This window comes from Lissotriton helveticus, chromosome 9 (genome assembly GCF_964261635.1).
Source record: "Lissotriton helveticus chromosome 9, aLisHel1.1, whole genome shotgun sequence".
In the NCBI taxonomy this organism is placed as follows: domain Eukaryota; kingdom Metazoa; phylum Chordata; class Amphibia; order Caudata; family Salamandridae; genus Lissotriton; species Lissotriton helveticus.
The window spans coordinates 359,984,989-360,273,346 of record NC_136070.1 but is presented as its reverse complement, the minus strand read 5'-3'; the positions used below and the strand labels follow the sequence as shown (position 1 = coordinate 360,273,346).

Below are 288,358 nucleotides of genomic sequence, written 5' to 3'. Positions count from 1 at the left end.
TACCCACAGAAAGCACAGGAGACTTCAAGCCTGGTAGCCCCACTGCTCAATCTGGAGTCGAGGGCACCAAGTAGCTGCACAGATCGATAGGACATGACAGCGTCAAACACTCACCCCCCCAAGGCGAGCCAGACGCAGCAACCAAGGCAGACCCCCTATGTATCCAGGTCTCCCACACGAATGGCACCAGTAGGGGGCCCTCCGCTGTAGTTGGGGGAGTTGCAGCCACCTGTGTGGGGAGGGCCAAGATGACCCAGGGGTACAGAGCATCCATGTCGCAAGGGGATCAGTGCCCCCTCCGACGGCAGTAGCTTGGAGTAGATGTCCAGGCACTGCAGGGAAGGCCATCGCAGTCAACGGGCTAGCGTGTTACTGTAGACGGGTGAAATGGAAGCACCCTACATCAGCGGTAGAAACCGTGAAGACATCATGCCCCAGTGGTCTCCGGGTCACGGGGTAGGCGATTGCGACGACTGGCCATCTCGGTCGCCTTCAAGAGATCGAATGTGCGCTATGATGTCTTGCTTGGCCTGCGAGGAGGATCTCTCGTCCACCGGGGGAGAGCGGCGATGTCGCTGAACCTTGGTCCAATCCGGGCGGGCGGGAATCCTCTCCTGCTGTCGTGGTCGAGAGGGGCTGCGTGCCGGCGCCTCCGGCATCTTGAGAAGCTGGGCCGCTTCATGGTAAGACCGTATGACCCTGCGTTTGTCTTCCCAGCGAAAGATGAGGGCGAAGGGGTGGCCCCACTGGTAGGGGATGTTGAGAGCTCGTAACTTCTCCGTCACCGGTCGGAAAGCCCTCCGTCGGCGCAGGGTTTTGGGGGCTAGATCCTGGAAAATTTGTATCTTGTGACCTCCATAAGTAAGATTAGGCTTGTCCCTTGCCGCTTTCAGGATGGCCTCTTTCTCCGCGAAGTAGTGCACGCGCGTCAGGATATCCAGAATAAGTCCCGCTCTACCCGCCAGCCCATACACTCGATGTGCACGGTCCAGAGTCGGGGGGGAGGCATCTTCGTCCCCCCATACCTCATGCAGGAGCTGTGCCACATAGGTCAGGATGTCTTTCCCCTCCTCTTCCAGTGGAATACCCTGAATTCGGAGATTGTTCCGGCGGCTTCTGTTCTCAAGGTCCTCCTGCTTCACCTGCAGTTCGATGTTCTGCTCTTCCAGCGCCACCACCCTCTGCCACAGCTGCGCTTGGTCTTCCTTGCGCGCATCAACTAATTTCTCCAGTCCATCAACCCTGTCGCCCATGTCGGTGACCTTGCGCAGTTCCTTGACGCATGAGTGCACTTCCGAACGCAATGAGCCGATCTCTGTCTTGAGCTCAGACATGAAGGAGGCCATAAAGGCCTGAGTCACCGGTGGCGAGTCTGCAGCCATCTGCGAGGAACTGTCGGTCGGCGCCGCCGCTACAGTCTTGCCCCACATAGCCATCACCGACGTGTCCTTGGCCATCGCCGCCGGGTCAGTTTTACCCCCATTGGACCTCGTCATCGCCAGATCTGCAGGCGAGATCTATCAGCTCGTGTCACTTGGTACGTGCAGGGTGCAGCACCGTTGGCTCAAGGGGGCAGACAAAGAAAGGACTCCGCCCCGGGCCGCGGCACTGCAGGTCTCCTCCCCCCCTAGCAATGGGCCAAGGCCTCGAACCCCCCCGCCGGCAGCGGCTCAGGGAGCAGGGCCCAGTACCTCCCAGCTCACCCCAAGTCCAAGTGAGAGGGTGACTCAAGGGCGCGCACATACAGTACAGCCACAAGACACAGCTTAGGAGCACAGAGTAATGATCAAGCCACCATGTCAGGGGGTAAAGGAGCAGCAGGTGGGGGCTCAGTGCGCAACAGCATACACCATTTATAGAATCAAGTCCCCAGGTGAATCATTGCCGCCAACACCCCAGTAATGCACCATAGCCCGCGCCTCAGGCCGGATGTGGGCCACTTCCACCTTCGAGGGCCCAGGTCAGCTCCACAACTCAGCCCCGCAAAGGCGCAAAGACCTGCTTGTACTTTTGTCCAGCCCCTCCGCCAACTGACAGTGCCTCAATGCTCCCCGGCCATCTCCGCCGCCCAATCAGTCCAGCGGCCACGCCATTGTTCAAAGTATAGGGCTCCCAGGGCGCAGTGCAGAGAACAGGCCCCAGCAGCAGGCAGCACCCCCGGTCACCAACACACAGCGGCTATGGTCAGCTCCAAAAGCCCACAGGGCCCCAGCACCCCACCGTCAACCTCCCGCCGCCAGCCAGGGGATCAGGGCGCAGTCCAGCGAGGCCCAGCCGAGCCCGGGGCTGGACCTCAGCTCACACCATAACAGAGACTGCCACAGGTCCTAGGGGCCCCAGACCGACCCGCACTGTCCTCCAGGGAGGCTCTCAGTTCTCCGCTACTCCTCATCTTACAGGCCGGATCCCAGGGCCCCCAGCCGACACTGCTCACCCTGCACTCCGGCCTCCCGGGACAACCTCAGCACCCCGTGGCCCGCCGCACCAGCAAGGGACACGAAACGGCGGATAGCAGGCAGCTCTGCCGCCAACGGTGCAGGGCCACACCGCGACTCCCGCCACAGGGGGCCACATAGTCTCTGTAATCCCTCGCCGATCGCCCGCCTCCAATCAAGGCCTCAACTCGCAGGGGGGGGAGGGGTGCAGCAAGTCCGACCACAGCCCGCCAAAGCAGAGTCACCGCAGGCACCGGAGGCCCAGATTCGCCCCCAGCAGCCAGCTCCAGCTCCCGCAGCCCTCGGCAGGCGCAGCTCACCACCTCCTCCACTCGGGGCTCCACGTCCGGGCAGTGCAGCCACCGCTCGCAATCACAGAGCCAGGCAGGAGCGCAAGATGGCTGCCGCTACCCCGCTCCAGGCTCCCCTCACGCAGTCGCCGCTGTTGTGACCCCCAGGCAAGCCATCGCTAAGGGTCTCCGCTTTGAAGGGCCTCTCCGATTCCCGCGAGGGAGTCCGCCTCTAGGCCCGCCGCCCGGCCCGACCCCGGGGTGCCGATATCCCCGCAGACCGGGGCCGCTACAGTCCGCACCAGGCTCCGGCGCTGCAGCCTAGTTGGCCGGGACCACCCGGTAGTTCAGCAACGGCACACTCCGGGGCGCTGATTCAGAGTGCCAGATCCCGGCTGAGAACCACAAACCGGGAGCAGCCCGGACTCCGCCACGAGAGTCCGCCGCCACCCAGTCAACCAAGATGGCGGGCGAGGCTGCCCGCCAGGATTCCGCCGACACTCCGCGGCTCCGTAGATGGCGTGCTAAAGCCTTTTCACCACCCCTGCAGCAAGTCCGACCACAGTCCGCCAAAGCAGAGTCACCACAGGCACCGGAGGCCCAGATTCGCCCCGAGCAGCCAGCTCCAGCTCCCGCAGCCCTCGGCAGGCGCAGCTCACCACCTTCTCCATTTGGGGCTCCACGTCCGGGCAGTGCAGCTGCCGCTCGCAATCACAGCGCCAGGCAGGAGCGCAAGATGGCTGCCGCTACCCCGCTCCAGGCTCCCCTCACGCAGTCGCCGCTGTTGTGACCCCCAGGCAAGCCATCGCTAAGGGTCTCCGCTTTGAAGGGCCTCTCCGATTCCCGTGAGGGAGTCCGCCTCCAGGCCCGCCGCCCGGCCTGACCCCGGGGCGCCGAGGTCCCCGCAGGCCGGGGCCGCTACAGGCCGCACCGGGCTCCGGCGCTGCAGCCTAGTTGGCCGGGACCACCCGGTAGTTCAGCAACGGCACACTCCGGGGTGCTGATTCAGAGTGCCAGATCCCGGCTGAGAACCACAAACCGGGAGCAACCTGGACTCGGCCACGAGAGTCCGCCGCCACTCGGTCAACCAAGATGGCAGGCGAGGCTGCCCGCCAGGATTCCACCGACACTCTGCGGCTCCGTAGATGGCGTGCTAAAGCCTTTTCGCCACTCCTGCAGCACCCTAACTGTCCAAGGGTCTCCCCAAGACCCGGGATCGATGTGTAGCCCCCAAACTCCGCTCAAGATCGCGCTAATAGGCAGTGGGGCACCGGAGCTCTCCGAAGGCACAGCTCACTTCATTGCCTCCGAAGCCACGCCTCCGTGTGAATGATTTTGATTTGTTATTTACAGGTTTAGAACTGTAAATTGAGAGGGAAAATGAACCATTTCTTGGTTCTGCTGCAGACACCGAACTAGAGAGATTCTGTATAAGAATATCTAAGATGAGATGATAAATTGTAAGGGAATATATGTGGTACATTTTGCTTTCAGTAAGAGTAATCGATTCTCTGCATTTGGATAACTATTATGATAAAATCATTTGCTGAGTTAATTTGTTTTGTGAGTCACCTTTGTACAATAAAGTGCAGTACTAAAAAATGTAGAATGTGTGCAGTTGCTTTTTTAGTTGTTGAGTAGTTAATAGTGTTGGTTGTTTAGAATTAGGTTTGGGTTCTAAATCTAAATTTTTGCAGTCAGAATACATACAGTGCTGCATACAATTTTGGCAGATTTATAAGCCGTTTTTGACTTTTTGTTCTTGTATTCCTCTGTCTCTTTTCATATTCCTTCTATCTAATCTTTTTCCCGCCTTTCTGTTCATACTTTATCTTTCTCTTTATACTTCCTAATCTGTACTCTTACTTTTGACTGCTGACGCCGGAGTTACGCCAGAGTTCAGCCCGTCTGTGCCCGTCCGGGCCCAGACGGGCTCAGGGCTGGTCCCCCTGTCTGACTCACGGGAGCTATACCCAGCCTGCATCAGGTACACGAGGGAGGAACTCATGTTTTGGCGGTCTTCGAAATTCGCCTCATGTAGATTAGTTCAGGAGGGAGGACCACCGTTTCTGCCTTGTGGGGCCTGTAACCCGGGTCAGGAAACGGCCATAGACAATTGCGTGTTATCAATGGCCCTGTTGAATTGCCGGTCCCTCCCCAGTCATGCGACAGAAATCAATTCCCTTATTCTTGATCATAAGCTGGACGTGTTGTTCCTTACAGAGACCTGGATCTCTTCCTGCTCCGGCCCGGATATGGTCAAAGCACTTCCACCTGGCTTTCTGATATTTCATCTAGACAGACCAGTGGGGCGGGGAGGTGGAATTGCCATCCTTTACAGGGATACGTTAACCTGTAAGGCTCAGGATGGAGGGATGAGCGATTGCGAGAGCTGCCAGTTCTCTCTATGCTTGTCGCCCACCGCGTCCTTGGCAGGCCTTCTTGTTTACCGTCCACCTGGGATCATGGGCAATTTTCTCAACTCCTTCCTTGAAACGGTCGCGCGTCTTGCTTCTTCCACTGCCAAGTTTGTGGCATTGGGTGACTTTAACATCCATTTTGATGACCCCTATAACTCTCTGGGAGTAGATCTGCAGTGTGATCTTAAAGCATTTGAGATTAACCTGGTCAATTCGGGTGCAACGCACGGAAAGGGACATTTGCTCGATCCTATTTTTTCAAATTCGGACCGCCTCAAAGTTCTGCCCGCGCTGGTTCTGCCCTGGACAGACCACTTTATGATTCCAGCTCGGTGGCAGTTTGACGTCCCAGTGGCATCTACACATAGGGTATACACGGTGGAAAGAGCCTGGTCTAGGCTCCCAGTGGACACCTGGGCGGTACATTTGGAGGCGTCCCGTCCCATTCCCGGGCCTGACCCGTTAGTAGCTGATGAGAACGTAAACACCTGGCTGACCAACTCACTCGATGCTATTCTCCCTAAGAAAAGACAACTCACTAGGGGTAGGAGAGTGGGATCAGCTCCTTGGTACACGCCAGAGCTGAGAACATTGAGGAAGAGCTGCAAGAGGCGGGAGCGGATCTGGAGGAAGGACTGGGGCGAGGTGAACCGGAGAGAATATCGAGCGGCTCTTAATACTTATAAATCCGCCATCCGGGTAGCGAAATCTGAGTTCTTCGAGGAGAGAATAGGTCTCTCTTCCAACTCCTCGAAAGAGTCGTTTAAGGTCATCAGAGAACTTTTGAAAACTCCCGAACCTCTGGTCATCCACGACAACCAGCGTGAGAAATGCTCAGAACTAGCCTCTTTTTTCAAATCCAAGATAGAAAACATCTTGGTATCCCTTCCTCGGTTAGCCCAGGAGCCATCCTCTGTTGGTAACCTAGAGTCTCGGCCCGGGGCCAGGACAGCAGAGCTGGTCTCCTTTGGCCCAGTCACTGTGGACGAAGCTCTCGGGGTCCTGGTGACCGTGAAGAGTGGGTCTCCGAGAGACCCGGTTCCGATGAAATATTTGAAGCTGGTAGCCTCTACCATCGGCGGCCCAGTGATGGACCTTATAAATCTATCCTTCACCCAAGGAGTGGTGCCCCCCAGTTGGAAGGGAGCGGTAGTTAAGGCCCTCCTGAAGAAGCCCATCCTGGATCCCGCCGACCTTGCTAACTTTAGGCCTATTTCCCTGCTCCCCGGCCTTAGCAAGGTGGCGGAGAAACTTGTGAATAGGCGTCTATCGGGTTTTCTGGAATCCAACTCCCTTCTGGGTGATTCCCAAACGGGCTTCCGCCCTGGCCAGGGGACGGACACTGCCCTGCTGGCAGTCGTGGAGAATGCCAGGAGCATTTTGGATTCAGGGGGATCGGTGGCAGTGATCCTCCTGGACCTTAGTGCGGCATTTGACACCGTAGACCATCAGGTGTTACTCCAGCGGTTGTCGGGGGTGGGGGTCTCCGGGATGGCCCTGAAATGGCTCGCGTCCTTTCTGGAAGATCGGACGTTTGAGGTCTGGGAAGGCCACGAGAAGTCATCATCGGTCCCTCTCCAGTGTGGTGTGCCTCAGGGCTCATCGTTGAGCCCCACATTGTTCAACATTTATATGGCCCCACTGGAGAGCGTGGTACTGCCACTGGGTATCAAGATCATCAGCTACGCTGATGATACCCAGCTGGTGGTAGGGCTCCCCCAGTCGGCGAATCAACCCGACCTGCTGCACACATGCTTAGCCAAAATCTTTACCTGGATGTGCAACTCAGCACTTAAACTCAACGGCTCAAAAACCGAACTGATGATGTTGGGGAATTCCCCTCCCTCCCTGTCCCCAAGTAGCTGGCCTAGCTGTCTGGGAGTGCCACCCACCCCTAAACAGGAGAATAAGAGCTTGGGGGTGTGGCTGGAGCAGGACCTCTCTTTTAAGTCACACGCTAAAAAGACTGCAGGCGTGTGTTTCGGCCTGCTCCGGTCAGCCCGGAAGATCCTACCTCTCCTCCCGATGGCCACTAGGAGGCTATTAATCCAGGGGCTCATCATTTCACGGCTGGATTACAGCAATGCGTTGTTTCTGGGGGCACCAGAATCAACTTTAAACATATTGCAGCAAGTACAAAACGCCGCTGCCAGGCTGTTGACTGACCTTCCCAGGCGGCAATCAGCCCGTCCCGCGCTGAAGGCACTTCACTGGCTCCCTGTTAGAGAGAGGGTGAAGTTCAAGGCACTTTGTATGGGCCACAAAATCTTGCAGGGGAAAGGGCCACCTATCCTACGGGGCATGGTTCAATCGTATAAGGCCCCCCGCGCCCTTCGCTCAGATCACCAACATCTTTTGCAAGTTGCGAGGGTAAGAAAGGCCAGGACTGGCGGTAGAAGATTTTCCGTTAATGTGGCTGCTTTGTGGAATTCCCTTCCGCTTGACCTGCGTTCCGAAACTGGTATTTTACGATTTCGCAAACTTTTAAAGACATATCTGTTCCCTGTCTAACGTTTTGTCTCTGTTATGGTGTGTTCTCTGGATGAGCGCTGGGATGCCCAAGGGTAACCACGCGCGATATAAAACTCAATAATAATAATAATAATAACTTTTCCTTCTCTCCTTTCATTTAGCCTGGGGCAGATTTACAAGCCTCTTGTGCGTCTTTGTTGTTCTATTGTAACACTTTTTTTGATGTAATGTTGGACAAAGTAATGTAGTAAATTGCATATGTAATATCACACTGTGCATCTGTGTACATTAAGGAATTATATTTGCCCCTTTTGAAACGTTTTATAGTAGTAAATGTGTTTTGGTATAATGCATGGTCTCAAATTTTTTCTGTAATATCACACTGTGCATCTAAGTACATTAAGGAATTATATTTGCCCCTTTTGAAACGTTTTACAGTAGTAAATGTGTTTTGATAAAATGCATGGTGTCATATTTTTTTCTGTAATATCACACTGTTTATGTGTGTACATTAAGGAATTATATTTGCCCCTTTTGAAACGTTTTACAGTAGTAAATGTGTTTTGATAAAATGCATGGTCTCATATTTTTTCTGTAATATCACACTGCGCATCTGTGTACATTAAGGAATTATATTTACCCTTTTTGAAACGTTTTACAGTAGTAAATGTGTTTTAATAAAATTATGGTCTCATATTTTTTCTGTAATATCACACTGTGCATCTGTGTACATTAAGGAATTATATTTGCTCCTTTGCTCCTTTTAAAACGTTTTACGGTAGTGAATGTGTTCTGGTACAATGCATGGTCTCATTTTGTTTGTCTAATATCACACTGTGCGTCTGTGTACATTAAGGAATTATATTTGCCCCTTTTTCAATATTTTCTAACGTCTCTTGTCATACTTACCCCTCTCTACTCTTATTTCTTCCTCTTTCCTGGTACTACCCTCTTTTTCTTATATTCTTCTCTGTCTTCATATTGCCCTTCTTTGTGTTTATTTTTCCCTGTCTCGCCTCATATTCCAGCTGTCCTCTCGTTTTCTTCCCTGTCTTTTTATACTTCATTTTTCTGTTCATAATCTCTGTTCTTTCCTCTTTTTCCTTTCTCTCTCTCTTTGTATATACTCTGGGCAGATTTACAAGCCCCTTGTGCGTTTTTGTTGTTTTATTGTGTCAATTTTTTTTATGTAATGTTATGTAATGTTGGCGAAAATAATGTAAATTGCATATGTATTTGCAAAATGAGTCAGGGTTGTTTACTGAAGTGTAGTAGTTCTATACATGGAATGTGTATAGTAAGTTAAACGTTTTTCAGTAGTAAATAGTAAAATGCATGGTCCGATTTTTTTTTGTCTAGTATCACACTGTGCATCTTTGTACATAAAGGAATTATATTCCCCTCTTTTTAAACTTTTTACAGTAGTAAATGCATGGTGTTATATTTTTTTGTTTAATATCACACTGTGCATCTGTGTACATTAAGGAATTATATTTGACCCTTTTTACATATTTTCTACCCTCTCTCCTCTTAGTTCTTCCTCTCCTGGTAGTACCCTCTTTTTCTTATATTCTCCTCTGTCCTCATACTGCCTTGGTTTGTGTTTATATTTCCCTGTCTCTGCTCATATTCCTTCTGTCTCCTCATTTTCTTCCCTCTCTCGCTGCCATAATGCCGGGTTTCTTCACTCCTGATGTCTACACTTCACTCTGTGTCTTGTGTCATTAAGTGCATCTCTCTATTCTCCACCGGATCACACCCGCGTGACTATTACTAATTCTGTGACGGCATATTGATGTTCCTCAACTCTGTAATTGTAACGCTGCTGATGCATTATGTATATCTAGTAAGGCTTGCGACCATTGTTACCCCACCATTCTATGTGGGAGTATCTATGTTTAATTTCATTACCACTGTCACCCCGTTGACAATTGAAGGCAAGACACTTGTAACTACGTTACACAAGGTTTTTGTAGATACTGGATCCATGCATATCACTTAACTTATGAGTAAAGTGATATGCATGGATCCAGTAACTTGATCTTAAGGCATACCCATTCATTTTAAACAACAAACCGCACCCTGTTATAATTAAAGGAGTTTCTTTGGATGTAGGTCTGTTTTTATCTTAACCTTCATATTGGGGGTATCCGTGCACATCTCTGGACACTACTACGCAACACCAGAGGTTGCCTCAGGCTTGAGGCTGGCATACAGCACGTTAAGATAACCCAATGATAAATGCCACAACGTCTATGTGGGGCGGAAAAACGATATAAACCGTGACAAAACAAACATAGCGTTTATGAGGGTTATCTACAAAAACCTTGTGCAACATAGTTACAAGTGTCTTGCCTTACTTTTGATTTTGGATATCTGACCAGGGGAACTGACTGGACACTTATTCCTCCTCCCCATTTTGATCAATAGTATAATCGAAGGTTCTTGTCATGTACTGTTACCTTTCGCACCATGTACTGTCACTGTTGATGTCACGGACTATTGTCACCAACACTGCAATACCTCATTGATGTTGGGTTGCTCGTTCTACATAAAGCATTGCTATCTTGAATCAACAGCCAGCTCCCTTTAGGACCCGTTTCAGCCGCACCCCCGCCTGTCACTGGCCCCGCCCACCTCCCCCATCACATGACCCCGTTCTGAGCCTCGCACACCCGGAAGCGCATTCATCGCTCGGCCGTCCCTGCACCCGGCTGACTAGCTGATCGACTCCTACGTAGGTTCTCTGCCAAATACAGGTACGCTACCATGTTCTGGGCCCCTTTCCGTCGCCCGACCGCCTTTCCATGGCTTCCCTTACGCTAACCCCGTTCCTCCTTTTAACGCAGGACCTGCTGGCCCATGAGTACTCCACGCCTGCAGGATCACCCTGTTTCTTTCGCCGGACCTGCCTGCTATTTCTTCCTCCCCCCTTGATTGATTCCATGCCCGCGGTTTTACTTCAGAGGTATTGTACTGCTAAGCAGAGTCCTTTTTCCTTTTCCTTTTCCCTTTTTCCAACTGTCCTGGCCCTTCCCTTCATGCACATTCTTTTCCCCACAGGACCCTACAAGTAACCACCACGCCGCGGCTGCTTTGCTCGCAGCGCCGCAACGGCCACCACCATGTTCCCGATGGGTATTGCCTTCTCCTGCTTCATTCACTCTCCCCCACAACCCCCCCGCCCCTTACCGCCCACGCCTGCCACGTCCATCTCTCCCGAGTTCCTTGCCGGCTTCCCCCCTCCGCAGCCCTCGCTAGATAGGGCCTACTGTTCACCCGCCATATGCCGCCCGCTGTTCCCGGCGCGTAAACTCTCTCCACCCTTCCCTGCTCCTTTCCCTGCTCCGTTCCTTCCTGGCCACATCGAGTCCCGCGGAGCAACGCGTTGGGCCTCCTGGACTCCGTCTCTGGCCCCGGCGAGGCCACTTGCCACTGTGAGTCCACTGCTCATGAGGCCCCTACTCACCTTCCAGTGATCGCGCCCGGACCTTTAGCCCTATTACTCCTCTACGAGCTAATCACGCGGCTCCGAACAGAGCCTGCCTGACATTTCTTAGCCTAAGCTGAGTCCCCCTTTTTGACCACCACCCAGTCCCGCCGGCTCCTTCCCCCCAACGCACAGTACCCTCTCCCTGCCCCGCCCTCCATGACCCCGGCCCGCCCACTAGTTCCTTGCACGCCTCCCTCACCCACGCCTGATTTATCCTTTCCTTCCCGCAGCACTTCCTAATTCAGACAACCCCATCCTGATGACGATCTCCATTGAAGAGGATCGAAACGCCGTCGACCCTACAGCGCAATTCCAGGCGCATCTCTCATAGTGGCTTTTAAATTGCAAATCATTGGATACAGTGAATTTTTACTGTCACCGTCCTTAAGCCACTCACTGTACATTGTTTACACCATTGTTCACAGTGCGCCGCCCACGCTGTTCACTCTAGCACTTGCGTCGCCATGTTCTGTCACTTGCACGATCTTAAGCACCAAGTGTATTTTGGGTTGTCACTCGATTTCTCTTCGTACAGTGCTGCCATAACTGTATATCTCCACCCAAAAAGTTTTTTTCTTTCTCTCTCTGTTGCAATATAAGATGAAGATGAATCCATAAACAAATGAATACTGGTCTCCTTATTTCTATGTTTGTAATGCTTGCTGCATACATGTTTAACTGTCTTTGAAATACTACTTGTCAGGATATTGTTTCTTTATCTACCTCCTCCACCCAATCCCGACGCGGTTTATGGGTCACACTCCTGCACTAGTATAATACCATCCTCAGCTGCAGCTTGACTCTATCCCATTCCTTCTGGGTCAGTGCATGGCCGATGTCTCCCGCCTTCTTTCTCGTGTGTGACTCTAATGGGTCCAGTGATGTATGAGAGCCCTAATTAGCCAGGTGATCAGTCAGTAACCATCACCCAATGTGTGAATCGCTAGTACATGAGTAGTGCCACTATATTTCTGCTTTACTTAATACAAAATGCAGTTTGTGAACGGGCACTACATGTTTTTTCTGATAGTCTGCCTAATAAAATGTGTCTGTCTGGTTCCCACTGAGGTGTGTGACTCCTACCAATCTCAAGGCCCAGACCTCAACACAGATCTATTCAGCCACCTATTATTTTAAATACTGTACCTCAGAACAAAATCTGTAAGCTTAGTCATTCTTGAAATGCATCACTCATACCTACTTAACCTGATGCCTAGGACTCAACCCAGGGGCAACACTAGCAAGTATAGTGATCATAATATTTGTTTATACCACCACATGGCAAATGGCACATAACATTAGTCTTTCCCTAAGTACCAATTTAAAACTCTCATCAAAAAATGTCCTTTATGGGTGATGGCTACATCTCATCAAAATATAATATTATAAATTTACTCATGCACCATACCTACACAAAATAACATGTTTTAGTGCAGGTTTTGTCAATTCAAAGAAAAGACTATGGCAGCCGCTATATTTGAATTTCTCCCTCTTGTAACTTTTCCATCCAATACCAATGGCTTCTTAGGAATTTCATCCAATGAAAGTCTGGCTTCAAGAGGACTTCATCGAATACAGACCATCACCTTGCGTCGCTGGAGGACTTCAACTTCCATTTTGGAGCTAAGGGCCTGACTACGAGTTTGGTGGATAGGATATTCCGTCACACATATGATGGATATTTTGTCTGCTCTATTACATGGTCCGTAGGATATAATGGAATGGTAATTTGGCAGAAGGGATAGCCATCATGTATGTGATAGAGTAACACTCGCAATCAGGCCTTAAGTAAAAAGGTTAAATATTTGACCAGGGCGACACACCTTCGAGGATATTTACAAGAAAATGCTGGAGCACTGTGTCACGCCAAATTTGGCAATGAGACGCTACATTTTCAAAATGCAGGGATGCGCTGTATTTACAAAAATACGGTGCATCCCTGCATTTCCACCGCACAGGCATCCTTGCACCATGTTGCAAGGGTGCCTGTGCTGCAGGGGTGATGTTTATATGCAGGTAGGGACACCTTTCTGCATGTAAACAATCAATAATGGAGATTTGGGGGGGGGGGTGGCATGGCTCCAGCCAGGATGGCGCAACCTAGAGGAGCTACAGTGAACCAGACAGTCCAGACCCGCCCTCTGTTGGTAAATCGGCCCAACCTGCAATGCAGTGTCCTGAAGTGAACACCGGGGGGCATCCATTAGCCCCTGCTGGTCCATTAGCCCCTGCTGGTGCCTCACTGCAGTGAACCTGCCGGGGGGACGGGGGGGGACTGTGGACAGCTGAGATAGATCGGTCCAATGCATGGCAAAGGAGGTGTGCCGGACAAGGGCTTGATCGGGGACTCTGGATCAAATCTGGGGGCAGAGGGGATAGAGAGGTGAGTCGTTCCCCCCAACAGACTGCTCTGTATTGTGCGATGGATTGCGCAGAAGAGAGCACAGCTGTCAGATGCTGAGGCCTGTAGGACGGGTCCTTGTGCTCACGAGATGGCTGTGTGGCAGCCCAGAGGGAGATGGGGTTGGTTGTCCTCCCCTCACCAATGCAGCCTACCTGATATCACTGCTCGGTGGACCACTATGGAGAAGCGCAGCAGCCCGACAGACAGGCATGATCACTTGGACCTGCACAGCACGCACTGCAAAAGTCGCCTGTCCCAGTCATAGGAGGGCGCACAACCGGGACTGCAGCCGCAGTGTTGCGGCCTAGGAGTTGGTGCCTTAAGTCTATTTGAGGGCTGTGTGGCAGCTGTAGTTCTGAGCCCGGAGTAGCCGTTGGACAGCCGAGGGGTGCGGGGAGATTCACCCTTTCCCCACCCCCATTGATAGTTGGACATCAGTCCTCAGAGGACCGCACAGGAGGAGCACGACTACCTGAAGAACAGACATGCTCTCCTGGACACATTACCATGCGTCACGGCAATCAGAGGTCCTGGTCATAGGAGGGCTCACAATCGGGACAGGAGTGGAAGCAGAAATTTGTCAAAAGAAAAACGTTTTTAGGGGTTCACTGATGCACCTGGTCCTTAAACAAACAAAGAAGAGATTGGCACGGAAGTTGGAATATCAAAATAAAATGTATATTAACCTCACATGAGGGAGACTGCGTCAATACAGTACCCTCAGGCCACTGTATGAGACTGTCCAATGAGTACAGAAACCAAGGGCCTTTTATGGCCAGATTATTGCTGAGTTAGAATGAAGACTCAAAAAGAGGCAGTACAAGTGTGCACACAAATAGCTATTACACATATAAGGGCTAACAGAAATTACTTAGTCAACAAAGAAGGAGGAGTAACAGAGTTGCTGACATCAGTTAAAATACCCTGACAGTTATTCACTAAGAGCAGGTGCATTCTACCAGCTAGGCCTTTCTGAGCATGTGCAGTGGTCTGGCTCAGAACTAAATGAGTTAACTGTAACTGATGACTTAAGCAGAATACAATGGCAGGCAATAGTGAAGAGGGAGAAAGCACATGATGAGTACATGGCTAACTAAAATGGCTGCCAAAAAGCTAAATGACTTCAGCTGATGCTAACAGTTATTTCAGCTAGTTTCCACGGATGGCCGTTTTAGCATTAGCTGAAGACATCCGATATGAATTAATAAAAACATGGAAGTTATCCTGCACATCTATCCTCATAATCCATGAATATCCTGATCTATTGCTAGGTGGGCATTTACATTTGAACATTTCGTTTAACTGGTGAGATACAAGTAGGAATACATGTGGAACAGATTATTGGGTCATAATGAACACACAGATAGCAGGAGAGAATAATGGCTATTATTACAAACAGAACTATCAATATGTTCTAACCCCAAGCAGAAAGTAAATCCCAAAACCATCCAGTCCAATTCTAAGTTTCAGGTCTCTGATCAATTTCAGTGATCATCTATTTCAACTCCAGAAAAGCCAATAGCACATGTCTAATATAATATCTTAAAAAAAATGTTTTATTAGACTTTTCCAGTATTCTTTTTATGAGGGCTAGGGTATCACTTGATATGCTCAAGAGGTGGGCAAAGTAATATTTGTCAACTGTTCAAAAAAACTTTTTTCTTGCAGAATAAACATTATTCCAACTAATAATATTAAAGAAAATACAAGGATCATTACAAAAACTATTTTCGCTCCTGGGGGCCAGGAGAACCACACGGGGCCATGGGAATTAGGACGAGAAGCCGCAAAGTACTGCTCCTCCTCAAAAATGGGATGACCAAAAGGGGACATTGCTAAAAAGTACTCAAAGAAGTGGAAGCCGCTGTACAACCAGCCAGAGGGGAGTCTCCTCCCTGTATCTGTCTGAGCCTCACAGGCCAGCTCCTATCGTTCATCAAAACGGTGGAGCTGCACAACTTGCAACTCAAGAAAACAATCACGGCCCAGTTTGAAGAAGAAAACCACGATGCTGTACAGTGTCTCAAGCAGTGCACCAGAATAGGCAGAATACAATGGCAAGCAATGGTGAAGAGGGACCCAGGCTCTCTGTATTGATCAGGGTCTGTGGATGGAATGGGTGCATCTGCAGGAGGGGCCCGGAGAGGGAACACCCTAAATGGTGATCTGGTTGGGCTCCTCTGGGCATCGTGACCGCAGCAGTGCGAGAGAAGAGGGGCGGCCTACCTGATGACTGCCTTGGAGTGACTGGGAGGTGACGGGGATCACAGTGGTGCACCACAGCCCACATTTGCTACCTGCCACAACTGTTGCCGGATTGAGATCATGGTGAAACCTAGGGGCCAGACACAATTACAATCAAACAAGATGGCCAAGTATGCGATTCCCAGACAATCTGTGGAGAGAGCAGGGTCAGCTGATGGCCCGACTGAGAGGGCAGAACCCTCATTAAGTTCTTTTATGGGAGCCATTCAGGACCTCAAGACTCGCTTGAACCAAAAATAGATGCCATTATGATTAATCTGGGCCTCCTATGAGCGGACTTTCAGAAAATGTCAGATAAGGTGACTCCTGCAGAGTCCAATATCCGCACTGCCCAGACCACATTCAAATCGCTTGAGGAACAGGTCTGCATCCTTACGAAACAGCAGGAGATTCTTGCAGCTAAAGTCAAGGGCAGGGCCCGAGAAAACAACATCAGAGTGGTGGGGGTTCTGGAGGGATCGGAGGGACCTAGCACTGATCTCTTTGTGGAAGACTTGATTACAAGCTTCCTTCATCCTAAGTGCCTCTCAAAATTATTTTCGGTCGAATGTGCACAAAGGGTGCGGATACCACCACCAAAACTGGGGGCCCCCCAAACACTGTTGTTGCCAGGATCTTCAATCATCAAGATACGGATGCATTACTCCAGGTGGCTCACTACCTGGGGGCTTGAAATATGAAAACGCAATGGTATGCATTTTTCCAGACTTAACATTGCAGGTGCAGTGTTAGCTACGCAGCTTCAAGGAATTCAAGAGGGCGCTTTGAGGGAAGGACCTGAAATACATGATGCTCTTCCAGGCCAAGCTATGTGTCCTGGCAGAGGAGAAATCCTGGTTCTTCACATTGCCAGCAGAAGAATGGGACTGCTTGGAGGGCTGGCGTACCTCAGAGAGATGGCGGCCTCAGGGGGAGCAGGAGAGGTCACCCCCAGGACTGAGAGGGTGATGTTTTCCCAGTACTAAGCAGCAACCAACAGGCTGACGGGGTGGAATCTGAAATGACATGAGAGAATCTACTGGATGTGGGATGCGTATCCGATTGCATGAATATTCTGGGTTGTTGTGGAGGATGAGGGTTCAATGAGCTGGATGGATCTCCTACTGGGGTGTGTCACTAATAGTTGATCCTACAAGAGCCTATTGACCTGCTTGAAAGTGGGGTAATAGCGCCTTCCAGGCTGGTGGGGATGGACCTAGGGGAGAGAGAAGCTTTGCATTCCCTCTTGGGTACATGGGGCGAGCGGGGAGCACTAGAGTTAATATGATCGACTAGTATTGGGCAAATACATGACAATGTCATTTTATTCAGCCTCACAAGGGTCTGTGAGTCTCTTGGGCTAAGGAGGATATACTGGTGGAGTAGCTAACCGTGACATGTTCATTGTTCAGTTTAGGGCGACAGGCGCTCTTCAAATGGGGTAGTGGACAATTTTCGATCAACAGTGCAGGGTAGCAGGGAGGGGGGAGTTTCTGGGATGGTTTTGTTTATGTTTGATTCTTTGGAAGCTGCAAAGTTTACAATGAATATTATGGTCAAACGGCAAGCCAGGGGAAGGTAGTGACCCAATGGTGGGGGAGGGTGCATGCACAGGGTGGAGCCGGCAGTCTAGCAACTCATGGGGGCACAGGCTCATTCTGACTTGAAAATACTGTCCTGGAATGTGAACAGCCTGGGCTCAAAAGTTAAATGTACCCATGTGCTACAGTGTATCCAATGAAAGGCCCCGGACCTGTTCCATTCTGCAGGAGACCCACTTCATAGGCCAGTACTGCAAAGCCCTGGACAGATGGGGATACACTCTAGTGGCGCATATGGGTTACTCCTCTGGATCAAGGGGCACAGGTATATTCTTAAGGTCCACTACACCATACATGCCAGGGAGGACATGCAATGACCAGATGGGAAGATTTGTGCTGCAGACGAACATATGGGAGGGTATATGGGAGGGTCACATGAAAAATCAGGGCTCCGTTTATGTGTTACCCAAATTACAGAGGGGCGCTATGTCGGCGCTTGGTGACTCTCTCTTGGACATGCCGGTGGGCACCCTGATCCTGGGCAGTGATATGACTAACGTGATGTCCTTGGGGCGAGACAGGTGGCCCAAGAGGGAGCCAACTTAAATCGGAATTAACAGCCAGGCATAACAGTATGGGCCGCTTGAGCAATCGAATGCACTTGACACATAGTATATCTGACCATTCCCCAATGGTGATCTGTCTGTTAGGGCCAGCCAAAGAGATTTTGCTGCCACCTAGAATAGAAGCTAGGCACTTGAAGGATAGGAAAAACAGAGAACAGATTATTAGATGCATGGAACAACACTTACAGGAAAATGAAGGGTTGGTTGCCTCTGCGTGCACCTTATAGGAGGCTTTCAAGATAGTGCTGCGGAGACACACTCATTCCCTCATTGGGATCAAAAGGAAAAACGGGATAGCACAGAGTCTAGAACTGGAGAAATGGAGGGGAAAATGAAGTCCCTGGAGAAGGGAACATCAGGAGGGGAAACCCCAGATGCAGGACACGTCCATCACTTCCAGCTCCGTTAGCGAGGACTGAGGGACCTCACAGACAATGCTGCACAGGCACATTCCCTGGCCACACAGAGACGGATAAATGACATGGGTGATAAAGCCACAAAACTCATAGCCTGGCTGGACAAAGGAACAGGGACAGAAATTGGGTCACCAAAACACACAATCTTGCCGGTGGGGAGCATGTTCGGGGGGGAAACAGCAGAAACTGTTGCAATGCACTATGAGAGAGTGTACTCCTCTGGGGCCCGCAGGTCAGGTGCGCATCTCCTGAAGGATCTAACACTTTGGATCCTTTCCACAGATGGCAGGGAAACACAGACACAAGACCTGAAGGAGGAAGAAATTGAGGGGGCTATCCGAGAGCTGCAATTGGGCAAGGTAGTGGGGCCAAATGGCTTGGATATTGAGCTGTTCAAATGCGTGGCCAGTAAGATCATTCTTCATCTAATTAACATGTTCCGAAGGGCGAGGGCTGACTGGGGTCTTCCAGGGGATACAAAGGATGGCCACAATTGTTGTTCTTCCCAAGAAGGGCAAGCCTCCCACAGCCTGTAGTTCGTACAGGCCTATATCACTGCTCAATAGGGAGGGCAAGGTGTTGGGTGAGGCTTTAGAGAAGAGATTGGTGAGGGTCATATCCTCAGTGATACATCCGGATCAGTCCGGGTTCATTCTGCTTAGGAGTACCCACCTAAACCTGAGACGTTTATATAGGGTGATGCACATGACAGCGATGCTGGAGTCAGAGGAGGTATTGGTGCTCGCCCTGGACTCAAGAATAGCCTTTGATAGTATAGAGTAGCCCTATATATTCGCAGTCCTCCCCAGACTTTACTTTGGCCCTAAATTCTGCTCGTGGGTCTGACTCCTCTCCCAAGACCCAAATGGCGAGGGTGTGTGTGAATGGCTTAGTGTCTCACGCCTTTGCTCTTCGCATGGGCATGTGTCAGGGGTACCCCCCATTACCGATGATCTTGCCCTGGCCATGGAGCATTTGGTGGCTTGGATCCACCTGGACCCTCTCTAGTAGGGGATCTGGAGTGGTGAGGCGGATGGAGGAGAAGATCACCCTCTATGCCAATGACATTTTTCTGTATGGCTTGTGGCCCCTCTCTTCAGTGCATAGTATTGTGCGCATTTCGATCTTTTCGAGAGCCACTCGGGCTATCAAATAATCTGGGACAAATCTCCTATCTTCCCACTCTCCAGGAAAAACCCAGTTCTACCGTCAAAGTGCCCTGCACTGGTGGCAATGCAGGTATTTCAATGACTGGGCATTTTTGTTACGAGGAACTTAAAGGACTTCCTTAAACAGAATTTGATCGCTTAGCTGGAGCACCTCAGAGAGAATGTGACCCACTGGAGATCACTGCCGATTTCTTTGATGGGCGGGCCCATGCTCTTCCAGATGATGACCTTCCCCCACATGTTATACATCCTTCGGAATACCCCTTAGACAGTGCTGCAGCACTTCTTCACCAAAGTCATCAGTGAATTGCGCACACTCCTCTAGAACAGAGGCAGCTCGGGTATATCCTTCGGGAACCTTCAACAAGGAGTATTCGAGGGAGGCTGGCTGTACCTGAGCTCTTTGCATACTACTTGTCTGCCCAACTGATGGTAGAAAATGAATGGAAATTTGGGGACAGGGAGGAGCCAGCCTATGGAGTCAATCGTGAGATTATGGGCAACCGGGGATATCTTTCCAACCTATATGACAGGAGGAGAGTGGGCGCACTCCTGAGTCACGCTCAGGCTATAGGTACGGCCTAGTATGAAGCTAACAGACACCTGGGCTGGGAGGGCAAATTCCACTGTGGGACAGCAAACATTTTGGGGAGGTAAAGAAATTTAGGAGCCACATTAGATGGGTTTTGATAGGGATAGATAGGCTGGGCGACGTCTGGAGGGGTGACACTTCTATCCTTTCAGTACCTCTAGGTGCAGGAAGACATGGAGGATGAGAGAAATTCAAGTATTGACAACAGAGGCATGCATTGTGATACTATCTGCCAGAGGGCGATCAGCTATTGGAATCCTCGCCCATGGAGGACCGGTTGCTACTAGACCCAATGCCAGTTAAAGCAGCTTCTTGGAAATAATGAATAATTCACTGGATCTCCTTCGTTTGCTGCAGGAGACCTGTGATGGTGATAACGGGCTCATAGAAGATGACAACTGGGCGGAGGCCTTCCAGAACCCCAGGGAAATAGTCATGAGGGCCCATTTCCACCTTATACAATTTTGCATACTGCATAGATCCCACTATTCTAGATCCAGGTTGTACCGCATGGGCAAATGTGACTCTGCCTTCTGCGCTAGGAGAAGCCATATGGTCAGTCCCTTATTCTATACACTTTGGGAATGCCCGGATGTTTAACAATACTGGAGGGAGGTCATAACTGTCATGGCTGCTGTTCTAGGCCTGGGGGTTCCATTGGAGACTAGAGTTTTGATTCTCGGTATTTCCAGGGAGGAGGTGTGGCCCACTTATCCTAAACTGTGGCTGACATTGGCAGCAGGGGTGGCTGAATGGAATATTGCAAAAGCAGGGGTGGCGAGTAGACCACCGATTGTCTGAGACTGGAAGAATGGCTTTGACTGGTGTCAGCTGGCAGGATGTGAGGTTTACCAAAGCTGGGACTGCTCCGTAAGTATGAGATAGTGTGGGTAGCTAGGTCCACTACAGGGCGACCTGAGGTATGCTAGAGGTAGGGCTAGTGGGTGGGTCAGGGGACATTCGTGCCTGACCTATCTTTGGTTGAATATTGTGCCTATGGAAATGTATGTGAAATATATCTGACAATGCGATCACTGTTGGAAATGGATGTGGTTGGTACTTCTCATAATTGACTTGCTATACGTAGCTTTCATTGTACATGTACTGTTGTATGCTGAACAACTGTACAATAAAAAGAATAATAAAAAATAAAATGGTCATTTCTCCTCGTATCTCCAATTTAAGAAGAGGTGGCCTTAATTTTTGAGGCTACCCTAGCCTTGTAAATCTGGGGCAGCGTCAAAAAGCAATGGGTGTTGCAGTAAAACACTCACAGTAACACCAGTTGCCCGCCCCTTTGCCACAGCAGACTGAGGCCGTAAAGGGCATATTTACAAGGTGGTGTCAAGCCACAATAATTGGCTTAGCACCATCTTAATATGGGAAATGGGTCAACACCAGTGGAGCGCCAGAAAAAGTTATGTTCTGGTGACATTGGGGGCTTCTAAATATGTCCCTTAATGTATCCGACTTGAGCTCTAATGTGGATGGAGCATAGGTCCTGGGCAACTGCAAACATTGACCTCCTACTGACACTTAACGTTTTCTTAGTGCCTTTTATCCTAAATCTTTAAAACATAATATCTCTTGTTCCTGCAACTGCATTTTTGTTGTTTTGTTGTCATTTTTCTCATTAAAGGTTTCTCTGTTTTTAGAAATTTGTTGTGGTTTGGCCTTTCAACTGTTTTGTTGCTGCTAAACACATTAAACATATTTTTTTATGTAAGCCTCTCTCCTTTGTGCCATTGCACCCAAGTGGTTGAAGCAGGTTTAAATTACTGAAATCGTGTTTTACCCTTACAGGTTCATGGCCTGATCACTGTGATTGTCTAACATTCATCCAAGTAATAACCCACTTTCTATGAAACTCAATAAAATAGTTTTAAAACAATGCTTATTATTTAATAAAATGAATGCAAAAATGTTTTCATAAATATCAAAAATACTATTCACTGTTTATAAAATGACTAAAATAATATTTAATAAAACACTGCTAAAAAAGACAATCAATCAATCAATCAATCAAAAAGCATGGCTGATCACGTGATAGGGTATCCAGTAGCTTGCAGGTCCGGGAGGCTTATTGGAACAGCCAGGTCTTTAGGGAGATTCGGAATTCCGGAAGTGAAATGATGGTCAGGAGGTGCGTGGGGAGGCTGTTCTAGGTCTTTTTTACGAAGTGGGAGAAAGACCGTCCTCCACTTCTGCTTTGGTAGGTGCAGGAAATATGGACAAGTGAAAAGGAGGCAGAGCGTAGTCTTCTCAACAGTTGGTGGAAGTTAATGTATGCTGGTCCTTGGTTATGTGGAGCCTTGACTAAAAATACATTTACAAGTCTTATTCATTTAGTACTATTTGTTCTAGAAATCCTATGTTTACTGTACAAAACATTAATTACACCTGTTATACATTTTATTTTTTAAATTTTTAGATGGAACTAATATTGTAAATAAATGTAAATGTATATTAATTATGTTTATCATATTGTAAAACACCAAAACCTATAAATACATACAAATTATTTACTTTAAAATTTAAAAAATAATTTAAAGTTAATACAAATATGATCACAAATTACATCTAACTTCTCTTCATTTTTTCAGTACAATTTATATTACAATGTATGTGTGTGTGTATAGGTATATATATATATATATATATATATATATATATATATATATATATATATATATATATATATATATATATATATATATATATATATATATATATTACCTACTGGCCAGTAGGTAGTTATAGTTGGGACCTAGTTTCCATAGGAAATCCGCAACATTCTATTGGGAATAACTTTGGCGTCGGTGGACGAATTTTTTTGAATTTCTCAAAGAAGATGGTCCGTTACGCTCCGCTCCTTCCCTGAAACTGTCGAGGGGATTCGTGAAGCGGGGGCCAAGAAAAAAGGGGGGTCCCAAAATGTGTTTTCCCCATGTTAATTTCTATAGGACGATTAGACACGGCTACAGCCCGAACCGCTGAACGGAATTACACCAAACTTGGCAAAATGGTAGGGACTGGTACATAGTAGTGCCTTTTCTATATTTGGTGAAAATCGCTCAAGTGGTTTTTATGAAAATTAACTTCAAAAACACATATATGTCTATATGCGCGCTCCGAGCGCTTTGGGTACGCGTACCGGTAAGCGCACCCGGCGCGCCACGGAAGTGCGCGAGCGGAAAGCTGATTGGCTCTCGGGTGTCTGTCAACATTCGAAACAGTCCAGAGAGTCCGCCATTTTGTGTCTCGGTAGGAGGTGAAAAATAAAAGGGGAAAATGTTGAAAGGGGGAAGGGTAGAGACCCCCTGACCCCCTAGGTTTTCTCAGGGGGGCCTAGAAGGACCACGAAGGGCAAAAAAAATTCTTTTTTTTTGTTGTAAATTTCGCGGAGTAAGCTCAGGCTGCGCGTACATGGGCGTTTACAGGTATGCGTACCCTGAGCGCACCACGGGGAAAAACAGTGAAAAAAATTAGAGTAAAAAAAGAATTTAGAGTGCTTAGAGGTAGGGTAGCTCTGAAAAGAGCTGTTGTGTTATGTGGGTGTTTTTTGTACCTACAAGTAGGTACCGATGCAGAGTCTAAAATTCAAGAGGAAGACTCTATTCCCCTCATCTGTAAAATGTACACCATCTCTCCTATAGATGCCTTGCATGTTGTAACGCAAGTTGTTGTGGTATTTAGAATCCATACTATAGTCTCTGATAAAAGCAGAAACAGATTTATTCACATGTTTCCTTGCTTTCTCAATCTATGGACAAAATTGGTTGGACCAGTTCCATTTTTGCCTTTGGCATATATTAGAATATACCAAGGCAGTTTGTGCAAAAGTGACATCAATTGCCCAAAGGTGTCCTTTAAAAGCATTTCCAGACCTACCCCAGTCAAAGTGCCCAGGTCATTGCCACCACAGTGCACAAATATGAGGTCAGGGTGTGGTAGATGCATAAAGGATTTTACCAATGGTATCAATTGGTGACATCTCAATCCTCTCTGGCCAATCCACATAATATCCACATTTGGTAAATCAAGGTTGGGAATACCTCTGTTTGCTGCATACTTTTCACTCCAGTGAACAAAGCTATGACCCACAATCCAGACTTTAGGCATCTTGAAGGTAGATGTGGTTGTATTCAGATGAGTTGTGGAAATTAAATGGCAGTTTGAAAGTAGGAGTTATGAAAATAAAGTGGTTGAGATTCAGTGCACTTGAAAAAGAAGAAATGATTGGTGGTTTCTTAAAATTCTCCACTGAAAATTAGGGTGCATGCTTCTGTTTTTTGAAAGAAGTAATTCTAATGGTTGAGAAAAAGTCATTGAAAGAAACATTGCACAGGATAAGCTGCTATATTGAGAAGTCAAACACCCTTGCTGGGTTCATTTGCAACACAGTATCATGAACTGTTCACCTGTGGGCTCAGTTAGGTGATGTGTGGAGTGTTACCATGGTAACAGGCAGAAAGAGCAGTAGGGGGATGGGTGAATATTATGTGAGTTTCAAAGTGTTGAAATGTAGAACCAATTAAAATGTTAGTTTGCTTTTGAATTTGTGTGGAAAGAAATTTCATTGGTTATGTACATGAAAATGGTTCTGAAATCAGAGGGAATCTGTGCCATTATTCTGAGGCTGCAGTGAAAGAAGCATTATTCAGAGATTCTGCATAAGAAAATCTGGTTTGTGAATGCCACTGTTCTAAATCTTCAAAAGCATTTTTAAAGGTGAGTAATGATTCATTTAATATAGATAGAGTGCTGTATGCACTATGGGGAAGATTAACAAGCATATTGGGCTTCTTTATTCTTGCATTGTGTCTCATGTTTTTTGTAAGGCTAGAAAAAAATTAATGGTGCATGTTGGAAATGTATTTTGGAAATGAGTCAGGTTTCTGCACTGTAATGTAGTGCTTATTTATATGGGCTGTGCTCAGTCTTTTAAATGATTTATTGTGGTACATGTTTTTAGGTAAAATTATTGTTTTTAACATTTTTAACTAGGATCACACTGAGTGTCTGTGTAAATTAAAGAATTACATTTGCACTTTTTTTATAATGTCTCCTCACAGTTTGCATCTGTTTGCTTATAGGGTACTGTTTCTTTATGCATTGTGTCTCATGTTTGTATTTAATGCTGGCAAAAAACGAATGGTGCATATTGGAAATGTATTTTGGAAATGAGTCAGGTTTCTGCATTATAATGTAGTGGTCATTTATATGGGCTGTGCTCTGTGTCTTAAACGATTTACTATGCTAAATGTTTTTTCGTAAAATGTATGGCTTTAACATTTATGACTAGGATCACATGTCTGTCAGGCATCTTAGTTCCCAAATAGGCTCTAAGCTGTGCAATAAAGATCCAGGGTGTGCTGTTGAAATGAAAAAGGAATGTTATGTCTTGCTTATATATATATATATATATGGTCTGTTTTTTGCCAGTAGAGACAGTGAGATAGTATGAGCACAGACACACATAGTGCAAGCAGAGACAGACATGATAGATTACATGTAACATCCTGGTCATGTGTCTAAGATCACACTGTGAGTCAAGTTTGATTTTAAATGTATCTGGGTGAATAATTTGCTTAGTTGATGTGTTTAAAAATATGGGAATACATGTATTCTTAAACTCAGTTAGGCGTTAGGATATGTACTGCTAGAGAATCTTAGGCAGCATGTGTGTCAGGCCTCTTAGTTCCCAAATAGGCTCTAAGCTGTGCAATAAAGATCCAGGGTGTGCTGTTGAAATGAATAAGAAATGTAATGTCTTGCTTGTATATATATATATGGTCAGTTTTTTGCCAGTAGAGACAGTGAGATAGTATGAGCACAGACACATATAGTGGAGGCAGAGACAGACATGGTAGATTGCATGTAACATCCTGGTCATGTGTCTAAGATCACATTGTGAGTCAAGCTTGATTTTAAATGAATCTGGTTGAATAATTGCTTAGTTGTTGTGTTTTAAAATATGGGAATACATGTATTCTTGAAGTCAGTTAGACTTTAATATATGTACTGCTAGAGAATCTTAGGCAGCATGTCTGTCAGGCCTCTTAGTTCACAAATAGGCTCTGTGCTGTGCAATAAAGATCCAGGGTGTGCTGTTGAAATGAAAAAGGAATGTTATGTCTTGCTTATATATATATGGTCTGTTTTTTGCGAGTAGGTATAATAATTCATAGCTATAAAAATTAGCTATTAAAAAAACTTTATAATTCACTTAAAAAACCTTAGGTTTCAAACTCGTTATAGTTAGGAATTAGCATTTAAAAAACCTTTGAAATTCACTGAAAAAACCATAGGTTTGACACTCGTTATAGTTAGGAATTAGCATTTAAAAAACCTTTGAAATTCACTGAAAAAACCATAGGTTTCACACCAGTTATAATTAGCTGAACATTTTACTCATACAAAACCATTGAAATTCCCACGTTATAGTTAGTTGGACTCACTATAACTCGTGTGCCCGCAATCCACTGCTGATGATGTCACATATTACATCATTCATGACATGGTCAGTGACATCACTGATAACATCTCAAATGACATCACTGATGACATCACTGATGCCATCTCAAATGACATCACTGATGACATCACTGATGACATCATTCATGTGATAATACGATGCACCTCCTCACACTCTAATCTAAACTTTGATACGCCCAGTGTTAAATACAGACTACCATTCTTGAAACCATTGACACACCAATACCAGTTACTACATACGCACTCACTGATTCCCAGGTCTACACACACATCCACTCATTCACCCATACAATCACTCATACATATAGTCACTCATCAATACAACACTATCATATGCACTCATACACCTATACAGACACTCACACACTGCCACTCATCCATGGAGTTACTCACACACCTAGTCAGTCATGCAAAGAATCAATCACACTCCCATTTCCCCATCTATACAGTTATACACACAACACCTTACTTATTTAAACATATACTAACACATACTTACTCTCTTATACAATCACTGATACAAGTACACATTGATCCATACAGCCACTTACGCAATCACAGGCTCTCATGTATAGTCATTTATATATGCCAAATCTCACATGCACTGTGTTTTACATATGTACTTACTTGGACATGTAGCACTGAGATATCCATTCACTTACCAACACACCCATGCACACAGTCAACTGCCCATACAGCTGTTTCCACATGCACTCTTGAACCCATACACCAAGTGAATCAACTGCTCACACATCTATGCACAGAGTCACACACCTCCCAGCCACCCACACACACACTCAGCCTCACATACAAATACTTGGGCAACCAATCAATAACCCATATAGCCACTCATATAGCTACTGATCAACACATGCAGCAGCTTACACAACAACAGACATACTGATGGACACATTCAGACAGTTTAGTCACTAACCCATGCATTCAGTAACACACATTTATTCACTCACTCATACACTCATACAGTCAGTCACACACCTACTAGATCCTTCATCCAGACACTTATACATCCACTCATTCTTCAATATGTAAAACATTACAGAAACATACAGACACTGGATGATGTCATCAGTGATGTCATTTGAGATGTCATCAGTGATGTCATTTGAGATGTCATCAGTGATGTCACTGACCATGTCATGAATTATGTAATATGTGACATCATCAGCAGTGGATTGCGGGCGCGCGAGTTATAGTGAGTCCAACTAACTATAACGTGGGAATTTCAATGGTTTTGTATGAGTAAAATGTTCAGCTAACTATAACTGGTGTGAAACCTATGTTTTTTTCAGTCAATATATATATATATATATATATTTCAGCTCCGGGGGTTGTCCAAGTAGCGGGTTGCACTCGAGCCTGCGTGCGCCTTCCCCAAAGCGCTTGTTGGTATGGGCAGTTGCGTGTTTGAAATAGGCCCGATGCGTTTCGGAAATTTATTTTCTTCATCAGGGGCCAGCAGTAAAGTGCACGACGTCTACCATCTCCCTGTATGAAAACACACATTGTGCTTATAGTCCATATGTCCTGGATGGATGCACTTTCAAATTACTGCTCGTTCCAAAGGCTCTACCATGAGCCCCAAACAACACTCCTGTCCTTATCCATCGCGCAGCTCCACATACGCGATTTCTTGAATAGCGAGTCTCGTGGCCCCCGTTTTCCGGGGTGGTGCAAACGAGCAGTAACGAAACGCGTCGGGCCTATTTCAAACACGCAACTGCCCATACCAACAAAAGGTTTTGGGAAGGCGCACGCAGGCTCAAGTGCAACCCGCTACTTGGACAACCCCACGGAGCTGTAATATATATATATATTTGTATATATATATATATATATGTATAGATGTATACATATACATTTTGTATCAATGATTAATAGTTACAATGTTAATATATTGATATATAATGTTGTGTTATATAATATACATAAAATATGACATACCTGTTATAGTTTTACAAAACTATCTACCTCTAATTATATCTTGATTAATAAAACTGTAAGTATTTGGGAGACATGCTTAATATTGTAACATCTGCTATATTACGTTTAATGTAAGTGTGTACATTTAATGGAGGAATTCTTGGTGCTCTAAATCTAATCCCATTATCCTTAAAAAAACATTTTTGGGGGTGACAATTACTTTCTAGCTCTAATCTCACTTCTATTGCAGTTAAATTATATTTGTGGGGGTCAGGTTTACTGCTCTAATGCTAATCCCAGGTTCTTTGGAAGGGGTAGATGTATTGATCCGAATCCAAATCCACTCTCATTGGCAAAAGTGCATATATTGGAGAGACTCAAGTTTACTACTGTAATTTCAATCCCACTTTCATTGGGCAAAATGCATATACTGGCCAAGATAGAATTACTAATAAATATATTCTCTGAAAAAAACAAAAGTTACTGGGACGTTATCAGATTTCCCTCGTACAAAACCATTGAAATTCATCAGTTATAGTTAACTGAGCAAACTACAACTTATCACGGGCGTACCTATGGAGGGGCGGTGGAGGCTGTTCGCCCCAGGCAGTACTCTTTTGGGGGCGGCGGCAGCTGCGCTGCACTGGCGGCCCGTGGCAGCACTGCACGCGTGTATGAAGTGCACCTCTGTGCAGAATTCATGAAAGCGCTCCCAATGACGCCCTTCAGTAAGATGGACTGTCTGCATAAGTTCAAAGTAGATTATTGAGAATGCATCTCTAATTCATTAAAAATGAGAGAGGAAATATTTCTGAGGTGTTAAAATTGGAAACTTTACGTGTACACAGTGTTCATCAGAATCGTGGGAGCCCGCAAGGATTTGCATTTAAGATGAGCCATGTCTGTTAAAGATCTTTCCAGATGTCATAAAAGTGTTGAACACTCAGTACTTATTATTATTTTTTTTTTTTTACTTCAATTTTTATTGCAGAATCAGAAATGTACAATCATGTGGTCAATCTCGCCCGCCTCCGCTTATCGCCGTTCCCCAATCGTTAACAGAACACCACACAGCCATTCAGCCCACATCCCGGAGGCAGGGCGGCGAAAGCTAGGAATCCGTAATTAAGCCAGGCGATAAGACAATAACATTAAGATTTACTCGACATCAGTACATTCGGGCTTGTTTAAAAGATCTGCTTTTCTGTGCCTACCCAACCCCTAACCCCAACCAACAACTTGCCCCCCCTCCCGGTCTGCAGTGAAGAATAGTGAACAAGGTCAATGCCCTTTGCTCTACCCAAGGGAACCTATCAAACAAACCCATCATTCTACTACCATTTCCCTGTCCACACATTCAGCAATCATCCTCACGCCTTCTGGAGGGGCCCCTCAACCCCCCACCCTCCACCCACTCCCTAAACTATCGCTGGTGTGAGCCAACTTCAGGATTATATCCCGTCACTCAGGAACTGAGGGAACAACACTCATGCAATTATGTGTCACCTGGAACCCTCTATTAGCCTCACTCTTCCTGGTCCCTCTCCTGTGACTGCTAATCATTCAGTGTAAGCACCAGACCCTCCCACGCCAGCGCCACCTCCAAGCCTTTCTCATTAGGGGTACGGGTCGCCTGTCTAAGCCGGACCATACTTTCACTTCTGGCCCATTTTTCCAATTCCGTCGCCCAGCGCCTACTGGATGGGCCCTCCGACGACTTCCAGTGCCAGGTGATCTCTCTCTGGGCGAAAATAAGACCTAGGTCCATAAATTTACTGGTGACCTTCGTTTTCTTTGTGTGTGGGAACCAGAGCAGCAGACAGGCTGCCTTATCAAAAGTCACCTGTCTATCCGTTACTCCATTTAAGAGCTCTCCCACTTCCGTCCAATACAATCCCAGTTTCGGGCAATCCCACATCATGTGATCTAGCTCCGCCCCTGGGAAGAAGCACCTCGGGCATGCCCCCCCTCTGCATGGAAATGCCTCCGTATCTTGCCTGGAGTTAAATAAGCCCTGTGTACTACAAAGAAGTGTACTTGTTGAAAGCGGGCATTCCTACATCCCGTCCACGCCCTCCTCAGGAGATGACCCCATGTTTCATCCGGTATAGGCTTCCCTACACTCTCCTCCCATTTCAGTTTGAACGCTGTGAGGGGTGTCAGGCCTTCGTGAAGCATTCGAGAATGCAAACACGTAACCGCTTTGAATGTTCCCGCCGTCATCACCACATATTGGCACGCCATCGTGGTCGTCGGCTCCAACCACCCTACCTTCCAATGCATCTTTATTGCCGCTGTTACGGCCATACTCAGTACTTATATATATATTTTCTAAGTAGTGCTGGAATAATGTTCAGAGTGGTGGTGCTGCACTCACTGAACTCATACGGATTCTGAAAATGTTTCAAAATTAACAGGTGTAGCAAATGAGCCAGGCCCATTCAGAAGAAGAGTCCTAAAAGGGTGTGTTTTTTCTCTCAGAGTTTTATATAGCTCGAACTTGACCGAAGGTATCAGTGCGATTTACAGGATCACCAGTTGCGTTTCATATAGACAGATCATTTTAGGCACGGGAGAGATTAAGTGATTTGCCCAGAATCACAGGATGTTAAGCTTCCCCACCGAGACTCGAACCCGGTTCTATAGTCGGAGGTGTATTAAGGAGCACACTGTCACATATACACTACTGAAGCATGATGTGGGAGCACACACATTTACAGACTCTAAATCATCCATTGAAATGCCCGCTCATTTTGCACATACATACAGTTTTAAAGATACAACTATGTAGCGCACAAACGATAATGTGTGGAAATAGGGTTTCATCGATTATTTGTCATCTGTTTCCATCACACTTAAGATTGTGAAAGAAGTGCGGTATTAGTGCTATCCTGTCTATTTGTAATTTAACATATTATGGGAATTAAAATGTTGTTGTATTTTAGAAGGAAACAACACCCTACAGCCTTTCCTTTCTCAGCAAGACTGTCACTAGGGGCCAGATGTAGGTAATCGAGAAATACCGATTCCTTAATACCGAATTTTACCGATTCGGTATTAAGGAATTGGTATATTCAATGTACGTAAAGATTCGGTAAAAATTACCGAATCGGTATTAATCGCTAAAAAATAGAGATTCGGAATGGATTGGTAAAAAAAAAATTACTGAAACCCCAATACCGAATCGTAAATACCGAATCCCAGTAACGAATTGGTAAATACCAATTTGGTAATTTATAAATTCGGTAATTGTGGAATCAGCCAATCCTGTGCATCCCAATTACCTCCCAAACAGGAAGTGGCCACACCCAGGCAGCTGCACTGAACCTGGAGCTGACTGTGAGGCAGGAAGCAGAGCAGAGAAGCCAGGAGCAACACAGCCTCCTCTTTTTGCAACCAAAACCAAGCAAAATGGCAAACCAGGAGAGGGAGTAGGAGGGAACAGAAAGGAAAAGAAAGCAGATATTTAGCAAGAGGGAGTTGGAGGTCCTCATCGAAGATGTCACCAAGGACCATGACAAGTTGTTTGGCAAGTAGTCCATGCATGTGCCAGAATCACAATAAAGACAGATCTGGCTTGCTATTCAGAACAAGATCAATGCCATTGGAGTCACCCAGAACTCCATTGAGGTTCTTAAAAAAAGATCTGCGGAAGACTGCTAAGGCGAGGATGGCAGAGAGGCAGAAGCAGGCCAGCAAAACTGGTGGAGGGAGGAGCACAGCACCTACACCAACTGCCCTGGAGCTCCTGGTTGAGTCCACCCTCCACCCGGAGAGTGTGAGTGGGGTTGGCGACGCAGACAGCTCTGCCAGAGCTGCCAATAAAGAAGGTAAGATGCATGCACAGCATGCTGTGCACCCCCTCCCACCCCCAATCCCCAGAGAGGCATGGGGACTCCCACTCCAGTACATGTTTCACTCATAACCTGCAAATGCATTATGGGAGATGTAGTCAGAAGTAACACATGTTCAGAACAGTCAGTCCAGCAAACCCAAAGGCATGTGACAGCAATTAGCAAGCAGAGGCCAGTCAGTGTGATTGGCAGGCATTATGTTTATTACAATGCAAATGCTGACAGATAAGTGAGCATATCTACATTCTGTCTTCACAGGCAAGACATCTTGCAGGGGAGCAGAGGGAAGGCACCCAGGCCAGAGAGGAGACAAGAGGAGGAGGACCAGTCGCCTGCAGGGCACACAACCCCACCACCACCACCACCATCAACGCCACCACCACCACCATCACCATCACCATAGCTACCTTCAGCGCCACCATCACCACGATCACCACCGCCACAATCAACATCACCACCACCACCACTATCAGGCAGGAGCAATGCAGTGGCCACCCTCCAGCAGATGGAGGTGTCCGAGGAGGACAGCACAGGGGGCCAACAGGCGAAAGTGGCTGAGAACGGCAACAGGGCAAGATCACAGTCCACAACAGAGCGCGCCCACACATCTTACAGACGCCGCAGGGCAAGGGCAGCCAGTCCTCACATCCAGGGCGAAGATGACAGTGTGTCTGCTGGGCTTGAAGGCAACATGCTGAAGGTACAGCACCTGCAAGGGAGAGCGATCAGGTCAGTGCAGCGGGAGATGGCACACATGAATGCTCACATGCATTGCATTGAAAAGGGCATCAGTGCCATGAACACCACCATGGCTGAGGGCATGAGTGGCGTGGCGGCGGTTGTGAGGCAGCTCTGCAGCAATTTGGAGGAGGACCGCCTGTCTAGGCACAGGGAGAGGCAGAAACTGGATAATTACACCAAGGAGGTGAACCGCCTGTCCACTGCAACCTCTCTTATGTGCAGATGCTCAATAGCCATGCAGGAGGAGATGGCACACTGTAGTTGGGATGCGGCTAGGAGGCTGGTCACAGTGACCACTGCACTGGAAGTGCTGCAAACAGACAAGATGGCCACTAAATCTGATGGGGGTGAAAGTGAGCAGTATACTAGCCGTAGTAGCATCACGCCCCCTCCCACAGAGACCAGGAGGCGCAGAAAATGCCACAGCGCTGGCCCTGGACAAACTGGCAGTGGAGACAGTGGGGCAAAGGAACGTGGCAGTGCAGCGCGTAGGCGCAAGAAATAGAGCCAGCCATGATATGGTTGTACAGAAATGGGTGATGTAACCCATGTTTGTATGGACAGTGCTTTTGATCTTGGTGGTGTGCTCTGATCATTGAACACCATCACTCAAATACAGTGACTGGCTATGTTCCTTACTCACTCAGAAATAGTTGTGTGTTATCTCAGCCCGTCTGTTTCTCCCATCCGGTCAGGGCCGGACTGGGAACCACAACCGGCCCTAGCAAAGTGCTCGGCTGGCCCCCACCTCCCCCTTCCCACTCGGAGGTGGGGGGCAGGGGGGCCGGCCGAGCACTTTGCCGGGGTCGATTTTCAGCCGATTTTGTTACAGGGCCGATTTTGCAGCTATGCTCCAAAAACGGCCCTGTAACAAAGACGGCCCCCAGGGGCCCAAAACCGGCCCCCACCCGTGTGGCGCACCGAGGGATTGCCCGGTGCCTGCTATGGCCAGTCCGGACCAGCATCCGGTGCTGCTGCCACAACTGCTGCGCTGTGTTCTGGCTGTGGATAGTCCTCACCCTCGTCCTCAGTGTCAGTTAGTTCCACTGCTGTTCTTTGTGGCAAGGTTATGCAGCATTGCACATGTTGCTAATATTTTGCATTCTCTGCATCATGGCGTCCAAAAAGGAGTTGAAGAAACGGGACAGGCAACTCTGTGACACACCACCTGCTGCAGATCTCACACCCTGGTAGCTTCCTGAAGCAAGTAGGTGCAGGCTACAGAGCACCTGCACATGTGTTGGTATGGCATGCGCCCTTGGTGTCTGATGCTTCAGGTATGGTTGCAGGTACTATGAGGTCTAGGATGGTTTGTGGGTGTAGCCTGTACCTGTCATGTATTTCTGCCTCAGTTATTTGGAACAGTGTGACACGCAGTCTGTAAACACGCTCTTACCGTCTACAAACCTTCAGTCCTGCTGCTTGCATACGTAGCCGCCTTGCTATGACATAGAGGGCCGCCATTGCGTTGACACTGTTGCATTTTGGGTCTGTTTTTATGCACTGCACCTGATTACCACCTGCTCTAGGTCAGTGGTAATTACCCATTCTTAAATACAGAATTTAGACAAATTCGGTATTACTGATTTTTGGTACATCGCATTACCGAATTTTTACCGATTTCTTATTTACCGATTCGGTATTTTGGAGTTTCTGTGTCGGCCGATCGGTAAGTAAGGAATCGGTAACTGATTTCCTTTTAATTTAACGATTTGTTATTACCGATGGCATCCGGTAATACCTACATCGCACATGGCTAAATACCGGTCGGTAACGCTGAAATGTACCGAACTTCGGCTTTAGCGACCAGTATTTAGCCACCTACATCTAGTCCTAGGTCACTTAACAGAACCACCAGGCTTATCTCAGTAAGTGAAAGAAAAGTAGACACCAGTCTCCACGTTGAAAGATAAAAGAGCAATGTTCCCAAAAACATAGCGTGACATTTGACCTCTGTCTAGGCTGGGCATAATTTTTGGCCACCACCACGCACTCTTGTGAGTGGAATCTCGGGACTGCCGGGTGATTTGCTGCAGTCAGAACCCCAAGCAAGAACGGGTCGTGTTTGCCGCTGCCACTGTGGAGTCTACACAGGAGAGGTAAGAGCTAAGCCTAAACGGGTGACATACATGTGAGAAATTTTTAAGACCTGAGGAGTGAGTAAATGCGAGGGGCCTATCCGTACAAACACATCATATGTACTTTATGGATGCGTGACTGTAAAATTGTAACTCAAGCTTCAGTTACTAATATACAGCACTATGAAGGCCACATTTCTTAAGTGCACCTATTACAAAACGAGTAAAAATAAGAAATGTTATTATATAGTTGGTGTTTTGTATAATGTTTTAATGTACAGTGATCTGCAAGACAATCGTGGCCAGGTGGGCGCTGAGCGCAAAATGAAATAAATAAATTAATGGATATTATGTTAGTATAAGGCAGTATTTACTCTTGAATCCATTTCATCAGTAAATGATGGATTCCACCTAAGTAAATTGGAAATCATGCATTTTCATTTTTACCGTGGTGAAGTTTGAGAATTTTACCAACTTTCTTACTTTTCTCTGGTTGGGCGTCACGATGAGAACGAAAGAGAGAGAGGAGTAAAAAGAAGTGAAAATCACATATGTGAAGGCTTTATTAAAATCAATTAAAACCTTTTATAGTTTCTAAAAAGGCACCAATATTTTAGAACAGTGCTGCAGCCACATTGGCCCTTGATTCGCTGTCACAGTTCCACAGTGAACAACGGTCATTAAATTATTCACTATGATTCTATTGTATCAGGGAAGTGAAAGGCACTGTATCACAAGCAGCCTTGTTAACGTGTAAGGGTGTGCAGTTAAACAAACCACGATGGAGTGAGTTCGGACAGGAGTGCTGCAGAGATGACAGTCTGTATCAAATGCTTGATATGGTTGCAGATGTGTCTTTTATGTTATGAGTGACAATCAACTCACTGCAGGAGTCACAGTTCACAATACATTACCACAGGGCACAACACTTCATCTATACATTTGTTGTACTGTCAGGTAAACTCCAGTTTGTGACCCGAAGAGATACTCTAGTCGCAAGCTGTGTTTTTGGGATTGTGTTCGCGAACCACCCCGCTCCGCCCCGCTCCGCCCCAATGGTCCCCCCAACTTTCCTGCAAACTTTACTGTCATTTTAATACATTTTATGTCACCCCAGGAAGCCCCAAGGGTTGTGAAATGCCCAATGTCAGCACCTTGATAGATGTTAAACTACCTGGGATTTTCCCATCCTCAAATGTCTTCATTTGTTTGTTTTTTCTGCTGGGATAAACATTTAAGAAATGTACGAATAAAGGCACAGAAAAGAAACAGACATTAAAAGGTTAATTAAGACAAGAAGGGTAGAGACATCACATAACTTTATGACTCCATACATAGGGGCCGATTAGGATGGCGGACGGACTTGCGTCCGTCCGCCACCCCTGAGTGGGAGGGACCGTCCGCATGGGCAGCGGCGGTCCCTCCATGGCAATTAGGATGTGACCGCCAGGGTGGCGGTCACATCCTCTATTTTTAACATTGCGGCGGGTGCAGCTTCAAGCTGCACCCGCCGCAATGTTAAAAATGCATGTGTTGCATTTACATGCACAAAGCGGCAGGCACCGCACGGTGCCTGCTGCTTTGTGTACGCAAATGCAGGGGGGTACCATAGGTACCCCTCATGTGCACCCCGCACCCCCCATTCACCCAGGGGGCCCGCAACGGGCCCCCAAAGTGAATGTCCGTATGCTTTTCCATGGCGGAAAAGCCGCCGTGGAAAAGCATATTTACACAAACATCATAATATGGCGGACGGTGTCTCATAGACACCGCCTGCCATGTTATAGCTTTTCCGCCGCGGTCGGAAGCCGACCGCGGCGGAAAAGCGGCGGACGGAATTCCAGACCCACCAGCCATCCTAATTTGGCGGTGGGTCTTTGGAGTCTCCGCCGCGGTTTTTCCGCATCCTCCAGGCCGGCGGACACTTCCACCGGCCCGGAGGATGCGGAAAAACCGCCATCCTAATGAGCCCCATTGTTTGGCACAAGCACCGGTCATTGCATGTGCCCACAAATCACGGGGAGTGGATGTTTCTTGAGCACGTTTGCCTTTACAGCTGACACATGTGCTTGGAAAGAGCGTTAAGTATGCGAAATACCAGCTTTCTCGATGCGGAGCACCTGCGCCACTGTGGTGTCCCTCCCACCTTCAAGGGGTAGCTGGGTGGTGAACTTCTTCTGAATAAAATGATGTGTGAGATGCCTCGATCCTTATTTTGTTTAATACCGGTTCTGGGTTCAAAAGCGTATAAAAAGACAGATGCAGAAATAAATGTTCAATTCTGAAACGTTATGTGCATTTTATGTGGCGTTCACTAGGTCCTTGACTCCTACACCAATTTTGTATTCTGGACAACATTTACTGTTCTGGGGAAATTGTGAAGTCTGTTGACACTGTAATTGGTTTTGTATTTTACAGTGTATGGTGATTTACATTTACATTAATAATGGCTCGGGAGGTTAGAAGAGAGGAGTTCTCACAGTTTTGACTGTTTAGTCACTGACCACTGTTACTTCAGCAATACTGGAAGTTATACAGTTCTTTTACAAGGAGTGCGGGCCTTAGGAAGGCATGTGGATGAGAGAGCATGAAACTGCCTGCACTGTGGGGAATAATAGGTACATTGTAATTTTTTACTCTTGAAAGTAATGGGGGGTACTTTGGAGAACAAATTGGCAAAGCAGGTTCGTTTTTGGGTAAAATTATTCCTTCCTAAAATGGAATGCCTTGAAGCTGTGGACTTTCTTGCAGCTCCAGCATATGGGTGAGTGGGGGGGGGGGTCTAACCTAGTTAGTATGCAAGTGACATTATGGTGTGTGCCATCACAGTCAGTGGTGTCACAATGCATGACATCACTTGTGGCATCACAGTAAGCGACATCACAAAAAGTAACATCAGATATTATGATCTCACACATTTGTTTTTATTAGGTATATCATGAGTGCATTTAAGCACATTATGAGATTTATCAAATTGGATTTTGCTCTGGGGTTGTGGTAAAAAAGAGGTGCAATCCCGATGCAAAATCTGCGTCTCAACTAATTCTCCAAATGTTTTAAAACCCTGCCACAAAGAAAATGGCAACAAGGAGAAACATGTTAGTAGATCTGTAATGATTAATTGGTTACAGAGTCTCTGTTTTCTAATATTTGTATAGGGTTAAGACATCTGCTGCAGAGGTGTCCAGTAAATATCAGGGAATAATAATTGGTGAGAAAACCCTGGAGGTTAAAATGTTTCTTAAAGAGATTTCTGTTTGTGTAGTCCCAGATCTGACTAAAAGTAGTATAGAAGGTTAATGTGCCTGCAAAGCACATCATGTAATATGCAGATGGCAGAATTTTGTTTTTTCTTTTTAAATGTATCTAGGTAAGTGGGTTACTGCTTTGAATACAGATCCTTTTGTTACTTGCAGTTCTTAAATAGTAAGCCTTTTAATATAGCACAGTGAGCTTGAGTCAGTGAGGGTTAAAAGGTGCAGCAGTCACATATCCGAAGGATATGTGACTGCTGCACCTTTTAACCCTCACTGACTCATGTTATGTAAATCTCTCTGACACCCTGCATTGGGATTCGAGGTTAGTGTCGGGCATGCAGCACCTCGGCTCTGACCTTTGCTTTCACCTGCCCCCCCCACCTGCAATGGGCAGCAATCTGGGGATAGCCCCAGGCGCCAGAAGCTCTAGCTACGCCACTGTAACTTATGCCCCCGCAGTGTTCTGCATATGGCCTCACATATTACAACACTCATAACATGTATAGTAGCACCACTAATGATATCACTGATGACATCTCAAATAACATCATTGATGACATCATCAAGTGAGTGTAATTGTTTTAAGAGTTTCTGGGTATTAAAGATATATACTAACCTACTACAAAATTAGATTAGTTTTCTAGTTGTACTACAAACAAGTGATACTATCTCTGACATGTTTAATCTGAGTGGGTGTGTGACTGATCAGTGTGTGACTGGGTGTATGAATGGCTGTATGGTGTGTGAGTGCAGTCATGAATGACTGTATGGACGAGCAAGTGGATTTCTGACTACGTCTGTAGGTGTTTGAGTGGTTGTATGGATGTGGAGTGGATATCTGTGAGGCTATATGGGTGTGTGAGTGAGTGTGTGAGTAGTTTTGTGGGCGTGAGTGGCTGTTTCATTATGTGACTGGGTGTGTGAGTGGCTGTATGTGTATATAAGTAGGTATCTGAGAATGTGTGGTTGAGTGAGTGGGTGTGTGAGTAAGCATGTTTGTGAGTGAGTGGGTATGTCAGTGGGTGTATGGGTGAGTGAGTGGCTATGTGAGTGACTGTATGGGTGAGTGAGTATCTAAATGGCTGTATAAGTGAGTGACTGGGTGTGTAAGTGGCTGCATGGGTGAGTGACTACCAGTTTGAGAGAGTGTTTGGTTAAGTGAGTTGGTATTAGAGTAGCTGTATTGGAGAGAGAGTGTCTGTGAGAACGACGGTATGGGTGAGCAAGCAGTTATGGGAGTTCCTGTATGGATGTGTGTACGGGTATATTAGTGGTTGTATGGGTGAGTGTGGCTGTGTTGAGAGGCTGTATGGGTGTGTCAGTGGTTGTGTGAGTGTCTATATAGATGACTAAGTCTGTGTGTGAGTAGCTGTATGGGTGAGTGGATTTTTGTGTAAGTGGATGTTTGGGTGATTGACTGGTTGTATGAATGGCTGTATTGTTGAGTGAATGGTTGTTGTGAGTGACTGTATGAATGAGTGAGTGGGTGTGTGAGTAGCTCCAAGGAGGAGTGAGTGGTTTTTTGAGTGTGGACAAAACTCGAACAGTGGTATTACTCCTAGGTTATAGGCACTTTCAGGTGGAATTTACACACATGGATCAGGTTATATGGGACGGTGCTCAAAGGTATAGAGAACCACTAAACTCTACAAACCTTGAGCCTCAACTCAATATACAAATTATTTCACTCCCCAGCACACGTCAAATTTACAAAAAGGTTTCCCTATTATGGTTGAAAACAGTTCAGATAATCATAGTCAAACAGGTAAGAAAAAATTCAACAATTCCATCTGGTTATTCGTTGTTTTATTTCCTCGTTCTTGTCTTTTAGTAGTCAAAACAGCCAAAGCCTTTGGCTGTTTTGACTATGAAAAGACAAGAACGAGGAAATAAAACAACGAATAACCACATGGAATTGTTGATTTTTTTTTTACCTGTCTGACTATGATTATCTGAATTCAAGTCAAGTCAAAATCACTTTATTTCGGTCAACATGACCTAAAAAGTACAGAATTTACAGCGTTCATATACGAAAATACATCAGGAGAGTTAAAATAAAAACTCGTGACATTTATGAGAATTAAAAAAGACACTATAAATAACATTATATAAATACCTAAAATCAAGAATTTTTTGTTTTAAAAAGGAGAGTGGCTAGTATACAATGAAAAAAACAACAAGTGATGGACTGAATGTGGATCAATGTCACACTCTCCCCCAGTCAAAAGATCTGGGCCCAAATCCATCGTTTTTTTGCACTCCACACCACCCTGGGTCAGATAATGGCTTTATGCAAATCAGCTCTGACCCTGTTGCCCCATGGGAACAGTCCAGTCCGAACTACAACAGCCATATCTTTCCCAGACCGGAATCAAGCATCCGAGGACCGGACCGGTTTCGAGGTAACACCTCTCTTCAGCCCGGCTAGCTTGACTCCAAGTGGTGTGGAGTGCCTGGGACCCACGTCTGGGCATCCCCAGCGCACTTAGGGCGGCAATTGCAAAAAACAACAAGTGATGGACTGAATGTGGATCAATGTCACACACTCCCCCAGTCAAAAGATCTGGGCCCAAATCCATCGTTTTTTTGCACTCCACATCACCCTGGGTCAGATAATGGCTTTATGCAAATCAGCTCTGACCCTGTTGCCCCATGGGAACAGTCCAGTCCGAACTACAACAGCCATATCTTTCCCAGACCGGAATCAAGCATCCGAGGACCGGACCGGTTTCGAGGTAACACCTCTCTTCAGCCCGGCTAGCTTGACTCCAAGTGGTGTGGAGTGCCTGGGACCCACGTCTGGGCATCCCCAGCGCACTTAGGGCGGCAATTGCAAAAAACAACAAGTGATGGACTGAATACGGATCAATGTCACACACTCCCCCAGTCAAAAGATCTGGGCCCAAATCCATCATTTTTTTGCACTCCACACCACCCTGGGTCAGATAATGGCTTTATGCAAATCAGCTCTGACCCTGTTGCCCCATGGGAACAGTCCAGTCCGAACTACAACAGCCATATCTTTCCCAGACCGGAATCAAGCATCCGAGGACCGGACCGGTTTCGAGGTAACACCTCTCTTCAGCCCGGCTAGCTTGACTCCAAGTGGTGTGGAGTGCCTGGGACCCACGTCTGGGCATCCCCAGCGCACTTAGGGCGGCAATTGCAAAAAACAACAAGTGATGGACTGAATGTGGATCAATGTCACACACTCCCCCAGTCAAAAGATCTGGGCCCAAATCCATCGTTTTTTTGCACTCCACACCACCCTGGGTCAGATAATGGCTTTATGCAAATCAGCTCTGACCCTGTTGCCCCATGGGAACAGTCCAGTCCGAACTACAACAGCCATATCTTTCCCAGACCGGAATCAAGCATCCGAGGACCGGACCGGTTTCGAGGTAACACCTCTCTTCAGCCCGGCTAGCTTGACTCCAAGTGGTGTGGAGTGCCTGGGACCCACGTCTGGGCATCCCCAGCGCACTTAGGGCGGCAATTGCAAAAAACAACAAGTGATGGACTGAATGTGGATCAATGTCACACACTCCCCCAGTCAAAAGATCTGGGCCCAAATCCATCGTTTTTTTGCACTCCACACCACCCTGGGTCAGATAATGGCTTTATGCAAATCAGCTCTGACCCTGTTGCCCCATGGGAACAGTCCAGTCCGAACTACAACAGCCATATCTTTCCCAGACCGGAATCAAGCATCCGAGGACCGGACCGGTTTCGAGGTAACACCTCTCTTCAGCCCGGCTAGCTTGACTCCAAGTGGTGTGGAGTGCCTGGGACCCACGTCTGGGCATCCCCAGCGCACTTAGGGCGGCAATTGCAAAAAACAACAAGTGATGGACTGAATGTGGATCAATGTCACACACTCCCCCAGTCAAAAGATCTGGGCCCAAATCCATCGTTTTTTTGCACTCCACACCACCCTGGGTCAGATAATGGCTTTATGCAAATCAGCTCTGACCCTGTTGCCCCATGGGAACAGTCCAGTCCGAACTACAACAGCCATATCTTTCCCAGACCGGAATCAAGCATCCGAGGACCGGACCGGTTTCGAGGTAACACCTCTCTTCAGCCCGGCTAGCTTGACTCCAAGTGGTGTGGAGTGCCTGGGACCCACGTCTGGGCATCCCCAGCGCACTTAGGGCGGCAATTGCAAAAAACAACAAGTGATGGACTGAATGTGGATCAATGTCACACACTCCCCCAGTCAAAAGATCTGGGCCCAAATCCATCGTTTTTTTGCACTCCACACCACCCTGGGTCAGATAATGGCTTTATGCAAATCAGCTCTGACCCTGTTGCCCCATGGGAACAGTCCAGTCCGAACTACAACAGCCATATCTTTCCCAGACCGGAATCAAGCATCCGAGGACCGGACCGGTTTCGAGGTAACACCTCTCTTCAGCCCGGCTAGCTTGACTCCAAGTGGTGTGGAGTGCCTGGGACCCACGTCTGGGCATCCCCAGCGCACTTAGGGCGGCAATTGCAAAAAACAACAAGTGATGGACTGAATGTGGATCAATGTCACACACTCCCCCAGTCAAAAGATCTGGGCCCAAATCCATCGTTTTTTTGCACTCCACACCACCCTGGGTCAGATAATGGCTTTATGCAAATCAGCTCTGACCCTGTTGCCCCATGGGAACAGTCCAGTCCGAACTACAACAGCCATATCTTTCCCAGACCGGAATCAAGCATCCGAGGACCGGACCGGTTTCGAGGTAACACCTCTCTTCAGCCCGGCTAGCTTGACTCCAAGTGGTGTGGAGTGCCTGGGACCCACGTCTGGGCATCCCCAGCGCACTTAGGGCGGCAATTGCAAAAAACAACAAGTGATGGACTGAATGTGGATCAATGTCACACACTCCCCCAGTCAAAAGATCTGGGCCCAAATCCATCGTTTTTTTGCACTCCACACCACCCTGGGTCAGATAATGGCTTTATGCAAATCAGCTCTGACCCTGTTGCCCCATGGGAACAGTCCAGTCCGAACTACAACAGCCATATCTTTCCCAGACCGGAATCAAGCATCCGAGGACCGGACCGGTTTCGAGGTAACACCTCTCTTCAGCCCGGCTAGCTTGACTCCAAGTGGTGTGGAGTGCCTGGGACCCACGTCTGGGCATCCCCAGCGCACTTAGGGCGGCAATTGCAAAAAACAACAAGTGATGGACTGAATGTGGATCAATGTCACACACTCCCCCAGTCAAAAGATCTGGGCCCAAATCCATCGTTTTTTTGCACTCCACACCACCCTGGGTCAGATAATGGCTTTATGCAAATCAGCTCTGACCCTGTTGCCCCATGGGAACAGTCCAGTCCGAACTACAACAGCCATATCTTTCCCAGACCGGAATCAAGCATCCGAGGACCGGACCGGTTTCGAGGTAACACCTCTCTTCAGCCCGGCTAGCTTGACTCCAAGTGGTGTGGAGTGCCTGGGACCCACGTCTGGGCATCCCCAGCGCACTTAGGGCGGCAATTGCAAAAAACAACAAGTGATGGACTGAATGTGGATCAATGTCACACACTCCCCCAGTCAAAAGATCTGGGCCCAAATCCATCGTTTTTTTGCACTCCACACCACCCTGGGTCAGATAATGGCTTTATGCAAATCAGCTCTGACCCTGCTGCCCCATGGGAACAGTCCAGTCCGAACTACAACAGCCATATCTTTCCCAGACCGGAATCAAGCATCCGAGGACCGGACCGGTTTCGAGGTAACACCTCTCTTCAGCCCGGCTAGCTTGACTCCAAGTGGTGTGGAGTGCCTGGGACCCACGTCTGGGCATCCCCAGCGCACTTAGGGCGGCAATTGCAAAAAACAACAAGTGATGGACTGAATGTGGATCAATGTCACACACTCCCCCAGTCAAAAGATCTGGGCCCAAATCCATCGTTTTTTTGCACTCCACACCACCCTGGGTCAGATAATGGCTTTATGCAAATCAGCTCTGACCCTGTTGCCCCATGGGAACAGTCCAGTCCGAACTACAACAGCCATATCTTTCCCAGACCGGAATCAAGCATCCGAGGACCGGACCGGTTTCGAGGTAACACCTCTCTTCAGCCCGGCTAGCTTGACTCCAAGTGGTGTGGAGTGCCTGGGACCCACGTCTGGGCATCCCCAGCGCACTTAGGGCGGCAATTGCAAAAAACAACAAGTGATGGACTGAATGTGGATCAATGTCACACACTCCCCCAGTCAAAAGATCTGGGCCCAAATCCATCGTTTTTTTGCACTCCACACCACCCTGGGTCAGATAATGGCTTTATGCAAATCAGCTCTGACCCTGTTGCCCCATGGGAACAGTCCAGTCCGAACTACAACAGCCATATCTTTCCCAGACCGGAATCAAGCATCCGAGGACCGGACCGGTTTCGAGGTAACACCTCTCTTCAGCCCGGCTAGCTTGACTCCAAGTGGTGTGGAGTGCCTGGGACCCACGTCTGGGCATCCCCAGCGCACTTAGGGCGGCAATTGCAAAAAACAACAAGTGATGGACTGAATGTGGATCAATGTCACACACTCCCCCAGTCAAAAGATCTGGGCCCAAATCCATCGTTTTTTTTGCACTCCACACCACCCTGGGTCAGATAATGGCTTTATGCAAATCAGCTCTGACCCTGTTGCCCCATGGGAACAGTCCAGTCCGAACTACAACAGCCATATCTTTCCCAGACCGGAATCAAGCATCCGAGGACCGGACCGGTTTCGAGGTAACACCTCTCTTCAGCCCGGCTAGCTTGACTCCAAGTGGTGTGGAGTGCCTGGGACCCACGTCTGGGCATCCCCAGCGCACTTAGGGCGGCAATTGCAAAAAACAACAAGTGATGGACTGAATGTGGATCAATGTCACACACTCCCCCAGTCAAAAGATCTGGGCCCAAATCCATCGTTTTTTTGCACTCCACACCACCCTGGGTCAGATAATGGCTTTATGCAAATCAGCTCTGACCCTGTTGCCCCATGGGAACAGTCCAGTCCGAACTACAACAGCCATATCTTTCCCAGACCGGAATCAAGCATCCGAGGACCGGACCGGTTTCGAGGTAACACCTCTCTTCAGCCCGGCTAGCTTGACTCCAAGTGGTGTGGAGTGCCTGGGACCCACGTCTGGGCATCCCCAGCGCACTTAGGGCGGCAATTGCAAAAAACAACAAGTGATGGACTGAATGTGGATCAATGTCACACACTCCCCCAGTCAAAAGATCTGGGCCCAAATCCATCGTTTTTTTGCACTCCACACCACCCTGGGTCAGATAATGGCTTTATGCAAATCAGCTCTGACCCTGTTGCCCCATGGGAACAGTCCAGTCCGAACTACAACAGCCATATCTTTCCCAGACCGGAATCAAGCATCCGAGGACCGGACCGGTTTCGAGGTAACACCTCTCTTCAGCCCGGCTAGCTTGACTCCAAGTGGTGTGGAGTGCCTGGGACCCACGTCTGGGCATCCCCAGCGCACTTAGGGCGGCAATTGCAAAAAACAACAAGTAATGGACTGAATGTGGATCAATGTCACACACTCCCCCAGTCAAAAGATCTGGGCCCAAATCCATCGTTTTTTTGCACTCCACACCACCCTGGGTCAGATAATGGCTTTATGCAAATCAGCTCTGACCCTGTTGCCCCATGGGAACAGTCCAGTCCGAACTACAACAGCCATATCTTTCCCAGACCGGAATCAAGCATCCGAGGACCGGACCGGTTTCGAGGTAACACCTCTCTTCAGCCCGGCTAGCTTGACTCCAAGTGGTGTGGAGTGCCTGGGACCCACGTCTGGGCATCCCCAGCGCACTTAGGGCGGCAATTGCAAAAAACAACAAGTGATGGACTGAATGTGGATCAATGTCACACACTCCCCCAGTCAAAAGATCTGGGCCCAAATCCATCGTTTTTTTGCACTCCACACCACCCTGGGTCAGATAATGGCTTTATGCAAATCAGCTCTGACCCTGTTGCCCCATGGGAACAGTCCAGTCCGAACTACAACAGCCATATCTTTCCCAGACCGGAATCAAGCATCCGAGGACCGGACCGGTTTCGAGGTAACACCTCTCTTCAGCCCGGCTAGCTTGACTCCAAGTGGTGTGGAGTGCCTGGGACCCACGTCTGGGCATCCCCAGCGCACTTAGGGCGGCAATTGCAAAAAACAACAAGTGATGGACTGAATGTGGATCAATGTCACACACTCCCCCAGTCAAAAGATCTGGGCCCAAATCCATCGGTTTTTTTGCACTCTACACCACCCTGGGTCAGATAATGGCTTTATGCAAATCAGCTCTGACCCTGTTGCCCCATGGGAACAGTCCAGTCCGAACTACAACAGCCATATCTTTCCCAGACCGGAATCAAGCATCCGAGGACCGGACCGGTTTCGAGGTAACACCTCTCTTCAGCCCGGCTAGCTTGACTCCAAGTGGTGTGGAGTGCCTGGGACCCACGTCGGATGCTTGATTCCGGTCTGGGAAAGATATGGCTGTTGTAGTTCGGACTGGACTGTTCCCATGGGGCAACAGGGTCAGAGCTGATTTGCATAAAGCCATTATCTGACCCAGGGTGGTGTGGAGTGCAAAAAAACGATGGATTTGGGCCCAGATCTTTTGACTGGGGGAGTGTGTGACATTGATCCACATTCAGTCCATCACTTGTTGTTTTTTGCAATTGCCGCCCTAAGTGCGCTGGGGATGCCCAGACGTGGGTCCCAGGCACTCCACACCACTTGGAGTCAAGCTAGCCGGGCTGAAGAGAGGTGTTACCTCGAAACCGGTCCGGTCCTCGGATGCTTGATTCCGGTCTGGGAAAGATATGGCTGTTGTAGTTCGGACTGGACTGTTCCCATGGGGCAACAGGGTCAGAGCTGATTTGCATAAAGCCATTATCTGACCCAGGGTGGTGTGGAGTGCAAAAAAACGATGGATTTGGGCCCAGATCTTTTGACTGGGGGAGTGTGTGTGACATTGATCCACATTCAGTCCATCACTTGTTGTTTTTTGCAATTGCCGCCCTAAGTGCGCTGGGGATGCCCAGACGTGGGTCCCAGGCACTCCACACCACTTGGAGTCAAGCTAGCCGGGCTGAAGAGAGGTGTTACCTCGAAACCGGTCCGGTCCTCGGATGCTTGATTCCGGTCTGGGAAAGATATGGCTGTTGTAGTTCGGACTGGACTGTTCCCATGGGGCAACAGGGTCAGAGCTGATTTGCATAAAGCCTTTATCTGACCCAGGGTGGTGTGGAGTGCAAAAAAACGATGGATTTGGGCCCAGATCTTTTGACTGGGGGAGTGTGTGACATTGATCCACATTCAGTCCATCACTTGTTGTTTTTTGCAATTGCCGCCCTAAGTGCGCTGGGGATGCCCAGACGTGGGTCCCAGGCACTCCACAACACTTGGAGTCAAGCTAGCCGGGCTGAAGAGAGGTGTTACCTCGAAACCGGTCCGGTCCTCGGATGCTTGATTCCGGTCTGGGAAAGATATGGCTGTTGTAGTTCGGACTGGACTGTTCCCATGGGGCAACAGGGTCAGAGCTGATTTGCATAAAGCCATTATCTGACCCAGGGTGGTGTGGAGTGCAAAAAAACGATGGATTTGGGCCCAGATCTTTTGACTGGGGGAGTGTGTGACATTGATCCACATTCAGTCCATCACTTGTTGTTTTTTGCAATTGCCGCCCTAAGTGCGCTGGGGATGCCCAGACGTGGGTCCCAGGCACTCCACACCACTTGGAGTCAAGCTAGCCGGGCTGAAGAGAGGTGTTACCTCGAAACCGGTCCGGTCCTCGGATGCTTGATTCCGGTCTGGGAAAGATATGGCTGTTGTAGTTCGGACTGGACTGTTCCCATGGGGCAACAGGGTCAGAGCTGATTTGCATAAAGCCATTATCTGACCCAGGGTGGTGTGGAGTGCAAAAAAATGATGGATTTGGGCCCAGATCTTTTGACTGGGGGAGTGTGTGACATTGATCCACATTCAGTCCATCACTTGTTGTTTTTTGCAATTGCCGCCCTAAGTGCGCTGGGGATGCCCAGACGTGGGTCCCAGGCACTCCACACCACTTGGAGTCAAGCTAGCCGGGCTGAAGAGAGGTGTTACCTCGAAACCGGTCCGGTCCTCGGATGCTTGATTCCGGTCTGGGAAAGATATGGCTGTTGTAGTTCGGACTGGACTGTTCCCATGGGGCAACAGGGTCAGAGCTGATTTGCATAAAGCCATTATCTGACCCAGGGTGGTGTGGAGTGCAAAAAAACGATGGATTTGGGCCCAGATCTTTTGACTGGGGGAGTGTGTGTGACATTGATCCACATTCAGTCCATCACTTGTTGTTTTTTGCAATTGCCGCCCTAAGTGCGCTGGGGATGCCCAGACGTGGGTCCCAGGCACTCCACACCACTTGGAGTCAAGCTAGCCGGGCTGAAGAGAGGTGTTACCTCGAAACCGGTCCGGTCCTCGGATGCTTGATTCCGGTCTGGGAAAGATATGGCTGTTGTAGTTCGGACTGGACTGTTCCCATGGGGCAACAGGGTCAGAGCTGATTTGCATAAAGCCTTTATCTGACCCAGGGTGGTGTGGAGTGCAAAAAAACGATGGATTTGGGCCCAGATCTTTTGACTGGGGGAGTGTGTGACATTGATCCACATTCAGTCCATCACTTGTTGTTTTTTGCAATTGCCGCCCTAAGTGCGCTGGGGATGCCCAGACGTGGGTCCCAGGCACTCCACAACACTTGGAGTCAAGCTAGCCGGGCTGAAGAGAGGTGTTACCTCGAAACCGGTCCGGTCCTCGGATGCTTGATTCCGGTCTGGGAAAGATATGGCTGTTGTAGTTCGGACTGGACTGTTCCCATGGGGCAACAGGGTCAGAGCTGATTTGCATAAAGCCATTATCTGACCCAGGGTGGTGTGGAGTGCAAAAAAACGATGGATTTGGGCCCAGATCTTTTGACTGGGGGAGTGTGTGACATTGATCCACATTCAGTCCATCACTTGTTGTTTTTTGCAATTGCCGCCCTAAGTGCGCTGGGGATGCCCAGACGTGGGTCCCAGGCACTCCACACCACTTGGAGTCAAGCTAGCCGGGCTGAAGAGAGGTGTTACCTCGAAACCGGTCCGGTCCTCGGATGCTTGATTCCGGTCTGGGAAAGATATGGCTGTTGTAGTTCGGACTGGACTGTTCCCATGGGGCAACAGGGTCAGAGCTGATTTGCATAAAGCCATTATCTGACCCAGGGTGGTGTGGAGTGCAAAAAAATGATGGATTTGGGCCCAGATCTTTTGACTGGGGGAGTGTGTGACATTGATCCACATTCAGTCCATCACTTGTTGTTTTTTGCAATTGCCGCCCTAAGTGCGCTGGGGATGCCCAGACGTGGGTCCCAGGCACTCCACACCACTTGGAGTCAAGCTAGCCGGGCTGAAGAGAGGTGTTACCTCGAAACCGGTCCGGTCCTCGGATGCTTGATTCCGGTCTGGGAAAGATATGGCTGTTGTAGTTCGGACTGGACTGTTCCCATGGGGCAACAGGGTCAGAGCTGATTTGCATAAAGCCATTATCTGACCCAGGGTGGTGTGGAGTGCAAAAAAACGATAGATTTGGGCCCAGATCTTTTGACTGGGGGAGTGTGTGACATTGATCCACATTCAGTCCATCACTTGTTGTTTTTTGCAATTTCCGCCCTAAGTGCGCTGGGGATGCCCAGACGTGGGTCCCAGGCACTCCACACCACTTGGAGTCAAGCTAGCCGGGCTGAAGAGAGGTGTTACCTCGAAACCGGTCCGGTCCTCGGATGCTTGATTCCGGTCTGGGAAAGATATGGCTGTTGTAGTTCGGACTGGACTGTTCCCATGGGGCAACAGGGTCAGAGCTGATTTGCATAAAGCCATTATCTGACCCAGGGTGGTGTGGAGTGCAAAAAAACGATGGATTTGGGCCCAGATCTTTTGACTGGGGGAGTGTGTGACATTGATCCACATTCAGTCCATCACTTGTTGTTTTTTGCAATTGCCGCCCTAAGTGCGCTGGGGATGCCCAGACGTGGGTCCCAGGCACTCCACACCACTTGGAGTCAAGCTAGCCGGGCTGAAGAGAGGTGTTACCTCGAAACCGGTCCGGTCCTCGGATGCTTGATTCCGGTCTGGGAAAGATATGGCTGTTGTAGTTCGGACTGGACTGTTCCCATGGAGCAACAGGGTCAGAGCTGATTTGCATAAAGCCATTATCTGACCCAGGGTGGTGTGGAGTGCAAAAAAACGATGGATTTGGGCCCAGATCTTTTGACTGGGGGAATGTGTGACATTGATCCACATTCAGTCCATCACTTGTTGTTTTTTGCAATTGCCGCCCTAAGTGCGCTGGGGATGCCCAGACGTGGGTCCCAGGCACTCCACACCACTTGGAGTCAAGCTAGCCGGGCTGAAGAGAGGTGTTACCTCGAAACCGGTCCGGTCCTCGGATGCTTGATTCCGGTCTGGGAAAGATATGGCTGTTGTAGTTCGGACTGGACTGTTCCCATGGGGCAACAGGGTCAGAGCTGATTTGCATAAAGCCATTATCTGACCCAGGGTGGTGTGGAGTGCAAAAAAACGATGGATTTGGGCCCAGATCTTTTGACTGGGGGAGTGTGTGACATTGATCCACATTCAGTCCATCACTTGTTGTTTTTTGCAATTGCCGCCCTAAGTGCGCTGGGGATGCCCAGACGTGGGTCCCAGGCACTCCACACCACTTGGAGTCAAGCTAGCCGGGCTGAAGAGAGGTGTTACCTCGAAACCGGTCCGGTCCTCGGATGCTTGATTCCGGTCTGGGAAAGATATGGCTGTTGTAGTTCGGACTGGACTGTTCCCATGGGGCAACAGGGTCAGAGCTGATTTGCATAAAGCCATTATCTGACCCAGGGTGGTGTGGAGTGCAAAAAAACGATGGATTTGGGCCCAGATCTTTTGACTCGGGGAGTGTGTGACATTGATCCACATTCAGTCCATCACTTGTTGTTTTTTGCAATTGCCGCCCTAAGTGCGCTGGGGATGCCCAGACGTGGGTCCCAGGCACTCCACACCACTTGGAGTCAAGCTAGCCGGGCTGAAGAGAGGTGTTACCTCGAAACCGGTCCGGTCCTCGGATGCTTGATTCCGGTCTGGGAAAGATATGGCTGTTGTAGTTCGGACTGGACTGTTCCCATGGGGCAACAGGGTCAGAGCTGATTTGCATAAAGCCATTATCTGACCCAGGGTGGTGTGGAGTGCAAAAAAACGATGGATTTGGGCCCAGATCTTTTGACTGGGGGAGTGTGTGACATTGATCCACATTCAGTCCATCACTTGTTGTTTTATGCAATTGCCGCCCTAAGTGCGCTGGGGATGCCCAGACGTGGGTCCCAGGCACTCCACACCACTTGGAGTCAAGCTAGCCGGGCTGAAGAGAGGTGTTACCTCGAAACCGGTCCGGTCCTCGGATGCTTGATTCCGGTCTGGGAAAGATATGGCTGTTGTAGTTCGGACTGGACTGTTCCCATGGGGCAACAGGGTCAGAGCTGATTTGCATAAAGCCATTATCTGACCCAGGGTGGTGTGGAGTGCAAAAAAACGATGGATTTGGGCCCAGATCTTTTGACTGGGGGAGTGTGTGACATTGATCCACATTCAGTCCATCACTTGTTGTTTTTTGCAATTGCCGCCCTAAGTGCGCTGGGGATGCCCAGACGTGGGTCCCAGGCACTCCACACCACTTGGAGTCAAGCTAGCCGGGCTGAAGAGAGGTGTTACCTCGAAACCGGTCCGGTCCTCGGATGCTTGATTCCGGTCTGGGAAAGATATGGCTGTTGTAGTTCGGACTGGACTGTTCCCATGGGGCAACAGGGTCAGAGCTGATTTGCATAAAGCCATTATCTGACCCAGGGTGGTGTGGAGTGCAAAAAAACGATGGATTTGGGCCCAGATCTTTTGACTGGGGGAGTGTGTGACATTGATCCACATTCAGTCCATCACTTGTTGTTTTTTGCAATTGCCGCCCTAAGTGCGCTGGGGATGCCCAGACGTGGGTCCCAGGCACTCCACACCACTTGGAGTCAAGCTAGCCGGGCTGAAGAGAGGTGTTACCTCGAAACCGGTCCGGTCCTCGGATGCTTGATTCCGGTCTGGGAAAGATATGGCTGTTGTGGTTCGGACTGGACTGTTCCCATGGGGCAACAGGGTCAGAGCTGATTTGCATAAAGCCATTATCTGACCCATGGTGGTGTGGAGTGCAAAAAAACGATGGATTTGGGCCCAGATCTTTTGACTGGGGGAGTGTGTGACATTGATCCACATTCAGTCCATCACTTGTTGTTTTTTGCAATTGCCGCCCTAAGTGCGCTGGGGATGCCCAGACGTGGGTCCCAGGCACTCCACACCACTTGGAGTCAAGCTAGCCGGGCTGAAGAGAGGTGTTACCTCGAAACCGGTCCGGTCCTCGGATGCTTGATTCCGGTCTGGGAAAGATATGGCTGTTGTAGTTCGGACTGGACTGTTCCCATGGGGCAACAGGGTCAGAGCTGATTTGCATAAAGCCATTATCTGACCCAGGGTGGTGTGGAGTGCAAAAAAACGATGGATTTGGGCCCAGATCTTTTGACTGGGGGAGTGTGTGACATTGATCCACATTCAGTCCATCACTTGTTGTTTTTTGCAATTGCCGCCCTAAGTGCGCTGGGGATGCCCAGACGTTGGTCCCAGGCACTCCACACCACTTGGAGTCAAGCTAGCCGGGCTGAAGAGAGGTGTTACCTCGAAACCGGTCCGGTCCTCGGATGCTTGATTCCGGTCTGGGAAAGATATGGCTTTTGTAGTTCGGACTGGACTGTTCCCATGGGGCAACAGGGTCAGAGCTGATTTGCATAAAGCCATTATCTGACCCAGGGTGGTGTGGAGTGCAAAAAAACGATGGATTTGGGCCCAGATCTTTTGACTGGGGGAGTGTGTGACATTGATCCACATTCAGTCCATCACTTGTTGTTTTTTGCAATTGCCGCCCTAAGTGCGCTGGGGATGCCCAGACGTGGGTCCCAGGCACTCCACACCACTTGGAGTCAAGCTAGCCGGGCTGAAGAGAGGTGTTACCTCGAAACCGGTCCGGTCCTCGGATGCTTGATTCCGGTCTGGGAAAGATATGGCTGTTGTAGTTCGGACTGGACTGTTCCCATGGGGCAACAGGGTCAGAGCTGATTTGCATAAAGCCATTATCTGACCCAGGGTGGTGTGGAGTGAAAAAAAACGATGGATTTGGGCCCAGATCTTTTGACTGGGGGAGTGTGTGACATTGATCCACATTCAGTCCATCACTTGTTGTTTTTTGCAATTGCCGCCCTAAGTGCGCTGGGGATGCCCAGACGTGGGTCCCAGGCACTCCACACCACTTGGAGTCAAGCTAGCCGGGCTGAAGAGAGGTGTTACCTCGAAACCGGTCCGGTCCTCGGATGCTTGATTCCGGTCTGGGATAGATATGGCTGTTGTAGTTCGGACTGGACTGTTCCCATGGGGCAACAGGGTCAGAGCTGATTTGCATAAAGCCATTATCTGACCCAGGGTGGTGTGGAGTGCAAAAAAACGATGGATTTGGGCCCAGATCTTTTGACTGGGGGAGTGTGTGACATTGATCCACATTCAGTCCATCACTTGTTGTTTTTTGCAATTGCCGCCCTAAGTGCGCTGGGGATGCCCAGACGTGGGTCCCAGGCACTCCACACCACTTGGAGTCAAGCTAGCCGGGCTGAAGAGAGGTGTTACCTCGAAACCGGTCCGGTCCTCGGATGCTTGATTCCGGTCTGGGAAAGATATGGCTGTTGTAGTTCGGACTGGACTGTTCCCATGGGGCAACAGGGTCAGAGCTGATTTGCATAAAGCCATTATCTGACCCAGGGTGGTGTGGAGTGCAAAAAAACGATGGATTTGGGCCCAGATCTTTTGACTGGGGGAGTGTGTGACATTGATCCACATTCAGTCCATCACTTGTTGTTTTTTGCAATTGCCGCCCTAAGTGCGCTGGGGATGCCCAGACGTGGGTCCCAGGCACTCCACACCACTTGGAGTCAAGCTAGCCGGGCTGAAGAGAGGTGTTACCTCGAAACCGGTCCGGTCCTCGGATGCTTGATTCCGGTCTGGGAAAGATATGGCTGTTGTAGTTCGGACTGGACTGTTCCCATGGGGCAACAGGGTCAGAGCTGATTTGCATAAAGCCATTATCTGACCCAGGGTGGTGTGGAGTGCAAAAAAACGATAGATTTGGGCCCAGATCTTTTGACTGGGGGAGTGTGTGACATTGATCCACATTCAGTCCATCACTTGTTGTTTTTTGCAATTGCCGCCCTAAGTGCGCTGGGGATGCCCAGACGTGGGTCCCAGGCACTCCACACCACTTGGAGTCAAGCTAGCCGGGCTGAAGAGAGGTGTTACCTCGAAACCGGTCCGGTCCTCGGATGCTTGATTCCGGTCTGGGAAAGATATGGCTGTTGTAGTTCGGACTGGACTGTTCCCATGGGGCAACAGGGTCAGAGCTGATTTGCATAAAGCCATTATCTGACCCAGGGTGGTGTGGAGTGCAAAAAAACGATGGATTTGGGCCCAGATCTTTTGACTGGGGGAGTGTGTGACATTGATCCACATTCAGTCCATCACTTGTTGTTTTTTGCAATTGCCGCCCTAAGTGCGCTGGGGATGCCCAGACGTGGGTCCCAGGCACTCCACACCACTTGGAGTCAAGCTAGCCGGGCTGAAGAGAGGTGTTACCTCGAAACCGGTCCGGTCCTCGGATGCTTGATTCCGGTCTGGGAAAGATATGGCTGTTGTAGTTCGGACTGGACTGTTCCCATGGAGCAACAGGGTCAGAGCTGATTTGCATAAAGCCATTATCTGACCCAGGGTGGTGTGGAGTGCAAAAAAACGATGGATTTGGGCCCAGATCTTTTGACTGGGGGAATGTGTGACATTGATCCACATTCAGTCCATCACTTGTTGTTTTTTGCAATTGCCGCCCTAAGTGCGCTGGGGATGCCCAGACGTGGGTCCCAGGCACTCCACACCACTTGGAGTCAAGCTAGCCGGGCTGAAGAGAGGTGTTACCTCGAAACCGGTCCGGTCCTCGGATGCTTGATTCCGGTCTGGGAAAGATATGGCTGTTGTAGTTCGGACTGGACTGTTCCCATGGGGCAACAGGGTCAGAGCTGATTTGCATAAAGCCATTATCTGACCCAGGGTGGTGTGGAGTGCAAAAAAACGATGGATTTGGGCCCAGATCTTTTGACTGGGGGAGTGTGTGACATTGATCCACATTCAGTCCATCACTTGTTGTTTTTTGCAATTGCCGCCCTAAGTGCGCTGGGGATGCCCAGACGTGGGTCCCAGGCACTCCACACCACTTGGAGTCAAGCTAGCCGGGCTGAAGAGAGGTGTTACCTCGAAACCGGTCCGGTCCTCGGATGCTTGATTCCGGTCTGGGAAAGATATGGCTGTTGTAGTTCGGACTGGACTGTTCCCATGGGGCAACAGGGTCAGAGCTGATTTGCATAAAGCCATTATCTGACCCAGGGTGGTGTGGAGTGCAAAAAAACGATGGATTTGGGCCCAGATCTTTTGACTGGGGGAGTGTGTGACATTGATCCACATTCAGTCCATCACTTGTTGTTTTTTGCAATTGCCGCCCTAAGTGCGCTGGGGATGCCCAGACGTGGGTCCCAGGCACTCCACACCACTTGGAGTCAAGCTAGCCGGGCTGAAGAGAGGTGTTACCTCGAAACCGGTCCGGTCCTCGGATGCTTGATTCCGGTCTGGGAAAGATATGGCTGTTGTAGTTCGGCTGGACTGTTCCCATGGGGCAACAGGGTCAGAGCTGATTTGCATAAAGCCATTATCTGACCCAGGGTGGTGTGGAGTGCAAAAAAACGATGGATTTGGGCCCAGATCTTTTGACTGGGGGAGTGTGTGACATTGATCCACATTCAGTCCATCACTTGTTGTTTTATGCAATTGCCGCCCTAAGTGCGCTGGGGATGCCCAGACGTGGGTCCCAGGCACTCCACACCACTTGGAGTCAAGCTAGCCGGGCTGAAGAGAGGTGTTACCTCGAAACCGGTCCGGTCCTCGGATGCTTGATTCCGGTCTGGGAAAGATATGGCTGTTGTAGTTCGGACTGGACTGTTCCCATGGGGCAACAGGGTCAGAGCTGATTTGCATAAAGCCATTATCTGACCCAGGGTGGTGTGGAGTGCAAAAAAACGATGGATTTGGGCCCAGATCTTTTGACTGGGGGAGTGTGTGACATTGATCCACATTCAGTCCATCACTTGTTGTTTTTTGCAATTGCCGCCCTAAGTGCGCTGGGGATGCCCAGACGTGGGTCCCAGGCACTCCACACCACTTGGAGTCAAGCTAGCCGGGCTGAAGAGAGGTGTTACCTCGAAACCGGTCCGGTCCTCGGATGCTTGATTCCGGTCTGGGAAAGATATGGCTGTTGTAGTTCGGACTGGACTGTTCCCATGGGGCAACAGGGTCAGAGCTGATTTGCATAAAGCCATTATCTGACCCAGGGTGGTGTGGAGTGCAAAAAAACGATGGATTTGGGCCCAGATCTTTTGACTGGGGGAGTGTGTGACATTGATCCACATTCAGTCCATCACTTGTTGTTTTTTGCAATTGCCGCCCTAAGTGCGCTGGGGATGCCCAGACGTGGGTCCCAGGCACTCCACACCACTTGGAGTCAAGCTAGCCGGGCTGAAGAGAGGTGTTACCTCGAAACCGGTCCGGTCCTCGGATGCTTGATTCCGGTCTGGGAAAGATATGGCTGTTGTGGTTCGGACTGGACTGTTCCCATGGGGCAACAGGGTCAGAGCTGATTTGCATAAAGCCATTATCTGACCCAGGGTGGTGTGGAGTGCAAAAAAACGATGGATTTGGGCCCAGATCTTTTGACTGGGGGAGTGTGTGACATTGATCCACATTCAGTCCATCACTTGTTGTTTTTTGCAATTGCCGCCCTAAGTGCGCTGGGGATGCCCAGACGTGGGTCCCAGGCACTCCACACCACTTGGAGTCAAGCTAGCCGGGCTGAAGAGAGGTGTTACCTCGAAACCGGTCCGGTCCTCGGATGCTTGATTCCGGTCTGGGAAAGATATGGCTGTTGTAGTTCGGACTGGACTGTTCCCATGGGGCAACAGGGTCAGAGCTGATTTGCATAAAGCCATTATCTGACCCAGGGTGGTGTGGAGTGCAAAAAAACGATGGATTTGGGCCCAGATCTTTTGACTGGGGGAGTGTGTGACATTGATCCACATTCAGTCCATCACTTGTTGTTTTTTGCAATTGCCGCCCTAAGTGCGCTGGGGATGCCCAGACGTGGGTCCCAGGCACTCCACACCACTTGGAGTCAAGCTAGCCGGGCTGAAGAGAGGTGTTACCTCGAAACCGGTCCGGTCCTCGGATGCTTGATTCCGGTCTGGGAAAGATATGGCTGTTGTAGTTCGGACTGGACTGTTCCCATGGGGCAACAGGGTCAGAGCTGATTTGCATAAAGCCATTATCTGACCCAGGGTGGTGTGGAGTGCAAAAAAACGATGGATTTGGGCCCAGATCTTTTGACTGGGGGAGTGTGTGACATTGATCCACATTCAGTCCATCACTTGTTGTTTTTTGCAATTGCCGCCCTAAGTGCGCTGGGGATGCCCAGACGTGGGTCCCAGGCACTCCACACCACTTGGAGTCAAGCTAGCCGGGCTGAAGAGAGGTGTTACCTCGAAACCGGTCCGGTCCTCGGATGCTTGATTCCGGTCTGGGAAAGATATGGCTGTTGTAGTTCGGACTGGACTGTTCCCATGGGGCAACAGGGTCAGAGCTGATTTGCATAAAGCCATTATCTGACCCAGGGTGGTGTGGAGTGAAAAAAAAAGATGGATTTGGGCCCAGATCTTTTGACTGGGGGAGTGTGTGACATTGATCCACATTCAGTCCATCACTTGTTGTTTTTTGCAATTGCCGCCCTAAGTGCGCTGGGGATGCCCAGACGTGGGTCCCAGGCACTCCACACCACTTGGAGTCAAGCTAGCCGGGCTGAAGAGAGGTGTTACCTCGAAACCGGTCAGGTCCTCGGATGCTTGATTCCGGTCTGGGAAAGATATGGCTGTTGTAGTTCGGACTGGACTGTTCCCATGGGGCAACAGGGTCAGAGCTGATTTGCATAAAGCCATTATCTGACCCAGGGTGGTGTGGAGTGCAAAAAAACGATGGATTTGGGCCCAGATCTTTTGACTGGGGGAGTGTGTGACATTGATCCACATTCAGTCCATCACTTGTTGTTTTTTGCAATTGCCGCCCTAAGTGCGCTGGGGATGCCCAGACGTGGGTCCCAGGCACTCCACACCACTTGGAGTCAAGCTAGCCGGGCTGAAGAGAGGTGTTACCTCGAAACCGGTCCGGTCCTTGGATGCTTGATTCCGGTCTGGGAAAGATATGGCTGTTGTAGTTCGGACTGGACTGTTCCCATGGGGCAACAGGGTCAGAGCTGATTTGCATAAAGCCATTATCTGACCCAGGGTGGTGTGGAGTGCAAAAAAACGATGGATTTGGGCCCAGATCTTTTGACTGGGGGAGTGTGTGACATTGATCCACATTCAGTCCATCACTTGTTGTTTTTTGCAATTGCCGCCCTAAGTGCGCTGGGGATGCCCAGACGTGGGTCCCAGGCACTCCACACCACTTGGAGTCAAGCTAGCCGGGCTGAAGAGAGGTGTTACCTCGAAACCGGTCCGGTCCTCGGATGCTTGATTCCGGTCTGGGAAAGATATGGCTGTTGTAGTTCGGACTGGACTGTTCCCATGGGGCAACAGGGTCAGAGCTGATTTGCATAAAGCCATTATCTGACCCAGGGTGGTGTGGAGTGCAAAAAAACGATGGATTTGGGCCCAGATCTTTTGACTGGGGGAGTGTGTGACATTGATCCACATTCAGTCCATCACTTGTTGTTTTTTGCAATTGCCGCCTTAAGTGCGCTGGGGATGCCCAGACGTGGGTCCCAGGCACTCCACACCACTTGGAGTCAAGCTAGCCGGGCTGAAGAGAGGTGTTACCTCGAAACCGGTCCGGTCCTCGGATGCTTGATTCCGGTCTGGGAAAGATATGGCTGTTGTAGTTCGGACTGGACTGTTCCCATGGGGCAACAGGGTCAGAGCTGATTTGCATAAAGCCATTATCTGACCCAGGGTGGTGTGGAGTGCAAAAAAACGATGGATTTGGGCCCAGATCTTTTGACTGGGGGAGTGTGTGACATTGATCCACATTCAGTCCATCACTTGTTGTTTTTTGCAATTGCCGCCCTAAGTGCGCTGGGGATGCCCAGACGTGGGTCCCAGGCACTCCACACCACTTGGAGTCAAGCTAGCCGGGCTGAAGAGAGGTGTTACCTCGAAACCGGTCCGGTCCTCGGATGCTTGATTCCGGTCTGGGAAAGATATGGCTGTTGTAGTTCGGACTGGACTGTTCCCATGGGGCAACAGGGTCAGAGCTGATTTGCATAAAGCCATTATCTGACCCAGGGTGGTGTGGAGTGCAAAAAAACGATGGATTTGGGCCCAGATCTTTTGACTGGGGGAGTGTGTGACATTGATCCACATTCAGTCCATCACTTGTTGTTTTTTGCAATTGCCGCCCTAAGTGCGCTGGGGATGCCCAGACGTGGGTCCCAGGCACTCCACACCACTTGGAGTCAAGCTAGCCGGGCTGAAGAGAGGTGTTACCTCGAAACCGGTCCGGTCCTCGGATGCTTGATTCCGGTCTGGGAAAGATATGGCTGTTGTAGTTCGGACTGGACTGTTCCCATGGGGCAACAGGGTCAGAGCTGATTTGCATAAAGCCATTATCTGACCCAGGGTGGTGTGGAGTGCAAAAAAACGATGGATTTGGGCCCAGATCTTTTGACTGGGGGAGTGTGTGACATTGATCCACATTCAGTCCATCACTTGTTGTTTTTTGTAGTATACAATGAAGGCACGTCACATATCCATAGAAGATTTCGGTTAAAGTGCATATTGCTTTAAAAATAGATTAATCAAGCTAAAAACATTAAAAAAGAAAAAGGAGCAAAAACCCTTCAATTAAATGATATGTAACATTAAAGGGGTAGATTTTATCAATTGATAAAATTAGACCTGACAACTGCTAATTCTAATCTGATGGCTCGTTTAGTGGTTTAAGAAAGACCATTCTTGCACACCACATAGAAAACAAAAACTCCGCGACTGAATAAACGATTGGGATATTGAGATCATATTTCAATATCCCAAATACTTCAGCGCAGCATCTACTGCCCATATTTCTGCAGATCTGCACCAACCATCTTTTTCTCGCTTTGCTGTATCCCGGGCAGCCAAAGAAAACATGTAACTCAGATTCCTCGGGATGGTCACAAGCAGGACACCTATCCTTATTTTGCATTTTCCACTTTGAAGTGAAACAACGGAGAGGCAGAACGTCAAATCTGAATTGCAGATAAAGTTTTCTAGCAGTCGGAGGTTTAATGAGGTCGAGAACCTTTTCATATACAGAATTGTCCTTTATTTCCAAAATGGTTAATCTACCTATATTGGAGTTAGAATGTAGTAAGGCCATTCTGTAGTTCTCATTTTTGGCCTTCATTTGTTTCTTAGAGATTTGGGGGCATGCTATCTCTGGTTCAGACCAACAATCTCCCAGACCCATGTCAGTTGACAGATGTTTAATGTGGGAAAACCAGGGAAGTCTATCAGCACCCCTAATATCTAGAACTTCAGACAATTCTTCTCTATATGGGGGGAGTTCAGGTATCGACTACAAGCGACGCCAGTATAAAAGGGGTCTGAGGCATAGGACTTCCTCCAATTCCATCAATCCCAGGTCTAAACGTAATGGAATTAGAGGAGTACTACGTGGCAATCTGAATAGATTCCTAATGTATTGATTCTCGACCTGCAGTAGGTATTTAGGCTTACAGTGGCCCCAGAGTTCTGCGCCATACAGTGCACCCCCACGTGCCTGAACCTTATAAATTTCTAGCGCCGGACTGATAGCGCTCTTGTCTGATTTATTGGAGACCTTCAAGATGCCCCCTGTTGACTGGGCTAATTTTAATGTTGACTTCACTATATGTGCCCCCCAGTCCATGGTCTCAGTGATTGTAATGCCAAGATACATAAAGGATGGTACACTTTCCAGGAATTCACCATTAAGTAAAGGGTTTGGACGAGTACTCTTAGGTTTATTAAACACCATAAATTTCGTTTTCTGGCAGTTGATCTCAAGCCCTCTTTCTTCACAGAACAAATGAAATCTGTCCAAGACCCTTTGAATCCCCATAGGAGATTTAGACACCAGGAGCGTGTCGTCGGCAAACATCATAGCTGAGATCCTACGTGAAGCTAGTTTTGGGGCATCAAGGTCTCTTTCTTGTGACAGGGCATTAATCAGACCGTTAATATAAAGGCTGACCAATGTTGGAGCGAGTACGCAGCCCTGGTGTAAACCACGTTTAATAGGTATGGGTGCTGTCAGTTTTCCCTCCCTACCGAATCTTATTTGTTCAAAGTTGTTTTCATGCAGACGTCCAATGAGATAAATAAGGTACACCGGGGCCCCCAACTCAAGTAAGACAGACCATAGTTTTTCCCTTTGCACCATGTCAAAAAGCTGACCTCAGGTCCACAAATATTAAGTACAAACTACACCCCTCCAGACAAACCGTCTTCCAATGAAGTAGTTGTCGTCTCAATACTTGATCCAGGGTTGACAATTTTTCCCTAAACCCTGCCTGGAGCGGGGAAAGAATACTCTCATTGTCCATCCAGGATTGAAGTCTGAGGAGTAGGACTCGTGCTAAAAAATTTTGAGGGATATCAATTAGACTGATTGGCCTATAATTACTTGGAAGTAAAGGAGAACCCTTTTTAAATATTGGGATTATCTCCGCGCCCGCCCAACTTGTAGGGATCTTCATACCCATCAAAATTGCATTAAAGAGGACCCAAAAGTAAGGGGCCCAAATGGATGGCTCGCTCCTAAAGAGATCCCCTGGGATCTTATCCAAACCAGGGGCTTTACCTGGGGCTATTTTATCTATTGCAGCCTTTACTTCCTGTAAGGTTATGATCGGCCCTGGTGTGTCATCAGAGTGGTGATTACTTGGGAGCACCTCTGAATTCTCCTTCTCCTTATACAGAGATTTGAAGTGTTTCCGCCAGACCTCTTCTCCTAAATTAGGTTCTAGCATGCTTCTGTGTACCGTCGAGCCAGAGTTGACAACTCCCCAAAAAGTTCTCATATCTCTTTCCCCAAGAGAAGTTTTTAGTAGGTCCCAATTTTCCATTTCCCACCTGTGTTTAACTCCCTGAACAGCTACTTTGTAAGCCCTTCTCAGGGTTTTGATTTGGGGGCGATCCTTTAATTTAATTGATGCCACCAATGCACTTTTAGCTTTACGACAAGATGTGTTATACCACGGATGGGGCACAGGCCTACTAGGTCTTTTTGGTTTGCTGGGGAAAAGTAATCTAGTAAAATGTCTTTTAATTTTTGAAGGTTTAGCCCAATCGCTTCTTTGTCCATAGGGTCCCTATTACAATTATATAGGGTAGAGGCTTCTAAAAAAACCCGTAGTAGAGCATCGTAAAGGGTGCTCATATTTTCCTGCGATTGGATACAATTAATCCATCGTACACGCCTCCTACAGTTTGAGACAGTTAACCTAGGATCGTCAGGGGTATCAACAAAATGCGATCCCCTAGAGGTAACTATTTGGAGGTCGACTACTAACGCATCGTGATCGCTATCAATACGGGGGAGAATTCTAAAATCAGACATCCTATCCCAGAAATTGGTATTTAACAGGATGTAGTCCAGTAGGAACCCTCGGTCCTTACTATGGAACGTGTAGCCACACGATGTTTCAGAGGGCGATCTACTGTTGCATGCTCTAAGTGAGTGGTTTAGGGTAAGGCAATTCATCTGTATTACCAGGGGTGTCCATTTGGTCACCGGTGGGCAACTAGATTCCGGTATTTCAAGAAGGAGGTCCTCCTCAGGAATACTATCACAATATAAGCCCTCAAGGGGCTCGTACTGGCAATTGAGGACCCCTCCTAATATAACCATGTGTTTTGCAGGGATGCTAGATAAAACTATATCTAGCTCCTCAAGGATAGTAGACTCCTTTCCTCTGGGTGTGGGTCTTGAATATACATGATAGGACTATGGAGAGGAAACTGCAATTGTACACATAGTATATCTCTAGAGCATGTATCTAGTTGAACTGCTGTGCAGTCTAGATGGGCGCCTACCCATGTGATTAATCCACCCGATGGTCTTCCTACACCAGCGGAGATTGTCGGGATGTGAAAAGAGGCAAACCCCTGCATGGTGACCTCTCCTCTTGCCCATGTTTCCTGTAGCATACCTATATCATGTTCAACAATAAATGATCTCCACTCAGGGTCATCTATTTTACTATTGATCCTGCTACGTTCCAGGATAAGGCTTTTGTAATCTCTTGGTTAGAGGTTATCTTATTACCAGTTTCCAGGGACAGGGGATGGCAATTTTTGGATCCTAGGTGTAAAGCTGTTTGTGTAGCTACCTTCTCAGTACTCCTCACGGCTATAGGACGGGAGGGGCCTACTGACAATGCTGACCCACCCCCTTTTAGTGGGCTGGTTCGAGAACCACTCAAGTACTCTCCGACCAATCCTTCCTGACTGAGGGTATGGGGCTCAGGGAGGCAAACCCCATCATCAGAATTACCTGAATTAACAGGGTTAACCTCCTGTGCCACTTCTGGGTCTTCCATCAGTCAATCCACACCTTCAAGGGGGCTAAACCTATTTCCAGTAGGGATGTTAAAGCTGGAGTGGTTTCTCCAGTTTTGGCCTATAGTTCGCGAGAAGCGATTATTATTTAGAGATCTCCATCCCAATTGGTAACAGTGGTCATACTGCTATGGGTCTCTGGGGGGGGGGGGGGGGGGGGGGGGTAAAAAAAAAACAAAGGGAATAGAAAGATATTACCCGTGCTCCTCCCAAACACCAATGCTAAAATTTTATCTGTGATTGCAGGATTTCCAAAGTTAATAACTATACAATTTCCATGAATATCTTTGTGACGTGCACCAATCCAACCCACCCTTCTAATAGATAAAATCTCTTCTGTGTTTTCCTATCCAAAATCACAATGATTGGTTAACCAATGAACACTTTTGTTTTTTAACTCTTCGTGGGATTCTGTCTGGCTCTTCCTTAGTTCAGGTACCCCGGCCAGAATTAACACATACGGGGTTGATGCCGGCAGAAGATTTATGTTTGGTGGGCTGAATGTTTGGTCATTATGCTCGTGAGGTGGACGTACTACTGTCAGTCCTTGACCAGTAATCCTTTCCGTTTCCCCTGCACTTCCTGTTACTAATGGTTGGGCCGTTTTTTCCTTTGCTTGATTTAAAGTGGGGTTGGCTACTCCTTTTTCCCTAGTAATCCTCGCCTGTTGTGGGGCACCTGGAATTATATTAATTATTGGAGATTATACTCTTCTGTTTATAAGGGTATTAGGTTGGGAAACATCCTTTACAACGCAGCTGTTACAATGAAGTACCTTTACGACGCAACCATTACAACGCAACTTTTACAACGACTTGCGCTGGGGGGCGCTCTAGGATAGGGAATAGTTTTCATTTAATATCCAACACCTTCCCTACTATCCACAGGGACTGGAGTTGGAATAGTAAATTAAACTATTCACTATCCAGCGCCCCCCAACGCAAGTCGTTGTAACGACTTGCGTTGTAAAACTTGCGTCGTAAAGGCACGCGTTGTAATAGCATGCGTTGTAACGTCATACATCCATTAGGTTTGTCTCTCGTAGGAGTATTAGTAGTATTTTTGCTTATCTTATTCTCTAGACTAGTCTTAGTCTTGGATGATGCCCCAACATCCATGATTACCTTCAGACCCTCCAGCCTTTCTAATATAGGCCTAAGTTCCTCCTTGATGATAGCTCTCATCTGAATCTGTAGATTAATTACCAAGGATGTCACCCACCCAGGCTGGTCATCAGTTTGCACAGTGGAGTCTGCTACTGAGCTAGCCATCGGGGACTTTTCTGTATCTACAGTGCTGTCATGTATTTTTTTCCGTTTGGCTGGCGGCTTTACTTTTGGTGTCAGCTTTATTTTGGTGTTTCTATCTAGCCATGGGCGGGTACTACAAATCTGGGACTCCCTACGTGTAGTATCTACATTTGAAGGTAAATCACTTGACAACTCGAATGTTGATGCTTCTATATCACCAGGGGAGTGGGAAATCAGTGGGTCAGTATCTAAATTAGGTGTAATCGATAGATGCCTTTCCGTTCTTTCGATTTCAGAGGCTACAGCCCCGAGGGCTTTCTCTAGCATCCTATCTATTGATGTTGGTTTAAGAACGGGTGTATGCTGGGGTGGTGGCGGTTTCTTGGCAGGACAGACCCTTTTGCCCATTTTGTGACGTTCCAGGTAGGCAAAGGAGTAGAAAATGAGTAATATTCAAGATTAGAGGAACCGGTGGGTTAAAACCAATAAAATATATGCAGCAAGTATGTTTGATTTTTTATATGTCCATACTAGGGGTAAAGTTAGTAATTGACTGTACAAATAATTTCGGTCTCATGGGGCTGAGGAGATAACAACAGTACCTTTATATCCGTCGCTTCTTTTGGGAAACGCAAGGGGGGTGGCACGCCCAGCCTCTTCTGGCCCCTGACGGCCACAGACGGCCCACCCTTGTCCCGGGCTTCTCCCGGCGCTGCCCGTGCGCGCCCCGCAACGCGGGAGCCCTGTGCTGGCTTCATGCGCCTCCTGGCGCTTGCTGCCCTCGACGTTGATGTGCGCCTCACCGCTGGGGCTGCCGTGAATTATAGTCGCGGGGCGGCGATGGCGCTACTGCTGGCGTTTGGACTCTCGGCGGTGGCGGCAAGCAGCGGTAAGTCCCCCTTTACCAATCGTGACTCTTGGCGGTGTCGGCTGGTCAGAGCAGGTCCCCTCCTGCAAGACAGGGCTCCCGCTCCACCGGAGTCCTGTGCTGGCTTTATGCGCCTCCTGGGGCTTGCTGCCCTCGTCGTTGGTATGCGCCTCACCGCTGGGGCTGCCGGGAATTGTAGTCCCGGGGCGTTGATGGCGCTACTGCTGGCGTTTGGACTCTCGGCAGTGGCGGCAAGCAGCGGTAAGTCCCCCTTTACCAATCGTGACTCTTGGCGGTGTCGGCTGGACGGAGCAGGTCCCCTCCTGCAAGACAGGGCTCCCGCTCCACCGGAGCCCTGTGCTGGCTTTATGCACCTCCTGGCGCTTGCTGCCCTCGTCGTTGGTGTGCGCCTCACCGCTGGCGCTGCCGGGAATTGTAGTCCCGGGCGGCGATGGCGCTACTGCTGGCGTTTGGACTCTCGGCGGTGGCAGCAAGCAGCGGTAAGTCCCCCTTTACCAATCGTGACTCTTGGCGGTGTCGGCTGGGCAGAGCAGGTCCCCTCCTGCAAGACAGGCCTCCCTATATGGTCATCACTCTGTGGACGTGGCGTGATGGGAAGCAATAAGCACGAGAGGAGCTTATAGGTTTGGTACTGCCACCCTGCTTGGGTAGGAAGAGCTACGAAAGAACGTCCCTACCTTATCTGAACTGTTTTCAACCATAATAGGGAAACCTTTTTGTAAATGTTGTTGTTTGAGTGCTTTTATGGGTCTGTGAATGGGTATGTGACTGGTTGTGAGGGCATCTGAGTGGGTGTATGAGAGGTTGTATGGGGATGTAAGTAGGTGTGTAAGTGGTATGTGCATAATGTCATCAGTGATGTCCTTTGAGATGCCATCAGTAGTTTCATCAGTATTAGAAATGGGGGTCTCTAGTTGGCAAAGGTATGCCCCTTTGTCCAAGTAGGCGCCCTTCCTTCTAGTCAGGATAAGGGGATTACACACTCTAGATAACCAGAACACACCGACGCTCGGCTGCAACCAAAGGTCTTGTTTATAAGTCTGCTGCATGCTGACCTTAACACCCGTGACTGCACCGTGGTTTGGGAGCACCGCTCGTAAGTCACACAACACAACGCCCGCCCCACTCTGCCTTCTGGGCCAAGTGAGGCCAGCTCCCATTAACCGGCACTGTTTTTTGCGCCGTGACCTGTCAGCACTGCCACAAGCAACGTCAGTGTTGGTGCAAGCGCTGGCATCAGAAAGGCAGATAACTGCAAGTGTTGGCAGGCATCGAAGTTACAGGCAGGGCGGTGCATCATGCACTTCACCAGCAGTGCCCCCAGTCTCAGTGAAGGTCACAGCATCACTGGCGGAGTTGCCTACAACATCAGAGTTGTTCTTCTTGCTTTGCAACACCAACCACACAAGTCTGAGTGATTGGAATTGGCACCCTTTTTAAATATAGGAGTCCACAGTGGAGTCCAGGTGCTGGTCAGTGGGTGCAGGTGAGGTATTTGTGTCCCTGAGACTTCAGAACAGGAGGCAAGCATACCCAAGCCCTTGGAGATTCTTCTTCACACAGGTTTCACATAAAGTTCCAGTCTCCTTGGCAGAAGTAGCAACTGCAAGCCAACCCAGTAAAGAACACACAGCAAAGCAGTAGTACTCCTCCGTACAGCTCTCCAGCTCTTATCCTTGGCAGAGGTTTCTCTTGAGTCCAGAAGTGATCTAATTTTCTGGGGTTTAAGGTCCAATGCTTATACCCCACTTTCTCTTTGCTCTCATTGTGGCAAGGGTCTCTGATCAATGTCTAAACTAACCCTGAGTGCAATGCTACGCTCCGCCCATGGAGTGTACGTAGTGTTGCCTACTTCGCACTTTGCACGAGAAATGCGCATGCGCGTGCGGCCGCGCATGCGCATTTGGATGGAAGGCGCGGCGCGAAAGAGAAGAGGGAGCCCCGGGACGCCGCGGACCAGGTAAGTGCCTTTGATATACTTTTCAAGTATTTTTTAGCTGAAATTAGGAATGTAGAAGAGGGCGGGAGGGAGGCGGGCGGCACATAGTGGGGCTACGCGAAGTGCGTGGGTGGGCGTAGCTTTATGGCCACTTTGCTTAGCTTCGCGTAGCCCCACTACGCATACTACGCCCACCCTTAGTCTAAACCAGTTCTGTCCTCCCTGGCCCATCTTCCCTACAGGAGGTGGAGTCAGCGTTGTGCAAAGTAGACACAGCTTATTCAGGTGCAAGTGAAACACCTCTTCTCACCACTCTAGATGCAGCCAAGGTCTATTCAGCCCTGCTATGAGTCACGCAGGAAAAGCATGACACAACTCACCCCCCCCTTTGTGACTGTCTACAGTGAATGCAAATCTCCAGCCCTGTCAATACAAAACCAGACAGTGAATACACAAACAGGCAGAGGCACACAGAATGAACAAGAAAATGCCGACATTCTAAATGTTTTTTACAAAAAAGAGAACCTGGCAGCCATTTTTATAATGCTGCTCTTCATTTTAGAAGACTTAGGGCGAATATTTATAATCCTTGGTCCTAGGCTTCAAGATTTAGCCATGATTTATACATTTTCAACAGACTTTTGTACAATTTCAATATCTCTGAGAGTTGATAAGATACACTGTTTAGTTAAAAAAACGATAACCAAAACATTTGTGTAAATGAAAAAATAATGCATGAATTCAATACCTATGCAATTCAAACATTTATAGAGGCCTATGCAATACAATGATTTATAGGATTACATCTGTACATAATTTAAACATAAAGTGAACAAACGAGCACTCTCATCAAACCATATAGCTTTCTGCTTTCGGAGAGATGCTCTTCATGGGGAAAGAAGTATGATGTCTATCGGGATAAATCAATGTGTAATGTCCCTCTACAGATTCTGTGGTCAAATTAATTACTCTCCCTCATGGAATAAAGAAGGTGCCGATGCGTTTCAAATCCCTGTTGTATTCAAGGGATTAGCTTCAGGGCAATGACACGGTGTAATCTGTGATTAATAAAGAAAAATAATATTCAGTGATGTGTGCCCTATCTCTCTCTAGCTCTGCGTTTTTAATGTTTGATATAGTTCTAAAGTTCTTGAATAAAGGTGGTGATTGATCTTCCTAACTGTATAATAGGTTTTCTTTCGTTGGTTCAGTATGCGATTTACTAGCAATCTGTAATTATGAATAGGCAATGTTGGATTGTTCGAGTATATATTAAATACTGATTGCATTTATTAGAAGGGAGAACTTTCATTATTCGCTTACATTTATATATCCGTTCGTGTTGTAGAACTCAGGGCGCCTCTCAGTTTCACTGAGTACTTCTCAAGCAGGAAATACCAGTTCGTTGAGTGTTGGGGTTTATTTCAAGACACTCTGAGGGAATGGAGAAGCTACATTGTTTCACTTTGTCTTCATTTACATTGAAGCGCGTTTGCTGAAAAGAGTTTAGGCTTCTAGGACTTACTTTGCCTTGTCACATACGGCCACATGCATCATTGCACCCGTTTGCGATTCCTAAATTGCGAAAATTAAGGAATCGCAATTTAGAAATCGCAAACTGCAGTGCATGAACAATTCGCATTTACTTTTGCGATTTGGTATTTTTCCTTAATTGCGATTCACAATTTGCGAATCGCAATTAAGGAGAACCCTTCCCATTGATTCCTATGGGCCAAAAAGGCCCATAGGAATGAATGGGAAGGCATTCACATTTTGCGAATTTCAAATTGCGATTCGCAAAATGTGAATGCAATTTCAAGGGTGCAGGGGGGTCCAAAGAACCCCTCCCTGCACCCCTGAAATGTAACTTTAAATGCAATTTACACACACACATGCCCCAAGGGCATGTGTGTGTGTAAATTAAAACTTTGAAAAATTTCAATTTTTACATATTTGAAAGTTTTCGGTAAATTAGCATGAAGTTCAACTTCATGCTATTTTACCACTTCCAAAATTCGCAATTAAAAAATGATCATGCATTGCATTTAAGAAATCTGAAATTGGGATTTCTTAAATGCAATCGTAATTTTAGAAATCGCAACATGGTTGCGATTCCTAAAATTGTGAAATGCATGATGGATTCCAAATTAGTCAATTGCATTCGCAAACGGCCGAAAATTGCGATTCGCACCGTTTGCGAATGCAATTGACTTTGATGCATGTGGGCATACGGCCACATGCATCACTGCACCCGTTTGCGATTCCTAAATTGCGAAAATTAAGGAATCGCAATTTAGAAATCGCAAACTGCAATGCATGAACAATTCGCATTTATTTTTGCGATTCGGTATTTTTCCTTAATTGCGATTCACAATTTGCGAATCGCAATTAAGGAAAACCCTTCCCATTGATCCCTATGGGCCAAAAGGCCCATAGGAATGAATGGGAAGGCATTCACATTTTGCGAATTTCAAATTGCGATTCGCAAAATGTGAATGCAATTTCAAGGGTGCAGGGGGGTCCAAAGAACCCCTCCCTGCACCCCTGAAATTTAACTTTAAATGCAATTTACACACACACATGCTCCAAGGGCATGTGTGTGTGTAAATTAAAACTTTGAAAAATTCAATTTGTACATATTTGAAAGTTTTCGGTAAATTAGCATGAAGTAAATGTAAATGTAAATGTATTTCGATTTATATAGCGCACGAATCACCCAGGGGTCTCAAGGCGCTTGCTTAGGGAACCCGTCCTGGTATTCCCCTGTGAGATACCCCGCAGGGTATTCACAAGGTGAAAGCCAGGCATCCCGCCGCGAGGGGCCATAGTGGAGATTAAGCAAGCTATTGCCCAGAGTCGCAGAGTGTGACCCCGTGAGTCGAGTAGGCACCGGAGCGAGAATTGTCGAGTCCGTGGAATTTTTGAGCCCGAGACCCGCCGAGGCGGGGAATCGAACCCTGGTCCACAGCTGATCTCAGCTTCCGGGTCTGCCGCCTCTAACCACTGAGCCACGCTTCTCCACTCAACTTCATGCTATTTTACCACTTCCAAATTGCGAATTCGCAATTAAAAATGATCATGCATTGCATTTAAGAAATCTGAAATTGCGATTTCTTAACTGTAATCGCAATTTTAGAAATCGCAACATGGTTGCGATTCCTAAAATTGCAAAATGCATGATGCATTCCAAATTAGTCAATTGCATTCGCAAAAGGCCGAAAATTGCGATTCGCACCGTTTGCGAATGCAATTGACTTTGATGCATGTGGGCAATTATTATGTATTAATGCTTTTGAGGCAGGCCTAGCTTTGTGTGCCAATCTAAAAAAAGTGAGTGCTACGTTGACTCTTACAAAGACAAGGACAGGTGCAAGGGGAGTTTCCAGTTGTTAGATAATGAGGCAGGAAATAACGACCACCAACTATCTCCACTACAGCTTTGTCTCAAACTGCCAACCCTGGGACCATTGGCACTGAGCAGCAAGTGTGACACCAGTGAGCCAAGTATTCCTTGCACAAACCAATTTTCCTAAATGTAAAATTGCTTAGACCCTGTCAGAGCTTAGTCACAGCTCAAATCAAGACTATGAATCCCCTTTCTCATAGCTTAGCAATCAGTGGTAACATTATCTTCATCAGGAAATGGCTGAATACTGCAGAAAATAAATGTAGATAGACTGGTGAATCTCATTGTGTCTCCCACCCGATCTTCCCCATAGGTCAAAGATGCATCCTTAAGTTTCATATATAGGGATAAATCGACGAGGAGAACTAAACAAGTCTAATCATTAAAGAATCTCACTACCAATGCAATATAATTTTGCTTCTAACTCCAACTCTGTTTTAGAGTCATTTAGACGAAGCATATTTTGTTCACGCTTTAATGTTAAAAAAATGGTCTCCAGCTATCCTGTATTTTTTCTATGTTCCCTGTCACATTCGTGTGTTGATGCCTCTCAACAGCATGGATAACACAATTTATTGAGATTCTATGTATAATAATGATGGTGAAAGAGATCCCTCAAGCAGCTATCAAAGACTGAAGTCTAACCTAGAATATTGACATGATTGATAATGGATGGCTCAAGGCTAGTGTGGAACACTGCTGGCTTTTCATCAGCCCACAATTGCAATTCCTCCTTTGCACTGATGACTGCTGGCCTAGTGCCTTTTCTAAGACTAAAGCTTGTACAGAATAGGAGTTTCAATGTGATATTATAGCTGTTGCATGACGACTATCTTGAACACTGTATTCTGAGATATCAACTGTTCACTAGGCTTAATTATGCCGAAGTAATCAGAATAATTTCAGTAAACACGTATTACAAGGTTATGCCAGCTTGAGTAATTAATGAACATTTTGGGTGGGAAATCCTACCACAGAAGATCAAGAACAATAAGCTGAAATAGAACAAGCATCTGCTGGGTACTGCTTATTGTATCCTGCAGCATTTAGTGGAGTTGTCGTAGCACAAAATGAATCCTCTAGACCATTTTGGATGCAAAGGGGAATTTTGCACTAAGAAAATAGTGCTAATTGCTGTATTATGCTTCTCACACAATTATGCATAATCACAAGTAATTTTGTAGCAATTACGAGTAATTATGCTAGAGAGAATTACGCCAGTTGAGCCCACCCCTACTGTTAACATCGATACAGCTGACAAGGTGGCACATCAATTTAAATCCTCACTGTTGACATTGTTTGCCATTTACAGGTCGCTGGCAAGAACGGCTTAGCCTATCATCTTTTGGAGATCAATTTACTGCTTAGCAGTACACTGAGTAATGGGAGTACTTGTTATTTGCAGCACAGAAACACTGCAACAGTGGTTCTCCATAATTGATAAACCAAGACTAATCTGTGTCCTACAATACTGGCAGGGTGTGCAGCATTGCTCGATTGTCATTAACTCCAAATTAAAATTCTTCCCTTGCAGCATAGCTCTTGGTTTCTTTGAAATCAAAAGCATATTAGAATCTCAACATCATATGAAACTCATTGTGAAGTCACAGTTGTTGCATGATGGCCATCTTAGAAGTTGTAGACAAAGAGAAAGATTGCTAACATTAATGTAAATGACAACTTAACCTTAATAATGATAATAAGATGCCTCAATGATGAACAAATTGACTAGTTATTTAGGTGCTAATTACAGGTCAATCAATCAATATTCTTTATTTGATAAAAAGAATCATAAATGTCGAAATCAGCACAATTTACATTTGGATTCCTTTAAGACACCAGAAAGATAACATGATAAACAATAGCAGACTGTGGGTGTAGTTAAAAACTGTAAAAACAATAACGCAGATCTCATTTGGTTGAAATTCATGAGCTTCAGAAGTAGATGTATGAATTTAAAAATGAAAAACCCATGTATTCCCAGCGACTTATCTTAATTCTTCTCTTACATTTGTCCCCTCAAAACCATCTTCCCATCTCATATCAGGGGCGCAAGAGTAAATCAATAATGGGGACGTACTCCACAACATCCAGTCATCTCTCTCAGTCTCTCTTAAAAGTACTTGGTTTCTTGCCGCCCACCTTCTACCATTCCTCGCAATCTCCCCGCTCCCATGCCTGGCACAAATATATATATTTTTTTAACTGTTGTATTGCCACTTTTTACATTAGACTCAGAGATCTCACCCTAATTCCTAATCCCAAATTCATATGCATACTGCCCAGCCAACCCTTCGACTCACCATCTGAAATACCCTCCTATCATCCTACCTCCGCAACACAAAAGGTACCAGGTGTACTACCACTTTCCCTGTCCACCCTCACCCATACCTCTTTTCACCCTCTTCCCCAATATAAAAAAGTGCAAGGCATCCTACCACCCTAGCAGTGAGCCAAGTATCCTTTGCACAAACCAATTTTCCTAACTGTAAAATTGTTTAGACCCTGTCAGAGCTTAGTCACAGTTCATATCAAGACCCACAGCCACCCTCTGTGCTTCATCCCCTTCCAAAATGTGTGCTACCTGCTCTCAATGTGAGAGGTAAAGCTATTCCTGCACTGACAATGGCTCTGTGAGAGCGGCTCCTCAAGCAGCCTTCTCTTTCCTGTCAGCCACATGTCTGCAAAATCCATGACAAAGTGGGGAGATGGGGTGGCGGCGAGGGTGGTAGCAGACTTGCCCACAATCCCTACCTGTCCTGTCACTCTCTAGGTAGACATGAGGGAGGTGAGTTTTGGAGGCCAAGAGGGGGATCATCAGCAAGTAAAAGTGTTGTCTTAACCCCTTCAAGGCTAAGGGCACCATTGCACAGGCTAGGACAGGCAGAATAACACGGGTGCTAATGAGCAACCCTGCCTAGCACCTTTGTCAACAGGGAATGATCTAGTGGTTTCTCCTGCAGGTCCCCAATTTATCAATTTGTTTTTATTTGTTTGATTAATTAAAATCTTACAAAACAGCTAAAACGTATACAAATATAAAATGCGAAACAATGCATATATTCGAATACTACTCGTACGACTATAAAATATTCTGTCCTTTAAAATTATTAATTTGGTAGATTTGGCAGGTCCCCAATATACCCTAGCATTTTTTTCCCTCATGGTGTCTGATCAATATATCCAAAAGACGAGGTGAAATTAGCAATCAGACAGTAAGGACCATATAGAATGCCTTGACACATTGTCGAAAGCAAAGCGCAGTTTCACGAAAATCACATATAATAGTATTTTTTCAAGGAAAATGTATTTCAATAATAGAAGATACATTCTGAGTGTTTGATCAATTGTTTTAGTTCTTTTTCAAAAACCTACTTGCAATGGAGCAAAGTCTTCTTGTCTACAGCCTAGTTCTCTATTCTAGACAGTACAGCACAAGCAACTATTTTTGGGATGTTATCGAAGTAATTCATTGTGCAATAGTTCGCTGGATCATTTCTTACACATTTCTTATGTAGAGGAACTATTCCTGCTCCAAGTCAAGGTACGGGGACATGTGCATCATTTATTATAACGTTACTCAGACTAGTGATAATGCAGCCCTATAAAATACAATCTGATTTTTACAGATTAGCCAGTATTTTTGCCTGGACCGGGGAACCTTCCCCTTTTCTTTCTCTTAATGGAAAGCCTAATTCGTTTCAGCGAAAAGGGATCAAGACACTCGGGCTCAATAGTATATGCTATAGAACAACGAGACACACCTGAGCTAAATTTAAATGATGAAAAATGTGTGTAGCAAATATCTACTGAGATATGTAGCTCTGGTCTTGTAAACTTCGTTTTGCAACTGTTGGCACTATTTCTGTCCTTACACAAAACTGCTGACACTCGATTATTTGAGCGCTCATTTTCAAGATCGATTGTCTTCTGTAGGTCCCAGAGAACGATGACCCCACAACAGAGACAGACCAAGTCAAATCAAACTAAAACCAGACAAGGTTCAAAGTCAAAACCATGAACCTTTATGTAGGATTCAAAGTCATTAATGAAGGCACAAATAGCCAACTTAAATCAATAAATCTGAAAAATGCTAATAAATAGGAATAGCAAAAGGCAATAAAGACTGGGGATTTTTCAAGTTAAATAGCCAGAATTGAATACGGTTTAGCACAATGCAAAATGAGTATCATGGTGGCAGGTATGAAGTGGGAAACAGCCACTACAACGTGGTCATTACCGTGCATGACCGTTACCACAAATCCACATTCAACGCAAGCCTTTGATTCACATGCCTGTACCACAAATGACATTGTAAAGGCATGAATGATAGAGTCATATGCCCATGGCTCGAGTAATTAATGAATGTATGAGATGTGATTGTATTAACTGGTTTTATTGATACCTGGTATTTGTATGGTGGCTGTTTTATGGCTATTACTGTTTTTAAATGAATTTTATATTAACGTATTGTATTTTTAAGTCCTGCATATGCAACATTGGATCATATCTTGGGGATCTTGTATTTTTAAGGATGAATTTTAAAGGTTTATGGTTATTGTTTTAAATGTAAATGTCTTTTAAGATTATGAAATCGAATAATGACTATTTGAATTGATAAAGTCGTATGCGTACTAAAGTATTAAGTCTTTTATTTGAAGTTTTTGTTTGAACACGACATTACTTATATTGCCATGTTCGTTTCTTCTTCAAATAATGCCATGTCACCATGTTGAAAAGCTGGCAAAGGAGGGTTTTGGGCTACTTTTTCGGGTTGAGCGTTGGTGTGGGCTAGGGTTCAGACATCCCCTATGCAAACATACAGGCTTTTTCCATTGGAAGATTGGGCTTGTCCAACCATCTGCTTCAGTTTTGACTATCAATGGAGTGTACAGCCAACCAGTGGCCAACCTAACACGTAGATGCGTTTCACCAAACAGCAGACTACACCCACTTCTGAAAACTCCCCTCCTCGTTGTTGGAACTGACACTGTGTGGTTGGCTGAGGGTTTGCCCTAGCCAGGCAGAGCGCACTACTCCCATCAAGCGCAGGTGATCACACACACTGTACAACCAGTGCTCAAGCTTGGGTAGCTTGGCACTGAGCAGTCAGGCGTCCTTCAGAAGCAATGTGTAAAACAAAAACACAGCACATGAACGCAATAAATAGTCTGCACTACACAAATTAGAGACTCGCACTTGACCTCCAAAAATGTAGTTTATGTTCAAGGGGAGGCTCCCAAAGTACTACTCTTAAGGAAATCTTTTAAAACTGTTTACTTAATTCACTGTAGTTTCTGTCCTTTGTGCCCACTTGTTGCACTGCTACTTTTAACCAAGTGCCTCCAGCTTATTGAGCACTATAGAAAACTATATAACATAACACTGACATTAAACAAAGTAACATGAATATCATAGAGTTATGCACATAAGTCACACTTGGCAATATTAGTAGCAGTACCACAACCAAATTGCATTGATCAAATCTCGATAACATACACATATGGAAAGTCCTATTCTAAACCACACACACCACCCTTATGCAGTGCAACACAATGTCATCCCCCTGGCCCACCTTCACAATCCAAATCATGCAATTTCCCATGGCTATAGGGTGCCCCTATACCGCGATATCAGGAATATGTGCACACACAGAATTATAACACTTTTAGCAGCACCGCAGTACGAGGACACGCCGATAAACTCACTGTTGAGAGATAAAGTGCTTTAGGCAAAAGAGCAACGTATAAACCAACACTGCTGACTAGTGTCATGAAGCAAAGGTGGCCCACATATGGTCACTGCTGCACACTCACACTCACTATACACAGTTATGCAGTGGGACAGGCTCCAGACTGGTCCATATGGGCACTTTCACACTCATATGCACTGAACCCCTAATGCGGTGCCACTGTCTATAGATAACACGCTGCAGACCCCATAGCTGCAATTCTCCTGCTACCCGCCAATTGGCCCCCACCGTCCCCGACACCTCAGATGGAAGTGCACCAGCCCCTTCCTCCGGATACAAGGCCTCCATAGCTGAGGTCACACCTCTTTTGGGTCCCTAGAAAGCATGTTGGGATAGGCAGTAAGCATAAACAAGAGGTAGAAGTAAACAAAGGTGGTCCTGGCGCCACTCAGGAAGGCCACCAACAAGTTGCAAAGCAGAAATGGGCCACGAGCAACAATTTGAACAGACAGGCTTCCACCAGGGTCTTCTGGCACTAGACCAGTTCTGGGAAGCACAGGGTGGTCATGTAGTCTCTTGTCATACTTCTGAATCCTTCTCGGAAGTGTCTCTCCAACCTAGTCAATTCCTCTCCCTTCTAACTGCTGCCACAAAGTCTTCAGAAGGGCCAGATGAGGAGAGGGCAGTTGATCCATCATGATGGACTAGTGAGGAAACAAGCAGTGAATAGGGAACAGCACCCAGGGGAGACTCTCGTTCAGGAGGCACCCTGTCTGGTACATGTTGATCAAAGTGGTGCCCTGGCAATCCGGGCACAGTGTCTGGCATACAATGAGATGACTCGCACCAGACACTTCAGGTTACACAAAGTAGAGTTGCAATACCGTACCTCCCTGGAAATGAGGTACTATGTCCGGCACACCTTGATGTTGGTTGCACCAGACAATTCCATACACACACACAGGCACAAGTTCAGCAGTACCTCATGAGGTAGAATGACACTCTGCAATAGGTGCGTCCCCCACCTCATAGGGTTGCAACCTGTGAAGCAGACACCGTGTGCAATGAGCATGCAGTCTGTCTGGTCCACAAGAGAAATGGAGCACAGTTGACGAAGCGGGTCACTCCCAACTGGTGAATCTATTCACCATCAACAAGACAGTTATGCGTGCTGGGGTCCCTGCGGTACAGGAACACTTCATCGTAGATTGAAGCACCGTCTTGAGCTCCCCACTTAGGCCCTCCAGTCAAGATTCTGTAGTTCCAACTTCACACCACGCTATCCAGCTTTCAGCAGGTGATGTGGGCACTTCGAGGGCCCCACTCTCCAGATGTCACCAGTAGATGGTGTGGGCCCCTCGTAGGAGATGTTTGATGTTCCTGAGACCTCCCAATGCTAACTTAGGGGAAGGGCAAATCTCCTCAGTAGGGTAACCTGCATGGGTCTTCCATACTACCTTAGCAGTGAACACCCGTGGGTTCTGTCCCAGCCTTTCACCTTCCATCAGACTGGAGGTGAAAGGCCCCCCTCTTGCTGGACCAGTTTTTTACAGGCAGTGAAAGTCTGCATGCAAGAGCACTCTCACAGACATGATGTGGCAGGTTGGAAATATGTTTAAACGCACAGTCCGTGTGAGTGCTCACACCGTTGTGCAATAGCAAGTCCGACATGTTGGTAAACTACACCAGCGGTGCAAGTGTGCACCCAGGCTGCAAAAGCAGGCCTGACCTATGTTCACAAACATCACATCCACACCACTTCCTGGCATGGGTCTGAAGGGTGCATGCACTTTCACACTACAGTACATAGGGAAAGGACCAAGAGCATCCCGGCTCCACAGAAAATCAGCAAAACTTAAGTGGAAAAAGTGAAAGGTTTAGGGAAACGCTACCTGACAAGTATCAGGTCCAACAGGCTTTCCCCCAGCTGAATGTGGTACCCTGCTTCCAGGTAGTCCTCTTCACTAAGGCAGAAAACCCTACATAGGCCATCGCCATTGGAGTGGTCAACCTCCGGTCACTGCTCCACCCTAAAGTCTATCCCTTGTAAGGGAATGGACCATCTCAACAGTTTCAAATTCTTGCCCCTCATTGGCATTAGCCACAAAGGGGTTGGTGGTCCGTTTGAACCATGAAGTGTGTGCCAAGCAAATATGGCCTGCAACTTCTTCAGGGTCCAGGCCTCAGCAAAAGCTTCTCTATCTATCACCCTCCACCATTGTTCCCTGGGGTGTAACCTTCGGTAGAGGAAGGCTACCAGTCGGTCTAGCCACTCTCCATTCAGCTGGGACAATACCGCCTCGATCCCTTGCTCACACGCATTTTGTCTGAACAATGAACTCCCTTGAAAAGCCAGGACTCCAGAGCACAGGAGCTGTGCACAAGGCCTGTTTGAGAGAGTCGAATGCCGTTTGCAGGCTTCAGGCCATATGACATTTCTGGTCTGCTTCTTTGAAGTCAGCTCTGTCAAGGAGGTCACAGTTGCGCCACATCCCTTGAAGAACCTTCGATAATATCCGGCGAGGCCCAAACAGGCTTGGACGCCCGTTTGAGTCCTGGGGAGGTCCCAGGCCAGGATGGCTTCTACCTAGTCGCAACTTTTCAGGCTGAGACCACAGAGTAAGCTTCTCTTTCTATTACCCTCCACCATTGCTCCATGGGAAGTAACCTTCGGTAGATGAAGGCTACTGGTTGGTCTAGCCTCCCTTAATGCAGATGGGACATACTGACCTGATCCCTTGTTTGGAGGCATCCGTCTGAACAGAAAACTCCAAATAAATGTCAGGAGCCCAGAGCTCAGGAGCTGTGAACATGGCCTGTTCGAGGGAGTTGAATCAAGTTTGGCAGGCCTCAGGCCATATGACATTTCTGGGATGCTTCTTCGAAGTTAGCTCCGTCAAGGGGGTCACAAGTATGCCATATCCCTTGATGAACCTCTGATGATATCCTTCAAGGCCCAAAAAGGCTTGGATGCCTGTTTGAGTCTTAAGGGGCTACCAGGCCGAGATGGCTTCCATCCTGGCCTAGATGGGTTGCATCTTAACCAGACCCACCATGGACCCTCATTACACCACCGATCCTTGCCCTATGTGGCACATACTGTCCTTAATAGTCAGGCACACTTGCTTCCACAACCTGGCTAGTCAACTCTCGGAAGACCAGCACGTAGTGTATGACCTCCTGGGGAACTCCCTTGGAGACTGGAAGAGGCTCCATGTGACATGATCCACATTACCCGGAAGGAACCTGTTCCCTGTGGTCGTCTGGGGGTCTTGTGGCCTTATTAGGTCGAGGTCCACCCCCATGAGGGTGGTATCCATGGTGGGCCAGGGGTTACAGGAACCTTTCAGCTCTTGTTCCATCTTCCCCCTGACCTGACAGGTCACACAGGTCCTGCAGAATTCATCTGAGGGCACCCAGCATTTGGGCCAACAGGAGTGAGGAGCAAGCCAGGCAGAGGTCTTTTCCTGACCCAAAGGTCCTGCCCAGGGAAGGTCACAGACCAATTCCCACAGGAGGAGCCTATGATACTGGAAGACCACCTGCGCCCCACAGGCCTCCTGGCCAAGAGTTTTAAACTCACGGCACAGCAGGTTGTCCTTTTAGTAAAGATGATGAAGTCCAGAGTCATTATTAGCTGCTAGGGTTTTGGCTTGCTGCCTCAGTCCCTCCAGGTCAGGGCACTCTCTCCATTCCCTATAGAACTCCTCCCTGGTGGGGCCTCCATCCACTTTTCAACCGGCGAGATCGGGAGGGTACCAGGAGAAGTATTGGCCCCGTCTTCAGTGGACTCTGGGGAGGCCTCGGTCAGTTCCTCATCCAATTTCACCAGTGGTACATTCTGAGGGAGATATCCTCCATCCTCATTCTCTTCCCAAATTTGCAGTGAGCTGGGCCATTGTTCCAGGCTCCAGTCCATCTCTGCTCCCCTCTTGAGCTGCCATTGACCGTGTGGTAGCACAGATACAGTTGAGTAACCCCAACATTTTCATATGAGCCCAGAGCTCCTCTTCCATCCAGATAATGTGCCCCAGGTCATTACCCAACAGACAAGCCACAGGCATGGCAGGACTTACGCAGACCTTCAGTAGGTAGAAACCCTACACCAGTCAAATGGCACCTGGGCCATCGAAAAAACCCTTTCTGTTGTCAGCCATCACCACCTGGTGTATGGCTTGGGGAATGATTTGCTCTGGTAGGACCATCTGACAACTTACCATAGTCATGCTGGCCCCTGTGTCTCTCAGAGCCTCTACCCCCCTGCCTATTGATGGTGAACCCCTTCCTATATTTTGCAGTATTCTCATTCACCTGGATTTGGTGTATTGTCTCACTGTCAACCAGGGACACTAGGGAAACACCACTAAATTACTCACCTTCTGCTGGGGCCGCCTCCTCCCCATCACTAACCATGCCACCCATGGAACCTTTCCTCCAGCAGCCAGAGTCTCTTGTTTTGGACATTTGGGCCCCTGCCCATACTCGCAATAATCATAGCACTTAAGGGTCTGTGGTGACGGATCCTTAACCAGGTGAGTTTTCCTTGGTGGGCTGGAGTGGGGATTCAGGCCAGACCCTTTCCCTGGGGAGTCTTTTTGCGGTTTGTCCGATGACTCCTTCTTTTTATCACCCCCTCCTTTTTTCAGTGGGGACCAAGCTCCCCCCTTTTTGGGCGGCCCCCTACGGCAATCTTTTTAGACACTCGGTTGCTAGTCCAAAGGTCCACTTCGTCAGCAAGCTTTCGGCAATCCTCCAGCTTGACGTCAACCAGGTGTTGGCGCAAGTCAGGAAAATAGGCTTCAAGGAGGTGCTGCCTCAGAATCAGATTATACAGTCCCACATAATCTTTTACATTACTGCCTAACACCCAACCCTTGAGTGCCTTCCCCATGTAGTCTAAGAAGTCTACCCAATTTTGGGTGACGAGCTTGCGGCTGGCCTGGAACCGCTGCTGGTATTTCTCAATGGTCAGATCAAACTTATTAATTAGCACGGGCGTCACGGCTGTGAAGCTAGTCTGGGCCCCTACATCTGGTGTCAGGGGAGTGGCCCTCCCAGTAGGGGGGCATGTACTACCAGAGACTGCCTCCCCAGTTCTCCTCAGGATCCTGGTGTACCTTCAAGGTCATCTCGTATGCTGCCAGCCATTTGTCAATGTCATCCCCCACTTGATAATCCTGTACCATGTGCCCGAGGATCTGAACCCTATTCTAGGCACTGCAGGGGTGCTGCCAATATTATCGCTATTGGACCTTAGCTAATGAGCTCTAAGGTCCAACTCTCTGAGGCTTAGCTCATGGGTCATATTTTTCTTCTCCGTGGCTAGTTTCTTTTCAGCTAGAGCGTGCTCAGTGTCCAAGTAGCCCTTGGCCTGCTCCTTCTCTATTCATGCAAGGGCTAGGGCCCGCTTCCTGTCCTGTCTGGCAAGCTATAACTTAATTTCTCTCTCTTCCCTTCTGTCCTCCAGTTCCTCGGGGGGCAGGCTCCTTGAGGTCAGGTTGGTACCGGTTTCGGAGTGGCCACCTAGGTCGGGTGGTGGGGACTCTCCCGCTCCATCAGATTCCGTTAGGGTCTCCCTGATACTGCTCCATCAAGTCCCCATTCTCTGGTTCCCACTCACTAGTCACTTCTCCATTGGGGTGGATCTCTGCCCAGGTCCTTAAGGTTTCCTGCAAATCTGAATTTTTTTCTTCTCCTTTGCAAACCACCCCTTTTGTTTTACATAGCACCTTGAGCTGGGCCACTGTGTAGGTTTCCAGGTCAACTAAAATAAACTCTACCTGAGGTAGATTCTCAGCCATTTTAGCACACTAGTAGAAGTAGACTCGGAGATTATCAAGGACTACACCCTATATGTCCCTCCCTGGCTACCCTGATCCGTTCCCTGAATGGCTTAGGAACACAGGAATGGAACATTTTTCTTTATGTGAAGTCATGCCGTGCAATCATTTATCATGCGCTGCTGTGCAAATACAAGTCCTAACCCACCGCTTGACCGCCAGATGTTGGAACCAGCATTGTTTAACTGGCTGAGTGGGAGCCCCTACCAGACAGAGTGCACAGCTACCGTCAAGGACAGGTGATTACACACACTAAACAACTAGTGTTCAGCGTAGGGTAGCTTGGCAATGAGAAGTCAGATGTCCTTCAGAAGCAACGTGTAAAGCAAGAACACAGCTTTCAAACACAATAAATACTCTGCATGACACAAAGGAGAGACTTCACACACAACGTCAAAAAATGTTGTTTATATTAGACCTGGGCAGAGTTCGTGAAGTTCTACTATGAGGAACTCTGCAAAGTGCTGGAAAACTCTGCCACACTCCAGCACACTCCGCAGAGTTCTGTCAGAGGCAGAGTCTGTTAAGTAGCACTACTCGCTGTGATTTTTAGTGCCTGGGTTTTGTTTTGCACTGTAAAATCAGTACGATTGGCACTATGTGTCGTGTCAGAGGGCGCGGCTGCTTTCTACTGCTTAAGTAGACATTCTACTTGAGTGGCAGCTTCCTCAACACAAGTGGCAGCTTATGCAATGCGATTGGCAGATTTCTCAACAAGAACGGTTGCAACCTGCCCCTACCGCCCACGTTGAGAAGTCCCGTCGGGTGCAGATCTAGCGTGGAAGTTTTTCTCGCTCGCGCTCGCCGACTTAACTTTGGCGAGCTGCTCAAGAGAAAAAACTCTGCTCTGTGTCACTTCCAGATTTTTGCGGAACACTGTGCTCCATGCAGAGTGCGGTGTGGACAAAGCTCTGCGAACTCCGCTGGCGGAGTGGAATTCTTCATCCACCCCTAGTTAATATTCAACAATCCCATTTAACAATGTAACAAGAATATCATGGAGTTCTGGGCATATATCATGGAGCTCTGGGCATAAAGCACACTTGGCAATTTTACTAGCAGTACTATGTCCAATTTGTGTTGGTCAAATCTCGATAACATGCATGGGAAACATACCTGGGGAAAAGCCTAGTTTGAACCCCATACAGCACCCTTATGCGGTGCAACATGTTGTCAGCCCATGGCCCACCCTCACAATCCTATTTATGCAATTTCAGAAAGGTATAGGATGCACCCTGGGCTACAACAGTATCAGTAACATGTGCACACACAGAATTAAAATACTTTTAGCAGCACAGCAGGACGAGGCCACATGGATAAACCCACTGTTGAGCAGTGAAGTGCTGTTGGCAAAAGAATAACATATAAACCAACACCACCAACCTGTGTTATGAGGAATAGGTGGTCCACAGACAGACACCCATACTCACTGTGCACCGCTACACAGTGCGACAGGTACAGCCCAGTGCATATGGGCACTTTTACACTCATGCGGTCCACTGATACTAAGCAGGTCAACAGATAACAAGTTGCAGACCCCGTGGCTACAAGTCAATCAATCAATCAGGGGTTTGTTAAAGCGCGACTACTCACCCGTAAGGGTCTCAAGGCGCTAGGGGTGGGGGGGTGGGTGCAGGTTCTATTCCATCAAGGAGGGGGTCTGTCAAAGAGCCAGGTTTTGAGGTTTCTTGCGAAGATGGGGAGCGATGTTGTCTGTCTGAGGTGGAGCGGAAGGGCGTTCCATGCTTTGGCAGCGAGGAAGGAGAAGGAGCGGCCTCCCGATCTGGTCTTTCTGGTGCGGGGGACCACGGCATAGGAGAGCTGGGCTGATCGTAGGGTCCTTTGGGGTGCGTGGAATTTGAGTCGGCTGTTCAGGTATGCTGGTCCGGTGCCGTGGAGGGCCTTGTGTACGTGGGTGAGCATCTTAAAGGTGATTCTCGCCTCGACGGCGAGCCAGTGGAGTGTGCGCAGGTGCTGGGAGATGTGGCAGTGTTTTGGCAGGTTGAGGACCAGTCTTGCGGCGGCGTTCTGGATGTTCTGTAGCTTGCGGATGAGGTTTTTGTTTATTCCGGCGTAGAGTGCGTTGCCGTAGTCGAGTCTGCTGGTGACCAGGGCGTGAGTGACTGTCTTTCGGTGTTCGAGGGGGATCCATTTGAAGGTCTTACAAAGGAGGCGGAGGGTGTGGAAGCAGGAAGATGAGACAGAGTTGATCTAGCGGTCCATTTTGAGCTCGGAGTCCAGGATGATTCCCAGGTTGTGTGCGTAGTCTGTGGGGGTTGGCAGGTTTCCGAGGGCGGTGGGCCACCAGGTGTCGCTCCAGGCGTCGGGGTTTGGGCCCATGATGAGTACTTCTGTTTTGTTGGTGTTTAGTTGAAGGCAGCTATTTTTCATCCATTTGGCGACGGCTTCCATGCCTTCTCGAAAGTTGCGTCTGGCGGTGTTGGGCTCGTTGGATAGGGAGAGGATGAGCTGGGTGTCGTCTGCCTATGACACGATGTTGAGTCTGTAGGTTCTGACGATGGGGGCAAGTGGAGCCATGTAGACATTGAAGAGCGTCGGGCTGAGCCCTGGGGGTCTCCGCAGGTGGTAGGTGTGGGGTCCGAGAGGAATGGGGGGAGTCTGACCCGCTGCGTCCTGCCAGAGAGGAAGGAGCAGATCCAGTCGAGGGCCTTGTCCTGGATTCCTGCGTCATAGAGTCTGCGTATTAGGGTGCGGTGGGAGACTGTGTCGAACGCCGCTGATAGGTCGAGGAGGATGAGGGCTACTGTTTCTCCTTTGTCCAGTAGGGTGCGGATGTCATCTGTTGCGGTGAGGAGGGCGGTTTCCGTACTGTGATTTTTTCTGAAGCCGGATTGGGAGGAGTCGAGGATGTTGTGTTCTTCAATGAATGTGGCGAGTTGGCTGTTGATGGCTTTCTCGATGACTTTCGCTGGGAACGGGAGCAGGGAGATGGGTCTGTAGTTTTTGAGGTCGGTGGGGTCCGCTGAGGGTTTCTTTAGCAGGCGGTTCACCTCGGCGTGTGTCCAGTCATCGGGGAAGGAGGCTGTCGCCAGGGAGCGGTTGATGGTGTGGCGGAGCAAGGGTGCGATGGTGTCGGCGGCTCTGTTGAAGATGTGGTGGGGGCAGGGGTCCGTGGGGGCCCCTGAGTGGATTGACTTCATTGTCTTCAGTGTGTCTTCGGTGGTGAGGGCTGTCCAGTTATCAATCGCTGGTTTCCGGGTGTCGTGGGTGGTTGGTGAGGGTTCAGTGTGTTGGTTGTCTTCGTTGAAATTGTCGTAGATGCTCTTGATTTTGTGGTGGAAAAAGGTGCTGAGTTTGTCGCAGAGGTCTTGTGAGGGAGGGATGTCGGTAGACTCGCTGGTGGGTTGGGCGAACTCCTTGATGATGCTGAAGAGTTCCTTGCTGTTGTGTGCGTGGGTGGAGATTCTGTCTTCAATCGCTTTTTTCCTCGTTTCTCTGATGAGTTGATGGTGGGCGTTGGTGGCGGCTCTGAAGTTGTTGTGGGCTTCTGTGGATTTGGTGTTTCTCCAGGCCTTTTCGAGGCGGCGGCATGTGCGCCTGGATTTTGGTCCAGTTTCTTTGTGGAAGCAGGTTCTGGTGTCTGTGGATGGTGGGTATTCTGAAGGTGAAGTGGACGCAATGAAGGTCGGTCCATGGGAGTTCGGTGGTGTGGCTGAAGGTGATGGAGTTTCCTGTAGTGAAGAGGGGGTCGAGGGTGTGTCCTGCTGAGTGCGTGGGCTCGGTCACGATCTGGCAGAGTCCAATGTTGTGGAGGTTGTCCAGAAGGCATGTGGTGTTGGGGTCCAGTTGATTGTCGAGGTGGAAGTTGAGGTCTCCCAGCAGGGTGTAGTTGGTGGATGTGATGGCCTGCAGGGAGATAATGTCCGTGATGGAGTTGGTGAAGGGTCTGCGGGGTAGATGAGGGTTCCTCGGAGGGCGGCGGTGGGGCTGGCCAGTATCTTGAAGTGAAGGTGTTCCATCAGTTCTGTGGACTCGTCAGGGAGTGTGCTCAGGCGGAGGCTGGATTTGTGGACGATGGCGATTCCTCCTCCTGGGTGGGTGGGGCGGTCCTTCTTGGAGATCTTGTATCCTTGGGGGATGGCGATGGCGATGTCCGGTCCCGAGGTGGTGTTGGTCCAGGTTTCGGTGAAGAATGCTACGTCCGGGGTGGTGCTGTCAAGTAGGTCCCAGATTTCTGTGGCGTGTTTGTGGAGGGATCGGACGTTGAGGAGGATGCATTGCAGGGTCTTCGGTTCGGTTGTGTTCTTGTGGGCGGTTTGTGCTGGATCCGTGTTCTTGGCGATGCTGCAGGTGTGCCGGCAGCGGAGACAGCTGAAGGGTCCATGGGTGTCGGCTGGTGATGCTAGCTTGCAGTTGTTGTTGCAGCCTGGGTTGAGTGCGTGGAGTGCTACTGGGTCGTAGCGTTGGCGGGGCGGAGGTCCAGGGTTCCTGGTGCTGGTCGCGGACGGGTCGCAGACGGGCACAGACGGGCTTGCCTTTGACGCGCCTTCGGTGCACCAGCGTAGTGGCCGCCATTAAGTAGGGGTCGGGGAGGGCTGGACAGCTGGGAGGCGGGAGCGGGGAGGGGAGCTGGATTGGGCCGGTCGCGCTGGGGGGGAGGGGCCACGGGGGCAGCAGCGGCGGGGAAAGGTAAAGGGAGGAAAGAAGGGATAAAGAAAAAGGGAAAATAAGCAGACATAAGGCACAAAAGAGCAGAGATGCAGAAAAGAGCAGAAAGGTGAAAGATAGAAAGGGTAGAAAAACGAGTGAAGGAGCAGAGGGAGAGAAAGGGAAAATGGGCAGAAATAAGGCACAAAAGAGCAGAGGTGCAGAAAGGTGAAAGATAGAAAGGGTAGAAAAACGAGAGAAAACGAGTGAAGGAGCAGAGGGAGAGAAAGGGAAAATGGGCAGAAATAAGGCACAAAAGAGCAGAGATGCAGAAAGGTGAAGAAAGGTGAAAGATAGAAAGAGTAGAAAACCGAGTGAAGGAGCAGAGTGAGAGAAAGGAAACAGAGGTCCACTGGACCACCAGGGATGAGGCGCAGGGAAACCTGCGGGTGGAGGAGGGCCTCGATCACCAACACTCAAGAGTGCAGGGGCAGGGGCACCTCACTTAATGGTGGAGCTGCGAGGGTGGGAGAGCAATTTCACTGACAATGAGTCAGTGGTCTTGCCGCCCCCACTATCCCAGACACACCAGATGGAAGTTCAGTAGCCCCTCCCTCCGAACACAAGGCCCCTCATGGCTGAGGTCACACCTTGTCTGGCTTCCTGGAAAGCAGGTGGGGATAGATAGGAAGCATAATCAAGAGGTAGACGTAAACAAAGGGTATCTTGCCACCGCTCAGGAAGGTCACCAACAAGTTGTGAAGCAGAAACAGGCCACAATTTGTTTTAAACAGAGGTCCACCCGGGCCTTCTGGTACCAGCCCAGTTCTATGGAGTACAGGGGTGTTATGCAATATCTTGACATGCACCTGAACGTTGTCAGAAGTATCCCTCCAATCTTGTCAATTCTTCTTCCTCCTATCTGGTGCCACAAAGTCTTTGGAAGGGCCAGATGAGGAGATGGCAATTTGTCCACCATGAGGGCCAGTAATGAAACAAGCAGAGAATGGGGAACAACACACAGGGGTGACTCTCAGTCTGAGGAGTGAGCCCATCAGCTACAAATTGGTCCAAGTGGTGCCCTAGCAATCTGGGAACAGGGTCTGGTGCACTGCGAAATGAGACAGACCAGACACTTCAGGTTACACGAAGTAGAGTTGCAATTCCGTACCTCCCTGGAAATGAGTCACTATGTACGGCACACCTTGATGTCAGTTGTATCCATCAATTCCAGATAGACACACAGGTGCAAGTTCAGCAGTGCCTCATGAGGTAGAATGAGACTCTGCAATGGGTGCGTCCTCCACCTCTGTGGGTCTCAACCTGTGAAGCGGACACCGCACGCAATGAGCATCCAGTCAGCCTGGTGCACATGACAAATGTGGCACAGTCGACAAAGCTGGCCCCTTTAGATCCCGCACCTAGTGAATCCGCTCACCACAAACAAGACGCTTATGCGTGCTGGGGTCCCTGCAGTAAAAGAACCACTTAGGCCATAGTTGTGGGCAATATCTTGAGCTCTGCATTAGGCCTTCCGGTCTCAGCAGGCGATGTGGGCACTTAGAGGGCACCACTCTCTGATGTCACTTGTAGATGGTGTAGATGTAGATGGTGTGACCCCCTCATGGGATATCTTTGATGTCCCTGTGACCTCCGAGAGAACAGGAGACCAGCCAACTGGCCCTTGGAAGCTCACTTCAGGATGCCACATATCAGCAGGTCATCGGCCCAGGCCAGCCACTATTCAGGAAAACAAGAGGTCCTTTCTAAGTGCAGCTATCCTCAATGTGCACCACGTGGCGCAGGTTCCCTGGTCCTACATCCCTAAAAGTGGTTCTCTCTCCCTTCATTGGGGTGGCCCTGGGTGGTTATACCCTATTAGCTTTTGCAAGTTGGGGGAAGATTCAAATGGTATTCCTTTGGGGAATGCCCAAATGTGCCTCCCTGGCCTCTGGTTTTGGACTTGCACCAAACACCATGTCACATAAAGAGTTTGATGCATAGAAACGACCACATTCTATAAATCTTTATACATAAAAGGACAACCCAATATTCCCTTGAGAGTGTGGGTAAATATAGTCTAACAGTGAATAGTGCTAGCAATTGAGTTCTTTAAACATATATATTGATACATAAGTTCATAAATCATTTACTACTGTTAGACACGGCAACTTAATTGAAGGTTCCTATCTGATAAACTGAAAAGAAGAAACATTATTAAGAACAAATTATTCACAGCAGGTGTATATGTTAATAATCTTTTTATATTGAAAGAAAACATATCTTCATATATACAGTAACAGGGATGCATGTAAGTAAATCTAATGATGCATTGACCATGGTCATTGCGGCGCCGCTCCGCTCCAACAAAGGCAAAAGGAGAAAGAGAAAGAGCACAGGGAGACGCCACAAACTACAGCTTCCTCGAATCGGGTTACCAATGACAGCAAAGAGAAACAGAGAAACGACGAAAGTGAAACTGATTTGAAACCACAATTGAAGGCAGGAGGCCCGACTGAGAAACCAAGGTTACAGAAAGACATCCGGGTCACGAACAATCGGCAGGCTAAGGGGGAAGCAAAGCAACCGGCAATCTTTTCAGTTGCACGGCGTTCTGTGCAGGCATAACAAGGGAAAGGTGGTAGCCGGCCACAAGAAGCTGCAGAGACTGGAGAGAACAGACCCGTGAGTACTTTAAAAGATATGTCAGAGGATAGTGGCATATCAGGGCCACCTATTTATGCTCAGGAGGGAGGCTCTGAGGTGGAGGCGTGGGGTGATGGTAAAGAGGAGGAATGAGTTAAAAGCTTGATATTAGAGGATTTCCCCCATCCATACCAGCTGAATCCCCGGAGAGCATAGGGTCGGGAGATCTTGCATAGCTGGTTGTTGCAACAGCCCCCTGTTAAATATTAATGATGCCCGACCATTTGTCCCGCATAGTTTGGATTCAAGCCGCCTAAACTCTCAGGACCAAGGTGACAAATTCTTTCCATTAACAGATGAGTTTGACGACTCGGTTGTGCCCGAAGATCTTTATCTGGAAGGGAAGAGCTCCAAAGATAATGACTGAGGGGCGCTGAGACTCCATGTACCCTGAAACGTCTTCAAAGAAACGGAAAACCAAGAGTTGCCACCTCAGTAAAGGCATTGCTTGCTGTAAGGGAGATCAATGGTGAAGCCCCTGCCCCCTCATCCCAGATTGGGATTACTCTGCAACCGTTCTATACACAATTCCAAATGGAAAAGAGGGTCCAAGGGAAATATTTACCGACCCCTTCCAGATTCATCCCCAATTCAATGCTAGTACAAACACAAAAGGAATCTGGTGGTCAAATATTTGATAGGAGCCGTTCCTGCCCTCTTTTATTAGGTTTGGAAGCAATACGTGAATAAAGGAGTTTGTATGCTTTCATATCCTTTTTAATCTTCACATTTTTTGCACTGCACCCTTCTCTTTCCATTGACTACTTTTAACATACGTTAGTAGGTGTTTCCCTGTCTAGTTTGGTGACTAAACTTGGTTACTGTTGTCTGACTAGTATGTCATCTAATCCACAGTGGCACCCCTCTTGGTTGTGAGGTGCAGTGGTAGACACGCAGGAATTTCAGATGATGACACTGGCCACAAAGGGCCACAGTGGCGCCCCTCTTGGTTGTGAGGTGCAGTGGTAGACACGCAGGAATTCCAGATGATGACACTGGCCACGGAGGGCAGTTGCTGAAAATCCTATAGCCTTCTTGCTGTGACGTAATGAGTTCATGTGTATTAGTAGCTACTGGAGGTAACACAATTTTGTGACTATAGATACAGTATTTGCATTTTTTTCTTCTTTTACTATACTTATTTGACCACAAGATTCCTTTTGTGTTTGTATTAATTAGTCTGTGACCGAACAAGTCTATGAGAATGTGGAGGAGTGATGGATCAATATACAAAACAGTCAAATCAGGCATCTCCAGGGCCTCCCACAATGGACCATATATAGCATACTTTAAAACAAGTTCAGGGTGAAACAAGAGCAGAAACCCGGAAGGCACATCTATCTGCCAAGAAAATACAGGGCGCAATCCGGAAGATGAATAAATTCGGTACTGATATTGTCGCGAGAGTGTCCGCTATAGAAGCCTGCACAGTTTCTCTTGAGGAGGGTACATGTGCGGTACAAACTCGAATTGACAGTCACGATGCCCGATTGGTGGATGTACACTGGAAGTTAAAAGAATATGAAAATCGTCAGCGACTGAATAATCTCCACTTCCTGGGCATTGGGGAGAACGGTTAAGGGAACAAAATGAGGGCTTTTATTATTAATTTGCTTAAAGGGGCTTTCTCCGACCTATCCAACTGGAACTGGGAGACTGAGATACAGCAAGTACATAGATTTCCATTGATGCTAAGGAAAAACGGGCAGACGGGCCAGTCAGATCGGCCAAGGCCAATCTTAGTTTTTTTTTGGTAACTTTCTATAATGGCAGGACATTTTCCAAAAAGCCTGACCAGATGCTAAACGCTCATTCGAGGGTCATACCTTTTTCGTGAGACCTGACTTTTGCCGTGCCACTGTGGAGCACAGGTGGCGCCTCCGCCAGATGTTCGCACCTCTACAAAGTGCTGGCTGGCAAGTTTATCTGCTTAATCCTGCCAGCTAAAAGGTGATTCATGACGGCAGAACCTGTTTGTTTACCTCAGAAATAAAAGCCCAGGAGTTTCTAGAGGAGATTCTAGACAGTCAAAAAAGCCTCAGAGAAGGGGGTATTGGCTAATCTGGAAGTTTGGATTGGCTAGGACGTCTGACCTTACTGGACTATTTATGGTCTAGTGGTGGTTCTCAGGACAATGCCTTTTTTGCTGTCTGTTTTCCTCAAGCTTTTTTTGTTCTCTCTCTCTTTTTTCCTTTCTTCTTATTCTCTTTTCGCTAATTTTTTGGGATTTTCTTTTTTCACTTGGGCTTAGCAGGAGCCTTCACTAGGTGCTTGAGAGACCCGATGCTCTGTTTGGGGGTCGAAGTTGGGGGCGGAGAGAGGGCAAATGTTGGGAGGGCAGACGTTGGGGTTGGGAAGGGGGAGATTCTACAAGCAGACAAAGATCTATATGTAAGCAAACATTTGAGATATGGAATGTGCAGGGCAGGCGTATTCCCCTTTTTGTTTTGTTCTTTTCATTCCTGGCTTTAGGCTTTGGTTGAATTATGATTTTTTCTAATTAGTAAACTTCGTATTGTATCCCTTAATATATGTGGGCTTAATGACAGCCAAAAAAGACAAAGAGTGGCATTTGATCTAAAGATTTTAAAACCAGATATATTCTGCCTACAAGAAACGGATATTGAGAACAAAGATAAGAGTTTACTTGGTGGGCTGAGATTCCAAATAGAGGGGTGTACAACTCCATGTAATCGCATCAAGGGGGTCGCTATTCTGGCAAAAAAGGGGGTCTGTGGGACTCGTGCAGATAGCTTAGGTTGATGGGTTATAACAGAATGCCGTTTTGGACCTCACACCTTCACAATCTGTTCCTTGTATGGTCCGGTTGTAGATTATCCCACTCTCTTTCAGCAGTTAAATGGTGAGTTGGCACTCTGGCAACTGCCTCTTATAATTGGGATGATTTTAATATTAATCTGCCCTATAATGGGAATACTCAAGGGGGAAGGTCAATGTTGGTAGGAAACCTAAAGTTTATAGTGCCCTTGCAGATTTAGTGTGCAGTCACAGGCTGATCGATCTGTGGAGAGAGAATATGAAGGCGGATCCCATGTTCACTTTTTTTCTGCCCCTCAAAGGGTCCACGTTAGATTAGATTACTTTTTTGGCTCAAATAGCATGGCCTCAAAGTCTTTGGTCTTAAAATTTCCCCAGGTGATTTCTGATCATAATCCCCTCATGCTTGAGATGGAAATTGCACCGTATTCTAAAGTAGACCCGCCTCGGTCATTCGAAAGTGAGCTTCTGCTAGACCCACAGTATGCGAGACATATTCAGGCATGGTTTCCTCAGTTCATGTCAGACAATTATGGGAGTGCCTCAATAAACATCATCTGGGATACATTCAAGGCTTGCCTATGTGGAGAGATGTTGAGGTATAGCTTGGAGAAGCAAAAAAAAAGAGAAACTGATGATTCAGGGGCTGTATGCAGACTTAGCTAGAGTCGAGGGAGAGCTGATAGAGATGATTTCTGCTGGATCTAGTGTAGAAGCAGTCGTTCTTGAAATAGCTACAGTTAAGGCAAAGATTGTTGACATATCTGTCAAAAAAGCAGCCGATAAGTATCTAGTGTGGCGAGAGAAAATATATGAATATAACGAAAAGGTGGGGCGACTTCTGGCTTTTAGGACTAGACCGATGGCAGTTGGGGGAGAGATCATGGATATCAGGGATCCACAATATGGTATGAAATCTGATCCTGATGACATTAGGTCTTCCTTTGAGAGCTATTACCAGCAACTTTATCCCGAAGAGGGAAAGGATTTAACCAATATAATGGGGGATTTTTTATCAGACACATGTGAAGAAGTGCTTGAGGTAGAAGATCGGCAGGTGTTGGAGCAACCTATCTCACCTGAAGAGATTGGCTTGGCCATCAGTAATTTAAAATCGGGGAAAGCCACGGGTATGAATTTCATCCCTGGAGAATTTTACTAAATCTTTGCTGGGGAGTTCAAAGAGTATATGATCAAGCTCTTTCAGGAGATTCAAAAGGGAAGCTCTCCACCAGGGAGTTGGGCTATGGCTAAAATCGTTGTCTTCCAAAAAAAGAATAAACCATCAGTAGAGTTGGGTTCATATTGGCCTATTAGGCTCATTTATAGTGATTCCAAGATTTATTCCAACATTTTGGCTACCTGTCTGTCTGTGGTTATAGAACGGCTTGTCTCCCCTGTTCAGCATGGTTTTATCCCAGGGAAGGGAACCATAGATCATATCCGTTGAGTCATCTCCCTCTTCAATGCGGCCAGAGTATGCAGAAAAAGCCTTTGATCATGTCTCCTGGCTGTATCTCTGGGCATTGATGTCAAACAAGAGGCTTGAACAAGGATTTATTAGCTTGGTAAAGGTCCTCTATTTTAAACCCAGAGCAAGGATTTTTTATTGGGAATCCTATCAGATTAAGTAGCCATAGAAAGGGGGACTAGGCAGGGTTGCCCTTGTTCCCCCCTTCTATTTGCGTTATATATTGACCCGCTGATTAGGCGAATTCAGCAAAGTGAGGCAATTAGATCAATGAAATCAGTGGGGGGGGGGGTAAAAATCTTTGCTATGCCAGACAACTTGGCCATTGTTACCCCCGAACCTAGAAGTGCTCTCTTGGAGATCGAAAAGGAAGACAAGATATTTGGGCCATTTTCCGGCTATGCATTAAATCAAGCGAAAACCACAATTATAATCAATGAAGACAGGCTCATATCCGATAGGCGGGTGACTGAAGAAACAATTTACCTAGGAATTATTAATAAGTCAGAAGTGGAAAAAATTGTTGAAACTAATTTGATACCCTTGTACCATAAGACTAAGCAGGATTTTAGGAAATGGAACAACTTGAGACTCCCACTGATTGGGCTGAGTAATTTGATCAAATGATATTTCCACCCAAAGTCTTGTATCATTTTTGGGCTATTCCGTTGGAATTCGGTAATAACTGGTTTAAGATACTTGCTGGAATAGTGTCACGATTTCTTTAGGCTTATGCTAATCCCAGGAGAGCTCTCAGATTTATGACCCTTATGAGAGAACGTGGTGGGTTAGCTGTGCCCAATCCTAGGCTATACTATTAGGTCTTCCGCCCTACAGCAATTCACAGTTCTCTTAGATAGGAAGGAGCCCATGGCTGGTCATGAGCTTCGTACTCCTTCTATCTATGAGCTGCTCCTTGGGGAAGAAAGTTGGGGGTGTCTACTTCGACAAATCAAATTTGGATATTATAAGAGAGTGTGATTTAAGGTGTTAATCACAGCCTTTCACATATGGAGTAACGTCCGTTAAAGACTGGGTTTGGGCAGACTTAACTAATATACTCCAATACAGGATAATATTTTACTGCCTGAAATTTTTGGAGATGTGTACGTTTATAAATGGATGACAGTGGGAGTTTTCACTCTGGGGGATTTTTTTATTACAAATACTGTTAAGACTTTTGATACTATTCGTCAAACTTTTCGGCTCAGTCATAAAGATATTTTTAAATATTTACAGATTAGGGATTTTTTAAAGAAGAAGAGTGGAGGGACCTTGGTTTTGAAAGAATATAAACAATCGAGCCAATCATCGCTTATAGAACCCCAATAGGGGCCTAATATAGAGTTTTGAATAAAATGATGCCGGATGACCTGCCTAGGCAAAGGTTAGTAAGACAAAATTAATTTATTACCTGAGGACCTGGATAAGTCACTAAAAAGTGCTCAGAAACTTTTAGTTGCTGGCTAATTTACAGGCCCAATATTTTAAGACTTGTTTTAACCTGTATATAACACCTGGAAAAATAGCACAGTGAGGAGGGACTATGGGTGCAAGATGCCCAAGGTGCAAGGCATACGGGGTGGACCTTGCGCATATGCTGGCTACATGTCCCGCGCTAGACAGTCTTGAAAGCAGAAATTATAGAGTTTCTATCAAATAAACTATGGATTGATATTAGACTGTGGCCTGGATTCTTTTTTTTAGTTGGGGTTGTGTCACGAGACAGCTCCAGATAATGTACAATCCTTTGTTTGTGGCTGTGGCTGTTTATAGGATGTGTTTGACTACAGCCTAACTTGACCCTTCTCCGCCGCTATTCCATCAATGGTTCACGCGCCTTTTATCAGTCTTATCATCTGAAAAAGGCGATTTATTCTTGAAAAATAAAAAGACTCAAGCAAAAATGATGAAAGTTTGGCTCCCCATCAGGAATTGGGAACTGATAAATGTTGTAGGGAATAGAAGGGGTAGCTAGATCAGCTTGGTTGGAGGGGGCAGTACAAAGTTGAGAATACATTTATTTTTGCTCTTATATGTATGTCGGCATGTATATCCCCTGTCTCTCCTCTTTCTTCCTTTTAGATGTTTGATGTAATTCATAGATATTTTGTAGCTGAAGCACTTTAGAAAATTATGTATTGTTATTTCTTTTATGGACATGCTGTATTTATTAAAATTGTCTGCTTGGTGGGTGGGGTGGGGTGGTAAGCATTACTTATATTATGTAAAATACAAATAAATATATAGATATTTTTTTTAAACTTCACCTGTCTGTTGCAGACAGCACTACATATAGCAATAAAATGAGTCATCCCTTTGCTCAGGAATAGATGTCTTTCTTGTCAATCCAGTTCCCTGCATTTTATTGGTAGCTTTTGACCGATTCTGTCTTTGTTCTTTCTCCGGAGAAAAGCTTGTTTACCCTTGCTTTTGATTGGCTCAGGTTAATCCTTCTACTACTCACATAATGGCACTTGTTATTGTTTTTGTTTTTCGTTAGTGCTTAGCTGTCCATGGGACTGTATGTGTAGCTCTTCAGAGTGCACTAACTCTTTCCTATGCTCCCTCCACTTACCCCTTTCTCCCCGTCCATCCAGCCTCCTGATGCCCCTTAGTGGTGCACCAGGCACTGTATGGTTTTCTTGGTGGTCTTAGTGGTGCTCTGGATGTTGTCTTTACACCATTTGTCCTATCCCACCCATAATCCGGGATGCTCCTCCTTGGCGACATTGATGAAACCATGTATGTTGTTACCATGGAATATTTTGTGCCGCCCCTCTTCATGGTGGTAGTTGCTATTGGGTTTTCCCAATGCTGAGATGTCTTCTAAGTGTTGTGAGTGTCTACAAAGCAATAACGGTGATTGACCATACTAAAAGAAAATAATTAAATAATTGTGTTCTATCATTTCAAGATGGCCGCCAGATCACATGATGCAGCTTGCATTGTGTCCTCAAGACATAGCACTGCCGCATGTGACTAAGAATAGAACATTGCTTCACATAATGCAGCTGCAATCTTAAATGTATAAAAAAACGACAACTTTAGTTTATATATGTGTCGCTCTCTTAACAGTGACAAAGTGAGTATGATTGGCTTTGCCAATGCTTGACTTTCTTCTGTTTGTTATTTAAACATGCACTGTTGAACTGTATGGCCTAGTTTGCCTATATTATTGTTATTCGGTCTAATCTATTCAGAGAAAATGACGTCATATCATGATTGATCTGTATTACACGTAAATGTTGAAATATTTATTTTAGAGTCACGCAGTACAGCAAATAAAAACATTTAGTACAGAAAGAGCATAAAGTGAGCTAGTCAGTTCATACATATAAACAGAGTTGTTTGCCACATCCATTTTATTTATGTGTTTTTTTTATATATAGCGTGGACGTGGCCCAAAGGCACTGAAGAGCTTTAAAGGAGAGCACGAAGAAAGGTCTAGTTAACAAACATAAAAATCAACCTATTAGCACCAGGAAAAGAAGGAACAAACAGTTTATACAAGCATGGACATTACAGTATAAGAAGTAGTTAGTTAACCATAGTAACTAAGGGATCAGAGAAAACAAACATTTCACAAATAGTAAAGACGGGTCAAGTCATCCTGAGAGATGCAAGCAACGAACCCCACTTTATCAAAAATGTCTCGCAAATAAGAGGACTTAGAGTTTGCTTTTCAATGTGAACAGACAAATGGTTATATAGTAGGAGGAATTTTCAAAGCCTTATTGCATTATCAGAGAATGCATGTACCATGTGCACGATAAATGGTGTACACTTGGCACCAGAGCACACTGGGCGTAAGAGAGCCTGTACATATGATTGGACTTTTCTGACCAAAGTGTAGATTGCCAATGTTTGCTACAGGCATACAGTTATTCTTATCTCTTTCAGTTCTTTGCCCTTATCATGATTTTTAGTCAATTGTCCTTACATGGCCCACTCAGGGCTGCCTTAGTGCTGGACATACTACAACTTTACTGAACACATGTTTCTACCACAAAGCGTCAAAATACCATTTTGGGTGATTTTAAAATATATTCTCTTTATTCATCCATCAATAGAAGAATCATTTCCAGTCTTTCCATGTCAACTCAGCTTGTGAATTCATGGGAGCATTGCTGGGAAACCAGGAAACAACACTCCTCACCAATGATTAAGCTTATAAAGTGCAAACTTGTATAGCTCTACACTTAATATACTTAAATGCCGAAGATGAAAGATAGACTACCACGGTGTGGCCAAGCCACCAATTGTAATGGCAGTGCAGAGTTGAAGCTCCGTTGGAATCCCCATCATCATAGCCATAAACTATCCTAAACGCTGCCATCCATGATAGCCAGTTACCTGCACTTCCTGGTGTCATACCTCGACCATCCTGAGGTGAGAGGTGGCAGTGGGGACGCTGCCGACCGTGACCTGAGCAGTATGGGGAGTTGGCTGGGCCCTCGCCCACGGCCTAGTCTGGTTTCACTGTGGTGACGCAGAAGACCTATGCTACAGCGGCGATCTCTGTGGAACTGCATTGTGCTGGTTGTGTGTTCTGCTGTGAACCGCGGTGCCATGGGGTGGAACCGCGCCTCACCCCACCGGCCTGCACATTAATTCCATCACTGAGCAGGCGACTGGCGAGGCCTGTGCCAAGGAAGTGATGCCTGCCCGAGGCCCCGCTGCTGCGGTGCCGGGACAGCGACCCACCTGAGGTTCTCACAGCTGGGTGAGATGAGATGCGGAACCTGGTGCGGGAGTCATTTGGAAGATGCGCTGATGAACAACATCCGAAAACCAGGTGAGACTGGCCCAAGATCTTCCCGGAGGCCATGCAGTCACAAGGGCCATGGGTGAGCCTGGAGCGCGGGCCATTGGGCCGCATCAGGCCGGCTCGCTGCCTTTTATTCATTGCATGCCCCCACGCAAAATGCACACCCCTCCAGCCTCTGCTGACAACCTTCACTGGCCCTAGGCGACTTTGGACATTATTGAGCCTGTGCTCTGGACCTTGCGATCCACACTCACATCTGTGGAACGGGTCCTAATCCTTAACTGCAGGCCAGTGCCTGACCTCCTTTGGAGGCTCCTGCAGGGATGGCTGCCTCAGTGTGAGAGGTTTGTGGGTGAAAGACCCCGTGTGACCCAATGGCTGATCGCTCTCACCCTTTATGAGGTATCCATCCTGAAAACATTGGAGATCCCACTAGTCACAATGACTTGGCTACATAAGCTCTGGCGAGGAGTTTGATACTGCACATAGCTTGATCCTACACATCAGACACAGACACTCAGCCTGCATGTGCCCTAGCTGTGGGGTTGTCTCTTCCTGATAGGACAGGCAGGAACTTCATCCTACCCTGCACTACTTGCGTGTGACCATTGGTAACCTTGCGCTGCCTCCTACCTCCACTTGTGAATTGCTCCAGGACAGGCGGCTGTGAGTCTTTCCTATGAGATCTGGTTGGTACCTCATTGTCCCTTCCTGCTGAGGCTGCCTTCAACACCACTATAAGCACCACATTAGACTTCTGCCTGCTCTTTTGAATGCTGCAGCATAACTGAGTTGAGCGGAGACAACTGGCAGATAGCTTCGGGTGGTTGCATCGGCCTGATTTCCACTCCATGCCTTATTACACACAGCCTGTGGTTCAAGGAGACCCTAAATAGCACTGGATAATCTCTGATAAGTCGAAGTCTTCTGGCACTAAACAGAGTCAGGTATTGGCTGAGGAGGGTGGTACATCAGATGCGGGGCTGCCTCACTGACTGGCATGGATGCACTTATGATGGAGCATCAATCGGGTTTTTGAGCCCTAGATGGCCAATTCAACACTTTAGATAAAAGACTGGACATTATGAGCGAGCATCTTGACCTCTATGAGCGTAGGCATGACATTGCTGAAGGTAGAGTGTCATCTGGAAAATGGAGCGGCTCAAACAGCAACAAAATTGGATCATTTGAAAGACTCATGAAGACAATAGCAATGGAAAATGAGCATTTGGAGGCAAGACGCAGGCAGAATAACATCTGTATTTTAGGAATACCTGAATATTCAAATACTGGCAACCTGGATCAATTTGTCGAGAGACTATTGACTGACATGTTTGTCAAAGATTCTTTTACCTGAACTTTTGTGGTCGAGATAGCCCACAACTCCCTGGGTCCATGCCCAAACCCGGGATGCCCGCTGAGGCCTCTCATTGCTCGATTGTTGAGCTTCAAAGCCCAAGACACTGACATATGTTTGGCTAGAGAAAAAGGCCTATGGAGCTGGCAGGGATCCACCGTCTACTTCTTTCCAGACTTTTCTCTGCTGGTACAGGAGGCGAGCTGAAAATGTACTGCAGTCAAGACTATGCTCTGCAACTTGGGACTTTGTTAAGGCATGATATACCTGGCGCATCGTAGAGCCGAGGTGAATGGTAAACCGCGTTGGTTTGATAATCCAACTGATGTGCAGAATATTTGTCAACAATGTTCGGAAGAACAATGCTCAATGTGGCGGGACTCCCTGGTGATGTCACCACCAGATATCCATTCCGGTGCCAGCCCTGATCTATTTCCTACTGGTTAATGTCCTAAATTTTGACATGTTTGTTACTGATTTATTGCAGGAACTGATGTCGCACATACATTGAATCTTTACAAATGACTGTCTTTGTGCTCATTTGGAAAATATGTTCCTACTAGATAGCAGGGTTTAATTCTTTATCTTTTCCTACAGTATAATGGGACCCGACGTGGCGTTGCTGCCAGCCGCGGTCGGTAGCGGAGTACCTGCGGGGCGGTGATGTGGGGAGGGGGAGGGGCAGGGTGGGTGTTAGTAATGTATGGATAATGGAGGTTTGCAGGTAAGTAAACATTTAAATAAATCAAACAAATTTCGTTGCGTGCACTGCATCCCCAAATGCAATGCAGTGCGCGCAACGAAATTCGTTTGATTTATTTAAATGTTTACTTACCTGCAAACTTCCATTATCCATACATTACTAACCCCCACCCTGCCCTCTGCCTCCCCACGTCACCACCCCGGCAGATAGTCCCCTACCGACCGCGGCTGGTTGCTGCGTACCATGTAGTATACACATATATGTCAATTTGTTACCACCCTATGGCTACAGGGATTCTGTTTTTTAGAATTTTGGTGTGGTTTCGTTTCAGTTGTTGAAGGTTCACCAGGTATAGGAGGTGGGTGGGAAATATGAAGATTTTTTCATATGTTTGATGTTCCTGATTCATCTTCGAAGATTGTACCATGCCACTCACTTTCGATAAATTAATCTTTGCTCTTACTTAATGTCACTACACACTAATGTCCACCCATTCTCGGACATTACCCTTATGACCTGGAACATACGGGGTCAAAATAATTCAGTGCAATGGTAAACAAGTGCTACAGCACCTGCAACGCCACAATGCCGATATTATTATTTACAAGAGTTTCACCAGTCCCCTAGTCTACCACCCATATCTGCATCCGCATGGGGACCCATCGCTTCTTCTTTAGGAATAGCTCTTAATCAAAGTGTTATGTGCCTGGGTTAGGCCCATGTAGCAAAGCTGCTAATTTTCTTAGAGTGTCCTCTTTTGCACAATAATATTACTGTAGTGACCATTTGCACATGTGTGATTTCTGTTTACACATTTGGCTTCGCATAACATTATCCCGATGCCTTGAACACCAAGTACAAGGCCTTTACACACGTATGTACAAATCTCGTTCTATCTTCATCCACGGGGTGACAGGGCCATCTACCTATCCATAACATTGCTAATATATACGTACATCGCAAGGATACTTTTTATTACAAATAATCAGCATCTCATAGAATTAGGAGAGGAAGCACTTCAGCTGACACTGAGGGTCCCTGCATGTTGACATCACCACGCAGCTGTCTGACATCTCTGTGTGGGATGTCCAATTCATGACCAAGACAGGGTCATGCATTCTCTCCTGCCAGGTAATGGGGTTAGATTGTCCCTTGGGGGGTATTTTTGGCTTTACACCTACATACACTCTAGACCCACAGAGTACAGTTTGCATAGTAGGAGGATGCATGATTAGTACCTTGTATTATATCCTTGCATATATACACTGTCTTAGCACCATGGTAGAACTATGTCAGCTATTTACTCTTTTTTGGTGCTTGTAATCACTTACATCTGCTTCTGTCTACTGATTATCGCAGCATATGTATTTTATACAAGAATAACATTGGTTCAGTAAATATATTGAGAACGTCCCAGTGTTTATTCTCTGAATATGTCTCTGAGAACAAAAGAGCACAAGTGACTAAGCAAGAAGGTTCTGATCTGTTATCACAATGCAGAGTCGTCAGGGTTGTCCTGTTCAGTGGTTGCCAGAAACCATTCACTCCCTGTTTGGGTTAGGGGGGCTTATGGTGGCACTGCAAGCTAGCGGGTCTCTACGCCAACATATCCTGCAGGGGTGCTTGGAATCAGTCTAGGCACCTCACCTAAAGTTTATGTTGTCCAACAAACGCGCAGGTCCTATGGATTAGTGGGAACAACACAACATGGCACCACCAACGTTGGTTGGGTTCTTATTTAACGGTCTATTTATTTATTTATTTATTTATTGTGATTTATATAGCGCACTATAACCCAGAGGTCTCTAAGCGCTTTGTTAGGATCAGCTAGACAATAAAGAGGATGCATCAGATTCCGATTAGCGGCGGTCCCACGCTTGCTGGAAAAGCACAGTTTTTAATTTCTTACGAAAGGGCATTAAGTTTGTCTCATTGCGGAGTTCCAGCGGTAGTTTGTTCCACATGGCTGGCAGAGTATGTGAAAAAGCACGGCCACCCACCGTGGTCAGTCTGCAGCGCGGTTGAACAAGATAGATGGAGTCAGCCGATCTGAGCACCCTCCCGGGTTTATAGAGGGCCAAGCGTGATTTCAAATAGGTGGGTGCCCTCCCATAGAGAGCTTTATGGACAATGCAAAGCCCCTTGAACATCAACCTCTGCCTAACTGGCAACCAATGAAGTTCCCGCAGGAGAGGGGATGCCCTGGTGTTCCTCGGTTTCTTAAAAATGAGCCTAGCGGCATCATTCATAACCGTCTGCATTCTGTTTAAAAGACTCTGTGGAAGTCCTATGTACAACGAATTGCCATAGTCCAACCTGGCTAGAATCATTGCAGAAACCGCACTCCTTAGTGTAGAAAAAGAGAGCAGCGAGGAAACTTTCCTGAGTTGTCGGAGAAGGCCAATGCAACTGCCCACCACAGCTATGACTTGTTTTTTCATGGACAGCTTACTGTCCACCTGGATGCCCAAGCTCTTGACCACCTCTGCCGGTTCCGGGGGCACGCCCAGCTCCCCAGGCCAGAAACGATCGCACCAAGGGTTGCCCGCGATAGTAATTGGCAACACCTCGGTTTTGTCCGGGTTGATTTTTAGGGAGTTACTGGACATCCAGTTAGCAGTGCTTCTCAGAATGTTTTGCAATCTAACAAAAGCATTCTGGCTATCATCCAATTGGATGATAATCTGAGTGTCATCAGCGTAGTTGTATACCTGACATTCCATTTGATTAAGCATTAGAATCAAAGGCTGCAGGTATAAATTGAACATTAGGGGAGACAGAGCAGACCCCTGTGGAACTCCGCACGTGATCGAGGTTGCGGTGGAAAGCATGTCACCTAATTGCACTCTCTGCATTCTCCCTTGAAGGAAGGAGGTGAACCATGGTCTACCTGAGTAGTTCATTTGTGCTCTCTTAGAGACCCCTACACACCTCCAAACTGGAGACGTCCATGGCGGTAGGGAAATCTGCCTCGGCTGAGGAGGTATACCCTATGTAATGGCTGTAGGTTATTCAAGCTTGTAGGAAAAAACTTCTCACAATGTAGAAACCCTATCTTCATAAATTAATTTACTAAAACTCCTTCTTTCTTCAAACAATGTTCGAAAATTGAGAAATCATTGAAGAGGAAGTAGGAGCTCTAAACAATACAGAAAATTACACACATGCAGTAATTATGAAATTACTATCATATGGTCTACCGTCAAAGGGTGGAGATGTTACCTTTGTGGTTCCAAAGATGATGATGGACGGAGTGCTTGAGCAAATCAAACACTCACCCCCAGTCGACTGATCTGGGTTTAATCCATCATCATTTTTTAGCTCACTCCACCACCCCAGTTCAGACATGGCCATATGCAAATCAGTCTGACCCTGTGCCTCATTGGAACAGTCCAGCCCGAACCGCCAAGCCATGTCTTCCCTGGACCGGAAACAAGCATCCTGGGACCGGTTTCTGGCTAATCAGCTGTCATCAGCCTGCCTAGCTTGAATCCAATGGCAAAGTGAGCAAGGGACTTACGCCTGGGCATACCCTGCCAACTTAGGGCGAACAAAGCGATACCAAAAGGGATGATGGACGGAGCGTTTGAGAAAATGAAACACTCTCCCCCAGTCAACTGATCTGGATTTAATCCATCATCATTCTTTAGCTCTTCCACCACCCCAGTTCAGACATGGCCATATGCAAATCAGTCTGACCCTGTGCCTCATGGGCACAGTCCAGCCCGAACTGCCAAGCATGTCTTCTCTGGACCATTAACAAGCATCCTGGGACTGATTTCTGGCTAATCAGCCGCCATCAGCCAGGCTAGCTTGAATCCAGTGGCAAAGTGAGCAAGGGACCCACGTCTGGGCATACCCTGCCAACTTAGGGCGAACAAAGCGATACCAAAAGGGATGATGGGCGGAGCATTTGAGCAAATCAAACACACACACACAGTCAACTGATCTGGATTTAATCCATCATCATTCTTTAGCTCACTCCACCACCCCAGTTCAGACATGGCCATATGCAAATCAGTCTTGACCCTGTGCCTCATGGGAACAGTACAATCAAAAAAAGGGGGTAAAGCCTACGGAATCGTTACATATCCATCTTATTATCAGAATGGATACCATTAATTGTCCATTCTTTGATGAATAATTTTTCTAAGGAAACAATCATAGGTTTCTTTATTTGGGGTTTCTCTAATTTACGCAGCCATTCAAAAACAAATAATATCCCCGTGTGTATGGTTTAAATATTTATTTTAATTAAACCATTTTTTTTTTATTTGATTACTTATATCTCACATTTAACATAAATATACACAATGTATACATATATACACATACAAACAAACTTCTATATTTACAATTATGCACAATTTTCCTCCAACCAAAACTTCGGGTTCTTTTGCCCAACTTATTCTCAAAAAGGATGTTTATCTTTACAAATATACCCAAAACATTCCTTATTTCGAGATCAACAAAACAAAACAAACAAAAACAAAAACAAAAAGGAGCGTCCAAGGTATAAAACTTTTTAACCTCTCTCCTTCTAGCACTCCTTACAAATCATTATTTCATATTCCAAATCAAGCAAGTTTTTTTTGTATTGGTCCCTTCAAAACAACTGTGTCATGGGAACAGTCCAGCCCAAGGGTATGCCCAGACATGGGTCTCGTACTCACTACGCCACTGGAGTCAAGCTATCCTGGCTGATGACGGCTGATAGCCAGAAACCGGTCCTAGGATGCTTGAGTTCGGTCCAGGGAAGACATGGCTTGGCAGTTCGGGCTGGACTGTTCTCATGAGGCACAGGGTCAAGAATGATTAGCATAGATCCATGTCTGAACTGGGGTGGCTTGGTGAGCAAAATAACAATGGATTAAACCCAAATCTGTGACTGGGGTGAATGTTTTGCCAATGTGCAACATTCCGTCCATCACCTGGTGTGTTTTGCTGTTTGCCCTATGTGGGAAGGGTTAGCCCAGATGTGTGTCCCTTGCTCACTACACCACTGGAGTCAAGCTATCCTGGCTGAAGACGGCTGATAGCCAGAAACCGGTCCTAGGATGCTTGATTCCGGTCCAGGAAAGACTTGGCTTGGTAGTTCGGGCTGGACTGTTCCCATTAGGCACAGGGCTAAGAGTGATTTGCCTATGGCCATGTCTGAACTGGGGTGGCTTGGTGAGCAAAATAACGATGGATTAAACCCAGATCTGTGACTGGGGGTGAATGTTTTGCCATTGTGCAACATTCCGTCCATCATTGTTTTGGTGAAGTCTTTTGTCCCTGAGACTTCAGCAGGAGGCAAGCAAAGGTTCAAGCCCTTGGGGTAATATTCTGCAAGATGATGAAAGTTTTTGGAAAGTTCCTTCTCCTCTCCATGGCACTGAAGATACCACTGTAGGCCAACCCAGCAACATAGTACACTGACTTGGGGGCAGTCCAACTCCTACAGCTTCCTTGGTTCTTCTCCTTGGCAGAGGCTTGTCTTGTTGTTCAAAAGTGATCTAAAGTCTTGGGGTCTGGGTCCCCAATTTTAGACTGAAAAATCCTTTGTCCTCTGAAGGCAGAGGGGCCTGTACCTAGTCCGAACCTTTTCTGTGCAGTCCTGAAGCACTTTGTTTACAGGACTCCTTCTTTCCTTTGACAGGGTAGGCCAGGATCATCAGACACACCACAGGAGATGGAGCCAGCATTGTGGAAGTCAGGCACAGTCCTATTCAGCCCGAGGTGCTACTCCTCCCACACATCTATATGCAGATAGGTATATTCAGCCTTGTGCTGACTCCCCTTTGTCCTGGAGCCACCAAGCCTCTGTCACTCACAAACCAGACATACAATACACAAGCTAGCAGAGGCAGGCTGGATGGTTAGGCAAGAAAATACCTACTTTCTAAAAGTGGTATTTTCAAACACAGAATGTGAAAACCAACTTTACTAAAAGATGTATTTTATCATTCTTGGTTAAGGCATACTAACCTCAAATTTCTACCACGTTTCCTGGGTCAGTTAGAATTATAAGATGTTATAATCAAACTGCCCATTCTGACCTATGGGGACAGGTAGCCTTGCAATAGTGAAAACGAAATAGGCTGTACTTCACTATCAGGTCATGACACACACATCAGTGCATGACCTACCTTGTACATACAATGCACCCTACCCTAGGGCCTACCTTAGGGGTGACTAAAATGTAGCAAAGGGAAGGTTAAGGGATTGGCAGGTGGGTGCACTTGCCAAGTCGACATGGCAGTACTAGACTGCACACCGGCTCTGCAATGGCAGGCCTGAGATACACTTTACAAGCTGCTTCTGTGGGTGGCACAATCAGTGCTGCAAGCACACCAGAAGCATTTGATTTACAGGCCCTGGGCACACATGGTGCACTGTACTAGGATCTGACAAGTAAATCAGATAACCCAATCATGGAGTCACTAATCAATCCATCAATTTAACATAGGGAGCACTTGCACTGGGGCACTGAATAGCAGTGGCACAGTACCCAACGCATCTAAACCAGCAAAACATATCAAAAACAGAGGAGGCAATCAGTGAAAAATGGAAGGGAGACTCATACCAATGGTACCAGGTCTAACATCTGTGCTGTGTTTTGAGGCATCCAGGTAAGTGGTTTTGATGATTGCTTTATTTTGGATTGCGGTGAGGGCTGCGTTTATTGCAGTTTTTGGCGTGGTGATAGTGAGCCAGTTGGTCAGTTTAGTCCTCTGGGTGTTGGGAGAGCTGGCAGAAGGCCTGCAAGGGTAGTAGGGTTTGGGTGGGTCTTGAAGTTTCTGTAGATGCTGGTAAGCTGAAGAATAGAGACAGCTGGGTGCAACGGTCCGGAGAAGGGGTGTAATGCTGAGCTTGGCTCGCACTTAACTCGCCTTGCCACTTTGACATGGGTTTGGCTCGTGAGCTTGACTCGCGTCTACATCACGAGCCAAAGCCTGGGACTAATATTGTTTCCTTTCAAAATGTATATACACGAGCCACGGCCCGTGCTTACAATGTTATGTTTCAAACTACTTCCCTCGCGCATGGACGCCTGAGTCTTTCCGTTTGCCATTGTAACCACCGGCTTCACGGAGACCAGACGTTCATGACGGGTGGAGTTACCTTTATGAAGAATAAACTTCACTTACTGGATTACTGCTTCTTCTTCATTTATAACATATTTTGGCGACGATCGGGAGACTCCACCCCACCCACGCTGATCTTTTTTCCACGATTCAGCACCTCATCAATTGGCAAAAATTTCATTGGTCAGATGAAGCTATCGCTTTCCCAATCAGCGGAGTTGCTTTCCTAAACGTCTTCTACCAGCAACTCTCATTGGGCGGTTTCAATCTACTTCAACACGAACAACCTCATTGGTTATTCCTTCGTGAAACTTTATTGAGGTATCGTGTGAAGACTGTTGACAAGACACGATGACAAGGTACTGTTTTATTTAAAAATATCCCTTGGATTAAGCAAAACAACAACGATACGCACGTTGTAATTGAAAACATTGCGTGTCACTCCAGCGACACGCACGCTTTCGACATACAACGCTTTTGTTACACAATTACATTTAAACACTTATGCGTGTCATCTTCAACGATACGCACGTTATTGTTAGACCTAAATTTAACCATTGCATGTCATAGTGAGAACTACAGTTAACCATTAAGTGTCTTTTCAGCGTATCACAGCAGCGATACGCACGCTTTTAACTTAAATTAGCATATTTACAATGTTATAGAAATAGCATATGTACAACGTTATTAATGAGTTGAGAAACTTAAACTCCTTATTCAAATCACATATACTCATTTTAAAGCTGAATACTTTGGTAGTATTAATTGTGATTTTAATATTTATAAACCTTTTACTCCTGCATTGACTTTGAAAATGGCTAATAACCAGTGGCATCATATTACCCAACCCCCACCTTTCCTGGACAAACCAGGCACTCCTAACATAATTTGGTCTGAGTGGTTCGGATTATTTGAGAACCATTTAGTTGCTATTGATGCCGCTGATTATTCTGACAAAAGAAAGTTCGCTATTCTCTTTGGTTGTTTGGGACAAGCTGGCCAACGAATCTTCAAAAGTATCGTTCCTATAGCACCCCCCATTGTACAAGATGAGAGTGGGGATAATCCTTGGAACATATACACTGAAGCCATCGCAAGATTAAAAAAACAATTTTGTGATGAACCTAACATTATGCTAGAGAGACACAATTTCTATGCCAGAAAACAAAAAGAAAATGAGAAAATGGAAGAATACATCGCTGCACTCAGAGTATTAGCGATTACTTGCAATTTCGAACCATCCCCTGATAAATTTATTAGAGACCAGTTCGTATTTAATTGCGCTTCAAGGAAGATTAAGCAGAGAATTCTGGGATGCAAGAATCCATCCTTAACCGAAGTCATAGACCTTGCTCTTAGCATTGAACGTTCTACACTAACCAGCAAAGTTGTGATGGATCAACCAAAACAAGGAATAAATACTATAGACTGTCATGACTCTGATGAAGAAGAAACTCTGTGTGCCATTTCTAATAAAAACAGAGTTCAATACAGTAAAAATACCCAAAAGAAAAAAACATTCTTTTGTTACAGGTGCGGATCAAAAGACCATACTGGAAACGCTCCAAATTGTCCAGCACTCAAGAAGCGGTGTTCAATTTGTAAAAAAATTGGACACTTTCAAGGGGTTTGCAGATTCGCCAAGAAGCCCCCCAATGTTAATATGGTAGACTTTGATGCATGTTCTGAATCTTTTAAGAACATTGTTGTAACTCTTGATTCTAATGGTGATATTGATTCCATTAAGGGTCCTCTATGCACAGCTATTATTGATAATGTTCACCTTCAAGTCATGGCAGATTCAGGCTCCCCGTATACTATTCTTAGAGATTCAACCTTTTATGAAAAATGGGACAAAAGAATTGAATTGATTGAATCTGATGTTAACCCACTTGCATTTGGTGAGAAAAATATCAACATGCTTGGGTATTTCGAAGGATTGGTCCAATGTCTGGGGAGAGAGACCGTCACTAAAATTTATGTAGCAGAAAAAGGTAAAGACATCGTGAGCTGGAAAGATTTAGCCAGGATGGGCCTTTATTTAGTACCCGGTGATGAGAATCCCATCAAAGTTGGGAAATTACCTACTGTTAAAACTGATTTACCCATTGCTGTAGTTGATAATCATAATACAGAGGTACAAGAAATTATATCAGAATTTAAACCGGTGTTCAAAAAAATGGTAGGGAGTGTCAAAGGATTTGAACACAAGATTAGACTGATACCCGGAGCTCAACCAATAACACATAAAGTTAGAGCAGTTCCACTGAGCGTCAGGTCAGAGTTAAAAATAATGTTGGATGATTTGTGTAAACAAGGTATCATTTCCCCCATCAATTCCTCACAATGGGTCGCACCAATTGTAGTCGCACGTAAAAAGACAGGTGAAATCAGATTATGTGCGGATTTACGCTCATTAAATAAGAACATTATTATTGACTGTCACCCAATTCCAAGAATCCACGAGCTTCTGGCTAACATAGGCGACGCTAAATGGTTTTCATTGATCGACCTGAGGTCAGCATACCATCAGGTGCCTTTAGCGAAGGAGTCCCAAGAACTTACTTCTTTTATTACTCCATTCGGAGCTTTCAAATTCCTTCGCCTCCCTTTTGGTTTAGCGTCTGCTGGAAGCGTTTTCCAGAAGCTGATGGATGTGTTGTTCCAAGGAATGACGGGTGTACAGGCATACTTAGATGATATCTTAATATTTGCCAAAACGTTAGACGAACATAACATTATCCTCAGGAATGTGCTTTCAATTTTGATGTCTAAAAATATGACAGTACACTCAAATAAATGCAAATTTGCAGTTAACAAGATTGATTATCTAGGACATACAGTTTCTGACCAAGGTATCACTCCCAAGTTTTCAGTCATTAGAGCCATTGAGGATGCAAAACCCCCTCCTGATAAAGACGCCTTACGTTCCTTCCTTGGACTAGCAGAATATTATGCAAGGTTTGTCCAGTCATACTCACAACTAGTTGAACCTTTAAGGAAACTTTTGAGGAAAGGGTCTAGTTTTGTTTGGACTCAGGAGTTAGACAAAGTTTTTTGTGAGATCAAGAAGTTAATTATTTCTGCAAAAGCCATACATGCCTTTAGGGAGGATGCCATCTCCGTTATCACTGTGGATGCAAGTATTTCAGGCCTAGGGGCAGTACTTACACAGAAGGTTGATGGTCAGGAACAAACTGTGGCGTTTGTGTCTAGGGCACTTAAAGAATTCGAACAGAGATATAGTACTATCGAGAGGGAAGCCCTGGCTTGCGCATGGGCAGTCCACAAATTTAAAATGTACATTTGGGGTAGGAGATTCGAGTTGGTCACGGATCACAAACCATTAATTTACATCTTTAATAAATCCAATTCAGCGTCCATGTCAGCACGACTGATGAGAATAGTCTCAAAGTTGCAAGAGTTCAACTTTTCTGTTAAGCATATTGTTGGTGGCAAGAATTTTCGGGCTGATTGCCTATCTAGAATGGCTATGGACAAGGATGATGAGGAGGATTTTCTTGTGGAGGATGTCGAATGCGTAACCTTTGTAGATGCAGTAGATGAAATTAGTGATGTGATTTCCGAGAAGGATTGGAAAGAAGCCACTACCTTAGACAATGTGTTGTTAAAAGTTATCGATTTTACCACCCGTTGCTGGCCTGAACCTAGAAGTTTGAGCGGCGATCTACGCAGTTTTGCTCAAATTTCTGAGGAACTGTCTATTGAGAACGGCGTAGTACGAAGGGGTGAGAAATTTGTCCCACCTTTTAAATTGAGAGAGTCTATTATTAATAAAGCCCACCAAGGGCATTTGGGGACAACTAAAACCTCCATGCGCATTAAACAACATTATTGGTGGCCCGCAATAGATATACAGGTTAAAAATTTGATTGACTCTTGCCCGGAGTGTTTATTATCCGACAAACATTGGCGCACATTGAAAATCCCTCTTCATCCGACGGTTTTCCCTAACTCTCCCTGGGAGAAAGTTGGAATAGATTTTTCAGGGCCATATTCCATTCTCCAACAAGAGAATAAGTACATTATTCTTTTGGTGGATTATTTTTCAAAGTGGATGTACTTTGATTTTGTTAAATCTCCCGATTCAGATTCCACCATAACCTTTCTCAAGAAAGTGTTTGAATTAGAGGGATCTCCCAAATTTATTGTCACAGATAACGGGACTCATTTTGTCTCGGATAAAATGTGCAAATTTTTGGAAAAATTGGACATTAAACAACTCAAAGTCTCTCTTTATTCTCCAGCGTCGAATGGTCTTGTCGAGAGGGGGAATAAAGTGATCAAAGAGGATGTCCAGACAGCGATTTCTTGCGGTTACAGTGTAGATGAGTTCATAAAACAAAAAGTTTGGCACTATAATACCTCCCCTCATTGCGTAACTGGGGTCACCCCATTTTCATTACTGAGAGGTAGAGAGAATCGTTCTGTTTTATTTCCTTCCTGGTTGCACCAAGACTCTACCAGTAAAACTATTGATTTAGATTCTGTCAAGAAAACTGTTCTAGAAAAACAATGTCAAATGAAGTTACAGTATGATGGCACCTCTGATGGTAAATTGGTAGACCTGCTGGCAGGTGACTGGGTTTTAATCAAGAACCCAGGTAGAATAATTAAAGGACGTTCAAAATTTTTTGCACCTGTTCAGGTAATTAGAGTGAGTAAAGGAGCAGCCTTTCTGGGGAAAAAGGGTTGGTGGAACAAACGCCAGTTAGTGAAAGTCTCTGATCACCAAGCAGAAATTATCAAAAATAGGAAATATAATGATAAATCTGATAATTTGGATTGGAGTTTTTGGATGGATGCGCCTTCTGTTTCTGGTGTCCCTAACCATTCTTACTCACAAAACCCTCATTCGTCAGAGCAACTTCATGGGGAGGGTTCACTGGATCCTCCAAACGTTATCATTAACCAAGATACCCCTATTCACACGAAAGTTTCTTCTTTCGGCAGGCACATCAGGGCTCCTGAGAGGTATAACGAATTCATTAAATTCTAGATTTTGTCCACTTGTATTAAGCACATATAAATTTCCTGTGTTTTCTCTTTTTTTTTAATTTTGTTGTAAGGGGGAAGGTGGTGTAATGCTGAGCTTGGCTCGCACTTAACTCGCCTTGCCACTTTGACATGGGTTTGGCTCGTGAGCTTGACTCGCGTCTACATCACGAGCCAAAGCCTGGGACTAATATTGTTTCCTTTCAAAATGTATATACACGAGCCACGGCCCGTGCTTACAATGTTATGTTTCAAACTACTTCCCTCGCGCATGGACGCCTGAGTCTTTCCGTTTGCCATTGTAACCACCGGCTTCACGGAGACCAGACGTTCATGACAGGTGGAGTTACCTTTATGAAGAATAAACTTCACTTACTGGATTACTGCTTCTTCTTCATTTATAACAAGGGGTTACTCTGTCAGAACTTGCTGCCAGGGAGATTAAGTATTTCACTATGGCAAAGATTTCCTTGAGCTGTTGGTGCTGCTACTGAGTGAGGTGATTGCTAGTCAGTGAGCCCAGAGTGTTTGGTGGCTCTGATTCGCTGATGGTTGCATCAGAGGATGGATTTGTAAGTGTTTTTGTCAGTGATGTTCTGACTATGTCTCTGTCTACGTTCAAGTTGTTTGCAGTGGGGTTTGGTGAGCCTGGGCTCTTCTATGTACCTGCTTGCCTGCAGTCAGGTTCTCATGGCTTTGTCGACATTGAGAGGAGCAAGGATATTTGCACAGGTGGTAATTTAGGCGTTGAAGATGGAGATGGATTTGTGGAGATTGTTGTTGTGTCGAGACCAGTTGTGTAGGTTTTCAGAAAACCTTGGATACTGCTGAGATCTTGTTACATTCCCTTTATGAAGATTTGGTGATGATGTTTCTGTTGTGGTGTCAGATGGCAATGCTGGAGTTGATGAGGGTCAGACGAGGTGATCATTGTGTGCTTGTCTACTGTGATGTTGCTTGCTAAAGCTCGTGAAGATAGGGCCCTGTCAGTGTCTGGGGCCTTCCACTAACTGGTAGAGCCCAATGTTGGAAAGGTCCAGGAGAAAGTTGGTCATGTTGGGATCAGGGATGTCCTCCTGGAGGTAGTTCAGCTCACTAAGGAGGATGAAGGCATTAGGAACTAAGATCATTGTGGTGAAAACGTCCGGAATGGGCCTACTGAAGTTGACGGGCGGTCAGGGAGTTTGAGAGATGAGGGTGCAACTCATGGTGTAGTTTACAGTGATGAGGAATTAGTAAGTCAAGTGTTCTACGTTGCTGGTGGTGCTTTCCAAGGTGGGGGAATATGATGGACTCTTTGAAATTGATAGAGATTTCACCTCTGGTTTTGTTTATTTCTGTCCTTTCTTGTGATCTTGTATCTGAAGGAGACGGGGGCCAACAAGGGAGTCCTCTTGGTTTTCGTCAGGAAGAGTAGGTCTGGTGAGCGGTTAAGTAGCAGATCTCCAATTATGGTGGTGTGTTTGGTGAAGGATCAAGTATTGAGGAGTATGCAGACCAGGGAGTGGTGTAGCGTTGTGGGGGTCAGGTGTGTGTGTGGTTAAGTGTATTATGTGATTGGGGAATGAGTTGGGTGTGGAAGGTGCTTATGAAAAGGCAAATAGAAGATAGCACAGGAGAACACACCTTCAGAGGCATAGTGCGTAGTGATGGGGTGAGGTGGGTGTCGGAAGAACCAGGGGTTCTGGTTCTGGCAGCGGATGCAGCACAGAAGGGCACTGATGATCTTTTATTCGGTGTGTTCGGCACGCAAGAGGTATTTCCATTGCACATGCGTGCTGCCCATCTGTGCTGCAGCCTCAAATAAACTAAGACTGAAGTTTGTGCAGCCCTGTTGAGCCTGGAGCCAGATTTAATTTCCAGATTGCACACTGTCTTGAATGGAATATTTAAGCCACCTATAACACTAGACCAACAAGATTCCACCCTTAAATCAAGTTATGGCATTTTCTTACCATGACCTCAGTTTTGTCTGCTAATAGTTCCACCTCCAGTCCTATGCAAAGCTCTTGCTTTGCCTGAATTGCTCAGTGGATGACACCAAACCTTCAGCCTAACGACAAGACGTAGGTGTCGATTCTGTGTGGAATTATCAAACTATATTGATTCACGTTGAGTCCTTCCACTGCTGTATGTAACATCAAGTGCACAGAATAAGTTGTTCCACACTCTTTAATCTGTCTGATAAGCCACACATGATTTGGTGGTTAATGTTCACCGAGGAATACTGTTTGCTGAAAGCTGAGTGTTTTTCCAGGTATAAAGCACATCCCTTAGATGAGCCTAGACTTTGTGAAGTCGAGTGGAACTTTCAATACTTACCGTAAGCTTTCATTTCTTTTTATTTTCAGTTTTTGTTTGTCTCTGTTTTTTTCTATCAAATGTCTTTAGTTTTTTTGCTGTATGGTTTATGCTACATTTTAGCGCATTGTATTCAATTCATATTTTGTACTGTCCCCAATGAGATTGTTTGAAATTGTTTGATGGGCAAAATAATGTAGCAATAGAGGTTGAAAGTCTAGTCTGCACATTTTATATATATTTTTTAAAATTTAGATTGCCTTTAACTTGAGGGAATTAATATATTCAGTACTGAATTGCTCATCATAGTCGAGTAAATGTGGTTTGCAATGCAGGTAGAGGGCATATTGTGTGTGCGGTTAGCTGTTGCAAATTGTTCTGCAGCAGCCCTATAGAAAGCAGAACTGCTGTAGAGGAATTAGATTGAGCGTATCAGGCACGTTATGTTTCAAACTCTATTTAGGAGAGATGCAGAAGCTTCTGCACCTGCCAAGAACACGGACCTGCCTCAACAACACATTTTGTACTCACGGACCTGATTCACAAAGGTAATCTGAAAAAAAGTCTAACTTTACGACTTTCGGTATTCACAAAGGGCATTTACAAGTAGTAAAGTTAGGCTTTTGTCTGAGTTTAACTTAAGTTTTGGTCTAAAGTCTAACTGAGACTTAAGTTAAAATGAGACAAAAATTTTACTTTACTACTCATAAAAGCCCTTTGTGAATATCGAAAGTCGTAAAGTTATATTTTCATCTCAGTTTACCTTTGTGAATCAGGCCCAAAGTATTTATGAGAGTTGTGCATGAAATGGGCGGTCACAAAGCATTTTGCACCTACGCATGGTCACATCATAATTTAGTGAATGTGCAAACTGCAACTTTTTCCCTCTCCAGGGCCTCATTACTAGTTCCCTAGATTGAGGTGCTGTGATTCCCAGCCAGAATCACTGATTCTGGGTGGGAACATCTCACTTAAATCCAAGGATTATAAATGATTGCCTCGGAACAGGGAATACGAAGCAGGCCTGGAATAGTTGGTTCAGTTCCAAGCACATTTCTCACCTGTGTAAGGCAGGTGGTAAAGGTGCTTGAAGGCTACTCTGAGGGCTGTGTTAGAGGGGGTGGGAGGACAGAATTGGTGAGAGGAGATCTGGGGGAGCATTTGCTGCTCCCCCATGCTGCAGCCTGAGTGCAATTGGGGCAATGTACAGCAGCTGTTCCCAGTACAGATGAAAGGTCCGGTTGCGGTGTCTTCGGACCTATCAGGTCCAGAGTTTGCAGACAAGGTATTCCCTGACCCGCAAAAACACTGGAAAACTTAGAATGCCTAGAGCTGTGTACCCCCCCAAGAATCACGGTTCTCAAAATGAGGGCCTTAGATGAGCAAGGATTGAGAAAACATTTTCTAAATCTGGTGCTTACTGATGCACAGCTTCGTCTCATAGGAGTATTTGCATGCACGATTTCATGCCCTAACAGGATATTGTTGCATCCACATATAAACTATGGAGATATTAGTGGATTTATGAATGCAGCACCTATAGAAATCCCTGCAGTTGAGCATGTTACATCATATCAAATAATGGATAAAGTCAGAAAAGACACTGTTATCTATGACAGTAACCCATATTAGCAGCCTTACATATCTGTATGAGCACCATATACTACTAAACCTTATATTCATCAGACACCTCTGTGGGCAATAGAGATACTAAAGATAGATGCTACATCCCTAGGAGAAGTTTGTGTCTTATTATTTTTGGTAGTTTCATAAATGCCAACATGTTCTGCCTGTGTGGCTTAGAAAAGAAACAATTTGGGCACACCTGATTTCCACAACTACCCCTAAAATTAAAAAGATGCATCCTTTCATGCATCCATCTTAAACTATTTCATGAGCCATCATATTTAAATAGTGGGAGTGTAAGTCAGAGGCCAGTAGTCTTTATTACTACAATCTCGATAAGCTATAACAATAAATCTTCAAATGACTCCTCATCTCCCAGCCATTATCCATATATGGCCTATAATGCCATAGTGTTGGCTTTCTTATTTCAAATGCCTTCATCAAGCTAACAGATATATTGACTGGTATTTCCTCAATCAAACTACGGTACAACAGAACATCCAAATGATGTCTTTCTTTTCCTGGCAAGAGATTGTACTGATCTAATCTCTCACTGGCATGGACATCTCTCCTTATTGTACTCCTGTTAACTTGGATGTTATTGGATGACATAATCGTCATGTTCCTCAGCAGAGGATTGAATAGGCATATAATTATGATATCCCCATGTGGTTTAATGTTTGATGAGAGTGCAAGAAATTGAATAAAGACTTGTGTACCCTGACCTGATTGGGAAAAATAGGAATTTTAGGAGACTAAGATATATCTGTGCTGTAGTTTGATTGGCGAAGTTCAGTCTATATGAATATGGATTCTCAGAGTAGCATGTCATGAATGCCCATAAGGTTGGCACAATCCTCAGGGTCATAATCTGAATTGAGCAGTGGCTTCCATTAAGCTCTATTTTTCTTCCTAATGAGTAGTGAATATTCAGTGTTAATTAAAAGATTGTAAAAGCCTGAAAACAATCCTTTATGTCTCCCCTCAATTCTATCTAGCATAGTATTGGTCAGTGGGGCATGTCAGTTTTCCACTAAGCACTGTGTCAGTTGGAGCTATTTACATTGCTGAGTGTGTGGCAATCCGAAATCTGATTGGAGATTCTGAAAAGTCTTAAGCATGTCCCATGCATACAGGTACTCTATTGGAAAAATGCCAAGGGACGGCCAATGCTTACCAATAGACAGAATGTCCTCCTATACACACTTGTCTATTAGACCATAGTGGTACAGATCTATGGCACCATGCATTAATGTTATGGGGATCATGTGCCAATTTCCAAATGTAGAGAATGAAAGTGAATCTCTAGGTTTTTGGGACATACCTCCGAGGTCTCTGCCGCCACACCAGGTCTCCCGCATTTGCTCCTGCCTTGCTCCCGGTCCACCCCACCGCCGCAGCCTCCTGACATCTGGCGCGGCCACAGTGAGGGGGGACTACATTCCCCAGGTGTCTCAGCGGCAGGAAGCAGGAAGCCGCCCACGCCATTACGCGCCCAGAGGTGCTCAAAAGACGAGGAGAACCCCCGCGTCGTGGGACACACGCGGGCGGCGCCGGGCTAAGCCCGGGCAAAAGGCAGGCCGTCTTAGGCCGTCCGAGGCAGGTTGAGGCCGGGCTGGGCCACCCTATTGACATCTGTAAATTGAGTAAGACTGTGGGGTTTATTTCGCTTTCAATATGAATCTATAAGTCATACGATGTAGTAGGAGGTGTTGGCTAGTACCATTTTATATATATTACTCCATATAGATTGCCACTCTCTGATTTATAGTATATACTTTGATATTATCCAAGCATGACTAGACGTTGTGTAAAACCTTTAATGGAGAAAGCGCATAATTCCATCGATACTTATCTGACCAAAGCGGTTAGCGCCGTGGCGGAAGAAATAGACCGCACAGAAAGACGTATATCAATGGGATCTAGCTCAAGGGGAGGAGAACAAGTTAGCTTGATTGCAGAGATACATTCAAATAGGGAGGAAGGACTAATCTCTACAGACTGGGCCAATGATTCAATAGAGGTGATACCTGCCACAGCCGTAGCTGGAGCTGAGAATTCATGCCTCTCACGCACCTCAGTTACACTAAATTTATCTAATTTGTCTCCTTCACCCCCGCCTGCAAATTTAACCAAAGGGTGTAAAAAGAAAAATACAGGTCAGGGATATAGAAAGACAGTCAAAGAAAAGCAAATTAATACAAGAGGGTCCTCGGCGAAACAGAGAGAGGCTTCTGGTAATGAACAATCCAAGTGCACATTCAGTATGGATGTTTTTATGGAAAAAATAAACGAGTTAATTTTGCCACTACATGACAAATTTGATAATTTGGCAAGAGAGTTACATAAGCTTAGTGGGCACGTGGATAAACTTAGACTGAGAGATCAGATAGCCAATCCTATGGATCAGGCTAGTGTGACCACAAATAATGCTACTGCTAATTTGGCAAAGATTATCCAACAAACTCCAATGATGGCTGGGCCCAGTACAGGTATGACTGTAGCCAGAAATTTAGATGATGGTAAAAGTTTAGAGGTACGAAATAAATCACCACAGGAGAATAGTGTAATTCCATCGATAGGTAATGGGAAACCAAGGGAGGATCCCACGGAGCAGGCAAGGGGCCACGTAACCCGGTCAACTCTAAAGTTACTGATACACCAGCAGCCATAAATTTACCACCAGAATGTGGAGCATATGTTGCAGTCCTTTCAAATGTACCTAAATGGCGGGAAGGTCAATCAGAAACATATGAAACTCTCATAAATAAAACTCTTCATTGGCTAACAAAAAATTTTGGTTTTCCATCAATAGGGGCTGAACAGATAATACTTACGCAAAGAGTGGGGTGGATAGGCCCATTACCTAAAACATTCGTCAGCGACTGTATAATAATTAATTTTAGGTCGCCAGGTTGTGCACACAAAACCTTACTTAATGCACCCCCTCCCTCTTGCTGGGATTTTATTACAACATTACTGCCTTTGGGTTCTTTTTACAGGCATTTGTTGGCAAGTGACTTGGCTGCCAATCATATGGCTTACCACTCTAATATTAACCTATTACCCCACCAGTAGTCCGCCCCACACGTTTCTCTATTCCATTGTATAACAGATTCCAGTCTTTGAGTCCGATGGAGGATAATGATTGACTTGCAAGTTTTGAGGGGGTATCACCAAAGGATGAGCTAGGTTGGAGGGCAGTTCACAGACCAACTAAAAGGGGAAATGAAACAAGTGATGTACAACCCCCATGCACAGACCCCAATAAGGTGTATATAGGTCCCGATAGCATAGGGAGTGGCGATTAAACTACCATACATTTTGCCAAAAAATCTACGATTAAGTTACAGGGTGCTGAGACCCCGGTGAATGTAGCTGTGACCACAAATCCCACCACCTGCCAAGGAATACAAACTGTAATACAGGAGGGTTATACACTTACAACATGAAATATTGCAGGCCTTGGCAAAAAATTAGATACCCCTTTTTGGCAGGATTTTATCAATTGCGGTAATGCTTTTATCTGCCTACAGGAAACTTGGAGTACAGACCTGGTTGTAGTGGAAGGTTATACATCACACTGTCTGAATGCTATACCCTCCCCAGCAGGAAGAGCTAAGGGAGGATTGTTGCTGCTCATATCAAATAAATTATTTGGGTGCAAAATTATTAGTTACTCATCTATTGATAATCATAGCCAAGTGCTGAGACTTGAGTTCCCAAAGGGTAGGGACTTGGTTTTAATCAACCATTACAATAACATATTTACCAATGAAAGGGGAGCATTACTAGATGCACTGGAAAAGGAGACAGACAGGGTACTGACACTCTCTAGTAAACTTGCCACCATTTTGTGGGCAGGCGATTTTAATATCCGAGTCTGTCCGGCAATACAAACCAATTCATGTGGGTTTATGAAGGCCCATAATAATACTAATGGGAATAATGATGATTTGTTACATTTCCCCTATTGTGGTTATGGTATGATTTTTTAATACGATAATGGCAAAGTTTGACCTTGATTTATTAGATTGTTCCATGAGAAAGGGCCATATTAAATGTCCAACTTTTACTGGGAGAAATGGGATCAGTAATATAGACCATATTTTAATTTTAAAAAACTGTTTCTATACTGACCTATGGATATCTGAACAGGTGGTCAGTGACCACAACAGTATTTCTATAGTACTCTTAGATTGGGGCAACAAATTAACTAACACTGAGGAATGTATTTCCGGCATCCTCCCTGTTAGGCCCAACGGAATGAGAATTAAGTGGGATGGAGTAGACCCACCCAAAGTACAAAAGGGAGTGGTCATTAATTGTAGAAAAGAAATCGACTACTGCCTTAGTGAAGAGGTCCTCCCTGACACCCTGTTAACTACATTCTCTGATATAAACAGAGTATTTAAGAGTTTACTAATCAGAAGTATTAAAGGTCCGAAAAAGGCTGGCACGAGGTGGTTTGATTCTAAATGTACCCAGGCATTGCACAAGTTGAAACTGGCACTGGGCACAAAACCTCGTAATTAATTGTATATTCATGAGTTACGAGTTGAATATAAGCAAGCTATATTGACCCAAAAAAAAGAGCTTCGAGTAGATGCATGGGGCAAACTAAGTATGGCAGCCAATACCAAGAACAGTAAACTTTTTTGGGGAAACTGTAAATAGTCCTTTTTTAAAAGATAATTGTACTCCTGAACTGACGTCTTACGTAAACTGCACAGTATGGATCGAACATTTTTCTAATATTTTTAATCCGGATAGGGTGTTTTTATCTTCATTTTTAACTGATGATTTTACGTGGCCCACATTGCCTATGTTAATGGATGTCGAAGAAGTACAGGAAGGGCTAGTAAATAGTAAAGGGGGGAAAGCACCGGGCCCGGACGGGGTCCCGATTGATTTATATAAGAACGAAATGGATCTATGGGCCCCGATCCTTACAAGGATTTTTAACATTGCAGCTTTGGGGGAATTTCCCAACATCCTGGGGCCAATCATTAATTGTCCCACTTCACAAAAAGGGTTCTCGCTCTGAAGCCTTCAATTACCGTCCAATATCATTGTTGGATTCATCTATAAATTGATGAGCTGGGTGCTTTTAAAAAGATTGGAAACCTGGGCCTCAGACTATAAGATTTTATCCCCTGTTCAATATGGATTCAGGAAGGACCTAGGCACCCTAGAAGAATGTGTGAATCTTGATTTGTTAAATAATAAATATACATTAGTGAAAGGGGGCAATCTGTTTTTATGTTTGGCTGACTTGAGCAGTGCCTTTGACTTAGTGGACCACTCCCTTTTGTGGACCGTACTGCTTGAATCTGGGGCCCCAAAAGAGATAGGCCAAGATGTAGGTAAATGGGAATTACCGATTCATAAATACCGAATTTTACCGATTCGGTATTCATGAATCGGTAATTCAAATGTAGGTAGAAATTCGGTAACAAATACCGAATCGGTATGATTCGGTATTTACCGATTCTGTAATTACAGAATCGGTATTTGTCATTGATTCCTATGGGCCTTGAAGCCCATAGGATTCAATGGCAGAAATACCGAATTTACAAGGGGGACAGGGTGTCAAGGGCCTGTGGCACTGATTACAGTGCCACCTACATATTGATTTACAGAATCGGTAAATTTACCGATTCGGTATTTTACCGACTCTGTATATTTACCGAATCGGTAAAATTACCGATTCTGTAAATCAATGGCCCCCTACATTACAAATCCCAAATACCGGTCAGTAACGGCCGAAATCGGCCGTTACCGACCGGTATTTGGCGTGCTACATCTGGCCCATAGTGTTCTTTTTGGCACGAGTATATGAAAGACTATCCTGCAGTGTCCGATACGGGCCAACTGGTGAACGAACCCCCTTTTTTGCTGTGAGAAGAGGTATCAGGCAAGGATGTGTTTTTGCCCCTCTTTTATTCTCCCTATTTATTAACCAAATAGCCACGGCATTAAATCATATTTCAGCAGATGCGCCAATGATAGACAACAATGCTGTGCCGGTATTATTATAAGCCGATGATGCTGTTTTAATTTCCTTTACCCTGATAGGCCTTCAACGGCTCATCAATAATTTTACAGATTTTATCAAAGGCAGGAAACTTTTAATTAACAAATCTAAAACATATAGTATGATATGTGGGAAGAAAACTAAGTCATCAAGGCCCTTTTTCTTAGATGGTTTCAAAATACAAGCTGTTAAAACCTTTTGTTACTTAGGTATCACCTTTGCGGGAAATGGCAAATGGACCAGTGAACAAGAAAATATTAGATATAAGGTGGTCAGGAATACAAACGGTATATTTAGGTTTGCTGCTGTAGGGTAAAGGACATGGTGACCATATACAACACAAGATGTGTCTTTCAGCCCTGTATGGGGCTGGAATATGGGGCTATTCTCCTGCAGTCCAACTCCAAACAGACGAAAACAGTTTCCTGAAACGGTTGTTGTGTGCACCGGCCGCAGCTTCTACTGAGTTAAATCATCAAGAAACTGGTCTTAATTATATATCTGACTTGGCTGCTTTCCGTCCCCTACTTTTATGGCGCTCCATTTGGTCCAAGAGCGAAACTGAGTTCACACAGTCTATAATTAAGGACTGTCTAAAGTTGGATTATTGTTCCCGCATACCGTGGTTAAGCTATATTATCCACTGGTATAACTTATTATTTGATTTTAATATCTTTGAGGAGTCTGAATATCCAATACCATTATCAAAAAAAGAGATAAAAGACTCCTTTCTGTCTTACTAGAGGGGGGAACGAATTAAATTAATCAGGACCCAAAAGACATTTGTGTTTTACAGGCAACTCGAACTTAAAAGTGGGCTCCAGGCATATTTGGTAGATCGGTCAAGATCTTCACATCGATTTGTATTAACACGCCTTAGGTTGGGAATTGCCCACCACCTCGTAGCCTTCCCTGTAATGGGAAAAAGCTCTAATGTGAAGTGCCCATGTGACAATATTTCAAAACCGAGTTTCTGCCATTATTTTGTAAATTTTATGTATTTCTTAGGAAATTTTATCAAAAGCCTATCCTTCTAAAATATAATATCCGACTAACTGCAAATGCTATGAAACTATTATGTTAATTTGAGAGCCCAGATATTTGTTTTTATGTTGCGAATTTTATAATGAAATGTAGAGCTGCCAGAAAATCGATAGTATTGTGAAATTTTGTTCTAAACTGCAAATTTGCACTTATACATACGTCACTTTATAGCAAATATGTAGACTTTCGTGTACTGTAAAAGTTCAATTGAGAGTCCAGATATCTGTTTTTATGTTGCAAATTTTACAATGAAATGTTGAGCTGCTAGAAAATTTAGAGTACTGTGAATTTTTGTTTTAAATTACAAATTTGCACTTATGCATACGTCACTTTATAGCGAATTTGCACAGTTCCCAAGTACTGTAAAAGTGAATTAGACATAGCGACTTTGCACATCTGGACCTTGGCACATGATACTTTTTAGCACAATGCACCTTGGTATAAAGTGTTAGTATACCGCTGTAAAGGATATTATTGTAGACTGTATAAACTGTTTAGTTTTTGAAGTATTTATTTATTACCTTGAATTTATAACAGTGTGTTTTTAGTTTAGCAATAGGTCTTCATGAAGTTTGATCCGCAAAAATGAGTTTATAAAAATTGTATAAGAAGAGGAGTACGATACTTTTGTGTTTATGACGATTAATCAGAAAGAGGAGTGATAACATTTTAAACTTTGAATTTTAATGTTGATATTATTGTTCAGCTTATATGGTTGTGTTATGCAAACCGAATAAAGCTTTTTTGAACTTGATAGTGAATATAGGATTATCTGTCTGCAATATGGATGTTATGGGTATGGAAAGGGCTCCATTGGTGGACTCCGACATTGTAGGATATCTGTCTCAATGAGTATTCACATATGCAGGTGTGACACCTTCTCTAATCCGTGCACCATTTGGGATAGTGGTGAGAAACATTATAGGAGACCATATGTTATAAGCGTAACCCCCATATGCAATATGGATGTAGAGTTTGCCAATTTTTAGTTTGGGACACATGCCCTTCCAAATAAATTTTGTTAAGATCATGTATATCTGGGCCACCAGCAGCAGCTTAGGGATCAATAACAGGAGGCATCTCAACGTCATTGTTGAAATGGGTTGTTATAACCATTTTCATGGCGTCTCCCAGCCTCATTTCTAGCTAGGGTGATATGTTAGCCACGATCATTTGAGTTAAGCCACAGGTGACAATGAGCCCTGGGTCTTTTATCCCTTTTGTCTCCCACCTGAAGTTAAAGTTAGTAATGCAGACACAGCTGGAATGCTCTGACATAGGCATGATTTCAGAATTGCGTAGTTGTCTGACAGGTCCATTAGTGTGGGGTGTGTTTCCCCGGTTGGTAACAGTCATAAGGTATTGTCAGCATAAATCAATGCCTTGATTTTAACCAAATTAAGGGGCATCCCATGAATCTGGTGCTAACACCTTGTGCTATGGCTAGTGGCTCGAGTGCCAGCAAGAACAGCAATGGTCAAAGAGGGCACCTCTGCTGTGTTCCATGCGGATGGAGAAGTCTCTGGACATAAAGCCAGTGCAAATAAGCTGAGCCTCTGGGTTTGGACACAGCCATTTGACCTTCATTATGAATTATCTTCCTAGCCCTAATTTGACTAGGACTTTAAAGCGCTGTGACCATTCCACTCAGTTGAAGATTTTTTTCCAGTCAGGTGAGATAGCCAGAGTATCCAGTTCTGTGCCCTTAAAAGACCAGAGCAGAGATGCTAATGTTCTTAAATGGTCTTTGGACAAATGTTGAGATATAAAGCCAACCTGCGATGGATGAATTAGAGATGGTATCAACCTACTGGGCAAGACCTGGCAGTTAGAATCGTGGTTATTATTTTGATATCAACAATTATGTGTGATATGGTTTATAGCTCCCTCACTCTAAGGGATCTTTGCCTTCTTTTGGCTACAGGGTACTGATAGTCTTGTTAGATATTCCCTTCTGTAGTCTGTGAGCTTAGCTTCTTTAAAGGCTTCATGAAGCACTGTAGAGATAAGAGCCTTGCAATCCTTATAGATTTCTCCCGGGAAGACATCTTCACCCTGCGACCTGCAGGTGGGAAGGTTGGAGGTGCCCTCATTGATTTCTTTCCATGTTATTTCCCCTTCTAGCAATGTCCAATCCACTTCAGAAAATGCAGGTAAGGGAAGTGAGAAACCTGTCTTCCTCCTCATAGTCAATTGAGGATGATGTGAAATAAAGGGAGGGATAGAAGGAGGCAAAGACCTCTAAGATATCCTGCAGGTATGTGAGAAGCAATAGGCATGTACTTGAAAGTTTAACTGCTTAACCGCGGCGCGAATTCCGCCGCGGTGCGGCTGTTTAAATGAGTGGGCGGGGCCGCGTCGGCCAAAGGACGTGCGCAGCACTACCGATGTAGTGCTTGCGACGGACATTGGCCGAAGCACGCAATACTGCCAGAGAGGCAGTATTGTGCCCCTTTGAGTAAAAGGAGTAATCTTTAGGTAGCGGGTGCAAGATGAGCCATACATATATCAAACCATCATCATCCTTCATATCCTTTAGGACAACTCTATCTTTTGCATTGCGCTGGTCAGGTGGGCCTGAGTGGTCAAGTTTGACATCTATTGCTCAGTTCTAGCCTCCTCCATTATCACCTAGGTCATGCTAAATTTGGTAATTAACCTTAATTTATGCGTCGGGAATGGGATTTACTTGTCTTTGGGATGTAGATAGATCTCAGGATCAATGTATGCCCTAGAATGATTTTCGCGTCACATATCTCCCTTTTGGTTCAAGACAGGTACGTAGCACATTGTGGGGAATGGTTTATATAGCAATCCCACACTTCTTTATGGTTTTGGTGATGTTGATTTAGCCAGTCTTTTGCGTATTTGTCCTGCAGAGATGAACAAGTCTGCCCACCCAGTCATTCCTCAGTTTGTCTGCTTCCTCTAGTGATAGATGGGCCTCCTGTAACAAAGCAGATAGGTCCGTATTTTCTGACTTTGATGTAGCTATTGAGGCCACTAATGTGCAAAAATTTGAGATTAAAGGAAGCCGGTGTCTGGATTGCGACATCCTAAGAGGATGAGAGGATACGTCCTGGGCTGGTGATCTCTACACATGGCCATTGAGCTTGTGAAGATTGTGTATACGTTAGAGGGGGCAGTTGTTAAACAGGCAGACGCAGGCAGCTGGTTATTATAGTGATATGAAGTTCTGGTTGTCTGATTATACGCCATAGGTGCTCAAAATGTTAGAGGGGGAAATGGATAAGAGAGGGAGAAAGAGGGAAAGGACCCTAAAAATGTACCTGCCAGTTTTACTCTACCAGCGGTTAACCATGGAGACCAATGGGTACCAAACAAAGCAATGAGTTGATGCTTGGGGGAGAAATAGGACATATTGTTGAGGGTCAGTGTATAGTGCTCAAGTAGGGCTGATTTCAGGCACCTGGTGAGGGAAGAAAGTAGAGCTCTATCAGACCATTCCTCATGCTTGCCATTGGCCCAATGGGGGAGGACATCTGTATATTACTCGTTATTGCAGAGGAAAGCTACCTTCCCTATGCTACGGGTCTGTAGGATTTGTCTAACAGAGATGGGGAGAAATCCTGTCATAACAACAACAAACAAAGTAAGACATCAATCTGGCAATCATCTGGTCTGCAGGAAAGTACACCTGGCATTCCTGGCTATTCATATAGTGTTGCGACTCCAGTAGTGTTCTGCCTTTCAGCTATGAGTGAGACTAGTACCTGTCCTGGGCCTGGGCCAGTGTCTCTACCACTGTGGTAAGGCCCACTCTGTACAAGATCCTGTTATAGGTTGTGTGTTGCCTGCTGCAGGGGCCAACTCAACTCCATCTAGGATCTTGATCTCGCATGACTGTGCTTTCCTCTCATATTGTAGATTGTCCTGCTTCCATCTGTGTGAGGCCTTTGGTCTCCCAGTAATTTTCTCGTGTGTCTGAATTATAAAGGTCAGTCGTTTGGCCCTTATCGGTTATAAGGGTAGCAGCGGAGTCGAGAAGATCATATTTGATATTGTACTGGTCAAGCCAGGGCCATAGAGCTAGGAACTGTTTTGTTTTGTCACTGCATCATGTGGGAAATCTTCTATGATATAAATCAGCTGCCTCGCCAGAGTAAACATGCCCTCATGCATTTTAGCCACCTGCAGATTCAGGCTTACTTGGGTGTGTCGAGTTACGCATACTATGATCCCTGATGGCAAGGGGTGCATCAAAAAATGGTTGGGTCGGAGCCTCTCTGCTCATTGGAATTCTAGCGAGTCTGCGTATTGGATACCCAATAGTGCTGGCGATGCATTTAGTAGCAACACCAGCATATTATTTCCTTTGGGACCTTCACAGGTCGCATATGTGCATTTTTTCTTGTGGTGTGGTCCTCTAAATCAGAAACTTTTAGTTGGAGATGCCCTAGTTTTGAGCTCCCGTCTGGTTGTTCAGATGCTAGTCTTTCTAGGACATCAAGCTGTCTATCTACAGTGTGTAGCTGGTTGTGGACAGCTGTAAAATTAGAGTGCAATGATTTTATTTTCAAGGAAAGGTCAGACAATGTGATTTCATAGTTGACATTTTGGAGCCCAAGCCTGTAACTTCTATAAGTATGGTGTCCTGAGCCATATGAGTGGGCAGAATCTGTTCTACAATTGGGCCAATTTCTGTCCCCATTAGCTTTTCTGAAAAAGAAATCTGTAGGAATGCTCTACAGGTAGACATGTTGTATATTATGTCACTGCAAGTTGAGATTGGGGGCCCAGGTTGATAACTCTTCAAACTCCCAAGGGTGGAAGACCACCAGAGTAAATGTTATACTGATGACATTGAAGTCTGGAGTAGAATACGCCCAGCAGTCGAAAATCAGGGTCCTAAAAAGAATCCCCAGTAAGGGAGGCAGGAGTGTTAATGGCATTGAGCTCATGGTCTGGTCTATTTGTTCCATGCCATAATCTTAATCAATGCTTGACTGTTTCCTCAGGTTCAGGTGCACCAGGAGTTCATGTGGCTTCCCTACTCAGGGACTGCATTGCTGCTCACAATCCTTACCATATTGGTGGTGCAGTGGGGCTCAATTTGAAGGCAAGGTGAGAAAATGTAGTCAAGCCCTTATTATTGCTTCGAAAGGAGGGTCAGCTGGCGCCAGTGCCAAGATCAGGCCTCGCCTGCTCCCTCAACTAGCCTGGACTCCTCTGGATGGGGTTCACTGTGGCAATCTCTTACATCTCTCCCCAGCAGCAACAGTAATCCGAGGTGGTTTGCAGCATTTAGCAATGGAGGGCCAGCTACGGAGGCTAAGTGGCAACTTACGCCACTTAGCCTGTGTATTCTCTCCTCATAGAACCCCTGTCCCGGGGTTCTATGAGGAGAGAATAACTGTACGTGTGGCAGCGGCAAGGGCAGCAGCACTCCTTCTTTTACACATTAAGCACTGACACTACCAGTCTCACAAAGCCTGTGTAGAGAGGGCAATTCATTAAAATAAGGATGCATTGTGGGTGGCCCATCAACCTTAAATCTACACTCTGGGGTATTACCCGAGTAACTAGGTGGCTGCATAGTGATCAGCGATGATTGTTGGGCTTACCTGGGAAAAAACAATATCCTACCGCGATATACTGGAAAAAACAACAGAGGTCAGGACAGCACTTACTATGATTTTTTGCTATCTGCTACAGACAAAACTGATGGATAGAATTGCAGCAAAGTTAGCCAAACATTAGAAATCCACTCAGGATAGACCAAACTTTGTGTTATTTGGTATAAATACAGCAAGAATGTTGGGAATATTTTTGTTACAAAAATGAGAATGGACTTTGAAGGTATAATTGTATGCACGTCTTGACAGTTGAAAATTGATTTTAAATTATATCATTTTAGTGGTTTTTGAAGAATCTGCATTAAATTTGGCAGCCACTTAGAATATTTCAATTACTCTTGGAATATCATATTTTTATACTCCTGTAAAGGAGGAGGCAAAGGAAAATGTAGATTAAAAAGGCATCAATTTTCTAATACCTTTGCCATCATTGGACAAATCTATAGAAATAAGAATGCAGATGCATCAGGAATCCCGACGTATCTGTTGGCGCAAAAGTCAAGCATTGCTGGAATTGTCGCAAGCATGACGAAACTCCAGCAATGCAAGAGGCAGGTCCACACACATAGCACTGCATCACCCTTACGCCTGCTATCAGGCAGGCGTAATGTTTGGATGCAGTGTCGTCCTAGAAGTGGCGCTGTGAAATCTGGTAGATTTCACGGCACCACTCCTATGAGGCTTTTTGTGGCGTGGAAATTCCCACCCTGCATACATTATACCTGATGCAGGTATAATGTTGCGCAGGGCTTTACAAAGTGACACATCTGCCTAGAAGCATTACCTTGTAAATATGGCACAATGTGGCGCATTGTTTACGCCGCCGCTGCATCATGAAAAGTGATGCAACGGCGGTGCGAAAGTGTCAAAAGGGGCTCATAAATAAGCCCCTACATAACCACAATGAAAGAGATAAATTCCCCCTAACAAACGTTAGTTAAGGAACATTATGATTACAACTTGCTATCACAAACACAGAAATTTGTCATTAAGGGATAACAATACTATCATAACTCACCCCAATGCACTGCACATGATTTAAAAAATGAAATGACAGATGCCATCACAAATGCCATTTTAAATAATACTTTTAATGACATCACATATATCCTTGCCTTTTGCATGTTTGCCATAGCACAAATCCATTATTTTAGCTAGTAGCAGCTTTCAGAAGACCATCTCAGCCACTCTGCTGTAGAGCACTCTCAGAATGGAGAGGGCACCATGTGGGGCGGGGGGACCAAGACATTCCTCAGGTGGCAGGAAGAAAACAGGAAAGTTCTGCAAGTAACATACAAAGATAATCAGTACTCCCTTAATGTGTCTCCCTATTCAGCTTTCAATCCACTATGAGTCGGACACTGGTTTCTTCCTTGGGGACGGACATATGCAGGTGTCCGAGATGTTTTTTGAAGGAAGTCTCCAAAAGCGTGAGCTCGCAGAGTCCACTGTGCAGACCCTCTGCCCTCACTCCATCTAACGTCTTGCCTGCAGAACTTTGCGACTAAAATTGGGGGTAGATCCGTTAAGGAGTTGATTGTTATATATAAGGCGAAATGTGAAGCCACGGCCACCTATGGTTCTGGTATCTGGGGATTGATTCTTCAATTTCAATTCAACAAACTGAAAATTGCTTCCTCAGATACCTCCTGGGGGTCCCCAAATCAATACCTAGCTATTTTGTACACATAGAATTGGGTCTCCCCAATATCTCCGATATCATTATGACCGAGCCCATTCTGTTATGGCATAAGCTGTGTCTAACCCCAGAGACAGTCTTTAATCGTAATATAATAACTGATTGCCTACAACTTGATGGTGTAAAGCAAATTAAATGGCTGTGTTTTGTGGAAAAAATGTTGACCGAGATTGGGCACCCTGAGTTTTTAAAAAATCCATCTAGTATGGAAATAATGCCAAGGAAAGTGTTACGTAAATTGGCTATGGAACATCTAGCGAACAAAAGATGGTCCACCGAAAAACTGAAAAAATCAGTGTTAGCCTACCAACAAATTACAACGGAACAGGGTCTGCAATTGTACCTTGTTAGTGACACTAACTGTTATGCCAGAATGCTTCTCGCAATGTTTAGATTGGGTTCTTTTTATCGTTTAATCACTTTCCCAATCTGCAATGACTGGTCGAGAGAACTGTCGCCTTGTCCCTGTGATGATCTCGCCCCTCAATCTAATTTGCATTGCACTTTATTCTGCAAGTTTTATCAGGTTCCAAGAAAGATCCTACTCAAGCCAATTCTCAAGGAGTGGGGCCTCCAGTCTTGTAGAAATGCTTTCCTTAGACTACAACGGCTGGAAACCTTAGAAGTGATCCAAACTCTAGTCAAATTTTTGAAACTTTTGGTAAAGTTTAGGAACTCGATGTAATATATTAAATGTTTATATGAATTTTAGAAATTTTTAAAATGTATAAGATTTTAAAGATGTAAAATTTAATTCTGTTTTTATAAAAATGCACTTGTGACTTTTCTATACTACCCCTGTCTTTTTAAAAAAAGGTTTGTTCCTACTAAAATGGTAATGTACTGGCTTTTTGTGACTTATATCTGTTTCTAGTCATATATGTTTTTTAACAAATGTATGCTTTTATGATATTACAGTGTATATCGAAATAAAGCTTTTTTGAATTTGAATTTGAATTTGACTTGCCTATCAACCTGCAAAAAGGATCTCATGCTCCTCTTATTTGACAGATATCTTGGTCGACCAGACTTAAGTACTTTCTGCAATGCGCCCTGATCTGACTTCATGTAACTGCGTATGTCCTCTGCCCAACTGTTGTAGTTGTCTCTTGTGATAACTTTGGTAGGCATCCACTGATGGAAACGTCTGAGTTGAACTACTATTACTGTAACCCGTTGTAACCCTGTATCCTTTGTGTTGTAAAGTGCTCTGATGCCTTTGGGCAATGCCCGCGCTATATAAAACAGCAAATATACGATAGTTACCCAGCCCTGGCACCCCACCCACCAAATCAGCTGTCTGCAGGTAAAGGTCATGCACAGCTGGTTAAAGAGGTAGCTTCCCTGCGTCAGTTGTAAATGGCATACGTTTTGGGTAGCACCGTAGCAGCACATGTTTTACTACCCCTTCCCCCATTACACAACCAAACGCTGATGATGCACAGCTTGTACCCTGTGAAGAGGGTACCGGGTGTAGACTGTGGCTTTCATTCATTGTTATCTAACCAGTCACTCTAGCTCCCAAATCAGCTTTCCAGAGCCTTTCGCTGTCGCAGCTAGCTTGTAAGCTAAATATTCTTGGTCAGCAGTTCACACTCATAGGATGTGTGCACCTACCTGGACATCATATATTTTCATGTACTCACAAATGTATGGTATCAGAGAGCGCTATGTCAGCCTCTTTAAGCTGTGCCTATCAGAGGTTAGGTTCTGGCTGTGGTTGTCGTTAGTACCCTGCAAACAGACTCTGTATCTGCCTCTAACCTACAAAATCCTGTTTCTGAAGAGCCTACTGCGTACAGGCGGTACAGTATTGCAATGTCGTGCTCGAAACATTTCGCAACAAGAATATCGACAGGAAAAATATTGTGAAGGTCAGTATATATGGGTAAACATAGGTTTACTATAGTTGCTTCAAATATGTCTTGTGTTTCTAGAGGTGGATGGAATGAAAAATAATACATCTATAGTAACCTAGTACCTTCACGATATTTTTTTGTTGATATTCTTGCTATAAATAAAGCAAGGATACTTGGTATTTTTTCTGGTGGCACCATATTTGTGAGGCCTGTATGCTAATATACAACCCTAACATCTCTGCAGCTACTGCTTGAGCCCACAGCTTCTGAACCAGATGCACATGGCCTTACGAGGCTCACAGTAAAATCTATTTACCGGCATCCATATGCACAAATCAACTTTCCACAGATGTGGGTCTTGCGTAGTGTGGTCTGAGGGTAAAATGTGGCTTTAGGCTCCTTTAGCACCCAGTTTCCACTACATAACTATGCAGTGCTTAATTTGTAACAAAAAATAAGTGTCAGGGCCCGCGTCAGGAGTCCACTGTGCCTTACATCACCCATTGCCAATGCCATTGCTGGCAATGACAGTACTAACACAACTACAAACTGTCACACTCCTACAAGTGAGACAATTCACATCAAGCCCCCAAAGCTATAAAAATGGCTTGGGGGCAGGTATTAGTCATTTTCAATGTATATGAAATTAATAAACAACTGGTATTATGCTCACCTGTAAATTAGACAAACATCGCCACCATGTGGTAGACTGTCATAAAAGCTGGTTTTGCCAATTAAGTGCCAGTGCTGAGCACCAGAAACCACTGGCTCAAATTAAGCACTGGAACCAGATGCACAATAGCCAAAGGCAGTGTGCATTGGGTGCTGTGAATATGGAGGCCCATAAACTGAAATTCCTGTGCAACTGAAAATGGAAAGCATGAATTCGGACATTTCCTTTAACGTTTCCTCCCTTAATGGATTTGCGTCAAACAAAAAAAATAATCTGGACATTCAGCTTGTCCACCCAATTTAATGCAACATTTTCAAATGGAGCCACGGTTATTTACAAATCAACCTTCCTCCCATTAACATTCCCCAACAATTGTGAGTGCACAAGAAACCTGAGATTTTGAAAAAGATTATACTGCTCTCTGTCAAAACGTATGCAGATTTCTCATACCAACGTTTATAGCAAATGGACTTTCTCCTTGTAATGGTGCTTACATTTGATGGATTCTCAATAAAAACCAAACTATAACAATGCATACCAAAACAATTCTGCACTTGCAAACAATGTTAAAGTTTTAAGCAAGAGCCTTTTAAAAGAAAATTACAATGTACACAAACATTTGCATAATTAAATTCAGGATTTCATGATTTAAGAACTCAAAATCATATTTTATTATCACAGTTGGTGAGAGTATGTACATTGTTTTTACCTGCTCATAAAGAATATTTTCTGTCCCTTTGAATATTGTCCACATTCCCAATTTAAATAACATCCTTTTTTATGTATAATATTTTTATTGGTATTTTCACATTACAAAAGAAACCCTATTAGCCTCAGAGATTTTTTCCACAATATTGACTATGAATTTGAGATTTTGAGCGTAAATTGAAAGTTTCGCAAAATTGACTGCAACTGTCAAAATTGAGATTTGTTTGACAGAAAACATAATTTGAAAAATCTGATTCTAGTGTTCAATATATATCTCCACATTGTAATACCTAATTTGAGCTCTGTGTCACCACAAGAAAGTTAGCTGAAAGCTCATCCAGTATCTTTGTTTTGGGTGTGAAATATTTTTCTCTATGGGAAGTCACAGAAGGAAAATTACTTTTGGGAATGTTCCTCTATAACTTTTGCCTCCTTAACCAATCTTCATGAATCTATTGGGATTAACTTGAGGTGTATGAAACACGTTCTGGAGGAAAGTTCATGCAGTTTGTCAAAATAGCACCAAATATATTCAATGTTCCTAACACATGATCCTATTTGGCATAGTTTGTAACCCTAAGTTAAGAGTCGATGTCTATATTGTTATGCTCCACACTGTTTCTGACACACATAATATGAAGAATGGCCCATGTGACAGAGTTTTAAATATCTCATCACAATATTTCTATGAAATTACACAGGGACCAGCAGTTTGGGGGAAGGGAGGTTATCCTAATCGGATCTTTACAGAAGTTAATGTGGAAGCCAGATGAAGTAGGGTAGAGAAACATACTCTTGAACTATTTAAGATAACTCTATGCTTTCTTAGCCAGGTCTCTAAAACTAAAGTCAATCATACACACACACTTTCATGCAGGTGAAATGGGTGTCACAGTTTGGACACGTCAGCATCCAAATAGTTCCCCATCAGGAACCTGATGCTACTAACCTTCATCATCACACCACTGGTGTCCCACCTATTAATTAATGGACTAGTTCCCTCTACAAAAAATACCTGACATCTTTGCCCTCCGATGACCCAAAACCAGGAACATGTTCTGATGTGGGCATAAATTAGCTCCATCCCTTTCATCCTCATTTCCACTTGTGCTTTCTGTACTTTAAGCCACACCTGTTTGAGATCTGCAACGTGCCCCATTCCCATGTTTTCCCACACCTCTCACTATACTGCTGAGCCCTGCCGCTTTTCACGTGCTTCATGCCATGTCCTCTCCCACTAACCTCGTATTACCACCACCACCACTACTTAGAAGTAAGTTAAAAACAGCCTAATTGGTGGTGCAGGAAAAGCAACTGAATGTTTTACAGTAAATTGCTCTTCATGACAAAAGTTTAAAGAATAGTGAAACCTCAAGTATGTAACATTTAGGAGACCCAAGCACATCAAGTAAATGCGATGCCGGAAACAAAAACTCCACACTTTGTTCAATTCATTTATTGTTCATAGAATTGTTTTCTGGACATTTTTTTGTGTTCCTAAGACTGCTAACGTGTCCTGTTTTCACAGGTATTCTTCCAAAAGAACATGAGGTCTGCACTATACCTCTGCCTATTTGTCACTCTGCTTTATGGATTAGTCCTCTGTGATCATCATGAAGGCCATGGAAACGAAGACAAGCATGGCCACTCTGACCACAAACACCATGAAAGTGAAACTATGGCCTGCCACAAAATTTCAGATTCCATTTCACATTTTTCATTCCAACTCTTCAATCACTCGCTCAGGGCAGCAGGGTCCCGTAATGTAGTCGTCTCTCCTGTAAGTGTTGCAACTACCATGGCGATGTTGTCTTTAGGGGCAAAAGGTGCTACTTTGAGTCAAATACTACATGGCCTTCACTTAAACCTTACCAGCATTTCACTACAGGATATCCACGAGAGCTTCCATCACCTTCTCCAGATGCTAAACAAACCTGATAGCGAGCTGCAAATGAGCATGGGCAATGCCCTCTTTATTAAGACAGATTTTAAAATCCTGCTCAAATATCTAGATGATCTGAAAACCCATTATAATTCAGAAGCCTTTTCAACCAATTTCCAAAATGAAGAAGAAGCAAAAAAACAGATAAACGATTACGTGGAGAAGCACACAAACGGAAAAATTGTAGACATGATGCAGAGCGTGGACAAGGACGCTGCAATGGTTCTGCTTAACTATATTTTCTTCAGAGGTAAGATTGGATGTGAACTGATACTGTATTGGAGGACCTAAACGTGATTGCTAATATTAATTTCCAGACTTTTAAAACAATTTCTTATATCTTTAATTGAAGTTCCTTTTGCTTTCCTTCTAAGACTGCTTTGAATATTTTTGGTTTCTTTGAGGCTCTCTTGCCAAGTAAGGACTTGTAATGAACCCTGGGCGTAGTTCGCGTAGTAGCGCTACGCGTAGCTACGTGAAGTGCACTTCGCACTATGTGAGCTACGCGAACTGCGTAGTGCACTGTGCAAAATGCTGTTCGCACTGATTGCACAGGGCCAGATGCTTGTCCGCACTGTTCAATCAGTGCGAACAGCATCTTGCACAGTGCAAGCGGTTGTTTTCTGCCGCTCGAGTAGATTTCTACTCGAGCGGCAGCTTTCTCAACACGGACTGGTAGTTTCTCATCGCGAGCGGTTGCGAGCATACGTGACCACTCTCAATGAGAAACCTGACCTCTCTGCATTGAGAATCTCGCCGGGAGGTTTATTTTCCACGCTTGCAATCGGCAACTTGATGTTATTGATCGCGAACGAGGAAAAAGTCTCGCTGGGATGTCATTTTGCTCGCTCGCGGTCGCCAACTTGATGTTGAGGACCGCGAGCAAGCAAAAAACTACCGTTACGCTAATCGTGTTTCCACTGTGCTACGCGCAAATCGCGTATTGCGAAGTAGCGCAAACTTCCCAAACTACGCGAGCGTAGCGTAGTCCTTCGCCCAGGGTTACTTGTAATGCCGATTGCATCTTTTAGTCTATGGATAAGAGTATAACCTTCTGCAGACATTAATCAAAATTACATACAAATGCAACATTCATTCTTTTTATGAACCTTTTAGTATATGAAAGATGTGCCAATGCTTTTTCTCGTCAAATCTCCCGCTCCTCCTTCTAAGAACTCTTTCAATGTTAGTCTGTCCTTCATTACTTCTGTACCATTTCTGTCATCGCCGACCTCAACACATACGCAGCACGTAAAACAGGTTGCAAATCACTTTACAGTCACCATAGGCTGGTTGCGGTTCGGGAGGCCCATGGGCAATACTGCTAGTTACTGGGACTCTTATATGACAATAGGGTTCTTTTAAAGTTGCCTGAAATAGAGACAAAGGGGACCCATTTTAAGCGCTGACCTCTCAGGACAGCGAGCCAGAGTAGTCAAAGTCTTACCCAGGAAGGAGCAACAAGATGAACAGAACTCAGCAGTGCTCACTAATAACATTCAATAAAGCAATATCTAGAAAGCACTTAAAAAATGCATTTTTGTTCACGCACAAATAAATACTACACATAAAAATATAATTGTATTCACGATTGTTGCCTTTTGCATTTACTATATGTGTTTCACAATGCACAGAGTTATTCTACAGTCTTCAAAACAAGCTTTTCACAATTCGATAATGTTTACCTCTTCTTTCTGACATAGGCTTAACACAATATAAAAACTCCTGCCTACTTAGTTTACATTCGCCTGTCACTGCAAGGATGCCTGACGATGGCATTTGACATAGCATCTACAATATAAAAGAGTAACGCACACTGTCTTAGTCACCATTTTTTCCTGAAAAAAATCACTAATACATTTCAATACATAAGTCATTTTCTTGCTTCTTGTGACCATGGATAACTAGGTATTTGGATCATGTGTCTAAGTCTCCCGCTCCCCCAGGCCCCAGAATTGACAGATGAGGTTTATTTCCTTCATCTAACACACGCCTACTGTTCCTGCGTTGTGATCCCTTTTTATCACACCTTACGTGGTATAACAAAAGTCCCAGTGTATGGCTAGCCACTTGTGACTTCTACCCAGTAATTGCGCATTGGGATCCCCTCTTATCACACCTTCCCCAGTATAACAAATGTGCCAGTGTATGGCTAGCCACTCGTGACTAGTGACCAGTGTTCCTGAATTGTGATCCTCTCTTATCACACCTTCCTCTGTATAACACAGGTGCCTGTATACGACTAGCCACTCGAGACACGTGCCCAGTGTTCCTGCATTGGGATCCCCTCTTATCACACCTTCAACTTTATAACAAAGGTGCCGGTGCATGACTAGCCGCTTGTGACCCCGCTCACAGTTCCTGCATTGCGATTCCCCTCTTATCACATCTTCCGTGGCATAACACAGGTGCCTGTGCATGGCTTGTTGCTTGTGTCCCCTGCTCAGTGTTCCTGCATTGTGATCCCCTCTTATCACACCTTACGCGGTATAACAAAGGTGCTTGTCTATGGCTAGCCGCTTATGACACCGGCCCAGTGTTCCTGTATTCAAATTCCCTCTTATCACACCTTCCCTAGTATAACAAAGGTGCTGGTGTACGGCTAGCCGTTTGTGACCCCTCACCCTCCCAGTGCATTAACACCTGAATGTGGCACAACTCCTGACAGATCGGCAGACTGGCAGTAGTGTCTCTTTTACTAGCAGCTGCCTGAGTGTGCAGAGAAGGACAAAGAGAGCGAGAAATGTTTTGGTACCCTGGGATGACCTTAAACTCCAATCACAGAGTCAGTAGAGCCTGGCATACCTCAGTCAAGAGCGAATTTCTTTAAGTCGAGCACTGGGAAATTATAATCCATTACAAATATCTGTAGCAATTCATTTAGGATGAAACTATGACCCTAAACGTGATTCTGGGCCCATTGAAACATAGCAACATAACTCTCTTTGGTCTCTGAAGTGTGATCAAGTCAAAAATAGATTTTAACCGAATTTACAATAAAGTGTTTTCTGCCTATCAAAGCCGAGGAGCGAGTACACTTTATGAAAAGGAATTGTCCATTAAACTTGAGCCACGTGATTTAAGAGACCCGGCATCACTCGCTCTGTTCTCAAACCAGAGTCAACATTAAAATGAGTCCCATCTGTTGCAAGCCTGACTGTTCCTACATGACTGGCTTAGTCAGACAGAAGTCATTGCCACTCAGTCTGCGCATGTGCATACATGTTACATGCATGACCTGCAATATATGCACGGCCAACTTACCTTATCTGCCCATAGGACGTTGGCCTTATGTTAAAAGATGGACACTGTAGTTGCAGCTCTCAACCAATGTTAGTGGTGCATTATTGTGGGTAAGACTCCTTGTAGTATCTCCACAAAGCAGGGGTTACAAATTCGAAGATCCACAACGTGAACAAATCAAACTGGGTTATTTTGCAAGTGGAACCCAGTTCCTCTCAGTTAGACTATGCACCTTTTAATTTGGATTCCTTTTTTAAAGACACGGATATTTACAATGAAGTTGTCAAATGGAAATTAAATTGCTGTGTGCACAGATATGTATTGTCTTGTATTTACATTTGAAATGATCATTACTAACATCTCATTCCTTACTTAACCGTTTTGGAGAAGTTCATAGTAGTATTTTTCATTGAGGTATATACATACATCGTTTTTTAATAATTACATAATGGATAATGTAAAGAAATGGACATGGGGTAAACTGGCCATTGTGCAGAGGGCTTCTATAATATTTGACATCAAAAGTCCAGCAAAAACGTACATCGACATGTACACCTCTACAAATATTTTTGAGCTCATAAATGATTTGAATACCTCACCGGATGACGAGCTTGAAACCATATTCTCTGCTGCTTACTTCACCCTAATATCTTCATGATTTCATGAAGGTACATGTCTAATGGTCGTCTTCGGTCAAAATATTTGTAAGAAATTGATAGGGATTCGGAAATCTTTACTTGCAGCTGTGAACATTCATGGGCCATGGAAAAATCGCTGCAAATATAGCTTCAAATGATGGAAGGCCTAAATGAATAAAGTGAAATGGGTATAACTGACGAGGTCATTTGTAAGGCTGGTCTTTGGAAACAGAATCCATGTAATAGGAAAACATTTTTGCATTTACCCTTTAAACAGTCTACACATAACCACATACATACAACCACCAATAAATGAAGAAACACTTTCATCTAAAAGTCTATTTAGCCATTCCTATTCTTTTTGCAGTGCTTGTTTTTTTATCTATTCCTTCAGCTAAAAGCAAGGAATATAATAATTATGTTAAAATTGACAATTACCTGTCACACATATTTTGCTAAATAACTTATGACCTAATTTGGGGCCCGATTACAAGTTTATCGGGCACACCGCTAGCCCTACATGGTGTCAGTCAAGAGACTGGCATCCCGAACCACCTCATCACAACTTTACTGTGTGCTGGCGGCGCAGTCACGGCGGCTGCATGCTTCAGCTCTAAAAGGAGCCTGAAGGCAATGCCAGCCACATTTCTGCACCTCCAGCAAGTTGGGCGCACTGTTGCCATACACCATGTTGTGCATGGTACACAGTGCATGCAACATGGCCCCTGGCCACAATCTTCATGTGCTAAATCGACTGGGGCCTTTTTGTGGCCCTTTAGCTGCCTTTCGACCAACCCTTTCATTTCAGGATCCCCACCATGAAAAGGTCGGCGGAAAGGCAGGTCATAATTCCCACGGCAGTGCCCAGGCTGCCAGCGCCACCATTGATCGTCGCTGTCCACACAGCAGCCACCAGAGACACTTCTATATTGCAGTGGCGGCAGTCTGGAGGCGGTCATGAGAGGATCTCCGGCCCACATTGAAATCCACCAGTCCGACCGTCAAATAAGTGGGCGGTCGGGCAGCCAGAATGAGAGCGCAGTCTCCAGACCAGCAAAGTCATAATCAGACCCTTGCAATTTTGAAGGAGATGAAGACCTATCCTAACCTGCCAAAACAGTAGCTGTCCTTCTCCATTCATAGTCAGAGGAAACACTAAATTTATACCAGCGGAGCATCCACTACCTTCCCTGGAGTAAACCTTCGACTTGGCATCCCATATGCCAATGGGCTGCAAGGTCACACTGATGGTTGTATAGGGCAACCATCACTCCTTTTCCCTGTCTGTGTCTTCCACGCGATCTATTGCAGACCTGGCCTGGGAAAATCATTAAAGACTGCATGCACAGGGTTTAAACTACCTGGGCATAGGGCCATTCATTTGTTGTTTTAAAACATATCTCATGCTTTGTGAGTTTGTTCCTGGAAAACAAATAAGTTTGCGGAGCGGACACTTGAAAACATGGGACTTACTCGGCAAACCATTCAGTGAAGGAAGCATTCGCAGCCATGGTTCCCTCTAAAGCAGACAAAAGCTTCCCAGACAGTTAGCGATCTCTAGATATGATGGAACATGCTCCACCAGGGAGGAAGTGGAGAACAGCGTAATCTAGTGTAATGGTGGACAGCTCACCAAGGGCTAAATAAGTGAGGAGTTGCCTTGGACGTACACATTTTTTTAACATTCCCTTCAGATTCATCTCATGGGCCTTCTGCAGGACAACCAAGTGGGGCAGGTTGATGAATGGACCCCACTTGCGATGCAATTGTTTTCACTAGTATGCGAGGCTTTGCTTGCTGGTTATCGTTTGACTTGCTCAATATGACCAGTGTTTGACATGGAGTTTCAGACACTTTTGCTCCTTCTATTGCTTCCCATTTCAGTTTCTGTAATATCACCCGAAATACAGCACAAGTCAGTAGTAGCAATCCAACCTCATAAAGGAAAATCTCTAATTTTCAGTTTGCTGTACATTCTTACTCAGGGACAATGATTGCTTTGTCATAATATTTGACAAAAAGGGCATGTAAGTCCCTCATTTCAAGTTCCTCAGATTTAAGAAATGGAGCTACCAGTGAAATGAAATCTCATATTCTAGCTGGCATTCCCAAGAGTAAATCGGGTAATTACTACTTGGAACGGAAGTAGTGGATCTATCTAAATCTTTTCACAAAAGGCCCATATTTGCGCACATTTACTATTTACTTTGAGCAGGGGCTTTAAGTAGGGAAATGAGACTGGAGAGAACATTAGCTGCTTTCCACATACAGTGCTAGAGAGTGTGCAGGGCAAGGCACAGCAGTTGGCCATAAATCCATGCCGTTCTGCTCTGAATTCCAAGCCCCGTGAAATAGTTGGTCTGGAGTTTGCAAACCCGATAATTCAAGACCCAGAGATGCTGGCAGATGTATGTCCGTGAGTGGTAAACGGCCCTTGTACAATTGTACTCCGGGCCATTAGTATGAGATAAGAGTGCAAGAAAACACATTTGCTTCCGGTTATGATCGCGCTATCCTTAATCAGTTTTACGTATAGCATGTTTACATTTGTGTTGCTGACTTTCTTCTGTCAATTCGCGGATGTCTGCATGTTGACAGAGAGCTGCACACTATTCATGGGAATTCTCCATTGTAGATCGATGGTCAAAACCTTGCATAACCTCAGAGGCATCTCTCACCAGGGATATTTCATCCCATTTTACATGGGATAACCCTTTCATGAAGACATAGTTCATGACCGCTTATTACAGTACATTTCCCCTAAAAACACTGAATACAACAAACGTCACTTTTAAAGAGTGGCCATGAACTATTTAGTTGTGTTTTTTAAACGAAGCCTGTAGATGGATACGGTAATGCCCTTTTCACGCATAGTGCTGCGTGTAATGGGCCCCTATTTACAAGCACAGGAAAAGCCACGCAGGGTGGCTTTTCCTGTCCTTGTCAAGATGGGGCAGCATAATGTCCCGATGGGGCGTCACAAAAAGTGACGCACTGGCGGCACAAGGGACTTGTAAATAAGCCCCTCAGTTTTTCCTACCAGTCTAGCATTTTGAATTGAATTGAGAACCTAGCAAAATAATTTGCACTATATAGTCATAATTAGAGACCCATTTTTGTTACGGGCCATAGTTTCAGTCAGCCATATCCACGCCTAACGAATGTTGCCCCTAACATGGCTTGCTCCCAACATTCAATTAGCTGTGAGCAGTGGGAGGAAAGAGTAAAGGAGGGAGACAATTGAATCTTATTCAATAGAGATTCTCTCTACTATGATTTTTGTGTTATTTATTTTCTTCTCTCTTTTTCTCCATAAGCAAATGTTCGAGGAATGTTCTAGAAAATATTCCTTCACATGTAGAGGAAGTAGATGTTCAAATACAATTATTTTTTATTCAAGGTCAATGGGAGATGCCGTTTGATGTGGAAGATACCAAAGAAGATGACTTTCACGTGGATGAGAAGACAGTTGTGAAGGTGCCCATGATGAGCCGTTTGGGAATGTACAGCACCGTCTACGATAGCGATATTGGCTGTACTGTGGTGAATATGCCATACAAAGGAAATGCCAGTGCTTTACTGATTCTCCCCGATGAGGGAAAAATGAAGCAAGTACAGGATTCATTCTCAAGAGCAACACTCACGAACTGGGGCAAATCCTTGAAAAGCAGGTAATGCCTTCTTCATTATTGTAAGATTCATCAACCATGACCTCAGCCAAATTGTGTCAGAAAGAGGAGCTATATTTAGCAGGGTGAACTGAAAGTCTGAGAACTTGTTTCGTTTTAAAACTCACTTGAATTTAGGGTTGCTTTTAAACCCTTTAGAATTTTGGTTTATTTTTTTTTGTTTTAAAGTGCACTGGATTTCTAATGCAGTGGTTAAAACCAGGAATAGCATGTTAAGATGAGATTTGAAGGTACCGAGTACTGCCTATGGCGTGATTTTAAAGTATCTGCTTAGGGCATCTAAATGTAGTTGTTACTTCCTACAGAGTGAACGAAGAGGTAAATGCAGTGATTTAGTCACTGGTATGAACGTCTTTATGGTGAGACTGAATATAAACTGAGTGAATGCTACTGTTGATCCACTTGAGCGGAATTGATGTATGCGATCTACTGGGATGATTGATATCCAATGTTAGCGGCTAGATGGTCTGATGATTGGGTACATCATGTTTGCTAGCTCTGCAGGGTGTGTGCATGGGGAGGTTCCAGCCTTGCAAAGGTTAATTAGTAGGGAACAGGACCTGAGGGAACCATAGGAACTGAACAGATAAAGACTAGGCTTAGATTTGTTAGTTAATGTTATGTTAGTTAAACTGCAAAGGTCGCGTACACCAAAGATTTACCAGGTGCTAGACTGATGGGTATCCGCAGTGAATAAAGTAGTTAGCTATGAAAGGCTGGTGAGGAGATTCATGATTTAAGTGCATGTCTTAAGGTCAATAGATCAGATGCAGCTTTAAGAGAAGGCAGTCGTTTACCTTCATAAATTTGGGACACAAGAAGAAAAATTACATCTTCAAAATCTGGTCATACGATAATTGGGGACAACTAAAGGCTTTCTGAGAAGACCGGTAATGATCGGCCACCGATGTATCTTTTCAAGCAGCAAATAACAGTGGCTTACTATGCAATGGTTTTTGAAGTGTACAACTACATTGCATTTTTTCCAATAATGGGCGTGCAGATGTCCATCAAGGAGCTTTTAAAATTAGACTAGCCACTACGTGTTGAACTATTTGTTCAAAAGTGTGGAAGTTAAGTTAAGATATAATGAATTTGCATAGTCAAACGGAGAGCCAACAATCGGTTAAAATGCTGATTTTGTTCCTTCATCAGTAATATAAGTGAGTTACTTTCCCAAAGTTCTGAGGTGGAAAAAACAAGAGAAAGCGACAGAGGAACCTGGTTGGGTAAAGATAAGAATTTATCAATCTTTACTCCAAAGCAGTTGACTTCTGGGGATGGTAAAGGAGGACTTTCCATGTTGTTGGACTACTAAGCATCAAGCTAGTTATTAGAGAGGCAGAGAGAAAAAAACTGTTTATTTAGACCATAGTCTTTAAACACAATGGGAACCCAGGATAATGGTGACAATATAAATTCTTTAACAAATAAGTTACTAATAAAACACTTAGCAAAAATGGCATCAAAATATAGTCATAATTCAGTATAAACATTTAACATTTTTATATAGTTTCACCTAAAGTTTTTATATTAATGGGAAAAGGAAAACTAAAACAAATTAAAATCACTACCCCTCTTTCAGTTTCTCCATTATGAAGCATTTTATGGCTTTGATATATTTTCCCAGAGCAATTGCAATATCAAGATATGGTATCTCCGTAAGTAGGAGTACCGTTCCGGCGCGGTCTCATCTCATATTTTAAAAATATGGGGCATAAAAGCAGTTTCCGTAAGGCTAAAGATGCAATCAAGCAATATGTGTAAAATATAACTTCTAGTTCCTAACCCATATTTACAAATTCCATCAGTCTGTATCATTGCTGCTTTTATTTTTTCTTCCATCAGCTAAGGATTAATACCAACTCGTACTCTTAGGATTTCATGCCTTAGCCCTTGATTAGGCAGGGTATCCAGGTACGGATACCAGGCTTTGTTTACCCATGAATTCCTTATACATTGAACTGATTTTTTCACACTCAGATATTCCATGTCCATCATTCTTGAATAATTCTGACCTTGGTACCTGAGAATGCTCTTAGTGAAATCTACATCCATGGACTGCTGTGATAGTCTCACCTTAAGGCGCGCGCCTATTGTCTGGAGTTTCCTTCTTACATCCTTCGCCCATTTTAGGCTACTAAATTGAATCTCCTCTCTGCACCATTGTTAGACTTTCTGCACACCACCGGGGTCCTGGCGTTTCCAAAACCTTAGCAAGGACATTTGAATCTAAATGCTCCATTGCTATTGTCCCTAACTCCATTCTAATAGCCTGAATCATTGTGGAACTCGGTAATGACAGTAAAATTTTTAAGGTCTTGCCTTCTTCTCTGTCCCACCCGCATTTGCCACTCAGGTAAAGGAGTTCTGCCACATACAATACTTGCTGGGGGATCATTGCTTCATATTCCTTTACCATGGGTCCATGTGACATGTCTCCACATTCTTTGTTAATTTTTTTCAGCCCACAAATTGATGAAAGGGCTTTCGCTTGGGTGGGTATACCACTTTAGAGCACTATCAAACCAAAGACCCAAGTATCTATTTTCCTTAACAGTCTTCAATTTCTCTTGCCCTAAAAATCAGCTAGAGTTCTTATCTCTTTCCCCAAAACATAAAACCTTTGGTTTTTCCATATTTACAGTTAAAAACGTTGTCTAACAATAGTTCTTAAAAACATTAAATTTCCTTTGGAGTCCTAGCTCCGTTTGATCAAGTGTCCCTAGGTCATCCGCATATAGAAAGCAAGACACTCTATTACCACTCATTCTAGGACTTGCACTTCTTTCCACTCCTAATGCAGCATGTAGATCACCTAGGAAAATAGCGAATAGTAAGGGGCCCAAAATGCACCCCTGCCTAAGACCACTCCCTACAGTTATTTTCCGAGCCAATGACCCTTGCGTATCTCTTATTACCTGGGCGCAGTTTCCTTCTTGTAGCTCTTTTAAAATTACTAATATACCTTCCGGTATTCCATACTTGGTCAGATCTTCCCATAAACATTTGCGGTCCACTGCGTCAAAGGCTGCCCGAAAGTCGACAAAGCAGCAATACAGTTTCTCTTTCTGCTCTATCGACTTCCAGGCCAGTGTCCATAAGGCAAAACAGTGATCTATGGCGGAATGTCTTTCTTCAAAACCCCCCTGTTCAACCATTACAATTGAACCCTGCTCTACCCAATCTTTTAACTTTCCTAGTATTATTTTAGCAAAGATCTTTTCCCCAATGTCTAAAAAGTTAATGAATCTGTAATTTTTTGGGGCGTGAATATCTCCTTTCTTATGTATCGGCCTAATTATGGCTCCCATCCAATTTTTAGGGATCTTCCTGTTTCTAAAATAGCTAGGAACATATGCGAGTAGAATTCTGCCCACCAGTTCAACTTTGATTTTATTATCAGAGCTGGTAAATTATATGGTCCTGCTGCTCTTGTTAGCTTCAAAATCTTTATTGTGTTTGCCACAGACTGAGAAGTCTGGTTTTAGGTCTTCTATTAGACCACTCCAGTCCTGTGGTTCATCCTCTTCAATTTCTCTGCCCGAGCTATACAATTCCAGCAGGTATTCCTGCCATGCATCCTCTTCCACCACACAATTCATTGAAACCACCAAAAGTTCTGCTGTTAATTGTATCAGCGTCCCGAACTGATGCATGTTCTTTGATTTAATCGCCCCCAGCAATTTTCCCCAGCAGCTTTCCTTATAGGCCCTTTTTGTGCTGCAGATTAGCATGGTGCATTCTCTCTTCAGCCTAACGAGATTGTCCGCCCTATTCTGATATTTTACGCAAATTCTACATGCTTCTCTCCCTAATTCCCTCTTCTTTTTTAGACAATCCGTAGAGAACCACTTTCCTTGTCTAGCTAGTGCATTGTGTTTACTCTTTGCAATCTTAGCATCATTTCTAAGTTCTACACGAAGGCTTTGTACCACTTGTTCTATTTTCCCTACATACCAGGCCAGGCTTAGGCCACTAGCACTTCCTAGATCAATGTTTTGTTGTAACCTTGTTAACCTTTCTATATATTCTTCTGTTAACCTTGTAATACGCCTGGGATAATCCACCTGTTGCTCAATGACATTATCACAGGGGGTCTGGTGGAAGTCTGAGAGCTCAAGTTCCATAAAATTATGGTCACTGCCTTTTCCTTGGCAAATTCTGAATCCCCTTACTAATGCAAAATTCTAAGCTGGCATAAAAACATAATCTATAGGGCAATTTTGAGTGCCCAATTTTAAGGATTTCTTCGCAGGGCTGTCTAAAGCTGACTTACCGTTTAAGCAAAAGAGGCTTTTTGTCCCCAGGTAATTTCCCAATTTTGTATCATGAATTGTGGAAAGACATTCATGGAACTTTGCTTGGTTTATATCATAAGCCTCCAGTATTTCCATATACCAAGTATCTAAATTCTTTGGGTTTAGTTTATGATTTAATATCTCCCACCAATAAAATTATATCCGAGCCATACTTTTCACATAATGAATCCATATAATTTTTAAAATGTCCCATTTCTACACCATATTCCTTCTGGCTAACGCATTGCATATACACATTTAAAATCAACATATTTTCGTACTTTTTATCGGCAACCATTAAAGATATATAACATGCAAGCAGCCATTTACATGTTACAGTAAGTTGGGACACATTCTTCACTATTCTGTTAGAAAGTAATGTCATATTGACGCCCGCAGGGTGCCCAAACCTTTGTTTCTCTGCCAGGCCATGGAGTTTGTGAAAGCCATCAAATATTGGGGTGTTACCGAATAGCCAGGTTTCGTGAATACAAATGATCTCATTGCTTTGTGCCCGGTCTTTTATATTTTCTTGCTTTATTTGATCTCGTAGACCATTTATATTCCATTAAACCATTTTTATGCTATGAGGTGACCCCTTTACCTATTCTACATCGCTGAGGTAGCTATCTTCATCAAATTCCTCTAAATCCCTCTCGGAGGGCCCTGCAGGGCTTGTTCTGTGACTCCAGTTCCCCGAAAATTTCACAATATCTCAGTTGTTTGCTACTATATTGAGATATCCCATTCCTGTTCCTTCTTTTTCTATTAATCTCACCTGTCTCTTTCCTAACCCTGCATGGCACCTTAAGAAGGCTTTTCCTTGTAGTTCTTTACCTTCTACATCTACTTATTCTTTGGGTACTATCCGTATCCCTTCCTTTAATATCTCTCTTTCTGCCTTATCTATTGCAATCTTTACCAGGTCAGAGTAAACTTGTATCCTGGTAAACTCCTTCCCTTCAATATTTAGTTAAAAACCCACCTGCCGTAAATCTTTTGTCCCAATTCCTTTCAGATTTGGGCACTGGGCAATCGATTGTTGGAGCTGAGACCTGTTTAGATGTGAACTCTTCCTCGTTTTCTTCCCTCCCCATCCCATTTGCACCTGTTCAAAATAAAGCCACATGTTCACTGCACCCTTCTTTTGTACCACCGTGGGGGCCATGTATAGCTGGCGGGTATCGTTTCTAGTTCCCCCCTCTATTTTATTACCCAGATGTGGCCTCTCTCCCTGATGAGGGGTATAACTGGGTTTTCTAGCTGCACTAGGTGCTATATACCTTGCTTGCTTCTCCTGCAAAGTTGGATTTTTACTAGTTTGCACCTTTTTTACTTGCTTCTTTAGGACCACCTTTTTTAGTTCTTTCTTCATTACTTCTCTTAAGGGCTTAGTGAGCTTTGGCATTGGGTCCTGATTTGCAATTCTTGAGCTTGCCCCCATCCTCCTACTTCTTTTGGCTGGCCTGCCTTTACCCTTTTTTTGTACCCTTCTTCCTACATGTCTCCCACGGTTGAGTAACCCAGTAACCCATGTCTAGAATATTCACCCCTCCTTTTTACCATCATCGGCCATCTTGAGATATAAACATTGTGATTGGCTTTAGATGGCTCTACATTCGCGATCTCCACCTCAACCAGAGCTGGGGACTGGGAGTCTGGGACAGGTCTTAACATTGATGGCATTTGTCCCCTGATACCTTGTAGCACCCCCTCAATTTTAGATAGGTAATTTTTTTGTGTTTTTAGAATATCATTGTTTAACATTGTGACTTCAAAGAGCCCTTGGAATGATTTTTGTAACATTAAGGTCAACATTGATGAGGCTGGCGTTGCTGAGATTTCTAGGTTGAGCTCAGAGGTTTGATTACGTCCGTCGTATTCTTTTATCACTGAACTCTGGTTACCATACTGTGCTTCGCTTTCATTTCCTTTTGGCCTTAATTCTATGCCTGGTATGTTCTCCTCTTCTGGCCTTAAATCCCCACTGTTTGTTTCCCGTGAGTCCTGGGCCACGCCCTGTGAAAACAACCCCCCCGGGGATGAGGATAATCAAGGAGTCATTATTAATCCCTTTTGGCATAATAAAGACTGAAAGGATTGATTTCCCAAGATTACAGATTCCATTGTATGCTCATCAAAAATTGATGAGGTATCCCCTTTCCACAGTTCAGCCTCTACGTCCTCTGCATCTGAATCTGGAGACTTTGCAGGTGAAAATACCTTTTTTAAAATGTTTCCCCACAAAGTCTTTCAATGAGTTGGCGCTGTTCTGCCCTTTCTTCTACTTTGCGTTACCTCCTTACTTTCCTTTTTTTCTTCAAGCCTCACTTTTCTCTTGTCCCTGGACACTCCATACTTTCTACTGAGCCTCTCCGATCTACCGAGAGTTCTTTTTGCTTCTGTACATGTTCCAGGGTACTTTTATTCTTCCTGGGCCATAATTGAACCTTTTGAATAATGCTGCGACTTCTCCAAGTCCAGATTCTATTGCCCCTCCTATTCCTGGCCCCCCTGTTACAAACACAGACCTTGAAACAGGGATGGCCAACAATTAAAAACTTTCTCACTTACCTCTGTTATGCTTTCATGCGAGAACTCATGCCCTTGCCCTTTCCCGTCCTGCGCTGTCAATTTTCTTCCACAGAGGTTGGCTACTCGTGCTCGCATTCCTCGCTGTAGCAGTATCTGCCTTTGCGGTATTTTAAGAATTTTTGCAGAGCTCTTTACATTTCACACCTCTAATAGGCACCTTTACAGTGCTTCCACGGTCATTCCCAGACAATTCTAGCCGAGATTCAGCCTGTTTTATGGTGTCTCCGATGATTCCGCGTTGCTGAAAGCAGAGCCTCTGTCTCCAGCTCACCTGCAGTCTCGCGTCTCCTCGCGTCTCCTCGGGTTCAGCGTTCTTGCGCCAGTGCACTGGGCGTTCCACTAGGGTCACAAGTTACTCTACGCACAACAGAGTAGCCCCCACATGCATCAACCTATTTAGGAAGTGCAAACGGTGCGAATCGGTAAATTCGGCCGTTTCCACTTCCTAAATACGTTTTTGGGATGCATCAAACAGAGTGTCAAAATTCGCAATTTTTTGCATTTCTTAAAAATGCAAATGCAATTAAGGAATCGCATTTGTGCGATTCCTTAAATGCAATGCATCATTTTTAAAAAAATTGCGAATTTTGAAATTGGAAGTGCAAATTAACACGAGGTTGACCCATGTGTTAATTTGCGAAATTTTTTAAAGAAGCAAAAAAATGCATTTTTTAAACTTGCATGTTTCAGACACACATGTCCTTAGGACATGTGTGTGTGAAACATGCACTTGAAAATACATTTCAGGGGTGCAGGGGGGGGTCCTTTGGACCCCCCTCTGCACCCTTGCAATGCATCAACAAATTGCGAGTGCAAAAAAAAAAATACAAAACGGCATTGATTCCTATGGGCCTCTAGGCCCATAGGAATCAATGTAATGCCATTCCTTAATTGCGATTCGCAATTAAGGAATCGCAATTTCCGAAAATTAAGAAATCCTAAAAACTTTTAGGATTTCTTGATGCATAGGATTTTGCATTTCCTAAATAGCGATTCCTTAATTTTCGCTATTTAAGAAATGCAAAATCCTAGATTGATGCATGTGGGGGCTAGATTAGATTTTCAATAGATGGCAAAAACCAATTTTTTCTCGGCATTCACTTTTAAATGGGTCCTTCCCATTCAGGTCACAAGAAACACATCAGGCAGGCTTCATAAGAATCAACATTGCTATGTAGTCATAACAAAATGTGCATTTCATCTGCATACACATGGCATGTAAAGCCCATGTTAACTAAAGTGGGTAGTCCTCATAGTATCCAGACCTTACTAACAAGAAAGTATGCCAGTTTTGCAGTTACGTACAGCTTAGCCAAAAATAGTGCATCCAGTTAAACGTACTGTCTCCCAGGTTTGCCACTGCTTTAAAGCTTATTAAGATATTGTGGTCAACCGTATCAAAAGCAGCAAAAAGTTCTAAGAAGAGAACCTGACGGAAGAGTCTCAATCAGGGTGAAACTGGTCTTGGGCTGCTTGAATTCTAGTTCAGGGAGGGCCTCACCTGGCTGTTTGGGCTAGACAGTTACTATTGGAGAAATATTAAGGCTGATTTGTATATGACAGGTCCAAACTGATGTGGCAAGGTGAGCAAAATAACGGTGGACTAGGATTCAGCACAGAATAATTACCAATGGCTGAGATGAATGCAAGCATTCCATCGATCACTTTCCTGTAAACCTTACTGCTCCTTTCAGTTGGTTGTATGATAGAATATAATGTATAAAAATATCAAGAGACTCAAATAATGTGACAAACATTTCGTTGACTAGAATATCGAGTTCCTATACTTATAATGGGAACAACAAAAATGTTGTGTCAAATATATTATTGAGGGGAATATCGTAAAAAACAAGGTAAGAATATCAACTATAAAGTAATTTATTTATATTAGTAATGTAGGTAAACGTAATATAATGTAAAAGAAATAACTTTTCTCAATTATTTCTCTCTCTCTATATATATAAAAATATGTACGCATATATATGTACTTTAGAAATATAACACAACAACCCTAATTTAAAAAATAACAAAACACATAACACTTTATATTAAATATAAAAAATACACATAAAAAGTATATATAAATATGTAAAAAGGCATCAGCAAGGCAATTTGGCTGAAATGTGTCGCTGAGCTGTGTTGACTTTCTGGTAATAAACACAGTGGATTTGAAGTCATAAGTGTGCATTTGATACTACTGATTCCTGGTGGTACTGTGGGAGTCGATTTTTCAGTCTGGTGCCTTGCCCGATAAAACACGACATCCCCGTTGGGCAGTGTGGCTTAAGCGGAAAGGATTTAACGTATAGGTATATATATATTACTTAGTGGTGGTCGCTACTCGGTAGTTATAGTTAGGTCAGCTGTTCCACATGAAACTATTTTTTGTTTTGCTAAAAACTATGGCACCATTTGACGAATCTCCACAAAACTTTCCAAAAAGGTGCTACTTTTCAACTAGTTTGTGCAGAGAAGTGATTTGTCAAGCGGGGGCTGATAAAAAAAGGGGGGTCCCAAAAAGCAAAATCCCCACGCATTTTCCATAGAAATCCTTAGACAGGGCTACAGCTGAACAGAATTACACCAAATTCGGCAGGAAGCTAGATCTAAGTCCACAGATTTAAGGGGCATATTATCAAGGGGCTTTATCTCCGCTTTTTTGGCTTTAAAGGCCAAGAAAGCGGAGATAAAATGATCTCCCTATTACAAATCTGTCGCTAACACCAGTTAGCGACAGCTAATAGGAGATAGTGACCATCTTGGGCCCCGCTTTGCACGTCAGTGATATTTATCACTAATGACATGCAAAGTGGGTGTGCCAAGATGTTAGCGACTGAAAACAGTCGCTAACATCGCTATCTCCTATTACCAACTTTTGGAGATATTCGCGCTAAGCGCGAATATCTCCAAAAGCTAACACTTGTCCAGGAGCAGTTCTTAGCCATGTTATCCAATGGGAGGTGGATAACATGGCTAAGAGCATTTGCTCGATAATGCATGAATATCGCTGACTTTTCAGCGATATTCATGCATTGCGGCCGTTTTTTATCGAATTTGCGATAAACCTTGCTAATAGCAAGGTTTATCTGCGATAAAAATCGCCGATTTGCGGCGATAATTTTTGTCTCTAAATAAGTTAGAGACAAAAATTATCTCTATTGGTTGGTTATATGCCCCTAACTTTTTGGGATTTGGTGTAAATCCGTTCAGTAGTATTTGTGAAATTAAGGTTAAAGTATAATATGGATATCCGCATGGTTGAGTCCACAAGAGTGTAGCAAGAGGTTCGCAAGAGCGCTAATTAAAAAATGGAGCCCTGTGATTGGTTGAGAGGCCCATTTTTCCTGTGAGCCTCCTTGCAACAGCGGGAGCAAGAACCTCCCATGACTGCCACAGGAGCGAGTGCTCTGATTGGATAACTGTTGGTGGTTTAGAAATGAAATGGCCAACATTTGTGTTTATTGTGAAAAATTGTTGGTGTTGTGGGAATGAAGCATAAAAGCTATATAAGGGGGCAGGACAAAGGTATCCTGCCCCCCAAGTTATTGAGAGGTGGTCTGTAAGATTTAAATACTGTGAGAGAAACAAATGTCAATTCTATTTAAATTAATTTTGTTGTCTCACGGGTCTCTCGCAGGATTTTGAAAAGTAAAAAGGAGTAGATGATCTCTGAATACACTTAACTATGCACATCTATCACTGTAGGAAGCAGTCTTCCTTATGATGGTATTTGTTTATCAGAGCCTACTATTCACGCCTATCAATTTGGGAAAAGATCTGAATGGAGAGGGCACTCTCTCCCGACTCCTTACAATGTATGCTATTCACCTTGGAAACAGGTGTCAATGGTGAGGCCAGTTCATTCTTACATAATAATATGCATAATTGGCACCTTAGGAAAAGGTATCAGAGTAGAGGCCTGTCTGTCCACACATCCTACTATGCACATCTGTCATGTGAGAGAGAGGTCACAATGGAGAGGCCAGTCCTTCCATACAACCTACTATGGGTATCTGTCATGCAAAAGAGAGTTCTAAGTGGAGAGGCTAGTCCCTCCACATACCCTACTATGCACACCTGTCATCTGAGAGAAAGGTTTCAGTGGAGAGGCCAGTCCCTCCTGCAACCTACTAGGCAAACATATCGTCCAAGAGAGGGGTCTCAGTGGAAAGGCTAGTTCCTCCACACACCCTACTATGAATACCCATTATCTCAGACAAAGGTCTCTTCGGAGAAATTAGAACCTCACCACCCCCTAGTAAGTATATCCAGGATCACTGACAAAAAAATCAACATAAAAAATGTCGAGCTACAAAAATATCGATACACAAATATCGTAGTCCAAACTATCGAAGTCCTATCTTCATAATGGTAAGTACAAAAATACCAGAAAACAATATTGTTGTTAAAAATATTGTTGTTAAAAATATCGTTTTTTTCAAAATGCTTAAAAAATAGTGTAAAAGAATGCAAATAATACATATAATTAATAATAGTTAGAATTATTAGAAAATGTTTCAAATTATAATAAATATATTATAAAAAATAAATTGAACATACATACATATAAAATATAATATATATGAACTTAATATAACTAATAAATAATTATTTTAATAAATTACAAAATGTTAGAAACATATTACAAATTATAAATACATATATATATATACATACACAGTAAAATTAAAATTAAAATACAATATACATATTTAATACATTAAAATATTAAAATATTTTTATTTTTTTTACAATTACATATGACACTTCATTAACTGCAACAGTAATGAAAATGTTGGATAGTGAAGCAAATAAAATTCCTATTCCCACTCCAGGGAGTGCAACAGTAGGGAAAGTGTTGGATAGTGTAGAGGTGAAATGTACTATTCGCACTCCACAGAGTGCAACAGTAGGGAAAGTGTTGGATAGCAGAGGGGAATAATTTACTATTCCCACTACAGTGAGTGCAACAGTAAGAAAAGTGTTTGATAGCGTGGGGGTAAAAATTACTATTCCCACTCCAGAGAATGCAACAGTGGGGAAAGTGTTGGATAGCGGAGGGGAATAATTTACTATTCCCACTCCAGGGAGTGCAACAGTAGTGAAAGTGTTAGATAGCGGAGTGGATAAAATTACTATTCCCACTCCACTGAGTGCAACAATAGAGAAAGTGTTGGATAGCGCAGGGGATAACATTACTATTCTGACTCCAGCAAGTGCAACAGTAGGGAAAGTGTTAGATAGCGTAGGGGTAAAATTTACTATTCCCACTCCAGTGAGTGCAACAGTAAGGAAAGTGTTGGATAGCGTAGGGGTAAAAATTACTATTCCCACTCCAAGAAGTGCAACAGTAGGGAAAGTGTTGTATAGCGTAGGGGGAACATTTACTACTACCACTCCAGAGAGTGCAACAGTAGTGAAAGTGTTAGATAGCGGAGTGGATAAAATTACTATTCCCACTCCAATGAGTGCAACAGTAAAGAAAGTGTTGCATAGCACAGGGGATAACATTACTATTCTGACTCCAGCGAGTGCAACAGTAGGGAAAGTGTTAGATAGCGTAGGGGTAAAATGTACTATTCCCTACCCAGCAAGTGCAACTGTAGGGAACGTTTTGGATAGCGGAGGAGAATAATTTACTATTTCCACTCCAGCAAGTGCAACAGTAGGGAAAGTGTTGGATAGTGGAGGAGAATAATTTACTATTCACACTCCAGAGAGTTCAACAGTAAGGAAATTGTTGGATAGCGTGGAGCTAAAAATTACTATTCCCACTCCAGGGAGTGCAACAGTAGGGAAAGTGTTGGATAGCGGAGGGGAATAATTTACTATTCCCACTCCAGTGAGTGCAACAGTAGTTAAAGTGTTGGATAGCATAGAGGTAAAATTTACTATTCCCACTCCAGAGAGTGCAACAGTAGGGAACGTGTTGGATAGAGTAGGGGAAAAATGTACTATTCCCACTTCGCAAGTCCAACAGTAGGGAAAGTGTTGGATAGCGGAGGAAAATATTTACTATTTCCACTCCAGCAAGTGCAACAGTAGGGAAAGTGTTAGATAGGGAAGGGGAATAATTTACTATTCCCACTGTAGGCAAAATAATAACCATTAATTGACAAACAATTAATTAATGAAAATATTTTACCTCCCAAGATATTCCCCTATAAATGACACCACCAATGTTGTAAATCATAACACAATTAACATAAACAATTAACAATTAATTAATAATAATTAACAAGCAATTTAAAAACAATTAATAATAAAGTAAGCCACACAAATAACACTAAAAAACAACAGAAAATACATTTGATATAAATATACAAAAAAATTAGATTAAAATTAAATTAATTCCCTACCTACTCCTCTATCATCCCACAACCCACTCTTAAGAAATAACACAAATAACATAATTAATAATTAATTATTAACTATTAATAACCAATTAATAAATAATTAGGAATACATTATTTACCACAATTAATAATATAACATGTTAAATAGATAAATAATACAATTGTTTAATTAATTTATTATTATTAAAATACTTACAAGCCTACTTCCCTATGAACCCACAACCCGCTCCTAAAAATGTGACACAATTAACATGTATACCAATTAAATATTAATAATTAGCAAACTATTAATAACTAATTTATTATCACAATTAACAATATAACATATTTAATACTTACATATTAATTAATACAAATGATTTATTAATGTATTATTATTAAAATACTTCCCATCCTATTTCCCTATAAACCCACAACCAGCTCCTAAATAAATAGCACAGTTAAGATATTTACCAAATATTAATGAATTATTAACTACCAATTAATAACTAATTAATAATCAATTTAACTAACACAGTTAATAATATAAAATATGAAATACCTAAATATTAATTCATATAAACTATTAATTAATTAATTAATTAATTGTGATTAAATTACTTCTTACCATTATTCCCCTATAAAACCACAACCTGCTATGGAACAAAAACACAAAGGGGCCGATTCCGATTCGGGAAAAAACGCTCCGAATAGCCGTTCTGAGCGTTTTTTCCCGTACGAATCGTACTCTGCAATGTCCCCCGTACGTACGAGGAAGTACGATTCGTACCAGGAGCCGTACTCCGGACGAGTCATACAGAGACCGTACGACTCTAATCTCCGTACGATTCTCCCTCGGAACCCGCTGTACGCGACATCTGTACGGTTCGCGGCTGGTTTTTACGACCCAGCAAGTACGATACGTGAATGATCGCAGGGGTGCGTACCCCTGCGATCATGGGGTGTACGCACCGTACCCCATGTACGATGCATACACCCATCGTACATGGGGTACGGTGTGTACACTCATCGTACATGGGGTACGGTGCGTACCCCCCATGATCGCAGGGGTACGGTGCGTAACCCTGCGATCATGGGGTGTACGCACATTACCCCATGTACGATGCGTACACCCATCGTACATGTGGTATGGTGCGTACACCCATCGTACATGGGGTATGGTGCAATCATGGGGGGTACGGACCGTACAGTGTGTATGTGTTTGTGTGCTTTTCCGTACGACTCGCCCTTACCTGACGTGGACCGTACGAATCGCGTCCTCATACCCCGGTCCGGATCGTACTCGTCGGGTCGTACGGCATGTGTACGAGTCGTACGGCATGTGTACGAGTCGAACAGTTCACGGTTTCAGCCTTGCAATACGTACGGATCGCGACAATTCGGACGGATTCACGGAATACGGATCGTACTACGTGACACGGACAGACAGGTACGATTTGTACGGAGAGGGCTCCGGATACAAATCGTTCAGATGTTTTTTTTCCCGAATCGGAATCGACCCCAAAATGTAATTTAAAAAAATAATAACTTATAAAAATGATTATTAAATGTATATAATTAAATTACTTCCCACCCTATTCCCCTATAAACCCACAACCCGCTAAGGAACTAAAATGCTAAAATTAGTTAAAAAAAAATTTGTAACTTCAAAAAATGTAACACATATATTAAAAAACAAATGCAATACTAACACAAAAAATAGAACACATACATTTAAAATACACACTAAAATACATAACCCTAAATAAAACAACACTATTTTTAACAACAATATTTTGGCAAATGATATTACTTACTTCGATATTTTGGAAAATGATATTACTTACCTTCAACTCGATATTCTCATCAACGATATTCTGATAGTCGATATTTTTGTATCCCGATATTTAAAACTCAATATTTTGACTGTTCACCGTACATCCATAATCAAACAGAGAGAGGCCATTTCCTTCAGTGGAGAAGGTCAGTCACTCCCCACACCCGACGATGCACACACATCATTCAAGAGAGAGGACTCAGCGGAGTGGCAAGTCCATCTCCAAATCATACTAGACAATTCTGTCACCTAAGAGAGAGGTCTAAGCATAGAAGTCAGTCCTTCACCAGACCCTACTACACACACAATCATCTAAGAGAGGAGTCTTAGTGGAGAGGCTAGTCTCTTCCCACACACTATTATGCATACCCATCATCTGGGAGAAAGATCTCAGTGGAGATGCCAGTCCCTCACAACAGCCTACTACACATTTCTGTCATCTGAGACAGAGGTCCTAACAGAGGGGCCAGTCCCTGCAAGCAATCTACTATGTACATCTATTATCTGTTACCCTTGGGAGAGCTGTTGCAGACAGGTAATCTCCTTCCACACCCTAATGTTCACACCCATCATCTAAGAGACAGATCACTGTAGAGGGGCCAATTTCTCCCCACATTGTACTACACACACAAATCATTCAAAACAGTTGTGTTAACAGAAAGGCCAGTTCCTACCCACAGCCTACTATGCATAACTGTTACCACGGGAAGAGGTATGACCAGAGAGATTAGTTTTCTCCATAGCCTAACACAGACAACTGTAACCTTGGGGAAATGTGTTAGCAGACAGGCCACTCTCTTCCCACACATCTTATTTGCCCTAGGGAGAGGTCTCAGCAGAGAAACCCTTGCTTTTCCACACCCTCCTGCACATCTTTGTCATCCTGGTGCTAGGTCTTAGCAGAGAGCACAATGTTTCCCTACACAGTACTGCGTATGTTGGTCATCCTCGACAGAGGTGTCAGTGGATAAGCAAAACCCTTCCCACACACTAAGATACCTGGTCATTGCCCTCGGGAGAGGTCGCAACAGAAAGGGCAGTAACTTCTCATACTTGTTATGCAATAGAGAGGTCTCAGCTGTGAGGTCAGTTTTCCTCATACTCTACTATGCACACCGCTCACCCTGGAGAAAGGTGTCAGTGGAAAAGCTGTCTCTCTTTACACCCTACTATGTACACTGGCCATGTTGAGGTGAGGCCTCAGTTGAGATGTCAGTCCCTCCCCAGACCCTACAATACACAGTTGTTTCCCTGGAGGGATGTGTCAGTAAATAACCCAGTCTCTCTTCACACGCTACTATGCACTCCTGTCATGCTGTGGAAAGGTCTCAGTGGAGAGGTCAGTTTGTTCCCATACCCTACTAGTGTGAACTATAAGGAATAAGTACTGTAATGAAGGAGAGTGAAAATATTTTTACTACCCGTACCAGACTCTTGTGGGATCCTACAAAAGTAGGAAAGGGTAGAAAAAATCTCTCTTAATAGAGAGGTCTTCATTGATAGGCCTGTGTCTTTGCACAGTATACTATGCGCAGCCTGCTATGCAAGGCTGTCATGCATGAGATATAGGATAAATGTTTGAGCTTGAAGAGTCTTGTGAGAGTCAGATAATTATATGAGTGGAGGCAAGTGTTTGGGTACTCCCGCATAGACTCTTGCGGGTGTCAGTATTCCAACAAAAAGAGAGTTTTAACATGAAAGAATTACAAAATGCACGAATAGGGTGGCTCTGACAGGAGCCTTTGTGTTTATTGTATGTTGTATTCAGTTGAACATAGAACTGGATGCATCCCTTGATGTTATTAAGGAAGATCCTGTTTCCTTCTGCAGTGAAATGCCCTTCATCTCGACTATGGACATCTAGCATATCAAAACGGCTATTGTTATGATAAATGGAGATTATGCCATGGTCAAAAAGAAATGCAGAAAGGACAATACTCTTTTGACCGTTGCTATTTTTGCATTTGACATGTATTTAAATGTACAAAGGCTGTTTGAGGAAAGAGATACGTCAATTGTGAAAAGGTCTCCTTCATTTGGATTTCATGGGCAGTGACTTTGATTGTGCCTGGGTCATTCCCAATCCAAATTAAATCCAAGTTTGGAAATCCAAGATGTTTTGCCAATATCACAAATAATGGTATATTCTCTAGCCTAGTGGATGAAGTTGTGTCTCAAACTCCATAGGTGGACCATAGTGTAGAATAGAGATGTCTGTCACAAAAGAAATCCTCAGCAGAATGAGTAAGCTTCAGCACTAATATGAAATTACATCAGAGGAGAAAGAATGTGAGGGAGTGAAATGTACACACGTAATTGGTAGATTTTTCACAGTTAGATAAGCAGGTTAGGTTGTAACCAACTGTTGCTTGTATAGAGCACAATTACTGGTTGTACTGTATGAATATTTCTATTGGGTGATTTTGAAATTTGGTGCAATCCTGCGAGAGGCTTGCTAGAGTTGTTCACAAGCTTCTGCAGGTGAAGCGTTCTGTGGGGCCTTGTATGGTCTCATAAGACTCTTGCGAGGGTTGATGGAATCTACAGAGTGACCTTGTCATTATTAACCTCCTCCCATGCTCATGACGAGCTCAGCTCGTCATGAACCACGGTGGCCGTGTGCTCATGACGAGCTGAGCTCGTCATAACGGCCACAACGCTCGCACGCAAGGCTAATTCCCTCGCTGTGCTGAACGTTCCACAGAAACGGGTGTGGCCGTGATGAGCTCAGCTCGTCATGAGCACAGCGCAACCGTGATGCGTGACGAGCTGAGCTCATCATGAGCATGGGGGCGCTGTGCGTGCCCCTCCCCCCAGCACAGCGGGGGAATCAGCCCCGCAGGCAAGGGGTTAAAAACAATTACCCCTAAAATTAATAAATAATTAAAAAACATAATAATGTATGTTATAAGTGAACCATCAAACATATACATAAATAATTATCAATGAATCAATTAAATATGATAAGCAATTAATTTAAAATGTATTATAACATCAATAACTACTCATCTAAGTTCCCTACAAAACCAACAACCCAGCACTAAAATATAGATTACTAACAAAACTAAAAAAAATGATGAAATATACATTATACAGTAGCAGCAGAAAACATTAAACAATACAGCTGTGCATTAGTGTACAACTAGTCAAATTCACTGATCAATGCTCAGACAAAAAAAGCACAATAACACTGATCAATTATTATATGAAACCGATGACCCAAACTAAAAAGGAGAAAAATTCCCTTTTAAGCAAAAATATTTCAGATCTACGTTGTGCTGAGCCGGCATGGAACTTATAAGTGACATGACATTTTAATTCAACTTTGATTTTCATGCCAGACGAAGATAAAATCTTGTCAGCAGACAACACGTTCTGGTGTGTGCAGCAGCAATTTCAACCAGGTTGACTCGCTCAGTGCAAATTGGTCAGCAATAAGACCTGGAATATCAAGGCATGCGAGTGATCAATGGAAGATCTTGAGCCAACAACCCCTCCGAAAAAAAAATACCATGGCCCAAGAGCACAAACGATACTTGTCTTCACAATTATAACGTTTCCTTTAATGACTTCACTTGCCTGCTTTTACATGGATTACACCACATTGAGCATTCACTCATTTCAACATAATGTTTTTTATCTAAACGTGGCAAGATTTCAAACTACCAAGTTACCAGAGGGTCAAATAAACTCAACAAATCTAAAACGTCTGCCTGAACCAGCAAGTGGACCTATAAATAGGATACAAGCACGGTCTAACTTTCTGAGTAAATTAACAATGTTAGCCGCTCGATTTACGGTTATAGGTCACAATCCATTTAAAGGATTATCAAAAGAAGTGCAAAAATTAAAAAGGGACCTAAAAAGAACGCGCAGGAAGCTGCAATCAAAAACAGTGAAGGTGTTACATGGGGACTATTTTGACAACAGAGAAAACTCTATAAAAAAGTTATGAGAATCCATAAGAATGAAAACGGAGAGCTTCTGGTCCAAATATTATACAGCATAAGCCACCTCAATCCAAATAAATTCTGGCAAACGATAAACGATCTTAATGGGCAAGGAAATATCTTAACTTCAAATGTGTAGGAGGAGGAATGGGCTAACTCTCTCACTCAGAAATTTAAAACAATTCCACCTAACCTTCCACAGATACAGATACCAACGGACACTCCAAGCGAGCCACATCTACTGGAAGCAGGCGATTGTCAACTGCTATTAAAGGGCACGACTAAGTCACCAGCGCAAAAAGAGGACCCTATACTAAACAATTCCCTTTACTCAACAGGTGCCATAATAAATATTATAATCAAAATTAAAGGTGACAGGACTCCGGGACCCAACGGCATCCCAGAAGGCACCTTTAAACACAACTCTGAATACTGGAGTATTTATTTAGGGAAGCTGAATGCTGAAGTTGAGATTAAAAACCAAATTCCTGACAGTTGGCAAGGATCAAACATTACACCCATATATAAAGGAGGAGATAGAACTAATCCTTTAAATTTCAGGCTTATTTCACTACTGGACGTAGTAGCTAAATATTTTGCCTCGTTGATCCTTGAAGATCTGGTCGACTTGTCAGAAGAACTCAACTTGATCCCAAAAAATCAAGCAGGCTTCAGAAAGGGGATTGGAGCCCTCTCACACAGTCTATCAATCTCTCTAATAGCAGAGAAATGTAAGAAAAAGAAACAGGATCTGCATCTCCGTTTCATAGACCTAAAAGTTGCCTTCGATATTGTGGACCGAAAACTTTTGTGGGCCAAAGTAAAAGCCTGGAATATACCTGAAAGAATTTTAAGCATTTTAATGCTATTTTACACAGACACTTGGGTCACAGTGAAAATTGGAGAAGGCTCCAGAATCTCAAAGTGTATACGACATTGGGCCTGAAACAGGGATGTGTGTTGGCCCCGCAATTGATCAACCTATTCATATCAGACCTGTCTAAAAAGTTCAAAAAAACGAATTCCCACTCTCTGTATTTAGGTCAGCTACCACTTTCTCACCTTGGAAAAGACCGAAAAGTGGTAAGTTGTCTAGGTGTACTGGCGCCACTCAGGAGAAAGCCACAAAAATTATCCTCAAGTTTCTTATTTTGATGACGGTGCTGCAAGGTGAGGAGAACCACCAACCTCCCCAAAATGTATAGACCTAAGCCTACTGAATGCAATAATACTCCCCAGCACACGTCGATGATTTGTGAGAATAGTTCAACAGTGCATAAAATCAGCACAATTTAATTTATACAAAAGAAATCAGATTCTCTCTGCCTTTTATTCTGTAGATCTTCAAACAGCAACTATTGGCATTGCATTGCCCAGAACTGCATATCAGGTAATCTCAGAGAAAATTCAATAGTCTGTAGAAAGTTGCGGGTCTCCGTCTATGTGGCAATGAGATGTGGGATAGCCAATGCACCCAGAGTATATGAGCTGAGGGTGGTAACAGCATTAGAGAAGACAGTTGCCCTTGCCGGTGCAGCATGGGAGATCCACAATCCTCCTTAGTTTCCTGTAGCAGTTTGCTGCAATCTGAGTAGTAATTTATGATTTGGTTTAGGGGCATTAAAGTGGCATTTCCAGTGAGGGAGCTACGGGCAGGGAGCTCCAACGAAGATCTTCTGCCCTCCGTCACCTGATAGACCCCTTGGATTGTATTAAAACCAACAGCAACAAGCATATTTCCATCATCAAAAACAGAAATACAATTGGAGACCCCATATATTTTAATATCTGGGTAACCGCAGCTCTCCTTAGTTACTATGGGTTTACAGACAGAGGAGCAGGGCTCCCCTCAATAAATGTTTGTTGTACCTTTTACATATCAGTTTGGCCACATTCAACAGCCATTGGTTGGCTGTCCCTGTCATTCAAGACATGTAACTTTCCCACTGCACATGGCACTGCAGTCTCATTGACTTAGCCATCAAATGATTCCGAGTAGAAAGGGGTATTCTCTTTTTTCCCTTTATGATGTGCAGCTGTGGTGGTCATCTGTCGATGTTTGCTCAATGATACATTGGATTCCATCCAACAGTTGGCCGCATGTGCCATTCTGTTCCCTGACCTTGCACTGGAACATTGCCTTTCCATGGACATTACTCATTAGCGTTTGTCTTTCCAAATGTCTCAAACCATTTAAGCTAGGATTCTCTTCTGGCAAAAGGTAGTCAGAACCATAGAGGATCAGATGGCTGCGAACAGATAGCGGAGTCAAGGTGCAGACCTGCAGCTGATGAAAGGTGGTAGCCTGTGCAAGGACTGTCTTCTGCAACTGTACTTACTGCCAGGCATTAATTATGTGCATGAAGGCTGTTTGGGACGTAATTCTTGGTAGCCCTGTTTGTATACTGACTGAGAATGGCAGCTCCCGAAGGAGAGGTGCGCACTGCTTGACAACGGAGAAACAGCAGCCCTCATCCTCCTAGACCTCTCCGCGGCCTTCGACACTGTCTGCCACCGTACACTAGTACAGCGTCTCAGCAACGTCGGAATCCAGGAGAAGGCACTGGAGTGGATCACCTCCTTCCTCGCTGGAAGGACACAGAGAGTCCGCCTCCCCCCGTTCAGATCTGAAGCCACCGAAGTCATCTGCGGCGTTCCCCAAGGCTCCTCGCTCAGCCCAACCCTCTTCAACGTCTACATGAGCCCCCTCGCAGCCATCGCACGCCAGCACAACCTCAACATCATCTCCTACGCCGATGACACCCAGCTGATCCTCTCCCTCACCAACGACCCTGCCACCGCCAGAGCCAACCTTCACGAAGGGATGAAAGAGGTAGCCGAATGGATGAAGAACAGCCGCCTGAAACTGAACTCGGACAAGACGGAAGTCCTCATCCTGGGATCCTCACCCTCCGCCTGGGACGACTCCTGGTGGCCCCCCGCCCTAGGCAGCGCACCCAAACCAACAGACCACGCACGCAACCTGGGATTCATCCTGGACTCCTCCCTCTCCATGACCAGACAAGTCAACGCCGTCTCCTCGTCATGCTTCAACATCCTGCACATGCTACGTAAGATCTTCCGGTGGATCCCCACCGAGACCAGGAAGACGGTCACCCAGGCCCTCGTCACCAGCCGCCTGGACTACGGCAACTCCCTCTACGCCGGAACCACCGCCAAACTCCAGAAGAGACTCCAGCGGATCCAGAACGCCTCAGCACGACTCATCCTGGACATCCCCCGTCGCAGCCACATCTCCGGACACCTGAGAGACCTGCACTGGCTCCCGGTCAACAAGAGAATCACCTTCCATCTCCTCACCCACGCACACAAAGCCCTACACAACCAAGGCCCAGGGTACCTCAACAGTCGCCTCAACTTCTACGCTCCCAAACGCCAGCTCCGATCGACCGGCCACGCCCTCGCCGCCGTCCCCCGCATCCGAAGAGCCACCACAGGGGGACGGTCCTTCTCCTACCTCGCCGCCAAGACATGGAACTCCCTCCCGACCCACCTCCGCCTGACCCAGGACCACCTCGCCTTCAGGAAGCAACTCAAGACCTGACTGTTCGAGCAGTAGCGGACCCCCCTCCCCTAGCGCCTTGAGACCCTCTGGGTGAGTAGTGCGCTATATAAATGCTCTGATTGATTGATTGATTGATTGAAGGCAGCAAGGAGGCCCCATAGAAATGTCCCAGAGCTCCGATGGACCAGAGGGATTCAACAAGTCAATACTGGACACCACCCTTTAAATCCTGGAAAGACTGATATTATGTTGCAGTTCTAGAGGGGGAGGTGTGAAGAGTGAAGAGTTGGAGGAGGCGGGGAATCACTTTTTAGCAGGGCACTGTGACCGGTAATTGTATCTGTTCTGCCTCATTGGAAGGCGTCTTCTCCTGGTGAGGGTAAGAAAAATAGCTGTGTTGTAAAAGGTGAATGAAATCCCATCATAATTGCCTTTGCTGTTGTGGTTGCTGTTCGCATTCACAGCAATATGACTGCCTCCGGTCACACAGAGATTACAGTACACAGATAGAAATCTACAAAAGTAGTTTTCTTCGAAGTCCCCATCGCATTTAGTGAATTTCATGCAACCAACCCCCTGAGTGTGACGTTTAACTGATGAGCTTCTGGGGCTGAACTGAATTTTATCTTTAAGAGTAATGCCCTGCACACCCTAGAAGTTCTGCGCTCTTGATATAACGCCACCTGAGATGGCCACAGAGGAAGATGAACGGACGTAGGGAGTAATGAATGTTTAAGGGATGGAGAAGAGATTGTACTGGCCAGAGATGGCAAAGTGGAAAAACAAGTCCACTCTCCAAAGACCGAAAATCACATTTAATTAAGAGTTAACAATCATTCTTTCCCTTAGTATTCTATAATCCAGGACAAAATTATATACTGATTAACCCATGCATTCATCCATGTGCTGAATTACGTGGCCGTTCATTCATCCATGCTCTCACTCATTTGCCTATCTATCAATCACCAACTATTCCTACATCCATCCTTGTAAAGATGCACTCACACACACACAACCCTTCCCCCACACACACATTCTCTCTCTATCCCTCTCGCTCTCTTTAATAAGATGGGTTTATGGCCAGGTACAATGGATTTACCTCTGTTTGTAATTAAATGCTGCACTCACATGAGAAGAGCTGGTCTGGCATCTTCATGTTAGAATTGGCAAGCTGTAATAATGTACATCATATGTTTCCGCATTGGCTGCTGATAATATTTCTTCCCGGGGTCGAAGTAAAGTTGGGCTGTTGATTTTACCAATCGCCTAACTCATAATATGCTGCATGTCTTTGGATACCCAACTTGCAGATTCACTCGCTTCAGTACTATTTGTTTCTTGCTATATGTCGGTAATAAGTTTTGCTTTGACAATTTTCAAGATATGATATTTGTAGCCATTTTCACGAGAGTGTACACAATTATTTACTTGCATAGCTAATGTGTGTGTGTTTGTATATTTGTCACTCTGCAGCTGGGGCTCTGCGCGTCTTTATGTCCCAAGGTTCTCCATCTCCTCCACTCTGGATCTAAAAGACATTCTTGAAGGTCTAGGAATGACTGACATGTTCAGCGACCACGCAGATCTTTCAGGAATAACCGAAGAAGCGAATTTGAAAATATCACAAGTAAGATGTTTGAGTGCTCAGATAAAATTGCATTCTATAAAACAGTGGATCCGTGTTTTAAACTATTTCATATTTTGGGAATGTTTTACTGCACGTTGTTGTGATACTACGTATGCTTCTCATTTGTTGCTCACATACCCAGTGAGCAATAGTGAAAACCTTTAACCCCTCCCATGCTCGTGACGGAACCGTTCCGTCACGAGCCTCGGGTGGGCTGTGCTGGTGACGGAACGATTCCGTCACGGCCCGCTCGCCGCGCCTGCGCGGCTCAAATTCTGCGCCTGCGCTGACGTTCTAATGGGCGGGCGGGTCCGCGACGTAACCGTTGTGTCACAAGCACAGCTCACCTTAGGGCCGTGACGGAGCGGTTCCGTCACGAGATCAGGACCGCCGCGCGGCCCCGCCTCCCCCTTAGCGCTGCGGCGAAATAGCCGCCACAGCGAAGGGGTTAAGCTGACTGGAGGCTCACAGAAGACTGATATCCCTGCTGAAGAGCAATGCCATAAGTCCTGTGGTGAATATTTGGAATGTCCCCTGACGGAGGCAAATAGAATTTTTTTTAAAAGACCTTACCTGCTGCCCTCCATCATTGTGTCTCGCTCTTCTGCTCCACTCCGCTCTCCTGCAGACAGGCACTGGCTCCCAGACTAGCCTGCGGCCAATCTTGACGTTGCTCTCATGAATGAGAGCAGCTTCAGGATTGGCCTGAGCGCCTATGATTTGGGCTCCAGGATGGACCAAGAGCATGTGCCTGCTCTCTCCAACCCGAGCAAAGCAGCTGTGGATGCAGAGTTCTTAACTGCGCATGTGGGTTTAGCAGGTCTCAGATTGCTACCCAAAACCACATGCACAGTGATGGCAGTGCCCAACACTACCCCACCAGCCTGTCACCACCCTGGCCCCACCCCCAACACCCGGCACAAGAAAAATATAACGATAAAGAAACTGGTTTTAAATCTATTTTATTATCATTTTATTCTCCACATTTGTGAAAGTGCTGTCAGGGACGCCACTGGTAAAGTCCTGTTTCCATGTGCTGGAACCGTCCTTTGTAATAATTTCCTGAGTGCATTTTAATGATGTTAATCTGTGTAGCCTGCATGAAGCATGCATGGAGCATGTGAGTTAGCAGGAGTAAAGGAGGCCAGTAGGACCCATTTTGAATGCCTCTGACATGGCCTTGCACAACCTCGAGGGTGAGCATTATGCTCCGGGACAGTGGAAATGTATTGCTCACATCCTGTAGCTGGAGAAATGAGACCTAGACACTGAAGTGAGGGGGGGTGAGACAGCGCTGTTTTAAGAATTCCATGAGCCCCTTTTGGTTCGGTACTCAGTGCTTTGCTTCCATATATAATAAATGGGCCAGACATTCACGTTACTGGTTCTGTTGGTTGATTGGTGGACTTTGAGCTCAAGCACAGCCACACAACCTCCCTGAAAAGACTGTGACTGCTCACCTTTGGTACCTTGAGTCAAATGCAGAAAGGACTGTACATGGCTGGTTTCAGAGTCATAATAGAGCAGGCCCCGGATATATTAAGACTGCCCCACGCCCCCAAATGGGTTCTGACAAGTACACTGTTTTTAAAATGTCTCCATGTATCTTGCTAGATTAATTTTTGCGAGCCAAAACCTTATATGGCTAGGACACTCATTAACACATATACTTAATGAAGTGAATAAATAATAAAGTATGTAACTGTGGCTGAAAGTAATCTGTAGAAGAACAAGCCCACTTATTTGATCAATAGTCCCTCGTACACCACCTTTTCAGGATATAATTTACGTTGTAGTTGTTTAAAGATAGACATCTTCAGTGCTATTTAGAAAGTGATTTATAGAAGACTTACAGCCTTATTTAGACCCTGGATGGGAGTTAAACAGTCTGCCAAACGTATGTATGAATGAGGGGGACCTAGGTACGGTAATGGTTTTCACTGCCACTTCAAACATCTTTACAGCATTGGAGGTTTGCCAAGCCAAATCCTTGCTTGGCATACTTTGTTTCCAAGATGGACTTTGTTTTAGCTAAACAAAGGATAATTGACACAACATGCATAGCATTGTTTCCCTCTGCATGGGACCATTCTGCATTTTCCAATCCTAGTTCCTCCAAGCTTTTCCATGGAAAAACAAGGTCAGGGAGAATGTGTGACAGTTGTCCCATCCTCAATAAGCTGGAACGAATGTCAATATGACCCAGTGATTCGGTGGTGGGCAGACTGCTGAGTCAAGGGTTAGTATTGGTTGAGCCAAGTGATGCTCGTCAACATTAAGTAATCTCCTAAACCTAAATAAAGTGAAGGGAACCATAGGTTTGTGGAACAAGAGAGTGATAGTTTACGGTATGCTTCGGATTTCGCCAGATCCTATATGAGGCTCTTTGGAGGTATTTTGAGTGTAGTGGGTGTAAGATTAGAAACTGGCAGGTGTCTGAATCTGTTACATTGACGCCTCCTCCACTTCATTGGGGAATTGCCTGGTTTCCGACTGCAAATCCTCAGCTTGCTCCAATATCAGACTCTTTTGCTTCAGGGTCTACCTAGGTGCATACAGGAAATATTCAGAAATGTTGACCATATCTTGAATAACTAAAGACATTTTCTTCAAGGAAACAAACCCCTGGATTAGGCTGAAACCCCACCATTTTTTGTACAAATATGATTTATGTAGAATATGCCCGAGCTTGAGAATGAAAAAATAGAAAGGCACTGGAAAATACTAAGTACAGCATGAATTGACTTTGAGCTATTTCTTGCATTGGTAGCTAACCATTGTAGCGATATCTTATCCTCAACAAACTAGACTAAACAACCTGTGCTTGAAAACTCTCCTGATGCCCTGTAATTCTGATTTGAGTGTAAGCACTTATTGTCGGCCAGGGTGATTTCTTTCATGCAGGTGAAATCTCACGAAATTGACTATGTAAATTTCTTGCCTGCAAAAGAGCGGTCCATCCAGGAAATGTCTTAGAGGAAGAGTTAAAATTCGTCTCGAGAAATATTTTATCCTTCAAAAATTAAATGATCGCAATACATATCCACAGTGTGTGTGTGTTAAGACCTTCTCACCTTATTTTGTAACAATACACCATGGAAAAGGGGTCCATTTCAGAGAAGTCACTGAAGAGAGCTGATGGTGAAGCTGCCCTTCTGTGGCTGGGCCTTTAAAGGCAGCCTTCAACAACCATAGTTATCAGCTCATACTGGACATACTGCTCATGCTTCACTGGCAGTTCGCAAACCCTTGATATACATAGGGCCTCATTTATGAACACTTTTGAGCCGCGTGATTGTCACATTTTTGACATTCTGTTGGTGAAATGTGCCCCTGCATATTTACAAGACCTCATAAAGCCACTTTACGTGGCTTTTCATGGCCTTGTAAATATGTGCCCGTTTCACGCAAACACCGCGCTCCATGTGTTTTGCTGTGGGTGTTCCCAAGCAACACCCATGGAATCTGAAGCATTCCCAGATTTACGAGAAATGTTAAATCTGGGGATGCATCAGAATCTAGGAAGGCGCATTTCTCCTTGTTTTTTCTTTTTCTATGTGTGCCGAATTCTGCAGCACACATAATAAGACGAAATCGCCTGAATTGATTGATTTTGTGCAGGAAGGTGTCCCTTCTTGCACAAAATCAATTAGTCCCTCAATGCAGGCACCCTGGCACCATGGTGCAAGGATGCCTGTGTTGGCACATGGCAGCCCACTATGCACCAGCTCAGGGGAAAAGGGCAGGAATGCACCCTATCTCATAGATGCAGCATATTCCTGCCCTTTTGTTTTGAGGTAGGGCAGCGCCACACGATTCCTTGCAGCTCTGCCTTACGTCAAAACCTTTACGCGGCTTATAATTCCTTGGACAGCATGCATCTTCTACTACAGACTCCCTTGTAAGAGATTACTGAAATGTATTTGAGATTATCTTGAAGTTCCTAAATCCACCACATATCTCTTACATTTATAGGAGTCATGGTGTAGGAGACATGCGAGGATTCCAGCTAGTGTTCAATGACAATTAACTGCCCTTTGAACACACGTTTTTTCACAGGCCTATTACCACTAGTAGCTGGGTGGGTGGAATTTTCTAATATATTGACACAATTCGAGTAATTTTGGGTATTTCAGTTTATGCTTGCTAGGTGTAAAGTGAAATTCTACTGCGTTTATGACTACATTGTTACACAGGAAATAAGCAGATCACCTGAAAGCGAGCAGTTGATGTTCGCTTCGATTGTGTTTTTTGAATTATGTTTTTAGTGGGAAATGCAGCCTCACATTCAGAAGGGAAACAAGGAAGCATTTTATTCCAAACTACAATGCTTGATTTTCATTTCAAGTAATTATGAATACATTTTCGCAATTGTCCTCACATTTCACATAATTATATGAAAGCAAATGATGGGAATTTTGCACATCCCTAGTGTCTAGTAAACGGTTAGTGGTTTGGGATCCTGTTTTGCAAAGTATTTTGATTAATGTGGATCAATGTAAAGGAATTCAGCTCCATAGTTCTATAACAAAAGGTAAATCCTTTGGGTTGTGACACAGTCACCGGGGGCCAAGGATATGCCCAGATATGGATCCCTATTCGCCAATCCACTGTGACTAAAGTTACACTCAACGTAAAAGCCCCTGTCAGGGCTAAAACGGTGTTGAAATACTTGTGTTCCGTTCAGGCAGGATTATTCCTATTGGAGCAGAGTCAAGACTGATTTGCATATGGCTAGGTCCATATTGAGGTGGCTTCGAGAGCAAAAGAACGACGGGTCAGAATGCTACCCGGGCCGACAGCCAGTGGTTAGATTTATTACAAGGATTACTCCCAATAACTTTTGTGTGATTTAAATAGGTTCAATAAAGACAAGAATATAACTTGATTGTACAAACGTTATTAACGTGCAGTGTACCTATATTGGAGAATTCAGGTTAACACAATGAATAACACTTAAAGTGATGGGGACATTTTGTAACAGGAATTGTCTACCAGAATGAATAGTACATTTGAGCACCACACTGAAAGAAAAAGAAAAGAGGGTCTGTTGATAAATACAATTAAACTGAAAGTTGCATACCACTGGCATTATACTATACTTAAAATTATGAATAGTGGCAAGCAACTGACCTCAGTACCTGGCAAAAAGCTATTTGTCATATTTAATTCATTGAAATGATACAAAAATCAGAAGGCCTGAAATAAAAATGAACGAATGACAGATATGTAGAGCTCGAACAGCACAGACTGGAGAGATCTGAGGGCCAAAGGAGAGCTCCTGATTATGTCCGACTGTCATGTTTTTGGCTAACTTCCCCCGCAGCGGAGGGACTACAAGTTCGGAAGGCCATCAAGGGAGAGACCATATAGATAGAGACTTGGCAAAAATAAGGATTTCAGTCTTCTCTGCGTTGCAAATAACCTTCCTTAATTGATTTAGATATGGAAATAAGATCAACTTTTAATGGACAAAACAGTGTTCTGGAATATGGTGAAAATAAGCTGGGTATTATTAGCTTATTTCGACTTATGAGAAGAAGCGTTCTTTTGCATGGTCTCTCGCCCACTCCCCCCCCCCACACACAAACACACAGTTATAACTGGATTTTATTGCTAGTGTATGGACTCTGATCACTGGGACGCTGCCGTCCAATAACCAGTATATGAGTTCTGACCCCTCAAAACATGTTGAAACTTTTAATTCTTGATTGGTATATTTAACCTACCTCTATGTCCCTAATATATTGTACTCTAGGGCCTGTAAGTTAAATGTCACTGGAGGACTGCAGCACTTATTGTGCCTCCACTGAAATAATCATGTCAAACATGATTCTAGGCCTGCCACAGCAGCCTAGGAGTGCAGGTTTTAAACTGCTAATTCAACCTGGCAAAGTATGCCTTTTGACAGGCCGAAAACATCCTTTTTAATACTTAAACCTCACCGCCTAACGAAGGCCCCATGCCCACAGGTCAGTGTCCAAGGTATTTAAAAAGTAGGGCATGTGTACTTATGGTTAACATGCAGTGGCAGTGAAAACTCCCTAAAGGAATTTCTTACTGTGGCAAGGCTCTACAATAGAAAAACACTAAGGGGCCGATTCCGATCTGGGTCGGAAATCACTCCGACCAAGCCAGATCCGGGGTGTTTTCCGACCAATCCAGACTCCTGGAGTCCGACCGAGCGAGTACAATGTGGCCGTATGCTGTCGGACTTGTTTCGGTCGGACTCCCATTGAAGTCAATGGGCTCTCATTGACTGAATGGGTATGGTCCGGACAAGTGCACCCCCTACAGTGTTTACGCGTCAGTGCCATCCGCACCGTACATGCCTATGTTGGGAGACCCATGGGTCTCCCCCTGTGTCCGAGCCGTAAGGCCGCGGGTACCAGGGGATCCGATGCGGAACCCCAAAGACCAGCTCCGGGAGCTATTGCGAGCCGGAAGCTCCGACTCGATCCGGCTGTCCGAATCGCGCATTGTACTGGCTCGGTCAGAATTCGCCTTCATTGCACGCCACGGTTAGCTTACGGTCGAGACGTACGGAGCGGTTAGGACCCAAAAATGATTCGGCCGGAGATTTCGCGCTTGTTCGCATCGTACTTCGTCGTCCGGACCCATGTACGAACTGGACGGAAATTCAGCCTCCGAATCTGACCCGCTAATCCCGAACGGAGCCCTTCCGACCGAGATCAGAATCGGCCCCTAAGTAGCATAATAGCACCTTGTAAAGCATAACCTTAGTTTGGAATTACTTGAACCATGGTTCAGGGGCTACACTTATTAGGAATTTAAAGTCCAACTTAGTGGTCAAGTGAGATTTTAAATAACTATTTTTAAAAATGCCCCTTTTACAATGTTGACTTTTTTCAGCCTGTGCAAAGTGTGCCTTTCTGCCAATGTTCAGTAGCATCTAACTGTTCATGGTTATCCTGTGGTGTGATGTGTATTGCTTCAAGACAGTGGGCTTGGGGATGGTAGATACTTTTTCCCCTGACTGGATGGCCACCTGGGTTAATCTCAGGACCTTAACTAAACTTCTAAAGGTGCCTATTTTGTCACAAGCAGATATAGCACACACTTGGGCCTGGCACATTCATTGTCCAGGTAGCCAGACAGGTATCAATGCCAGGGGAGATGGGATGCCACAAGAACTGGTTCTGAGGAGTAACCACAAGGGAGCGTTTGCCCATTATCATAGCCACACCTCTGAGTGGGCACAAGGAGCTCTGCACAAGGGAAGAGAGGTTCTGCCATGATTGTTTAGGTAGAGAGATGCACTACAAGATAGCTTACAATAAAATACACATGAAGTGCTGTGAGCGTGAGTTACAGTGTCCTTGAGAACTCTTTTCCTATTGGTTATGGAATGGCCAGGAGTTTGCCCCACTGGCAGACTGGCACACTGGCAGTGGACATAAATGTGGAACCCAAGTACCACTCTCAGAACCTATCTGGACATTTGGAAGACAGAAGAAGGACTGCACCTGCTGTTCAACCTTTTGAGAGAAACCCTCTAGGGTTGTGCCCTCTCCCACTCGTACCCAGGATTGAGAAGTGGCTGACCTTCTGCTAACTTACAGCGACACAAAATCTGCAAGAGGGTCACCTTCCTGAAGAGCCCAGCTGACCAGTTCCAACTGGATCTGCCCTGCACCCTGCTAGTGGCTTTCCCAGGGGTGAATCTTGAGACCCCAAGTGTTGTCCCTAAGCTCATGGGTGCCTTGGATATGTGTCATTGTGTATTGTTCTAGCCTAACCATAAAAGCTAGTTCTTAGAAACATTTTCATGGATTTTCGCCAGGAGAACTGATAGAATGTCGGCACCCAACAGCCAAGTAAATCCGGCAAAGGTGCATTGCTACTAGGCTAAAGGTACAGGCGACTCCCACTCTGAATTTTTCTGTAGCAGCAAATTCATTTCACCGGGCATTGCAGAGAACATATTTGGCCTTGTGCAGAGCTGTTTGACTACACTTTGCAGCCTTGACCCCACTTGTGGAATCGGAGGTACAAAAAAAGTGACTAAGTCCAAAGGTATAAACCCTCATTAAGAGAAGTCACCAAAATTACCCATCCAGTGAGGCACCTTCCTTGAGCGCAAATTTGGAATTTCTACCTCTCAGACCTTTCCAGGCAGATGTCAGCGGCTTTACCAGACGCCGCCTGATGGCTATCTTACCTCATGGAACCCATCATGGCCAGAGCCTGCTACTTTGTTCTGCTGAAGATTCATGACTTCCATTTCAGCGACTAAGGTATAACTTCCAACTGGGTTAAACCTGGCCTTTGTATCCAACCCACCCTCCATTGTGAGCAGCCTTAACTTTTGACTTTGACATGATTCCTTGCAACCAATTGCCCATGGTTGACGCTTTGTGCCTCTTGGAGATAAAACTGAATTAAAGCATCAAAAATTCAGTTCCTAATATTCGATTGTTGTTTTTTTAATGTTTATTTGTTCTTTAAATTGTCTTTATTCTTACAAATTGGAATGGAATTTCTATTGGTTGCTGTGTTTTGAAATTTGTTACTGTTTTGGTACTGATAAATGCTTTACTCATATCTCCCAAGTTAAACCTATCTGCTTTGTGCTACAAGCTGTCAAAGAAAAGTTGCAACGTGCTCTCACAAACGAGAAAGTACCACTATAACGGAACAAAAAATGCTTAGCCGAAAATACATTTTTTGAGAATCAGATGTGAACTCAATCTAGCTTTCCTACCCAGAGCATCTTAAGATGGAGATGGAATATAGACTAAGAGTACAAACATGAAAAATTGGTCTGGGCAAAAGCCTTTTTCTCTAACACCTTCGCTGCGGCGGCAATTCCGCCGCAGCCCTATGGGGGAGGGGGGCTGTGCGGCGCTCCCATGCTCGTGAGGGAACTGCTCCGTCACGAGCCTCGGGCGAGCTGTGCTTGTGACGGAGCGTTTCCATCACAGGCCCGCCCGCTCAATAGAACGCGCCGCGCAGGCGAGCCGAGCGGGCCGTGACGGAACCGCTCCATCACCAGCACAGCTCGACCGAGGCTGGTGACGGAGCGGTTCCGTCACCAGTATGGAAGAGGCTAAACAGATAAGCTTGAAACCTTGTATTCATGAAAAGCAAAAGAAATTAATTAAATGAAACCCATGCAAGTCAATTTTTTTACACATTTGTGAAACGCTGCTAAACAGACTGAGCATAAAAACCATGCAGCTGAGAAATGTGTGGGTGAAACCTAACACTGAGGTTTGAGTCCAGAGCACATGGCGATCTGGTTTCATGTGGTCTCAGTTCAATGATGGTGTTCGGTCTTCCCATATTTCATTTAAGGATGCTCAATGAATGTTGTTCTTTGAGCTACTAAAGAAATTTTCTGTTCAAACATTGGACCTTTAGTGTAAAACATGTAAACAGAAAATGATGTTTTTCCTACTTAGATAGAATTCATGAACAAAACATTAGAAACGTGCCTGGAGTACATTGGGCACACATAGAGTGACCACAGACTTTGGACAGACCCATGTGTTGTGAAGATATGATTTTAAAGTTCCTTAACAAGATGGTGACTGAGGTGTTTACCTGTCTTGAAGGCAAAAAGGGAGCTTTAGGAAATGGACAAATTTTGAGTAATTACTCAAATCGTCCCCAAAAGGCTTTGTGAGGTTCCAAACAAGGGCAACTTCAACAAAACATTTTGAACAGAATAGTGATGATTTTCATAAAAATACATGCATATTATCAACATAATAGATCCACCGTTTTTATTGTTATGAATTGCGGTGTATTTTTGAGCTATTGATAATTTAAACCCTGCTGTGGGTTCCTTCTCTGTAGCCACCCTAATCAATGTCTCACTTTCTTGTGACTTATAATGGGAATAATTACGCCAGCTGTGCTATAATTTCAAATTGATTGATTTTAGTATGCAGGACCATGAATTAGGTTACTAGGTTGTGTCATACACATATGGCTATATTTATGACCATTGTTTGAATCGCTCTTGCACCATGAAACGTGGTGCAAGAGCAACACAAACCTTGAGTCAGATTTTTGAAGCCACACAAAGCCACTTTCCATTGCTTTGAGTGGGTATTCAAATATGGAGTAACACAATGTAGCACCAATCGCTGTGTTCCAATACTCTGCCCTGGGTAGGCATACTATGGGCGTTACCTGGGTGTTCCCATGCAACTCCATTGGTTTTTGACACATTCCCAAATTTACAAGACCTTGTAAACCTGGAACTGCACCAAAAATATACACCTCCCCAGGAGAGGAGAAATATCTTTATTTCTCCTCATTACTTCCTCTTTCTGCAGCACACATAAAAATATCTCTGCGGCAAGATGTACATCTGTGTCTTGTCCACCTCTAATAATATCATGTGAATATGGTTGCTGAATGGTTTTCATTGAAAAAATTCTTCTATCACAACAGAGCATGGGGAGGCTATTAATGTAAAATGACCATATAACTCTAAAACTTGCATACTCGAGGGACGGAAGTTAAGTGTACTGCAGTAAATATTTACTGGTCGTTGTGATCATTGTAGAGGCAGGATAGAAAATGTTGTCCCATTAAAACCAGCATCCAACGTTATTTGCAAGTAAAATCAGTATAAAGATGTCAACCTCTCTCTAGGAGCCTGACCTCTGTATTCATGGGCAGCCCTTTGTTTTTTGCACTTAAACATCCTTCGACTGCAACAAAGCTAGGGATACTGTTGATGTAAAACAAACCAGCACTGGGACTATGGAGCTCGACCACTCTAAAACAAGCATGCTCAAAGGATGGAAGTTAAACGCACTACAGTAAACAGTTACTGATCGTTATGTTCCTGATGATAACATGATAGTTACGTTTATACCATTAAATCAGGGGCTGTCGAAGAAGATTTCTTCGTTTATTTATTAAGTGGAGACAGATGCAAAGAAGGTGTGACAGTATCTCCTGAAGCATACCGAATAAATGACACTTGTTGGTAGGTAGCTGGAGTTCCCAGGATGGCAGAAGATTTAATTAAGAGAAGCATCCCAACCGTAGCTGGCATAACCTGGCTTTGTGATAGACAGGAAATGGTTCAATTATGTAATTTTGAATCCCTCTTTGAGTGTAGCTATGGATGACGAGGTGAGCATGCTTTCTTCTCTTGAAATTGTGCAGAAATGTCATGAAGAAGCCTATATGAACCTCTTTAGTTAGAGCTGTTTTAAACTGCTGGTGACGGAGATGTTGGTTCCACAGAGTGGCAGCGCCTTTCCGTTCCGGGCTTTGGTGAGGTCATTTGGACCAGTAGTTATGGGCCTGTGAACAACTTGAGGACATTGCTTCAGACCAAATGAAGTAATCACAGCTTGAGGTGAGGCTGCTGGTGCCCATAACCTCACCTGATGCACTGCTGTGAGCAAGGCCTGATGTTTCGGGGTCATTGTGCTGTCCGTGGATCCTTTTTCAGTACAACTGCCTTGATACCCCTGAGTATTGGTTCATATGTGAATATCTGCCTTTAGCGCTCCATCATCCTGGTGTCAAGGATTCCTGTAATCTCCTGATGGGCCAAAGCTGGTGAGGGTCATTCTATGTGCCTTCTGGCAGCATCTTGCTACTGTCTGCCTCTCTTTGCTAGGTAGTTGTTTTGGAACTCTGCCAGGGGACTGCAGCATTCCCTGCCCTTAGGAGCCTTTCTTCCTTGTTCGGTACTCCTGTCTATCCTGGATATGGCTTCTGCTTCTGGTGGTGTCCTCTTACTCCTCTTGCTATTTAGTAACCTGAGTGTTTGGTGGATAATGGGTTGGCTTCCCCAGGCTCTTGCAGACCTTTCTCTAATAGCAATCCTCTTGTGTCCTGCTGGTTTCTGAATGTTCCCTTTGTGTTGGTGATGCTTCATAGGTTATTACATCCTTTGGGTCCCCTTTCACCTCCCAGTGGCATCAAGTCTTCAGCAGTATGCTTCTGTCCTTGGGAGCTATGCTTCTGAGTCTGTGGTTATTTTTAGTGGGCTCACAATGACACATGTGTCTTCTTCATGGGTCACCAGGTGTGACTCTTCTGTGTTTAATAGGGGGACATGGTGACCTGGTGTGACTGACTCCTACTTAATTCTCCTTTTGCACGAGCTATTGTTACAGGTGTACGGTGTTAGTGAATTTTATTTTATTTTCAGTTTTGGTGAAATTCTGCACATTACATGAACTACATTTCAGCTGTAGTTTTAGTGTTGTTTCGCTGCAAGGGTCCACCTTGCACAGAAAAGTTTCATGAAAATACTTCAACGGGAAAATGTCTGAGCGAGAGTACCACGCAGGCAATACTTATTTGCCCATTATGCCAACTGACGAAAATCTCCCACATTTTTTGTAATGAGTAATGTTGGAAACTACGTGAGATAATACACAGCCTAGTTCGAACGTGTTTTTCTCTATCATTCTCAATAGTTTGGGGTTAGTTCTGTCCACTTAGGCTGTTGGTTCCTGACTGTTGAGTTTTATGTTTTGCATGTTTTAATACCCATGTTTGTTTGTACCCCCTTCTTGGTCTTGTCCTTCGTCTTTTTGTCTCTCGGACTGGTAAAACTTCCTTGGACTGGCATTTGCTTCCTAGTCAAAGCTGCTCTCATTTGTCTCCCATTTGAAGCTTCGAGATCGCTCAGCGTTGAGCTAGAGGTTTAACATTGGGGTATATCCTGCCACTGGGCTTTTCTCTTCTAGCAAATAGAGTCTGTTGTGAAACCCCCCCAACCTCTATGTACTGTGATGTTGTGTTTGGACTGGTAAACTGCAAGCAAGCCTTCACAAGTATATTTGCAGTTAGTTAACATCAGAAGACATTGGCATCCACTTTGGAAAAATATAAGTAGGTCACAATGAAATGCGGAATGTACCTCTAATGAGTAAATTGGAGGAGATAGAGCTGAAACTGACTGTGGATTATACTGTTCACTTAATTTATTATTTGAAAGATGAATACATTCATGCATGAATACATGATTCCCATGCACTCGTCAGATAACCTGTGCTCACCCTCTGGTAGTTTCGCACAGAGCAGTCAGTCTTATCCTCAGGGTTAGCACAGCATCACCCTCGCAACACACTGTGTACACAACAAAAAGACTCCAAACCATTTGTATAAACACTGCTCTGTGTATTACACACACATTGAAATCGAAATTACATCCACATTGGCTATATGCTTTACAGTTATATGCAATTGTTGAACTCTCCCATAAGCAGCAGAATGGCATGAACATATATGTACCTTTCATAGGAATTCACTTGCTCCGTTATCCCCTCAGCCTCGAAAGAGACATAACCCATGTGCATCCTCTCTGAGTTATTCATGATCCAAGCGATCCCTCCCGCATCTAAAATTACAGAAACATATATGCAGGCTGTTCAGAGGTATTCCACTTTGCTGCTATCATATATGTGGAGTGTACATGGTACCTACTCCCCTGCATTGTTCGGTAACGAGTATTGGTGCTTCGTGTAATAGACACCATGTCTGCAGAGGGTGTTGGGCTTTTGAATAAATAACTTGCGCCAATTTCCGGGTCTTGCCTCGTCTATTTTGGCTACCTTGCTAAATTTGGGACGTCAAATATATATATATATATATTCACTGAAAAAACCATAGGTTTCAGGAGTTATATAGTTAGGAATTAGCTTTTAAAAAACCTTTGAAATTCACTCAAAAAACTATAAGTTTTAGTGGTGTTATAGTTAGCTGGACATTTTACTCATACAAAGCCATTGAAATTGCTCCTATATAGTTAGTTGTACTAACTATATTTTGCGCACCCGCAATCCACTGCTGATGATGTCACATATTAGATCATTCATGACATGGTCAGTGACATCACTGATGACATCTCAAATGACATCACTGATGACATCATCCAGTGAATGTGGTTTGCATCGTTATTTAAATATGCATTATATATATATATAGCAATTTGCATTGAAGAATAAGTGGATATATATAAATAAATATTTGGATGGAGGATTTAGTAGCAGTGTAATTGACTGTTTACTTGACCAATTTATAATGTCTCACTAAATATAGTGGATAGTGACTAAACTGTGTGAATATCTGTATCACTTTGTCAGTTGTTGTGTAAACTGATTCTACAGTTGGTTACTAGCTATGTGAAAGTCTATATTAGTTATTGATTAGTTAACTGAGTATTTGTATGGGAGTGTGAAAGTGTGTGTGGTTCGTTGGGGGGTGTGTGACTGTCCAAAGATGTGTGAATAGTTGATTCAGTAGATATATGAAGTTAAAACTACATGTTCTAACAGTTGTTTGGGTGAGTGAATATCTTTATGGGTGTGGTGATGAGCAAATATATTTCTCAATGGTACAGGTCCAACAAACTAGAAAAATAAAAGGCAGTGTATGTGTCAGTTGTTCTATATAAATAAGTATACATAAGACACAATGATTGTGTGTGTGAGTGACTGTATGGATAACTGTATACTTGTAATAATGATTTTATAATTCACTAAGTATGACTTACTATCTAAAAGAATAAAAGAAGTGGTGTTTGTATAAGTGTTTTGCTAAGTAAATATGTAAGTACGATCCATTGTTTGCATAAGTGAGTAGGATGACTTCATATGTGAATTGGATGCGTGCTGTTGTTTAATGTCGATATAGATGTATAAGTATTTTTGATAGTGTTCTATTGTTCATTGACAGCATGTATGAGTGAATCCATAGGTAAGTGATTAGATGTGTGTATACATCTATGAATCACTGAGTGGATTTTTAGATACTTGTATTGCTGTGACAATGGATTTAAATATGATACTCTGTATTTTACAAAGATTGATGAAAAATTGTAATAGTGTATGAAAAGGTGTATGTGATTGTCACGTGGATGATGTCATCAGTGATGTCATCAGTGATGTCAATTGAGATGTCATCAGTGATGTCACTGACCATGTCATGAATGATCTAATATGTGACATCATCAGCAGTGGATTGCGGGTGCGCGAAATATAGTTAGTACAACTAACTATATAGGAGCAATTTCAATGGTTTTGTATGAGTAAAATGTCCAGCTAACTATAACACCACTAAAAGGTTTTTTAAAAGCTACTTCCTAACTATATAACTCCTGAAACCTATGGTTTTTTCAGTGAATTTCAAAGGTTTTTTAAATGCTAATTCCTAACTATATAAGGCCTGAAACCTATGTTTTTTTCAGTTAATTTGCAAGGTTTTTTAAATGCTAATTCCTAACTATATACGGCCTGAAACCTATGGTTTTTTCAGTGAATTTCAAAGGTTTTTTAAATGCTAATTCCTAACTATATAAGGCCTGAAACCTATGGTTTTTTCAGTGAATTTCAAAGGTTTTTTAAATGCTAATTCCTAACTATATAAGGCCTGAAACCTATGGTTTTTTCAGTGAATTCGCAAGGTTTTTTAAATGCTAATTCCTAACTATATAAGGCCTGAAACCTATGGTTTTTTCATTGAATTTGCAAGGTTTTTTAAATGCTAATTCTATTAGCGGATAACGTTTTTATATATTAAAACATTTTTTAAATCTCAAATGCCTGCTTTGCTAACAGAGTTTTTAAGCACAGGCTCTTTTGTCTCTGGTGGCCATCTTGGGAGACTGCATATCAGAATTTTTTTAATAAAATATAACAGGAATTGAGAAGTCACTCAAAATGTGCCCTAATTTTTCTTTCTTCAGCACTAATCATAATTTCTATGGCAAAATGAACCCCCTAATGTTGTTCCTTTGCAAATTAAATGTTTTAAGTGTTAACACTTTATTCCAATCAAGATGACTTCAGGTGTGCCATACTTTTGTCATAAGTAAGACTGTTAGCGCTCTAGTTGTTCTTTAGAACACTCTGGGACATTCTGACATTGGGCTATAGTTGGGCTACATCTGGCTGATATTTGGGCTACATTTGTTTTTTTTGTGTCTCTGGTGGCCATCTTTGGGCTACATTGGGCTACATTTGGGCTCTAACATATATATAGCCCAATGTAGCCCAATATATATTTTTTCAAAGTTAATTTTCGTAAAAACCACTGGAGCACATATCTTGAGACATAGCAAAGGCACATCGGGCTACCAGTCCCTACAATTTTGCCAAGTTTGGTGGAAAACCATTCAGCCGTTCGGGCTAAAAGTGAGTCCAACCGCCCTATGGAAATTAACATGGGTAAAACACGTTTTGGGACCCCCCTTTTATCTCGGCCCCCGCTTGACGAATCCCCCCCAAACTTTCAGGGAAGGGCCGGAGCGCCGCGAGGCAAAGTTAAGGAAAATTTCAGGAAGATTCCTCAACCGGCGCCAAAGTTATTCCCAATAGAATGTTGCGATTTCCCTATGGAAAACAATCCTAACTATATATACCTACTGGCTATCGCCAGTAGGTAATATATATATATATATATATATATATATATATATATCTATATATATATATATTCACTGAAAAAACCATAGGTTATAGACCATATATAGTTAGGAATTAGCATTTAAAAAACCTTATTTTACTCACACAAAACCATTGAAATTCCATATATAGTTAGTTGTACTAACTATATATATCGCGCACCCGCAATCCACTGCTGATGATGTCACATATTACATCATTCATGACATGGTCAGTGACATCACTGATGACATCACTTATGACATCTCAAATGACATCACTGATGACATCACTGATGACATCACTGATGATAACATCCAGTGACTGTATGTTTCTGTAAAGTTAAAATATGTCTTATATATTGAAGAATGAGTGGATGTATAAGTGTCTGGATGATGTATTTAGTAGGTGCATGACTGACTGTATAAGTGAGGGATTAAATGTGTCTCACTGAGTGCATGGGTTAGTGACTAAACTATTTTAAATTGTGCACCATTGTGTCTGTTGTTTTGTAATCTGATGCAATTGTTGATCATTAGCTAACTATATGGGTTATTGATTAGTTGGCCAAGTATTTGTATGGGAGACTGAGTGTGTGTGTGGGTGTCTGGGAGGTGAATGACTCTGTGCATATATGTGTGAGCAGTTGATTCACTAGATGTATGGCTTCAAAAGTGCATGTGGAAACAGCTGTATGGGCGGTTTACTGTGTGCATGAGTGTATTGCTGAGTGAATGGATATCTCAGTGCTACATGTCAAAGTAAGTACATATGTAAAACACAGTACATGTGGTAGTTGACATATATAAATAACTGTGCATAAGAGCCAGTGAATGTGTGAGTGGCTGTATGGATTATTGTGAACTTGTATAGAGTAAATATGTGTTATTATAAGTTTCAATAAGTAAGGTGTGTTTAACTATATAGTTGAGGAAATGGAGGTGTGATTGATTCTTTGCAAGACTGTGAGTGTCTGTTTACACTGAGTGTATCTAAGGTTATATTAGAGTCTGAAGAGGTTCATCGTATCATCACATGAATGATGTCATGAGTAATGTCAAATGAGATGTCATCAGTGATGTCATCAGTGACGTCATTTGAGATGTCATCAGTGATGTCATCAGTGATGTCACTGACCATGTCATGAATGATGTAATATGTGACATCATCAGCAGTGGATTGCGGGTGCGCGATATATATAGTTAGTACAACTAACTATATATGGAATTTCAATGGTTTTGTGTGAGTAAAATAAGGTTTTTTAAATGCTAATTCCTAACTATATATGGTCTATAACCTATGGTTTTTTCAGTGAATTTCATTGGTTTTTTAAAAGCTAATATCTGTAGCTGTAAAATGTATTCTTCTTTAAATCCAAACATATATTTTATATGTTTATTAATAAAAAAAAATTTAATATTTTTTTTTGTAAGCTCCCGGGGCGCGGACAGGTGAACGCACGGGTAAGCGCAATCTTGCGGCGCGCCCCGGGGCGCGTACTAATACGCGTCCCGGAAGCGCTATTGCCGCGAACGAAAACAACATCGTGACGTATCGCGTAGCCGCCACGCCTTGCGTCATAAGACACGTATCGCGTAGCCGCGAGATGCGTCTTATGACACACCGCGTAAGCGCACCCGGAAGCGCATACGATCGCGCAACGTAAGCGCCCCGATGCGCTTACGATACACGCCCGAGGCGCGCCCCGGGGCGCGTAGCGTAAGCGCGTCAAACCATGTGACTTTAAAATAACACTTTTCATTGGTTCAGAACTTTTTTTTTTCCAAATTGTGTGAAACCCACCCATTTCTCTCACTATTGCTTTGTACTTGGAGAGAGCAAGAGCTGTTCTGTCTACTCTATCTCCTACTTTTCTGATCTCCAGCAATGGCTGCAAGAGAGTCATCCAGCAGTGATTCAGATGGATTTTTAGATGAGGACCCTGCTCAGCAAAAGAAAAAAACCCATTTCATCTGGAAATTTTACGACATCCCTGAAGGACAGAAAAAAGTCAACGCTCCCAAAGTAACCTGCAAAATATGTGGGAGTAGTTTATCCAGAGGCAATCCTCTGAAAAAATATAGTTTTGGGAATGCTAATTTGATCAGGCATGTGAAAAGAAGACACCCTAACAACTTTGCCAGGGAGAGTGTCAGAGAGCTGGCACGGAATGTACCAACAGATGGCGGCAGCACCTCCACTGGTGGAGCAACACCTTCGGGACCACCCCGTGGAAGAATGGTCCCTAACATTCAGCCGGTGTTTGCAGGCATCAAATTTTTGTGCACGGAGTGTGACGAACTGCTCTGCTATGGGGAGCAGAGTGTTGAACTGATTGCCCTAAAGAAGCAGCAACACCGCTGCTCTGCCAGTCCCTAAATTTTCAAATTTTTTTGCTCCTGTTGAGCAGTTTTGCAATCCCTGTTTTTGTTTTTCCCTTGACAAAAATCCCCAAAAAATATAAAATTGTTTTAAAAAGTCTAAAAAAAATATAAAACAACAAAAACAAAAAAAAATATATAAAACAACAAAATCAAAAAAAAAGTTCTTTTCAGAACTACCTCCAATTTATAAAAAGAAGCTTTTTTAAAAAAAAAAAAAAGTCTGTCATTTTTAATCTCCATGGTACGCTCCCCCGTAAGCTCCCCGGTGCGCGTACCGGGCGCTCCCCCCCGCGAAAATCGAATTTTTTTTTTTTCACCCGCGGGAGCCTTTTATGGCCCCCACATCAAAAGTAGGGGGTCAGGGGGGTGTACCCTGCCCCCTTTTGCTCATTTCCCCCCTTTGATTCTTGCCACCTCTTGTGTCTCAATCCCACCGAGACACAAGATGGCGGCCGCTGCGGACTGTTTCGAATGTTTACAGACACCCGAGAACCAATCAGCTTGCCGTGCGCAAGTCGCGTGGCGCGCCTGAAGCGCTCCCCGGTACGCATACCGGGCGCGGCTCTAGATATATATCTTTTTTTAAACCTAATTTACTCAAAATTCACAGGACCACATATCTTGAGACCTAGCAAAGGCACATCGGGCAAACAATATCTACAATTTTGCCAAGTTTCGTGGAAATCCATTCAGCTGTTCGGGCTAAAAGTGAGGCCAACCGCCCTATGGAAAACTCAATGTTAAAAACACGTTTTGGGACCCCCTTTTTTCTCGGCCCCCCCTTGACGAAACCCCCCCAAATTTTCGGGGGCTCCTCAGAAACAAAATGTTCCATTTTCCTGAAAATTTCAGCCAATTCCGTCCACAAACGCCAAAGTTATTAGACATAGAATTTTCAAAAATCCCATAGAGAAAAAATCCTAACTATATATACCTACTGGCGACCGCCAGTAGGTAATATATAGATATATATATATATATATTTTCTCATGGTGTTTTATATAGCGCAAACTTGACCCAAAGGTATCGGGTATCAGAACGCTTTACATAGCACCAGTTGTGTTACATGAGGACACATTCATTTTTGTTAAGCATGGGGTGATTAAGTGATTTACCCAGAGTCATAGGATGTTCAGCGTCATTGCCGAGACTTGAACCCAGTTCCCCAGATTCAAGGTCGACCGTCCTAGCCGTTAGGCCAACTCCTCTTCCCATATTAGCATAAACAACGACATTCCCAAATATCGCATACTCTGCACAGTTTTTGACTACGCCTTGTGACCCAGCCCCTCAGCTACTCAAACTACACCAGCCAGTGATACACGCTGCACCCGCTTGCAACACTTTGATTCGATTGTTGGGACCACCTAAAGCGAAAGGAAACAGTTACTTGTTTTCATCCATCCAGATTAGACAGTCAAATCACACAGCATCACCTTCACGACTGCGGGATCACTACCCCCCGTAGGTAAAAGACTTTGACATTGGAAACTAGCAGGCTTCCAAGTTGGAGAAATGTTTCCCCCCAGGTGGAGGTGGGAGACGAAGTTGCTCCAGGCTGCCAGCTATTGGTATACACAAGTCTCAATGAGAACCCTCTAGTCCAGTCACAATGTTACCAACAACAGAGCACATTGTGAAGTGAGTCCAGGGAGAGGGAGAGGGAGTCGGCAAACTCAGACCGAGGCCATGACTTCAGGCACTGTCGTCCTTCTGATCTGGGGGTCAGAGACAGTCCAGGCTTCTGCCTCGGGTTCCACAGACTCTGAAAATGTCGCCCAACACCCCTCGTACATCACACACTATGAAATGCGAACTACCACAGGTTTCCGGTTACAAGCTTGGGTCCCTCGGACTTGGCAAACTTTCTCCAGCACTCCTCAAACTCCTCACGTTATGGCACCCCAGGTGGGCCACTGATCTTTACAAGCAAGCACACTCCTTTGCACAGTGTGATGACTGCATATGTCAGGACAGTCCTTGTCCCAATCAACAGTAACTTCTACCCGTTTCCACCGCACCCTGCGCGGTCCTAACAATCTTGTGGAAACGGAGATCCTTTCTGTCCCTGGGAACTTGTGGACAGGAGGCCAGCCAGCCGGCCCTTGGACAGTGCTCAGGGACCCGGGCCATGACAGTTGGTAATTAGCTGCAGGCCAGCAACATCCAGGCAAAATCCACCAGATGCCAGTCCCCTTCCTGAAGTACAACACGCCTGAGTCCCCCACAAATCTGCTGATAATGCAGTTGCAGTCCCTCCTGCCCCAATGGTTCCTCTTGTCCCACAGTCAAACCAGCATAGTATGCTTCCAATCCCACATTTGTCTCCAAACTCCTGAGGATGTAGCCCCAGTAGGTATACCCACAATGGCCATTGAAGATAAGATCAGTTCAAAAGACCACCTGTGAAATGCACAGGCCCCCTTTAAATGTAGAGTGTCTGCCATCCTACCCTGGGAGGCTTGATCAATATCTTTAGTGAGGCCAGGACCCTGCCCCTTGGAATACAGGTACCAATTCCACCCTGTTTATCTGCCCCAGGAAGGTTCCTTGGAGTCAGAGGTCTAAAGCTTCCCTTCAGTGCCCCTAGTTTATGGACATCTATCAGGAATGCACAGATGTAGTTGCCCCCAGCACCGAGATGTGGATTGGAGACAGGCACACAGGCACACAGAGAGCCGCGAGCATTGAAATGCCCACTTTCCCAAATTGACATTTCCACATTAGTAATGCCAAATCCACTCTCACACCGGAGAGGATTTGGCATTACTAATCCATTGATAGCAAAAACTACACTAATATCTTCTGCACATAGGAAATACATCTCAATATCACTTCCCTAGATCCCCCATGTTAATCAATGCGAGAAGGAGGCCTCACAGTACTGAACAGGCCATCTGGTGCTAATCACTACTAGGGCATGTAGCGCACATGTCCCCATTCCTCTTCCTCTTCCCTACACTGCACCCTGACTCTAAGGAGAACTCAGATGCTTTTAAATGCCAAACTAAGTAACAGTAACCTGCACACACAGGCCCCGCCATGGTAAACTTGCGGTGCATTAGAAGAGCTACCTCTGTGGGTGCACAACCAGTGATGCATGTCCATGGCATAGCATGTGAGGTACATGCCCTAGGTATATGTTTTACCAGTGGATTAGGGACTTACAGCTAACTCAAATCTCATGTATACACCAATCACCAATATGTATATGATAAGCACAGAGCTTTGGCACTGAAGGGCAGAATGCCATTTCTACAGTAAAGTCTTGAAGCATAGCTTTAGCATAGTGTTATCCATGCTGAGTTGTAAAATGACCAACTCTTTTACCACTTCGGGCACAGTATTACAGCGTCGGATTGGTAAAATACCATCCAAGCCAACCAAAAATTAATAAAAGCTATCCCTGACACGTGTTTCGCTCTCATTAGAGCTATAGATATATATTCATTGAAAAAAACAAAGGTTACAGGGATGTTATAAATAGGCTCAGGTTTCACTCATACAAAACCAGTAAAATTCAGCAGTTATAGTTAGCTGAGCCAATAATAACTCACACCCCCGGCAATGCACTGCTTATTACCTCACATATTACATCTGTCATGACATGGTCATATGTATATTTTATTTTTATTTATTTTATTTTATTTTTAGCTGTTTTATAACGCGCTCTGTTACTACCAGAGTATCCCGGCGCGAAAGGAAAAAAACAAGCAGGTGGCCAAAAGGAAACAGAAGAAAAAGGTCTAATAAGCAGATCTAAAAAGATGCGTTTTCAGTGCCTTCTTAAAAGGTACAAAGTTCTGGATTGATCTCAAGAACAAAGGCAGAGTGTTCCAGGCCGAAGCCGCAAGGACGGCAATTGACTGGCCTCCAAGACGCACTCGTCGAAAGCGGGGTACACTCAGTAAATTAGCATCCGCTGAGCGTAGAGATCGAGTGGGGGTGTAGCGGCTGAATCTTTTCTTCAAATAGGCAGGCCCAAGACCATTGACTGCTTTAAATGCTAGTGTTAGAATTTTAAAAGAAATCCTTTGAGTCACCGGCAGCCAATGTAGTTCCTTCAAATGGCTTCGTATGCTCTCTCTACTGGGCACATTGGACAGAAGTCTTGCCGTCGCATTTTGGATGATCTGTAATCGGGCGACTAGGAAGGCTGGAGTTCCACTAAGAAGAGAGTTGGCATAGTCGAGCCGTGATAGTATTAAAGCTCTCGCAACCGACTCTCTTGCTGAAGATGGAAGATATGAAAAGAACTTTCTCATAGCCTTGAGAGATCCGAAGCACACCCCTGTACATTTTTTTATGTGTGCCTCAAATCTCAGATCTTCCCCAAACCATACTCCCAAGTTCTTTGCAGGGATGGTAACTGAGCTTGGCTAGGGAAAATCCAGAGGCCACAAGAGTTCTCTGAAATTAGGCGGAAATTGGCCATACAACAAAATTTCTGTTTTGTCTTCGTTGCATTTTAGCTGTGCCGCTGCTAACCAATTAAAAACCGAGGAAAGACAAGAACAAATGACATCAGTGTTGAGTGCTGTATCAGGCCATGTAAATAAAAGTTGCGTATCATCTGCATACGCTATAATTTTGGCCCCCATTTGTTCAGCCAGCACTATAAGCGGGGTAAGGTACACATTAAAGAGCAGAGGGCTCAATATAGACCCCTGGGGCACCCCGGTGGTAAGAGGCTTGGCCGAGGAAGAAAAAGGTGGAATCCAAACCTGCTGGGACCTATCGGACAAAAAAGATTTCGCCCATTCTAGTGCTGAGCCCAGCACACCAATCTCAGCCAATCGAGTCAGGAGGAGTGAGTGCGGGACAGTGTCAAACGCGGCAGAGAGGTCCAATAAAATTAGAGCCGCTCTGCCGCCACTGTCCAAACACTCCCTAATTGCCTCTGTGATCTCCACCAAAGCTGACTCCATGCTGTGTGCTGCACGAAAGCCAGACTGAGCAGGATGGAGAGTCTCCGAGGATTCCACAAAGGCATTCAGCTGACAAAAGGCAAGTTTCTCTCCAATTTTCGCCATGGCTGGGAGCAGGGAAATAGGTCTATAGTTGCCCGGCACAGCAGGATCAGCACCCGTCTTCTTCAATAAGGGAAGAAGCTTTGCCTGTTTCCATTCCACGGGAACTTTAGATGTTTTAAAGGATAGGCCCAGTATTTGCGAAGCCTCTAATGCCACTAATTCTGCCACTGCAGCCAACACCCGGGCCGGGCATGTATCACCAGGGGCACCGGATCTCAAAGACTTAATCGCAAACAAGGTGTCTTCCACTGAAGGGGGGGGTAAATCTCTCCATAGTATGGGTAGGCGGTACTATAGGTCTAACATTTTCCACATTCCTATTCCCACCACTAACCGCTCTAAGACTCTGCTGCTATATAACCCACACAAGTCCTGAAACATCTGGGACACAGGGCTTGCACTGGTACGTGTCAGGGTTGAAGAGCCCTGCTTACTTGCCATACCACTTCCGATTGCTACATGTAGCGTACGAGACGCACACTCATCTCAAACAGGATCATAATCCAGTTGAGCTCCTAAAGATTATTTTACTCGACACTGAACAACCCAACACGTTTCGGTGCAGAACACACCTTGGTATAGGTTTGATACCTTTGAAGTGCAATGTGATACAACTGCATAGAATGGACATCAACAATCATGTGGTGTTTAAAGCTGAAAAATGTTCGTCCGTCTAAGAATGTGTTTTTACAATAATCAGACTGCATAATCACAGGAATATGTCCACAACAGATCTCAATTACTTGCATACAAAATGATAATCAACATACATATTCCCAAATGAGCAGTGATTATACTGTAAAATTTACTTTGGCACAATTCACTACATTTTCGTGCCATGCACTAGGTAAGTAATTGATTGGCCATTGTAACACAAGTCATTTTGCAGAATTCATTTTTCATTTTCAATCTTTATTTCGGCCAATTTGACCATCAAAGATATGCAATAAAACACACATATAATACAATATAAAACCACTGGACATGTGCAATATAGGGCCGTACATAAAATTCCTATGCTCATAGTTAAATGGACAACTGTGATTTTAAAATACGGGTGAGGGTATGCCAAACATTTGTAAGGAATTTAGCTAGTGCAAACACAGTTGGTCCCGAAACATCAGTTTTTAAAATTCTGTACATCGGAAGGTATTCCCTGCAGACAAAGTTTCTGATAAGTGGTAAAAGCCAATATTTCCTAGCGGCCTTGTAAGTTGGACAAAACAAGACCACATGTAGATCGCTTTCCTCAGCACAAGTACAAGCCGGGCATTGCTTGGTAGAGGGCGGTGATGACCAGGAGCTAGTATATGACCGCAAAGGCAGTGTGCCATATCTCCATTGAAGGAATAGCTTTCTGGCCAGCACGGGAGTCATCCCATCCAGGACCCTCTCCAACCTGTAGGAGTCCTTGCATTGAATAAACATGGATGTTAGTGACCCCTCGCCCTGGCGATCTAAGACCACCGCCAGTTTCTGCTCATAATAAGCATTGGCCAATACTCTTCGTGGGATCCTAAGTGATGCATTAGCTGGGTCGGACCATAGGTCTGGAAACCCCATTCTCCCACAGGACTTTTTTATATATTTTAACCAGGGAATCTGTAGGGCTTTAGGGTGGGTTAGAAACTCCCTCAGTTCTGTTCTATAGGTATGAAGCTCCTCACTACTCCATAACCTTCGCCAGAAGGCTATGGGTCTGAGGCCCAGTTCGTCTGCTATTGGTCTCAGGCCTAAGTCCATCCTCAGAGGGAGGAGCGGTGTACTAGTCGGGAGTGCAACCAACTGTCTCATAAATTTATTCTCCGTTATGGTCAAATTGTGGGCAGATGTGTGGCCCCACAGTTCCGCCCCATATGTGGTAGCACCCCTGGCCTGTGCCTTGTAGATCTGTATGACCGGCCCCAGCGGTCGATATGTGGAACTTTTCATCAACCGTAGGATGCCCCCAGTAGTCTGCACTAATTTAAGGTTTGCCCTAGTCTGATGTGTTCCCCAGGACATGGTTTCATTTAACGTTACACCCAGATATTCAAAGGTGGAGACTCTCTCTAAACGTGATGATCCCAGCAGGGGGTTCGGGCGTGATCTTTGGGTTGGGTTCAAGACCATGAACTTTGTTTTCATAGCGTTGATCTCCAACCCCCTTTCCGTGCAGAAAACCACGAAAGAATCAAGGATCCTCTGTATCCCCATGGGGGTTTTGGACAGCAGCAGGGTATCATCCGCAAACATAATTGCAGGCACCCTGCTGCCGTTCAATTTTGGAGCATCAGTGTATTCAATGCCATTGAGATGGGCAATTACCCCGTTGACAAAGAGGCAGAACAGGGTCGGTGCCAGTACACAACCCTGCCTAACCCCTCTGTCAACGGGGAATCTGTCCGTTAGTTCCCCAAGCTTCCCACACCTAACTCGGGCATAGTTATTCTGGTGCAATCTCTGAAGAATTGCCAGAATATCCGGGGGAAGCCCCATCTCGGCCAGGACACTCCAGAGTTTCCCTCTAGGCACCAGGTCGAAGGCGGCCCGCAAGTCAACAAATATGGTGTACAAGCTGCCACCCTCAAATATCGCAGTCCTCCAGTAGATGATGTTCAAACGAAACACCTGGTCCACTGTGGAGACTCCCCTCCTGAACCCTGCATGGTATGGGCTGAGGGCGTTAGTTTCCTCCATCCAGTCCTGAAGGCGATTCAGCAGTATCCTACCACAAAGCTTCTGGGGCACGTCAATTAGATTGATCGGTCTGTAGTTGGCTGGGAGCAGAGGCGAGCCCTTCTTAAATATAGGAACCACCTCTGCCCCCAGCCAAGTACTCGGGATTTCCATGCCATGCAAGACTGCATTAAATACAATGGTAAGGTAGGGGGCCCAAATATCGGGTTCCTGCTTGAACAGGTCCCCCGGGAGACCGTCCAATCCTGGCGCCTTTCCCGATGCCAGACCTACAATTGCTGCCTTAACCTCCCCCACAGTGATCGAGTCCCCGCCATACTCTGCCGGTCCCTTGTCGGCTACAATCATGGTTTCTCCTAGCTCTGGACTATAGAGTGACTGAAAATGTGCCTGCCATACCTCTGCTGCAATGTTTGGCTCTATTGCCGAATGAAGGCTACCTGACCCCCCATTTACAACTCGCCAGAACGTTCGGTGATCTCTTGTTGCGAGGGAGCTGGAGAGCTCCTCCCATTGAGCCTCCTCCCATTCAATTTTGGCATGAGCGACTAGTTTTTTATATGCCAGTCTTCTTTCACGTACCTTCTCTCCTCCTAATCCCTCTTTGATACTACTAAGAAGTTCTCCCTTTGCTTTCCTGCAGGCTGCATTACACCAGGAGGATTTGTGTTGTAGCCCCCTCCTAGAAGTCTGTACCTTGCTAAAGAGTTCAGATGCCGCTCCCTTGATAAGGTCCTCATGTGCCTGGTGTAGTTTATTGTGGGAATCTTTGTTACCTACATCATTAGCTAGATCTCCCACTATTTCCAATATTGGAATTAGTCCTGCATAGAGCCTCGGGAGTTTCTCTTGGCTCGTGACTAATTTCTCCCACCTGATTCTTCTCCTGTTGGAATCCAGTAGGAGTTCAGGTTTATTCTCCTCCTTCGCGTTATAATGGGGGCTTCCATCCCAGGGTGCTTGAGATCTAGTTCTAGGGCATTGTGATCACTATCTAGTCTCTCAGTAACCCTGAAGTCCAGGATGGATGACCAGTTCGCTAGCTGTACAAGGGCGTAATCCAAGCGGGACTCTCTTCCCACTCTATTGTACGTGGGTTTGCTAGGTGTATCAGACTTAGTGCGCCCGTTGCAGGCTCTGATTCCATACCTTAACGTTAGGGCAGTGATCTGGAGTGCTATAGGTGTCCATGCCTTAGGGGGAGGGGCTACTACAGAGGGTACCAACCACCTGAGCTCTTCTTCCATAGGGAATTCCTCTAGAAGACCAGACAGTGGCTCAAAATGAGAGTTTAAATCCCCTCCCACTACATAGGGGATGCCCCTAGGAATATCACATAAGTAAGCTGAAAGCTCGTCTATAGTGGAGGATTCACGTGATATTCCCACCGGCCTAGAGTAAATATTTATCAGGGCAAGTTTCGCTAGATTTGGCCATACCAATAGGACCACTAAAATATCATCCGATGGAACCGGTAGGCGAGAAGCCTGACATCCGAGGTGGGACGCCACCCAGGTTGTGAGACCACCTGAGGGGCGGCCCTTTCCCTCCCACCTAGCCGGGATGGAAAATGACAGGTAGCCCTGCTGAGTATATTCTTCCCTTGCCCAGGTCTCCTGGAACATGCAAACATCGCCCGACTCAATATAGGTAACCCAGTCTTGTTTGTCCAGTTTGTTAGCTAGACCGGCCACATTCCACCAAATTAGTCCCAGATGGGCCGGAACAGCAGCGGAGGGGATTACACTAGTAGGAGTGGATGGGGAGCTAATACCAGGTGATACACCAGGACCAATGGCAGAGGTGAGTAGGTCTGGATCAGATGGTTCATCAAAGCCTTTGTCAGAATTTGTAGGGTTTGGTTCAGGGGCTGAGTTCAGTCAATCAACCCCATCCAATCCGTCGAGACAATTAAACCGGTTAGAGTCATAGAAAGGTGTCTCCGGGAGGTGATACACCAGTCGTGCAGCATGGCCCCGGTATCTAGATCTCCGTTCAACCCTCGTCCAATTGTCTTGTGATGGAGCGTGATGCATACGAATGGGGGGAAAGAAAAAAGACACTGGCAAAGTCTGTATGGTGGAATTACGAGATCTGTTTGAACCAGCACAGATATGTAATACTGTCCTTGGGTCTCGGAAAGTCACCATGATGCAATCCCCTATTATTGATTTTCTAGTTTTCCCCAGCCAAGGTACCCTTCTGACCATAATAATTTCATTGTTAAGATGGGCCAGAAGGGGTCTGTTCCAGTTCAGCCATTTGATGATTCTTGTTTTGAGTGAGTGAAAGTTCTCACCTTCGCCCACTTCAAGAGGAGGAGCGCCCGCCAAAACCACCATAAGGTTATTGGCCTCAGGTGGCAAGTCGGGTCTCCGTGGTCTGGTACCATGCTTCTCGGGGAATGGGGGGACAATGTTATCATTGGGTTTTCCCCCAGGGATTATGCCAGGGGTTATGCCAGGGGGAGCCAGGCCTACTAGTTGTCGGGGTGGAATATTAAGTTTACTACGTGGTAGTGGGGCGGGGTTGGCCATGAGTGGAGGGGGAGCATTGGCTATTACAGTAGAAGGTCCCGCACTAATTGTGAGGTTTTGAGTAGTGAGGGAAGTGTTGGTTGAGGGGTTCAGATCAAGGGGCCTGCTCTGATTGTTGGCCGAGATTTTCAGACTGCTAATAGTTGCCTCCAAGATGGTGAGTCTGATCTCTACTTTCTTCAGGCTCTCGCTAATGGGCAAGAGCAGTGTTTTGAGTAAAAACTCTATATTCCCCATAGGAGTAGCGTGAGATAATGTGTTAGGTGAATTATCCCCTTGGACGCTAGCAGAATCAGCAATATTAGTTGTAATACCCTTGGTCTGAGTGGTATTATGATCATTCAGAGATAACCTGTCAGAGGTAGGAGGGGGCTTGGGTGCTTTTCCGAACTCGGAATGGGGGATTTTAGACTTTCCCTGCCCTCCCCTCGTCTTCCTTCTACGTTTATTTGGTGGTGGGCCATGTACCTGAACTGGAACAATTAGCTTAGGCTTCCTTGTTTTGACTGCAGGGGGCGTTTGGGAAACTAAATCAACAGCTGTGATGCTGGGACTGGGGGGGGGGGATGGTATCAGAGGGCTGCTCCATGAATAAGCAGAGGTTGGAACTGCTCTCCTGTAGTAATAGAGGGACGCCATCTTGGGATAGTAGATCGGGGCTAACATTACAGGAGCCTTCCTCTTGGGTAATAGGATAGGGGGTAATGTCACTCGGATGCCTATGCTTCATATTCTCAATGGAGCGACGGCGCTCCGCCCTACGCTGCTCCAAAGAGATTTCCTTATCCCCCTCACCCTGCGCCCGGGTGAAGTAATTGTCCAAGGTTCCATTTTTCCCACCTCCCGCTTTCGCTGGTGTTCCCTCTAGAGATGGGGATGGCATGTCCAAAGCCTGTGACAGGGTTCAAACGGGATCAACGAACGACAAACAAACGAGAGTGGGCCCAGCCCGGCCTCTTTCGGCCCCGGACGGCCACAGACGGTCCCGCCCTTCTCCCGGGCTTCTCCCGGCGCGCTCCCGCTCGCTCCCGCGACGCGGTAGCACTGGTCACCTATAGACAAAAGTACAGGAGGCTCATAGGCTGATAGGCGGGTGGGCGTGGCCAGCGGGGAGAGCAGCCCAGGTGTGGCAATGGGCGCGCAGGGACTCCTGGAGACTGGAGTCCCTGCCTGTGTGCTCGCAGCCCCGCCGACGCTCTCGCCTGCCCCGCGCTCCTCACCGAGGAGTTCTCAGCAGCCAGCAGCTTCCAGCAGCTTCAGGTGTCAACAGGCGCTGCGGGACCCGCGGAGCGGGTCCGGCAAGGCGCTGGGGTTTTCCTCACTGCAGAGGACGCAGGATAGCCTCAGAGGGGCCAAGGACCAAGTAAGGGCTTTGACAAAAAACCAGAGGAGTCCCCTTGCAGAATTATATAGCACAGACGGAGCAACTTAATTAAATCCATGACTTCTCCAATGGGATGCAGCTTTGCATAGTATGAAACTACAGTCCTGTATGGCAATGGTTGTTTTCTAAATATATCGAAGTGCTATGATGGTCAAGCATTGCACACAAAACCACTGGGTCTGGGCTCCCACAGGCATTGCTTGCCACACTTGGATAAGGAACAAAACAGTTGCAAATGCCACTAATTTTTCAAAATAAGCATAAGTTGCATAAACATACAATTGAAACAATATGTTTGAAAGAAATGAATTCCATTTGTTTTAATCTTTATGCATTTTCATTTGAACACTTCTATTTCAAAATAATATTTCAATGAATTGGTACAAATATTAAAAACCTGGAGTGCACAACAATTATCATATACAGTGAAAACAAACTTGTTCAATATTTACAGTGTATTACAACTTACTCACCATTCGTTCTTCACTCATACACCACTCAATCCACTACAAACAAGACAAACTCACGACAAAACATGAATGATTCAAAAAAACTGGATTCACTCTCCAGTAACAAAAAGCCAAATATTTTTTAGTAATCTTTACAATCTTTCCTAGTTAATGGTTGGATTACAAATTTTTTAGGGCTATTAACAGGGTCTACGCGTTTCGAACTACCATTCTTGCGTAGTTCTCTTCAGGACCAATCTGTAATGAAAAAAGCACAAAAATCTATTGTGGGGGGGAAACTTGAATAAACACTACACTGCCCTTTCCCGAAACTCAAGTGTCCTCACCTACCTTGCGCTCGACGATACAAACTGGAAGGCTAGTGATCCCAATCTAAAAAACACCATCAAAAGCCAAAGTCAGACATGAATTACACTGACTCTCGCATGCTGGCAAGCAACCATACATTCATCACCCTCACTTACTTGGGGTGTATAGGTGCGCTCGTGGGCTGACCTGACTCGCCTGTCTGGGGGAAGGGAGAAAGTGTCGTCTTAGTCAGCCAGTTTAATGATGGTATGGGGTTATGCTTAGAGCGGTGTTAGTGGACGCACTGTTACCTGGTCAAGACGAGGCAGGCGTCTTCAGGGGGAAGGCGGTTCTTTTTTCTTTTTTCTTTTTTCTCCGTATCAATTAGCGTTCTGCCAAGACAAAACGCGGAGGGGACATGAATGAACTCGATCAGTTGCTTGGATCAGGCACAAACCCGCACAATCGTGGCCCCAGGATCATAGGCACTTACTTCACAATTCGTGGCTCAATCGCGTTGTGAACAACACCGGCGTCTGGACGCTGCCAAGGTTTGCGGGCGCTTCCTGTTTGAGTTAGGATCCAGGGTAATGTAGTCCCGCGAGGTCGATTGATCAAACTTTATTCAACCGGACTTGCACGAACATGAACAAAGGCCGGTATGCAGGGGTTGATGTGGTTTGTTGGCCATGTGTTGCAAAATGCCACGCACATCAATGTAGAGACGGAGCTTTTAGTGGCACACCGGGTCGTGCGGTGGTTCTTTAAACAACCTTTCGGGTGACCCGGGTGGGGCAGCATTGTGATGTTTGAACGTGCGCTTATAAATGAGGCCACTGTCAAGGCTGTGTCTGGGCTGAAACGAACGGAGTTGTGGGGGTGACAGCGGGTTGAGTTGGTGCGGTTTGCATGGATGCTTTCACCGGCCCACTCGTGGACCTTGATCAGTCAGGGTGTAGGGAGTCGAGTGTTGGCCTGATGCGGGAAACTTGAGTATGTGAGGCTGTCATCTGAGGTGGCACAGGCGCAGTCCTGCTATTCCGGCAGTCCAGATGTTGGAAGTTACCCTGGCTTGTGATTCGCGGCAGTTCATGCAGGGGGCCAGTGAGCGCGGCTGGCATGGGGGGTGGCACAGGCCCCGTCCTAATTGTGGTACAGTCCACATTTCAAAAATGGAATCTGACCAGACTTATAATTTGAAAATTTCCGACAATTCATTCAATCCCGCGAATGCAGTGTTGAACTTTAAAATAAGCATAGCCTCTCTTTTGACCAGTTTTGCCTCCAAATCCCCTCCTCTGTTGTCGTTCTCCACTTTGGAAATAACTGTCCATGTTAGTTCACTTTCGTGGTGGTTCTTTTCCTTCCAGTGGTTAACCAAGGGGGCATTAGCAACACTGTTCTTGATTCTTGATTTGTGTTGTTGAATTCTTGCGCGCACCTCTTGATTGGTTTTGCCGATATACAAGAGGTCGCATGGGCACAAAATGCCATATACGACAAATCTTGTTTTGCAATTCGAAAATGTTTCGTGTTTCCAATTGATTGAACCGTGGGTGAATATTTTACCTTCTTTCGTCGACCCACAGCATGAGCAATTGCCGCACTTATGGTGGCCTTGGATTGGAGGCAGACGTAGCATGTCTCTCAAATCAGGATTTTTGGTGGTGGGTAATGCTGCTAGGCAAAAAAGAATTGGAATTTCTGAGAACAAAACATCCAAGGACACCCATTTTATATGTATTACCAAAAATACACAAGGATGCCTCGGCACCTCCCGGACGTCCAATAGTTTCGGGCTGTGGATCGCTATTAGAACCGATCTCCAAATTCGTGGACTTTTTCTTAAAACCATTTGTTCAACATGTTAAATCTTATTTACAAGATACCACAGATTTTTTGAACAAATTAACTACCATCCAATTCGACAAAACCAGTGACTTAATGGTAACTATGGACATAACGTCCTTGTATACCAGAATACCGCAAGAAGAAGGGCTCAATGTCCTTGAAGTGTATCTAGAGACACGCGAACGACCGCACAAAGTGCCGACATCGTTCATTAAAAAACCCGCGGATTTCGCTCTCAAAAAAAACTACTTTAACTTCAACGGGCAATTTTTCTTCCAAACAGGAGGGGTGGCAATGGGATGCCCCTTTGCTCCAGAATTAGCTATTCTATTCATGGCAAAGTATGAGGATGCATTTGTCTACACAAACAATCCGTTCTCTCAATGGATAACTAATTGGCATCGTTTTATCGATGACGTGTTCTTCGTATGGACTGGATCAGAAGATAATTTGAAAAATTTCCATCAATGGCTCAACAATAGAGTGCCAATGATCCACTTCAGTTTGGACTACTCATGTGACAAAATGCCATTTCTGGATGTGGAAGTATATCCCTCCATGGGTGGCTTGGTAACAACACTATATAAAAAGCCCACAGACCGGAACAAAGCATTACACTTCGGAAGCAACCACCCACGCAGCCTGAAAGAAAATTTGCCTTACGGGCAGTACCTCCGCATTCGCCGCAATTGTACAGAAAAGCAAGAATATCTTAGGCATGCGGAGACTTTGACCAACAATTTAAAACAACGCGGTTACCCCAAAAAACTTCTCAAAAAATCCTGCAAGAGAGCATGGTGGACACCAAGAGACTGTCTACTGGAAAGAAGACCTAAAAAGAATACAGATAGGATGGTATTTGTATCAACCTTCTGCCCAAATTCAAACAGTTTAAAGAAAGCCGTGAAACAGAATTGGCATCTGGCTAAAGATCTGGACCAAATGTTGCAAAAGGAACCCTTGTTTGCATTTAAGAAAAATCATAGCATTTCCAACCACCTGGTAAGAGCAGCATTACCCACCACCAAAAATCCTGATTTGAGAGACATGCTACGTCTGCCTCCAATCCAAGGCCACCATAAGTGCGGCAATTGCTCATGCTGTGGGTCGACGAAAGAAGGTAAAATATTCACCCACGGTTCAATCAATTGGAAACACGAAACATTTTCGAATTGCAAAACAAGATTTGTCGTATATGGCATTTTGTGCCCATGCGACCTCTTGTATATCGGCAAAACCAATCAAGAGGTGCGCGCAAGAATTCAACAACACAAATCAAGAATCAAGAACAGTGTTGCTAATGCCCCCTTGGTTAACCACTGGAAGGAAAAGAACCACCACGAAAGTGAACTAACATGGACAGTTATTTCCAAAGTGGAGAACGACAACAGAGGAGGGGATTTGGAGGCGAAACTGGTCAAAAGAGAGGCTATGCTTATTTTAAAGTTCAACACTGCATTCGCGGGATTGAATGAATTGTCGGAAATTTTCAAATTATAAGTCTGGTCAGATTCCATTTTTGAAATGTGGACTGTACCACAATTAGGACGGGGCCTGTGCCACCCCCCATGCCAGCCGCGCTCACTGGCCCCCTGCATGAACTGCCGCGAATCACAAGCCAGGGTAACTTCCAACATCTGGACTGCCGGAATAGCAGGACTGCGCCTGTGCCACCTCAGATGACAGCCTCACATACTCAAGTTTCCCGCATCAGGCCAACACTCGACTCCCTACACCCTGACTGATCAAGGTCCACGAGTGGGCCGGTGAAAGCATCCATGCAAACCGCACCAACTCAACCCGCTGTCACCCCTACAACTCCGTTCGTTTCAGCCCAGACACAGCCTTGACAGTGGCCTCATTTATAAGCGCACGTTCAAACATCACAATGCTGCCCCACCCGGGTCACCCGAAAGGTTGTTTAAAGAACCACCGCACGACCCGGTGTGCCACTAAAAGCTCCGTCTCTACATTGATGTGCGTGGCATTTTGCAACACATGGCCAACAAACCACATCAACCCCTGCATACCGGCCTTTGTTCATGTTCGTGCAAGTCCGGTTGAATAAAGTTTGATCAATCGACCTCGCGGGACTACATTACCCAGAATCCTAACTCAACCAGGAAGCGCCCGCAAACCTTGGCAGCGTCCAGACGCCGGTGTTGTTCACAACGCGATTGAGCCACGAATTGTGAAGTAAGTGCCTATGACCCTGGGGCCACGATTGTGCGGGTTTGTGCCTGATCCAAGCAACTGATCGAGTTCATTCATGTCCCCTCCGCGTTTTGTCTTGGCAGAACGCTAATTGATACGGAGAAAAAAGAAAAAAGAACCGCCTTCCCCCTGAAGACGCCTGCCTCGTCTTGACCAGGTAACAGTGCGTCCACTAACACCGCTCTAAGCATAACCCCATACCATCATTAAACTGGCTGACTAAGACGACACTTTCTCCCTTCCCCCAGACAGGTGAGTCAGGTCAGCCCACGAGCGCACCTATACACCCCAAGTAAGTGAGGGTGATGAATGTATGGTTGCTTGCCAGCATGCGAGAGTCAGTGTAATTCATGTCTGACTTTGGCTTTTGATGGTGTTTTTTAGATTGGGATCACTAGCCTTCCAGTTTGTATCGTCGAGCGCAAGGTAGGTGAGGACACTTGAGTTTCGGGAAAGGGCAGTGTAGTGTTTATTCAAGTTTCCCCCCCACAATAGATTTTTGTGCTTTTTTCATTACAGATTGGTCCTGAAGAGAACTACGCAAGAATGGTAGTTCGAAACGCGTAGACCCTGTTAATAGCCCTAAAAAATTTGTAATCCAACCATTAACTAGGAAAGATTGTAAAGATTACTAAAAAATATTTGGCTTTTTGTTACTGGAGAGTGAATCCAGTTTTTTTGAATCATTCATGTTTTGTCGTGAGTTTGTCTTGTTTGTAGTGGATTGAGTGGTGTATGAGTGAAGAACGAATGGTGAGTAAGTTGTAATACACTGTAAATATTGAACAAGTTTGTTTTCACTGTATATGATAATTGTTGTGCACTCCAGGTTTTTAATATTTGTACCAATTCATTGAAATATTATTTTGAAATAGAAGTGTTCAAATGAAAATGCATAAAGATTAAAACAAATGGAATTCATTTCTTTCAAACATATTGTTTCAATTGTATGTTTATGCAACTTATGCTTATTTTGAAAAATTAGTGGCATTTGCAACTGTTTTGGTCAAGCATTGCAGCACCAATTTACATCTCATTCAATAAGGCACAATATTGACATAAAGACAGCCAGATAATAACTAAAAAAATAGATATCAAAGTGCCCCACATTTCCATATATCTACAATAAATGAGCCTGAATGATAAGTGGAAACAGGACATTCAATAATAAGTCAACTAGTTGCTGATATATGTTATAAGTTATCAATCCTCAGAATCTTGAATGTACAATTCAGCCCAAGTGGGCATATATTTGAGTCTGAACACTTCTTTTCCCTTCTTTCGTGGGAGGCTGAAGATTTATCTACAGACAGTACAACAACATACAGTTTGTTATTATAATTTTTTTATTTTCTTCTTTCTCTTGTAAAGTGATGTATATATCGCATTAGTTTGCTTCATTTTATCAATTTCTTCATTTAATAATTGGATAGTACTAGATGCTTGTAGGGATACTAGTATTATTGTAGTAACTGTGACACTACAGGCGTACTCAGATTGGGGCTGAACTGTATATGCAAGATTCTGAGGATTGATAACTTATCATATGTGTCAGCAACTATACCTATTATTATTCTGCATCAAGTAAAATAAACTTCCTGAGCTAAATTGGATTATGATTTCTTTTTGAGGTGTTACGTGTAGCAATTGTAAGTGGTCTGGAAAATATTTATATATATGATAAAGAATCAAAACAAGGGAAAAATCCAGATATCAAAAGATACAATGAGTCATAAACATATGAAATTAAATATCCAAGAAAAAATTGACTCGAACAAATGGACTCTCCAAATATCAAAAATATATTTCCACTACAGTGCTTTGGCTTTCCTCAGGTAGTACAAGATTGTTTGCTTAGTGACTGCATAACTGATACTGTTAAATTTTCGCAAAGCATCATGAGTGAAGATCCCATTTGGAACATAAAATCAAATCAGTCCTGGGATCTCTTAAGGTATGCAGTAATCAGGTAGTATTGTCAGCCATGTTAAGTTCATTTGGATTAAATGAGTAAAAAAGTTTTCTCCCGAGTTCAGTAGTCCATCCTTTAAGACATGTCTCTCTAGGAAAATCAACGAATCTTATAGCAAATGGACCACAAGATTGACAACAGGCTCTTCTCAAGTTTTTTAATAATTATTGCGGGTTTGTGATTCACGTATGGAGGTCATTCTCAGTTAGGCTTACTTATTCTTTTTACTGCCTTCGCTTTGGCACCGAATCACATATAATTGAATATAACATAAGTCATGTTGATCAAGAAATATATATATTTATATATTTATATATGGTCCAGGGGAAGGCTGCAGAAGCCGACACGCGTAGGCCGTCCTATCTTGCACGCAATCTTGCATTTTGTGTGTGAAAAATAAAAGTTTTGTGAAAACTTACTTGCTGCTGCTGTGCCGTGACTTCTGCTAGAGGGGAACTGGAAGGCTAGAAGATTCAAAGTAAAATATATATATATATATATATATATATATATATATATATATATATATATATATATATATATATATATATATATATATATATATATATATATATATATGTGTGTGTGTGTGTGTGTGTAAAAAATGCAAACAAGAAGGAGAGAACTCGGGGTAGTTCTCAAGTTTAGGTGGAACGCAGCTCCTGTTAGAGCACTCTCAACACCAGCGACACTCTAGATCTGCTCACCTCAAATGTCTGTTTTTCTATCAAAGTTTTTTTCGGCCCGGAGTGATAAATAGCTTTTGTCATTTTACAGCTTGGCAAGGACAGCACTGTGCTAGTCCTATGCTTAAAGACTTTTTGCTGTAGAAATAGCAAAAGACTTTGTCCTTTTTCTATCTCGGTGTGGATGGCACTGTGCTAATCCTATGCTTAAAGACTTTGATAGAAAAACAGACATTTGAGGTGAGCAGATCTAGAGTGCCGCTGGTGTTGAGAGTGCTCTAACAGGAGCTGCTTTCCACCTAAACTTGAGAACTACCCAGAGTTCTAATTTATGCGTCACTCTATGCCTGTAAGGATTTTGTTTTGAGATATATATATATATATATATATATATATATATATATAAAAATATATACGCGCTCACTCCTCCTCCATTCCGGTCTCGGAAAAGCACTCCACGGGGACTTCTGCAATTTACTTTAATTCATGTATGGGAAACATGCAAAACATGACGCGATTTGGCGATGCCTTAATCAATTGCACCTTGAAACCCATCCAAGAGTGCGCTGTTTAAAGGTGCAGTTGGAGCGAGGATATATATATATATTTGATGGATGTCTTAGCGGCTTGCCTGAGCCGCAGTAAAGAGCCCTGCTGTTGTTCTGCGACAGTCCTGCTGTAACGCCACTTGCGCAACCGCCAGGGACACCAGGTTCCGTTTTTTGGAGGAGAAACAAGCTGAAATTACACTGTTCAGCTCTTCACGACAATCCACTTGGATTCAATATTGCGCAAATTGAACTGACTAAACACGGCAGCTCACTTGAGGAGAATCGAGCACTACGAGTACCACAGGCCAAAGCGGCAACCACTCCCAGTGGGCGGGAACTCATTATCAAAAGCAGTGCCCAGAAACATTGCCGTGTGCTGTGCAGTTTAGCTGAGAGCCCCTGATGAAATGATGGACTCATGAAACATGTCGGGCTGTAAACATTTTGTTGGACAGAGCTGACCTGTCACCACGCTCCTTCCATTAAAGATGAGTGGCTGAATTTACTTGGTGCTGGGCCTTTACTACAGCAGGCAACTTTTTTGATGGATATATATTTATTGTGACCTACTAATATTTTTCCAAAGTGGATGCCAATGTCTTCTGATGTTAACTAACTGCAAATATACTTGTGAAGGCATGTAATATGGAATTCACTGATGCAGGAGCTTATGTTTGAATACAGCAGAAGCGGTTCAAGTTTGCATCAGCTGGATGCCCTAGTTCTTCCACCAGTGTGTCTAATTATGGCAATTTAATAAAGACACTTTCTATATAATTTTTAAACTCCATCCCTTTATTAGACACAGTCACTTTCTTAGACACACCTCATTTCACAATTTGTCTTCTGTAGCATTGCAACATTCTGCATTATATTCTTCACGATTATTTCTTTATTACTGCTTGCAAAACACTGCATTTGAGTCTTCAGACCGGTAGGGATGAGTAGTTCACTTCCCATTCCCTGTATAGAATAAACATCCAGTGATTGTGGTTTGCATCGTTATTTAAATATGCATTATATATATATAGCAATTTGCATTGAAGAATAAGTGGATATATATAAATAAATATTTGGATGGAGGATTTAGTAGCAGTGTAATTGACTGTTTACTTGACCAATTTATAATGTCTCACTAAATATAGTGGATAGTGACTAAACTGTGTGAATATCTGTATCACTTTGTCAGTTGTTGTGTAAACTGATTCTACAGTTGGTTACTAGCTATGTGAAAGTCTATATTAGTTATTGATTAGTTAACTGAGTATTTGTATGGGAGTGTGAAAGTGTGTGTGGTTCGTTGGGGGGTGTGTGACTGTCCAAAGATGTGTGAATAGTTGATTCAGTAGATATATGAAGTTAAAACTACATGTTCTAACAGTTGTTTGGGTGAGTGAATATCTTTATGGGTGTGGTGATGAGCAAATATATTTCTCAATGGTACAGGTCCAACAAACTAGAAAAATAAAAGGCAGTGTATGTGTCAGTTGTTCTATATAAATAAGTATACATAAGACACAATGATTGTGTGTGTGAGTGACTGTATGGATAACTGTATACTTGTAATAATGATTTTATAATTCACTAAGTATGACTTACTATCTAAAAGAATAAAAGAAGTGGTGTTTGTATAAGTGTTTTGCTAAGTAAATATGTAAGTACGATCCATTGTTTGCATAAGTGAGTAGGATGACTTCATATGTGAATAGGATGCGTGCTGTTGTTTAATGTCGATATAGATGTATAAGTATTTTTGATAGTGTTCTATTGTTCATTGACAGCATGTATGAGTGAATCCATAGGTAAGTGATTAGATGTGTGTATACATCTATGAATCACTGAGTGGATTTTTAGATACTTGTATTGCTGTGACAATGGATTTAAATATGATACTCTGTATTTTACAAAGATTGATGAAAAATTGTAATAGTGTATGAAAAGGTGTATGTGATTGTCACGTGGATGATGTCATCAGTGATGTCATCAGTGATGTCATTTGAGATGTCATCAGTGATGTCACTGACCATGTCATGAATGATCTAATATGTGACATCATCAGCAGTGGATTGCGGGTGCGCAAAATATAGTTAGTACAACTAACTATATAGGAGCAATTTCAATGGTTTTGTATGAGTAAAATGTCCAGCTAACTATAACACCACTAAAAGGTTTTTTAAAAGCTACTTCCTAACTATATAACTCCTGAAACCTATGGTTTTTTCAGTGAATTTCAAAGGTTTTTTAAATGCTAATTCCTAACGATATAAGGCCTGAAACCTATGGTTTTTACAGTTAATTTGCAAGGTTTTTTAAATGCTAATTCCTAACTATATACGGCCTGAAACCTATGGTTTTTTCAGTGAATTTCAAAGGTTTTTTAAATGCTAATTCCAAACTATATAAGGCCTGAAACCTATGGTTTTTTCAGTGAATTTGCAAGGTTTTTTTAAATGCTAATTCCTAACTATATAAGGCCTGAAACCTATGGTTTTTTCAGTGAATTTCAAAGGTTTTTTAAATGCTAATTCCTAACTATATAAGGCCTGAAACCTATGGTTTTTTCAGTGAATTCGCAAGGTTTTTTAAATGCTAATTCCTAACTATATAAGGCCTGAAACCTATGGTTTTTTCATTGAATTTGCAAGGTTTTTTAAATGCTAATTCTATTAGCGGATAACGTTTTTATATATTAAAACATTTTTTAAATCTCAAATGCCTGCTTTGCTAACAGAGTTTTTAAGCACAGGCTCTTTTGTCTCTGGTGGCCATCTTGGGAGACTGCATATCAGAATTTTTTTAATAAAATATAAGAGGAATTGAGAAGTCACTCAAAATGTGCCCTAATTTTTCTTTCTTCAGCACTAATCATAATTTCTATGGCAAAATGAACCCCCTAATGTTGTTCCTTTGCAAATTAAATGTTTTAAGTGTTAACACTTTATTCCAATCAAGATGACTTCAGGTGTGCCATACTTTTGTCATAAGTAAGACTGTTAGCGCTCTAGTTGTTCTTTAGAACACTCTGGGACATTCTGTCATTGGGCTATAGTTGGGCTACATCTGGCTGATATTTGGGCTACATTTGTTTTTTTTTGTCTCTGGTGGCCATCTTTGGGCTACATTGGGCTACATTTGGGCTCTAACATATATATAGCCCAATGTAGCCCAATATATATTTTTTCAAAGTTAATTTTCGTAAAAACCACTGGAGCACATATCTTGAGACATAGCAAAGGCACATCGGGCTACCAGTCCCTACAATTTTGCCAAGTTTGGTGGAAAACCATTCAGCCGTTCGGGCTAAAAGTGAGTCCAACCGCCCTATGGAAATTAACATGGGTAAAACACGTTTTGGGACCCCCCTTTTATCTCGGCCCCCGCTTGACGAATCCCCCCCAAACTTTCAGGGAAGGGCCGGAGCGCCGCGAGGCAAAGTTAAGGAAAATTTCAGGAAGATTCCTCAACCGGCGCCAAAGTTATTCCCAATAGAATGTTGCGATTTCCCTATGGAAAACAATCCTAACTATATATACCTACTGGCTATCGCCAGTAGGTAATATATATATATATATATATATATATATATATATATATATATATAGATATATATATATATATAGATATATATATATATATATATATATTCTCATGGTGTTTTATATAGCGCAAACTTGACCCAAAGGTATCGGGTATCAGAACGCTTTACATAGCACCAGTTGTGTTACATGAGGACACATTCATTTTTGTTAAGCATGGGGTGATTAAGTGATTTACCCAGAGTCATAGGATGTTCAGCGTCATTGCCGAGACTTGAACCCAGTTCCCCAGATTCAAGGTCGACCGTCCTAGCCGTTAGGCCAACTCCTCTTCCCATATTAGCATAAACAACGACATTCCCAAATATCGCATACTCTGCACAGTTTTTGACTACGCCTTGTGACCCAGCCCCTCAGCTACTCAAACTACACCAGCCAGTGATACACGCTGCACCCGCTTGCAGCACTTTGATTCGATTGTTGGGACCACCTAAAGCGAAAGGAAACAGTTACTTGTTTTCATCCATCCAGATTAGACAGTCAAATCCCACAGCATCACCTTCACGACTGCGGGATCACTACCCCCCGTAGGTAAAAGACTTTGACATTGGAAACTAGCAGGCTTCCAAGTTGGAGAAATGTTTCCCCCCAGGTGGAGGTGGGAGACGAAGTTGCTCCAGGCTGCCAGCTATTGGTACACACAAGTCTCAATGAGAACCCTCTAGTCCAGTCACAATGTTACCAACAACAGAGCACATTGTGAAGTGAGTCCAGGGAGAGGGAGAGGGAGTCGGCAAACTCAGACCGAGGCCATGACTTCAGGCACTGTCGTCCTTCTGATCTGGGGGTCAGAGACAGTCCAGGCTTCTGCCTCGGGTTCCACAGACTCTGAAAATGTCGCCCAACACCCCTCGTACATCACACACTATGAAATGCGAACTACCACAGGTTTCCGGTTACAAGCTCGGGTCCCTCGGACTTGGCAAACTTTCTCCAGCACTCCTCAAACTCCTCACGTTATGGCACCCCAGGTGGGCCACTGATCTTTACAAGCAAGCACACTCCTTTGCACAGTGTGATGACTGCATATGTCAGGACAGTCCTTGTCCCAATCAACAGTAACTTCTACCCGTTTCCACCGCACCCTGCGCGGTCCTAACAATCTTGTGGAAACGGAGATCCTTTCTGTCCCTGGGAACTTGTGGACAGGAGGCCAGCCAGCCGGCCCTTGGACAGTGCTCAGGGACCCGGGCCATGACAGTTGGTAATTAGCTGCAGGCCAGCAACATCCAGGCAAAATCCACCAGATGCCAGTCCCCTTCCTGAAGTACAACACGCCTGAGTCCCCCACAAATCTGCTGATAATGCAGTTGCAGTCCCTCCTGCCCCAATGGTTCCTCTTGTCCCACAGTCAAACCAGCATAGTATGCTTCCAATCCCACATTTGTCTCCAAACTCCTGAGGATGTAGCCCCAGTAGGTATACCCACAATGGCCATTGAAGATAAGATCAGTTCAAAAGACCACCTGTGAAATGCACAGGCCCCCTTTAAATGTAGAGTGTCTGCCATCCTACCCTGGGAGGCTTGATCAATATCTTTAGTGAGGCCAGGACCCTGCCCCTTGGAATACAGGTACCAATTCCACCCTGTTTATCTTCCCCAGGAAGGTTCCTTGGAGTCAGAGGTCTAAAGCTTCCCTTCAGTGCCCCTAGTTTTTGGACATCTATCAGGAATGCACAGATGTAGTTGCCCCCAGCACCGAGATGTGGATTGGAGACAGGCAGACAGGCACACAGAGAGCCGCGAGCATTGAAATGCCCACTTTCCCAAATTGACATTTCCACATTAGTAATGCCAAATCCACTCTCACACCGGAGAGGATTTGGCATTACTAATCCATTGATAGCAAAAACTACACTAATATCTTCTGCACATAGGAAATACATCTCAATATCACTTCCCTAGATCCCCCATGTTAATCAATGCGAGAAGGAGGCCTCACAGTACTGAACAGGCCATCTGGTGCTAATCACTACTAGGGCATGTAGCGCACATGTCCCCATTCCTCTTCCTCTTCCCTACACTGCACCCTGACCCTAAGGAGAACTCAGATGCTTTTAAATGCCAAACTGAGTAACAGTAACCTGCACACACAGGCCCCGCCATGGTAAACTTGCGGTGCATTAGAAGAGCTACCTCTGTGGGTGCACAACCAGTGATGCATGTCCATGGCATAGCATGTGAGGTACATGCCCTAGGTATATGTTTTACCAGTGGATTAGGGACTTACAGCTAACTCAAATCTCATGTATACACCAATCACCAATATGTATATGATAAGCACAGAGCTTTGGCACTGAAGGGCAGAATGCCATTTCTACAGTAAAGTCTTGAAGCATAGCTTTAGCATAGTGTTATCCATGCTGAGTTGTAAAATGACCAACTCTTTTACCACTTCGGGCACAGTATTACAGCGTCGGATTGGTAAAATACCATCCAAGCCAACCAAAAATTAATAAAAGCTATCCCTGACACGTGTTTCGCTCTCATTAGAGCTATAGATATATATTCATTGAAAAAAACAAAGGTTACAGGGATGTTATAAATAGGCTCAGGTTTCACTCATACAAAACCAGTAAAATTCAGCAGTTATAGTTAGCTGAGCCAATAATAACTCACACCCCCGGCAATGCACTGCTTATTACCTCACATATTACATCTGTCATGACATGGTCATATGTATATTTTATTTTTATTTATTTTATTTTATTTTTAGCTGTTTTATAACGCGCTCTGTTACTACCAGAGTATCCCGGCGCGAAAGGAAAAAAACAAGCAGGTGGCCAAAAGGAAACAGAAGAAAAAGGTCTAATAAGCAGATCTAAAAAGATGCGTTTTCAGTGCCTTCTTAAAAGGTACAAAGTTCTGGATTGATCTCAAGAACAAAGGCAGAGTGTTCCAGGCCGAAGCCGCAAGGACGGCAATTGACTGGCCTCCAAGACGCACTCGTCGAAAGCGGGGTACACTCAGTAAATTAGCATCCGCTGAGCGTAGAGATCGAGTGGGGGTGTAGCGGCTGAATCTTTTCTTCAAATAGGCAGGCCCAAGACCATTGACTGCTTTAAATGCTAGTGTTAGAATTTTAAAAGAAATCCTTTGAGTCACCGGCAGCCAATGTAGTTCCTTCAAATGGCTTTGTATGCTCTCTCTACTGGGCACATTGGACAGAAGTCTTGCCGTCGCATTTTGGATGATCTGTAATCGGGCGACTAGGAAGGCTGGAGTTCCACTAAGAAGAGAGTTGGCATAGTCGAGCCGTGATAGTATTAAAGCTCTCGCAACCGACTCTCTTGCTGAAGATGGAAGATATGAAAAGAACTTTCTCATAGCCTTGAGAGATCCGAAGCACACCCCTGTAAAAAATTTTATGTGTGCCTCAAATCTCAGATCTTCCCCAAACCATACTCCCAAGTTCTTTGCAGGGATGGTAACTGAGCTTGGCTAGGGAAAATCCAGAGGCCACAAGAGTTCTCTGAAATTAGGCGGAAATTGGCCATACAACAAAATTTCTGTTTTGTCTTCGTTGCATTTTAGCTGTGCCGCTGCTAACCAATTAAAAACCGAGGAAAGACAAGAACAAATGACATCAGTGTTGAGTGCTGTATCAGGCCATGTAAATAAAAGTTGCGTATCATCTGCATACGCTATAATTTTGGCCCCCATTTGTTCAGCCAGCACTATAAGCGGGGTAAGGTACACATTAAAGAGCAGAGGGCTCAATATAGACCCCTGGGGCACCCCGGTGGTAAGAGGCTTGGCCGAGGAAGAAAAAGGTGGAATCCAAACCTGCTGGGACCTATCGGACAAAAAAGATTTCGCCCATTCTAGTGCTGAGCCCAGCACACCAATCTCAGCCAATCGAGTCAGGAGGAGTGAGTGCGGGACAGTGTCAAACGCGGCAGAGAGGTCCAATAAAATTAGAGCCGCTCTGCCGCCACTGTCCAAACACTCCCTAATTGCCTCTGTGATCTCCACCAAAGCTGACTCCATGCTGTGTGCTGCACGAAAGCCAGACTGAGCAGGATGGAGAGTCTCCGAGGATTCCACAAAGGCATTCAGCTGACAAAAGGCAAGTTTCTCTCCAATTTTCGCCATGGCTGGGAGCAGGGAAATAGGTCTATAGTTGCCCGGCACAGCAGGATCAGCACCCGTCTTCTTCAATAAGGGAAGAAGCTTTGCCTGTTTCCATTCCACGGGAACTTTAGATGTTTTAAAGGATAGGCCCAGTATTTGCGAAGCCTCTAATGCCACTAATTCTGCCACTGCAGCCAACACCCGGGCCGGGCATGTATCACCAGGGGCACCGGATCTCAAAGACTTAATCGCAAACAAGGTGTCTTCCACTGAGGGGGGGGGGGGTAAATCTCTCCATAGTATGGGTAGGCGGTACTATAGGTCTAACATTTTCCACATTCCTATTCCCACCACTAACCGCTCTAAGACTCTGCTGCTATATAACCCACACAAGTCCTGAAACATCTGGGACACAGGGCTTGCACTGGTACGTGTCAGGGTTGAAGAGCCCTGCTTACTTGCCATACCACTTCCGATTGCTACATGTAGCGTACGAGACGCACACTCATCTCAAACAGGATCATAATCCAGTTGAGCTCCTAAAGATTATTTTACTCGACACTGAACAACCCAACACGTTTCGGTGCAGAACACACCTTGGTATAGGTTTGATACCTTTGAAGTGCAATGTGATACAACTGCATAGAATGGACATCAACAATCATGTGGTGTTTAAAGCTGAAAAATGTTCGTCCGTCTAAGAATGTGTCTTTACAATAATCAGACTGCATAATCACAGGAATATGTCCACAACAGATCTCAATTACTTGCATACAAAATGATAATCAACATACATATTCCCAAATGAGCAGTGATTATACTGTAAAATTTACTTTGGCACAATTCACTACATTTTCGTGCCATGCACTAGGTAAGTAATTGATTGGCCATTGTAACACAAGTCATTTTGCAGAATTCATTTTTCATTTTCAATCTTTATTTCGGCCAATTTGACCATCAAAGATATGCAATAAAACACACATATAATACAATATAAAACCACTGGACATGTGCAATATAGGGCCGTACATAAAATTCCTATGCTCATAGTTAAATGGACAACTGTGATTTTAAAATACGGGTGAGGGTATGCCAAACATTTGTAAGGAATTTAGCTAGTGCAAACACAGTTGGTCCCGAAACATCAGTTTTTAAAATTCTGTACATCGGAAGGTATTCCCTGCAGACAAAGTTTCTGATAAGTGGTAAAAGCCAATATTTCCTAGCGGCCTTGTAAGTTGGACAAAACAAGACCACATGTAGATCGCTTTCCTCAGCACAAGTACAAGCCGGGCATTGCTTGGTAGAGGGCGGTGATGACCAGGAGCTAGTATATGACCGCAAAGGCAGTGTGCCATATCTCCATTGAAGGAATAGCTTTCTGGCCAGCACGGGAGTCATCCCATCCAGGACCCTCTCCAACCTGTAGGAGTCCTTGCATTGAATAAACATGGATGTTAGTGACCCCTCGCCCTGGCGATCTAAGACCACCGCCAGTTTCTGCTCATAATAAGCATTGGCCAATACTCTTCGTGGGATCCTAAGTGATGCATTAGCTGGGTCGGACCATAGGTCTGGAAACCCCATTCTCCCACAGGACTTTTTTATATATTTTAACCAGGGAATCTGTAGGGCTTTAGGGTGGGTTAGAAACTCCCTCAGTTCTGTTCTATAGGTATGAAGCTCCTCACTACTCCATAACCTTCGCCAGAAGGCTATGGGTCTGAGGCCCAGTTCGTCTGCTATTGGTCTCAGGCCTAAGTCCATCCTCAGAGGGAGGAGCGGTGTACTAGTCGGGAGTGCAACCAACTGTCTCATAAATTTATTCTCCGTTATGGTCAAATTGTGGGCAGATGTGTGGCCCCACAGTTCCGCCCCATATGTGGTAGCACCCCTGGCCTGTGCCTTGTAGATCTGTATGACCGGCCCCAGCGGTCGATATGTGGAACTTTTCATCAACCGTAGGATGCCCCCAGTAGTCTGCACTAATTTAAGGTTTGCCCTAGTCTGATGTGTTCCCCAGGACATGGTTTCATTTAACGTTACACCCAGATATTCAAAGGTGGAGACTCTCTCTAAACGTGATGATCCCAGCAGGGGGTTCGGGCGTGATCTTTGGGTTGGGTTCAAGACCATGAACTTTGTTTTCATAGCGTTGATCTCCAACCCCCTTTCCGTGCAGAAAACCACGAAAGAATCAAGGATCCTCTGTATCCCCATGGGGGTTTGGGACAGCAGCAGGGTATCATCCGCAAACATAATTGCAGGCACCCTGCTGCCGTTCAATTTTGGAGCATCAGTGTATTCAATGCCATTGAGATGGGCAATTACCCCGTTGACAAAGAGGCAGAACAGGGTCGGTGCCAGTACACAACCCTGCCTAACCTCTCTGTCAACGGGGAATCTGTCCGTTAGTTCCCCAAGCTTCCCACACCTAACTCGGGCATAGTTATTCTGGTGCAATCTCTGAAGAATTGCCAGAATATCCGGGGGAAGCCCCATCTCGGCCAGGACACTCCAGAGTTTCCCTCTAGGCACCAGGTCGAAGGCGGCCCGCAAGTCCACAAATATGGTGTACAAGCTGCCACCCTCAAATATCGCAGTCCTCCAGTAGATGATGTTCAAACGAAACACCTGGTCCACTGTGGAGACTCCCCTCCTGAACCCCGCCTGGTATGGGCTGAGGGCGTTAGTTTCCTCCATCCAGTCCTGAAGGCGATTCAGCAGTATCCTACCACAAAGCTTCTGGGGCACGTCAATTAGACTGATCGGTCTGTAGTTGGCTGGGAGCAGAGGCGAGCCCTTCTTAAATATAGGAACCACCTCTGCCCCCAGCCAAGTACTCGGGATTTCCATGCCATGCAAGACTGCATTAAATACAATGGTAAGGTAGGGGGCCCAAATATCGGGTTCCTGCTTGAACAGGTCCCCCGGGAGACCGTCCAATCCTGGCGCCTTTCCCGATGCCAGACCTACAATTGCTGCCTTAACCTCCCCCACAGTGATCGAGTCCCCGCCATACTCTGCCGGTCCCTTGTCGGCTACAATCATGGTTTCTCCTAGCTCTGGACTATAGAGTGACTGAAAATGTGCCTGCCATACCTCTGCTGCAATGTTTGGCTCTATTGCCGAATGAAGGCTACCTGACCCCCCATTTACAACTCCCCAGAACGTTCGGTGATCTCTTGTTGCGAGGGAGCTGGAGAGCTCCTCCCATTGAGCCTCCTCCCATTCAATTTTGGCATGAGCGACTAGTTTTTTATATGCCAGTCTTCTTTCACGTACCTTCTCTCCTCCTAATCCCTCTTTGATACTACTAAGAAGTTCTCCCTTTGCTTTCCTGCAGGCTGCATTATACCAGGAGGATTTGTGTTGTAGCCCCCTCCTAGAAGTCTGTACCTTGCTAAAGAGTTCAGATGCCGCTCCCTTGATAAGGTCCTCATGTGCCTGGTGTAGTTTATTGTGGGAATCTTTGTTACCTACATCATTAGCTAGATCTCCCACTATTTCCAATATTGGAATTAGTCCTGCATAGAGCCTCGGGAGTTTCTCTTGGCTCATGACTAATTTCTCCCACCTGATTCTTCTCCTGTTAGAATCCAGTAGGAGTTCAGGTTTATTCTCCTCCTTCGCGTTATAATGGGGGCTTCCATCCCAGGGTGCTTGAGATCTAGTTCTAGGGCATTGTGATCACTATCTAGTCTCTCAGTAACCCTGAAGTCCAGGATGGATGACCAGTTCGCTAGCTGTACAAGGGCGTAATCCAAGCGGGACTCTCTTCCCACTCTATTGTACGTGGGTTTGCTAGGTGTATCAGACTTAGTGCGCCCGTTGCAGGCTCTGATTCCATACCTTAACGTTAGGGCAGTGATCTGGAGTGCTATAGGTGTCCATGCCTTAGGGGGAGGGGCTACTACAGAGGGTACCAACCACCTGAGCTCTTCTTCCATAGGGAATTCCTCTAGAAGACCAGACAGTGGCTCAAAATGAGAGTTTAAATCCCCTCCCACTACATAGGGGATGCCCCTAGGAATATCACATAAGTAAGCTGAAAGCTCGTCTATAGTGGAGGATTCATGTGATATTCCCACCGGCCTAGAGTAAATATTTATCAGGGCAAGTTTCGCTAGATTTGGCCATACCAATAGGACCACTAAAATATCATCCGATGGAACCGGTAGGCGAGAAGCCTGACATCCGAGGTGGGACGCCACCCAGGTTGTGAGACCACCTGAGGGGCGGCCCTTTCCCTCCCACCTAGCCGGGATGGAAAATGACAGGTAGCCCTGCTGAGTATATTCTTCCCTTGCCCAGGTCTCCTGGAACATGCAAACATCGCCCGACTCAATATAGGTAACCCAGTCTTGTTTGTCCAGTTTGTTAGCTAGATCGGCCACATTCAACCAAATTAGTCCCAGATGGGCCGGAACAGCAGCGGAGGGGATTACACTAGTAGGAGTGGATGGGGAGCTAATACCAGGTGATACACCAGGACCAATGGCAGAGGTGAGTAGGTCTGGATCAGATGGTTCATCAAAGCCTTTGTCAGAATTTGTAGGGTTTGGTTCAGGGGCTGAGTTCAGTCAATCAACCCCATCCAATCCGTCGAGACAATTAAACCGGTTAGAGTCATAGAAAGGTGTCTCCGGGAGGTGATACACCAGTCGTGCAGCATGGCCCCGGTATCTAGATCTCCGTTCAACCCTCGTCCAATTGTCTTGTGATGGAGCGTGATGCATACGAATGGGGGGAAAGAAAAAAGACACTGGCAAAGTCTGTATGGTGGAATTACGAGATCTGTTTGAACCAGCACAGATATGTAATACTGTCCTTGGGTCTCGGAAAGTCACCATGATGCAATCCCCTATTATTGATTTTCTAGTTTTCCCCAGCCAAGGTACCCTTCTGACCATAATAATTTCATTGTTAAGATGGGCCAGAAGGGGTCTGTTCCAGTTCAGCCATTTGATGATTCTTGTTTTGAGTGAGTGAAAGTTCTCACCTTCGCCCACTTCAAGAGGAGGAGCGCCCGCCAAAACCACCATAAGGTTATTGGCCTCAGGTGGCAAGTCGGGTCTCCGTGGTCTGGTACCATGCTTCTCGGGGAATGGGGGGACAATGTTATCATTGGGTTTTCCCCCAGGGATTATGCCAGGGGTTATGCCAGGGGGAGCCAGGCCTACTAGTTGTCGGGGTGGAATATTAAGTTTACTACGTGGTAGTGGGGCGGGGTTGGCCATGAGTGGAGGGGGAGCATTGGCTATTACAGTAGAAGGTCCCGCACTAATTGTGAGGTTTTGAGTAGTGAGGGAAGTGTTGGTTGAGGGGTTCAGATCAAGGGGCCTGCTCTGATTGTTGGCCGAGATTTTCAGACTGCTAATAGTTGCCTCCAAGATGGTGAGTCTGATCTCTACTTTCTTCAGGCTCTCGCTAATGGGCAAGAGCAGTGTTTTGAGTAAAAACTCTATATTCCCCATAGGAGTAGCGTGAGATAATGTGTTAGGTGAATTATCCCCTTGGACGCTAGCAGAATCAGCAATATTAGTTGTAATACCCTTGGTCTGAGTGGTATTATGATCATTCAGAGATAACCTGTCAGAGGTAGGAGGGGGCTTGGGTGCTTTTCCGAACTCGGAATGGGGGATTTTAGACTTTCCCTGCCCTCCCCTCGTCTTCCTTCTACGTTTATTTGGTGGTGGGCCATGTACCTGAACTGGAACAATTAGCTTAGGCTTAGATTTCCTTGTTTTGACTGCAGGGGGCGTTTGGGAAACTAAATCAACAGCTGTGATGCTGGGACTGGGGGGGGGGGATGGTATCAGAGGGCTGCTCCATGAATAAGCAGAGGTTGGAACTGCTCTCCTGTAGTAATAGAGGGACGCCATCTTGGGATAGTAGATCGGGGCTAACATTACAGGAGCCTTCCTCTTGGGTAATAGGATAGGGGGTAATGTCACTCGGATGCCTATGCTTCATATTCTCAATGGAGCGACGGCGCTCCGCCCTACGCTGCTCCAACGAGATTTCCTTATCCCCCTCACCCTGCGCCCGGGTGAAGTAATTGTCCAAGGTTCCATTTTTCCCACCTCCCGCTTTCGCTGGTGTTCCCTCTAGAGATGGGGATGGCATGTCCAAAGCCTGTGACAGGGTTCAAACGGGATCAACGAACGACAAACAAATGAGAGTGGGCCCAGCCCGGCCTCTTTCGGCCCCGGACGGCCACAGACGGTCCCGCCCTTCTCCCGGGCTTCTCCCGGCGCGCTCCCGCTCGCTCCCGCGACGCGGTAGCACTGGTCACCTATAGACAAAAGTACAGGAGGCTCATAGGCTGATAGGCGGGTGGGCGTGGCCAGCGGGGAGAGCAGCCCAGGTGTGGCAATGGGCGCGCAGGGACTCCTGGAGACTGGAGTCCCTGCCTGTGTGCTCGCAGCCCCGCCGACGCTCTCGCCTGCCCCGCGCTCCTCACCGAGGAGTTCTCAGCAGCCAGCAGCTTCCAGCAGCTTCAGGTGTCAACAGGCGCTGCGGGACCCGCGGAGCGGGTCCGGCGAGGCGCTGGGGTTTTCCTCACTGCAGAGGACGCAGGATAGCCTCAGAGGGGCCAAGGACCAAGTAAGGGCTTTGACAAAAAACCAGAGGAGTCCCCTTGCAGAATTATATAGCACAGACGGAGCAACTTAATTAAATCCATGACTTCTCCAATGGGATGCAGCTTTGCATAGTATGCAACTACAGTCATGTATGGCAATGGTTGTTTTCTAAATATATCGAAGTGCTATGATGGTCAAGCATTGCAGCACCAATTTACATCTCATTCAATAAGGCACAATATTGACATAAAGACAGCCAGATAATAACAAAAAAAATAGATATCAAAGTGCCCCACATTTCCATATATCTACAATAAATGTGCCTGAATGATAAGTGGAAACAGGACATTCAATAATAAGTCAACTAGTTGCTGATATATGTTATAAGTTATCAATCCTCAGAATCTTGAATGTACAATTCAGCCCAAGTGGGCATATATTTGAGTCTGAACACTTCTTTTCCCTTCTTTCGTGGGAGGCTGAAGATTTATCTACAGACAGTACAACAACATACAGTTTGTTATTATATTTTTTTTATTTTCTTCTTTCTCTTGTAAAGTGATGTATATATCGCATTAGTTTGCTTCATTTTATCAATTTCTTCATTTAATAATTGGATAGTACTAGATGCTTGTAGGGATACTAGTATTATTGTAGTAACTGTGACACTACAGGCGTACTCAGATTGGGGCTGAACTGTATATGCAAGATTCTGAGGATTGATAACTTATCATATGTGTCAGCAACTATACCTATTATTATTCTGCATCAAGTAAAATAAACTTCCTGAGCTAAATTGGATTATGATTTCTTTTTGAGGTGTTACGTGTAGCAATTGTAAGTGGTCTGGAAAATATTTATATATATGATAAAGAATCAAAACAAGGGAAAAATCCAGATATCAAAAGATACAATGAGTCATAAACATATGAAATTAAATATCCAAGAAAAAATTGACTCGAACAAATGGACTCTCCAAATATCAAAAATATATTTCCACTACAGTGCTTTGGCTTTCCTCAGGTAGTACAAGATTGTTTGCTTAGTGACTGCATAACTGATACTGTTAAATTGTCGCAAAGCATCATGAGTGAAGATCCCATTTGGAACATAAAATCAAATCAGTCCTGGGATCTCTTAAGGTATGCAGTAATCAGGTAGTATTGTCAGCCATGTTAAGTTCATTTGGATTAAATGAGTAAAAAAGTTTTCTCCCGAGTTCAGTAGTCCATCCTTTAAGACTTGTCTCTCTAGGAAAATCGACGAATCTTATAGCAAATGGACCACAAGATTGACAGGATTGACAACAGGCTCTTCTCAAGTTTTTTAATAATTATTGCGGGTTTGTGATTCACGTATGGAGGTCATTCTCAGTTAGGCTTACTTATTCTTTTTACTGCCTTCGCTTTGGCACCGAATCACATATAATTGAATATAACATAAGTCATGTTGATCAAGAAATATATATATTTATATATTTATATATGGTCCAGGGGAAGGCTGCAGAAGCCGACACGCGTAGGCCGTCCTATCTTGCACGCAATCTTGCATATGGTGTGTGAAAAATAAAAGTTTTGTGAAAACTTACTTGCTGCTGCTGTGCCGTGACTTCTGCTACAGGGGAACTGGAAGGCTAGAAGATTCAAAGTAATATATATATATATATATATATATATATATATATATATATATATATATATATATATATGTGTGTGTGTGTGTGTAAAAAATGCAAACAAGAAGGAGAGAACTCGGGGTAGTTCTCAAGTTTAGGTGGAACGCAGCTCCTGTTAGAGCACTCTCAACACCAGCGACACTCTAGATCTGCTCACCTCAAATGTCTGTTTTTCTATCAAAGTTTTTTTCGGCCCGGAGTGATAAATAGCTTTTGTCATTTTACAGCTCGGCAAGGACAGCACTGTGCTAGTCCTATGCTTAAAGACTTTTTGCTGTAGAAATAGCAAAAGACTTTGTCCTTTTTCTATCTCGGTGTGGATGGCACTGTGCTAATCCTATGCTTAAAGACTTTGATAGAAAAACAGACATTTGAGGTGAGCAGATCTAGAGTGCCGCTGGTGTTGAGAGTGCTCTAACAGGAGCTGCTTTCCACCTAAACTTGAGAACTACCCAGAGTTCTAATTTATGCGTCACTCTATGCCTGAAAGGATTTTGTTTTGAGATATATATATATATATATATATATATATATATATATATATATATATATATAAAAAAATATATACGCGCTCACTCCTCCTCCATTCCGGTCTCGGAAAAGCACTCCACGGGGACTTCTGCAATTTACTTTAATTCATGTATGGGAAACATGCAAAACATGACGCGATTTGGCGATGCCTTAATCAATTGCACCTTGAAACCCATCCAAGAGTGCGCTGTTTAAAGGTGCAGTTGGAGCGAGGATATATATATATATTTGATGGATGTCTTAGCGGCTTGCCTGAGCCGCAGTAAAGAGCCCTGCTGTTGTTCTGCGACAGTCCTGCTGTAACGCCACTTGCGCAACCGCCAGGGACACCAGGTTCCGTTTTTTGGAGGAGAAACAAGCTGAAATTACACTGTTCAGCTCTTCACGACAATCCACTTGGATTCAATATTGCGCAAATTGAACTGACTAAACACGGCAGCTCACTTGAGGAGAATCGAGCACTACGAGTACCACAGGCCAAAGCGGCAACCACTCCCAGTGGGCGGGAACTCATTATCAAAAGCAGTGCCCAGAAACATTGCCGTGTGCTGTGCAGTTTAGCTGAGAGCCCCTGATGAAATGATGGACTCATGAAACATGTCGGGCTGTAAACATTTTGTTGGACAGAGCTGACCTGTCACCACGCTCCTTCCATTAAAGATGAGTGGCTGAATTTACTTGGTGCTGGGCCTTTACTACAGCAGGCAACTTTTTTGATGGATATATATATATATATATATATATATATATATATATATATATATATATATTCACTGAAAAAACCATAGGTTATAGACCATATATAGTTAGGAATTAGCAATTAAAAAACCTTATTTTACTCACACAAAACCATTGAAATTCCATATATAGTTAGTTGCACTAACTATATATTGCGCACCCGCAATCCACTGCTGATCATGTCACATATTACATCATTCATGACATGGTCAGTGACATCACTGATGACATCACTGATGACATCTCAAATGACATCACTGATGACATCACTGATGACAACATCCAGTGACTGTATGTTTCTGTAAAGTTAAAATATGTCTTACATATTGAAGAATGAGTGGATGTATAAGTGTCTGGATGAAGGATTTAGTAGGTGCGTGACTGACTGTATGAGTGAGTGATTAAATGTGTCTCACTGAATGCATGGGTTAGTGACTAAACTGTCTTAATTTGTGCATCATTATGTCTGTTGTTCTGTAAACTGCTGCATGTGTTGATCATTAGCTATACGAGAGGCTATATGTGTTATTAATTGGTTGCCCAAGTATTTCTATGGGAGATTGAGTTTGTGTGGGGGTGGCTGGAAGGTGTGTGACTCTATGCATAGATGTGTGAGCAGTTTATTCACTAGGTGTATGAGTTCAAGAGTGCATGTGGAAACAGCTACATGGGCAGTTGACTGTGTGCATGAGTGTATTGATGAGTGAATGGATATCTCAATGCTACATGTCATAGTAAGTACATATGTAAAACACAGTACATGTGAGAGTTGGCATATATAAATAACTGTGCATGAGAGCCACTGAATGAGTGAGTGGTTGTATCAATCATTGTGAACTTGTATCAGGGATTGTATAAGAGAGTAAATATGTGTTAGTATATGTTTCAATAAGTAAGGTGTGTTTAACTGTATAGTTGAAGAAATGGAGGTGAGATTGTTTCTTTGCATGACTGACTGGGTGTGTGAGTAACTCCATGGATGAGTGGCAGTGTGTGAGTGTCTGTATACACTGAGTGTATCTAAGGTTATATTAGAGTCTGAAGAGGTTTATCGTATTAGCACAAGAATGATGTCAAATGAGATGTCATCAGTGATGTCATCAGTGATGTCATTTGAGATGTCATCAGTGATGTCATCAGTGATGTCACTGACCATGTCATGAATGATGTAATATGTGACATGATCAGCAGTGGATTGCGGGTGCGCAAAATATATAGTTAGTGCAACTAACTATATATGGAATTTCAATGGTTTTGTGTGAGTAAAATAAGGTTTTTTAAATGCTAATTCCTAACTATATATGGTCTATAACCTATGGTTTTTTCAGTGAATTTTCAAGGTTTTGTAAATGCTAATTCCTAACTATATATGGTCTATAACCTATGGTTTTTTCAGTGAATTTCAATGGTTTTTTAATAGCAAATATCATAAGCTGTCGAATGTCAAGTACGTGGTAAGTGAAAACATTTTCGTGTTTATGCACACTGATCTGCTTTGAATGGTGCCCCCCCCCCCCTCATTTCTATTAGGAGTACTCTCTCTTTGCAGATAGTGAAAGGTAGTTAACGCAGGCCTTTGCCCCCGTTGTAATCCGTCGTGCCTGCTTCTCTCTCCATTTGATTGATTGTTATCCAAGTATTTACTGTTTTAGAATTAGTTCTCTTTGGTTCATTCTCTATTTACAAACAAACACAGAGTCGCAATACTCTGTTTAGTCTTTGCAGATAACGAAAAATCGTGTAAAAAAAAAGAAAAGGAATCGAGCAAAATCAGTAGGCCACTAATGGGATCTCTTTTTGACCTCGCTAAAATAGAAACATTAGGAACAACCCCTCATGACAAATACAAAACTAGTGAGATGAACTGAACTCCACACAATGATGGCTGCAAAACAGCTCGGCTCCGCCACCCACCCCGCCCAAAATAACGATAAAGAACGGCTGCCATGATTGGTTGCGGAATGACCACGACGGAGCTACGAAATGGTGCTGCTCTCATGCTAACCCCAGCTTCAGTCTGAAACATCCAGAAACACTGTAGACTACCAATTCGATCAGTTCCGGTAGCGCCCCAATGTAACCCGGTAGAGAAGAACTAGCCCTCCCCTCTTTGACTGATGGTTCTTGTTGCCTGTCCCTTCTGTTGTCATTTAACAGAACTATTTAGCCTGCTGAAAGGGGTTGTGTTCCGACCGCTGGTTGGTGGAGACATTTTGACTATATTCTGGACCTGCGTTGTCGCGTAATGCGTCATATGACGCGCCGCGTTAGCGCATCCGGAAGTCATCCGGGGCGCGCAGCGCGTAACGTAAGCATAACAAGTCATGTGACTTGTTAATAAAACTTTTCATTGGTTCATTTTACTTTTCTTATTGTAATGATGAAAGGCTTGGTCATATGACCTAAAAATTACGCTTTTCATTACTTCCGAACATTATTTTTTCTTAAATATATGTTATAATGTTCCAGGCTAATGTACTTTCCCGGAAATTTTACAACTATCCTGCAAGTAAAATATATTCTTTTTTCGAGAAAAAGAGCGTTTCTTCGTCCCATGACGGAGCCGTTGAGCAAAAGAGGGTCGACCTGCTGTCTTAGTCGCCGATACGCCTGAATATGAGATTCTTATCGATCACTTTATGTTGCAGGAATAGAAAACACAACAGCCCTTGACCATTTATCTTTACTGCGTTCCTTCGTATTATACCTTTTACCCTTCATGTAATTGGTCTGCTTTATTTCACTTGCCTTTTAATGATTCTAAAACAGTCACTATTATTAAAAACTTTACCAATGTATATACTACTACCATGTTTTCTTTTAAAAACCTTTATTGTGAAAATTTCATTATACAAATACGAGCCTATAACCACGTGGGCCTGCCACAGAGCAAACTGTAATTGTATATGATGAATAGACATTTACACTGTAGAGGAACGTAACGGGCGGGCCATTAGGTTGCAAGAACTAAGGTGTCTAACAGTTACGGAATCGGTGGACGTACATTTTATAATTAAAATACGACAGGGCCAGTTACAATAAAATTATCTAGATATACATTTGCGGGCAAGTACCATGGGTGACGTTAATTCGAACTTTCAACAGTACAGTAATCAATAACACATCAGAACTTAATATCAATAGGGATGTCGAAATAGTCAATCAATTCTCGTCCTCGCCCGCCATGTGCTTCAAAACTGCATACGTATCTCGTGATTTCAAGGTTCTGCAACCAGTACACAACAAGGAGTTACGAGTCCCATTTATTCCGGCGCCATTTTGGGCGAGGACGGGCAGGTCCAGGATATAGTCAAAATGTCTCTACCAACCATCGACTATGATGATGTTCATATGCTGTATTTATTAGAGTAACACTCATCTGTCCACATGAAATTAATTTGCCACAATCTAAACATGTCATTTTAATCTTTCCAAAGTTCTTCTAAATATTTGGGACCGTTTCCCTTGCCTCTGAAGCTCTCAGTGCCACTTCTTTGATGAATGTACTAGCAGGTCAGGGGTTCTCCTCCAAATCTCTCTTTTATGCAGCACTATAATTAATTGGTGCCACCTCTCCATATGACGATGCATGGTATAGTTACCACAACTATATTTTTTTTCGGTTCCTCTGGAGAGTTCATCGTGGCAGATGAAGCGTGTAACGTACCGGGCATTTACCTTTTTTTGCATGTACAGGAAAGGAAAAAAAAATCGAGCGTCCGAGTTCTAAGGTGTCCCAGGGCCATTTTAGTGGACCAGGCCCAAATCCAAAGAACAGGCCGCCATTTTGAGAGTCCTCTTGCAGCCGCCTGTCGCTGTAGCATCAAGAGCAGCCGAAACTCAGCTGAATGGCAACTGAAACGGTAAAGGGGCCCCCTACTACAGCAGACGAGCCTCCACCTAGGAAGGCCCATTCACGCCGGCTCCCCCCCCCTTCGGGCACCCCACGCCGTTATTCGGAGCAGTATTGTAGGATGGCCACACCAGTGCGGCAACTTGCTAGACATCACCTCGGTGGTAACCGAATCTCAACGCCTTGTGGTGTCTTCTATTCAAAAAACATTGTTATGCTGCCTTCGACCTATTCGCCGCAAGTGCGCACACAACTCAACTGCATAGCTTGCTAGACACCACCTCGGTGCCATCCGGATCTTGGAATCTCAGCACCTTTTGGTGTCTTCTCTTCAGAAAATATTGTTGCGCTGCCTTTGGCCCCATTCGCACATCAGTCCGCTACTGACGCCATCTCACAAGCTAATGGGGCGCCCCACGCCGACTTTCAGCATTGTAGAATGACCACACCAGTACAGCAACTTGCTAGACATCACCTCGGTGCCATCCGGATCTCGGCGCCCCACTGCAGATGAAGTGCCTCTCAACTATGAAACCACCACGGTGACATCCGGATCTTGGCGCGTTGTGCTGCCTTCGGCCTATTCGCACATCGGTCCGCTACTGACGCCATCTCACAGGCTAATGGGGCGACCCACGCCGAGTTTCAGCATTGTAGGATGACCACACCAGTACAGCAACTTGCTAGACATCACCTCGGTGCCATCCGAATCTTGGCATCTCAACGCCTAGTGGTATCTTCCATACAAAAAATATTGTTACGCTGCCTTTGGCCCCATTCGCACATCAGTCCGCAACTTAGACATCACCTCGGTGCCATCCGGATCTTGGCATCTCAGCGCCTTGTGGTGTCAGTCAGAAAATATTGTTGCGCTGCCTTTGGCCCCATTCGCACATCGGTCCGCTACTGATGCCATCTCACAGGCCAACGGGGCGCCCCACGCCGACTTTCAACATTGTAGGATGGCCACAGAAGTGCGACAACTTACTAGACACCACCTCGGTGCCATCCGGATCTTGGCGCGTTGTGCTGCCTTCGGCCTATTCGCACATCGGTCCGCTACTGACGCCATCTCACAGGCCAACGGGGCGCCCCACGCCGACTTTCAGCATTGTTGGATGGCCACACCAGTGCGGCAACTTACTAGACACCACCTCGGTGCCATCCGGATCTTGGCGCGTTGTGCTGCCTTCGGCCTATTCGCACATCGGTCCGCTACTGACGCAAACTCACAGGCCAACGGGGCGCCCCACGCCGACTTTCAGCATTGTAGGATGGCCACACCAGTGCTGCAACTTGCTGGACACCACCTCGGTGCCATCCGGATCTTGGCGCGTTGTATTGCCTTCGGCCTATTCGCACATCGGTCCGCTACTGACGCCGCCTCACGTGCCAACGTATTTTCTCCGCATTTTATACCCTATGCCGCATAACAGGTCATGTGACTTGTTTATAAAACTTTTCATTGGTTCATTTTACTTTTGGTTTCCTAATGATGGAAGGCTTGATCATATGACCTAAAAACAACACTTTTCATTGGATGAAAACTTTTTTTTTTTTCCCAAACGATGAAAGCCCCACCTTGTTTCTGGATGTTTCAGACTAAACTGGCGTCAGCATGAGAGCACCACCATCTCGTAGCTCCGTCGTGGTCATTCCGCGAGCAATCATGGCAGCCGCTCCCCACCAGAAGCCTGCAGGAGTCGGGCTCCCAAAACTTTTGATGAATTCTCAAGGCGGAGGGGACGCTTTCGAGAATTGGGTCCAAGACCTAGCAGACAAGCGTCCGATTTCCAAGGTGTCCCAGGGCCATTTCAGTGGACCAGGCCCAAAAAGGAAAGAGCCTGCCGCCATTTTGAGAGTCCTGTGACAGCCGCCTATCGCTGCACCGCAAGAGTGGGCGCAACTCAGCTGAATTGCGGCTTTTGACACAGTGGACCAAAAACGGACGGAATGGCAACTGAAACGGTAAAGGGGCGCCCCACTACAACAGATGACACTCCACCTGGAGAGGCCCGTTCACGCCGCCTCCCCCGGGGCGCCCCACGCCGTTATTCGGAGCAGCATTGTAGGATACCAAAACCAGTGCGGCAACTTACTGGACATCACCTTGGTGCCATCGTTCTGCTGCCTTTGAACTATTCGCACAACAGTTTGCTACTGATGACCCACCCCCCGCGACGCCCCACGCCGTTATTTGCTGGGTGGCAACTTACTAGACATCACTTTCGTGTCATCTAGATTTCGGCGCGGTCTGCTGCCTTGGAACTATTCGCACAACAGTTTGCTACTGATGACCCACCCCCCGCGACGCCCCACGCCGGAAATCTGGACGTTGTGCTGCATTGGGACTATTCGCACAGCCGACCGCTACTTCGTTGTTTTTCCCTAAAAATGTTTATATGTTATTACTATTTTTGTTTTCTTGTATATATTTATAAATTATTAAAGTTTTATAATCTTACTACTTTGTCGGAGTGCTATATATTTTTAATGTGACACATAATTGTAAAAACTTTGATGTACAAAGAGTCATCCCTGGAATCTTCCGCTTCATGCTCGGTCCCCTCCCCAATCACAATACAGGATGGTTTTCAGATAATAGCAACGCTTCTGCTGTGACGGATCTCATCGAGTGTGGGCCTTGATCTACTATAACTCCTTTGAAGAGGGGTGATTCTTTACAGCTGTGGCCATAAACTACATCTGCAGGGCTAGCTGATAGCCTAGGACCGGCCTGGACAATCGGACACAGAGGAAAAGGAGTGTCAGAGGGTGCGGTAGTGAATAGGGCGAAAGGGAGGTGTCGGGCGGGCACAGGGTGTGATTCTCAGGGAAGAGCAGCGCAGATGGGGGGAGGTTTATTACCCATGCATAAGACAGAGAGCGGGGGTGACCACTGCCTGGGTGAGATGCTTGCGAGGGTGGGGAGCCATGCTAAGGATCGACAGCGTGCACAGAGTGGGTCTGGTCAAGGCATCTAAAATGGCTGCCGTGCACGACAAAAGTGTGGCATTTGAAAAAAGACAAGATGGCGCAGACAATGTTTTTCAACACTTCCTGATTTCCTTCGAATCGAACGTTAACAGACGTTGGGGCATATTACCAAAGTTAAGCGATATTTATCCCTAACGATGCATTGCAAAGATTTTTTTACCGTCAGAAATTATCGCAGATAAACCTTGCTATTATCAAGGTTTATCGCAAATACGATAAAAAACGACCGCAATGCATTAATATCGCTGAAAACTCAGCGATATTGATGCATTACCGAGCTAATGCTCTTAGCCATGTTATCCACCTCCCATTGCATAACATGGCTAAGAACTGCTCAGGGCAGCTGTTACTTTTTGGAGATATTCGCGCTTATCTCGAATATTTCCAAAAGTTGATAATAGGAGATAGCGATGTTAGCGACTGTTTCCAGTCGCTAACATCTTGGCATGCCCACTTTGCATGTCATTAGTGATAAATATCACTCACATGCAAAGTGGGGCCCAAGATGGTCGCTATCTCCTACTAGCCGTCGCTAACTGGTGTTAGCAACAGCTAGGTAATACAGATATAATTTTATCTCCGCGAAGCGGAGCGCTGTTACAGATATATATCTTGTTTTTGAACGTTAATTTCTCAAAATGCACTGAAGCACATATATTGAGACCTAGCAAAGGCACATCGGGCTACCAGTCCCTAATATTTTACCAAGTTTCGTGCAAATCCATTCAGCCGTTCGATTATTATTATTATTTATTTTTTTTGCCCCGCGGGGCCCTTTTTAAACCTCCACATCAAACCTAGGGGGTCAGCGAGGATCTACTATGCCCCCTTATGGTCATTTGCCCCTTCGCTTTGGCCTCCTCTTGTCTCTCGATCCTACCAAGAGACAAGATGGCGGCCGCTACGTACTGTTTGGAATGTTTACAGACACCGGAGAGCCAATCAGCTTCGCTTCGCAAAGCTCCGTAACGCGAAAAGTACGCGAAGCGGTGCGCTGTTACAGATATATATCTTTTTTTGAACGTTAATTTCTCAAAATCCACTGAAGCACATATATTGAGACCTAGCAAAGGCACATCGGGCTACCAGTCCCTACAATTTTGCCAAGTTTCGTGCAAATCCATTCAGCCGTTCGATTATTATTATTATTATTTTTTTTTTGCCCCGCGGGGCCCTTTTAAAACCTCCACATCAAACCTAGGGGGTCAGCGAGGATCTACTATTCCCCCTTATGGTCATTTGCCCCTTCGCTTTGGCCTCCTCTTGTCTCTCGATCCTACCGAGAGACAAGATGGCGGCCGCTACGGACTGTTTGGAATGTTGACAGACGCCGGAGAACCAATCAGCTTCGCTTCACAAAGCTCCGTTGCGCGAAAAGTACGCGTCCTGGAGCGCTGCCCGGTCCGCTGTTACAGATATATATCTTTTTTTAAACGTTAATTTCTCAAAATCCACTGTAGCACATATATTGAGACCTACAAAAGGCACATCGGGCTACCAGTCCCTACAATTTTGCCAAGTTTCGTGCAAATCCATTCAGCCGTTCGGGCTAAAAGTGAGGCCAACCGCCCTATGGAAAACTCAATGTTAAAAACACGTTTTGGGACCCCCCTTTTTTCTCGACCCCCCCTGGACAAACCCCCCCCCAATTTTCAGGGGCTGCTCAGAAACAAAATGTGCCATTTTCCTGAAAATTTCAGCCAATTCCGTCCACAAACGCCAAAGTTATTAGACATAGAATTTTCAAAAAACCCATAGAGAAAAAATCCTAACTATATATACCTACTGGCGACCGCCAGTAGGTAATATATATATATATATATATATGTTAACTACTGCGGTCGCCAGTAGGTAGTTATAGTTAGGACCAAGTTTCCATAGGAAGAGCATTTTTTTGTTTTGCTTATTACTTTAGCGTTGTTGCATGAATCTTCATGAAATTTGTAAACCTACTTATTTGTTGATATCAGCTCCTATGTTGAAAGGTTGTGGGTGATTCGTCCAGGGGGGACCGAGATAAAAGGGGGGTCCCAACCGTGTTTTCTCCATGTTAATTTCCATAGGAAACTTTAGACAATGCTACAGGTCGAATGGGTGAACAGAATTACACCAAACTTGGCAGGGAGAAAGGTCTTGGTCTAGAAAGCACGCATTAGTTTATTTGGTATAAATCTGTTCAGTAGTTTTTGAGAAATATCAAAATGTACAGATGTGAGGTCTGTAGGGTGGTTAGGGTGTGCTATAGAGGGAGTGTGAAGCGAAGTATTTACCCTTAACAGTGTGAAAATGTTGTTTTGCCCACTGTGAGATGGTGCTGAGGTGAGGTGAGGTGCCGGTACACTCAGGGAATCAAAGCGTGTGCCTAAACTGTGAGCTAAGTTCTGTAAACTGATGTGCTGTGGGCGCTGTAGCATAGTGACCCCTGTAGCATAGGTGTGCAGGTGGTGTTAGTATGCGTTTAGAGTATAGTGGGAGTTGGAAGCAAACTACTCACTGGTACCGGTCTGAAGATTCGGGGATGAAACTGTGAGTCTAAGTTGTGAGCTGATTGCTGGGCGCTGTATCATACCTGTGTAAGTAGTGTTAGTATGCGTTTATTCTATACAGGGAATGGGAAGTGAACTACTCATCCCTACCGGTCTGAAGACTCAAATGCAGTGTTTTGCAAGCAGTAATAAAGAAATAATCGTGAAGAATATAATGCAGAATGTTGCAATGCTACAGAAGACAAGAAAGTGACTGTGTCTAATAAAGGGATAAAGTTTAAAAATTATATAGAAAGTGTCTTTATTAAATTGCCATAATTAGACACACTGGTGGAAGAACTAGGGCATCCAGCTGATGCAAACTTGAACCGCTTCTGCTGTATTCAAACATAAGCTCCTGCATCAGTGAATTCCATATTACATGTTACAGTGCCATGTGACATAAAGAATACCTTTTAGACTTAAATGACTCTAAATTATATAAGGAAAATAAACTTAGGATGTGATTAACACGTGTATTCTTTAAGAAAGGAAAAAAAAAGAAATTGCAAAATGTAATCGTCAAACTTTTGGTACTGCTTTTTTGTAACACAATTATCAACACTAGAGCAGTCAGCAATCTGTTGTACAGTAGATTTAATGTAATGCGTGTCAGAATTGGTACTAGTTCTACCCACATTGGAACTTTGAGGAGGAATACAAACATTGCACTTCTGAATAGCACATTCGGTACCTTTCTAGTCAAACCATACATTATTCAAGCTTGCCACCCGGAAACACCACCAGCTGATCCGCGCCGCCAAGAGAACAGCATTCAAGGACAGGCTGGACAACAACGCACACAACAGCAAGGAACTCTTCAACATCGTGAAAGAGCTCTCCAACCCCAGCGCAGGAAACAACGACATCACCCCATCGCAAGACCTCTGCAACTCCCTCGCCTCATACTTCCACAACAAGATCGCGGACATACACAACAGCTTCAACAACCAACCAACGCACACCATGACCGAACAACCACCCCCCACTTCCACCCTCCACGCCTGGACCCCGATCAGCACCGAAGACACCATCCGCACGATGAACTCCATCCACTCCGGATCTCCGACCGACCCCTGCCCTCACCACGTCTTCAACAAGGCCGACGCTGTCATCGCACCCCACCTGCGAGACATCATCAACACATCCTTCGACACCACCATCTTCCCTGAGAGCTGGAAACACGCCGAACTCAGCGCTCTACTCAAGAAACCAACAGCGGACCCCACCGACCTCAAGAACTACCGCCCCATCTCGCTCCTCCCGTTTCCAGCCAAAGTCATCGAGAAGACCGTCAACAAGCAGATGGCCGCCTTCCTCGAGACGAATGGATCCCTCGACCCCTCACAGTCCGGCTTCCGAGCCAACCACAGCACCGAGACCGCCCTCATCGCCGCCACCGATGACATCCGAGCCCTGATGGACAATGGAGAAACAGCGGCCCTCATCCTCCTAGACCTCTCCGCGGCATTCGACACGGTCTGCCACCGCACCCTAGTACGGCGCCTCAGCAACATCGGAATCCAGGACAAGGCGCTGGAATGGATCATCTCCTTCCTCGACGGAAGAACACAGAGAGTCCGCCTACCACCGTACAAGTCAGAGGCCTCCGAAGTCATCTGCGGCGTCCCTCAAGGATCATCTCTGAGCCCCACCCTCTTCAACGTCTACATGAGCCCCCTCGCGGCCATCGTACGCAAACACAACCTCAGCATAATCTCCTACGCCGACGACACCCAGCTGATCCTCTCCCTGACCAACGACCCCGCCGCCGCCAGAGCCAACCTGCACGAAGGGATGAAGGAGGTAGCCGAGTGGATGACGACCAGCCGCCTAAAACTGAACTCGGACAAGACGGAGGTCCTCATCCTGGGACCCTCACCCTCCGCCTGGGACGACTCCTGGTGGCCTCCCGTCCTGGGCACCGCACCCAAACCAACAGACCATGCACGCAACCTGGGCTTCATCCTGGACTCCTCCCTCTCCATGACCAGGCAAGTCAACAACGTCTCCTCGGCGTGCTTCAACACCCTACGCATGCTACGGAAGATCTTCTGGTGGATCCCCACCGAGACCAGGAGGACCGTCACCCAGGCCCTCGTCACCAGCCGACTGGACTACGGCAACGCCCTCTACGCCGGTACCACCGCCAAGCTCCAGAAGAGACTCCAGCGGATCCAGAACGCCTCAGCCAGACTCATCCTCGACATCCCACGAACCAGTCACATCTCCGGACATCTCAGAGACCTTCACTGGCTCCCCGTCAGCAAAAGAATCACCTTCCGCCTCCTCACCCACGCACACAAAGCCCTACACGACCAAGGCCCGAGCTACCTCAACAGCCGAGTCAACTTCTACGCTCCCAAACGCCACCTCCGATCAGCCAACCACGCCCTCGCCGCCGTCCCCCGCATCCGAAGAGCGACTACAGGAGGAAGGTCCTTCTCCTACCTGGCTGCCAAGACCTGGAACTCCCTCCCTCCCGACCTGCGCCTGACCCAAGACCACCTCTCCTTCAGGAGGAAGCTGAAGACCTGGCTGTTCGAGCAGTAGCGGCACCCCCCCCCCCCCCCCCCAGCGCCTTGAGACCCTACGGGTATGTAGCGCGCTTTACAAGTGTCATTGATTGATTGATTGATTGATTATTGTCTTCAGCTGTTTCAAAAATACATTCTTGTGTAGAGCGCTAAGGTATCGAGCTGAGACAAACTCCAACCGCTTCTGCTGTATTCAAAATGAAGCTCCTGCATCAGTGAATTCTACATTACATGTTAACGTTCTATGTGACATAAACAATAGCTATTAGACATGAATGACTAAATTGTGTAATGAAAAAAAGGTAGGATACGATTACCACACTGGTTTGTAAACATAGTTGTCTATTTTCATTTTTATCGCAGGTTGTGGGCAGAGGCTGAGTATGAGTAAATTTGTGTGAAAGGGCTTCGTGGATAACAGGCAGGTAGAGAGACGTGTGCATAAAGAATAGACGTGGTTTCTAAATGAGTGTCGGGTTTAGGCTAATTCAGCAAGTAAGTAGCGTATTGCATAGGCCATATATCATCAATCTCTGGTTAGAGTGGAGAGGTAAGGGGCAATAATGAGGACAGAGTTCAAAAGTCTGAGTATACTTAGAAAGTTATTATATCAAGGTAGTAGAATTGAAGTGTGATATAAAAAATTGATTGGAAAAAGTAAAAAAAGATGGAAAAAATCCATCCAGGAATAACTTGAGTTTCTTACAAGTCTTGGAGATTGCAGTCCGGAAGTTCTTCAGCGGCTTGAAATGCATAATGTTCCAAGAGGTAATTGTTGCCATTGTGTGAGAAAAGCGAAGCGATCCAATGCATATCCTCGAAGGAACAGTAATGTTCCTCGAATGTTGGAGCGGCAATTTGAATTGACAGGCAATCTGCGATGTTATGAAAGGTCGCACGTTTCAGGAGATTCAGGAGATCTTTTGTGGCCCATTCCGCCACAATACCTTTTTGCATTGCATTCGCCATTGCTCCACTGCCAGAACAATCACGTTCATTGTTTTCAAGATACTGCATTACCTGCTGGATATCGGGAGCGATTGTTGGGATGTTGGCAAGGCATAGATCCATTTGTGAGTCGATTGGGCAAGTTTTGACATCAAAAGATGGCTGTACTCAAATTGCATATGTGTGAATAAATGTTATGTTGTAGCTGGCTCCGGTAATAGATAAAGACAGGTAGCAGAAAAGTTTTTCCATTTCTTTACAGTATTGATGTAGCTTGGCATAGAGGCGTATTCTGTCGGACATAGTTGTTACCACAGAGAGCGCAGCCATGTTTTTTCAAGCAAAAATAGTGGTAGGATGGCCGCAAAGAGAGCGAGAATTATGGGCGCTGTTCCTATTATTTCATAGATGATCGAATAAATGTAGTCTGTTATTATACCAAAAACTGTTTGAAAGAGTGTGAGAAGGCCGGAGGAGACTGTGTTAAAAAAGTGTGCCAGACCTTGAGTGTGAGATGTGTTGAAAATTGTCTAACAATTCACAAAGTGTAATGGGAGGCTCGTATTTAAAAGGGACTGTATTTTTTCATGAAGTTCGTGTTATCTGCAGTCGACACATTTCTTTTGCAGAAGTGAGGGACACTTCTGTTCTGAACAAAAGCTGTTTCACTTTGGTTAGTTTAATTAAATCTGTTTTCGAAGTAAGTTTTGAAGGTCAAGTTGAAGTTTGGGAGTTGTTTTATGTGGGTGGGAATAGACATTGCCACAGGAAGTTACTCAGTTTGAAACAGTAAGGACAGACGGTATGCCAACTCATATTCTGGAGGAGTGCATGTTATTGAGAAGCAGATAAGTGCTGTTAGAAAGCTGTGTGAATGTTCGGCTGAGTGTGGGAGTTGGCGTGGTTTTAAGAAAGCAAGCAAGATTGGGGGCTGTAAGCTTAGAAGCGTCGTGCAGTTGGACATTCTTGGATACTAATGAATGAGTGCCATTGTGGTCTCACTTTTCACCTGTGAGAAAAAGTTCTGTATCCTCTTTAAGACCGCGATATGTAAATGGAACAAACTGCTTGTGAATAAACGTGCTACCTTATATAATCACATGGAACATGACAAACAACATGTACACCTAGCAGACACAACGACACTACACTGTGGGAACCGTGGCTAGCCATGTATACAAACCAAACATGGCATGGCACCTCTGCCACACAATGCAGAAGGCGGGGAGAGATGGGAGCAAAGTATGTGCAAAGGAGGGAGGTGATTCTCTACTATAAAAGTATACATTGCAAAGTGTTGAGGGGTTGTGTCGGACAGACTTGAGTATGCAAAGCACAGACATGTACAAGTGAACATATACTTATGGTCTCTTGAGTGAAGTAGACAGTGGACGCAACCATGATAGTACAGTCAGTAGGGAAGATTATGAAAACATAGCGCGTTTGTGCCCCCCCCAATCTTTAACATAGTGGGCTGGCTCGGCGTACAGAAGGCTAGCGTGGGGGTATGAATAAAAGGCAGGTATGTGTGGGTGTGGTTTGGCTCAGGAATGGCGAACGTGTCTGCCAGGTCTATGCCAGCTTACACCGCCATGAGGTTGAACCTGTGAGTGAAGGTGGGTGCGTGAATGATGCTCTCAGCCTGCTGGTATCCAGAAACCGCCATGGCCCGTGCGATGCACATATGTCCCACAGTTCACCTTTCGCTGCCGCATTATGTGAAAGAGGGCCCACCACGTGCCGGCGGAAGCACCTGGGCCAAGGTCTGGGAGGTCGTAAGGGTCCTGAGATCAACACCGGCTACCGTGACAGTGCCCAGCCTGAGGCCCAGCACCGTGGAGTGCGCTGTATACTACTAACGAGGTAGTCCAACAGGTACCAACAGTGGAGCTGTGTTTTGATACCATAGTGGACGATGTTAGAACTGTATCTGAGAGTGGAGATGAAGGTACTCTCTTCGACCAGGTGCAACCAACTCTAGGTCCCAACAGTGAAACAGTGTCTTGATTCAACAATGGACGATGTTAGAACTGCATCTCAGAGTGGAGATGAAGGTACTCCTTTCGACCAGGTGCAACCAGCTCTAGGTCCCAACAGTGGAACGGTGTCTTGATTCCACAATGGACGGTGTTAGAATTGTATCTGAGAGTGGAGATGAAGGTACTCCCTTCGACCAGGTGCCACCAACTCTAGGTCCCAACAGTGAAACGGTGTCTTGATCCCACAATGGACGGTGTTAGAACTGCATCTGAGTGTGGAGAGGAAGGTAGTCCCTTCGACCAGGTGCCCCCAACTCTAGGTACCCACAGTGGAGTGGTGCCTTGAACCCACAATGGACGGTGTTAGAACTGCATCTGAGAGTGGAGATGAAGGTACTCCCTTCGACCAGGTGCAACCAACTCTAGGCTCCAACAGTGGAACGTGTCTTGATTCCACAATGGACGATGTTAGAACTGCATCTGAGAGTGGAGATAAAGTTACTCCCTTCGACCAGGTGCAACCAACTCTAGGTCCCAACAGTGGAACGGTGTCTTGATCCCACAATGAACGATGTCCGATATTACCTGTTGCTTGGTTTTCATAGAACTCCCTCTGTTGAAGTGCATCAGATTCTCTGCTTGCGTAGCTACCTGTTGCACATGATTATTGTGCTTGGTTGACACCAGTTGGTGGAGTACACCGCGGTACAGCAGGTCCAAACAGTGAAACGGGGTCTTTATTATATGATTGAGGATGTTAGAAGTTCAAGTCTGTGATTATTTCTGTGTACCCCCTCCAATCTGGTGCAGCCAACTCCATGCTTTCGAATTCAACGGTACGTGGCTGTGAGACGTTAATGAATAGTGCCTCTGGCCTACACTGCTGTCAGCAGTGCTCACAATTTAGATCGAGTGGTGATTATTTAATTACAGAATCCAGTAGACAAATAATGAGAACGTCTATTGAAATATACACAATATCATTTTAGTATACTTGCTTGAAGAATTTTTTTTAGATGACTCATAGGTTTACTACAATGGCTAAATTAATCTTGCAAGTCCAAAGGAACACTGACTAGTCTACACTGTGTCCCTACTATGGTTGGGAGCACGTTTGGTGTTTTTAGGTACCCCTCACACACCAACAGGCCCCTTGGTGTCATGCGGGTCTATGAGGAGAATCCCTCTTCGCTGCCCCTTACGCCGGCTCCGCTGGTTATGACCAGCGGAGCCGGCGTAAGGGACAGCGAAGAGGGACCCGCAGCAAGGAAGCCCGGGTAACCCCTACGTGAGAAACGGTCTCATGGAGCAATAAACTCCTTATTTAACAGTCAGCTAAATAGCGGTTGTTGTTTAGGTACATTGATATACCTTCACTTGTAAATATCACTTTTCTTGTAAATACACAGAAAGAGATTAGAAAAACGTGAGTAAGGTGGGGATTTGTGTACCCCAGTCCTGAAGAAGATGTTCTTACATCGAAACATGCTGACACACACAAAGAGGCGGCGCACATAATACTACGCCACACCTCCTCTTGTATCCTTTTTAACAGTACCAACTCGGGGACCAATTAAAGTTTTTTTGCAAACCCACGAGTCAGGTCCTTTTTAATCTCCACTCACTATCCTAAACCCCACCACAGCACTCACACACATTTATATAAAAAAAAACCCTCACAAAACACCACACATAGTCAAGAAGTGCTCCCGCGCAAACGCAGGTCGCAGCACGCCGTATCCCGTAGAGGGATACGATGACCCCGATGATGAAGCATGACACCAAGGGGCCTGTTGGTGTGTGAGGGGTACCTAAAAACACCAAACGTGCTCCCAACCATAGTAGGGACACTGTTAACCCATTACCTTATGGATTCCTCTTGTTTATAAGCGTAACTCAGGGAGAACGAATCCATATATTCTCTCTCTCCTTCCTTTGTTTAAAACTGATAGTCTACACTGTGGACAGCAGAAATCGCTATTTGAATTGTTTTGATTTATTTATTGTAGAGTTTTCTGTAATTTATGTTGTTGTATTTTGTGAAGAGGAAGTGAGAAAAAGTATTTATGGTTGTCTGTGTGAGTACTGCCTTCAATTAACACTGCAGACAGCAGTGTTCACAATTCAGATCGAGTCGGTATTGTAGATGATGCAGTTCTGTAGGAAAAGACATTGCTCCAGTGCGCTCTGTCTGCACCATGCATACATATCATTACAGGCTCCGCACACGCTTTTTTATTGCTTTGTGAATGAGAAACTGGGCAGCTTAAGTCAATGCCATGTGGCTGTGGTCCCTTGCTGAATGCTCTCTGTGGCCTACAATGCAGACAGCAGTGTTCAGATTTTAGATTGAGTCGGTATTGTAGATGACGCAGTCCAGTAGGAAAAGACATTGCTGCAGTGCGCTCTGTCTGGACCACTCATACGCATCATTGAAGGCTCCGCACATGCTTTTTTGGCGCTTCGCGTATTGCAAACTGTGGAGCTCAAGTCAATGCCACGTGGCTGTGGGCATTTGATGACTGCTCTGTCTGGCCCCCACTGCAGACAGCAGTGTTCACAATTCAGATCCAGTCGCTATTTCAGATGATGCAGTGTTGATGGCAACAGATATTATTCCTAGTATGGCCCGCCCACAGCACGCATCATCGGTGGCTGTGCACATGCTGAATGCTTTTGATGTGGCTATGTGAGTGAACTAGAACTGATGGAGCGTTTATGATATAATGTTTTTGTGTATTATTTCAGACCTATTGATTGTGTCTCAGTATACCACAAGTTGTGGTTCTTTTATGATAGAATTTGTTCTGTATTATTTCACATCGACTGTCCCTACCTTACAGCAGCACAAATTATCGATTCTTTTAATATTGAATCTCTGTGTGTGATCCAATGATTACTGTTGTAGTTGATGCTAGCAACAACTATTTCTTGAGGGCTGCTTTACACTCACCCCACATGCATCCAGCACAGACGTCACTGGATATGTGACCCTGGTAAAAAAAAAGGTGTTGAGAGCACGTGCCTGTACCCACTTTCACTATCTATCTGTGTCATTGTGTTCAATATCTATGAATAATACTGCCCCTGGGCCGTACCACATTACATTGTGCTGTGGACAGCGTATGCAACCATCTTACCTCTGGTAGTGGGGAAAACTTTGGTTATGTAACTTTTAGGTGTATGGCTATCACAGGTGGAAGGCTACTTTACAAAGTATGAATATTGATGAAGATGATGGTTGAATGGTGTGTGTAGTCTAAGATATGTGTACATAGCAAAATATTTAGAAAAAAGCTGTCTAAGCAGAAGAGGTGTGTCTCATCAAATGCAGTACAGAGATTGACTAAAATCGGTGGCGTTTTCCAACTGTTACGCTGGGAAATGTTATGAACTAATGAAATGCTTTTTTTTATGGTCACATGGCAATCGTGAATTCAGGGCGTAAGGAGACCGCACCCGACGTGATTTTGAGAAAATGTATTTACTATAATATAAGTTTATTACAGTTAGAAATATATAAATGTTTAAAATATTTTTGATTATCGCTTGCTCGCATATACACTTTAACGTTATTTAGATATAGTTTTGAGACAAAAAAATGAGGGAATGGTGTACGCAGCGCGGCACCGTACGTCTATGACGTAACACAGGGCGTGGCAGCGTCCACTCGTCGCATACGCAACGCGCAACGAGCGCGACCCTATACGTACATGTCGTAACGCGTGTCTTGATACTGCATAACCATCACATACCAAAGTAGCAGATGTCGTGACCTCATATGTATATTTTGTTACACAGGACGTGGTGCCGCAAACCCGTCGGATACGAAATGCGCATCATTTAAATGTGGTGGATAGGATTCGCGTGCTGATCGAGCTTGGTACGGGACTGTAGTTTTCTAAAAAAAAAAATGATATACATCTTTTTTTGGGGCAGATATTAACATTACATAATTTTTAAAGTTCAAAAAAAGGATAATAGAGTTGCAAAATATTCAAAAACAATTAGAAAAAATATAGGTTTTATAAATATTAAAATATGAAATAAACATTTAAAAAAACCTTTAAAATTCACGGGAAAAAACGTAGGTTTTACAGACGTTATAGTTACGAATTAGCATTTAAAAAACCTTAGAAATTCACTAAAAAAACAATAGGTTTCAGGGACGTTATAGTTAGTTGGACATTTGACTCATATAATACCATAGAAATTTGCCAGTTATAGTTAGATGAGCTAACTATTACTCGTGCGACCGCAATGCACTGCTGATGACGTCACACATTACATCACTCATGACATGGTCAGTAACATCACTGATGACATCTCAAAAGACATCACTGATGATATCATCCAGTGAATGTGTGTTTCTATAAAATGTAAATATGTTTTATATACATCTGCCAAGGTGTATTGAAGAATGAATGGGTGTATAGGAGTCAGGATGGATAATTAAGTAGGTGTGTAACTGACTGTATAACTGAGTAATTAATTATGTCTTCCTTAATACAAGTGTTACCAACTGATACAGACATTCACACACTTTAGGTTGTCAGTTGCTGTGTAAGCAGTTGCATGCTTCAGTTAGCAGCTAAATGAGGATCTATTTCAGCTATTGCTTGCTTTTCTGAGTATGGCTGCCTCACTCAGTGTTAGGACTCGATAGCATTGACATGGGAGGTTGTGCAGCGGTGCTCGTTACCCAGCCCCTATTCCCCAACAGACACTTTTGAGACGCTCCCTAGCCCGGCCCCTATTCTCATCAACAGACTCTTTAGAGACGCTCCCTAACCAGTGAAAAGAGGCACGGCAGAACGTAGCCTTTGCTTGGCTTACTGTTCCGGTACCACGCCCCCACCTTTCACTTCCTGATTCCTGGCGCGAGGTTTAGAGGCGTCTTGCTGAGTCTCCGTGTGCCTTTTGAACCTTACTCAGCTCCTGCACCGTTATCCTTGGTCCCTTCTATTCCTGGATGGGTGTTCATGAGTGAGAGTGTGCTTTGCCGAACTTCGGCGTTTTCCTGATATTCTACGCGAGAGTTTCTCGCTACCTCCCTTGCTTTCCTCACGCATTGAGCGGGCGTTCTTTTGCTCGCATCTTGTTTCCCACTCGCTTGTATGAATGCAATACCTGGTGAGTTTCTTTGTTTGTTCAATCCCTTCCTGAGAGAGTGAGCGCTCCGCCCTTGTTTCCCTTGAGGGCCGGGTGTCTCACCTGGTGTGTGTGTGTGCACTGCTCCGCTGTTTCAGCCCACAGCCGCCGGCCGGTGCTCCTCACATTCCCCAATTTGTTTTTTTGTATTTTTACGTTGGTCTGGTGTGTGTGTCCCTCGAGAAGTCTACGCCCCACGACTCGTGGCTCCTCATATTGGCTACCATTTCTAGACTACTCGAGAGAGCCTGCCTGAACTACAATTGGGGTAAGCACACTTGTATGATCACGCATGTCAATGATTGTTTAAGGTTAGTGAAGGAATGATCTATGTGTCCTGCATATTTTGTTTTCTAGCCTGGACATCCACCTACGACTATTCCTGCTGTACCCTGCCTAACCCCCCCTCGTATGAGGAGAGTGGTGGACACTCCTAGGGTAAATTCCCTCATACTTTTAGGGGACAGTAGACAAGAGTGTGTGTCTCATTCCACGTTCTTGCTTCTGTGCCTTGGAGGTGTGGGGATTCTTCTTCGCTCCCGTGGAATATTTGGTTACCAACGTGACACTCAGTCCCCTTCTCTCACTCTTTCCTTCACTCTCTCTGTCTCCTCACTCCCTCACTCCCCTTGTCTCACGCTCACTTGCCTTTATCCACCCTCTATCACCACTCTTTCCTCAACCTCACTGCTCTTCTCCTACCCTTCCTCACCCCCGTTCCCTTACTCCGCTTTCCTCACTTATCCTCATTCCCCATGTTCACTCCCCTTCCCCTCACTCACTCATCTCCCACACTCACCTTCTTTCGGTCCCCCTGCTTCACTTCCATTCCCCTCTCGTCCCTTCCTTCGCTCCCTCACTGATTTTCCTTTCCTCTCTCACCGTACTCCACTTCACTCACTCCTTCTCTCAGTCCCTCTGTCCTCTCACTTCCTCACTCCTCTTCCCTCACTCCCTCTATATTACCCGCACTCCCTCCATCCCCTCACTCTGTGACTCCCCCTTCACTCACCCTCACTCACCTTCTATCCCTCACTGTCATCAACTCACCCTCACTCACTCCCCTTCTGTCATTTGTTCCCTCAGTCACTTTCTACCCTTCATTCAGTCATTTTTTCCATTCATTTATGCAGTGCACATTCATTGAAAAAAAGAATGAGAGAATATATAAGGAATATAGCTCTTTTTGGAGAATTGGAGGAAGTTCTAAAAATAACTTTTTTTTCCTTCTTTTTTCGTTTTTATATTTTTTTTATAGTTTTTCTGAACGATTTTATACTTTTTCTGGTTTTTGGGGGGGAGAAAAACAAAACCAGGGAATCCAAAACTGCTCAACAGGAGCAAAAAAAAGGGGAAAATTAGTGGTGGGTGGAGCAGCGGTGTTCTTGTTTTCTGCGAACAATAAGTTCGACGCTTTGCTCACCATAGCAAATCAATTCATCACAGTCCTTGCACAGAAATTTCAGACCTGCAAAGACCGGCTGCACGATGGGAATTAATCTTGCACCTTGTCTACCAGAAGGTGTTGCTCCACCAGTCGAGGTGCTGCCGCCATCTGTTGGGGGATTGCGTGCCACGTCCCTGACACTCTCCCTCGCATAGTTGTTGGGGTGTCTCCTTTCAACATGCCTGATTAAAGTGGCATTACCAAAGCTGTATTTTCTGGTCGGGTCACCACGTGACAAGGTGGTGCCACATATTTTGCAGCACGTCTTCGCCGCATTCACCTTCTTTTCACCATCGGAGAAGGTAAAAAATTTCCTAATGAAATGTTCTTTGACTTTGCGGCGAGGGTCCTCTGGCACAAACTCTTCATCAGAGTCACTGCTGGGTCTTTCAGCCATTCTTGAAAATAAAAGAGATGTTGGAGAAGAAGCAGGGAACAGCTCTTGCTATCTCCAAGGTCAAAGATGTAGTGAGGGAAATTAGTGGGGGCTTTCAATAGTTGGAAAAAAAAGCTGTTATGAACCAATCAAAAGTGTTGTTTTAAGGTCACATGGCTTGACGCGCTTACGCTACGCGCTCCGGAGCGCTTCCGGGTGCGCTAACGCGGCACTTACGTAGGCGCTTACGGAGGCACTTCCGGGGGCGCTTACGCGGCGCGTCACAATGACGTTTTACTTGATTTTCGGAAATGTGTTTACACTCAAAATACGTTTTTTAAAAATCAAAAATACTACTTTTATGAGTATGCTACTGAATGTCTTGCATTATTATTTACTTTAAATACATCTTTATATATGTTTTTGCTCGCGGGAATAGCGCTCCCGCTACGTGTACGGATACGTTTACGGATACGCGCACCTTGAGCGCTCTGGAGTTAAAAAAAAATTTAAAAAACACAGGAAAAATACATTGAAAAATTAATGTTAGAAAAATATACATTATTTAAATAATTTTAAAAAAATTATAATAATTAATAGCTATAAAAAATAGCTATTAAAAAACGTAATAATTCACTTTAAAAACCTTAGGTTACAAACTCGTTATAGTTAGGAATTAGTTTTTAAAAAACCTTTGAAATTCACTGAAAAAACCATAGGTTTAACACTCATTATAGTTAGGAATTAGCATTTAAAAAACCTTTGAAATTCACTGAAAAAAGCATAGGTTTCACACCAGTTATAGTTAGCTGAACATTTTACTCATACAAAACCATTGAAATTCCCACGTTATAGTTAGTTGGACTCACTATAACTCGCGCGCCCGCAGTGCACTGCTGATGACGTCACATATTACATCATTCATGACATGGTCAGTGACATCACTAATGACATCACTGATGACATCTCAAATGACATCACTGATGACATCATTCATGTGATAATACGATGCACCTCCTCACACTCTAATCTAACCTTTGATACATCCAGTGTTAAATACAGACTACCATTCCTGAAACCATTGACACACCAATACCAGTTACTACATACGCACTCACTGATTCCTAAGTCTACACACACATCCACTCATTCACCCATACAATCACTCATACATACAGTCACTCATCAATACAACACTATCATATGCACTCATACACTTATACAGACACTCACACACTGCCACTCATCCATGGAGTTACTCACACACCTAGTCAGCCATGCAAAGAATCAATCACACTCCCATTTCCTTATCTATACAGTTATACACCCAAAACCTTACTTATTCAAACATATACTAACACATACTTACTCTCTTTTACAATCACTGATACAAGTACACATTGATCCATACAGTCACTTACGCAATCACAGGCTCTCATGTATAGTCATTGATATATGCCAACTCTCACATGCACTGTGTTTTACATATGTACTTACTTGGACATGTAGCACTGAGATATCCATTCACTTACAAACACACCCATGCACACAGTCAACCGCCCATACAGCTGTTTCCACATGCACTCTTGAACCCATACACCAAGTGAATCAACTGCTCACAGATCTATGCACAGAGTCACACACCTCCCAGCCACCCACACACACACTCAGCCTCACATACAGATACTTGGGCAACCAATCAATAACCCATATAGCCACTCATATAGCTACTGATCAACACATGCAGCAGCTTACACAACAACAGACATAATGATGCACACATTCAGACAGTTTAGTTACTAACCCATGCATTCAGTAGGACACATTTAATCACTCACTCATACAGTCAGTCACGCACCTACTAAATCCTTCATCCAGACACTTATACATCCACTCATTCTTCAATATGTAAAACATATTTAAACTTTACAGAAACACACAGACACTGGATGATGTCATCAGTGATGGCATCAGTTATGTCATTTGAGATGTCATCAGTGATGTCACTGACCATGTCATGAATGATGTAATATGTGACATCATCAGCAGTGCATTGCGGGCGCGCGAGTTATAGTGAGTCCAACTAACTATAACGTGGGAATTTCAATGGTTTTGTATGAGTAAAATGTTCAGCTAACTATAACTGGTGTGAAACCTATGGTTTTTTCAGTGAATATATATATATATATATACCCCCAAAAGCATCCATGCTTTTAGATACGCACTCCTCCAGCCGGTGATTTTGACAACATTTTTTTGCACTTTTTTTTTACACTTCCCGCTACCAGAACAGGCGCCACTTTTTCTTGTACACTACAAAACCCTACACAGAATCCACAGCACCAAAGGACACCAGTATCCTGGGCAAGGCATTTCTAGCTGTGGAAATATAGAACCAAGTGCTGGCAGTCAGCAAAACCGCCTCGCTGCTCGATCCGAGATCATCGAGGCTGTCATCCTTGTTCCTCATCCCGGCGTGCTCTATGGGGGATCCACCGCATAGCACTCCCATGCTCATCCACCAACAGTTACTGTCAGGATCCGACATGTGCCTACCTAGATTCAGCATGGTGGGACTACATCTCCCAGAAGGCCATCCTTCTGGGAGGTATTGGAAATGCCATATAACCCCGCGAGATGCAGGGTGCCTTGCACGTAATTCTGATTAGTTGGTTGGAAGTGGTTGAGCGGACGCCCTGTCCCCGCGGAGCAACTGGAGTTCTCTGCCTTTGTTTTCCCTTGGTAACACCACGGCTGCCGTGTTACGTTCTGTGCCACTGTTGCGTTCTGCTCGGCCGAGCAGAACGCCTATTTTGTTTCTTTTCTCATGTGTCCCGGAGATGGCAGGGAGACGCTGGATTGCCCCCTCCTGACCGTTCCTGGAAGCTCAAGATTGGGTTATTATTTTGTTCGACCGGGAGACGCTGGATTGCCCCTCCTGTGTCGGAACGACATGGTATGCTGGATTCTACTCGGTGGAGTAAATCTTTTCTGTTAAACCTGATTCTCGGCTGAGAATTGGAACTAGGAAGGATTCGGATCTCTCTCCTGACAGAGGAAGCTTCGGATCAGAAACTTGGGTAGAGGAGATCCCTTGGAGACATCGATGCATGTGAGGTAAGAGTGTATCGTCTCTCGAGGAGTTGATTTACCTCAGACATGTTTGTCATTTTATTTTGCCGTTCTGGAGCGGAATTATCCTTACAGGGGAGACAGTGCCTGCAGTAAGAACTTTTCTGATTTGCCAGCTATAGCATTCTTTTCGTACGTTTACAAACTAAATACTTTCATGATTATTCGGATGACTTAATCCATTGTGGCTGGTTCTGGAGAAGGTTCGTTTTGGTTATATGGGTGGAGAATGGCTGGTATGTACGTTTTTGCCTAAAGAGAGTTTTATGCGTGTGGAGAAAAAGAACAAGGTCGTTACAAGTGTGTTCTTTAACCCATAGGGAAGTCCTACCTGCTGGTGAGAGAAGATATCTCATCAAGAGGAAAGGAAGGAAAGGGTTCAGCTCCTGAGAGATTATCAGGTATTGCTAAGCATCAAGCAAGCTTATTCAAGAGTAGGGAGGAGAGTTCATGTACTAATGTGTGGTCTTTCATTGCAGGCATCCCTATTCCACTGCTGTTCTCACCCCTTTTTTATCCCTCACCTGCTTACTTCTGTACTCCGTATGCATATAGTTAGCCGGAGTGCGGGGAAAGCTGGAGGTGGAATCCTATGAGCATCATCCTGATCCTGAGGAGCCGGAGGACAGTGACAGAATCAGGTGCCCACGAATACCTCTCCTCCTGGTCAGGAAGATACTCAGGGATGGCTACGTTAGATTATGTACTAAAGGCACTGGTCCTGGCACAGCAGGAACTAGCCACATCACGGGCGGAGACCGCAGCCCTGAGGGAGAGAGTAGACAGGCAGACAAGGAATCCTTTCGATGCTTCTGTAGGTGCTCAGCAAATCCAGGTGACGGTTCCCCCTCCCATTCCCTTAGCAAGTCCCGAGAGATATTCGGGGGACCCTCATACAATACAGGCTTTTCTGACTCAAATCTCGTTGCACTTTTCTTTCCGACCTGCATCTTTCCCGACGAATTTATCCAGGGTAGGATTCGCCATCTTGTATCTAACCGGGGATGTGGCCAATTGAGCTGGTCCTTTGGTTAGGAATGATGATCCTCTGCTCTCGGATTGGATTGCTTTTCGGAAAGAATTCGAACGGGTGTTCGATAGGAGAGCCACCACACTGAGCGCCGATCGGGAACTGCTAGAGTTACGCCAGGGTAGGAAGGATCTGGTTACCTACATGACCACGTTCAATGGACTAGTAGCCGAGACCGCCTGGCCGGAAAAAAAGAGGATGGCACTGTATTATCAGTGATTGACTGAAGAGATGAAGGATGTGTTGGCTCAGATAGACCCCCAACCCACGACCTGTACTGACCTCATTAATCTAACATTACGTTTAGATCACAGATTCGCAGAAAGAGTAAGAGACCGGAGAAGGAGCCATAGAGCCTCAGGGGGGTTGGGGCGGGTTGATCATCCTTCCCCCGTAGAAAGGGGAAACACACCAGAACCAATGGACGTAGGTGCGATTAGATCTCCATTGTCTAGAGCAGAGAGGGAAAGTCGTAGAATCCAGGGTCTCTGCATGTATTGCGGCAAAAAGGGGCACTATGTAAAGGATTTCCCCTGAAACCCAAGAGACAAAGATCCTTCTATGCAGGAAAGAACCTAGTCCTCACAGTAATACAAATCACCGATAGTAAGGAGACTCAGGAACTAGAGAAAAGCCCTGAGGGGAAGGAATGGAGGTTGCCCTCTTTGGCGGCAGCAGAATCCACTAACACTGTGGCTCACATTGTCCTATCCATGTTTCTCCAGGCACAGGGACAACGATATCCCATCTATAGTATGATCGATTCCGGTGCCATTGGGAATTTCATTGATGACGGGTTGGTACATCGCCTGGGGTTAGGGCGTGTGCCCAATCACAAACCCGAAAAGGCGGTGGACAGTACCCCGTTGAAATCCGGTCCGATAACTGAACACACTGAAGAAGTGGAGTTGATTCTTAAAGGGAATCCTCTAGACCATGTGGAGACCATGGTATTAAACATACTCGAGGCCCCTCCATATGAGGTTATACTGGGTATGCCCTGGTTAGGGCATCACAATCCTACCATGGATTGGAGGCTCAAGACTATCTGGTTTCTCTCAGATGAATGTCAGAACAATTGTATGAGAGACACAACTTCACATACCCTAGCGTTAGCTCAGGTATTCCAAGTGGCCACTGCAGCCGAGAGGGAAGTGGAGTTGCCGTTGGCCTATGAGGAATACAGAGAGGTGTTCAGCGAGATCAAGGCTGAGACACTACCACCTCATCGCGAATATGACTGTCGCATTGATCTGATAGATGGGGCAGTAGTAGCATCCTGTAGGGTGTACGCACTATCCGAGCCTGAGGCTGAGCACCTACGGGAGTATCTGAAACATTTCAGCGCCATTGGGTTCATTCGTCCATCTAGATCTCCAGCAGTCTCCCCTTTGTTTTTCACAGCGAAAGCCAATGGGGACCTAAGGATGTGCATCGATTATCGCCTGTTGAATAAACAAACAGTGAGAAACCGTTATCTGCTTCCACTCATCCCTGTTCTGCTGGATCAAGTACGGGAGGCCAACATTTACACCCGGTTGGACCTCCGAGGGGCCTATCATTGGTTAGGATCCGTGAGGGCGATGAATGGAAGACGGCGTTCAAGACAAGGTACGGGCTGTTTGAATACTTGGTCATGCCGTTCGGGTTGTGCAACGCCCCGGCGACTTTCCAGTATTTTTTAAATGATGTGCTGAAGGAGTATATAGACCAGTTTGTCATAGTTGACATCGATGACATTCTGGTCTATTCGCTTTCCTGGGCACAGCACGTCAGCCATGTCATCCTGATTTTGAAACGGTTATTGGACAACAGTGTTTACTGTAAACTCAGTAAATGTGAGTTTAGTGTTTCCGAGGTGGAATTCTTGGGGGTTATTCTGAGTCCTCCGGGTTTTCGAATGGCGGACAGGAAGGTGGAGGCGGGGCAACGATGGCCAGTACCTAAGAGTGTGAATGATGTGCAATGCTTCTTAGGGTTTTCCAACTATTACAGGAGGTTTATTTCAAATTTTTTCCTGTTGGCATCTCCAGTCACTAGATTGTTGAGAAAGGGACTACCTTTTGTGTGGACCTCAGAGGCCATGGGGGCTTTCAAACAATTGAAAAAGGAGTTTAGCACTGCCCCTATACAAAGACATCCTCAGTTGGATATTCCATTTGTAGTCGAGGCGAATGCCTCAGACTCGGCGGCGGGGGCGGTCTTATCCCAGAGAGACAGAGAAACGGGACAATTGCATCCAGCGGCTTTCTTTTCTAAAAAACTAACCTCGGCCGAGATCAATTACACGGTGGCTGAAAAAGAACTGTTGGCAATTAAAAAGGCGTTCCTGGAGTGGAACAGTAAGGTAAAGAAAATCCCAGAGGGTAAACTTCTTAAACAATGCTAGAAGCTATACATACATATACTTCCACTTTCCCTCCACTCAACCAACTTACTCACCCTATACACCAGTAGATTGTGCCATATATATTAAAGGGATTCTCATAAAAAGTAAAAATTGCACAAATTTTAATTTTTAACACATAATAAAAATCTCATGCACATGCGTAGGCCTAACAGTCTACTTCATTGTCCGAAATTAAAAAGCAATAATACAAATAAGATGGACACATTTTAAAAACACATTTGAGAGAGTTCCACAAACAGACTGATGTAATCAGTCTTTAACAGATAACACATCTACTATTATACAGTATTACTTGCACTGAAAGATAGTTTCCATTCTTTTCCTTATTCCAACAGTGCTAAGGTAGTAGATTGTGAATATTCAATTGGCGTCGACGCGTTTCGATGGTTCATTAGAATTATTCCATATTTATCAAGACAAGTTCATATCTCTCTCTAGTTGAAATAAAATTATTTTCAGGCCAACACCTTAAAAGTGATATCCAATATCTTATTCTTATTGGGATTGTCTGTAATTTTCTTTAAAATTATAAATTCCAGCAGACTACACCGTAGGGCAGATTGGCAAATCGGACAGCTTATTCGATATATCCGTGCTGATATTTATATTCACACTCGAGGGTTCCTACTTCCTTAATTATTGAAGTTTGTACCCCTTGGTTACTGGGGGAGTTTATATTATGTTTTCTTTTTTGTCCCCTTTGTTTTACATGCCGTGTGGACTGCTCGATGAAATAATGTTGATGAGTCAGACCCTTGATCCGATAGTATGATGTAGAGCGAGGCGGCGTGCGTCCCCTGCGTTTGGCATCTATCCTGGAGTGGAGACACTACCTGTGGGGGGCGAAACATTCCAATAACTGTATATTCTGATCATCAAAACGTAATGTTCATGAAGACAGCCCACCATCTTTCACACCGTCAAATGAGATGGATGCTCTTCTTCGCAGGATACGATTTTGTAATCACTTTCCGCCCACGGTCTGAAAATCGGAAGGCGGACTCTCTTTCGAGACAAGGAGAGAATGCTATTCCATCACATGAGGTGCAACAAGCCATCATAACTCCTGAGAAAGTCTTATGCACTGTCACAGCGGAACAATTTATGGATCAAGTCGCTGGTCATAGGAGTCAGGCTCAGTGGCAGGTATGGGCAGGTCATTACCCACACCGAACCTTTAAACATAGGGTACCATTGTACAATGGGAAACTGTACTTACCCACTCACCCTCTCTGCTTACAGGCTTTCAATTGGTGTCAAAACGCAGTACAAGCAGGCCATCCAGGAAACAAGAAAACATTGCATCTCGTGAAACGCCATTTCTGGTGGGAGGGCATGTCAAATGATGTAGAGACATGGGTTCAACAGTATGACACTTGTGCCCGAGCCAAGGGCGAGCAGACCAAGAGCAAAGGGAAGCTTGTACCCTTAGCGACGCCATCACATCCATGGCACACAATCAGCTTGGACTTCATAGTCGGCCTACCTGATGATCTAATGCCATTTTGGTGGTGGTCGATAGTTTAACTAAACTGGGACATTTCATTCCGTGCAAAAACCTACCTACAGGCAGTCAGACCGCACAACTGTTGCTAACCCATGTGGTGAAAATACATGGAATCCCAAAGGTCCTCATTTCGGACCGAGGTCCCCAGTTTGTGGCCTGCTTTTGGCACATGTCGTGCAAAGCCCTCCATATGGAAGACGCATTGTCCACTAGTTTCCATCCCCAAACGGATGGACAGACCGAAAGACTGAATCAGACACTCAAGAAATACCTGAGATGCTATTCGGAGGAGGCGGCTCAATCTTGGGTATCCATGTTGTGGTTGGCCGAACTGTCTTACAATAATGCCTGGCACAGTTCAATTAAGGAAACCCCGTTCAGGGCTAACACTGGGTTCCATGCTAACACATTGCCTTTGGTAATCCCCAGTGAAGTGCAAAACCACCCTACGGTGGACGCTCATGTGAAGTCGCTCTTGAGAATCTTTGGATCAAGCAAAGACCTCCTACAAAAAGTGGGCCGACAAACACCGACAGGATGGTCCTGTGTATCAAGTAGGCGACAAAGTCTGGCTCTCTACGAAGAATATCCGTTTTCGTTATCGCAGCATATTCCATCCTCGCTTCATTGGTCCTTATGCCATCCTTCGCAGGATAAATCCTGTAGCTTACAAACGTAAGTTGCCTGCTTCGTTGAGGATTCACCCAGTGTTTCACTGTAGTTTGTTGAAGCCAGCCGGAGGGGCGAGGAGCAAAGTGGTGCCGCCGGTTATGAGGGATGGCCATTTGGAATATGAGGTTCGCAGGATCCTGGACTCTAAGTTTTGCCAGGGGCGATTGTGGTTCTTGATATCCTGTAAGGGGTATTCATTGGAGGATGACTCATGGGAACCATGTTCTGCCGTTCATGCTCTTGGGGAGATCCGGAGGTTCTATATGCGTAATCCAGGGAAGCCTGGCGCTAGGTAGCACTTGGGAGGGGGGCGTACTGTCAGGGTCCGACAGGTGCCCACCTAGATTCAGCATGGTGGGACTACATCTCCCAGAAGGCCATCCTTCTGGGAGGTATTGGAAATGCCATATAACCCCGCGAGACACGGGGTGCCTCGCACGTGATTATGATTAGTTGGTTGGAAGTGGTCGTGCGGACGCCCAGTCCCCGCGGAGCCACTGGAGTTCTCTGCCTTTGTTTTCCCTTGGTAACACCGCGACTGCCTTGTTACGTTCTGTGCCACTGTTGGGTTCTGCTTGGCCGAGCAGAACGCCTAGTTTGTTTCTTTTCTCGTGTTTTCCGGAGACGGCAGGAAGACGCTGGATTGCCCCCCCTCCTGACTGTTCCTGGAAGCTCAAGATTGGGTTATTATTTTATTTGACCGGGAGATGCTGGATTGCCCCCTCCTGGGTCAGAAAGACTTGGTATGCTGGATTCTACTCGGCGGAGTAGATCTGTTAACAGGCTTTTCTGTTAAACCTGATTCTCGTCTGAGAATTGGAACTAGGAAGGATTCGGCTCTCTCTCCTGACAGAGGAAGCTTCGGATCAGAACCTTGGGTAGAGGAGATCCCTTGGAGACATCGATGCCTGCGGGGTAAGAGTGTATCGTCTCTCGGGGAGGTGATTTACCTCAGACATGTTTGTCACTTGATTTTGCCTTTCTGGAGCGGAATTATCCTTACAGGGGAGACAGTGCCTGCAGTAAGAACTTTTCTGATTTGCCAGCTATAGCATTCTTTTCGTATGTTTACAAACTAAATACCTTCATGATTATTCGGATGACTTAATCCATTGTGGCTGGTTTCGGAGAAGGTTCTTTTTGGTTATATGGGTGGAGAATGGCTGGTATGTGCATTTTTGGCTAAAGAGAGTTTTATGCGTATGGAGAAAAAGATCAAGGTCGTTACAAGTGTGTTCTTTAACCCATAGGGAAGTACTACCTGCTGGTGAGAGAAGATATCTCATCAAGAGGAAAGGAAGGAAAGGGTTCAGCTCCTGAGAGATTATCAGGTATTGCTAAGCATCAAGCGAGCTTATTCAATAGAGTAGGGACGAGAGTGCATGTACTAATGTGTGGGCTTTCAATGCAGGTATCCCTATTCCACTGCTGTTCCCACCCTTTTTTATCCCTCACCTGCTTACTTCTGTACTCCGTATACATATAGTTAGCCGGAGTGCGGGGAAAGCTGGAGGTGGAATCCTATGAGCATCATCCTGATCCTGAGGAGCCAGCGAACCGTGACAGTTACGGTCAATGGTGGAGACACAAAATGACTGGTGGTACATGTGCAGCGCTGGCCGTCAACGCTGAAATTTGATCAAAAGAAACATTCCACTCCATCAAAGAAGAGGCATGTACTCGAGGTAGGTAGGAATAGGGCTCATTTATTGTAGTTCAGGTCTCTCTCGACCCCGCATTAGCTGAGATACGCGTTTCAGCTGCGCAGCAGCCTTTATCAATCTATTTGGCGCCATCAGAGTTCCAGTTTAAATAACCATCCCCCCCACTCATACATGAATAGGCATCGAAGACAGACTGTGTGGTTGTGACCAAATGCTGAATGCAGCTATTTGACTGGTGTAATTTAAACAGAAAATGTCACTGGTGAACCATAATAATTGCAAGATAAATGAAATGACAAATGCAGCACCATTATAAATATAAATAACAGGGTAATACATTATCCAAATGTTTCACCTTCAATTCAAATATAAGCTGCCTACCATTAAATGCCTTGAAAAGATATGACAATATCTCTCCTGCCTAAAATAAAAGCATAGCAAAACCAAAGGTGGTGATGGACGGAGCGTTGACAATACAAGCACTCACCCCCAGTCAACTGATCAGGGTTTAATCCACCACTGTTCTTTAGCCCACTCTGCCACCCCAGTTCAGACATGGCCATATGCAAATCAGTCTGACCCTGTGCCTCATGGAATCAGTGCAGCCCGAACTGCCAAGCCATGCCTTCCCTGGACCGGAAACAAGCTTCCGAGGACCGGTTTCTGGCATTACAGCCGTCTTCAGCCCGACTTGCTTGAATCCAGTGGCAAAGTGAGCAAGGGACTCACGTCTGAGCATACCCTGCCAACTTATGGCGAACAAAGCAAAACCAAAGGTGGTGATGGACGGAGCGTTGACAATACAAGCACTCACCCCCAGTCAACTGATCTGGGTTTAATCCATCACCGTTCTTTAGCCCACTCTGCCACCCCAGTTCAGACATGGCCATATGCAAATCAATCTGACCCTGTGCCTCATGGGAACAGTGCAGCCCGAACTGCCAAGCCATGCCTTCCCTGGACCGGAAACAAGCTTCCGAGGACCGGTTTCTGGCATTACAGCCGCCTTCAGCCCGGCTTGCTTGAATCCAGTGGCAAAGTGAGCAAGGGACTCACATCTGAGCATACCCTGCCAACTTATGGCAAACAAAGCAAAACCAAAGGTGGTGATGGACGGAGCGTTGACAATACAAGCACTTACCCCCAGTCAACTGATCTGGGTTTAATCCATCACCGTTCTTTAGCCCACTCTGCCACCTCAGTTCAGACATGGCCATATGCAAATCAGTCTGACCCTGTGCCTCATGGGAACAGTGCAGCCCGAACTGCCAAGCCATGCCTTCCCTGGACCGGAAACAAGCTTCCGAGGACCGGTTTCTGGCATGGATGAATAAAGCCATGCTGCCTATGTTGATTACAGTTCTATATTGAGACATCAAATCCTCCGATTTGAAAAAGCAAAAATCTTTCGGCAGGCATAGCAAAAACAAGCTGTGACATAACTTGCAAGTGCATGTTGAATTTAACCACACAGGAAAACACATTCAAGTTCCTTTGGGTAGTGACATCACCACGGGGCACTGATTACACTAAGTATGTTAATGACCGATGGAAGTTCCGGCCTCCAGGTAATTGATACTCATCCCAACCGGACTACAAGGCCCACAATCCCCTTGGACGGCCATGTGAATGTCAAAAGTCTGTTAGTATATCACCTGTGTGGGAGTTCAAATTGTCATTGCTGTTTGCATATACTAAAGCCAGAACGAAGATCCAGCTGTCTTAAACATGAATATAATTACGAGAAATGTCTCAATGTCAATATTAAAACAGGAGCATGAGATATATCTGTGTCAAGGGCACATAACAGGGTCGGAAGAGACCGATACACAAAAATTAGATATGCCACACCAAACCTCCCCGCTTATGCATCAGCAAGCACGGTGCCCAGTCACCAAAGGACACCAGTATCCTGGGCAAGGCATTTCCAGCTTTGGAAATATAGAACCAAGTGCTGGCAGTCAGCAAAACCGCCTCGCTGCTCGATCCGAGATCCCCGAGGCTGTCATCCTTGTTCCTCATCCCGGCGTGCTCTCTTGGGGGCTCCACCGCATAGCACTCCCATGCTCATCCACCAACCGTTACGGTCAATGGTGGAGCCACAAAACGACTGGTGGTACGTGTGCAGCGCTGGCCGTCAATGCTGAAATTGGATCACAATTAACATTCCACTCCATCAAAGAAGAAGAGGCACGTACTCGAGGTAGGTAGGAAAAGGGCTAATTTATTGTAGTTTAAGTCTCCCTCGACCCCGCATTAGCTGAGATATGCGTTTCGGCTGCGCAGCAGCCTTTATCAATCTATTTGGCGCCATCCGAGTTCCAGTTTAAATAACCCTCCCCCCCCCACTCATACATGAATAGGCATCGAAGACAGACTGTGTGGTTGTGACCAAATGCTGAATGCAGCTATTTGACTGGTGTAATTTAAACAGAAAATGTCACTGGTGGACCATAATAATTGCATGATAAATGAAATGACAAATGCAACACCATTATAAATATAAATAACAGGGTAATACATTATCCAAATGTTTCACCTTCAATTCAAATATAAGCTACCTACCATTATATGCCTTGAACAGATATGACAATATCTCTCCTGCCTATATATATCAGAGCCAATCCACTCCTCCCAGAACAGAAGGGGCCGACACATGCTCGGTGCAGGTAAAGAGACTTTAATTTGCCAATTCCATCAGCGCACAGCATAAATCGTTACAGCAGTGAAACGCTGGGCAGACGCGTTTCAGGCATTCGCCTTTCATCAGTGCCGGTTTCACTTCCACGCTGAAATCACACCTGGGGGCCTGATTATATACATGGCAGTCCACTCCCATTGGAGTTAGTTGTAACACCCATTCCCCTTGGTTGCAGAAGGCGAAGTTCCCAATCCCTGTCCACTCCGGGTTTTGCATGTAGTTAGGACCATGTTTCTGTAGAAAAAGCATTTTTTGACTTGCCTTTATCTTTGGCGCCATTTGACACATTTTTACAACATTCTTCAAAAATGGTGTCATAGTGAGTCTTGTGGTGCATCAAAATGTTCCTTCAAGAGGGGGCCGAGAAAAAGGGGAGTTGTAAAAAAAAATACAACTTCCCGTGTTAATTCCCTTAGGAGCTTTGAACACGAGTACAGCCCGGACCGCTAGACGGAATTATACCAAATTTGGCAGGAAGGTAGATTTGGGGTCGCAGATCACTCTTTCAGCTATCCGGTGTAAATCTGTTCAGTAGTTGTTGAGAAATTTAAGGGAAAGCAAATAAGGATATCTGGGCGGAGCCTAAGCACAGATCTCATGGTGAGAACTAATTGGCTGCCAACACTTCAACCAGGAAGTGTTAACAGACATCTTGGCACTTGGCTTTAGCTGAATCCCACATAAACGTGTTTTAAAGGTAGACAGGGCAGAGTATGAATACCCTGACCCTCTAGGTGAGGTAGTGGGGACTCACTGTGACCCCGACAGGGCTAAAAATCACGGAGCCAAGCCCGCATTCGGTTGCAAAAATAAAATCTGCAAGGGCTCCTGCACTTGATTTGAATACAGCCCCTGGGTGGACCAGGTCCTGGGGGCATTATATTTTTAAAAGGACGGGGCACACAGGGCCTCCCTCCTAAGGCTCTTTGAGCCCCAGGGACCACCACCTCCCCTGGGCTTTATTGATAAATAGAATGGGGTGCACGGGGCCATGGACTCTATATGCCCCACGTACCCCATCCCTCTTCTGGGGCTAAATACCACCTAATGTGGGACCCAAGGGACCACCTCCTCCACAGGGCCAAATATTTTTTATAGAAGGGGAGAGTGAGCAGGCAGCCCCCCTCCAGGCCATATATGGCCCCAGGGATCACCACCTCCCTGTGGTCGGCCCATGCAGTTCAAAGGAGCGCCGCACGGCCCCCCCTTTGAGGGTCAATATTAGCCCTGTGGACCGCCACCCCTCAGGGCCAGCTCCTGCTATGTGCCTACCCACCCCCAGAACGTAGTTATTTGCTCTGACTTGGTGAGAGCTTTGACAGGTCCAACTAGGTTAGAGCAAACACTCCGCCTCCTGCAAGCAAGATCTGATAAAGAAATAGATGAAAGGATTCTTCTGACAAAAGGGAACGCTATGTTTAGCAGCTCTGTGTCTGTGAGGGTAATACCAGATCCCACAAGAGGCGGGACGCCTGCTGGGACCTCGAGGGCCTAGAGGCTCCCCACATGGTCTCCAGGGGAAAAGACGAAAAAGAGGCACAAAAAAAGTTCAGTAACAAAAAAAGTTCAGCAACGAGCAGAAAGAAGCAGAATAAAGGTCGGAAACGAGCAGAAAGAAGCAGACTAAAGGTCTGCAACCGCCAGAAAGAGGCAAGTTAAAGGTCAGGCACTAGCAGAAACAGGCAGTATAAAGATCAGAAACAAGCAGAAAAAGACAGAATAAAGGTCAGCAACAAGCAGAAAGAGGCAAAATAAAGGTGAGATATGATCAGAAAGAGGCAAAATAAAGTTGTGAAACAAGCAGAAAGAAGCAGAATAAAGTTCAGAAACGAGCAAAAAGAAGTAAAATAAAGGTGAGAAACAAGCATAAAGAGGCAGATAAACGTCCTCAAGACCAGAAAGGGGCATGATAAAGGTGAGAAACTAGTAGAAAGAGGCAGAATAGAGGTCAGCAATGAGCAGCAAGAGGCAGAGTAAAGATCAGGAATGAGCTGAAAAAGGCAAAATAGAGATCAGAAACAAGCAGAAAGAGGCTAAATAAAGGTCGGAAACAAGCAGAAAGAGGCAATATTAAATGTCAGAAACAAGTAGAGAGAGGCAAAATATAAGTCAGAAACGAGCAGAATGAGGAAACATAAAGGTCAGCAACGAGCAGAAAGAGGCAAAGTAAAGGTCAGAAGTGAGCAGAAAAGAGGCAGAAAACTAGGGATGAGCTGTATACTCTGGTCTGGAGACGGAGTTTTGCATCTCCGCGCTCTGCGCAGTTCGGCAATAACTCTGCCAACCTCTGGTGGAGTGACGTTCACTGGTGTGCTCACCCCTAGACTTCATCCCCCTAACAGTAGTGCACCAGGAGGCTCCTTTGCAAAGTGGTTGAGGAAGGGGGCGGGCCTATGATGAGGTCTCAGCAATCCCACTGTGGGGAACTTACTTGTGGCAACAATAGGGGTTCTTGGCCCCCAAGGAACCTCAGCAGCCAAGGGGAGTTCATCCCCCAACCTGCAGTGTGCCAAGAGGTGTGTTTGCAGAGTGGCTGAGAAAGGGGTTAGGGCCTCTGATGAGGTCTCGGCAGTCCTATTGTGAGAGACTTACTTGTGGTAATGACAGGGGTTCTTGGCCCCCATGCCCCCTCAGCAGCCATAGAGAGATCGGCCCCCAACCAGTATTGTGCCAGGAGGCACGTTTGCAGAGTGGCTGTGAAAAGGGATGGGGCCTCCGAAGAGATCTCTATATAAGGAAAAACAACGGTTTCTGTGGATTGATAAGATACCTTTGTAATAAAGGAGGCAAAATTGCTATATTTTAGAGGGTACCTCAATGACAGAGGGTGAAAGAAACACTAACACAGGAGAATCCATGTAACATTTTATAAATGTTTAGACCAAAAGCAATATAAACATAAATTGAAAATCAAAACACATTAGTGCATTGTGTCCCAAGTGAGAACGGGAACCCAAAGTTAAGTGACAGTGTGAATTTCTATGTACAAGGTTTCCACAATTTTTTCAGTCGACCATTAACAAGAACAATCCCTATGTAGACAGCAGCAATATGCAATGACATGCGCTGTGTAATGGTTCGCTTCTTCTGTGTGTCGACGGCGTTTCGACCCTGTAGTCAGTGTAGGGTCTCTTCAGGACTAGCGATGAAGGGACATCTGAGGATGTAACTGGGCAGTCTCGTGAATTATGTGCCACACATGAAAAAATAGAAGAAAAGAAGTTACTCATATCAGAACCCGTCCAGGTACTCAATATGAGGAAAAACTGCCAGTAAAATGATTGGAATGTGGCCAGATGGGCTCAGGGCGTACTTCGCTACAGCCGTAGCGGGGGAAATCCCTTTGGTACAATGAGTGTCATTGTACCTCACAAGGCTGACGGAAGCAGCCTTGCAACTTGAAAAGGCGGAGCGCTGTCCCTCAGGATATTTATCTACATTCTGGTTGCAGTGCATTGTCACTGGTTAACATTTACCAAAGGGATTTCCCCCGCTACGGCTGTAGCAAAGTAAGGCTGAGCCCATCTGGCCGCATTCCAATCATTTTACTGGCACTTTTTCCTCATATTGAGTACCCGGGCAGGTTCTCATGTGAGTAACTTCTTTTCTTCTATTTTTCCACGTTGGGCACACAATTTACGAGACTGCCCAGTTACATCCTCAGATGTCCCTTCATGGCTAGTCCTAAAGAGACCCTACACTGACTATTGGGTCAAAACTCCGTGGACACACAGAAGAAGCGAACCATTACACAGCGCATGTCATTGCATACTGCTGCTGTCTACATAGAGATTATTCTTGTTAATGGTTGACTTAAAAAAATGTGGAAACCTTGTGTATAGAAATTCACACTGTCACTTAATTTTGGGTTCCCGTTCTCACTTGAGACACAATGCACTAATGTTTTTTGATTTTCAAATTATGTTTATATTGCTTTTGGTCTAAAAATGTATTCAAATGTTACATTGATTATCCTGTGTTAGTGTTTCTTTCACCCTCTGTCATTGAGGTACCCTCTAAAATATTGCAATTTTGCCTCCTTATCAATCCACAGGAACCGTTGTTTTTCCTTATATAACTATTACCCTGGTTTTATAGTGAGTAGGGTTCCCCTGTTTTCCTTCCGATGAGATCTCAGCAGTCCCGCCGTATGGAACTTACTTGTGTCAAAAATAGGGGTTCTTGATCCCCAACAACCCTCAACAGCCAAGGGGAGTTGATCCCCCAACCAGTAGTGCACCAGGAGGCCCTTTTGCAGAAGGGTTGAGTAAGGGGGCGGGGCTTCTGATGAGGTCTGAGCAGTCCAGCTGTATGAGATTTACTGGGGGCAACAATAGCGGTTCTCTCCACCCAACAACCCTCAGCAGCCAAGGGGAGTTAATCCACCAACTAGTAGGGCACACAGAAGCAAGCTTGTAGAGTCATTGAGAAAGGGGGTGGGGATTCTGATGAGGTCTCAGCAGTCCTACTTGTGGCAACAATAGGGGTTCTTGGCTCCCAATGACCCTCAGCAGCAAATGGGACTTCATCCCCAGCCAGTAGTGTGCCAGGGGGTTCCTTTGCAGAGTGGCTGAGAAAAGGGACAGGGCCTCCAATGAGGTCTATGCAATCCAGCTGAGTGGGACTAACTTCTGATAACAATAGGGGCTCTTGGCCCCCAACGAATCTCAGCAGCCAAAAGGGCTTTGTCCCTCAACCAGTAGTGAGGGACAACATTTGCAGGGTGGTTGAGAAAGTGGGACGGGCCTTCAATGATGTTTCAGCAATTCTGCTGTGAGGGACTTACTGGTGGCAAAAATAGGGGCTACACAATGACCCTCAGCAGCCAAGGGGACTTCATTAGGAGTGGCTAAGCAATACTCTGCCCGCTCACAGAACTCAGTGGAATTTGGTGATGTTTTTTGGTAACTCCATGAAATATCACGGAGTGAAGTCCACGAGCTCCACCCAGGCTTAGAGATAATAAGCAGAAAACAAGCAAAATCCACTCAGGCACTAATGCACCCACTCACAGAACAACTCATATACTCTCACACCCACTCACAAACCCGTTCACTCATGCACTAACTCACATATTAACTCATACACATACACCCACTCACAAACACTGTCAGATACTCATGCACCCACTTACAGAATCACTCATACTCTCTCACCCACTCACAGATCAACTCAGAGACTTGCGCACTGACTCACAGAATCTCTCGGAAACTCACACACCCACTCACAGACCCACTCAGACACTCCTATACCCACTGAGACACTCACTCATGCACCTGACAAATGCACTTAAAAAAAACAAAGGCTATGGGACGTTATAGCTAGGAAGTAGAATTTAAAAAACCTTACAAATTCACTGAACAACCAGCTATAAATACCTTGGCATATTATTAGACAGCAGAGGCTGGTTTAAACCTCAACTAGAGGCCATCCGACGGAAGGGCACAACATTCTACTTCTCAATGAAGCCGTTGAAGAAAGTTCTCCCCAATCAATCACTGGATCCCCTTCTACATGTGATCAGAGCACGTCTAGAGCCAATGCTAACATACGGTAGTTTACCCATGCAAGGGAAAGACGCGACCGCTCTAGATAAAATAATCAGCAGAGCATACAGGGCAATTCTCCATCTGCCGAACTACGTGTCTCCTGCCCAAATCAGCCTCGAAATCGGTCGCCAGAGACAAACGGTGGAGAGAAGAGGCGCCTACATAAAAAGTTGGCGCAAAATCAGAGTAGCGGAGCAAGGATCTCTAAACGCCCACCTCTGGACCAAACTGTCAACTTGACTGAACTCACCCGCCAAGAAGTATCTACTAGAATCACTGGAATACGTGGAATTAACAAACCTCTGGGACTCATCCATAGACAACAATAGCTTCTAAAAGGTGGTAACAAAAGCAACTAAAATGATATCATCCATAGAAGATAAAGAAACTTTGGCCAAGATGGCACATGGATGGGCTGTGCTGAAAGATTACAAAGCTCTTAAACCGCAGGAAAACCTGAAAACGGGTCTCACGCGGAAGACAAAAGACAAATTTCTAAATCTGCGCTTCGGCATCCTACCAATTCTACCTCACTTGGCACCTTGGAAAAGGGGACCAGAAGAACACCTTTGCTGTCTTTGTAGGATAGGGAAAGAGGTCTTAATACGCATAATTTGTATCTGCCCAAACCTGATGGATATAAGGCGTGCCCTACTTCTAACATTATGGAAACAAACTGGCATAACAAGCTGCAGGCAGGTTGTGTAGATATGCTTTAAACCTGAAGAGGTCCAGCTAAACTGCAGGCTTACAAAGTACTTTGACATAGTGGCCAGAAGACTTAAGAGCTAGCCATGTGGCACAGTGAAAAACAGCATGTAACAGCTTGTCAATCAAATAATGGATCAGCCTGTTAAGGATCTGGCCAAGTCAAAATCATGCACCGGTACACTGAGCCACACTTTTTAAACCTAGAGAAGGACCATACAGATAACGTAATCGAGACTGATGATTTTACAGGGTTTAAAACATCTTTCTTCTTTTTACTTTAATAACATATGTGCGAAACAAGCTTAAATGAGTCTTAATGATGAAAGTTTTTAACATTGTGAGTTTTAATTAACTGTACAATAAAGCTATTTTACTTATCATTATTATTATTATTATTCACTGAAAAACTCAAAGGTTACAGGGGCATTATAGTTAGGCTAAGATTTCACTTGTAAAAAACAGCCATCATTCAACAGATGTAGTTACCTGAGCCAACTATAAATGACGTCCCTGCAATGCACTGCTTATGACCTGACAATTTACATTACTCATGACAAGGTCGGTGACATCAATGATGATGTCACCAATGACATCTCAAATGACATCACTGATTACATCATCCACACAACCACTGACACATCCACTCACACCCCATACAACCTCTTGTATGCCCTCTCACACACCCACACAACCATTTACAATCCCATTCACACATCCATACAACTACTCAAACAGCCACTCACCCATAGAGGCAATCCCACAGATACTCACTCACTCTTCCAGACAGCCACTCACACACCAACTCATTTAACTAAACCCTCACTCAAGTAGCCACGTATTCACCCATACAGCTACTTACACACCTAGTCACTCGCTCATACAGTCAGACACCCACTTACTCACCCATACAGTCACTGACTCACTCGCCCACACAGCCACTTACAGAACCACTCACTCACCCACCCATACAGCCACTGACACACTCACTCACCAATAGAGCCATTCACACAGTCACTAACTCACCCACACAGCTATCAGACACACACTTATATACCATACAGTCACTCACACACCTGTACAGTTACTCAGACACCCACTCACATACAGATAACCACAGTCACAAAATAACTCACATACACTATGTTAAAAAAGTAATCACTCATTAGTAGTACACAAAGTATACTAATTTAACTTGTGTGGTACCTTAATATAGACATTTAACACACAAAGACGTTTAAAAAACACTCACAATCACTGGATGATGTCATCAATGATGTAATCAGTGATGTCATTTGAGATGTCATCAGTGATGTCACTGACCATGTCATGAGTGATGTAATATATGAGGTCATTTGCAGTGCATTGCCAGGGCGTAGGTTATAGTCAGCTCAGGTAACTATAATTGCTGAATTTCACTAGTTTAGTATTAGTGAAATCTGAGCCTAACTATAACATCCCTGTAACCTTTGGTTGTTTCAGTGAATATATATATATATATATATATATACATATATATATATATATATATATATATATATATATATATATATATATATATATTCACTCAAAAAACTATGTTTTAGTGGTGTTATAGTTAGCTGGACATTTTACTCATACAAAACCATTGAAATTGCTCCTATATAGTTAGTTGTACTAACTATATTTCGCGCACCCGCAATCCACTGCTGATGATGTCACATATTAGATCATTCATGACATGGTCAGTGACATCACTGATGACATCTCAAATGACATCACTGATGACATCACTGATGACATCATCCAGTGACTGTGGTTTGCTTCGTTATTTAAATATGCATTATATATATAGCAATTTGCATTGAAGAATAAGTGGATATATATAAATAAATATTTGGATGGAGGATTTAGTAGCAGTGTAATTGACTGTTTACTTGACCAATTTATAATGTCTCACTAAATATAGTGGATAGTGACTAAACTGTGTGAATATCTGTATCACTTTGTCAGTTGTTGTGTAAACTGATTCTACAGTTGGTTACTAGCTATGTGAAAGTCTATATTAGTTACTGATTAGTTAACTGAGTATTTGTATGGGAGTGTGAAAGTGTGTGTGGTTCGGTGGGGGATGTGTGACTGTCCAAAGATGTGTGAATAGTTGATTCAGTAGATATATAAAGTTAAAACTACATGTTCTAACAGTTGTTTGGGTGAGTGAATATCTTTATGGGTGTGGTGATGAGCAAATATATTTCTCAATGGTACAGGTCCAACAAACTAGAAAAATAAAAGGCAGTGTATGTGTCAGTTGTTGTATATAAATAAGTATACATAAGACACAATGATTGTGTGAGTGACTGTATGGATAACTGTATACTTGTAATAATGATTTTATAATTCACTAAGTATGACTTACTATCTAAATGAATAGAAGAAGTGGTGTTTGTATAAGTGTTTTGCTAAGTAAATATGTAAGTATGATCCATTGTTTGCATAAGTGAGTAGGATGACTTCATATGTGAATAGGATGCGTGCTGTTGTTTAATGTCGATATAGATGTATAAGTATTTTTGATGGTGTTCTATTGTTCATTGACAGCATGTATGAGTGAATCCATAGGTAAGTGATTAGATGTGTGTATACATCTATGAATCACTGAGTGGATTTTTAGATACTTGTATTGCTGTGCCAATAGATTTAAATATGATACTCTGTATTTTACAAAGAGTGATAAAAAATTGTAATAGTGTATGAAAAGGTGTATGTGATTGTCACGTGGATGATGTCATCAGTGATGTCATCAGTGATGTCATTTGAGATGTCATCAGTGATGCCACTGACCATGTCATGAATGATGTAATATGTGACATCATCAGCAGTGGATTGCGGGTGCGCGAAATATAGTTAGTACAACTAACTATATAGGAGCAATTTCAATGGTTTTGTATGAGTAAAATGTCCAGCTAACTATAACACCACTAAAACTTATAGTTTTTTGAGTGAATTTCAAAGGTTTTTTAAAAGCTAATTCCTAACTATATAACTCCTGAAACCTATGTTTTTTTCAGTGAATTTCAAAGGTTTTTTAAATGCTAATTCCTAACTATATAAGGCCTGAAACCTATGGTTTTTTCAGTGAATTTGCAAGGTTTTTTAAATGCTAATTCCTAACTATATAAGGCCTGAAACCTATGGTTTTTTCAGTGAATTTCAAAGGTTTTTTAAATGCTAATTCCTAACTATATAAGGCCTGAAACCTATGGTTTTTTCAGTGAATTTGCAAGGTTTTTTTAAATGCTAATTCCTAACTATATAAGGCCTGAAACCTATGGTTTTTTCAGTGAATTTCAAAGGTTTTTTAAATGCTAATTCCTAACTATATAAGGCCTGAAACCTATGGTTTTTTCAGTGAATTCGCAAGGTTTTTTAAATGCTAATTCCTAACTATAGAAGGCCTGAAACCTATGGTTTTTTCATTGAATTCGCAAGGTTTTTTAAATGCTAATTCTATTAGCGGATAACGTTTTTATATATTAAAACGTTTTTTAAAATCTCAAATGCCTGCTTTGCTAACAGAGTTTTTAAGCACAGGCTCTTTTGTCTCTGGTGGCCATCTTGAGAGACTGCATATCAGAATTTTTTTAATGAAATATAAGAGGATTTGAGAAGTCACTCAAAATGTGCCCTAATTTTTCTTTCTTCAGCACTAATCATAATTTCTATGGCAAAATGAACCCCCTCATTTTGTTCCTTTGCAAATTAAATGTTCTAAGTGTTAACACTTTATTCCAATCAAGAGGACTTCAGGTGTGCCATACTTTTGTCATAAGTAAGACTGTTAGCGCTCTAGTTGTTCTTTAGAACATTCTGTCATTGGGCTATAGTTGGGCTACATATGGCTGATATTTGGGCTACATTTGTTTTTTTTTTGTCTCTGGTGGCCATCTTTGGGCTACATTGGGCTACATTTGGGCTCTAACATATATATAGCCCAATGTAGCCCAATATATATTTTTTCAAAGTTAATTTTCGTAAAAACCACTGGAGCACATATCTTGAGACATAGCAAAGGCACATCGGGCTACCAGTCCCTACAATTTTGCCAAGTTTGGTGGAAAACCATTCAGCCGTTCGGGCTAAAAGTGAGTCCAACCGCCCTATGGAAATTAACATGGGGAAAACACGTTTTGGGACCCCCCTTTTATCTCGGCCCCCGCTTGACGAATCCCCCCCAAACTTTCAGGGAAGGACCGGAGCGCCGCGAGGCAAAGTTAAGGAAAATTTCAGGAAGATTCCTCAACCGGCGCCAAAGTTATTCCCAATAGAATGTTGCGATTTCCCTATGGAAAACAATCCTAACTATATATACCTACTGGCTATCGCCAGTAGGTAATATATATATATATATATATATTCACTGTACTTCACTGCCATTACCAATGAATTCTAGACTCATTACCTTGAAACCACTTTATGAGGTTACATTATCATTGGCTTAAATTACATATGTTCCAGACATGAACGAATGCATATATGTGGAAGAGGTGTGGCGCCGCGGCCAGGGCGACTGACGCTGGAATCTGGGGACCACGGTTCGATCCCCGGCTCCGGCGGCAGGTTAGCCCAGCACCATGTGACTCTGGGCAATAGCTCGCTTAATCTTCCCGACGGCCCCCCAGCGCCTAGAGACCCTTACGGGTGATTGTGCGCTTTACAAAAAAAAAAAAAAATGTGGACTATATGTAAATGTGTGTATTAGCCTATGAGGATATGATGGGAATTTATTTTCCGAAGAGACACATAAAAAAACTCAACACTATGGTGCTCATTATGATGGTGGGGGGATATCAGTCCACCTGCCATTGTTGCGGTGCTGGGACCGCCCTCCAGACGTGCGGGAGTTCCACCACACATATGAGAATGCGCCCGCCATACTGGCGGGCGCATCCTGGGCTTTTAACATTGCGGACGGTGCTGCAGCCAGCAGCACCGTACGCAATGTTAAAAGTGCTTGCACTGCATTTCCCCGCACCACATGGTGCCTGCCACTTGGTGCATGGAATTGCTGAGGGGTACCATAGTTACATCCCCAGTGCACCCCCCCACACACACACACAGGGGGCCCACAACGGGCCCCCAAATCCAGCCTCCGCCTGTCTTTCTGTGGCAGGATGACCGCCTCAAAAAGATAGGCGGAAAGGGATTCTGTAATCCCTACGCCGTGCCTGCCAGGCAGCGCCGCAATGCTGCCATGTGTCCTGGTTCCGCAAGGAGGGTGAAAAAGGACCGCCTTGCGGAACCGTGGCGGACAGACTTTCCATCCGCCGCGGACACATTGGGATTTCCACCGCCATCCTAATTTGGTGGTGGGAATTTCCTGTGTGATGGTGGAAGAACCCCCACCACGGGCCCCCTCGGTGGTGGTCCTTCCACCAACATAATGAGCCCCTATGTTCCTGAATCCTGTGGAATGTATGTCACTCCAAGTGCTTAATTTGAACAGGTGTTTGCCTTTGCTCTGCACCAGCACTTATCTTTTAATGTTGGCACCTATTTTTGGCAGTCCATCACATCGTGGCAATGTCTTCCTATTTTTAAACAGAACACTTTCCTAGAGTATTTTACTTATCAAGAAATATTTTACAAAAATAATAATAAATCCAGCACATCAATTTCAGTCTTGCAGATTTGACTTACCTCCAAATGTCCAAATGTCTCATTTGTAGGAGTGTTACAGTTAGTTGGTAGCGTTAGTACTGCCGTTTGGCAGTGCTGACAGAGACAGTGGGTGAGACAAGCTACAGTGACCTCCTAAGTGTTATCTTAGACCTGTGCACCTATTTATTTGTTAAACACTGCATAGAGCTTTCTATTTGTAGCATTGTACCAGTCTTCCTTCTATCTTTCTAATCTCTTTCAATTTACCTTTTAGGCTATTCACAAGGCAGTGCTAAGTGTTGATGAAAAAGGAACAGAGGCTGCAGCCGCAACTGTTGTGGAGGCCATCCCAATGTCCCTACCCCCTGTGTTCAAAGCCAACAGACCCTTCCTGATATTGATTTACGGAAGGGAAACCAGAAGCACCCTCTTCATGGGAAAGATTGCGGACCCAACTAAAAATTAGTTTCATGTTCTTTTAACATTCCAATTGATCTTTCAAATGTGACATATATATCGCAAAGTTGTGGCCTTCAGTGGAACTGGTAATGTTTGATCATGTTACTCAATTTACAGAAAAAACATTTTGAATTCATATGGCATCAATATGCCATATAATCATCATTGATTTCAAGACTTCAGTTTGTATTTACCTTCCATTGTAACAACCACACAAATGAGGAAACAGTTTCACTCTTAATTATTTAGACATTGCCCCGTTTGCTTCTCCGGTCTCCAAGCAACAATTTTCCAAATCATCGAGATCCACAGCACACACTTACCTACTTTTGAGCCACAAATCTCTTTTGTGCACACAAGGAATCCACCACAAAACATAAACACACAATTCTACAGACCACCTAAGACAGAAGAGCATTTCACAGCCCTCAGAGAAAGAGGAAAATGACTCGGACGATTGTTTTTGTCTAAGAATGTGTCCCTTCCTGCACAAAAACAATCCTGCCTGCAACCCACGCACCCTTGAACCATGCTGCAAGATTGCCTGCTTTGGTGCTAGACAGCACTCAGGGGGCCAGTGCAAAGAGAGATGTAAATGTAAATGTGTTTGATTTGTAAAGCGCACAGCTGCCCGTAAGCGTCCCGGCGCTTGCTTAGGGAACCCGTCCTGGTATTCCCCTGTGAGAAACCCCGGCAGGGTGTCCACAAGGTGAAAGCCAGGTATCCCGCCGCGAGGGGCCGTAGTGGAGATTAAGCAAGCTATTGCCCAGAGTCGCAGAGTGTGACCCCGTGAGTTGAGTAGGCACCAGAGCAAGAATTGTCGAGTCCGTGGAATTTTGAGCCCGAGACCCGCCGAGGCGGGGAATCGAACCCTGGTCCACAGTCGATCTCAGCTTCCGGGTCTGCCGCCTCTAACCACTGAGCCACGCTCAGATGAGGAATGCATCAAATCTTATCAGATATGGCATATTTCTGGTCTCTCCCTGCCTTTCAGTGCAGCACGTAGACTTGCTGCGTTGAGTTTCTTGACATTTTAGTAAATCTGATCCCTAATCTGAGAAACTATTTTAGGTCAACAGCTTTTCCTCGATGATTTAGCTACTGATAAGGCATGTTTGTAAAAATACCTCACACATATTCTTAAAATTAGCATAATAGCATACACCATTACAACAATGCTTACAATGATTCTGTGACTTGAAATGCCCCAGCATTCTTCAACAATGTATGTCGCAAAGTTTTAATTGAACTTCTGATGTTCAATTCTGTACCCTATAAATGTCCAGTTTGTATTGAAATGGTAAATAGCACTACATGATACTATTTAATGCCACCTTGTGCACAGAACCCCTCAGGTGAATAAGGTATTGTAAACAGGAGCTTTAGCTTTTCTCACATATTTTGGCAACTGGACTGTGATTTAAGATACAGCCTGTTTGCAACATACATCTACAACTCACAATAGATGTTTGTGCTCATAAATAAAGTAGTGTTTGCACTTGAAACGTTGCTTATTATTAATTTGAGCACCATCTAAATGTTGCCATGATGAGTAAGGCTGGTCTCCAGGACTACATTACTTATATTGCATGGATGCACAGATGCACATAGTCAATGTATGATGTATATGCTAGTGGATTCTTTAATAATTACTTTCTTTTCTAAAATGATTGAGTGGCGTGTAGAGTAATTTGAGGGACAGTAGCTCAGATGATGTCATAATTTGACATGTCATGAGTGCTGTAACCTGGACTGTCATGAGCAGAATGTGGTGGGAGCTCAAGTTATAGTTCTCTCATTCAACTTTAACTGGCCAATTTCCGTTTTTTGTTTTTTTAGTGTTAACTTTTAACTCATTTCAACACCAAACTATAATGTTACTTTACTCTTTGCTTTTTTCAGTTAATTTCTAGGTTTTTGTTTTGCGTGAGTTAGGAACTTATTACCATACCTTACTATGACTTCTAATTGACCTTAATATCAGTTATGTTCTAGGGTGTTTTGAACATATTCAGCTAACACCTCTGCTTTGCACACCCTTCGGCCATTCATAACAGGTGGTTGACACAGCCCCAACCCCAGCTTGTGGCCAACCCACCACATACTGGCATACCCTCAATGGTCTGTTTGCTGCCCTTGACCCCCTTCTGCCTGCTTGCTCTCTGTCCTCTATCTGCGTGCCTCAACCCTTGCGCCTGCCATCTGTGGTCAGCTATCTGGCCCTGCCACCATTCCTTTTACCCTCTGTGCTCCTTGTGCATGCCCATCCCTCTCGCCGGCCCTTGGTCATCTATTGTGGTGCACCTGCCATGCCGGCCTGCCCCTGTAGTCAGCTTGCTATCCCTGCTGCCTACTCCCATCCCTTACCTCTGTTCTCAATATGCCCCACCCTCCTGCCCTCTATGGTCCATTGTGTGGATCCTTCCCATGCCAGCCTGCCCTTAGTGGTCAGATTGCTGCCCTGGTCCACTTCCACCTGCCCCCAGTTCCCTATCTGTGTGACTCTGCCTCATCCTGTCTGCCCTCTGTGGACTGCTTACTGCTGTCAGGATTTCACCATATTGCCATCAGGTGGCACTAACGAGGGTCCTGTGGCGTTCAGATGTTACACAAATATCTCCACATTGTGTTGAACTCCAGCCTTCTGCACCACCTTCCTGATGCACCATGGGCCTATAATCCTTTCAATCTCCAAATTTTTCATTGGTCACACCCTTGTGTGTGGTGCTCTTTTCCCTCTCATGAATCCCACAGCCTTTCTTACACTTTTATGTCTAAATTCAGGGACTTTTTCTCTCTGGGCTCTGATCCGCACTGGGATCCTATCTTTCCTTTGTCCTGTTTTGTGCCTGCTGGTTTTCCTGGTCTTCCCCTTTCTAAGTCCCAGTTCTACCTTCCCTCCATTAGTGCCCTGATTGCTTACATCTCGTTGATTCCTCTCTCCTTACACTGTTCTCCTCCCCTGATCCTCCTACTATTTCAGCCTGGTGAGTCCAGAGTGCAGCTGGTCACAACTGATGTTGCTGCTGAGTCTCCTTGTGCTCTGTTTGATCCAAGGGTGCCAGTTAGACTCAAATCAAATCAAAAGCTTGTGTGTATGGCACAGAGAACCTCCAAGCACTTCTTTTTCCTAGGAGATGTTTGGTGTCTCCTTGAATTCTCTGAGATTAATTTGCTCCTTGCTTTCTTGTAAGGTCTTTTTCACTTCGTAGAGAGATAATTTCTGAGGACCAGACACATTATAATTTATGATAGTTTGTCTATTGTTTCCCTGCTTTCACCTTATCTTATTTATACCCATGGTATCTTTACAATGTACACTGCCGACTTTCCAGTTTTTTTTTTTTTTTTTTTTTTTTAAAGCGCAAACAAATACCCGTGAGGGTGTCTCGGCGCTAAATTCATAGAACTCACTAAGAGATGTGGGGGGGGTTAAGGCATAGGATAGACATGTCTGAGCGGGAGGTTAGGAGGAGGAAAATAGCCATGTCTTAAGGCTCTTACGAAATTTTAGAAGCGTGGGAGCAGTTTTAATGTGGAGCGGTAAAGTGTTCCACAGTTTAGCCGTGGCAATGGTGAAGCGTCTATCTCCCCAGTTGCTCCTCTTTGTTCGATGGACTTTCAACAGATAGGCTGAAGAGGACCGTAAAATCCTATGTTGTTCAACTGGACGGAGAGCTTCTTTTAAAAACTGTGGTCCTGTGTTGTTCAGGGTCTTAAAAGCTATACACATAGCTTTAAATTTGATTCGGCTCCTGATAGGGAGCCAATGGAGTTTTCTGATGTACTGGGACACAGATGAGAATTTGGGGATAGACAGTAGCGTTCTGGCTGCAGCATTTTGTACTGATTGTAATTTATTGAGAACTCCTTCCTGCGCATTCAGAATAAGTGAATTGCAGTAATCGGTTCTCGAGAACACTAATGTACTGATGAGAGTTTTTCCTGCTGATTGTGGGAGGTAAGGAAGCAGTTTTTTTATTTTTTTGAGGGTATAGAAAGCAGATGAAACAATGGCGTTGGCATGATGGTGAAACGTCAGCTTGTTGTCAAAGATGACTCCCAAGTTGCGAACCTTTGCCACCGGCTGGGGTGGGGGCCCCAGCTGGGGTGGCCACCACTGAGGAGACCATGCTGGGCGCAAGCTCCCGAATGTCATCACCTCCGTTTTATCGGAGTTGAGCTTAAGGCAATTTGATGACATCCAGGAGCTTATCGCCCTCATTCCCTCCTGGAAGTTGGCTGCGATGGATGTTCCATTGTTATGCACCGATAATACAAGTTGGGTATCATCGGCGTAAGTAGTGAGGGCAATTCCATAAGATTTGATTACCCTCGCTAAGTCCGACGCATAGATATTAAACAGCGTCGGGCTCAGCGAGGAGCCCTGGGGAACACCACAAGGGAGGGAGTAAGTGTGGGAGTTGAAATTACCCATCTTGATGGTCTGAGGGCGGTTGGCTAGGAAAGAGGCAATCAGATCTTTAGCTTTGCCTCTTATTCCTAAAGCTGAGACACGGTCGATCAGAGTGACATGATCGACCGTGTCAAAGGCAGCCGAGAGGTCCAGAAGTATCAGGACCGCTGCTCCTCCCATGTCCATGGTTGCTCTGATCTCGTCTGCAGCCTTTAGTAGAGCCGTCTCCGTCCCATGACCCTGTCTGAAACCAAACTGGGTCTCATCAAGAAGATTATTATCATTGATGAATTTGGAAAGCTGGATGTTGATAGACTTTTCAAAAATTTTGGCTGGGAAGGGGAGACAGGCAATGGGTCTGTAGCTAGCTGGAAGCTGAGGGTCCAGTGTGGGCTTCTTTAGAAGGGGCCTGATAATGGCTTCCTTCCAGACTGAAGGATATACGCCAGTTGCAAACATGGCGTTGCAGATGGTGGTCAGAGCAGGGGAGATTGCATCAGGGATGCGGTTTAAAATAGCTGGAGGGCAAGGGTCAAGAGGAGAGCCGGATTTGATGCTGGATACCAAACGCTGAATATGATCCTGTTCGACAGTATCGAAGGATGATAGAGAGGGCAGGGTATTATCAGGGGGTGCCTCGAAGAAGGGAGGAGGAGCGGAATTCGTAAAAGTAATAAAGATGGATCTGACTTTTTCCTCAAAGTAGTTGGCCAGGGCGTCCGCTAATGACTGGGAGCCTTCTAGGTGAGGTGCCGGGGGGTTGGACAAAGTGTTGACCACTCTGTAGAGTTCTCCTGCTGAGTTTTTTGCTTGCTCGATTTGAGACGTGTAGTAGCGGCTTTTTTCAGCAACTATACGTCCTTTATAGGTGGCCAAGGCGTTTTTGTAGGTCGTTTTATCTGCCGGACTATATTTGCGTCGCCAGCGCCTTTCAAGGTTCCTGCAGTGTTGCTTCTGCATCCGAAGGGATTCAGTAAACCATGGTGCTGATGGTGTTTTCCTATTTCGATAAGAGATTTTGATAGGGGCTAGCTTATTACAGGCCATATTTAGATTCCTCAAGTAGGTGGAGGACGCTATGATGGGGTCATTCTCTTCAGGAATGTGATTTTCTTGCATCATCTCCGCTAAGTGCGATAGATTGATGTTTTTCCAGTCTCTGTATGAGGATTGGGAAGAGGCCGAGATTGTTGGTTTAGATGGATTAGTTTCTATAGTGAAGAAAATCGCTGCATGGTCTGTCCAAACGAGAGGAATAATTCGGGTGATCTTTACTAAGGGGCTGTTAGTAAACAGACCGTCTAGAGTGTGGCCAGCTTGGTGCGTGGGAGAAGTTATCAGTTGAGTCATGCCGGCTGCTGCAAGGTCTGATATTAGCTGTGAGGTATCGTGGTTGTCAAGTGCTTCAAGGTGGAAATTAAAATCACCCAGTAGCGTAAAGTGGGCGGAGTCTGCAGCTGCTTCAGTTAAGTTGCCTAGATTTGCTAGAAACTTAGTTCTTGAACCGGGTGGGCGATAAATTAATATGCCCTTGAAGGAAGATTTAGTGGAGAGGCATAGCGAAAAAAGGAGAGATTCATATTCTGGACATATTAAATATTTCGTTGTAATTTTGAAATGCTCTCTATAAATTATCGCAATACCACCGCCCTTCTTTATTGGCCTGTCCAATCTGCTTACATTGTAATTGGCGGGGGTGGCTGCTCTAAAGTCGGGTCCTGAGGCTTCATCACCCCAGGTCTCGGTAATAAACAAGAGGTCCAGTTTGTAAGCGTCAATCAGGTCGGCGATTTCTAGTTTGTGTTTGGGGAGGGATCTAGCATTTATTAATGCTGCTTGAACCAATAAAGGGACAGCTGTGTCAAGTGTCGAGGATATTTGAGTGCATGCCGAACATCGGATTGGACCTAGCATGGGATTGTAATATTCTAGGTGAGGTAGAGCATGGGGTATAGAGGCAGTATCTTTAAGTTCTAGTAAATCAGCTGATGAGTATTGTAGTCTCACCGTATTCGAGGATGTTCGTGGTGCTGGTGTTGTAGGGGGGGTGGCCCCTGGCCCGTCCTCGGCGCGGACGAGCGCAGACGAGCTTGCCTTATGCGCGCCTTCGGCGCGCAATCGGCGCGCCCGCTGCGCTCGTCCGCTGCGCTTCCGATCGTAGCACATGTTTTATTGACCAACGTGTGCCATGTGAAGGGGGTGTGGTCAGCGCGTGTGGGCGTGTCCGCAGGAAGGAAGGCGGCGTCGCCCTGGTAACAGAGTTCCGTGTCAGCCCTAAATCGGCTGGCCGGTCTGGATTTTCTCGAGTGAATCAGGGGGAGTTTTAGCAGGTAAAATCAATCAATTTCTACACAGTTTAAAACACAGTTAAAAAACAATGCTAACTCCCGGCTTCCGCCTCAGGAGTGAATTCTATGAACGTGCGCTCGTGGTCAGCGCTCGCTCTTGTAGTCTGAGGGGGCGTGGTCAGCGCGTGTGGGCGTGTCCGCAGGAAGGAAGGCGGCGTCGCCCTGGTAACAGAGTTCCGTGTCAGCCCTAAATCGGCTGGCCGGTCTGGATTTTCTCGAGTTCCATGTGCAATGCCTATTTTTAAGTCCTCAGCTTCCGCCCTGCTTACTTCCTAGCCTTCAGGTACTCTCTTGTTTATATGTAGGCCCGTCTCGAGGGGGGCCTTTATACCTGCAAGGAGCAAGCACCCACCCTCATTGCTTTGCCCTATCCTAAACTCTGCTAGTGTCCCTGACCAACTATTCCTGAATTAGCTAAATCCCTGACATTGTCCCCTGCTCATGCAGGCCTATACTATGTGGTCAGCTTTCTGTGCCCTTCATTCTCTGAGAGGATATCCATTACCCCTCACTCCTGCCCTCTATGGCGTTGTGCTGGCCCATCTCAATCAGGCCTTTCCTCTGCAGTCAGCCTCATGCCAATGCACCCCTCTTTCCTGCTCCCCTTGCTCTCTGTGGTCTGTTCTACTGCCACTGCCCTCCCGCCTGCCCTGTATGTTCTATGGTGCTACCGCTACCCCTGCCAACTGCCCCGCATAGTCAGTGTGGTGCCCTTGCCACCTCTGTCCTGTATTCGAATGTTTAAATCCATACTCCTACCCCATCCCTCCTATCTTCCATGGTTCATTGTACTGCTACAGCTTCCTTCACCTGTCCTCTAGCCTGCCCTCCGTTGTCTGTTTTTTTCGAACAGATTTCAATTGCGAAATGAAAACTGAAAATAGCTGTACTGTCGGATGCATAGTATATATCAATACACTTAGGTAAATTTAACGATCAACAAATAAAACACTATCTGTTGTGGGCGTTAAAATCCATTAAGACAAATACGTAAATAAATATCAACATGTCAGGCAAATATCCATGAGCATAAACAACATATCATATCAGCACTGAATAAGATCATATAATGGCGGATAAAATAGGCATGTTAAGTAAAACAAATAGGAAGTATGTAAACAAGTAATTAGTCCCATCCCCCATCCTGCGGCATCGTTCCCCTCCACCACCTTAAAGAGAATTGGAGAATAGTGTCATAGGTAGGCAGCTCTCCAACAGCCCACTATGAATGGAGTCCCACAGTGATGTACAAGAATAGTTTCAGGGAGCAGCAGTCTCATCTAGAGACACCGCATCTGAGGAACATCTAGTGAGAGACATAATCCACACACCCAGTCTTATCTCCTCGAAATTCAGCCTGTATTACATCCCATGCCCTTGCATATTCTAAGGGTCTCAAGTCCTAGTGCACTTCGTGAAGCAATGCAATACCCTCCCATGTCACCCATCACAATATGTCTGCCTAGCAGCCTTCAAATTGGAGACCTTTAGCGTGTTTCCATATAATAGCAATTCTAAGCTTAGCCAATACCAAGGCCAGATCAATTATTCATCTGGTGACCCTGTACTTAGCAGGGCAATGCTAGAGGCCCAGTAGACAAAGTCAGGCGAAGGAGTCTGTGGTCTGTGGCCTGTGCCAGCAGTCATACCACTTCAGTCGAATAATGGGTTAATTGGGGACAGCATATGAAGGAGGTTCCCTGCGACAACTCAACAGCATGGGCAGTCAGGCGAGGTCAGTGGAAAGTATTCGCTAAGCTTTGCAGGTGTGGGGTACGCTCGGTGGAGGACATAAAAATGGATTAACTCAAAGTGAGCATTGCTGGAGATCTTGAGTGTCACCTCCAACATTTAGGTACAGTCTCCGTCTGACAGGGAGGCTCCTAGGTTCTCCTCCAGTGACCCTGCAGCACCATAAGAGGGGGACAGGCATCTTCCCGCAAGACAGTGTATAAACCCAAGCTCTGGCGACTGGTGTTGAAGGTGTTGCTTAAGAAGCCACAGCTATGAAGGAGTTTAGGTTCTACACTGCACTGGCCCCAAATCGTGTCCAGCCACCGTCAAGGTACCGTACAACAGTAATTGTCTCACTAGGATACCATATTCTACGTATAAGTAATCAAATGGATGCAGTGCTCTGTCCGCAAATAATGCGCCCACCATGTCCAACCCCACCGCTTCCCATTCCAATAAGCGACCCTCTTCTATTCCCTGCAGTTGCGTAATCAATGCCCGCGGCACCAGTTTCAGAGAATACAGTGATGGCAATCGAGCCAAGTTAAAAAAGTGCATTCAACATGACCTGAAGAATGTTAAGTCATGGCGACCCATATGGGTGGCCCGCTTCAGGTTGAATTTCAGGGTACACAGCTACCACGAGTCAAGGGGTTCCGGTAAGTGCCGGACCCTGGGGAGTCCAGTCCTGGGAAGCAGCCGGTACAACTGGGCTGCTAAGTAGCATGAGTAAAAAGTAGGGGCGTTCATCCCCCATCAGTCATTGTACATTGTAATTTAGCCAAGGCCACACCTTTGCGACCCTTATTCCAAATGAGATCTATAAGAATGGAATCCGGATCTCGTAATGTGGTTCATGGTATCATTACTGGGAGCACCGCAAGATAATACAGGATGCAAGCAACGCCAGTTTCTTGGCCACAGCTATATGACCCGCAACTGATGGACTAAGGTCCTACAAAACACTACGCTTAGATGCATAGCAGTTATCATTGTACCTATAATGCCCTCCAGCAGGTCACAGAGAGTGCATTATATCCGAACACCTAAGTACTGCACTACTGTTGGGTTCCAGCGCAAGTCACCCAAAGCTGGGGAATCTTCACTATCATCATGTACCAAAAAGAGACTAGTTTTCAGCCAATTCACATTGTGGGCAAAGGATTCTACAAAGGCAGAGAGGAGACGACCCGCCTTTGCTGGTTCCATCCGCTTATGAAGGTAGAGAGGCATATCATCGGTATAAAGGGAAATAAAATGGGATATCACAAGGGTTTGAATACCAGAAAAAGAGGCAGGCTACTATGTGCCCTACATGCCAGTAGCTCTACATTGAGGGCAAAAAGTAACGGTGATAGCAGGCAGACCTGCTGGGTGCCACTGCCCACCAGGCACTGTTCAGAGGTTGTGCTTCTGGTGCGGATACTAACAACAGGGTCTCTATATAATAAGGCCCAGGCCACAAACCAAGGTCCAACTCCCATAACAATCATGACAGAGCGTAGGTAGCTTCAGCCTAGACTAACACATGCTTTCTCTATGTCCACATACATGCACCATGCCCATTGTGGTAGCTGCTGACTCTTCCCGAGGATCGCCAGAAGTCGTCTGATGCTGGGAGCCTTACAATAGCCAGGTATAAACCCTGATTAGTCAGAGTGGATTAGTCCTGGCATGTGAGGAAGCAAGTGGTGTGTGTGAGCATGTCGCTAAGAATTTTGTAATCAACGTTTAGCAATGATAAGGGCCGGAAGGCAGTCACATCCGTGGCAGGCTTTCCTGGCTTAAGGAGATAGACAATAAGGTCCTCCCGCAAGGAGGGGGCAGTGCCTTGCTGGTGAGTTCATGTTTGTTAAAAGCTGATAGACGGGGGCAAGGACGTCAAGATATGTGGCATAAAAAACACCGGCGGGCCATCTATCCCCAGAATCTTCCCACGATCCATGCCCCAGACTTCAGCCCTGATCTTCCCCTCAGTGATGTCCCCCCCCAGTGATCCACCTCCTCCAGGGTCAGTACGCTGTCTGCCAAAGCGGTGAGCAACTCACTAACAGTGCAATCTCGTGGACACTCAGGAGCCATGTATGAATGGGAGTAGACTTCTGCAAAGGAGTTATTTATGTCCCCTTGAGTGTATTGGCAAGTAATGTTTGGCGTTACCAACTCCAGAATCATTGATCCCCGTAAAGAAGGGTTAGATAACCAAACCAGTAATTGACCAGATTTGTCCTGACAATATAAGCCTTGTGATGGAAACAGCAGAGGCACTCTACATGCTCAGCCACTCTTTCTTTTCCATCCAGCAACTCCTGCTGTAACTCCAGTCGATCTGGGCGCTGGCGCTGCAGATCCGTGAATGTATTTATTATTTATGAAATGTATATAGCGCACTATCACCTTGCAGGCATCCTGGCGCTAAGCAGCTCAGAGACGGGAGTAGGTCAGAGACAGAAGCTGACCAGCTAGTTCCAGGGAACAGCCAGGTTTTTACACGTCTCCTAAAGGGGAGAAGTTCCCTAATTTGCCTAATCTCCCAGGGCAGTTTGTTCCACAATCTTGGTGCTTCTACTTCAAAGGATCTACCCCCTGACCTGACTTTCCTAAATTTTGGCACCTTCACCAGTCGGGCCGAGGAAGAACGGAGCAGTCTTGAAGGAGTGTACCAGACAAATTGTTTGCGCAGCAGCGCCGGTCCTACCCCGTGAAGAGCTTTAAAAATTAGGCAGAGACTTAAACTGCACCCTCTGCCTCAAAGGGAGCAAGTGGAGTCCTGCTAAAGCTGCAGAAGCGGAGGATCTTCTAGGCAGCCCAAGAAATAATCTGGCTGCTGCTGGCTGAAGCCTTTGTAATCTGTCCAGCAGAAAATTGGGAGAGTCCAGCAGGAGGGCATTGCAATAATCTAGCCTATTGAGGATGGTGCACCTTGCCACCAACGCGCGCGCCTGAGCAGGTAGGAGTGGAAAAGTTTAGCGAAGGGACCTAATAATCTCAAAGCATGAAGCTGTTGTTTTTGTCACCTGGGCTTCTAGAGAAAGCCTGCTGTCAAACATGATGCCCAAGTTACGTACAGTTTGTATCGGCCGGACTGTATTAGAAAAACCCGGGGGCCAAAAATTGTCCAGGAGAGGACGAGGAATCCTGCTTGCCGCACATACAATCACCTCTGTCTTACCAGCATTACATTGTAAGGAATTGGCCTGTAACCAGCAGGCCGTATCCTGCAGACAATTATGGAATACTTCCACAGACGTCGAGTCCTCTCCATCGAAGGAGAGAATCATCTGAGTGTCGTCTGCATAGTTCACAATATCAATGTTGTACGACTTGATGACCGCAATCAAAGGTTTCAAATAAACGTTAAATAAAATGGGGCTGACAGCCGACCCCTGAGGTACACCATGCAGCACATTGGAAAAGGTGGATTGGAAAGGGGGGAGAGACACTGTCTGTTGTCTATCCTGCAGGAAAGAACTGAACCAGCGTAAGGCACAGCCTCTCACCCCGGCCTCGCTGAGTCTTTCCAACAGGATTCCATGATTTACCGTATCAAAGGCGGCAGGTCGAGCAGGATCAGGGCAGCTGCCTGACCCCTGTCTGCCCGCCTCTGAAGCTTGTCCATAACGGTCACCAGGGTAGTCTCTGTCCCGTGGGCCGGTCAAAAACCAAACTGAGCCTCTTCTAACTAGTTGTGCTGTTCCAGGTGCGTGGACAGTCTAGTGGCAACAGCACGTTCCACAATTTTAGATGGGAACGGCAGTAGGGAAATGGGTCTATAATGTTTGGAGCATTCCGGATCTAGAGAGGGTTTTTTCAATAAAGGGGACACTAAGGCTTGTTTCCATTGTCTGGGCACCACCCCGCTCACTAACGACTGATTACAGATCAAACGAAGGGTGGGGAAGAGTTCTTCCCCATACTCCTTCCAGATCTTGTGAGGTGCTGGGTCTAGGGGTGAGCCAGAGGTGATACCCTGCGCCAATCGATTAAAATCCTCCGCCTCAATCGGACTGAACTCCGATAGAATTTCTGGATTCTACCACTCCCGGCCATTGTCCATGCCCTCCAACTCGTCCCTCTCAGGAACACCGGTGCACCAAACCTCAGAAGCGGTGTTTCCAACTATCAGCTGGTCCCCCCCAAGATCGTCAATGATCAGCTGGATCTTTTCCTGAAAGAAACTAGCCAGATTCTCACAAAGTTCTTGAGAAGGGGCTATTTCATTCCTGGAGCATTCAGGGCTAATGAGACAATTCAAAATGTTAAAAATACTTCTAGAACCATTAGAGGCATTACCGATTACGGAGGTGAAATAGTCCAGTCATTGCCGACAATATCTTGCAAAAGGATCTTCCGGATCCCTGCAGATTCTGACAGACAGTGCCCCCTAACAACCACCTTAAAGACTTCTCACTCCACAAGTGTGGATGAAGTAGAGCCACTGTTCTTGTCATATTATTTCTGAATGCCCTCCTGGATTGTGTCTCGAAACATGGGGTCCTCTAAACTTATTACATTCAGGTACCAACCAGGGATGCAGGTGCGCGTCCCCCCATTGCAATGTCAGCAACAGGGGATTATGATTTGATATGGTGTGGGTGAGATATTCCGCATTCAATGGAGGATATGGCATGAGTATGTCAGGGGAACATAGAAAGGAGTCCTGGCTATGTGTTGCGTGTATGTGGTCAAGTGGAAGGAATAATCCCACTCTTGCAGGTGGCGATGTCGCCATGCATTTATCAGGCCCCATGGCCCTGCCAGGCAGGGAAATTCCGAGTCAACTGAACTGCAGGGGAATCACGGAGCGGGGTGTGGAAGTGGTCTAATTCAAAAACGCCCCTCCGTATCAACCCTGCTGTTGGTAAGCTGGAATGGGACACCGAGCTTTACCCATATTAGGGTTCCCTGTGCAAAGGATGAGTAGGTGGCATACACACCTAGTCCCCTCCATTTCTTGCAGAGGGCAGCCCCCTCTTTAGTGTTCAAGTGAGTTTCGTGCAGGAAAGCTCCATGGATCCCCCTGCGCATCAGATATGCTAATACCTTATACCGCTTAATCATACTATGCAGGCCCCTGACATTCCAGGAGAGGAATTTGTAATTATGATGATCATCCCACATCAAGCAACGCTAAAGGTGAACCCACACCTGTAGAAGAAGTGGGCACCAGTATAGGGCTGCACAGTTGTAACCAGACAGGAGGGTAGTAGGAGGAACCAATCACAGTTCCCCAGGAATCTCATAGAAACAACAAAACAAATCCACACCCCCTCCCCAGTACAGCAAAGCAATGATCCCCCATCCAAACTGAAAATAACACTATACATCTAAACACTCCTGTAGGCTAGAGATAACCTACAGTCTACTCTGAGGGCCGGTAGAAGAGAGACGCAGTAACCCCGAAAGGGAAAGGGGTGCTGTTGGGTAGTTCTTTACATGTTATCTCTCTGTGGTCTCAAGGAACCTTCCCGTCAGGGAGTTCTAGAACTCGAGGCTCGGGAGAGGGGTCAGTTACTGCCATCCTAATGCACCGTTTGGTCCAGCTCTTTGTTGCTCTGTCTTGGTGGAACAAAAGAGTCTTAAATCTTACCTGAAGAGTCATCTCATCTTCCTTTCACTGGCGACGATCTTTGCAGCCACCAAGACTACCACGCGTGCCAAGCAGATTTTACAGTCTGTGTCGGATAACCAGAGTAACGAACGGACCTTTAAAGGATTTTTTTGAGACATCCAGAAATATCAGAGGTATTTAATGAAGACCGCTTCTTCAAGCGTGTTTGCGGTGAGAAAATATCAAATTTATTGCACTTTCCCGTTTTTTTAAATAATTCTGAGCACGCTGCATAATTCTCTGCTTCAAGCAAACTCCTCTATGACGTGGTTACGTCAAACCTTCTCTCGCGCCTACCTGCCTCTACGCTGCATCCCTCCAATATGTCCCAAAGTTACGTGACTCCATTTTGAACAACTTCGCATCGCATTAGTTTCTATGGCAACCTGACCGCTTCTATATCACAGCTGTTCATGCGCGGAGCTGCGAATAGTTTCACAACACTGACGCGCACAGTTCATTCGCTAATGTGCACAGCCTGACTATTCAAATTTAAATAGCCAAAAGTAATATTTGAGGAGCATTTCATGCGCACAATTCATTCGCTGATGCACACAGCCTGGATATCTCAATTCTTCATAACTTCATGTATTGTATAATGTGCATCATTATTGTCAACATTTCGCGCGTTCAGCTCATTTCACATTCGCTGATGCGCACAGCATTTGGCGTTTTAGTGTAATCCTAAATTGTTATTGACATACATATCTTATTGTGTGTCAATTTTTGAACTTCAGTGACACACTCACCTTTGTGTTCCTTAAAAGTCTCAAATGTTGTCAATTTCTCAGTACGCAACAATCCTTGGTACCACCATCAGTGTTTTCACTAAATCCTTCCTCTCCTGAGTCCGACTGGGAGTAATGGAAGGAAAGTTTCGAAGCATATCGGGATGCCCTCGACAGTGACTCTTTCACACACAAGAAAAAATTTGCAATTTTAAGACATTGTCTAGGTACAGAAGGTCACAGTATCCTTAAACATATTCCCAAGGTTTTGGTTTTATGCATTGAGGGCGAAGGTGATGGCGTTAAAGATGAATACGCCACCGCCATCAAGTCTCTTGACTCAAGATTCAAGGCATGAAAACATGTCAAATTAGAAAGACATACATTTTATAAACAAGCGCATCTTACTGGAGATTCTGCATCAAGTTTTGTATGCGCTTTACGAATACTGGCAGCCTCATGAGACTAAAAACCTTTTGAAGAAGAAATGATCAGAGATCAGTTGGTAGAAAAAACCAACAATCAAAAAGTCCAAGAAGCTCTTTTATCAAAACCTGACTTAACTTTACAAAAAGCCTTGGAAATAGCCACAAGAATAGAAAGCACTACTTCTTACCTGGAGGGGATGTCGATCCCTAATTCAAATTCTTCAACACAAAATGTTATGGCTGTAAAGAGTAAATATAAATCTTCAAAAGAAAAGACTCACCAAGAAGGATCTGGAGAACACATGAGAGCTGGCAACAAAACCACTAGTGAACGTTGGGAGTGTTATCGTTGTGGAAGCAATTCTCACCTCAGCAATGCCAGATTCTGCCCCGATTGTGACAACATTTGCACAAAGTGTTTAAAAAAAAGGACATTTTGCAAATGTTTGTAGATCTAGCAACAAACCATCTGGGAATTCTGGTTCATCATCTAAAAAAGTTCTTAATGTTGATCAACTTTCAGGAGCTACAGGTGATGAAGATTAAATCCGTTTAATAACTGAATCACAATGCACAGATGTAATCTCCACCATTAATATGGGAACAAAACGACCTGTTTGCACCTTAACCATCAATGGAACTGATGTCAAGGTTCAGGATCTCCATTCACTCTAATAAGCGACAAAATTTGGGAAGAATTTTTTCGACCTCAAGGACTCATTTTGAAACATTCTACTGTTTGTCCTGTTGGTTATTGTCGTAAAACCATTGATGTGCTGGGTGAATTTCAGGCAAATTTTTGTTTTAAAAGGAACAGTGCCCAAGGTACAGTTTATATAGCTAAAGATGATTCATGTTTGTTGGGGTGGCACGACCAAGGCAATCTAGGGATAATTTTAGATCCCAATGATCCTCACCAGGTCATATTGAAGAAAGATTTAATATGTATGCAATCTGTCAAGGATAGAACATGGGAATATATGTATCCGGATATTTCTAATGATAAGTTGGGTTTATTCAAAGGTTTTAAACACAAAATCAGATTATTCAACAATGCCAAATCTATTGTGCACAAAGTTCGCAAGGTTCCTTTAGCTTTATGTGATGCACT

General features: G+C 45.0%; 1 protein-coding gene across 3 annotated transcripts; it reads left to right on the top strand.

Annotated features, from left to right (window-relative positions):
* Positions 1–90,474: 90,474 nt before the first annotated feature.
* Positions 90,475–273,486, top strand: LOC144781330 (alpha-1-antitrypsin-like). 3 transcript variants are annotated; one of them, XM_078660106.1, is made up of 5 exons: positions 90,475–90,640; positions 136,900–137,563; positions 144,595–144,865; positions 168,901–169,054; positions 271,797–273,486. In XM_078660106.1, the coding sequence occupies exons 2-5, from the start codon at positions 136,918–136,920 to the stop codon at positions 271,986–271,988; spliced, it is 1,263 nt and encodes a 420-aa protein (XP_078516232.1). In that variant the 5' UTR covers positions 90,475–90,640; positions 136,900–136,917; the 3' UTR covers positions 271,989–273,486. The 3 variants fall into 3 exon arrangements, with proteins under 3 accessions (XP_078516232.1, XP_078516231.1, XP_078516233.1); XM_078660105.1 differs by lacking the exon at positions 90,475–90,640 and adding an exon at positions 116,016–116,150; XM_078660107.1 differs by lacking the exon at positions 90,475–90,640 and adding an exon at positions 133,143–133,254.
* The last annotated feature ends 14,872 nt before the right edge of the window (positions 273,487–288,358 follow it).

Excerpts from the sequence above, each read along its gene's own strand:
- LOC144781330 (XM_078660106.1), top strand. The coding sequence starts at position 136,918 with ATGAGGTCTGCACTATACCTCTGCCTATTTGTCACTCTGCTTTATGGA. Across the intron at positions 137,564-144,594 it reads TAACTATATTTTCTTCAGAG|GTCAATGGGAGATGCCGTTT; the intron begins GTAAGATTGGAT and ends TTTTTATTCAAG. Across the intron at positions 169,055-271,796 it reads CGAATTTGAAAATATCACAA|GCTATTCACAAGGCAGTGCT; the intron begins GTAAGATGTTTG and ends TTTACCTTTTAG.